The following is a 250497-nucleotide window of genomic DNA, read 5'->3' as shown; positions in this document are numbered from 1 at the left end:
CACTCCAGTACTCTTCCCTGGAAAATCCCATGGACGGAGGACCCTGGTGGGCTGCAGTCCATGGGTCGCTAAGAGTCGGACACGACTGAAGCGACTTAGCAGCAGCAGCAGCAGCATGCATTCAAAAATATGTGTCCCACAGAATAGTGCCTGCTTTTGAAACCACACTTCTATTTGCTTGTTCATATTCAGCTCCTCTTGATAACTCTAAGATCCCAGTCAGTCCATGCCCAGTGTTTCTCCTCCCTATGACAACCCTGTAATTAACCTTTCCCAGGCTTTGTTCCATTTATTTCTGACCACATCTCCAATTTACCAATTTCCTTTGATCCAGGTCAAAAATTTTTTAAAGCTACCTTTTATTACTTCCATACATTGTTTTAGAAATGTTATATTTGTGAGAGTGAGTAAACAGACTGCAAGCTCCATTATGAATCGTTAGTCTGTGAAGGCTGTAGAATAATTCTTCTGAATGCCAACTCTCATGACACAGACTTCTGGATGTAAGCCCTCTGGGCCTCCTTGGGGACCTTAGTCCATCAGCAGTGCCCTTTCTGTCTGCATCTTCAACCTTTCCCTCTCCATCAGTCATGAATATATTCAGGAATCTCTCCACTTAAATGAGGGGGAAAATAGTTCTTTCAAACTCCAGATCACCCCATCTACCCATTTCCTTCAAAACCAGGTTTTTGATTGATTGGTAGATTGGTAAGCAACTCGCTTGGCTGTATTCTCGCTGCCCATTCACTCACTGCTTATACTCCGGGAACCTACTTCTGCTTCTGCACCAACTAGATCCTGACACACCTCTCACTGAAGTCAGCAAGGATCTCCTGCTGCTAACTCCTCTCTGTCACACATCACAGCTGATTACTTCCTGTAAGACTTCTCTTTCCTTAATCTCGGTGACCTCACCACACGGCTCTTCTGGCCCCTGTTTTCCTTCTCTCCAGCCTGAAGCTCCTCAGGTTTTGTGTTTTTTCTTCTCTGTCTGCATTAGGGTTAGGGTTGGTTACTTAATCATCTGCTTCTAAAAATTTTGCTTCTGATCTCTGCAGCTTTATAAGGTCTTAATTCCCAAGGGAGGAAGGCTTCTACCAGGAGACACAGCATAGTTCTATTTGGGCTGAATGCAGAGGCTTCCAATTAGCTGTTTTGTGTTTTCTTAATTCTATCAGTTTGCCTGAGATTTTCCCACATTTGTTATTCGAAGTCTCATATCCCAGGAAACCCACCAGTTCCAGGAATTCTGGGACAGCTAAGTTCCAGCTTAGAGCCAACTAAGTTCCCTGAGACATGGAAATAATTCAACACATTTGCTGTAGCGTGGATCTTGTTTATGTCAGGCCCAACCCATCTCTACTCTCCCCACATATATCCTTGATGACACCCGGGCTTATTCTGTATCCCAGAGGGAACTGTCTGACAATGGCTTGCCCATTCATTCACTAGCTTCTCTTCACAAACATCCTGTTTACATGTCTTTGGGGACAGTGCTTTCTTGGCAAGTTGAAGGGAAAACTCTGACTGTCATGCTAATGTGTGCTCTTTACTCATATTGTCCCATATTTTCTAGGACATGAATGTGGTACTCTGATCTTTATCTTTTTTTGTGAATTCTCATTAATCTAATTTTTCCAGCAGTATGAAAAATTTATGTTAGATCTGCAAGGGATGATAGACATCATCTAATCCAATGCAAATATTTCATATTCATTTGCAATGCTCTGTTATTTAAGCCTTTTTACTTTTGTTTTAGTTTACGATATGTCATGTTCACCAAGCATTCATTTCCTTAACTGACCAAAAAGTATACTTACCCTTTTAATCCAGTAATTTATTTTTTGCTTGTATGATTGTGAGCTCTGACTTTTCTAGAAAAAGCTCAGTATTCTTTAGTATCTCATCAGAAGTCACTCTCAATGAGGGTTTGTTGGTGAGGTACTCTAATCTTCTAAGTATTGAACATCACTGTCATTTTCTATTGTGTCTGGGTAATGACATCAGTGATTGTTAAAAGATCTGTTCACAGATGGACTGAGCTTACAGCGCCAATCACAGAGTAGAACTCAAGATTAAGATTTATTTCATTTCAAGTCAGAAACAACTGAGATAAAACAATACCCACCCACAAAACCTCTATTGGTACTATCCTCAACCATATAATGGGGTAAATAGATTCCTAGTCTTGTGTTATGCTCTTATGAATCAGTTCTTCTGATTTTTCAAGGCCAATAATAAAGAAGAGCAGAATTTTCAAAAAACAATGAACTGTGAATTTAAATACTAATCAAGAAATATTCATCATGCTTAGAAATTCAGAGTCTACCTCCTATGAAATTACTAGGAGAGAAAGGAGATGTCTACTGTCAGCCAAAGGCCAATGAAAGAGATTTTTTGTTTACCACTTTTTTCCTTCTTTGACTTCAAATTTTATTTTTCCATAACTGTATTTTCTTCTACTGAGTGTATCAGGACTGTTATGAGAGATCTGAATTCCCATTGGTTCAGGAGATTGAAAAGAAACTAAATTACAGGAACATAAAGGTCAACAGTAACAAACTGCTTTCAGCTTCTAGCCTAGCAATAGAGGATATAATGTCAAGATTAGTGAACAGCTCAGATCCAAGCACAGATACTTCACTGAAAAGTTCAATGAATACTTTTGTCAAAAGTTATTTAGTATTGAGAAAAGGGAAATAGCATATCTCTGAAAAAGAAAAAAATGTTTTGATTGAAAGAAGTACAAATCAACAACTAAAGTATTACACAAAGCATCAGGTTTGAGTGATTCCTAAACTTCCTTCCAGTTTCTTTTCATAAAGTTTGTAGTCAATCTTGTCCCATCAGTTGTAGGAATCTATTGTTGATGGCAAACAATTTTCAAATGACTTCAGAGCAGAAAGTAAATCTAGGCTAGAACTACAAGATTCTTTAGCAAGAAGTCAGAGAGGTTTAAGGTGGAGCAGATTAGATCCTTAAATCTAAGGATTTTTAAGAGCCTACCTTGCAGATGTTCTCTGTTTAAACAGTGGGGCTTCTAAAAATCTAAAGCCATTGTCCTACCACAGCTTCACAGAGAGCCCAACGTAGATAATAGCTTATTTGAAAGAGATTTATGGGCCTGCCTTTTTTTTTCCCCTTGATATTTGTTTATTTATTCATTTGGGTGCACCCAGGTGCAGGCACATGGGATCTTTAGTTGCAGCATGTGGGATCTAGTTCCCCCACCAGGGTCCCAACCCAGGCCCCCTGCATTGGCAGCATGGAATCTTAGCTGCTGGACCACCAGGGAAGTCCCCTGACTTTTATATAATGAAATAGATTATAAATGGACACTTGGGAAGTCCACAGAGTTTTTAAAGTAATTCTATCAACATGATCTAAAAAAGAAAGAGACCTACAGTACCTGCCATGCCTTTACTAGCATTTCCCAAAGTGTAGTCCACATATTATGTATGATCCACATCAGACCACGTGTTCTGAATTTTGGGGGAGGATGGGTGGAGGGAGGTCTATTCAGGACTTAATATTTTCATAGGTAATACTTATGAATGTTAAAGTCTGCTCTAAGCCTACTTACTCATTCCTAATTATATTACTCCTATGGCACTACCTTCCAGTCTCTCATGTTGGAATACTACCACCTTCCATTCCTCACATATTATCTATAGTTGAAATTTTACACATTCTGGAAATTTTGCCATTTCAGCAATATGGATGGACTTGGAGGGCATCATGCTAAGTGAAATAAGTCAGACAGGAAAAGACACATACTGTATGATATCACTTATATCTGAAATCTAAAAAATATAACAAACTAGTGAATAAAGCAAAAAAGAATCAGACTCACAGATAGAACAAACTAGTTACCAGTGGGGAGAGGGGAGGAGAAAGAGACAGTATAGGGGAAGGAGGGAAAAAAAGGGTTATTACAAACTATAGAAATCACTTGTATGACGCTTTTGAAGCTTGTAAAGCACTGTAGAATTTAAAGAATCTTTCATTCAATAAAGAATATATTAAATAAACATTTTTATACATTTTTTTTCAGTAAATTAGTGGTGGATCAGTTGGTCAAGGAAAGTGTGATGCCTCCCTCATCATATACACACAAAAAAACTTTTATTTCAAACAGATTATACCCCTAAATATGAAAATTAAAATAATGTTTTTAAAAGAAAACATAGGATAATATCTTCATAATTTTGAGGTAGATATTTGTTACATATGAGAAAAAGTATAAATATAAAACAAAAGATTAAAAATTTCACTTCTTTAACATGAAGAACTTCTTTTCATCAAAAACATCATTAAGAGAGTGACATGCAAGGTAGAGCTGGGAGAAGATATAGCCAACAAAATACTTATTTCCAGATTATGTAAAGAGCTCCTACAACTCTAAAAGGAAAAGGCAGACATCTTATTTTTTTAACAGAAAAAATACCTGAATAGGCACTTTACAAATGAGGTTATCCAAATGACCAATAATCATATAGAAATATGTCCAATATAACTAATTATCAGAAAATTGAAAATTAAAGCTACATTGATTGGCAAATAAGAATTAAAGATGTTTGGTGTTATTAAGTCACTAAGGAATTGCAAACTTAAAACATAATTAGATCCCTCAACACACTTACTTGATAAAGATCCTAATGCTGGGAAAGACTGAAGACAAGAGGAAAAGGGAGCAGCAGAGGATGAGACGGTTAGATAGCGTCACCGCCTCAATGGTGAGTTTGGGCAAACTCTGGGAGATGGTGGAGGACAGAGGAGCCTGGCGTGCGACAGTTCATGGGGTCGCAAAGGGTCGGACATGATTTAGCAACTGAACAACAATAGCAACAGCACACCTAGCAAGATTGCACCAAGTGCTGACAAGGATGCTGAGCAACTGAAACTCTCTTACATTGCTGGTGAAAACGCAAAATGACACACTACTTTGGAGAAGAGTTTCTTATAAAATTAGATATTCACTTACTTTATGCATTAGTTTGCTGCTGCTGCTACTGCTAAGTCACTTCAGTCGTGTCCGACTCTTAGTGACCCCATGGACTGCAGCCTACCAGGCTCCTCTGTCCATAGAATTTTCCAGGCAAGAGTACTAAAGTGGGGTGCCATTGCCTTCTCCGTTAGTTTGCTAGGTTTTCCATAATAAAATATCACAGACTGATAGGCTTAAACAACAGACATTAATTTTCTCACAATCTGGAAGCTAGAAGTCCAAGATCAAAATGTCAGCAGGTTTGGTTTTCCTAAGGACTCTTTCCTCAGCTTGCAGATGGGCACCTTCTTACTATAATCTCACATGGTCTTTTCTCTGCACTTGGGCCCTGACCTCTTCTAAAAGGACGCCAGTCAACTGAATTTGGGCCCATTCTAATGACCCCATTTTAACTTAACTACATCCTCTTGGACTTTAATAATAAACATATTATCTGATTTTTAAAAATTAAAATGGAAAAGGAATAATAATTGCCACTACACTTCTGAAACGCCTAAAGACCAGCAATCCTAAATGTCGGCAAGGATGTGGAGCAACTGAGAGAGCCGCCTTCACTCGGTGGTGGGATTATCAGTCAGTTCAGTTCAGTCGCTCAGTCATGTCCGACTTTTTGCAACCCCATGGACTGCATGCAGCACGCCAGGCTTCCCTGTCCATCACAACTGCCAGAGCTGGACTTGGTAGGAGTATAAATTAGTACAAACACTGGGAAATTTATAGTACTTAAAACTAAATACGTTTATACTCTAAAACCAGAAATTCCACTCAAATAAATATATCCAACAGGAATGAGTGCCTATATACACCAAAAGACATGTACAAGAAGCTTCATGGGAAGAGCTAGAAGCAACTTCTATGTCCATCAACAGTAAAATGAACTAAAAAATAATGTGTCCCCTGGTGGTCTAGTGGTTAGGATTTGGTGCTTTCACTGCCATGGCCTGGGTTCAATTCCTAGTCAGAGAACTGAGATTCTGGAAGCCATGTGGGTCAAAATTTAAAAATTAAAGTAAAAAATAAACTTTTAAAATTACCAAAAATTAAACAAACCAATAAAATAATCTTCATTATGGTGTATCCACATAATGAAATACTATAAAGCAACAAAAAAACCAAACTACTGTTACGTGCAACCATGTAAATCAATCTCATAGACATGACATTGATTAAAAGAAGCTGGACACACTATACCATTCCATTTACATAAAGTTTAAGAACAGGTGAAACTAATTTATAGTGAGACTGATTAGAATAGTGATTATCTTGTGGAGTGGGGCAGTGATGACTAGAAGGGGACATCAAGAAACCTTCCAATAAGCTAAGAATATTCTGTATGTTTTTTCCCAGCTTTCTGAGGTAGAACATTCTGTCTTGATCCAAGTGATAGTTACACTGGTATAAACATATGTAAACTTTCATTGAGCTGTGTTGCTAGATTAGTGTTTTGCTGTACCTAAAGTACACTCCAATTTGGAAGAGAAATAAAAAATAAAAACCAAACAAAACTGTATCCGTATTTCTACGGGGGGAAGTACATGGGACTACAGATGATGAAACTGACCTCATGTTGATAATTGTTGAAGCTCAGAGATCCATATATTGAGGCTCATTTTATCGCTCCATTTTTTTTTTCCTCTGAAGAGAAAGCTTTTATCCATTACAGGCCCATTTCAAAGCCACTTATAGGAAGCCATAAGATTTTCTTTCTTCCTTCAAGCTTCTAAAGCATTTTGCTCAGTTCGTAGAAACTCTCATTACCAGCCTCCTCTTAACTTCTTCTCCAAACTCAGTGGCTCTCTCCATTCTCTCTGTACTATTCACTGTTTTGTAACACCTGTGCCTATAGGCTACACACTAGCACACCCAAGAACATCTATGCTGGTGAATGAGTATGCTTACCAAGGGTCAGTTATGTTCTCAAGTCAAATTTCTGTCACTGCATTTACATGATTTAATCAAATACTGAGTGCAAAAAGAACTGTTTATTAAAACTGTGTCTATTACTTTGGAAAAAGTTGGTAAAGACAAACAGAAATTTTAATGTCAAAGTAAGTGTGTGTGTGTGTAACTGTGAATTTTATTAAAAAACCACTAAATTGTACAGTTTATAGGGGTGATTTTATAGTGGGTGAATTATTTTAATAAAGCTGTTATAAAAAATTAGGAGTGCCTGAGATGAATACAAAGGATTACAAGGCCCTTGAAAAAAATCTAAAAGACCTTTGCAATTACATTACTAATATCTTTAATTTCTCATTTATCTTTTAAGAAAAAGGTATAAGGGAAATCACATGCAAGTCTTTTGAGTGTGATTTATGCAAGAAAAGCAATGTAGAACTTTAATCACTAAACTTATGCTCAAAGAAATGTTGACCCTACATCAAACTATTGGAGAATAAATGGTCATTGATACGGTTTGGGGCTAAAATAAAATGTTTAAAAATTAATGTATTTCTTGTTCCTTTCTTGTTGATTCCATGTGTGTTGTATATAATTAATATATATATTTTATTGTAATGTAATTCACAAACCATACAATTCATCCATTTGAAGCATTCAAGCCAATAATTTTAAGTATATTCAGTTATAAAACCATCACCACAGTCAATTTTAGAATATTTTTAATATCTCAAAAAGAAATCCTGTAGACATTAGTAATAAATCTCCATTTCCACCGAAGCCCTTTGGCTCTTGAAAACTGCTAACCTACTTTGTGTCTTCATTGATTTACCTAGTCTGTACATTTTATGTAAATAGAATCATACAAAATGTGAATTGTGACTGGCTTCTTTCACTCAGCGTAATTTTTCCAAGACTCATCCATGTTATACCATTATTAGTACTTCATCCCTTTTTTGACTGAATAATGTTCCATTTTGTGAATATATCATTTAATTTATTCATTTATCAACTGATGAACATTTGAATTGTTTCTGGCTAAATAACACTGCTATGAACATTTGTGTGCAAATTGTGTTTTCATTTCTCTTTTGTATATAGCTAGAAGCAGCATTGCTAGCTCTTACGGTAATTCTGTTTAATCTTTCGAGGAACTGTCAAAATGTTTTCTGCAAGAGCTGCACTAATTCCTACCAATTATAGATGAGGGTTCCAGTTTCTCCATATCCTCACCAACATTTAAAATCATATGTCTTTTTTTATTATAACTATCTTAGTGAATATGAAGTGGTATCTCATTGTATTTCTGATTTGCCTTTCCTGATAATTAATGATGTTGAGCATCTTTTCATGTACCTGTTGGCCATTTGTACATCTTCTTTGGAGAAATGTCTGTTTGAGTCCTTTGTGCATTTTTAATATGCATTGTTTGGGTTTTTTGCTATTGAGTTGTATGAATAGAAGAATTAATATTATTAAATTGTTTATACTACCCAAAGAAGTCTAGAGTCAATGCTGTCCTCATCAAAATCTCAATGGCGTTTTTTACAGAAATAGAAAAAAAATCTTAAAGTTCATATGGAACCACAAAGTCTCCAAATAGTCAAAGCAATCTTGGAAAAGAACAAAGATGAAAATATATTTTAAAACTACAGTAATTAGAAGTGTGGTACTGATATAAAGACAGATATGTAGACCAATGGAAGAGAATAGAAAGCCCAGAAAAAAATCCATGCACATATGTTGAATTGATCTTTGACAAGAGTACCAAGAAATATACAATGAGGGAAAGATACTCTTCAATAAATGGTGCTAGAAAAACAGGGTATCCATATGCAAAAAATGAAATTGGACCCTACTTTACAGCATACACCAAAAATCAGTTCCAAATGGATTAAAGACTTATATGGCATTTCCCTGGTAATCCAGTGGTTAAGAATCCGCCCACCAATGCAGGGGACATGGGTTTGATCCCTAGTCTGGGACAATTCCATAAGTTGGGGGCAGCTAAGACCACGTGCCACAACTATGGAAGCCCACATGCACTAAAGCCCATCCTCAGCAACAAGAGAGGCTACCACGATGAGAAGCCCACGCTGCAACTAGAGAGTAGCCCCCACTCACCCCAACTGGAGAAAGCCCATGCTCAGCAAAGAGCAGCACAGCCATAATTAAATAAGTATTTTTTTTTTTAAGTTACAGAACCATGAAGTCTTTCCCCCATGCAAATCATGCAAGTGCATCCAGAATAACACGGAGCCCACAGAGCATGGACCCAACAGTCCACTGACCGCTCAGGATCAGGTTTCTGCTGAGTCAAATCTCCTGGCACCCAGGTGCCCAGAGCTCTGACTTGGGTTGAATGTAAGTGCTATAAGCACAATAGGAAAGAAGAAAAATAACAGAGGGAGCCATTGACTTTGAGATGTGAAATAAAAAGGAACCAATAATACTCTGCCCTCATTCACAGACACCTCAGTGTGCTCCAAAACAACCATTCCAAATATTAAATAGGAATCTTTGTTTGGAGATTGGCTCTGATGTGCCCATTAAATCTCACTTTGAAGCCTTTTCTGCCTATTCCTCCCGCAGAAGTCTCATAATGCATGGCTCTGGGCCCACAGCTCTGTATCATGGTGCTTTATCACATTGAAGGATGATGCTGAACAACAACAATATTACCCAAGACTGTGAGTGTGGTTGGACAGATTAATGGAAGGTCTGTATTTGGGTCTGTGGCTGTGGTCGCTGCTTGCAGCTCTGCCTCTCAAGTTGCCCATTTCAATTCAAATTAAGCAGCGTTTCCGACTGTGTGTGCCAACATGCCATGCGTGCAGCTGCTGCCTTCCATCCGTCACAGCCCAACTTACCCCACTCAAGTTCCAGGTCAGCATTTTCCTGATTGCATTCCTTGTCCCCGTCATGCTTCAAGCTGCCCTACTTCCAGTCATTCATCACCCAGGAATTGTTGCTGTTAGCTGTCTTTCTCACATGACCAGTCCTGCAAAGTATACCAGACAGGAAGGCTAGAGGGCTGGCTGCAAGCCAGGATGTTGCCCAGGCTTCTTTAGAGATCTGAAATATCATAGATAAATGCCACTAGTGAAATCTGTGCTGAAGCTGAAAGCAATACACGAGGATATTGAGGGCCTAGCTCTTTCTCTACAAAGGGAGAAAGTGTCCTCAATTCCATGCTTGGGCTGCTGTATGGACTAGTGCTTAAATGCACAGGCTTTAGAGTCCAAATGCAGGGGTCTGCTACAAACTTGAGAGGTGACTTTAGCTCTGCTCAGTTACGTAACTCTTAGAGTCATTGCAAGAGCTGAATGAGTTAATTTATACAGAGCAATTAGAACAATGCCTGTCACATTAAGAATCCTGTAAGGGGCACATTAAGGGCTTCCCTGGTGGTGCAGAGGTTAAAGCATCTGCCTGCAATGTGGGAGACCTGGGTTTGATCCCTGGGTCGGGAAGATCTCCTGGAGAAGGAAATGGCAACCCACTCCAGTATTCTTGCCTGGAGAATCCCATGGACAGAGGAGCCTGGTAGGCTGCAGTCCATGGGGTCATGAAGAGTTGGGCACAACTGAGCGACTTCACTTTCACTTTTCACTTTCATGCATTGGAGAAGGAAATGGCAACCCACTCCAGTATTCTTGCCTGGAGAATCCCAGGGACAGGGGGAGTCTGGTGGGCTGCCGTCTATGGGGTCGCACAGAGTCGGACACGACTGAAGTGACTTAGCAGCAGCAGCAGCAGCAAGGATTTGCTATTGCTATTTTCCCACTCACTCGGCTTAGTATGCCTAGGTTGACCACTTGGGATTATTTATTTACTCCTCAGATCAATTTTAGTGAGTGTTTATGAGTGTCCAGGCCCTGTGCACAATGAAGCTCCTTTACAGTAAGCCTTGTCATGGTCTCTGGAAGCCCTTTTGCAATCGCAGATACGCTACTTACTATGGAGGCAATAAGACCTCAGAGAAGAAACCACTGACCAGAGACTGGCAGATCCCTAAGAGCCTTTCTTGATTTCCTTGCATATAGCACAGCCTGGGCTTCCCAGGTGGCCCCAGTGGTAAAGAACCAGCCTGCCAATGTAGGAGATGTAAGAGACGTGGGTTCAGTCCCTGGATTGGGAAGATCCCCTGGAGGAGGGCATGGCAACCCACTCTAGTTTCTTGCCTGGAGAATCCCATGGACAGAGGAACCTGGCAGGCTGCAGTCCATAGGGTTGCAAAGAGTCAGACACGACTCTTTGGATGAGCTCAGCACAGCCTACGAAGAACATAGGCAGAGGACATGGAAGGCGCAACATCGTCTTAAATAGATCCTCCTCCCCTTCCCCAAACCTCCCATTCACCCTGGAACTTTGACATATTCTCAGGTACGGGAAGAGGTTGGAAGGAGGACAGGAGTAGATGAAGGGGGGAAGCGTAGAGGAATCCTGCATACAGCCTAGATTATCTTTCCAGTCAGTGTGACAAGATGAAGGTTCTAAATAGAATTAACTTGATTTAGAGAAAATTAAGAGAGTAAAACATACAAAATTGCTGATATTTCACAGTTTTGACTTACAAAACATAAATTTCATATGGTTCATCCTATAAAAGTTACAGTATTTCTTGTGTCCCTTCAATTTGCAAACCTCATATCTGCCACACCTGTTTTAAATTGTTCGTTGTCTCAGCAAAGCTCAGGCAAAAGAAATCATCATCATGAGAACTGGGCCTCACATTGAAACATGAAGACAAATTTGGACTACCTGTGCTAGAAATTGAATACGGTCTCAAAAGCCTATTTAACAACAGAAACGTGGAAGACTTATTTATTCTACTCTATAAACCAACATCAACTAACTGGATTTTCTTTCTTTAGCTCCCTTTCTAATTGGATGGTAGTAAGATCATGGCATCTGGTCCCATCACTTCATGGGAAATAGAAAGGGAAACAGTGGAAACAGTGTCAGACTTTGTTTTGGGGGGGGCTCCAAAATCACTGCAGATGGTGACTGCAGGCATGAAATTAAAAGATGCTTACTCCTTGGAAGAAAAGTTATGACCAACCTAGATAGCATATTCAAAAGCAGAGACATTACTTTGCCAACAAAGGTCCATCTAATCAAGGCTATGGTTTTTCCAGTGGTCATGTATGGATGTGAGAGTTGGACTGTGAAGAAAGCTTAGCGCCAAAGAATTGATCCTTTTGAACTGTGGTGTTGGAGAAGACTCTTGAGAGTCCCTTGGACTGCAAGGAGATCCAACCAGTCCATTCTGAAAGAGATCGACCCTGGGATTTCTTTGGAAGGAATGATGCTAAAGCTCCAGTACTTTGGCCACCTCATGAGAAGAGTTGACTCATTGGAAAAGACTCTGATGCTGGGAGGGATTGGGGGCAGGAGGAGAAGGGGACAACCGAGGATGAGATGGCTGGATGGCATCACTGACTCGATGGACGTGAGTCTGAGTGAACTCCGGGAGTTGATGATGGACAGGGAAGCCCGGCGTGCTGCGATTTGTGGGGTCGCAAAGAGTCGGACACGACTGAGCGACTGAACTGAACTGAAGTGAACTATAGATAAATTCGGTGGGACTTGATATCTGTACATTATTGAGTCTTCCCAGTTATGAGCATAATATATCTTTACATTTAGTCAGTCCTTATGTCTTTCAATTAAGTATTATAATTATCTCCATAGAAGTTTTTCACATCTTTTGATAGATTTGTTCTGAGGTACTTTGTAGTTTTGTTGTTCATTTTTTGAAATTATATGTAATTTAATTAAATATTATATATTTATTTTTTAAATTTACTTATTTTTAATTAGAGGATAGTTGCTTTACAAAATTCTTTTGGTTTCAGCCATACTTCAACATGAATCAGCCATACGTATACATATGTCCCTTCCCTCTTGAAGCTCCCTCCCAATTACACATATTTAAAAGGGTGACTGTATATCACCAGTATTACAACCATTCCATCTAAAGTGAATACCAAGATATGTCCTACACATCTTAGAAACAGATACACCCAATGTCCTAGCAAATTCATCATCTAGAAATTTTTATGAAGAATATAATTAAATATACATAAAGATTTAAACACAAAGCTTGTATAACATTAGTGAGAGAACAACAACTAAGATGATTCAAGTGGGGTTAATTTCCAAATGCATGAATAGTTGCGGGAAAACCACAAGCGATGGGGTAGGTATCCAGGGCTTCCAGCAGCAGAGAGGTGTCAGCATTAGGCCCAGTAAAAAGGGACAAGGGAGGATGGTTAGGAGAAATGGAGAGAAAGGCTTGTGTAGGGTTGGCCACCTTGAGGATAGTGACTTCCAGTCAAGGAGAAAAGCCAGCTCTAGGAGACCTGACAAGGAAAGAGCCAGGATGAATACTCTGATTTCACTCTAGTCCTTCCCTCCAGTCTCCTGCTGGGGCTTCGTGTTGTCTGAACCTAACAGGAAGCCAGAGGGCAAAGGAATCAGTTAATGTACTTCCTAAAGAGAGTGGAGCTGAGAGGAGGGAAGAGGGTAGAAGGTAAATCTGGAGGAATAAATAAGAGATTTCCAGCATAAATATATTCGTTCCATCATTGTTTAAGACATAAGATTAGAAATAGTCTGAATGTCCCAAACTAGGGAAATTTTAACAATTTAAGGTGTACAAATATACCAATGAAGTACTTTGCAATCGTTACAAATATTGATGTCAAAAAGCTCACAAAGCTGTCTGTATAACATACCTTAGTAGTAGTGTCCAACTTTTTGCAACCCCACGGACTGTAGCCTGCCAGGCTCCTCTGTCCATGGGATTTCCCAGGCAAGAATACTACAGTGGGTTGCCATCTCCTTCTCCAGGGGATCTTCCTGACCCAGGGATTGAACCTGCATCTCCTGCATTGGCAGGCAGATTCTGTACTACTAAGCCACCAGGGAAGCCCCATGACATACTTAAGCTTTTGTTTCAAAAAAAAATATGGACATAATTTTTATATACAACACATACATACACACTCATGGAAAAAAAGGCTTAAAGAATATGCACCAAAATGTTAATGATGGCTAGGGAGAGTAGAGTTACAGATAATTTTATGTAGGTGGGCTTTATAAGCAAGAACAATTTAATATAAGAAAAATTATTAATTATAGCAGGGGATTGGAGCAACAAGAATTAAGCTAGTAAGAAACAAAGAGAATTCTAAAGAATATAAGAAGAGCAGAGATAAGGAGCAGCCACAACCCCAAAGTCTGAAACAGAAGACGCAAGGACCCTCCCCATTCCTCACCTCCACATTTGACCACAGGATGGCAGGGAAGTTACTGAGCTACTGTACTCTCAAAACTTACTCAAAATCTGCTCTGTAGGGTTCTGGGGAAACCAGAAGCACTCTGCTGCAAAGCCACTGGAGGGGTCAGGTGGGGCTGGTGGGGGGAACTTCTGGCCATATGAGTCTGCCAAGGCAGTATATTGTAACAAGGGAGGAAAACCCCTTTCTATCTACATGGAACCTCCAGCTCTCTGTACTGATAAAGTTTAACTCATGTGCCAGCTGGCAAAGAAAAAATGTGTCTCTCCATTTTTGCAGAACAGGTAATGAGGTATGAATTTGAAGCTGAAAGGCAATGCATTGATAACTGGCACTCACTCCAAAATCTACCACCTAAGGGTAGATCGTATGAACACACACAGATCTGTGTGTTTATAATCTGTTGTTTTCTTGTTGTAGATGCTGTGGGCATCTTTCTATGTCAATAAATAAAGATCTACATCAACATTTTTCATTGCTGAACAATGTATGTACACTTTGTTTTATATAATTTATTTCCCATTGGTAAACATTTGAATTGTATCCTACTTTTACTTTATGAAAAATATTGTGTACTTTTAAAAATACCTTTTAAAATAATTATTTTTTAAATATTTATTTTCTCGTAATAAATTACTAAAAGTTAAATTGTTAGATTAACAGTTCTGTGTTAAATTCATCTGTTGGATGCATTATTTGATTTAGTAAAAAGTGCATTTTTCATTTCATACATTTCTCAAGAATGCGTGAAAAAGATATAACTTAGACATCTGATCCAGAATCCGAGTTAAATAAGGTCAGATACCAATGTGGTTCCAGGAAGAGTTTCTCTGAGAGCGGTGTATCCTGGCCAAGAAAGAGAATTGTCAAAGATGGCACTTACTCTAGCTTTTTACTAAAATAGCATACAGTATTTTTTAATTAATAAACTTTATTTCTTAGAGCAATTTTATTTAGCTTCACAGCAAAACTGAACCAAAGCACAGAGAGTTCCCATGTACCCTCATCCCCACACATGTAACAACCTTCTCCACTGTCAACTATGCTTACCAGAGTGGGACATTTGTTAAAATCAGTGAATCTAAATGGACGTATCGTGTGTGCGTGCTAAGTCACTTGAGTCGTGTCCAACTCTTTGCAACCCTATGGACCATAGCCCACCAGGATCCTGTGTCCATGGGATTCTCCAGGCAAGAGTACTGGAGTGGGTCACCATGCCCTCCTCCAGGGGATCTTCCTGACTCAGGGACTGAACCCGCATCTCTTATGTCTCCTGCATTGGCAAGTGGGTTCTTTACCACTCCTGCTTCCTGGGAAGCCCCCAATGGATAAGTCATTATCACTCAAAGCTCACTCTTGGTGTTGTACACCTGTGAGTTTTGGCATAAGGTTTATTTTACTTGCTAGTATACATTTAAGTTTCCTCCTTGTCTTTGCATGGCTTGATAGCTCCTTTCTTTTTAATATTTCGTTGTCTGGTTGCACCAATTTATTTATCCATCTTTGTGCTTCCAAGTTTTGGCACTTACGAATAAAGTTGCTAAGAAACACCCATATGCAGGGTTTCTTTGTGGACATAAGTTTTTGATTAATTTGGGTAAATACCAAGGAGAGCAATTGTTGGATCGTATGCTAAGAGTGTATTTTGTTTTGTCAGAAACTACCAAGCTGTCTCCCAAAGTGCCTGAATCATTTTGCCATTCCACCAGCTATGAATTAAAGTTCTTGTTGCTCTACATTCTTACCAGCGTTTGGTGTTGTCAATGTTTTAGATTTGGGCCACTCTAACAAGGAGATTAGTCCTGGGATTTCTTTGGCAGGAATGATGCTAAAGCTGAAACTCCAGTACTTTGGCCACCTCATGTGAAGAGTTGACTCATTGGAAAAGACTCTGACGCTGGGAGGGATTAGGGGCAGGAGGAGAAGGGGATGACCGAGGATGAGATGGCTGGATGGCATCACGGACTCGATGGACGTGAGTCTGAGTGAACTCCGGGAGTTGGTGATGGACAGGGAAGCCTGGTGCTGTGATTTCTGGGGTCACAAAGAGTTGGACACAACTGAGTGACTGAACTGAACTGAACAAGTGTGTAATGGCATCTCATTGTTGTTTTAATTCTCAAATAATATTGAACTTCTTTTCATGTGCTAGTTACCATCTGTATATCTTCTTGGTAAAACATCTGCTAAAAGCTTTTGCCGATTTTTAAATCAGGTCTTTTGTTTTATTATTGTTGTTCTTATATATTTTGTATAATAGTCCTTCATAGATATATCTTTGGCTACTATTTCCTTCTTGTGTTGTTGGAAGAGGGTATTTGCTATGACCAGTGCATTTTCTTGGCAAAACTCTATTAGTCTTGGCCCTGCTTCATTCCACATTCCAAGGCCAAATTTGCCTGTTACTCCAGGTGTTTCTTGACTTCCTACTTTTGCATTCCAGTCCCCTATAATAAAAAGGATATCTTTTTTGAGTGTTAGTTCTAAAAGGTCTTCTGGTCTTCATAAAACTGTTCAAATTCAGCTTCTTCAGCATTACTGGTTGGGGCATAGACTTGGATAACTGTGATATTGAATGGTTTGCCTTGGAGATGAACAGAGATCATTCTGTCGTTTTGAGATTGCATCCAAGTACTGCATCGGACTCTTTTGTTGACCATGATGGCTACTCCATTTCTTCTAAGGGATTCCTGCTCGCAGTAGTAGATATAATGGTTATCTGAGTTAAATTCACCCATTCCAGTCCATTTTAGTTCGCTGATTCCTAGAATGTCGACGTTTACCCTTGCCATCTCTTGTTTGACCACTTCCAATTTGCCTTGATTCATGGACCTGACATTCCAGGTTCCTATGCAATATTGCTCTTTACAGCATCGGATCTTGCTTCTATCACCAGTCACATCCACAACTGGGTATTGTTTTTGCTTTGGCTCCATCCCTTCATTCTTTCTGGAGTTATTTCTCCACTGATCTCCAGTAGCATATTGGGCACCTAATGACCTGGGGAGTTCCTCTTTGGTATCCTATAATTTTGCCTTTTCATACTGTTCATGGGGTTCTCAAGGCAAGAATACTGAAGTGGCTTGCCATTCCTTCTCCAGTGGACCACGCTCTGTCAGACCTCTCCATAATGACCCGCCCGTCTTGGGTTGCCCCACAGGCATGGCTTGGTTTCATTGAGTTAGACAAGGCTATGGTCCTAGTGTGATTAGATTGACTAGTTTTCTGTGAGTATGGTTTCAGTGTGTCTGCCCTCTGATGCCCTCTTGCAACACCTACCATCTTACTTGGGTTTCTCTTACCTTGGGTGTGGGGTATCTCTTCACAGCTGCTCCAGCAAAGCACAGCCGCTGCTCCTTACCTTGGTCGAGGGGTATCTCCTTATCACCGCTGTTCCTGGCCTTCAACGTGGGATAGCTCCTCTAGGCCCTGCGCAGCCACCACTCCTCGGGAGGCTCCTCCCAGCTGCCGCCCCTGGCCTGGGGCTCGGGGTGGCTCCTCAGGGTCACCGCCATTGACCTCAGGTGTGAGGTGGCTTCTCCCAGGTGCCCCTGCCCTCGGACACGGGGTGTCTCCTCCTGGCCGCCCCTGCACTCAGACGCAGGATAGCTCCTCTTCCAACAACACAAGAGAAGACTCTACACATGGACATCACCAGATGGCCAACACCGAAATCAGATTGATTATATTCTATGCAGCCAAAGATGGAGAAGCTCTATACAGTCAACAAAAACAAAACCAGGAGCTGACTGTGGCTCAGATCATGAACTCCTTATTACCAAATTCAGACTGAAATTGAAGAAAGTGGAGAAAGCCACTAGACCATTCAGGTATGACCTAAATCAAATCCCTTATGATTATACAGTGGAAGTGAGAAATAGATTTAAGGGCCTAGATCTGATAGAGTGCCTGATGAACTATGGAATGAGGTTCGTGGCATTGTACAGGAGACAGGGATCAAGACCATCCCTATGGAAAAGAAATGCAAAAAAGCAAAATGGCTGTCTGGGGAGGCCTTACAAATAGCTGTGAAAAGAAGAGAGGCGAAAAGCAAAGGAGAAAAGGAAAGATATAAGCATCTGAATGCAGAGTTCCAAAGAATAGCAAGAAGAGATAAGAAAGCCTTCTTCAGCGATCAATGCAAAGAAATAGAGGAAAGCAACAGAATGGAAAAGACTAGAGATCTCTTCAAGAAAATTAGAGATACCAAGGGAACATTTCATGCAAAGATGGGCTCAATAAAGGACAGAAATGGTATGGACCTAACAGAAGCAGAAGGTATTAAGAAGAGGTGGCAAGAATACACAGAAGAACTGTACAAAAAAGATCTTCACAACCCAGATAATCATGATGATGTGATCACTAATCTAGAGCCAGATATCTTGGAATGTGAAGTCAAGTGGGCCTTAGAAAGCATCACTACGAACAAAGCTAGTGGAGGTGACGGAATTCCAGTTGAGCTGTTTCAAATCCTGAAAGATGATGCTGTGAAAGTGCTGCACTCAATATGCCAGCAAATTTGGAAAACTCAGCAGTGGCCAGAGGACTGGAAAAGGTCAGTTTTCATTCCAATCCCAAAGAAAGGCAATGCCAAAGAATGCTCAAACTACCGCACAATTGTACTCATCTCACATGCTAGTAAAGTAATGCTCAAAATTCTCCAAGCCAGGCTTCAACAATACATGAACCGTGAACTTCCAGATGTTCAAGCTGGTCTTAGAAAAGGCAGAGGAGCCAGAGATCAAATTGCCAACATCCGCTGGATCATGGAAAAAGCAAGAGAGTTCCAGAAAAATATCTATTTCTGCTTTATTGACTATGCCAAAGCCTTTGACTGTGTGGATCACAATAAACTGTGGAAAATTCTGAAAGAGATGGGCATACCAGACCACCTGACCTGCCTCTTGAGAAATCTGTATGCAGGCCAGGAAGCAACAGTTAGAACTGGACGTGGAACAACAGACTGGTTCCAAACAGGAAAAGGAGTATCCCAAGGCTGTATATTGTCACCCTGCTTATTTAACTTATATGCAGAGTACATCATGAGAAACGCTGGATTGGAAGAAACACAAGCTGGAATCAAGATTGCTGGGAGAAATATCAATAACCTCAGACATGCAGATGACACCATCCATATGGCAGAAAGTGAAGAGGAGCTAAAAAGCCTCTTGATGAAAGTGAAAGAGAAGAGTGAAAAAGTTGGCTTAAAGCTCAACATTCAGAAAATGAAGATCATGGCATCTGATCCCTTCACTTCATGGGAAATAGATGGGGAAACAGTGGAAACAGTGTCAGACTTTATTTTGGGGGGCTCCAAAATCACTGCAGATGGTGACTGCAGCCATGAAATTAAAAGACGCTTACTCCTTGGAAGAAAAGTTATGACCAACCTAGATAGTATACAAAAGCAGAGACATTACTTTGCCGACTAAGGTCCATCTAGTCAAGGCTATGGTTTTTCCTGTGGTCATGTATGGATGTGAGAGTTGGACTGTGAAGAAGGCTGAGCACCAAAGAATTGATGCTTTTGAACTCTGGTGTTGGAGAAGAGTCTTGAGAGTCCCTTGGACTGCAAGGAGATCCAACCAGTCCATTTTGAAGGAGATCAACCCTGGGATTTCTTTGGAAGGAATGATACTAAAGCTGAAACTCCAGTACTTTGGCCACCTCATGCGAAGAGTTGACTCATCGGAAAAGACCCTGATGCTGGGAGGGATTGGGGGCAGGAGGAGAAGGGGACGACTGAGGATGAGATGGCTGGATGGCATCACTGACTCGATGGATGTGAGTCTGAGTGAACTCCAGGAGATGGTGATAGACAAGGAGGCCTGGCGTGCTGCAATTCATGGGGTTGCAAAGAGTCAGACACGACTGAGCAACTGAGCTGAACTGAACTGAACTATTTCCTTCTAGTCTGTGGCTTTCTTCTTATTCTCTTGACTATGTCTTTCATGAAGCAAAAGTTTTTATTTTTAATGAAATTCAGCTTATGAGTTGTTTCTTTCATGGATTATCCTTTTGGTATTGTATCTAAAAAGTTATCATCACCCAGAATCACCTAGGTTTCCTCCTATGTTGTCTTCTAGGAATTTCAGAGTTTTGTGTTTCACATTTAGGTCTTGTCCATTTTTTGTTAATTTTTGTAAAGAGTGTAAGGTCTGTATCTACATGATGCTGCTGCTGATAATTTTTTGGATGCAGAACTCTAGTTGTTCCAGCACCATTTGTTGAAAAGACTTTGTCTTTGCTCTATTGTATTGTCTTTGCTCCTTTGCCTAAGAACAGTTTTGTTTTAGTCACGCTAGTGTACTTCTTGACTTTGTCCTGGTCCATTGACCTATTTGTCAATTTTTTTTCTTACCAACACACACTATCTTGATTAGCATAGCTTTATCATAAATCTTTGGAGAAGGAAATGGCAATCCACTCCAGTGTTCTTGCCTGGAGAATCCCAGGTACGGGGGAGCCTGGTGGGCTGCCGTCTATGGGGTCGCACAGAGTCGGACACGACTGAAGCCACTTAGCAGTAGCAGCAGTATCATAGATCTTGAATAGAATATTGTCAATCCTCCAACTTTGCTTTTCATTTGCAATATTATGTTGGCTACTTTGAGTCTTTTTCTTCTTCATATAAGTTGTAGAATCAGCTTGTCTATATCCACAAATAACTTGCTGGGATTTTGTTTGGAATTGCATTGAATCTATAGATTAAGTTGGGAAGAAATGACCTCTTGACGATATTGAGTCTTCCTATCCATGAATATAAAATATCTTCATTTATTTTGTTCTTCTTTGACATTATACACAGTTTAGCAATTTTCCTCATAAAGATCTTGCACATATTTTGCTATATTTACACCCAAGTACTTTATTTTGACAGGTGCTCAGGTAAATGATGCTGTGTTTTAACTTTTAATTATATTCACTACTCATATATAGGAAAGTGATTGATTTTATATATTAATCTTGGATCCTGCCTCTTTGCCATAATTGCTTATTAGATCTAGGATTTTTTTTTTTCTTGCTTAACTTTTCCAGCAGAATAAAATAGTGTTGTTTTACTCGTATTCTCCAGCGAAGCCACCTCCCAACATTATTAACTATTTCAGATCATCTGGATAACCCTACTCAATCTTCAAATCTCATTAAATACCTCCTCTTTATAGACTCCTTCTCTAGCCCCTAAATCAGTTTAAGAACCCCTTGCTTTATGTTCTTACAGATCCCTATTCTTATCATAATACTAATGCTTTCAGTTCAGTTCAGTCGCTCAGTCGTGTCCGACTCTTTGCAATCCCATGAATCGCAGCACGCCAGGCCTCCCTGTTCATCAGCATCTCCCGGAGTTCACTCAGACTCACATCCATCGAGTCGGTGATGCCATCCAGCCACCTCATCTGCTTTATTAATTAAAATTCTGTCTGCCTGACTACAACGTAAAGTTCATTGAGGTCAAGGACCTTGTCTGCCCTGTTCGACACTGATACATAGCATAGACTCTCAATGAAGGTTTGCTGAACAAATGAACAACCTCCATTCCAATCACCATTACAAACAACAAAAACAGTATCTGAATTATCCTGTATCTATCACTCAGAATCAAATCAGGAAACTGAAATCACTTGGAGTATTTGAAGCAGAAGGAATCTGCTACCGTGAATTGGTAACACAGGAGTTGGAAGTGGCTGAGAATACCAGGGAATGGGATGTAGACAAACAATGTCATCTGCCGTATCGCTAAACAAAGGATGTGGTTGCCCTCAAGCCATCAGCTACTGCAGCTACCCCCAACTCAGCACTCTGAGAAGGGATTCAGGATACTGACCCTCAGTCATTCAGGTGAATATCAAAGGAATGATTTCAATGATCCTAAACTCTTCCATGTTCCTACGCAAGTGTTAGCTACTCAGTCATGTCTGACTCTGCGACCCCACAGACTGCAGCCCACCAGACTCATCCATGGAATTCTCCAGGCAAGAATACTGGAGCAGGTTGCCATTCCCCTCTCCACCAGGCAAGCACCTATACAAAGAAAAGCTCTAAATTCATGAACTTGAGATTTCCAGTTTTCTTTAGTTAACAGTAATCTTTTGATGTCCCTGGTTTTGGGTTGTTGTTGCAAAACTCCTATATAAACTGGCTCCTTCCTTACCTCTTCATAGTAGTCCCTAAGAACTTTGTCAGCAGCCATCTTCCATGCTTAAGTCCTCAGCAAGCCCACTGAATAAAACATAACTCTCAACTTCTATGCTGTGCTTTTTTTTTTCAGTGACAGGAAAATATCTGAGATAATAGCAACAGCAGGAAGCCCTTAGACACTCAAGCTGGAGGAACAATAGGAAAAACTGATATTACAGAACCCAGGGGGCCCAGTTATGTGGGCCTCAAGTCCAAGTATGGTACAGCTCAGCTGCGTCCACTGTTTAGAGTCTCTTAAAGCCTAAATCAAGGGGTTGGCAGGAATACGTTTGTTTGTGGAGGCTCTGGAAATGAATTTGCTTCCACAGTCATTCAGTTTGTTGATAGAATTCAGCTCCATACAGGTGTAGAACCGAGGCTACTGTTTTCTCACTGAGTATCAAACAAGAGAGAGTCTCACCTTCTAGAGGCTCCCCACATTCCTTGTCTCATGGCTTTCTTCTTCCATCTTCAAAGCTCACAGTAGCAGATCAAGTCTTCCTCATGCTTCCGAACTCTCATGCCCTTTCTGATTCTTCTGTCCTCATCCCAGTCAGAGATATAATTCTGTTTTTAAGGGCTCATGTAATTAGAGTGAGTCCACTTTGATAATCCAGGATAATCTCCCTATCAGGTCCATAATCTTAATTATGTCTACAAAGCCCTTTTGCCATGTAACATTTGATGTTTTTTTAAAAATGGATTTCGTTCAACTCTAGTTGACTTACAGTGTTGTGTTCATTTCTTCTGTATAGCAAAATGATTCAGTCATACATATATGCACACTCTTTTTCACATTCTTTTCCATTATGGTTTATCTCAGGATATTGAATGTAGTTCCCTGGGCTATACAGTAGGATGTTGTTGTTTATCCATTCTGCATATAATAGTTTGCATCTGCGAATTCCAAACTCCCATTCTATCTCTCTCCCACTGCTCTTCCCTCTTAGCAACAACAGGCCTATTTTCTATGTCTGCGTAAAATTCAATACTTCTACATGTTCTGGGAATTAGGGCATGGGCATCTTTGGGGGCCATTATTCTGCCTCTCACTGGCTAAACTCAGCTAGAATATGATATAAGGGCCTAGGAAATAGGCCTACAGAGCAGAAAAATGAGGAATACATCTGAAAGCAAACAGGCTTAAGATCATCATGTTTTAAGAGAACACTTTTTCTTCTCAGACTAGGACTGACTTAACATAATTGGACAGTTATCTAATTGCTGTCAAAAATAATGAATTAGGCTCATTTACCATAAAAACAAAATAAAATCATCAGTAATAACATGCCCTGCAATGAGATTAATTCAAATATAAAGCAATTGTCAATTGATTTCCATTATCCTTCCAACCCTGTTTCTCAAATGCAGGCCAGTTAAAATTTCTATCTTCTGCAAAGAAACATGGAGATGAGGTCTAGGTTAGACAGTGAAACCAAAGACAATTACAGTCTTGAGAAGTACAGAGGTTGAAAGGAAGTTCCTGTGTGTATAGTGTGTTCCTGGTTCAATCTCCCATCAAGATAAGTGCCAACTAACCCAGAGGTTCCTGGAATCTTTGCTGCTATCCCAGAAGGCTCAGCCCATCACAGGACCCAGCATTGTCTCCAGGAATATCTGTGTTAATAAGCTGCCTCTAATTACCTCAGATATGCAGATGACACCACCCTTGTGGCAGAAAGTGAGGAAGAACTAAAGAATCTCTTGATGAAAGTGAAAGAGGAGAGTGAAAAAGTTGGCTTAAAGCTCAACATTCAGAAAACTAAAATCATGGCATCTGGTCCCATCACTTCACGGCAAATAGATGGGGAAACAGTGGAAACAGTGGCTGACTTTATTTTTCTGGGCTCCAAAATCACTGCAGATGGTGATTGCAGCCATGAAATTAAATGACGCTTACTCCTTGGAAAGAAAATTATGATCAACCTAGACAGCATATTAAAAAGCGGAGACATTACTTTGTCAACAAAGGTCCATCTAGTCAAGGCTATGGTTTTTCCAGTAGTCATATATTGATGTGAGAGTTGGACTGTAAAGAAAGCTGAGCGCTGAAGAATTGATGCTTTTGAACTGTGGTGTTGGAGAAGACGCTTGAGAGTCCCTTGGACTGCAAGGAGATCCAACCAGTCCATCCTAAAGGAGATCAGTCCTGAATGTTCATTGTAAGGACTGATGCTGAAGCTAAAACTGCAATACTTTGGCCACCTGATGCGAAGAGCTGACTCATTTGAAAAGACCCTGATGCTGGGAAAGATTGAGGGCAGGAGGAGAAGGGGACAACAGGATGAGATGGTTGGATGGCATCACCAACTCAACAGACATGGGTTTGGGTAAACTCCAGGAGTTGGTGATGGACAGGGAGGCCTGGCGTGCTGCGATTCATGGGGTCGCAAAGAGTCAGACTTGTTGAGCGACTGAACTGACTGACTGACTGAGTTGATATCAGACTTCAGCAGGGACCAGGATAGTCTGAGATTGCACAACCGTACTCCGAGAGCTTTCAGTTTCCTTGTTCTGTATTGCTTGCCCTGGATCATTTCATTAACCACATTGTAACAAGATTGTGCAACTATGTACAGCTCAAGATTTTGGACCCTGAAAGTCAGAGAAGGGATGTTTACAATGTTTTTAAAGTTAAATTAACACTTTGAGTAAACATTCTCCAACATTTTCTTGCTTCTTATTAACAACCCTGTATGGCAACAATATCTAAAAGGGAACTTCAGAGATGTCCAGGGTGGTCCAGTGGCTAAGACTCTCAGGTTCCAATGCAGGGGGTCCAGGTTTAATCTCTGGTCAGGGAACTAGATCCCACATACCACAGTTAAGAGTACTTTTATCCCAGCTAAAGATCCCACAGGCTACAACAAAGACTGAAGATCCTGAGTGCCTTGGTGAAGACCCAGTGCAGCCAAACAAATAAATAAATAAAACTTTAAAAATAAATAGGAGGGAATTTCAATTTCCCTTTGAAAGTTTAACACGTCAACATTTTTCCCGGCTACTAAAGGTTGATTTATTTTCTAAATTTAATTTCAAAATTTACACATGACAAAATTTATCTTCTTTGGTATACAGGTCTGTGAGTTTTGATGAATAAAGTATATAACCACTGTCACAATCAAGATTCAAAACAGTTTCATCATTCCAAAGAACTCCTTTTGTCTGCCCATTTGTAATCAACCTCTCATGACCCCTGGGAACCACAGATATGTTCTCTGTCTCTTTTAAAGAATGTCATGTAAATAGAATTGGATGGCATGTAGACTTTCGAGTTAGGTTTCTTTCACTAAGCATATGAGATTTTTCGAGATTTATCTATGTTATTACATATGTGCTTAGTCGTTCAGTTGTGTCCGATGCTTTGGGACCCCATGGACTGCGGTTCATTACTTTTTATCACTGAGTAGTACTCCATTGTATGGGGTATTAGTTTCCTACGGCTGCTATAACAAATTACTACAGACTTGGTGGCTTAAAGCAACACATATGTATTCTCTCACAGTTCTGGAGACCAGAAGTTGAAATCAGTATCACTGGGCCAAAACCAAGTGTTGGCGAGGCTTCTGGAGTCTTTAGCAGAGAACTCTTTCCTTGTCTTTTCCAGCAACGCTGGAAGTATTGCTGCCAGCAATATTTAACTTGTGGCCACACCACTCTGATCTCTGCCTTTGTGGTCACAGGTCCTCCTATCATGTTTTCCTGAAGTCAAATCGCCCTTTGCTTTCCTCTTATACAGACTTTTGTGAATCTCCCCGCTCAAGGTTCTTAATCACACCTGTAGTCCTTTTCTTCCACATAAGGCAACATTCACAGGTTTTAGGACATGAACATCTTCCAGGGTATCATTATTTGGCCTTCCACATATGGGTATGCTACAGATAATTTATCCATTCACCCACTGAAGGACAATTGGATCACTTCCAGTTTGGGGCAGTTATGAACAAAGCTGCTATAAATATGTGCATGAAGGTTTTTATGGGAATATAAGTCTTCTTTTTTTCTAACCCCTTAACTATCCCTTCTCCCACTCATCGCCCCCTAGTAACCAGAGGTTAAGGGAACATAAGTTTTCATTTCTCTTGGTTATGTAAAACGCCTAAGAGTGTGATTGCTAGGTCAAATAGTAATATTTGTTTATAAAGTTTCAAGAGAAACTGTCCAGCTGTTTCCAAAGTGGCTGTACCATTTTGCATTCCCACCAGCAATGTGTGTGTTCTAACTCCTCCATAGCCTTGCTACACTTGGTACTGTCAGTGTTTCTAATTTTAGCCATTCTAGTAGATGTACAGTAGTATTTCCTTGCAGTTTTAACTTGTCTTTCCCTATTGACAGCGATGCTGAGCATTTTTTAATGTGTTAACATTTTAATGTTACATCATTTCATGACCTCTCAGCTGGCTGCATTTTACTTAGCTCTTAAGTGTGCTTTAGTAATTATTTAGAGATAATTAACTACTTAATAGGCAAAAATCTTAGAAGTATTACCTTCTCATGAAATTAAAACTACTGACTAACTTTCAGTGTAGTGGAATTCTATCAAAATGACTCAACACAATATTCATGAAATATACCCAAGGTGTATGGCTAGTATAAGATTAGTTAGATTGGTAAAGAGTATGTCTCTAATAAACATGTCTTCTTTCTCACCTTTATGAACCAATTTGAATTAAGAATCTATATGAACTGTAATAATTCAATGAGTTTTCCTTTCAAAAATGTGGATGTAATGTGATACATCTACCTCAGGAAGTCCATATAATTAGATCTGCAGGGCATGCATGGACGTGAAGTCTAACAAATTTATTTGGTTACAAGAAAGTTTCTTAACCACGGAAATACTTCCTGTGAAACTGCCAGAAACTCCAAATATCACCAGGTTCTGCTGAGGCACCTGGATCGTAATAAGAGCCATTGAATACAAATCTATCTTCTTTCGAATGCCAAAACTCTCATAGACTAGTTCATGCATAAAATATGCTTTCAAGCTTCCAACAGCTTCAGGATAAATTCCCTGTGCCAAAGAAGTAAAAGAGATAAGGCAACTACTTCAGGAGGCTTGGAAGACAGGGGAAGTGAAGATCTTAGTACCAAGGATTCAAGTGTAGAATTTTATTCTTTCTTAAAAATCATTAGAATATTTTAGCTAGCAAAAACAGTAGCAGAACTGTATGCCAGTAACTTTCTCACATATATTAGTAAAATAATAGTTATAGTAACTATCTTTTATTGCATGTTTACAATATTATGCCAGATACTATTTTAAGTAAATAGTATTAATTAATTTAAGTAAATTAATGCATTCAGTCCTTACAAATACCCCAAGAGTAGGTACTACTTTTATTCCTATTTTAGGGCTAAGGAAACCAAGACATAAAGATATGAGCTCAAGGTCCCAGTGATGGAAAAGAAGTCAAATGGAGCTGGACAGACTCCACATCAGCTGACAGGGGCTGTCCACAAGCTGATACTGTGGCTGATGAGCAACTGATGTCCTGATGACCAGCTTGACCTGTAGAGATTTTTGAAATTATGATTCCCAGGCCCCAGCTCCAGGGTTGCAGTTGATCATTCTAGAATCTACATTGCTTTCTAGGTAACTCAGATGTTAAAGAATCTGCCTCCAATGCAGGAGACCTGGGTTCAATCCCTGGATTGGGAAGCTCCCCTGGAGAAGGGAATGGCAAGTCCCTCCAGTATTCTTGCCTGGAGAATCCCATAGACAGAGGAGCCTGGAAGGCTACAGTCCATGGGGTCACAAACAGTCAGACATGGCTGAGCAACTAACACAACACAGGTGTGTATATGTGCTCAATCATATCTGACTCTTTGAGACTGCATGGGCATAGCCCACCAAGCTTTTCTGTCCTTGCGATTTTCCAGGCAAAAATATTGGAGTGGATTGTCATTTCCTACTCCAGTGGATCTTCTCAACCCAGGGATTGAACCCAGGTCTTCCTGCGTCTCTTGCATTGGCAGGTAGATTCTTTACCACTGCACCACTGAGTCTGGCTCAGGTTCACAGGTGAGTCTTAGCCGTGACTGGTTTACCAACATCAGGTTGGTTTCCACTAGTGATTTAGAAATGCTTTTTTGCTGGTTCCAATGTGTCCTGTAGAGAGATCAGACTTTCCTAAGGATCCTTAGTAAGTTCCTCTTCATGGTGATGAGGGGTTAAGGCAACACATATTTCAGGTCTTCAACATGTAATTAGTCAGGTTACTACTTCTCAATGAGCAAAAGTCAAGATTCATATTTTTCTTACATACCATCCTTCTCACACCTGACCTCACCTTCCCTTAAAATTTTTTTAATCCTTATCCATATCATGCATTTATATTTATTCCTACAGTAAGACTTATTATTTACTCTATTTACTCTCACATTTTCCCCCAACTGCTGGTGATAACCGTATTTATCTTTCTACCCTAGACCTTGAACTCCTGGTCTGAATACCAAATGATGTGTCCAACACTTCTTCCTGGAAGATCCTCTGATTGAACATGCCTGAAAGCCATCTCCATGTACCACAATCCAACCATACCGGTTGTTTCTCATACTTTCCCTTTCTTGGTGTTTAGCCCCACCACCCATTCAATAGTACAACCTAGAGGCTGGAGGATATCTAGACTCTACTCTTCCCCCCACTTGCCATGAGTCCACAGCCACCTGCTTCCCATCTCCTGTGTCCTCTCCATTCCCCCTGCCACCACCGCGATCCACGTCCCCACCACCACTTGCCTGGACATTGCAGTGGTCTCCCAGCCCGCTATCACTGGGCTGTACTGCTGCTTGAGTGCTGTTTTCTCTTTCTTTACTTTCTTTTTGTTGGAGAAAGCAGACACTTTTGAATCCAAGCTAAACCTTTATTTTTTTGGCTGCACCATGTCTTAATCGCAGCATGTGGGATCTAGTTTCCTGACCAGGGATCGAATCCAGGTCTCCTGCACTGGAAGCATGAAGTCTTAACCATTGGACCACCAGGGAAGTCCTTAACATTTTTAATGTTACGTGTGAAATATACAGCTGATTATAGAGAATAATAAGGGTTTCCCTGGTGGCTCAGATGGTAAAGAACCTGCCTGCAATGCAGAAGACCTAGGTTTGATCCCTAGGTTGGGGAGATCCCCTGGAGAAGGGAATTGCTATCAACTCCAGTATTCTTGCCTGGAGAATTCCATGGACAGAGGAGCCTAACAGGCTATAGTCCATGGGGTTGCAAAGAGTCAGACACAACTGAGCGACTAACACTTTCATAGAGAATAATATAACAAACTGTGTTCTGACTACAAGTTTTATCAAAATCTTAACATTGTCATATCTGCCATTCTACTTAAAGAAATGAAGATACAGATATAGTTGTGAGTATAGATATTTAAGCCCACTTGACTAGCCTGTCCCCCACCACCAAGTGCCTCTTTCCCCAGCACATTCTCATGAAATTGCTATTATCAATTGCAGATATGTTTTATGCTTTCTCTAGATATTTAAGAATTGACTAACAATTTAAAGCATTGCTTTACTTAAATGATGCCTACTGTACATGCCATCTGCAACTTGCTTGCCTCACTCAATTTTATTTTTTCTTCCTGTTGACATTTATTGCCCTAATTCAGTCACATTAACTACCATATGGTATTTTGTCATGTGACTATACCATGATTTGTTTATTTATCCTCTGTCAAAGGCATTTTGGATTTTTCACAAATGCAAACAGTTCAGCGCTGCTCTATTTGAACAGATGTTTGAGAGTTTCTCTAAGCTGTATTCTCAGGAGTAGCATTACTTTGCTGGTCTCTTGAGCCAGGAAGACAAACCGTTTCCTGCCTCCCTTTCTCTACGTTGCTGATTTGGAATAATTTTTCCCAAATGTAAATCCAATCTTGTGACTCCCCTTCTTAAGAACCTTTGACAGAACAAACCCGTCATTTCTCAGAAGACTCAAGGCCCCTGTGCTCTGCCCTGTCTTCTTTGCCAGCCTTTCCCCTCACTTCCCGCACCAAATCGTGCCCATGCCCAGCTTTCTCAGAATTGCCCCCTGCTTCTCCACAGGCTGGGAACATCCTGTCTCCCACCCGTTTCTACATTCTCTTCTCTTTCCTGGACTACCCTTCCTCAATCCACTCCCTCCATCCTTCCTACTAGGAAACACCTAATTGTTTTTCAAGGGTCACCTACTAACTGAAACCTTTCCTCACCTGCCAGAGATCACCAGTTTGAATCCCACCCCTACTACTTACTAACATGGGCAAATCTTTAAACATCTCTGAGCTCAGGGACATTTTTTTGTTTGCTAACCAGATGAAAATAATAATAATGCCTGAAATATATGCCTATCAGGAGGGTTAAATTTGATTATTGATATTGATTATGGACCTGATATATTTCCTTAATATAGAGCATTTCATTCAATGCTTGACAATAAATACTATCCCTCATTCATTTATCTACCAAAGATTTTATTAACATTATTCTTGTGTGTGTTGCTGTTAGTTTCTTCTTTACATTTCTCCCTCCCTGTACTAACTGTATGGGACCATGTCTAATTCATCCTTTGTATGCCAGCACAGACTGGCATAGAAAAGGCACATAATAACTGTTAAGTGAATAAATGATTGATTCTTTGGGCTCTCAGACCTGCTAGTTATAAAAAAAAAAGATTTAATACTTTGGCATAGATGGGTTTCCCTGGTGGCTCAGAAAGTAAAGAATCTGCCTGCAATGCAAGAGACCCAGGTTCGAACCCTGGGTTGGCATGCTCCCCTGGAGAAGGGAATGGCTACCCACTCCACTATTCTTACCTGTAGAATTCCATGGACAGAGGAGCTTGACAGGCTACAGTCCATGGATTGCGGAGTCAGACATGATTGAGTGACTAACATGTTTAGATGGTATCTTATTTCCACAGGGAAAAAAAAAAAAAACAATCTTTGGTGACATTACTTTTGTTTCTCTTTACCATAAAATTTTCTTACAATAGCTTCCTGCCTCATTTCTTTAGGTTGGTAATGATGTGTGCAAGCCAAGCAGTAATGAGTACTGAAAGAATTTATTTTGCCACTTGGTCATTGCCCTGGGAAAGGGTTTGTTTAAAAAAAAAAAAAAAAGAACAAAAACACCCTGTTTCCATTGGTTTTGCCACTTCCTTATCATCTTACTGAGGCACAAGTTAGTACTGAGAAGTTCAATGAAAAGGCAGTGACAATTTCTGAAATCTGAAGATTAATAAATGTAAATTCACCAGTATAAAATGTAAATATAGCTGCTTCTGACCTGGAAGGGAGAGCAATTGGAAAGCAGGGGTGAGACTGCGTTCTTATAGCCTGTCTGTCTTCCTCAACACTTGGAAACCAGGGACCAACTCTCAGGACTGGGTCCTGCAGGGCTCCTCTGACATTCTGGGCTGCCAAGCAAACGGGCTTCTCTTTGCTTCTGCTCGGTTACACTGAGCTGGCCAGGCTGCTGTCTCCTGCAGTAGAGCAGCCTTCTCTGTGCCCCGCTGGGGGTGGTGGGGAAAGCCCAGAAACTCCTGCTCACTGCCTTCCTCAGGCTGGTTTCTCTTCTCCACATCCCCTAAACCCCCCTCCAGCAGCCATTCTGCCTCCAAGAGACAGTTGTCCTGAAGCAGATTGCCACCCTGACCTCTGAAATACAAATTTAATGACATCCTGTATTTTTTGCTGAATCTGAGGGAGAGTTCTTAATTCCAGGGATGGTAAATCCTACCTCAGCCCCAGACTGGTCCCAGTTCTAAATCAGTTGTGATCTTCTTACTCTCCTTGGTTAATGATTAGTCTGATGATGGTTTTTAATCCAGTTATGATTAATGAGATGAAGAGGAAATCTTACAGAGAAGAGGAGCCTTATAAGAAAACCCTATACTCTCCCCTCTTCTTTCTTTTCATTAGGATGCAAGCAAACATGAGAAGAACCAGCCAGTCCAGCAGTTTCCAAAGGGTGGCCTAAGGATCCCTGGGAGTCCCTCAGTCCTTTCAGGGCATTCTCAAGGTCACCATTTTCCTAACTATGTATCTATGTAAGAGCATACTTCAACCAAACGACCAAGGCCCAATAAATTGACCGCAGGCAGTATGAGAATCTACTTATTCTTTAAGTCAGACATTCAAAAGATTTCAAACAATCCCAATCTTCTCACCAATTTTTCTTCTTTTTGTTTGGAAAGTATTTTTCACAAAATGTTATTTTGTAATTGGCTTATTATTTTCAAATGAATTAACAATTTTTGAAAAGTATAAGTTCTCTAACACAATAAGGAAAGTGAAAGTGAAGTTGCTCAGTTGTGTCCGACTCCCCCATGGACTGTAGCCTACCAGGGACTTTCCAGGCAAGGGTACTGGAGTGGGTTGCCATTTCCTTCTCCAGAGGATCTTCCTGACCCAGGGATTGAATCTGGGTCTCCCACAGACTACTTTACCGTGTGAGCCACCAGGGAAGCTGTAACTAACACAGTAAACATCAATACGTATAAACCACTATGGCTGATTCTTATTGATGTATACCCACAAAATTCTGTAAAGCAATTATCCTTTAATTAAAAATTTTTAATATATCAATAGGCATAATCCACATGAACAAAAGCTCTTTGGGAGTCCGTAATAATTTTTAAGACTGTAAGACCCAAAGCCTGACATCCACTGACTCAGACAATGATCCTGACAACTTAATCTACTCAACCAACGCCAAGAGCCACAAGCCTCTGACTTTTTGTAATGAGAAAAATGAGCCCCTGTTTTTTGATTCCTCTGATAAGATTTTCTGTTACTGGCAGCTCATAACAATCTAAAGTGAGTTACGAGCTAACTCAGCAATGAGTAGTCATTGATGAGGCATTATTTCAAATTGGTCAATTGAAACGATAGCTTTAATCACTCGAGATTGCTGAGTAGTAATAAACTGAAGTAATAAAATGACAAAGTCATGTGAAATATGATTTACAGAAAGAACAGAACAAACAGAAATCTTTTCAAGACAAAAAAGGGTAACTGGAAAATTTGCCTCTTGACTTTCACTGGTAATCTCTCTAGCTCTGGAGAGGTACCTCCAAAATAAATATTCAGTACTTGTGTTAAATACATGATATTAAATACAAAATAATTAAGAACAAAACATGTATTCTATAGTCCCAACCTAAGGAGTTTACCTTGGAAACTTTCATGATCCTATTTAGAGTCTTTGATCTTGAAGCTTCTTATTTATAGATAATATCATTTTTTTTAAAAAGAATTGGAAAATTTTAATCGAGCCAAATTTGAGGATTACAATCCAAGAAAAGCATCTCAGTAATCTCTGAGAACTGTTCTGCTGGTTAGAAATCAAGGCACAGTTACAGAAGTTTTTTGAGACAGAGAGCTATACATCAAATGATGTATTTTTAAAAATTTTTATTGGAGTATAGTTGATTTATAATTTTGTGCTAATTTTAAGTGTACAACAAAGTGAATCTGTTATACATATACACATATCCTTTTTTTTTCAGATTCTTTTCCCATATATGTTATTACAGAATAATGAGTAGAGTTCCCTGTGCTCCACAGTAGGTCCTTATTAGTTATCTCTTTTATACATAGTAATGCATATATGTCCATTTCAATCTCCTAATTTATCCCTCCCCCTGGTAACCATAAGTTGGTTTTCCATATCTGTGACTCTATTTCTGTTTTGTAAATAAATTCATTTGTACCATTCTTTTAGGTTCCACAAATAAGCACTATCATACATTGTCTTTCTCTGTCTGACTTCACTCAGTATGACAGTCTCCAGGTTCATCCAAGTTGCTGCAAATGGCATCATTTCATTATTTTTTATGGCTGAGTAATATTCCATTGGGTATATGTATCATTAGCTTCTTTATCCATTCCTCTGTCAATGGACATTTAGGTTGCTTCCAGATTGTATCTTTGTGCTCTTTTTTTTTTTCCATTGCATTTTATTTTCTGGCTTCTTTATTTCTGATGCATCATAATTAGCTTACTCTTGTAAAATACCTGTGACTTCTTTTAAGCTCCTAATCTTTACACTTGCACCTTTGTTCACTGAGCATACATTCACACACAATTAGCAATGAAGCTCAAGTGTTACCGTAAACAGTTATATAAAACTTCTTAATCCTCTCATGTTTTTGTTTTATTTTTATACTTTTTAGGCTGTGCTGCAGGGCATGTGGGATTTTATTTCCCTAACAAGTGTTTGAACCCTCCCCCTTTGCATTAAAAGCGCAAAGTCTTAACCGCTGGGGGTCAGCAAGGAAGTGCCAATCCTCCCACATTTTAAGAACAAAGATATAGCTTCCTGTCACCTCAACAAGAGAAAAGGGAAAAAAGCAAAAAATTTTGGTGCACTTTCAGTTAGCAGTATTAAAGCATAGTGTTAGTCACTCAGTCACTTTGCGACGCCATGGACTGTAGCCTGCCAGGCTCCTCTGTCAATGGGATTCTCCAGGCAAGAATGCTGAAATGGGTTGCCATTTCCTTCTCCAGGGGATCTTCCCAACCCAGGGAACGAACCCAGGTCTCTTGTATTGCAAGCAAATTCTTTACCATTTGAGCCACCAGGCAAGTTCTATTAAATCTGAAATAAGATATAAATCCGGTCCTGATTTTCATGAAATTACCAATTAGGATATTTGGTCAGGGAGAAAGGATAAAAAGTAGTGTATTTGGAGCTGCTATGCTCTTAAAAATTGTGTAACAGTATGAAATTCTGCCTTAGGCCATTACATTGATGAGAGAACCCACTCTCAATGTATTTTTAAAACTCCACGTTTGTCGAGGAAAGAGCATACAACTACTGTCTTCAACGCCTGTAGATGCTTGCAGGTAAAATGTAGTGAATTTGGCATTAAATGAAAAGCTGTCAACTAGCTTTTTCTATTCAAAGAGCTTTCAAGGACTGGTTTAAAAAGATAAATCAACTGCTGTCTTTAGTTTTGCATTCTAAAATTATCTTCACAGACCACTCACACATCCTCCCATATACTAATAAGAAACCTTGGGGAAACCTGGTCTCTAAAAACTTCAATCTTTTTTTAAGTTGTAGTAAAATACACATAACATAAAACTTATCATCATAACCATTTTAAGTGGACAGTTTAGTAGTGTTAAGTATATTCATATTGCTGTGAAATCAATCTCCAGAACTTTTTCATTTTGCAAAACTGAAACTCCATACTCAACATTCAACAATAATTCCCCATTTTCCTCTTCCCCCAAGCTCCTGGAAACCACCATTCTGCTTTCTACAAATTTGACTACTCTGCTGCTACTGCTAAGTCGCTTCAGTCGTGTCCAACTCTGTGCGACCCCATAGACAGCAGCCCACCAGGCTCCACCGTCCCTAGGATTCTCCAGGCAAGAAACTGGAGTGGGTTGCCATTTCCTTCTCCAATGCATGAAAGTGAAAAGGGAAAGTGAAATCGCTCAGTCATGTCCGACTCTTGGTGACCCCATGGACTGCAGCCTACCAGGCTCCTCTGTCAATGGGATTTTCCAGGCAAGAGTACTGGAGTGGGGTGCCATTGCCTTCTCTGTTGACTACTCTAGATACTACATATATGTGTAATCATATATTATTTATTGTTTTGTGATTGGCTTATATCACTTAACATTACATCCTCAAGATTTACCCATTGTCCTGACCAGAGTGTGTCAGAATTTCCTTCCATTTTAAAAACTTCAATATTTTATTGCGTTATTGTGAAGACCTATTTTAGGCTGTTTTGATATAAATGAGAAGGAAGAGGGAAATGCACTCATTTGATAGGAAGAGAGTTTTTCTTAATTAACATTAACTATGTATATGTATACGGAGAAGGCAATGGCAACCCACTCCAGTACTCTTGCCTGGAAAATCCCATGGATGGAGGAGCCTGGAAGGCTGCAGTCCATGGGGTCGCTAAGAGTAGGACACAACTGAGTGACTTCACTTTCACTTTCATGCATTGGAGAAGGAAATGGCAAACCACTCCAGTGTTCCTGCCTGGAGAATCCCAGGGACGGGGGAGCCTGGTGGGCTGCCATCTATGGGGTCACATAGAGTCGGACACGACTGCAGCGACTTAGCAGCAGCATGTATATGTATACACATAGAGCAAGTGTGTATTAACATTATAATTGCCTCTACAGGTATGTCGTGAAGAAATACTCAGAGTTACCCTTTTACACTCCAAATAATACAAGAATTTACTTTTTGAGAAGAGAGAAACTTAAAATCTGAAATATCTCATCACAGACATGTCTCATCATCTCCCTAAGAGAGCTATATAGGGCTTACCGGGTGGCTCAGGCACAAAGAATCTGCTTGCAACACAGGAAACAGGTTCAGTCCCTAGTCTGGGAGAATGCCATGTGCCATGGAGCAGCTAGGCCCATACACCACAACCACTGAGCCTGTGCTCTAGAGCCCGGGAGCCACAACCATTGAAGCTGGCAGGCCTAGACTGGGCCAAGAGAAGCCAGCACAGTGGGAAGCTGCACACTGCAGTGAAGAGCAGCCCTGACTCACTGCAACCAGAGAAAAGCCGCACAGTAACGAAGACCCAGCACAGCCAAAAAGAAGTAAATAAATAATTTTGTTTTTAAGATAGCAACTTAGAGAGCACTTTCTCTGCCCATATGTGACCCAAAAAGAATGAAGGCTGTTCAGTAGCCCTGCTCTCCCCCGAACCTTTCTTTTCTATAAAATTTATATGGAAGAAAGTGGCCCCACGGTTTCAATAGAGCTATTAAGGGATATCTATATTTTCAGGATGATGCCAAAACTTATCAGTGGTCCATAATTTTGTGCACATTAGCCTATTAGGATGCTAAAGATATGAAAATGAAAATTTATTAGTTGCTCAGTTATGAACTGTTTGACTTCTGTGAAACTGCCAATATTTTATTGCTTTGGCCTACAGAAACAGCCCTTTTGCATCATTCAACCTAATGAAATCCTACCTATTTTTCATCTATCAGAAAATTAATGTAAATGCATTCTTCTTTTAATACAAAACATATAAATAAGTGGTTAAGAGCACAAGCACCAGATTAAAAAAGACTTTTAATTGAATCCTGGCTCTGCTTCTTTATAGATGGGTGGATTTTGGCATTTTCTTAAACTTTCCAGGTCTTCTCACCTGTAAAATGCAAGTAAGAATACCTCTCAGCGAGCTATTGTGAGGTGGAAATGAGATAAGATACATAAAGTGCTTAGTACAGTGTTGGGGACTTATTAAGTTCTCGATTAATTCTCAAGTTTATTATCACAAAAAATTGTAATTTTCACAGATGATCGCTTCTAGAAAGTAAAGAAAGTGAAAAGTGGAAGTTTAGTTGCTCAATTGTGTCCAACTCTGAGACACTACGGATTGTAGCTTGCCAGGTTTCTCTGTCCATGGGATTCTCCAGGCAAGGATACTGGAGTGGGTTGCCATGGCCTTCTCCAGGGGATATTCCTAACCCAGGGATTGAACCCAGGTCTTCTGCATTGCAGGCAGATTCTTTACCATCTGAGCCACCAGGGAAGCCTCTGTAAAGTATGATAATTGTAAATATGATGGTTAGATTCAATTCCACTACTCTTAATGGTGTATTTGTGCTCGGTCATGTCCAGCTCTTTGTAGCCCTATGGATTATAGCTCACCAGGTTCATCTGTCCATGGGATTTCCTAGGCAAGAATACTGGAGTGAGTAGCCATTCCCTTCTCCAGGGGATCTAACGACCCAGGGATTGAACCTGCGTCTTTGGCGTCTCCTGCAATGACAGGCGGATTCTTTATCACTGAGCCCTCAAATCATATCAAAGCACAGCAAAAGCCACAATCCTCATGGCTAGTCTCCCTGGCATAGCCCAGTGTCTACTGCTTTCCTTTCTGGACTGCACGTCCATCAGAGATGGGAGAGTGGAAATGGCCTGTCAGTGCTGATTTTGTGTACTTCTATGAGAGAATGCCGCAGAATGTGAGACTAAATGAGAGACTAAATGACTCTCGGTTGGCATTTTTGAGCTTTCTGCCTCTCTGGAAATCAGCTGGTTTCTGCTTGCTCCATTTACTGTACCAGCCTACACAAGATGAAATGCTCATGTCGTAATTTAAAAATTAAGAATATCCCAGAGGATCCCCATGCAGGGCACACATCAGTGTTTGCCCAACAATCTGTGAGTTCAATCGCAGGAACAGTTTAGAATAGCCTATTCCTCACGGCCCAAAGGCCTTGAGTCTTCTCAAAAATCAGAGCTTGTCAAATGGAATGAAAGAAGCAGGGAAGCAGCAGGGGATGGCATTCAGTTAGCTGTTCCATTTGTGTTATGGGGCAGGGCTACATCCTCTCCTTGAGCCTTTATGTGTTAACTTGGCACTCATACTAGCCTGTTATATGATTAGAGAGGCAGTGTGCCACAGCGAAGCAGGGGAGAGTTTCTTTGGGGGGCCCGGATTTGATTTGGCTCCATTCACCACATGCTAGGTCTGCAATGCTTCACACGTTATTTAACTTTTCAGTGTCTCTATTTCCTTACTGTAAATTGAAGATGATAATGGAAATTATGTCATTCATTACTGGCTGTCGGCAGGATTAAATGAATTCATAAAAAGCACTTAGAAAAGTGTCTGACAAACAGTAAACATATTATAAGGGTATACTACTATTGTTACCCAAAGGAGAAAAGGAAAGATACACCCATTTGAATGCAGAGTTTCAAAAAATAGCAAGGTGAGATAAGAAAGCCTTCCTCAGTGATCAGTGCAAAGAAATAGAAAAAAACAATAGAATGGGAGACTAGAGATCTCTTCAAGAAAATTCAAGGGAACATTTCATGCAAAGATGGGCACAATAAAAGACAAAAATGGTATGGATCTAACAGAAGCAGAAGATATTAAGAAGAGGGGGTAACAATACACAGAAGAACTATACAAAAAAGATCTTCATGACCCAGATAACCATGATGGTATGATCACTCACCTAGAGCCAGATATCCTGGTGTGTAAAGTCAAGTGGGCCTTAAGAAGCACCACTACGAACAAAGCTAGTAGAGATGATGGAACTCCAGTCGAGCTATTTGAAATTCTAAAAGATGATGCTGCAAAAGTGCTGCACTCAATATGTCAGCAAATTTGGAAAACTCAGCAGTGGTCGCAGGACTGGAAAAGGTCAATTTTTATTCCAATTCCAAAGAAAGACAATGTCAAAAAATGTTCAAACTAGTGTACAATTGCACGCATCTCACACGCTAGCAAAGTAATGCTCAAAATTCTCCAAGCCAGATTTCAACAGTACGTGAACCGTGAACTTCCAGATGTTCAAGCTGGATTTAGAAAGGCAGAGGAACCAGAGATCAAGTTGCCAACATCTGTTGGATCATCAAAAAAGCAAGAGAGTTCCAGAAAAACATCTACTTCTGCTTTATTGACTATGCCAAAGCCTTTGACTGTGTGGATCACAACAAACTATGGAAAATTCTTCAAGAGATGGGAATACCAGACCACCTGACCTGACTCCTGAGAAATCTGTATGCAGGTCAAGAAGCAACAGTTAGAACTGGACATGGAACAACAGACTGGTTCCAAATCAGGAAAGAAGTACGTCAAGGCTGTATATTGTCTCCCTGCTTATTTAACTTATATGCAGAGTACATCATGCAAAATGCCAGGCTGGATGGAATGCAAGCTGGAATCAAGATTGCTGGGAGAAATATCGATAACCTCAGATATGCAGATGACACCACCCTTATGGAAGATATTGAAGAGGAACTGAAGATGAAAGTGAAAGAGGAGAGTGAAAAAGTTGACTTAAAACTCAACATTCAGAAAACTAACATCATGGCATGCAGTCCCATCCCTTCATGGCAAATAGACCGGGAAATAATGGAAACAGTGACAGACTTTATTTTCTTGGGCTCCAAAATCACTGCAGATGGTGATTGCAGCCATGAAATTAAAAGATGCTTGCTATGACCAACCTAGACAGCATATTAACAAGCAGAGACATTACTTTGTCAACAGAAGTCTGCCTAGTCAAAGCTATGGTTTTTCCAGTGGTCATGTATGGATGTCAGAGTTGGACTATAAAGAAAGCTGAGCGCCGAAAAACTGATGCTTTTGAACTGTGGTGTTGGAGATGACTCTTGAAAGTCCCTTGGACTACAAGGAGATCCAACCAGTGCATACTAAAGGAAATCAGTCCTAAATGTTCATTGGAAAGACTGATGCTAAAGCTGAAACTCCAAAACTTTGGCCACGTGATTCAAAGAACTGACTCATTGAAAAAGACCCTGATGCTGGGAAAGATTGAAGGTGGAAGGAGAAGGGGACGACAGAGGTTGAGACTGTTAGATGACATCACTGAGTCGATGGACATGAGTTTGGGTAAATTCCAAGACTTGGTGATGGACAGGGATGCCTGGCGTGCTGCAGTCCATGGGGTCACAGAGAGTAGGATACGACTGAGGGACTGAACTGAACTGAACTGAACTACTGTTACTTCATTTTCATCACATTCTTAATGTGGAAATAGAGGCAGCTGTATGTAGTGTTGTTACTGACCTTTTCAAGTTGGTCCCCAACAAGAGTCCTCCTGTCAGGTGTTTCTTGAGCCAGTAGAGCAAGGTAGAGTTTGGTTTTGAAGCCCAAGAAGCTTTATTCTTTGATCAAAGAATGGAGAGGTGGGAGCTCCCACTCTAGAGCACACACTCTCCCCCAAAAGGTCATAGGTGAGACCGCTTTATATGGATCTGCTGGGGTGGGGCTGGGGATGGGGGTAGTTCTCACATGATCAGGCACAGCTGTGCTGCTCAGGCTTCAGATCACTGTGCCCAGCATCCAGTGTCTGCTCATGGCCTGCCACCACCATCTTGAATTGAGTGCTAGTCACAGCACTCAAAGGCTTCCCTGGTGGCTTAGACAGTAAAATATCTGCCTGCAATGTGAGAGACCCAGGTTTGATCCCTGGGTTGGGAAGATCCTCTAGAGAAGGAAATGGCAACCCACTCCAGTGCCCTTGCCTGGAAAATCCATGGTCAGAGGAGCCTGGTAGGCTATGGTCCATGGCGTCACAAAGAGTCGGACATGACTGAGCAGCTTCACTTTCACTTTCCCAGCACTCAAGCTTCTGGATTTCCCAGGTGGCTCAGTGGTAAAGAACCCACCTACCAATGCACAACCTCAAGTTTGATCCCTGGGTCAGGAAGGTCCCCTGGAGAAGGAAATGGCAACCCACTTCAGTATTCTTGCCTGGAAAATCCCATGGACAGAGGAGCCTGGAGAGCAGTACAGTCCGTGAGGTCACCAAGAGTCAGATACAACTTAGGGAGCTTTCCTGTACGAGGCCAGATGAGCGGCACAGCCATTTTTGCACCAGGGACTCTGGTCTGAAGGGCTGGGTACAAGGCCTCTGGGTGCGGTACCCCATGAATACCACACCCAGAGGATCAAGGAAAACTAGATGAAGCACAAAGGAAGAGATTAGACCTTATCACCTGTCACCTAAATCCCACCTTATTTTTCTTGGGGTTGTATTTTCCCTCGAGCGTATATTTCTCAGTGGGCTTTGCTAGTGACAAAGTGATTTAGGAGGGATTTTTGTGGTAAACTATCTGCATGCTCAGTCAAGTCCAACTCTTTGTTGGCCCCATGGACTGTAGCCCATCCCTCTGTCAATGAATGTTTGCTAACATTCTACCTTTCAGTTATTGCTAATGTTGATATGAACACTGGTGTCCAAATATCTGATAGAGTGCCTGCTTTCAATTTTGGAGGGTATATATCCAAAAGTGCAATTCCTGAATTAAATTCTGTGTTTAATTTTTTGAGCACCACCTGGCATACCACTTTCCACAGTGGATATACAATTTTACATTCCCTTTACCAGGACATATCGGTTTCAATTTCTCTACATCCATTCCATACTTATTTTCTTATTTTTAAAAACTTTTATAAAGCCATCTTAATGGGTGTGAAGTTGTATCTCATTGTAATTTTGATTTGCATTTCCCTAATGATTAGTGATGTTGATATCTTTTCGTGTGATTATGGCCATTCATATATCTTCTTTGGTGTAATGTAACTTTTTAGATATAGATTTCCTAATTATTAACCCGAAATAATAACAGTGATATAATCAATAATGATAATAACAACCCATCTATTAGTGTGTAATGAGTATCTTCTACTTCACCTAATACACAGTAGGCGCCACATGTGTATAGATAAACAGGAACCCTTGCAAAGTAATGTGTTTTATTTGTATACCCAGCCAGTTAGGATAACCTAGCTGAGGTGGCAATGCACAGGGAGTCTCCTGAGCAGAGGGAGTAGGATGGAGGATTTCCCAGAGACTGAAAGTTGTTCTCATCCTCCTGAGGCTCCTCCAGCTGCTGTAGCACCTGTAGAAGACTGTTAATGGCCAGCACTCAGGGGCATTTCCCGGCAGCTGTAACAAGTGTTTTGTAGAATTAGAGACACATACATTTTAAATAGAGCCATATAAACACATCTCTTGGATACTCTGTACTTTAAATCTATACTCTGAGCAATTTCAGATGGGAAACAAAGGATTCCTTGCAATGAAGGCTTCTGCTCTGACAGTATAAAGAAATGCGGTCATCGCTTGATACAAGATAGATCTAAAGACAAGTGTAAGCACCTCTGAAGATGACAAGTCTGGCATAGAACTGCCTGAAGGTCTCACCAATATCTGAAGAATGCAAGACCCCAGAGTCATTTAATCATAAATTTATTCATCAAATGTAAACCCCGTCGCTCAGTTGTGTCCAACTCTTTACCAGCCTGTGGACGGCAGCATGCCAGGCTTCCCTGCCCATCACCAACTCCCAGAGCTTGCTCAAACTCATGTCCATTGATTTATTGATGCCATCCAACCATCTCATCCTCTGTCGTCCTCTTCTTCTCCTGCCTTTTCTCTTTCCCAGCATCAGGCTCTTTTCCAGTGAGTCAGTTCTACCCATCAGGTGACCAAAGTATTGGAGTTTCAGCTTCAGCATCAGTTCTTCCAATGAATATTCAGGACTGATTTCCTATAGGACTGACTGATTTGATCTCTTTGCAGTCCAAGGGACTGTCAAGAGTCTTCTCCAACACCACAGTTTGAAAGCATCAAATTTTTGGCACTCAGCCTTCTTTATGGTCCAACTCTCACATCCATACATGACTACTGAAAAAACCATAGCTTTGACTAGACAGAACTTCGTCGGCAGAGTAGTGTCTCTGCTTTATAATACACTGTCTAGGGTTGTCAAAGTTTTTCTTCCAAGGAGCAAGCATCTTTTAATTTCATGGCTACAGTCACCATCTGCAGTGATTTTAGAGCCCAAGAAATAAAGTCGCTCACTGTTTCCATTGTTTCCTCATCTATTTGCCATGAGGTGATGAGACTGGATGCCATGATCTTTGTTTTCTGAATGTTGAGTTTTAGGCCATCTTTTTCACTCTCTTTCACCTTTATCAAGTGGCTCTTTAGTTCCTCTTTGCTTTCTGCCTTAAGGGCGGTGTCATCTGCATGTCTGAGGTTATCGATATTTCTCCCCTCAATCTTGATTCCAGCTTGTGCTTCTTTCAGCCCAGCATTTCACATGATGTACTCTGCATATAAGTTAAATAAATAAGGTGACAATATACAGCCTTGATGCACTCCTTTCCCAATTTTGAGCCAGTCTGTTTTTCCATGTTTGGTTCTAACTGTTGCTTCTTGACTTGCATACTAGTTTCTCAGGAGGCAGATAAAGTGGTCTAGTATTCCAATCTCTTTAAGAATTTTCTATAGTTAGTTGTGATCCAGACAGTCAAAGGCTTTCCTGTAGACAATGAAGCAGAAGTAGATGTTTTTCTGGAATTCTTTTGCTTTAGCTATGATCCAATGGATATTAGCAATTTGATCACTGGTTCCTCTGCCTTTTCTAAATCCAGCTTGAAGTTCTCGGTTCATGTACTTTTGAAGCCTAGCTTGGAGGATTTTGAACTTGACCTTGCTAGCATGTGAAATGAGTGCAATTGTGCAGTAGTTTGAACATTCTTTGGCATTCTCCTTCTTTGGTACTTTAATGAAAACTAACCTTTTCCAGTCCTGTGGCCACTGCTGAGTTTTCTAAATTTGTTGGCATATTGAGTGCAGCACTTTAACAACATCATCTTTTTAGGATTTGAAATAGCTCAGCTGGAATCCCGTCATCTCCACTACTGTGTGCCAAATGCTGTTTTAGGTTTAGAGATGAATATAGCATAACCTTAACACTTACATTCTAAGAGGCAGAAAATAAATGATCAAAAACAAAATGTTTGAGCTGGAGATAACTACTATGTAGAAAATTCAAAAATTAGTCAATTACATCTGTGAAAGTAAAGGTTAGTTGTTCAATCGTGTTCAACTCCAGCCTTAGAAGTATACTGAGAGTTGATCTAATCTGACCCTTTCATTTTACAGAAAGTAAAACTAAGGCAGAGGAATTGGTGTGAGTTACCAAAGGCAAAGAGCTGACTAGCAGATGCCCTGGTTTGGATGCCTTCTGACTCCACTAAAGTAAGTGAGCCTTAGTCACTCAGTTGTGTCCGACGTTTTGCAGTCCCATGAACTGTACCCCTCAGGCTCCTCTGTCCATGGAATTCTTCAGGTAAGAATACAGGAGTGAGTTGCCATTTCCTTCTTCAGGGGATCGAGCCTGGTCTTCCGCATTATAGGCAGATTCTTTACCGTCTGAGTCACCAATATAATTATTATAATTCTATACATAGTGTACAGTTGTATATAAGCTATGTGTGTACATAATTTACTCCATAATATGGATTCAATTATCTCAAGTAATCTTTCCCTTGTCTTTCAAACCCTAGGTAAAATATATCTCCAAGTATTATTAAAGAGAGTTATCTGAACCTGAAAGCACCATCCTGTGCCCAGAGTATGTGTGCCAAAAAAGCAGTCCTCTTAGAATGGAGCCCAGTGTGAAAAACAATCGAGTTGAAGATGCACTGTTAAGTGCAAAATGAACAGCTTGAAAACAGAAGAATCAAGATCATGAGACGACAAGCAACAAATATTTCTTTGAAAACATTTGGATGTATATTTGGATGAAAATATTGGCAAAACACTGTTAACTTAAAAAAAATTCACAATGTGAGAGTTGTGAATTAAGTTTTATTTGGGAGCAAAATGAGGACTATAGCCCAGGAGGCAGCATCTCAGATAGCTCTGAAAAACTGCTCCAAAGAGGTAGTAGGGGAAGGTCAGTATAAATGTGATTTCGGTAAGGGCCAATACATGCAATCAAGATCATATTTTTTGCAGATTTCTGTTAGTCACGAGGAACAGTTGTCATATGAAGGCTTTTGGTACTTTTCTGGATATGAGGAGATACAAGTATTGGGTTCATAAAATCGGCTCCTAAAAATATCAATCTGAAGACCTATGCTGCCAGTTTTTCCCAGAGCTCATTTCCCAGAATGCCTCATTTCTGCTGCCCACCCCGAACTCCTTTCAGGGGATGTTGAAAATCAGCAGCTGCAGCAACACATGACCTAATCCTTGTAGCGGTAGGTAGCAAGCAGCCATGGCAAGTGCCAGTTTGTAGTTGACAACACACATTTGACAAGAGACTATTAGCCAAAATATACAATGAGCTCTTAACATATAGGAAAGCTGAGAGCTTGATTAAACAATGGTCCAAAGACCTAAATAGACATGTTACCAAAAAAAGATATACACATGGCAAGCAACTATCTGAAAAAGTGCTCCACGTCATGTCATCAAAGAAATGCAGATTAAAACAACAAGATACCGCTACTGTGTAGGAGAAACTCAGTTCTTCTGTGCATCTCTTTCATCTTTCACTCCCATGCCACCACCACACTCACAACACTTCTATCAGCAGGCATGTGAGGGTTTCTCCCACCAAAAATCCCCTGCAACACCAGCTGAGCGTTAACAAGTTTACCGAATTCTGACACTACCTGGAGATAGCATCAGATCCCACAGGTTAAGGGCTTAGTCCTACAAGACTGTCACCACCTCAGATGCCAGTCACCAAGTCCAGGTTGTCACCTGTGCTTCTGACCAATTCTCTGTAAACGAAAGATTCCCACCAACCCCTCTTTGCAAGTGAGTACTTTGTTAAAGTGGCTTGCAGGATTTAGGAAAACAGTTTATTTACTATTTACCAGTTTATTACAAAAGGATATGATACGGAATATAGATGAATACCCATAAAGAAATCCAAAGGGAAAAAAATAAAATAAAATAAAGAAATCCAAAGGGCTAGGGATGTGGGAAGCAGTCATGTCACCTCTATGTTCTCCAGCTTGTAAACTCTCTGAATTCCATACCTTTGGGATTTTTACGGAGGCTTTATCATCTAGGCATGATTCATCATTAACTCCATTTCCAACCCTCTCCTCTCTCTTGAGAATGGGAGGTAGGACTAAAAATTTCAAGCTTCTAATCATGGCTTGGTGTTTCTGATGACCAGCCCCCATCCAGGAACCCCCAAAGTGTTACCTTGTTACAGCAAAATACACTGCTATCACCCAGGAAATTCCAGGGGATTTAGGAACTCTGTGTCAGGAACTAAAGTCAAAGACCAAATAGTAGAACAAATCCTAGGGCTTCTATTTCTTAAGAAATTGCAAAGGTTTTAGGAGCTCTGTGCCAGGACCTAGGGGCAGAGACCAATACGTATATTTGTTACTATCTCATAACACACCTAATCCAAAACACTGACAACACCAAACGCTGGCAAGGATGTAGAGCAACAGTAACTCTCATTCATTGCTAGTGGGAATTCAAAAATAGTACAGCCACTTTGAGAGACAGTTTGGCAGTTTCTAACAAAGCTAAACATACTATTATCACGCTGTTCGACAGTAGCATTCCTTGGTATTTACCCAAATGAATTGAAAGCTTATGTCTACACAAAACATGCACATGGAAGTTTACAGCAGCTTTACTCATAATTGCCAAAACTTGGGAGCAATCAAGATGGATGAATGAACCGGTACATACAGATAATGAAAAGGTCAATACAAAATGATCAGCCATGAAAAGACAACAAACACATATTACTGACTGAAAGAAACCAACCTAAGGCTACACACTGTATGACTCCAACAATATGGCATTCCGGGAGAGGCAAAACTATGGAGAATAAAAGATTCGTGGCTGCCAGAGTTTCAAGGGGAGGGAGGGAAGGAAAGGCAGAGCACAGAGAATTTTTAAGGAAGTGAAACCATTCTACTACAGTGGTAGATGCAGGTCATCATATATTTGTTAATGCCCCTAGAATGTACAACACCAAAACTGAACCCTAGCATAAACTGGGGGCTCTGCCTGCCAATGACGTGCCAGTGTAGAAACGCTGATTGCAACAAATGTACAACTCTCACATGGGATGATGATAGTGAGGAGGCTGCAGGTGTGTGGGGACAGGGAGTATATGGGAACTCTCTGTACTCTCCACTCAGTTCTGTTGTGAACCTAAAGTTTTTCTAAAAAATGAATTACTTCCCTGGCGGTCTAGTGGTTAAGACTCCAAGCTTCCAATGCAAAGAGTGCAGGTTCAATCCCTGGTTCGGGGCACTAAGGTCCCACACACCTCAAGGCCAAAAATAAAGCTTATTAACTAAATAACAACAAGAAGAAGACAGTATCTGAATTCCTGGCTAGCATAACTAGAATGCTATGTACACATATGATTTGATACACGGCCATGCCTAGGACCATAAAAAAGTCAAACCATGATTCTACTACATGGCATTGACATTATCTTTTAAAATATTTGAGATGAGATAATGTCATTTGGTTCTCTTTTTAACACTAGCACTGGTTTAGAGCTCTGTCTTCAGATTACAAGTTGAATTCAAATAATAGCTTTGAAATAGAAACATTGTCACTGTATAGACCTTTACTTTTTTAAACTCTAAATGTATATCATCTTTCCAAATTTTATTTTTCTCACTAAATTAATCTTCAGGAAACTATAAAATGTACTTTTCACCTTGGAGTCAGATTGCTCATTTGATGTCTTTAGCTATTTACTTGCTGTATGACCTTGGGCTCCACAAGAAACTCAGTTTCTAAAAGTTGCTAAAATTTCACTTATAATGCATGCACCTGGGGTTGGTGTAAGGCTTAAATGTGATAGTATATGTGAAAGTGATCTTTAAATTTTTAAGAAGTTAACAAATCTGAGTTATTTTTATATATAGAATACTTAAATATAAAATACTCCAGATGTAATCTTAAGATCACTATATAAAATCTCCCAGAATTTAAATGTTCTTGGAAGTTAACAATCATCTCATTAACTTTTATTTTCTTGTTACATAAAATCATGTTTAATATAGAATGCATGATCTAGCTTTGTTTTTGTTTTTAAAATTACTTAGAGAATTCCTTGGTGGACCAGTCTTTAGGACTCTACTTCCACTGCAGGGACCCTGGAGTTGATCTTTGATCAGGGAACTAAGATCCTCTAAGCCACATGGTGTAGTCACACACAAAAGATTAAATATGTGTGCGTGTGTGTGTGTATGAGTATATTGTATAAGGCATGCAGAAAAGTCTGCAAGTTACTCATTTTTAATACAGCCCTCAAGTTCTTTGATATTTCCTCCATTGAATGGCGGGGTATATGGCTCCTTCCTGTTGAATCTGGACAATCTTGTGGCTGTTTTGAACAAAAGAGCATAAAAGTGATACAGTGTGGATTCTGAAGTCAGTTCATAAAATGTCAGGGAGCTTCTGCCTGGTTCTGTTGGAATGACTACTCTCCTAAAGTTTCCTCTGGATATTCCTCTTAGAACCCAGCCACCATGCTGTGAAAAGTCCAGACCACACGGGGAGACCAAACCTAGATGCTCCAGACTCCAGCCAAGAATTGCAGCTGCGTTTGGCCTCTGTGTCATTCCAGGGTAACCAGCACACCTGTGAGTAGAGAAGCCACCAGATGACTCCAGTCACGGCTTGCGAGTCACCAGCGCTTCCCTTCCCAGGTGAGTCCCCAGTATCATAGTGCAGAGACAAGCCACTCCTCGGTGCCTGTCTGAATTCCTGACACTCGGTGTGCTTCATAGAATGTCTCAGGCTCCTAAGTTTAGGGCTGTGTGTTATGCAGCAATAGATAATAATACACAAAATAAATAACTAATAATAGATAACTAAATGCCAAAGTAGTATTACTGGGATTTAGAATATTTTTCTGATTTATAGTTCCAATTTCTCTGTAATGAGTATATATTACATACAAGCCAAACAATATTTTGCAAAGAACGATTACAAAAATGCTTAAGTCTAGTCTATAGTCATATCACCTTGAACATATCCAATCTTGTCTGATTTCAGAAGCTAAGCAGGGATCCGGCCTGGTGAGTACTTGGATGGGAAACAAAAATACTTAAGTCTGCTCTCTCCAAGATTGATTTCCTGCTCATCCAAGTTCTTTAAACAAGTTCAGAAACTCCAAAAGGAAACTCCAAAGAGAAACTGAAACTCCAAACTAAGAATGGAAAAGAGCTAAGGCCAATGTGTGGATTGCATAAATGATTGTGAAATTATTTCTCCCACATTACATTTATTTTCTTCTAAGAACCCAAATGATAAAATTTATTCCTTCACAAATTTTGAAAAATACCTGAGAGTTGTTGAGGTAAATGATTGCTGTGACCTATACAGCAAGAAGAAAGTTACAAAGGTACATTTCCCACAGTAAAGCCACCAACTAACTATGCAAACAAGATGGAACAAGCTTGAATTATGTGAGGAATGTGTTCAAGCTCACAAACTGACTTTAATTACTATCCAAATTTTCCAAAGCAGGAATTAGTGTATCAGTTTTAGAGTAAGAATTGGGTAGATTTTTTTTATACATATTTAAAAATAACTCAGATCTGTTAACTCCTTAACAATTTAAAGATCACTTTCACATATACCATCACATTTAAGCCTTACACCAACTCCAGGTACATGCATTAGAGACTCTTAGAAACTGAGTTTCTTGTGTGGCCCAAGGTCATACAGCAAGTAAACAACTGAAGACATCAAATGAGTAGTCTGACTCTTAAGGAGGAAAATGCTTCTCATCAGATTCTCACATAGGTGCATCCTTCTTTCCATAGCATCTCCAGATGTATGAATTCACCCAAGGTGGAAAGGGAACCTTTCCTGCTCTTCAGCTGCGAGGGCTGTAGTTAAAAACCCATGTATAGTATGCTGGGATTTGGCTGCAAGCAGGAGAAAGCTGCTCTGGCTAATTTAAGCAGGAAAGGAAATCTATTGAAAAGATACTGGGCATCTCATGGAATCTTTGGGAGGCTGTGTATACAGGTCTATACTCACATTGGTGTGGGATCCAAACTCGCTAGCGCTATCCCTGGGTGCAGCCACCGCAACTTCCCCTTCACCCCACCGATATTGGATGTCGGACACTGCGCACTGCCAGAGATACTGCATCTGCGTCTCCAAACAACTACCAGAGAACATTCTGCTGGGCTCCTTCCTCACACAGTTATTTTCATTTCAAGATCTAGGTCATGTGCCCTGATTGATCTGTGCTGTCTTAGCTGCAGAAAAGGCTCAGGAAGTACATTTTCGCTATTTTTCAGCTTGTAGAGTGGAAGCCTGACTCTGCCTTACAAAGCTACGGGGGTTTCCCTGTCACAGGTTTATATGATGGAAAGAATAGGTGGGCTCTGTCTGTGATAAGGACCCTCAATTCCCCTCAGGAGGAAATTGAAGTTGGTATGGATTTTGCACCTAAGTGAACTTGATCACCTTGTTTGTGCAATGCTGTCTACCAATAAATTAATGACTGTGTGATTTTTTTAACTGGACAAATAATAACATGCACTTTCTAACATCTATCATCTGTCAAGCATCATCAGGAGCAGGTTTACTCTGAAGTTAATGAAGGAAAGTCTTCTCTTACAAGGGACCTATCCAAGGTCATGCACTTAATTTTGTTTTTGTCATTTTGCATCCTTTTTCTTTAAAAAGGGACCTGCAATTTACATAACATTTAGGCCCCACAAAACCAGGATGCACCTCTGGGCACTTTACTAGATACTCAGCATGTGCTCCGTCGCAGCAGACTCTGCGACCCCATGCATGGTAGCCTGCAAAGTACCTCTGTCCATGGAATTCTCCAGGCAAGAAATACTGGAGTAGGTTGCCATTTCCTTCTCCAAGATACTTTGTATATATTAGCTCAAATTTTTACAGCTACATACAATGCATAAGATAGTTACTAAACGGTAAACATTGCCTATAAATCCTGCCAAACCCTGCTTCCTTCCCTTTTCCTTTCACAGTATTCCTAACTCCATCTCAGCATCTGCTCCCCAGAGAACCCAACTGTCAACAAATTAACCACTAACAGTTCATAATTCTGTGGGTCATTGATCTGGGCTGGGCTCAGCTGAGGTGGTCCGTCTCTGCTCCATGGTTTCTCATCATCAGGCTGGTTGGACTTGTTCACATGGACTTCTTCACTTTTTCACATGGCAGATAGAAAGAACTCCAAGAGAGAAGGCAGAACGCCCTAAAATCTAGACTCTGAACTGCCACAGCATTGTTTCTGCCATAATCTACTAGCAGAAATAAATCACAAGTCCAGGCCAGATTCAAGAGGAGAAACAAACTCTACCTTTTGATCAGAAGAGCCATAAAGTCACAATGCAAAGGGTTGGGTACAGGGCAGGGTGAAGAATTGGGGCCAATTTGCAAACTGCTACAGTAGGTGTGGTCAAGTGATTAAGTTGTTAACAACTGAATGATCAAATGTCAGCAGAAGTGAAATATGCATTTACGAGCCTGGATCTTCAGACACAGAGTGGTGCCTCCTTTACACCTTCTTCTCTGTTCCCTTCATGTGGAATCCATCCAATTTTATTATGCAAATGTTATCAATGAGGAGCTTTAGAAAGAACCTAGTTTCTTGAAGAACCAGGGAGCAGAGCTGCCCTACTGACCAGGAACATTTACACCCTAACTGTTACAAGAGAGAGAGAGAAAAAAAAAAAAAAAAACGGTTGTTTTTTTTTTAGACCACTCCATTTTGGGACTCTTTGTTATGGTAACTTATTATTACCCTAACAAATGCATATGAAAATTGATAGAGGAACTGGAAGCTGGGGGAAACTAAAACTGTTGAAAGAGGGGTTTTAAAACGTCTTCCTGGGAGTTGTGCAATGTAATCCCCCTTTTTTTTCCTTGAGCAACCTCATAGGTCTTCATCACTCTTCAACTTGGATTCTGCTTTATTTTTTCCCAGAAGTGTCAATATACTGAACTAGCTCTTGAGAAAGCATGGGGCAATCTACAAGGACTACTGGTATGTGGATTACAGTATCATTACCCCAGTTTTTAGATGGGGACACTGAAGTTAGGTAACAAATAACTGATGAAAACAGTATTCCAATCCTAATTTATCAGACCCCAACCCATTTCCCATCTAGGCAGTTATTAGGTTCATTTCCCCCTTGTGAATGTAGAAGAGGTTTTTTCCTCTGTGTTGTCATCTTTAGAGTGGGTAGGGAAACTTCCCATTCTACTCAATGACAGGTAGTAGTCCATCGGGATACATTGCAGAAATGCGGCCAGGACTCCAAGACTAACATTCTCTTTGGATTAAGAGAAGCAAGAGAGTTCACTCAAGTCATCTTGCCAAAATTACTCCTTAGATAAAATTATAACTCATTTGGAATCTTTATTAATTAATTTAGCGAGGGAACAGCTGGGTTGGTGCCATCTATGCAGAATGATAAAGGTGGTTCATGTTTCAGCCAGAAATCAGAAGAGAAATAGAAGTAGGTTTAAAATTGGCAAAATGCTGCAGCACTCTGTTATTTGCCAGAGGCTTTGTTTCCGGCCAGAACAGTAGTATATTTAACAATATTTGCATATTCCTTCAAGCAGTATGTGGTATGTATGTGTGCCTGTACACAAAGGAAAATACAGCATCTTATAACTGTACTATCAGGCCAAGATTTAGTACCTTGTAATTTTCTGCAACTAAGCAGGAGGGAGAAAATGTCTAATGCCTGGCATTAAATTTTGCTTTCCAGTTCCAAATAACCATTTTAAATCTCAGGGCTTAAACAGTAACAGATTCAAAAAGAATTTATATACATAATTAACTATATAACTGATTACACTTGCCTGAATATACACTTGATTAGTTTAGTGTTCCTTGTGTACATGTTTCCAAGTAATAGTATATTTGGTGAATTGAAACAGAAATAAATAATGATAAGAAATTTACTGACAGCCAAATTAAAATAAGATTTTGAAAACATCTTCATATAATTCAAAACTATAGTCATAAAGTAAGTGTTTTGTGTATATCATGCAAAACACGCCAAGTAATAACACTGTCAGAATTATTTCTCATATGCAAATACAGAAAGTTAGTGGCTTTTAACCAAAACTTGAAGCTGAAATAAAGCCTTGCACAATATCTAGTTTCAGCTTACCCTATTAAAGATGAAGCAACTAAAACCCAGAAAGGATTCTCAATGAGTTCACAATCACTATTTCATTATTATTAATAAAAATTTGTTATTATTTTATTATTATTATTATTATTATTATTATTATCCACTCCTCTCTCCTTCCTATCTTTAAATATTTTCTTTTATATATCTGTTAATTTACTTATTTATTTATTTGTCTTCCCTGGGTCTTAGTTATGGCACATGAGGTCTTCCAGCTGTGGCATGTGAAATCTTTAGTTGCAATGTGTGGGATCTAGATCCCTAACTAGGGATCAAACCAGGACCCTCTGCATTGGAAGTGTGGAATCTTAACCACTGGACTACTAGGGAAGTCTCTGAAGTATTTTCTTATCAACTGCCGAAATAAAAAAAAGGAGAAATGAGCTCTAGAGGCCAAACCAATCTCAGAACCATATATGAATTTCTCTTACCTATTAAAGAGTGTTTAATACATTATTTCCACACACAAGTGTTTATCTCTGGCACATAGTAGGTGCTCGGTATTACTTGAATGAATTAATTTTTCCAGGGTTAAAAAAAAGAAGCGGGGGAGGGCAAGAAGAATCAGATTTGCCCAGCATGTAGGTTCACTGTAGAAGTCTTTCATTCCACCTCACCTGATCTGCTCCCCTTATGCCTCAAGTCCCAGTCTGAATAACACTTCTCTAAGAAAGGAAAGCAGTTACAGCCCCCTCCCATCTCTAATCACAAAACTAGGGTAATTGCAGTTGTACTTATTCTGCACCACCTTGGTCAGAATTTCATCTTTAATTACGTATGTATATGTGTATCACGTGTCTCTTTCCCACTAAATCAAAAGTTTCTTGCCAGAGTTTTTGTTAGTTCACTACTGTCTCTCTGCTACCTCGCAGTAGCATTCATTGCCCTTTAGTCAATCCTAGAGGAAATCAACTCTGAGTATTTATTGGAAGGACTGATGCTGAAGCTGAAGCTCCAGTACCTTGGCCACCTGATGAAAAGAGCCGACACTTTGTAAAAGACCCTGATGCTGGGAAAGGTAGACAGCAGGAGGAGAAGAAGGTGACAGAAGATTTGATGGTTAGATAATATCACTGACTCAATGGACAAGAATTTGAGCAAACTCTGGGAGATAGTGAAGGACAGGAAAGCCTGGCGTGCTGCAGTCCACGGGGTTGCAAACAGTTGGACACAACTTAGCAATAAACAACAACAACAGCATTTCCCCCTAACAGGTACTTTCTAAACATGTGCTGACCTTGTGGATAAATAACTGAGTAAATGAACAAACAAGCCTGTGGCAAAATCACATTTGACTAGACAAACCTACAGAAGAATGTATAATTTGTCTTTCCTTGAACTGTTTAAAATGAGAGAAAAGAAAGTAAAAAACCAATCATAACAGACATTTGAAAATCAGAGTTCCAGATCAGAGGGAAATACAGACAAAATTGTATCAAGAAAATAAAGTGATTCTAAGGAAATATATTTAGGAAAAAATGGCTCTGCAGAATATTTGTAAATATACCCACATTTCCCATAGTAAACAGGAGCACTTTACCTTTGAAGCAAGCCCTGCAACGCTGGGGCAAGAGTAGCATCTGACATGTGAACATCGCTGAATGAATGAAAAGATAGTCTTACATGTGCTTTTCTTTACCCATTTGCATTGGCAACTGTTACGGAAAGATCCAGATGAGGGGCAAGGACAGTCTTACCACAATTTTTAAATCAGAGTCAAAAGCCTTACTGCAAACTGTTCTTGAAAAACCGCCAAAGCTACTTAATTGACTTATTGGACAACCAACAAAAATGAACTTGAGCTGATGGTTGTATCCATCGAAATAAGTGAGGCAAGAAATAAGAACCAGATTTTCAAAATGAAGTTAAAAGCTTCAAAAGCAGAAATGAGATCTAAACCAAAAATTAAAGGCTGTTACATTAAACACAGGAAAAAATACTTGGCTATACTTTCGTGAATTACAAAAATAAATAAAGGAAGTGGCATACAATGGTTTACATATACTGTTTAACACACATCTTACAACTAAAAAAATCAGGTTCCAGAGAGGAAACACATACCAAGTGAAGCTTTTATCATCAAAGCCCAAAGAAGGCTCATTATAATAATGTTTCTAGACACAAGGATCAAAGAAAGAATCCACAAAGAAGCAAGGTTTAGGGAACTCTTTATATCATCAACATGAATATATCAGCGGAAACATGCGAAAAAAAGGATGAACATGACAGTGATAACCCACTGAGGAATGTGACATAATGGAGAAAATTTGGCTGTCAATGCTCGAAGTATTTGTTATAGTGAAATTGAGAGAGAAAAGAAAGAAAAACAAAACATCTGATGGCCAGGCTAAACAAAGCAGAATGCAGATGCACATACGACTATGTTCTGGTTTGTATGCTACCTCTACGGCTTCTAGCTTAAATTGTCCAACACCTCTTGAATAAAGATCTTTCTACCGAGGCCAACCTCGCTGCATCGTCCAGAACTGTTCATCACATGATAGGCCAATAAATCGAGATGAGTTGTTGGGGCAAAGAATATAGCAACTTTATTTGGAAAGCCAGCAGACTGAGAAGATGATGGTCCTAAAGAACCATCTTTGCTGGGTTAGAATTCTAGCTTTTATACTAAAAAGGGAGAGAATGTGGTTGGTTGTTGCAAACTTCTTGGGGTCAGAATCCTTTGTTCTCTCTGCTGTCCACATAGGTCAGATCATGATATTCTTGTAAACCTCCAACAAGACAAATGTTATTCTCTGATCTGCAACTGAATGGAAAAGTGTTACATCTTTAAAGGTCAGAGCCTTGAGAATGGGAAGGTCAGAGCGTTGAGAATGGGCTATCCTGAATACTTCAAGCTATAGGCCTAGTCAAGGCTATGGTTTTTCCTGTGGTCATGTATGGATGTGAGAGTTGGACTGTGAAGAAGGCTGAGCGCCAAAGAATTGATGCCTTTGACCTGTGGTGTTGGAGAAGACTCTTGAGAGTCCCTTGGACTGCAAGGAGATCCAATCAGTCCATTCTGAAGGAGATCAACCCTGGGATTTCTTTGGAAGGCATGATGCTAAAGCTGAAGCTCCAGTACTTTGGCCACCTCATGAGAAAAGTTGATTCATTGGAAAAGACTCTGATGCTGGGAGGGATTGGGGGCAGGAGGAGAAGGGGACGACAGAGGGTGAGATGGCTGGGTGGCATCACGGACTCAATGGACGTGAGTCTGAGTGAACTCTGGGAGATGGTGATGGACAGGGAGGCCTGGCGTGCTGCAATTCATGGGGTCGCAAAGAGTCGGACACGACTGAGCAACTGAACTGAACTGAACTGATAGGCAACATTCTTAACTTGTAGCAAAAGCAATAGGATACAAAGGTTAAAGAAAAAGAAACAGATCAAAAATGGAGTGTGATTTGTTCTTCCCTACTACAATCGACTCAGTGACTTCACTTTCACTTTTCACTTTCATGCATTGGAGCAGGAAATGGCAACCCACTCCAGTGTTCTTGCCTGGAGAATTCCAGGGACAGGGGAGCCTGGTGGGCTGCCATCTATGGGGTCGCACAGAGTCGGATACGACTGAAATGACTTAGCAGCAGCAGCAGCACTACAATCTTGATTCAGAAACATCATATTTTCATAATAGTTGGGAGTTTATGAACATTCTTTCAAATGTTCTGCAAGCTATCAAGCATTTGCTGACACACTATAGATAGCCCAAAAGATAATCTTTTAAAAAGGTAATTTAACTTATCTTAAAATTTAAACTGAAAAGCCCCATTCATAACAGTTTGATTCAGAAAACAGAATGGCATCCAAAAGCAAACCAGTAGTTCCATTAGGAGAATTTGTTTGAGAATTTTAAGTGCTAAGACTAGAATAGTAGCTCTTTAGACCAGTGCTGCTCAGACTCCCTGGGATGAAGGACCAGGTTTTTCCCAATCTACCGCAGACCAATTTTTTTGGTTGTTTTGTTTTGTTTGGCCATGCTGTGAGCAGCTTGTAGGACCTCAGCTCCCCGGCCAAGGATTCAACCGAGGTCATAGCAGCAGAAGCACAGTAATCCTAACCAATAGGGCACCAGGGAATTTTCCTGGACCAATGCTTTTGTAAAACACAGTAAAAATGAATGACTGTATTAAGAAAATGAATTTTTTAAAAAAAAGACATACTAATCATGAGAGAAACATTAGACAAATCTTAATTAAGGGACATTCTACAATATAACTGACCATTACTCCTCAAAATTGTCAAGGCCATCAGAAAGAAGCCAAGAGGAGCCTGGGATATCATGACAACTAAAAGTAATGTAGTGTTCTGGGTAAGATTCTAGAATAGAAAAGGACACTAAGAAAAAACTAAGGAAATCTGAATAAAGTATAGACTTTAATAATAATAATAATGCCTCAATGTTGGTTCATTAATTATAACAAAAATTACTCTCAAATGTCTAAATGCTATAGAAGGTTTCTAAATTCCTACTCTTGGTTTCAGAACTTATCTCATACCAGGCTGATAATAAATAGTTCATGGACTGGCGCTAGCCCATGATCCACAATTTCCATAGCACTGGTCTAGGCCAGTGCTTCCCAAATACCATGGTGAAGTTTTCATTGGGTACACAGCCAATAAGAAAAAAAAGGATAATGAATTGAGTTTTCCATAAAGCTAATTTAATCTGATATAAAGGACCATCAATTTAATTTGATATAAAGGACCATTCTATATTCTGAGATTATCTCCTTTCTACATATTTAGGAGTATGGGTGTTTGTGTTTGTGTGTGTGTGTGTGTGAAACAATGGAGAGAGTAGATAGTAGCTGTCTTTGTTTGGATGCTTTTGCCTACAAGTTATTAAACAGTGGCTGAAACAATAAAGATACTTCTTTTTCATACAAGAATCCTGTACTTAAAGGAATTCCAAGGAACGTCAAGTGCTGTGATTCCAGCAAGATTTCTTTCATCCTTGCACTCTGCATCTGGTGCATGTTGGCTTGTCCCCTTAAGCTGGCTTTCTTCCTGGTCCCAAGATGGCTGCAGTAGTTCCGGTTGTCCCATAAAGACAGCAATGTCCAAAAAAGCAAGGCTGCCAGTGGTCATTTACTATGACACTAAGCAATCTTGAGCTTTAGGACCCTTCACTTTTACAGGCTTCTTCCAAGGTCCTGAAGAGGACACTGGCAATCATTCACCTGGTCATGTATTTTTGTAAATTGAAAAAGCAAGATAATTTTATACCTTTTTCCTTAAAAAGGGCCCCCAAACTGTATAATGTTCAAGCTCCATAACCTGGATCTTATCCTGAAGAGCACTTTTTCTTCGTGTATCTCTCTTTTTAAGAATAAGAAAAACTTTCCCCAGAACTCCTGCATTATATATCTCTCATTGACTAAAACTAAGCCAAGGCTCACTCCTAAACAAATCATTGGCAAAGGGATGGGACTGCATAATTGGCTTATCCTAATCAAGATTCACTCCTTGCCACAGAAGGAGTTCAATCCCCTGGCTACTACAGACATGAACAAAATTGGGATTCTGAAAACAAGGAAGAAGGGCATGAGATTTTAATATGCTACCAATGGTGTCTTTCTCAGAAAGGATTTTTCTCCCTTAATTGTATTTGCAAAACTAAAAGTTGGTGACCCCCTATTGGGTCCCCTGATTAAAAACAAAAACTTTACTGGATCATGAAATTTAAAAAGTTAGGAACTTGCAGGCAGATCAATGAAGAGAATGAACATAATTAATAACTTCTAATGACTTTGGTTTGACTCACTTAGACTGCGTAATTTATTGAACAGTGCTCTCTGGAGAAACCTGCAGGAGAGAAGGGTAATAAGATAGAACAGAAGTAAAAGCTAAGCAAAGCCATAGTTTCAGCTGGAGTCTAGTTTCACATTGATCCCATGGGGAGCTTTGGAATGTATCTTGCATCACAGAGTTACTGCCTCCTCAAAAAAACAAGGAGCTGTGTTCCACACATCTGTCAGTTACTGGCTGGCCGAGGGGAAGGGGCTAACAACCTCCCAACCAGCTCTTGATGAGCTGGTTCTCTCTGGGCTAGAACAATTCTCTGGGGAAAGGTGCAGCTATGAATGATTTGCCACCAACATGCACAGCAGCTGAGGGATGGATTGGACAGCCTAGTAAAGGGATTTGGGTGGAGTTCCATCAATGTTTAAAATATACCCTTCCATCAAGTAGTTTTCTGGATATATTTCAGAGGAAAAAGTGAAAGAACAGTTTTGTTCACATTAATACATAGTATACAAAATAGGCTGGACTCATGAGCTATAATCATAAAGCAACTGAATTTTGTCTTTCACTATCCCTTCAAATTTATTAGATGGAACTGGTTCATCCTTTACCTCTGAATGAACTCAAGCAGTCTCATGACTTTTCTGATCCCTTTTAGCACACAAAAATCCTTACCATGACTTGACGTAAGCAAACCAACTTTAGTTGAAGTAAATGAATGTCTAGGCTCCTATACCCACCTCTTATCCTGCTTGCTAACCACGGTTCCTGACCCCTTAGGCAGCGAGAGAATTGAGCAAAAGGAAGAGGTGAGGAAGGCAGGAAAAGGCTGACTTAAAATGGCCTTGAAGACTGTCCTGGCAAATGTTTAGAGCTTGGCTCTTTCCTTTTGTGGGTAACTGCCATGGTTGCTTCAGAAACATCCCAATCAGAAATCTTTTACTTATAGCTTCCTTGATCTAAGCAATCATATCTTAGATCTGTCTGGTCTGTGTGTCTTACTCCTTCTATGGCCCATAATAATTTCTTCAGAGTTTCTGTTAGGCCATCATCACCCTTCAGGAAACCCTATCAGACTGTATGTATGGGTAGGTATTCTCACCACTCTCTCTCTCAAATCTGGGTCTTAGGAAACATTTAGGAAGTCTTGGCCCCATTCAATTTTATTTGCCTGTCAGCAGCTAGCCAGCCCACTCACATCCTTTAAATTCCTGGAACCGAGCCTGTTTCACGAGGCTTGAGTGAGGAGCATCCACCCACCAGCTCTACTCTTTGATGGCAGTTGGGGAATCCATATCACAGCTCTCACCAATCCTTTCTCCCTCATCCCATCTATGCTCTTGGTGTGGCTGAAGGATTTAAGAGCCAATTAACACTGAGTGACTTTCACTCGCACTTAACTCTGTGCAGTTCAGTTCCGTTCAGTCGCACAGTTGTGCCTGGCTCTTTGTGACCCCATGGACTGCAGCACACCAGGTCTCCCTGTCCATAACCAACTCCCAGAGCTTGCTCAAATTCATGTTCTTCCAGTCGGTGATGCTATCATCCTCTGTCGTCCCCTTCTCCTCCTGCCTTCTATCTTTTCCAAGAAGTCAGTTCTTTGCATCAGGTGGCCAAACTATTGGAGCTTTAGCTTCAGCATCAGTCCTTCCATTGAATATTCAGAACTGATTTCCTTTAGAATTGACTGGTTTGATCTCTTTGCAGCCCAAGGGACTCTCAAGAGTCTTCTCTAACTCCACAGTTCAAAAGCATCAATTCTTCTGCACTCAGCTTTCTTTATGGTTCAACTCTCACATCCATACACGACTACTGGAAAAACCATAGCTTTCACAAATGGACCTTTGTCCACAAAATAATGTATCTGCTTTTTAATATGCTGTCTAAGTTGGTCATAGTTTTTCTTCCAAGGAGCAAGCGTCTTAATTTCATGGCTGCAGTCACCATCTTCAGTGATTTTGGAGCCCAGGAAAATAAAGTCTATCACTGTTTCCATTATTTCCTCATCTATTTGCCATGAAGTGATGGGACCAGATGCCATTTTTTGAATGTTGAGTTTTAAGCCAGCTTTTCTATCCTTTAAATTTAAATGAATCAAAATTGGGAGTTCCATGATGGGCCAGTGGTTAGGACTCCATGGTTTCACTGCAAAGGACGTGGGTTTGATCTCTGGTCAGAGAACTAATATCTCACAAACTAAGTGGCACAGTCAAAAAAGTAAAAACAAAGAAATAAATTAATCAACTTTATAAATTAATCAAAATTACAAAAAATTAAAAATTCAGTCATGGTACTTATAAGTCAAGGGCTCAATAGCCACATGTGGCTAGAGGCTACCACACAGGAAGCACGGATACAGAACATTTCCATCATTGTAGAAGGCTCTATTGATTCTTTGATTTTTGAACATCTACTTTAAAGTCTTTGCATGGTCTTCTGAACTTTTGGTATCTGAAACACCATACCTTAAAGCCTCAAGCAAAGCCTAATAAACTGTTCCACATACATTTAAAAATGTGAGATGCATTAATATAACTAAATAGGATTTTCCCATGAATCTCATCTCATCTATAGTAATCATTACATTCTTAAAGTTGTAAAAATCTTACAAGGACTACTTCAATCACTTCGCTTCAGCTTATATTCAATTAATATATCGTAATTTATCTCAGAGAACATATTTGAATATCATTTAATAAAGTTTATATTTGTTGAATTTTTACTTTTGAAATTACCCTTTGTTATATTTTATGTCCAATGCAGCAATAATTTAAACATGGGTCATTGAGGGAGTACCTTGGTGGCCTAGTGGCTAGGGCTCTGTGCTTTCACTGCCGCGGCCCTGGTTCAATCCCTGATCAGGGAACTAAGATCCTGCAAACCACTCAGTGCAGCCAAATAAATAAATAAAATAGTTCATCAAAGTATAAATATAGTAATGAAAATAATAATGTAAACACTATACTTGAGAACAACCACATAAAAAGTGACTAGAAATCTAGAACAAATATACAATGCATACTGATTTCCTATAAGTAACAAAAGATGAAAAATACAGACAAGAAATATGATTAATCTTTGAAGTTGAATGAAAGTCATTAATTAATTTATTCTCTAGTTCTCAGCAATGTTGTCTGCTTCAAAATGTTGCCAGATGGTAGCGTGAACTCTCTGTGTAATGTTCTAACAAAGCATCACGACCACTCAGATGAACCAATCATCTGTTCTGTTTCAAAACAAGCAGAAAATAAATAATATTCTTCAATATGAAAACAGTGAAATTTGCTGCTGGATCAAAACAATGTCTATCTGTCATTCTTATGAACCTTATTAAAAGTAATAATACTTTGCAAGTAAAGTGCATGTCATGGCATTGCTGAACAACAGTTGCAAAGCAAATGATAAGAATCATATTCAGAGAGAAGACAGAAATGGCTATTGGCAATCCCTTAATGAATGACTCTATTGTAGAAGCTAATGACAAAGGCACACACGGTAACAGAGTAGTTACTATCCTTTGTGCACACTAGTACCTCATGCGAGAAGGAAACTGCTGATGAGAATCAGGGCAGAAACCAGACCTTGGCATATCATGATATAACATGTGGGTGAGAAGCTCTAGATGAGTTTTTGTTCTCCTCATCCCTGAAGGGTTAGTCACTCAGTCGCGTTCAACCTCTATGCGACCCCATGAACTGTAGCCCGCTGGGCTCCTCTGTCCATGGAATTTTCCAGGTGAGAATACTAAAGTGGGTTGCCATTTCGAACTCCAGGGGATCTCCCTGACCCACGGATGGAACATGGGTCTTATGCTGGTGGAATTTTTTATTGCTACAAATCATAACAACTTAATGTACAGACTCAAACCTGTAATTTTCATATTCTTACCTTTTTTATATAACACCAAAAACATTTTATATTGGGGTACAGCCAATTAACAATGTTGTGGCAGTTTCAGGTGAACAGCAAAGGGACTCAGCCACACATGTGAATGTATCCATTCTCCCCCAAACCCCTCTTTCCTCCAAGCTGGCACATAAAATTGGACAGTTTCATGTGCTATACAATAGGACTTTGTTGGCTATCCACGTTAAATGTAGCAGTGTGTATGTGACCTTCCAAGATCTTGAAGATCATGATTTTCATTATTGAAATGAAACTTAATTTTCATTAATTTTTAATTAATAAATTAAATCAATTTATTTTTAATAAAATCAATAAATTGAATCATTTATTATATAACTAATATAATAAATCAAAATATTAAAATAAATAAGTTTTATTATAAAATCTAAAAATCAAATTATTTACTATATATTTAATATAAAATTTAAATTAATATATTTTATTACTACCCATTTATTATAATTAATAACATGCTAATTTTAAATTAATAAATAACATTTGAATGAAAAAAATTCCACCTTCCAGTATGGGTCACTGGGTTTGATCCCTAGGGGAGCTAAGATTGCACATGCCTTGGGGCAATTAAGCCTGCCTGCTTGCCACAAACAACTACAGTGAAGCCTGTGGGCCACAATGAAGGATCCTGCATGCTACAATGAAGATCCTGCGTGCCACAGCTAAGAGCTGACACAGCCGCATAAATATTTTTTAAAATAAAAAATAAACAATTGACAAAATAAAAAAGAACAGTAGGCAACCAATACCCTGTTGGTTCTGTTTCTGTGGAGAACCTTGATTAACACAAGCACCTTTCTGATTTCTGGGAAAGTAGACTGCCATGCCCAGTGTATAGTATTTGTCCAGGTCCAGAAGTGACCCAAGGTGTCAGAACACTCAGGTATAGGGTGGTTGGCCTGGATGCAGGATCACAGCAAGGGGAGTGACCCAGCCCTCCCAGTGAGAGGCTGGTCAGACCCAGGGAGCAGAGCCACGTGGGCCCCAGTGAAGCTGGGTGGCTTTGATTGTGGCCAGGATAGAATAAGTAGCTACAGGTTCAGGATGTGGAATCCAAAGAAATCTAAGGAGCATAAACTGTATCTGAAGTTGACCCAAAGTTGACTTCAAGCACCTATTATCTAGACTTTTAATGTTGAAGGTAAAACATCAGGATATCTTCAGAAAACTCCACTGTGTACAACTGACTCAATGACTAACACCTTCAATTTTCCCTAACTCCAGATGATTCTTCAGATACCTAGAAGATAAATCAATGATGTATTATTCAGCTTATTTTAAATCACATTCAAAAACTGCAACAGTACGGCCCCAGGGCAAGTCCCAAGAATGAATCAAGTTACCCATTATGACACTGCCTTGACAGAAATTGCATACAATCTTTAAAAATCTGAAATGATCATCATAAATTTTGAATATCGCTTTATACTAGTGAGCAATCTTTTAAAATAGACACTAAAATTTCAGTTCACAAGCATGCCAAACACTGATAAGGGGTCCAATGAGGCTGAATGTGAAAGTCACTCAGTTGGATGCAACTCTTTTCAACTACATGGATTGTAGCCCACCAGGCTCTTCTGTCCATGGAATTCTCCAAGCATGAATGCTGGAGCCATTCCCTCCTCCAGCAGACCTTCCCAACCCAGGATCAAATCCAGATCTCCCACCTTGCAGGCGAATTCCTTACCATCTAAGCCACCAAGAAAGCCCAATGAAGCTGTTCAGTTCAGTTCAGTTCAGTTCAGTCGCTCAGTCATGTCTGACTCAGTCATTGCGACCCCATGAATCGCAGCACGCCAGGCCTCCCTGTCCATCACCATCTCCCGGAATTCACTCAGACTCACGTCCATCGAGTCTGTGATGCCATCTAGCCATCTCATCCTCAGTCGTCCCCTTCTCCTCCTGCCCCCAATCCCTCCCAGCATCAGAGTCTTTTCCAATGAGTCAACTCTTCGAATGAGGTGGCCAAAGTACTGGAGCTTCAGCTTTAGCATCATTCCTTCCAAAGAAATCCCAGGGTTGATCTCCTTCAGAATGGACTGGTTGGATCTCCTTGCAGTCCAAGGGCCTCTCAAGAGTCTTCTCCAACACCACAGTTCAAAAGCATCAATTCTTTGGCGCTCAGCCTTCTTCACAGTCCAACTCTCACACCCATACATGACCACTGGAAAAACCATAGCCTTGACGAGACAGACCTTAGTCAGCAAAGTAATGTCTCTGCTTTTGAATATGCTATCTAGGTTGGTCATAACTTTTCTTCCAAGGAGTAAGCGTCTTTTAATTTCATGGCTGCAGTCACCATCTGCAGTGATTTTGAAGCCCCAAAAAATAAAGTCTGACACTGTTTCCACTGTTTCCCCATCTATTTCCCATGAAGTGATGGGACCAGATGCCATGATCTTCGTTTTCTGAATGTTGAGCTTTAAGCCAACTTTTTCACTCTCACAATCATCAAGAGGCTTTTGAGTTCCTCTTCACTTTCTGCCATAAGGGTGGTGTCATCTGCATATCTGAGGTTATTGATATTTCTCCTGGCAATCTTGATTCTAGCTTGTGTTTCTTCCAGTCCAGCATTTCTCATGATGTACTCTGCATAGAAGTTAAATAAGCAGAGTGACAATATGCAGCCTTGACGTACTCCTTTTCCTATTTGGAACCAGTCTGTTGTTCCACGTTCAGTTCTAACTGTTGCTTCCTGACCTGCATACAGATTCCTCAAGAGGCAGGTTAGGTGGTCTGGTATGCCCATCTCTTTCAGAATTTTCCACAGTTTACTGTGATCCACACAGTCAAAGGCTTTGGCATAGTCAATAAAGCAGAAGTAGATGTTTTTCTGGAACTCTCTTGCTTTTTCCATGATCCAGCGGATGTTGGCAATCTGATCTCTGGTTTCTCTGCCTTTTCTAAAACCAGCTTGAACATCAGGGAGTTCACAGTTCACGTATTGCTGAAGCCTGGCTTGGAGAATTTTGAGCATTACTTTATTAGCATGTGAGATGAGTGCAACTGTGCAGTAGTTTGAGCATTCTTTTGCATTGCCTTTCTTTGGAATTGGAATGAAAACTGACCTTTTCCAGTCCTCTGGCCACTGCTGAGTTTTCCAAATTTGCTGGCATATTGAGTGCAGCACTTTCACAGCATCATCTTTCAGGATTTGGAACAGTTCAACTGGAATTCCATCACCTCCACTAGCTTTGTTCGTAGTGATGCTTTCTAAGGCCCACTTGACTTCACTTTCCAAGATGTCTGGCTCTAGATTAGTGATCACATCATCATGATTATCTGGGGCGTGAAGATCTTTTTTGTACAGTTCTTCCGTGTATTCTTGCCACCTCTTCTTAATGTCTTCTGCTTCTGTTAGGTCCATATCATTTCTGTCCTTTATCGAGCCCATCTTTGCATGAAATGTTCCTTTGGTATCTCTAATTTTCTTGAAGAGATCTCTAGCCTTTCCCATTCTGTTGTTTTCCTCTATTTCTTTGCATTGATCGCTGAAGAAGGCTTTCTTATCTCTTCTTGCTATTCTTTGGAACTCTGCATTCAGATGCTTATATCTTTCCTTTTCTCCTTTGCTTTTCGCCTCTCTTCTTTTCACAGCTATTTGTAAGGCCTCCCCAGACAGCCATTTTGCTTTTTTGCATTTCTTTTCCATGGGGATGATCTTGATCCCTGTCTCCTATACAATGTCACGAACCTCATTCCATAGTTCATCAGGCACTCTATCTATCAGATCTAGGCCCTTAAATCTATTTCTCACTTCCACTGTATAATCATAAGGGATTTGATTTAGGTCATACCTGAATGGTCTAGCGGTTTTCCCTACTTTCTTTAGTTTGAGTCTGAATTTGGTAATAAGGAGTTCATGATCTGAGCCACAGTCAGCTCCTGATCTTGTTTTTGTTGACTGTATAGAGCTTCTCCATCTTTGGCTGCAATGAATATAATCAATCTGATTTTGGTGTTGACCATCTGGTGATGTCCATGTGTAGAGTCTTCTCTTGTGTTGTTGGAAGAGGGTGTTTGCTATGACCAGTGCATTTTCTTGGCAAAAAGTATGAGAAAAACTACTTTCTTTATATCTGTGAAAAAAATCACACAGAAACTTGTATCAACTGCCCTTCTGAGTTATAAGATTTAAATATTAACTCACTGTTGAGGGTCTTGAAAGCAAGAGACATTGCTATACCAATAGCTAAGATATTTCATAAGGCCTTGATAGTGGCTCCCAGGAAGGCTACGAGTACATTAAAGGCAATTAGAAATACAAGCTATCATCACCATTACGTTCCCAGTTGATGCTCCCAGAAATCAGATCTCACAGGGTATTTAAATATTAAAACCTAAAAACATGCTCTTGGGACTTCCCTGGCAGTCTAGTGGTTAAAAACTCATAATTCCATGACTTTTCTGGTGGTCCAGTGGTTAAGACTTCATCTTCCAAATGAAGGGAGTAAAGGGTCAATCCCTGGTTGGAGAGCTAAGATTCCACATGCTTTGTGGCCAAAATACCAAAGCATAAAACAGAGGCACTATTGTAACAAGTTCAATAAAGACTTTAAAAATGGTCCACATTAAAAAAATGAAAAGAAGAAGAATCACACTTCCACTGAAGAGGGCACAGGTTTGATCTGCATGGCAAAAAGCCTGTATGCCATATGATGTGGCCAAAAATAAAATAAAAATAAAAACTTGCCCTTCCCCCAAATGAATTACATCAATAGATAATCAATGGAGATTAGAAGAGACAGTTTGAAGATCTCTTTACCCCTATAACACACAGAAAACTGGCTTTGGGAATGGAGATGATGATGATAATGATAAGCAACAGGCAGTGAGTGTTTACTGAGTTCTAAGCTTTAGCTAAGCACTTACTTTCATTCTAACCTTATCATTACTATTTCAGACTCAGTCTGTTTAGAATGGGTAGCTTACAAACAATGAAAATTTAGTTCTCACAGTTCTGAAGGCTGGAAGTCTGGGATAAGGGGGCCAGTATGGCTGAGTTTTGGTGAGCGTCCTCGGTCTGCTGGTGGACCTCTAGTTACACCCCTAACTGCACAGAGAAGGTGCACCCTCTCTCATGACTCGAGGAAGCACACTAATCCTATTCATGGGGACTCCATCCTCACTACCTCATGTAATCCTGACTACCTCCCAATACCATCATGCTGGGGTGTAAGGGTAGGGGTAACGTTTCAACATATAACTATTAGAGGGACACAAACATTCAGTCCTGCAAGGTAGGAATCACTGTTCCTAGTTAACAGATGAGAAAACTGAGCAGCAGAAATGTTGAATAAATTACCCTTGGACTTGTTAGTTTTATAGGTCCAAATAGAGTGTGTCTTACTCCAAACCCATCAGTTCAGTTCAGTTCAGTTCAGTTGCTCAGTTGTGTCTGACTCTTTGCGACCCCGTGAATTGCAGCACGCCAGGCCTCCCTGTCCATCACCATCTCCCGGAATTCACTCAGACTCACGAACATTGAGTCTGTGATGCCATCCAGCCATTTCATCCTCAGTCGTCCCCTTCTCCTCCTGCTCCCAATCTCTCCCAGCATCAGAGTCTTTTCCAATGAGTCAACTCTTCGCATGAGGTGGCCAAAGTACTGGAGCTTCAGCTTTAGCATCATTCCTTCCAAAGAAATCCTAGGGTTGATCTCCTTCAGAATGGACTGGTTGGATCTCCTTGCAGTCCAAGGGACTCTTAAGAGTCTTCTCCAACACCACAGTTCAAAAGCATCAATTCTTTGGCGCTCAGCCTTCTTCACAGTCCAACTCTCACATCCATACATGACCACAGGAAAAACCATAGCCTTCACTAGATGGACCTTTGTTGACAAAGTAATGTCTCTGCTTTTGAATAACTATCTAGGTTGGTCATAACTTTTCTTCCAAGGAGTAAGTGTCTTTTAATTTCATGGCTGCAGTCATCATCTGCAGTGATTTTGGAGCCCCCAAAAATAAAGTCTAACACTGTTTCCACTGTTTCCCCATCTATTTCCCATGAAGTGATGGGACCAGATGCCATGATCTTCGTTTTCTGAATGTTGAGCTTTAAGCCAACTTTTTCACTCTCCTCTTTCACTTTCATCAAGAGGCTTTTTAGCTCCTCTTCACTTTCTGCCATAAGGGTGGTATCATCTGCATATCTGAGGTTATTGATATTTTACTTCTAGCTTAATGCTGAACAGGAAAGATTCTGTGGACTGCTGGAAATCAAGAGCCTCTAGACGAGGCTGGGAGTCATGCTTCCACTAGAAATAAAAAATAAGCCCAGGGAATGGAGAAAATAGACAAGCCAACAAGAATTCTGCAATTGTGACTGATAAACATGTAGGACAGAGATCATGTATTTGGTCATGAAAGAAAAAGATAGCCCTTGGGACCCCAACAAGAGCACAGCTAGGATTAATAAGAGGATTTTTCAGGTATCATAAATAGGCAGATTTTCATAACCTGTAAACTTCAGCAGCATGCAGTACAAGGAGAGAAAAAATGGCTCAATTATACTTTATGTCAATTAAATATATTCCTCTTAAATTCAGTGGTGAAGGTGGAGCTCCATATTTCAGATTTTTTGGAATTTGAGGAGAAAAGAGATTATACCAACTCAGGCATATTACATAAGCTGTTTTTTTCGTCCACCCACGTGGCTTGTAGGGATTTTAGTTTCCTGACCAGGAATCGAACCTGAGCCTCAGTAGTGAGGGCACAGAGTCTAACCACTAGACTGTCAGGGAATTCCCTATATAAGATTATTTGCGTGGAAAAAATGGGGCAAATTTGAACTGATATAAGTAACACAAGAAGTTCTCCCATTTGTGATTCCTTTGGAAGAGTTTGTGGACTTTGCAAACTCTCTGCCTATAGATATTGCAACATCATGCTCTCAGAGATTGCTGGCAAGTTCCCACCTCTCACAAAGGATGATCACTTCTATTAGTATGTTGTTTAGTCGCTCAGTCACGTCCAACTCTTTGCAACACCAGGCACTGTAGCCCGCCAGGCTCCTCTGTCCATGGGATTTCCCAGGTGAGAATACCGAAGTGGGTTGCCATTTCCTTCTCCAGGAGATCTTCCCAACCCAGGGACTGAACCTGTGTCTCCTGCATTGGCAGGTGGACTCTCTACCACTGAACCACATAGAAAGCCCCTGTATTAATATAGATGAATAGGAGGACTTAAAACAGGATTCTATTGGGCTCTAATTAACCGAGGTAAGTTCAATTATGTAAACTGGATCAGATAGAGCGTACAGTTAACCCAAGAGTTACTTTGAACTGCTGAAAAATTTAACAAGAGTTAACAAAATACTTTGCTGATTTTTCTAGTAGTTACTGCAACCTTCTGAAATTAACAATTTAATAAATCCTACAGGATGAATAAATGTTCTTGTTTATTCAATTCTCTAAAAGGTTTGCATCAACTGTTTATTAGAACTTGTCCTCAAAACGATCTGGAGCAGTTGTTTTCTTTAGGAGAATCTCCCTTGAAATTACCAATTCCGTGTGTTTAAAGGAGTACTCAGGGTTGGGTTTGAACTTTTTAAGTTAGTCTTGATTAATTACTTTTCTTAAAGGGTATTTGTTCACTTATATTTATTTAAAAATTAGTTTTTTTCCTAATTTCTTTCTAATCTCTGTTGTCCCTTGTGTTATGTCCCAGTTATTCCCAATATAGTGCTTTTGTGCCTTTCTCTTTTTTTAAACTAAGTCTCCAGAGATATATTAATTTTATTACTCATTTCAAAGAACCAATTTTTTGCTTGTTGATTCTTTTCTACCTTTTTTTCCATTTTATTAATTTCTACTGTATTAGTTCCATACTTCTACTACTCCTTGGGTTTATTCTGTTGTTACTTTAATAACGTTTAAATTAGCCACCTAGCTCATTAATTTTCAGCCTTTGGCTTTTCTAAATTATCCATTTAAGATTATGTTTCCCTATATGCATTGCTATAGCTAAATCTTCAAATTTTTTATTTGTTACATTTGTTTTTATTTTTCAGTTCTATGTATTTTGAATTTTCTGAGTTCCTTTTTTACCTGTGAATAATTTAGCAGTTTATTTTAAGATTTGTTGGCATATAAGATTTTCACGGTCATTTTTTACAAACTGATTTGAATTTTAACTGCACTGTAGTCAGAAATTGTGGTTCCAATTTTTCGAAATGTATTGACACAAACTCTGGACTATTAAGTACTCAATTTTCATAACATTCTGTACAGCATAAAAAATGTACATTCTCTAGTTGTTTTATGGGATTCTATATATGTCCATTAGATCAAGTTTGCTAATTGTATTATTCAAATTTTATTTATCTTTACTGATATTTTCTGTTCTGGAGGACAGCAGAACCATGTTTGGAGTGTTCTATAAGAAAGAGTGACCTAAAAATTTATATTAAAAAAAGAATTTATATTCACAAATTTGCTTTCATAAAATAAAGCAGAGGGCAAATATTCTCCAGCATGAAAGAGCTCAAATGAAATAACTATGAGTTCTTCTTGAAAAAGAAGACAATCCAAAATTCTCTGATAACAAAATGCAGCCATGCAAGAATGGGCAGAATCAAAACAGAAGATTTTAGAAAAGAAAGAACCCCGGTGAGTGTCGACTATGGTGACAGACCACCTGGGCTGGGATCAAATCTCTCTGTGACCTTGGACACGTCATTTAAGCTCTCTGTACCTAAGTCTCCTCACTATAAAATGTAGACAAGAGATGAACTGAAGTCTTAAGATTTTCTAAGACTTCATTTGGCTTATATACGAAATGACATTAGAATAGGGCCTGGTAAAGAAAATGCTGTTAGCTGTATATGTGAAGCTAGTATTTCATTTTAGAAAACAAGGCTAAACAGCTATGAGGGCTGTTACTACAAATTAGAATATGAGGAGCCTCACAGAATTGCCAAGAAGACTGCAGAGTAAACTTCATAGCTAAGAACTTCCAAAATAATGTTTTAAGACGGATCACTGGGAATTCCCAGTGGTTAGGACTCAGTGCTCTCACTGCCAAGGGCCTGCGTTCGATCCCTGGTCAGGGATATAAAGTCCTACAAGCCAAAGAATGTGGCCAAAAAAAAAAAAAAAAAAATGGGACTGGTCTAGTGAGGACAGGCCTATTGCCACTGCCAAGCTGCCAAGAACTGGAAGGGGCAGTTTCTGACCCCCCAACACCCCTGGCACCACTGGACACTGGAGCCTATCACTAGCAGCACTGACCCTGGAGCTCCTGAAATTTGATCCTGCTGCAGTGGCCCCCAGAGAGCACACAGGATGAGTGAGTCTTGATCACATGCCATATCCAAGGTGCAAGGGAAACTGGCACGTGAGTAGCGGCACTTTCAGCTTTGTAGGCCCAGGTGGGCTCTGTCTGCTACCCAGACTCATGTGAAAGAGAATTTCCCAAGCATAACACAGGACTCAGAAGCTGGGCAGCCTTAAAGAATGACCTATCTCCTCTGCAGCAAACTAAGTGAGTATAGGGCATGAGTTCTATACACAGAATGCCTAGGGGCAAACGCTCTGTAACTGTGGCCAAGTTAATTAAACTGCAGGAGGCTTCATTTCATCTGTAAATGGAGATAATAATAGTACCATTCTCGAAGTGCTGTCCTAAAGATTAAATGACTCAGCGACTGAACAGCAACATTAAATAAGTTAATTCAAGTGCTCAGCAAATGTTAGGTATATTAAAGCGATTCTTCTTCATCTTCTTCTCCTTCCTCTCTTCTTCCTCTGCTCCTTCCTCCTCTTCCTTTTCCTTCTTTCTCTCCACTCCTTCATGAGAGCTAAGTCAATTCAGTTGTGTCTGACTCTGTGTGACCCCATGGACTGTAGCGCACCAGGTTCCTCTGTCCATAGGATTCTCCAAGCAAGAATACTGGAGTAGGTTGCCATTTCTTTCTCTAGGTGATCTTCGTGACCCAGGGATGGAACCTGAGTCTCCTGCATTGCAGGCAGATTATTTACCATCTGAGCCACCAGGGAAGCCCATTGAAGGAAGAAAGGAGAGGGGAAATTAAAGTATATAAATACATACACAATAGCAGAGAAGAAAACATGAATTGCTGAGATTGTTCTTACTTCCACAATGTTGTATAAATACTACAGTTAATATTTATGGCTTGTTTTCCCACCATCTGTCCCACATTTCCTTGGTTCTCCATCAGCATCTCAGCTGGTTTGGATTTTTGCCTGAAGAAGTGAACCAAACCTTAATTCCTGTGGGAGCTGAGCCTCCTGGTCCAGCTGCTATCGAGTTACTGTAGTTTTCCACTTACTTCTACCACTGGCAGTGGCGGAGGCAGTCCAGTGGTTCCCTAGCGTCCCATCCATATTCCTTCTTGCCCTCCCTGTGTGCCATGTTGCCAGTTGGGTTCTCTGAAAGTAGATAATGAGATGGGAGTTTGGGGTGCAAGGTGCTTGTTAGGGATCAACACCAGTGATGTTAAGGAGGGGGAAGCAGAATTGAGCAGAGGAGCAAAACTGCAGTATAAACCTGGCAAAGCCTAAGCCAGCCTGGTGGGGAGGGAGCTCTGAAGCAAGTGTTGCCGGTCACTCAGTCACCAGCTATCCCAGGAAGGGTGTGGCATGTGCAAGGTGGCTCTTGGCAGCTAAAGGTCTGATATCTGGAAGCTGACTGCACACCATATTGCCTGTAGCTGGGCCAAAAGTCCTTCCTTCAAAGGGATCTGCTGGGCTTATCTCTTTTTCACAGCCAGCAACTTCATTTCTTCTTAGGAGCCAGGCACAATCACCCCATCAACATCATGAACCCCTCTTTTTATATCTATTCAGCCAACGGCATGTGGAAACCTTACTTCTGATCCACTAGAACATAATTGCATCTGCTTGTGAAAGCATTCCTCCCCCTGGGCATGACAAAGCACAGAACTTTGAAGATGGACAACGAAAATTTTGCAACTAGGTCACTGAGTGGAATGCTCAGAGGTGCCTCCTCCACCTCGTTTGTCATTTGCAGCATAGAACTGAAAATATTGTAGTTTTAGGAAAACAGATTGACCTGTTTATGATAGAAATGGGCTTCTAAAAAAAATCTAAATGTAAGTCAAATTGTGGCCAACTGAATTGAATTTAAATGCATTTGAGGAACTCACAGTGTAAAGGAAATAGTTCAGCAAAATTATTTTTATTAATCAAATAGTCACTCTTTCACCCCCTAACTCACTTTTCCCACTTGCTCTCCATCTCCATCAAATTGAAATATCTTATCAATTAACATGTTTGACATTGAGTTCCAATAGTAATAGGGCTTCCCTGGTGGCTCAGAGGTTAAAGCGTCTGCCTGGAATGCAGGAGACCCGGGTTCGATCCCTGGGTTGGGAAGATCCCCTGGAGAAGGAAATGGCAACCCACTCCAGTACTCTTGCCTGGAGAATCCCACGGAGGGAGGAGCCTGGTAAGCTACAGTCCATGGGGTCGCAAAGAGTCGGACATGACTGAGCACACACCTGTACTGTTAAGTACAATTTAATATCCCACAATGTTTCATGGCTATACTGGTTTCTCATTCCTGACAAGACACCTAGGGCTTATGAAATTACCCCAGCAGGAGGTAATGGAAAAATGAATATAAAACCTTTTTGTTAGTGAATGAGAAAGTTAAATAAATGCCCCTGTGAAAGGGTACTAAGCACTTAGTTTCATTAAGAAAACTGCTCAGTAGCCTAAAGAGTTAAGGGGAGATTTTGTGCATGACTACTGCTCATCACCATGCAAGGTAGAATGTTTCTAAGTTTTAGGAGTCAGATAAGTAAATATTTTTAAATCTTTATGATTTTAATTTCAGTATGTTGTGGTTCTTAATAGATGCTTTAAATTTCTCTTAATTTTGCCAAGACTTTATAGTTTTGCTTTTGTGGTGTTCTGTAGTATTGTTTATTAACTCACACTTTCTATCTGTCAGACCAAGAGGATATAAAATACTGTCCTTCCTCCCAAGGAGCTCACAATCTCATGGGTATGCAGAAAAGTAAATAAAAACTCTTGGTGGTGCCTTAATAAAGGTATGCACAAGACTGCCTGAAAGAGCCACCAAGGGCAGTCAGGAAAAGTGGAACCTGGACACGTCACTCAAGCCAAGATGTAAGGTGATGTAGGAAGGAGCTGAGACCGTGCTTCTTTTGCTCCTTCTTGATCTTGCAGCTGTAAGAAAGCTCCTTCAGTTTGCCCATGCGAAGATAAGGAGTCAGCCTTCCTTCACCCCTACTGCATGCACTCCCATTCTGCCACTCCCCTGCAAGACTCATATCAGAATTGTGGTTGAATTAACTTCAATATTTACATTAAAGTTACAATGCAAATGCCATCCATAGTTGAGCCATTTCGCATATCAGGATAACTTTTCCTTTTTTTTCCTTATCAATTATTTTTTTCACTTGCTTGGTTTTTCAGTCACAAAACATTCTATTTAGAGCTCTACATCTCTACTCCAAAAAAACTTGCATTGGTTTCACCTTCATCTATTCTAGAGTCCTAAGGCCTGCACCACATCCATAATGGTTGCCCTCCACGCTGGCGCCATCAGCCTGCATTGCAGCAACCCATAGACCTGGACTTCTTTACCCTCATGCTGAGAAAGGACGGCCCTTTCTCCCTCTCTTAATTTACTCCCTCATGTTGGAGGACACACTTCTTGACACCTTGAGAAAGAGTGTATGAGAAGTAAAATATTAGGAGATGGGACTGGGGAGGAAAAGATAGATTACCAAGGAACCTGAAGACACTTTGGGATGAGCTGGCTGTATCCATTATTTTGATTGTAGTATGATTCATAGCATCCATATTAGAAAACTCATCAAATTGTGTGTAGTATACTGTATGTCAATTATATTTCAAGTAAGCTACAAGAAAATAAGAAGAGGGAAAAAAGATACGCATATAAACTTCAAACATTTATTAACATATTACTAGCAAGTCTGTGGGGAAACAGAGTATTTTGGCATACCCTAACACACTGCAGTTGGGAATACAAATGGCACAACCTCTACACAGAAGACTTGACAATATCTAGGCAAATTACAAATGTACTTAACCTTTGGCCCAGTAAGTCATTTCTTAGAATCAAACAAACGTTGGCAGAAATACTGAAGGATGTCTGTATGTAACTCTTCGCTGAAGAGCTATTGGTAATAGCAAAAGATTGGAATCGATCTAAAGGTCCATCTGTAGAATACTGAGAAGCGTTGGCACAGGTGAGTACTGAAGCACTACTCAGTTGAGAGAAAAAATTAAGAAGTTCTCAGTACACTGCTATGGAGTAATCATTAGGATGTATTGTTAAGATACCAAGTTAGTAAACATTGAGGATATTGCTACTTTTTGTTCCTGGTAATGTTCTGAGTGGTAGCTACATGGGGTGTATAAAAATGTAAAACTTTACTGAGCTGTGCATTTAAGATTGGGGCGCATGACCATATGTATCCTAAAGCTCAATTTAAACCATTTAATGGTAGCAAACTGAGTAAAGAGTAGAGAAGAGGAAATGGAAAGAGACCTGGGGCCACAGAGAAGCACTAGCTAAAACAGATTGTACTGTCAAGGGAGAATTTTTCTCTCCCTCCTTCTCTCATTCCTTTCTTCTTCCCTTCCTTTGTGTGATGGAAAGACTCACTCATATGTAAAAGCTGATTGCTGGTGAGAAACACTAGTTAAAAATTGAAATTGACTCTGTATAAGAAAAAGAAAGTATAATCCGCAGTGTACGATCTGTGGAAAGTTGGGAGGGTATGCAAATCCAAGTACAAGTAGAGGGATTGTCCTTAGATAGAGGAGGAACATTTCTATCATTTCAATAGGGGAAAAGGAGGCTGGAATGGGGGCAGCCACAGGAATTTTGTAGGATGAGGGACACCAGGCACAACTGTGCTGTGTAAAGGAGCTAGGTGGGTAGGATATGCAGCTGGGGAGAAGAGAGAGGTAGTTGTAGAATCCACAAAGTAGAAAGGATTTGAAGAGTTTACAGGGAGTGGGAGAGTAGGATGTAAGCTGAACGGGAAGCCTAATAGGATTGTCAGATACTAAGGGCCTAATTGACACTAAATGATCATCTGGCTTTCTCCAGCAGGGCTCAATGGAAGCAGAAAGTTGGCTCCATCCACAGTGGGGTTTTGCCAGATTGGTTCAAACAAGAAATAAGGGGGCTTAGATAATTGGCCAAGCATGTTACTAAAATGATGAATCATTCAGTCTAAGATGGATAAACAGGGAAGCAAAGAAAGCAGAGGGCTGATTAATTAGAAACAAACAGAAGGCTTGAAGGACTGACTTTCCAGAGAGGTTGAAAAACGGTTGTAATGGACTGGCTGAAAGCTGTGCGTCAGCATTTTCTAAAGTGTGCTCTGAAGAATACTACCATGTAAGTGGCTCGTGCGCTAATAATGCATCATGAAGACTCTCAGACTTCTTGCATAATAGATTCACTGTGTTTAACCAAGCACTCCTGAACCCTCGAATTACTAAACCTCTTTGAATGTAACATCTACCAACACTTTCTAAACCAGTGTTCTTCCAAACGTGTTAGCAATTCTGCTTTGTATGTCACATGCTGAAACTTTTACATTAAATGGGATGAAGTGAACATTATCATAGCTATTTCAATATGAAAAGATTATTTTCCTAGTAAAATTATGTATAAGGGTACAGTATATTTTCAGAAAGTTGAGCAGGGTATGGTTCATGAGGTTAATACTGTTCAGTTTACCTTTATTCTGCTATGAAGGTGATTAAAAGACAGCACTACTGTGTCAGATAATTAGAGTCAAATTTAACCACTAAGATTATCTTAGTCTGCATTAATATTACACCTCATTTTGACCATTAAACAGACTTCTGTTAAAACTAATTATATCCCAGCTGAAGAAAAGACACTGAATAATAAAAGTCCTGAGGTTAATCACATCAAATGTGTATTTCTAGTCTTTAAACCTCAAAATAAGATTTCTACTATATACAGTAAGAAAAATAAGGAACAGCCATTGAAACCGATAAAGAGAAAAGTCTCCTTTCTTTCACTCCCTTTATTTAAGAACAATAAAATGTAAATATATGATGTAAGCTGAATTAATGTGTTTGCTGCCCAGCCCTAAGGGAGGGTACACTTGCCCACTTCACTGACATTAGGCTTGGCCAATGAAATGTGAACAGAAGTGACATGAGTAACTTATAAGCAGAAATTTTAAGAGTCAGTGTATGATTCACCATGGTCTGTTTTCTACTGCCACAAGACTAGCAATGTTCCAGATAGAGGCTGTTCTGTCAGCCTGACTTCCTAGATAAAGGTAACACAGAGCAGATCCTTAACTAATTCTGAAACAATGAGTCACGCGAGCAAGAAATACCAAGTTTGGGGGGGTTATTATCACAGTTTATACTGACTCTTACAGAAATCACATTCTCCACACTCTACTCATTTCCCCAAACCAGCAACTGTTAGTGAACAGAAATAGAAGTAATCACCAGAAAATACAACTCCCTTCATATTGCCTCCCAGTGGTGGCAAACTGGTTTCCTCACCCCCAGCTTCTCTAATGGACTTAATAATGGCAGCCTGAGTCAGCTTTGTAGAGGACTCCGAAGCCATGTCCTTGCTCAGCAGGAAAGAATGCCATGCTTATCAGTATGTGTTTCAGTAGAAGGGAAATGAGCTGCCCTCCCCGGCCTAAGATACACAACCTATTCTCCCTATCATTTCTGGGTTTGTTTGTTTGTTTGTTTCCTTCTCTTTTTGTGCAAGAGGCATCATTTTTTCAATGCACCCAGAAATAAAATAAATTTTAAAAGGCTAATCTGCTAAAATACTTAGAACAACAAATAATTTTATTTTATGTACTGACGGAAGGGGAAAAAAAGGTTTCTGTCAGAGTTGATTACAGAATTTCTCCTTCAGCAGAGAACTATCTTTGTTAAAAAAAATCTTAAAATGGATTTTTTGGTTATTAGGATGGCCCTCTTGATCACATCTATATGGTTTGTAGAGAGCGGAAAATAGTTTAACTGTTTTACATCAGAAACACACATTTTTGGAGTTGTTGAAGCAAAGAGAAGTCCAAGAAGAGGGTAAGATGGGGTCCAGCAACATGGCAGGAGGCCAAGGGAAAGAGAGGACCACAGGAATTTCCCCAAAGTACACAATGGCTTAGGGACTTTAAAAAACTAAGAAGGGTAAGTATTCATTTGCAAGTGTTTTGCCCTTATATTCTGTAAGGTAATACTCCTAACCCTAATATACATAATATGCACGTAGATACACACACACACTCCTCTCTGTTATGGGTTGAATTATATCCTCCCAAAATGTAAATGTTGGAGTCCTAACACCCCCACACCCTGTACCTCAGAATGTGACTTTGGAAACAGGACTTGCAGATGTAATTAAGATGAGGTCATACTGGAGAAGGGTGGGCCCCTGATCCAGTGGGACTAGTGTCTTTATAGAAAGAGAAAATCCAGATACAGCGAAAACACCACACTGCAACCTAAGGAAGCGTCGGAAACTGGGAGAGAGGCCCGCAGTTATCCTTCCCTAGTATCTTCTGAGCCGACATACAGTCCCACTGCCATCTGGATTTCAGAGTTTTAGCTTTTAGAACCGTGGGACAATAAATTCTTGTTGTTTTAAGCCACTCAGTTTATATTACTTTGTAACAACAGCCCTAGGAAACACACACACACACATACACAGGCATGCACTCCATTGCCCAAATCGTTGGTAAACTCTGCAGCACTCACAGCCAGGAACAAGGGCACTCTGGGCTCTGAGGGTTTGTAAGGAGTCCAGTAAGTAGGCAGTATATGCAAAAGGAACAGGGCATACAGGAGGCAGAAAGTAGAGTGGAGACCAAGAAAGCAGAGGAAACAGAGAGAAGGGGCAGAGGGAACACAGGCTTCTTCCGTTTGTGCTGCCAGAAAGAATTTTCAGAGCCACTGGGAAAGTATCTGAGCTACTTACTGCATACGGATGAAGATGTGAGACATTTTTTACTAAATCATAAAAGACCAAATGAGCTCAGTAAGCTGGGGAAGTTAGAAACAGCTAGTGGCCGACATCTGGCTCACCCAACTAATGATGTCAAGAGGAAATCTCTGGTTCACTGGCAGTGAGCAATTGAAGGAAACCGGCTCACCGCGCCAACCCTGAAAAAAAAGCAATCCTTGCAACAATCCAGGTTGCTCTGACCTTGGCCTAATGCTCCTGATTCCCTGTGCAGAGCTAATGAGTTTGCTGCTTTGTGGCTTTTAGAGGTAAGGGAAGAGATGAGCTTGGTCTAATGCCTGCTGACTCATAAGACACAGAGGCCCTGGCCTGCCTCTGATGCGACGTGTGTACCTGAATCCGCACTGATTTCTATTTCCTCTCCAGGAAACAGAGGTTGCTAAGGACAGCCAGTTATGCATCCAGAAACGAGACCCAAGAACCCTGTCTCTGCCACCAGGGAAGACAGTGGAAAGAAGGAAAGGTCAGGTACATTTCCTCCTAGCCCTCCCCTTTCAGCTCCTCTACAAGCAAGCCGTCAGAGCTACTGCTGTTTCCTACTAAGTAGGGGCTATGCCAACGAGAGGCAGGCTTAATGAAAGGCTGCTTATGCTACATGGGGCATTAACTGGGTGTAGAAGTGAATCCACACCCTTCTGCTCCTTAAGCAGTGTGCAATCCAGAGTCAGTGTAAACAATGAAATAGAGGACAGGGTCAAATGAAATACAGGCCAGGTGGAGCTAAAGTGATATGGTACAGATGCTCTGAAGAAAAACTGTCTTAGCTGTGTCCCGGGAGATCAAGAAGAGCTCCACACAGAAGGTGACAGCTGAAGACTAGGAAAAATTTCCAGGACACACAATCCAGAAATGGTATTCTTGGCTGAGAGAATCATAGGAGCGGTGATAATGCATTTTTACAGGCTAGAAGTATAGTGTTTTGTTTTTCCCTAAAACAAAAATTCCATGCTCAGGAATTTGCACTGTATTCTCTACATGGTGGAGAAAGCAATGCAGATTGTGCAAGGTAGTCTATGTTCTAGAAATGCAGGTGCAACTTATGGACTCAATCATATGAATGCCCTGGTTGTATGCCCCTCATTCTTCCAGGCACCATGGTGCCATAAGGAAGACTAACCACACTCACTCTCAGAGGCTACAATCCATTAAAGAGATAATGCACAGATCCAGAGTTAGAAAGAGAGCTGGGGAGGAGCACCATGGAAGCAAACTGGCCTCAGGAATCCAGAAAGGTAAAGCTGATCAGATAGTGCTTAATGGAGGGAGTGAGCTGGGACTGAGCCAAGAGCAAAGTGTAGGATTGGAATTGCAGAAAGAAGGGAGAAGCACTTTGTGGGATTGAGCAAGAGGAAGGTGGGACAAAACAGCTTATACAAAGGCTGTTAGTGTAGTGGACTTGAGGATATTTGCTAGGGTTTGGAAACCATGAACAGAGGCCCTAGCATCACAGGTTTTGTAAGCAGTACAGCTGTGACACTACCAAAACCATTCGTTTCCCCAAACCAATGCAGAGACACAGGCTACATAAAAGAACACTTTGTATTCACTCTTTCCAAGATATCAATACAACCAAACCTAGCAATGCGACCAGAAAACTGAAAACTGCAACCTGATGCTGAAACACTTTTGTTCTTTTGTGAAACAGCACAAATTCATCAGCCTAGAAAGTCCTCAAACCTTCTGGAAGCTGCTGTCCAGGAAATGCTAGGTCAGTGCCTAGGCTCTAGGAGGTACCATGGGAGAAATGATCTTACAAAATCATGGCACAAAATTTAAAAAACCAGGACATACCAGCCAAATCCTGCACATATGCCGAAAACTGAATTCTACCACTTTAGTAGCATTGACCACAAATGATCTCTTATGTAGGAGGCAGTGTGGTCTCTGGGCAAGTCCCAAAGTTGAATCCTGGCAGCACCACTCACCATATGACCTAAGCGCTTTGAGCTTCTATTTCCTCATCTGTAAAATGATAATAGCACCTGCCTCATACTTCTGACACAAAGATGAAATGAGATAACATACGCAAAGCACCTCACAAGATAACTGGCATTGAGTCAGCCCTGGGTAAATTCTGGTTCCCTTTCTTTTTCTCCCATTGGTCTCACACTATTTATAAAACCAGATCAAGAGGGTCAGCATGATTGGGGAAAACTAACCAAAGGAATATGATGTTAATAAGGCTTGAAGACTCAGACCACATTGAAGGTCTCCGAGGCATGGCCAGCGTCCAACCTCTGAAAAGGCTCTGGGATTTGCACCTATTCCAGACGTCAGGGCTTGATCCATGCCGTCTCTCCATCACACACTGCATCAAATGTTAAGACAGGATCTATTACAGAATGCTGGAATAAGGTCAGCATAGCAGGAATGAGGCCCTGCTCCCAGTTCAGGCAGGATGGGAGCCAGGACGAGGTGACCAAGGGTGCTGAAACAGCTTCCGAAGCTTCCAGAGGTCCAGCTCACGTAGGAAGAGCAGGGGGAGATCTTAGTCAAAGAAGCAGTCCCAAGATTCAGAAAAAGTCCCCAACCTAGAGTGCAGCTTGACTACCAGAAGACCAGAACAAGTTCATAATCTGACTTGACAGGCAGCCAAAAGACTTGAGGTAGCTCATTTAACATGTGAGTGTGATGCAGGTCAGAAGACAAAGGCGCATAAGCAAGAGCAGGTAAAATACGGATCAAGCTACTTAGCAAGCCAGGCTGAGATCTACCCATTGCCAAGTCTCTCGAATTCCCACAAGATACCTTCCTCTGTCCCTTTTCTTCCTTCCAATCCCTTTGCCTTGTTTCAGGCCCCTATTACCTCTTGTGCTTCCCTAGCGGTTCAGCAGTAAAGAACCTACCCGCCAATGCAGATATGTGGGTTCGATCCCTGGGTCTGGAAGATCCCTTGCAGGAGGCTATGGCAATTCACTCCAGTATTCTTACCTGGAAATTTCCATGGACAGAGGAGCCTGGAGGGCTACAGTTGCAAACAGCTGGACATGACTGAAGTAACTGTATACATACGTATTATCTCTTGCTTTTAGGTGGTAGTGATAAAGAAATCGCCTACCAATGAGAAGATGCAAAGAGATGTGGGTTCGATCCCTGAGTTGGGAAGATCCCCTGGAAAAGGAAATGGCAACCCACTCCAGGATTCTTGCCTGGAAAATTCCATGGACAGAGGAGCCTGGAGGGCTACCCTGCGTGGGTCGCAAAACACACTTACACATCACCTCTTGCCAGCTCAGGGATACCTTAATTTTCTAATTAATTTTCCTCATTGCTCAGCAAATAAAATCTAGATTTCTTAACCTGAAATTCACCAGCCTCCATCATATGATATGACCTCCATCTTCAACACCCTGTTCCCTTTCAGGATCTTTATGCTTCAACCAAACTGAAAGAGACACACACTCACATCTCTGTATTTTTCCACTTTAGTGTCTTAGCTTGAGCTGTTGTTTCCCAGCGATTCTCACATACCCTTTGTATTCATTTCCCAGGGCTGCCACAATAAATTATCACAAACTGGGTGGCTTTAAACAAGAGAAATTTATTCTCTCACAATCCTGGAAGCCATGAGTCCAAAATAAAGGTGCTGGCAGGACTGGTTCTCTCACGGACAATCTGTTTCATCCTCTCTCCTAGTGTTTGCCAGCACCCCTGAATTAGGGCTGCCAATCTCTGTCTTCATCGCCTCATGGCCTTCTCCCTGTGTGTCAGGGTCTCCAATCTCCCCCTGCCTTCCTCTTAAAAGGGCACTTGTCACAGGAATTAGGGCCCCCCCAAAATCCAGGATGATCTCATCTCAAGCTCCTTATCTGGATTACACCTACAGTAACTCTTTTTCCAAATAGTCACATTCCCAGTTTGGAAGAGGATGTGTCTTTTTGGGGGCCACAATGCAACCCTCTGTGGGCTAAGTCGCTTCAGTCGTGTCCGACTCCATGACCCTATGGACTGCAGCCCACCAAGGTCCTCTGTCCATGGGGATTTTCCAGGCAAAAGTAATAGAGTGGGTTGCCAACCCTCCTCCAGGGAAGCTTTCCGACTGAGGGGTTGAACCAGCAGTGGGTTCTTTACCACTAGCACCACCTGGGAAGCCCATTCAACCCCTCTATGTTCTTCAATACTTCGCTTTAACGCTGCTTCCTCTGTGAAGAATGCCCTGATGGCAATACACAGGAAGTAATCCTTCCCTGTTACAAACTATCAGGACACTTAACTAAATCCTCCTTGGTGTTATTGCATGCTTGTATGCAGGATTCATTTTTGTGTGAGTTATTTCACAAAAAGTAACTTCCAAGTAACTCACACTAAGATGAGTCCTGCATACACGCATGCAATAACACCAAGAAGGATTTAGTTAAGTTGCAGGCAGATTCTTTACGTCTGAACCACCGGGGAAGTCCAAGAATACTGTAGTAGGTTGCCATTCTCTTCTCCAGGGGATGTTCCCAACTCATGGATCGAATCCAGGTATCCTGCATTACAGGCAGATTCTTTATCATCTTAGACACTAAGAAAGCCCCTTACTTTCACAGACCTCAGTTTCCTCATCTTTGAAATTGAGATGATAATTACGTTTTCTTATAGCACTGTTTTGATTCAAAACAAAACAAAACTTTTTTTAGTCACATGGCATGCAGGATCTTAGTTCCCTACCAGGGATGGAACCCATGCCCCTTGCAGTGAAAGCATGGAGTCTTAAACACTGGACCACTAGGGAAGTCCAAATAAAAAGACACTGAAGGGGCCTTAAAGCAGAGCCTGGAAACAGTAAAATATCAGTAAGTGTTATTATTATTATTATCTTTATTGTGGTAGATTTTATCATTTTCCCTAATTTTGAAAGTTCCTTCTCTCTGTATCCTCCATGGCATCTAAGATGTGTCTTGCACAGAGTAAAGAATATTGGGGGAAAATGACAGATAAGTTGCCTTGAAATAAAAAAGTCATCACAGAGACATATTTGGAAATGTTATGAAGGGGTGAGTGCTCTATCCAGCCCCTCATCAGCAGTGAAGTGCTCAGTTCAGTTCAGTCACTCAGTCGTGTCCGACTCTTTGCGACCCCATGAATCGCAGCACGCCAGGCCTCCCTGTCCATCACCAACTCCCGGAGTTCACTCAGACTCACGTCCATCGAGTCAGTGATGCCATCCAGCCATCTCATCCTCTGTCATCCCCTTCTCCTCCTGCCCCCAATCCCTCCCAGCATCAGAGTCTTTTCCAGTGAGTCAACTCTTCGCATGAGGTGGCCAAAGTACTGGACTTTCAGCTTTAGCATCATTCCCTCCAAAGAAATCCCAGGGTTGATCTCCTTCAGAATGGACTGGTTGGATCTCCTTGCAGTCCAAGGGCCTCTCAAGAGTCTTCTCCAACACCACAGTTCAAAAGCATCAATTCTTCGGCACTCAGCCTTCTTCACAGTCCAACTCTCACAACTATACATGACTACTGGAAAAACCATAGCCTTGACTAGACGGACCTTAGTCGGCAAAGTAATGTCTCTGCTTTTGAATATGCTATATAGGTTGTTCATAGCTTTTCTTCCAAGGAGTAAACGCGCAAGTCTTCCCCAAAGGTGGGGAGTCTCTTCTTGGCTACTCCCAGGACCTTTCTGCCAGCAGCTACTCCCTTTGACTTACAAGAAGCACAACTGGGAGGTCTGTCACTCAGTGGCCCTTCTGAGTGAGCCAGCATGTCCAAGGAGAATCCATTTCATAAAGAACATCATCTGTGGATTTGTCATCATGGTAATTATATTTTATCATTCTCATTGTACCTCTTAGTATTGATGTGACTCTGAAATAGAAGGGAAGAAAGGGGGTGGGGAGAGGCTGGCTCCTGGTTTAAGGGAAAAGTGACTCAGTAGCCCTAAGCAGCCTCTTCAGAACTGGGTAGGTGTGCTGACTCACCTCCCAAAGGCTGCTCCCCTCAAGGGCCTCTCAGGGATGTGGAAACCTTCACTGCCCTGCTCGCTCTCTCTACACACTATACTCTCCCCCTTGTGATCCCACGGGCTATTTCTAAAAGGTCAAGGCTCTTAAGAAATGGTTCTTTCCTTTTGTTTTAGAATACTCTAAAGTTTTCTAAAAGATGTTCACCATTAGATGTGAGGGTTGGCAGTCACTGCCACTTGGCTGCAGATAATATTCCTGGTAACCCTACCATCACTGACTGGGCACTTAGTAAGCACCAGGACCTGTGTTCTACTGATTATTGCTTGTAATCCTCACCACAAATCTAAGAGAAACCTGTGATTAGCTCCATTTCACAGGGGAGAAACTTCAGGCTTATAGATAGTAAATAACACCTGCAACCACAATCCTTGCGCATGATGAAACTAAGATTCCAACTGGATCTAACTGCCAAGTTCAGACTCTGAACCACCGAACACTACCACCTCCTAATATGTATCCACATAGTCCTCTCCTCCAAGCAGAGAACAAAAGCAATCTTCTTGCATTGCCCAGGTTAGAAATACCGAGGCAGACCCTTCACAGATGGGTAAACAGCTGCAGTCTCAGAAGTTTACCTGATTTCACATAAGAAATATAAACACATTTTAAGTTTCCTAAGAATGAGTATCAGAATTAAAATTTTAAATGTTAATTCTGGAGGCAGGAAAGATAGTGTTGGAGAGTCATTCCCAACTTGCCTCTAATTATACAATATGCAAGCACAGGCATGTGCAAAGATTCATATTTTAGCAAGGTGTGTACAAAGCGTAGGTGAAAGAGAAGACAGGAGCGGAAACCCTTATACATATTTTGCCAAGCAGATGCCGGAAAACCTGATCTGCTGTGCCCGGTAGGGCAGGTAGAGCAGACTTCTGGGATGAGGTTTCCCTGGATGCATTCAGTTCGGGAAATGATAAAGCAACTCCATCCTGCCCAGAATCAGTGCTGATTGATGCAGTTCTGTTTCCATGTAACAACTGCCAAAACTATGCTCATACATAACACTTGCTATCTACAGGCTTAAAAGTAATGTATTCTTTGTCGTAGAAACTCTCTAATGGTACATATCAGTTCAGTTCAGTTCAGTCGCTCAGTCGTGTCCAACTCTGTGACCCCATGAATCGCAGCACGCCAGGCCTCCCTGTCCATCACCAGCTCCCGGAGTTCACTCAGACTCACGTCCATCGAGTCCGTGAGGCTATCCAACCATCTTATCCTCTGTCATCCCCTTCTCCTCCTGCCCCCAATCCCTCCCAGCATCAGAGGCTTTTCCAATGAGTCAACTCTTCGCATGAGGCGGCCAAAGTACTGGAGCTTCAGCTTTAGCATCATTCCTTCCAAAGAAATTCCAGTGTTGATCTCCTTCAGAATGGACTGGTTGGATCTCCTAATGAGGATGAATCAAAAAGAGAAGAGAACTTGTGAAATTTTAAATTTTTCATTTTACAAGAAATTGAGCCATTTTCTGCAAAAATTAAAACACACAAGTCTTCTTTTCATGCGGAGCACAGTGTGACCTGAGAAGGAAAGCACTGGCATTATCAGGGAAGCACTGTGGAGTGGTTACCATGCAAAATTTGCCATGGACTGAGAGCGGGGAGCCAAGGCTGTGGTTACTAAGAAGGTTATCTGTGACTTTGCTTCAGAGCCTCCTCGATTAAGTCCTAACCCAGGCTGTTTCCCAGATGCTGACTCTTATGCTCCAAATCCACTGAAAAGGGAAAGGATGAGTTATTGCAGGATATTTTTATTTCAAATAATCACTGAAAGGAAGGGAATTCATCAAATTTTGATCTACACAAGACCTTCAAGCAGTGCTCAAATCCACCTACCTATTCTTGTGTATAAAATCCCTGTCAGGAGAACTGATAGTTCAATGCGGAGATTCATCACAATGAATGTCCAGGGCTCCCGAAAGAAAGAGAAGGCTACACCTAGCAAAACTGGCACCAGATTAAAGAACGTTCTCTCCTAACATGGCCTCAAGAAACCTAATGACCTCGCAAACTCTCGTTTCTCAGCTTATTCCTAGGCAGCAAAATTGCCCCTCACTTATGCACCTATCAAGGTGGTAAGAACGTAGATTACTCTAAAGCACTTACAGTTGCTTTCACCACTAAAAAGATTGAATCCACTTGTATAATTATGTAAAAATACATTTGCACTGATTGGTACAGTGACAAATCCTAATTCTTCTTTTTTAGCCATACCCTGCAGTTTGCAGGATCTTAGTTCCCTGACCAGGGACTGAACCTGCACCCTTGCCGCTGGCAGTGAAAGCTTGAAGTCCTAACCACTGGATGGCCAGGGAATTCCCTAATTCTAGTTATCAGTATTTTTGGAAGTACCCTCTGGTCTTCTGAGCACAGAGTAACATTCACTTTTTATTTTAACATCTAGGGGTGCAAGGACTCCTTTGTATTGTCTCCAAAAGCTGTTTGCTCCCCAAACAAGGAGTTCCTTTCTGGAGAGGAAAGAGCACCCTCTAGGAAACACCTAGAAACGGTGTTTCCTAAAGTTTCATCAACAGCGAAATTCCATCTCCATTCTGCAGCAAGCAGTGTGATTGCCTTTTAGCAGCTAAGGCCCAGCACCTACGCCCTACAAGCTTTTCAAGGGCCAATAAAATTGTTTGAGAGCTGAGAAAAATCCATTGGCTCCAAAGTCTTTTAAATTCAAAATTGAAACATTGGATTAAATGTTTACAAAATGTGACATATCAACTAACCACAGCAACTCAGCTATTAAATAGTTTCATATAAATTACATTTAATGTGAGATGTGGGTTCTTTTTAATATTTTCTATGATGAGGAGCAACCTCTTAAAGAGTAAAAAGCCTATTTTTCAGAGTTGACCTCTCAAAGAGTCTTCATGATCATTGACATGGTCCATCTAAGTCTTGATGTTACTCTCCTTTTTTTTCCTTAATATATATATTTTATCGAAGTATAGTTGATTTACAATGTTTCAGGTTTGGCATTACTCTCTTAAAGACATTACAAACAATATTTCATGCAAAGTGCTTGGTAAAAGTTCACACATACTCCCATACAACTCATTTCATCTTTACAATAGTAAATTATGAAATAATGAATTAAAATGCTTGGATACAGTGGGGCTTTTGTACCCCCCATTTTTTGGTCAAAGTAAAAAATATTACAAATTCTGAACTATAAAACAGACAAAAAATCTTCAGAATCAAAACAGATTAACAAGCACAGTGCATATGAAAGCAAACTAATCTGAAATGTAGACTTTGATCTGTAGACTTTGTAGACTACATCTGTAGACTTTGATGGGGGAACAATACATAGCACGTGGCTTTGGAGTTAGAATTCTGAATAGAGCTGAGTGACCTGGGACAAGTTACTTAACCTCTCTGTGCCTCAGTGTCCTCAACTGTAAAATGATAAGAGTATTAGGTAAAGAATCATCTGCAATGCAGGAGACCTGGGTTCATTCCCTAGGTCAGGAAGATCCCCGGGAGAAGGGAATGGCTACCCACTCCAGCATTCTTCCCTGGAGAACTCCATGGACAGAAGGGCCTGTCGGGCTACAGTCCATGGAGTCACAGAGTCTGACACAACTGAGCGAACACGTTCACTTTACCTCACAGAGTTATTGTGATGTTTAAGTGAGTTCATAGATAGGAAATATTTAGAATATAGCTTGGCCCATCATAAGAGGTGAACAAATGCCAGCTATCAGTTATCATTTACCAAAACCATACCGATCTTTGATTCTCAGAAATAAAACAATTTAAGATTTTGAATAAATTAACTCTTACGAAAGCTGAAAACATCTACAAAACCAGTTATTCATCTTTTATTTTGAAACTCTTTATTTGCAAATAACTTCAAACTCAGAATTATTAACATTTTATTCATTCAACTTATCATTTGTCCAGCAGATCACTGCAAATCTGTGTCCCTACTTCTTATTCACAACTTATGATGTATGTGTTTTCTATTTCTGCATAACAAACCACAAGTTTGGTGGTTCAAAACCATACCTTTTTATAAGATCACAGTTGTACAGGTCAGAAGTCTGAGCACAGCATGACTGGACTCTCTGCTCAGAGCTTACGTGACTGAAATGAAGGTCATGGCTAGGCTGAGTTTCTTTCAGGGACTCCTTTCTGTGTTGCCAGCCAAATTTAGATCCTTACAGCTGTAGGACTGAGGTCTCCATTTCTTTGCTGGTGTCAAGTGTGGGCCACTCTCAGCTACTCTGAGTCACCCATCCTCTCTGCAACACGACCCCATTCATCTCCAAAGCAGCAATGGAGAATCTCCCTCATGGCAATTCTTTCTCAAGTTTTGAATCTTTCTCCCAAGAAAGGGCCTGGTTCCTTGTCAGGCCTCGCCTGATGAGTTGATTAGGTCAGGCTCACTCAGGATAATGTGTCTCTCTTTCTTAAAGTTAACTGGTTTGGGACCTTAATTAAACCTGCAAAATACCTTTACAGCAGCACCTAGATTATTGTTTGAATAACTGGGAGAAGGTGGAAATTTGGGGGACCATCTCAGGATTCCACATATGATGAGATACTTTATAAGCATATATTTTAGCCTGCTAGGGCTGTCACAGCAAACTATGACAGAAAGAATGGCTTAAAGAACAAAAATTTATTTTTTTTACAGTTCTGGAGGCTGAAAGTCCAAGATCAAGGAGTCAGAAGGTCTGGTTTCTCCTGAGGCCCTTCTCCTTGGCTTGAAGACGGCCACCTTCCTACTGTGTCCTCACAGTCTGATGTCTCTTTCTTCTTATAAGGACACAAGTTACCCAGATTAGGTTTCTAGCATATGAACTGGGGGGGAGGGGCGAGACACAATTTGGTCCTTATCTGTCTAATAGCAAAACTAAGAGCTAATATTTGAGTTACTAAACAGGTATTATGCTAAACATTTTTGATGAGTTATCTTATTAAATATAAATCATTAAATAATGCATCAGTATAACTATTATATAAAATCCCAGCTTTGTCAAAATATATCCTATATTTTCAATTAGAAATTGTATGTGATTTTTAGACCTGATTCTTAGAGTTTTCTGTCTCTACTATGCTCTATTCTGAGGACAGATTTTCATTCACTGATCAAATTTTACTGATTATCTATGAGCTTGCTTCAAAGGCACAAAGATGAATAATTAACAATCCTCCTCTCAGAGAGCATAGGCTAGAATGGGGACATGCATGTCTCCATTTTGAAATATCTCATATTAAGAGTATCAATTGTATTTATAGAACCATTCTGCACATGTAAGTTCTTATGAAAGCTGAGGCACCAAAAATTAAATTTCAAGAAAGAGGAAAATCTTCTGGTTATTTGGTTTTACATTACCTTCCTGAACTGCATCAACGCTAACTGTGGACTTCCCAGGTGGCACTAATGGTAAAGAACCAGCCTGCTAATGCAGGAGGTATAAGAGACATGAGTTCAATCCCTGGGTGGGGAAGATACCCTGGAGAAGGAAATGGCAACCCATGCCAGTATTCTTGCCTGGAGAATTCCATAGACAGAGGAGCCTCACGGGCTACAGTTCATGGCGTTGTAAAGAGTCAGACACGACTGCAGAGATTTAGCACAGCACAACCCTAAGTGCAGCAACACATTCTTTTATACGTGGCTTTAGACTGAATTCTCTGAGATTGGAAAAAAGCCAGCTGGGATTTGAAAGTGAGAAGTGATTATAACATAAAAGTCCAACACCTGACTGGGTAAAATGCCTAAAATTCCACTCACTTTACTCAAGAAAAAAAAATTCTATTAAAAAAATTTTTTTCTCACTGCCCAACGCATTTCATGATGCTAACAATGAACTCCAAAAATCACTGCAGATGGTGACTGCAGCCGTGAAATTAAAAGACTCTTGCTCCTTGGAAGAAAAGCTATGACAAACCTAGACAGTGTGTTAAAAAGCAGAGACATCACTTTGCTGACAAAGGTTCGTATAGTCAAAGCTATGGTTTTTCCAGTAGTCACGTACAGATGTGAGAGTTGGACCATAAAGAAGACTGAGTGCCAAAGAATTGATGCTTTCCAATTGTGGTGCTGGAGGAGATTTTTTGAGAGTCCCTTGGACTTCAAGAAGATCAAACCAGTTAATCCTAAAGGAAATCAACTCTGAATATTCCATGGAGAGACTGATGCTGAAGCTCCAATACTTTGGCCACCTGATACAAAGAATTGACTCATTGGAAAAGACCCTGATGCTGGAAAAGATTGAGGGTAGGAGAAAAAGTGGGGGAGACAGAGGATGAGATGGTTGGATGGCATCACCGACTCAATGGACATGCGTTTGAGTAAACTCTGGGAGATTGTGAAGGACAGAGAAGCCTGGCGTGCTGTAGTCCATGGGCTCCTAAAGAGTCGGACATGACTTAGTGACTGAACAACAGAGACCTTTTCTCCTGCAAAAGGTAAAGGCAGCATTTGCAGGTGGAAGGAACTCTCCAGATTGGCAGGCCGCGTTGCCTCTCAGCTGTGGGCCGAGTGCAGCGATTGCACTCAGGCGAAAACAGTCTTCCTGCCCCAGCCCTCCTTCCCCAGCAAGGTAAGGGACTCATGGGCCGGGTGCTGAGTTCTGCAACCGTTCCCTCCAGCCGTCTGCGGACCGGGGGGACCGGGCGAGGCCCCCTGCCCGGCCCTTGGTCCGTGGCTCCCAGCCCTGGCCCAGGCCCCGCCTCTCCACGAGCAGCAGCCAATAAATGGCTTCTGCGCCCCACACGCCTGGCCAGCTGAGCCGCAGCTCCATACGCGCTGGCTCTTCTCCCCATTCCCAACCTCTCAGCTCCCAGCAGTGAGCCCTCCACCCATGGAGGAGACGTACCTGGAGCTCTACTTGGACCAGTGCTCCGCCCAGGTGAGCCTGGAAGCCGCCGCCACTGTCCCAGAGTCAGGGCCCACGTCCAGTGCACCCCGGAGTCCGCCTTCATTTTATCTCTAGTAAAACTTCTAGCGACCGTATGAGCTGGGCTTCATTATCTCCATCTTTCAGTTGAAAAACTAGAAGGTTCGAGAGATGAATTAACTTACTAAAGGTTGCTGGTCCAGTGTGAATACAAATTAGAGACACCTGAGGCTTCTTTCGACTTGTTGATTCTCACATTTTGAGGTTTTGCTTTTTAATCTAAGAACTGTAGAAAACAGAGGAAAGAGTCCCCAAAAAGAAAAACAAGGGACTTCCCTTTTGGTCCAGTGGTTAAGACTCTGAGTTTCCATTTTAGGGGCCTGGATTTCCATCACTGCTAAGGAAATTAAGATCATACATGTGGTGGAGCCAAAAACAAGTGAAAAAGCAAGAGAGCAACTTACGGAGGGGGTGGTGGCGGTTGGGGGGGTGCTTAAATAGACCAGTGATTAGCAGTGAAGTAGAAACTGTGAAGTCCCACAGCATTTAACATTGCAAAGGAGAGCCCAAGCTGGGAAGATTCCGTGAAAGATGAGTTAATGGCTCTGTAAAGACAGTTTAACAAAAAGTTTCTTCAAGTATAAGGCTATACTCTGTACACTTAGGGAATACTCTGTAAGCTTGTTCTCTAAGGTGTGTTCCTATAAGTGAACTCAGACAGGAGGCTTTCAGGGTTCCACTGACATAAAACATCCCTCTTTAATATCTTGTTGCCATTGCCTCAAGTTCCTTGTTGAAGTTCAGTTCTTTGGGTGGGAGTTTTGCCTTCTGCTAAAATGCCTTAATGGGAAAAAGGAGGGGAGTCACCGATGTTGCAGACATTAGTGCTTTAGCGTAAATTGGCTGATGGAATCTTTCCTAGCTAGAACAGAAGAGGCCCCGGAAATAATGGAGGGGGATCTGGGCCGCTGTCCCCACCTCACTCTCCCTAGGGCCCACCTGTGGGGTGGGGGTGGAGGGAGATGGGGCTAATAACATAATTCAAAATGAAATAAGGTCAAATCTTATTTTAAGAGAATAACTGCATTCTTCCAAATGTTTTTGTCTAACATTTAGTCACCGCTGCCATCTGCTGGACTTGTGGTAACAGCACCATCAATTGGATCTGAAAGTGAAAGAGTAAAAGTGAAAGTCGCTCAGTCCTGCTGACTCTTTGCAGACTCTTTGCGACCCCATGGCCTATACAGTCCATGGAATCCTCTAGGCCAGGATACTGGAGTGGGTAGCCTTCCCCTTCTCCAGAGGATCTTCCCAGCCCAGGGATCGAACCCAGGTCTCCCACATTGCAGGCAGATTCTTTACCAGCTGAGCCACAAGGGAAGCCCAAGAATACTGGAGTGGGTAGCCTATCCCTTCTCCGGGGGATCTTCACCCAGGAATTGAATCAGGGTTTTCTGCTTTGCAGGAGGATTCTTTACAACTGAGCTATCAGAAAGTGAAAGTGAAGTCACTCAGTGGTGTCTGACTCTTTGCGACCCGTGGACTGTAGCCCACCAAGCTCCTCCGTCCATGGGATTCTCCAGGCAAGAATACTGGAGTGGGTTGCCACTTCCTTCTCCAGAGCTATCAGGGAAGCTCCATAAAATGCAAAGTGGGCCACAGAAGCCACAGGCCGACGAGGATGGGATTCGAACCCACGTGTGCAGAGCACAATGGATTAGCAGTCCATCGCCTTAACCACTCGGCCACCTCGTCCCAATAGGATCTAGCCAGACTTGTTATGGGCTTCCCTGGTGGCTCAGATGGTAAAGAATCTGACTGTAATGCAGGAGCCCCAGGTTCCATCACTGGATTGAGAAGATCCCCTGGAGGAGGGCATGTCAATCCACTCCAGTATCCTTGCCTGGAGAATCCCATGGACAGAGGAGTCTGGTGATTCTCACAGAGCGGGACACGACTAAAGTGACTTAGTACACAGCACACACAGATATATATGTATATACTTCCCATGTGGCACAGTGGTAAAGAATATGAGTTCCATCTCCGGGTCAGGAAGATCCTCTGGAGTAGGAAATGGCAACCCATTCCAGTACTCTTGCCTGGAAAACTCTATGGACAGAAGAGCCTGGCGGGCTACAGTCCATAGGGTTACAAAGAGTTGGACACGACTGAGCACACACTTTTAGCCAGACATATTAGCTGAGATAACTTTGTCATGGAGAAGACACAGCACAAGGCATTCGTGACTGTTCAATTATTGGAAGTAAGATCTACTGATGGGTGAGGTTATCCTGCCAGCTAGTGGTCAAAATATAGAATCCAGGCGTGCAACTTGAGTGACGTGGGTGGTAATATGTACCAACAATTTTTTTCCATAACAAAGGCCATGAGTTTTATATTAGCTGTTTCTCTCAGTTGCACACCTCATTCCCTCGGTTGATGATAATGGAAGTTGATTAGCTGTCCCTGGGCTGGAAATACAATACATTGATTTAAACTAGTCTTTCCATTTAAATTTCAATAACTTTCCCGCTATGCACATAAATGGAATGATTTCTTATCTCTCCTTTGACTAGAAGGAATAAAGATGAGTCCTTTGTGGAGGCTTGATTAGCACTCAAGGCTGTATCCTCAGCTTCCTTCACTTACTGCTCTTCTCTTTAAAATATGATTTTAAAACTCAAAAAAAAAAAACCTTCCAAGTCAACTAAAGTTTATAATCAACTTAGGGAGTACAGAAAAATCTGTACTTTTCAAAGTACAGATTTAGAGTTTGATTGTCAACTTACCTGAATTACAGAAGTGGATTTAGAGTAGCAACTTACTACAAATCTAACCAAAGAAAAATGTTTTTTGAAACCTGCTTTTTCTGTATTTTCCTGTTTTCATGAAGTGTGTTGTAACCCTAGAGTAGAACTTTAAGGAGACTTTGTGGAATGAGCAGGCTGTGAATATAAGCTATCTGAACGGCCTCCTCCTGATCACACTGCCTGCCAGCCAAGGTGGCATCCTTTGGGTGTGACATGATGTTCTGTGTGTTGTGTTTTATCTGTTTTGGGAACGGCCTAGGATGCCCCTACCCCACCCAGATCACCCCTGCTGAGCCCATCTGTGCCTTATGATGTGGACATGCTTACTTCATCAAATCCAGAGACTGCATTTAATCCCCAGCTTGAAGAAGTCACAGAAACATCTGGCAGTTTCTCAGCTGTGGATCTTAGCTTCTTACCAGATGAGCTCTCCCAAGAAAATAAAGACCAGACTGTCATTAGGAGCAAGCATGAAATTGAAGAAAACTGTAAAACGCAAAGTCAGCAAACTACGTTGCCCTTACCCAGCCAACTGGACACTGGCCTGGCCTTAAACAGCAGCAGTGGGTCAAGTTCCCATTCACATCTGCACCCTGCTGATGGTAACTCAGCCCAGCCCTCTCCTGAGAAACCACACTCCTTGCCTCTGGCGTCCATAACTCCTATGACACCAATGGCCCCTATTTCAGAATGTTCTGGAATTGTGCCTCAACTACAGTAAGTTGCTATTGTTTTAAATGAGTAATGCTTCAGAGTATAGATTTTGTATTCTTGACTGGGATCATAATAGTGTAGGGGAGAGAATTTCAGATCTCAGTATCCTTTGTTTTATCAGCTCTTAGTGGACTTGGTTTTAGACTATTTACCTGAAAAATGAAGCACCAACTCTTGATCTCCTAAGCAGGAGTTGAGGGTTAGTCTACATATTCCTGAAGGATTATATTGTTTACACCACTGCTGCTGCTAAGTCACTTCAGTTGTGTCCGACTCTGTGCAACCCCATAGATGGCAACCCACCAGGCTCCGCCATCCCTGGGATTCTCCAGGCAAGAACATTAGAGTGGGTTGCCATTTCCTTCTCCAATGCATGAAAGTGAAAGGTGAAAGTGAAGCCACTCAGTCGTGTCCAACTCCTTGCGACCCCATGGACTGCAGCCCACCAGTTTCCTCCATCCATGGGATTTTCCAGGCAAGAGTGCTGGAGTGGGGTGCCATTGCCTTCTATGATTGTTTACACTAAAGCACTTTAGTTGTTGTAAATTGTGGTTGGAGTTGGAATAACACAAAGGATAAAAAAAATGTAAAACTGAATTTGATTTGCAAGTTGATTTGATGTTGTGCTTTCTATTTTGAGGCATTTTGAAAAAGATCTAAAACTTAGTCACGAAATTTTAGAAAAAGCTATTTTAGTCCTTTAGGAGTTTTACAATATACTAAGAACTGTGTAACTATATATTTCACGTTTAGAATAATTCTCCCCCTAGGAAGTCACCTAAACCTATAAAATAAAGTAAATATTTTTAAATTATTTTTTACTTTTAAAATCTGGTATAACTTAGGTTGACTTATTTCTTTAGGAACATAGTTTCCACTGTAAACTTGGCCTGTAAATTGGATCTGAAGAAAATAGCTTTGCATGCAAAAAATGCAGAATATAACCCAAAGGTAAGATTTCTCAGTAATTTTTTCAATAATTAGGTTCTATTTAGATGTTCTTTCCTTCATAGGATTATGATATTGACTCATTCCTTTGTTAATATTTTTTAAAAAGAAAAAATGTTTGGTGGAAGACTTCTGGCAATTTGAAAGTTTAATTGCCTCATTCTCTGTTTTGAACTTTTAAAAATCTCATTTTCTGTGTTGAATACTTATTAAGCAGTTCTAAACATTAAGATCTTTTCCTTGTTATTCAGAAAAACCTTTCAGTGTGACTATTTTCAGCCTGACTATGCAAATGCTAACGTTCTTACAATGTCATCATATTCATGGAAATAATTTTTTCTAATTGTTTTCCCATTCAGCTGACACATGTATTTTTTCACTTATAGTTTCTCTTACCTGGGAAATCGCAATTGCATAAAGTGCAAATTTGAAGTGTATGATTCCAGCTTTAATAAAATCTATTTTATTAAATTCTATCTTATCTATTAAAATCAAAGTTTAATAAAATCTATTCTTTTTTGTGTCTTTCCAAGGCCAGGCATCCCATTTTCAGTGGTCTATTTACCTAGGATTTATTAATTCAATCAACATTAATGATTAGTTAAATTACTTAGTACAAAGATGAGTAAGACCTGGTGCCTACGGGGGAAAAGTTCACTGTCTTGGGTAGTGGAGGATTTAAGGAGTTAGATGAGAAAGGCCATATTAGTCAGAACCCAGAGGACCTTGCCAACATCAACTATTTATGGATAAAGTCTTTGTTTCCTATTGTGGTAGTGGTGCTATTGACATCTGAATTTTAATATTACCTGAATATTACCTAGTGAAACAAAGCTTTCCTATTTATCTTTTGTGTTGCTAGCTATGATGAGGACAGAAGCCCAGTGATGGCCTAGAATTTTTAAGGATGTAGCTATGATTGACTACACAATTGAGCAATCAACATCTTGAGCCTCAGCTGCCGTCCTCAGTTCTCCTCTCAATTTGATGCATAGGATTTGTCCATACTTAGACTTGACAGCCGGAGACGGCAATGGCACCCCACCCCAGGACTCTTGCCTGGGAAATCCCATGAACGGAGGAGCCTAGTAGGCTGCAGTCCATGGGGTCGCTAAGAGTCGGACATGACTGAGCAACTTCACTTTCACTTTTCCCTTTCATGCATTGGAGAAGGAAATGGCAACCCACTCCAGTGTTCTTGCCTGGAGAATCCCAGAGATGGGGGAGCCTGGTGGGCTGCTGTCTATGGGGTCGCACAGAGTCGGACACAACTGAAGCGGCTTAGCAGCAGCAGACTTGACAGCTGGAAAAATTCTGGTTTGGCATTTCAGATGTCTTAAGAATTTAACAAAATGAATATCAGGTGAGAGTGCCACCATTTTAGTAAACACCTGGAAAACATTAATAGGCCTTGATCAGTTGTGTGTAGTGCTGACTCAGGGTTCTTTCTACTGTCAGCACTTCAATGCAATAAGTCCTATAAAACTTTTAGCATAGGGTCTGAAACATAACAGATACTCAAATTTTAGCTTTACTATTATTATTCTTTTAGAATCGTGTACGTTTTAGAATCATGATCGTTTTGTTAACCTTAGGGTAGGAGAATAGACCCAGACATTTTTTAGTTTCCCACTAAATTTCAATTTATTCAACACTTTTCATGTCTAGCTCACCGTTGCAACTGGAATAATGCTAACCCTTCAGTTCAGTTCAGTTGCTCAATCATGTCCAACTCTTTGCAACCCCATGGACTGCAGCATGCCAGGCTTCCCTGTCCATCACCAACTCCCAGAGCTTATTCAAACTCATGTCCATCGAGTCGGTGATGCCTTCCAACCATCTCATCCTCTGTCACCCCTTCTCCTCTCTTCAATCTTTCCCAGCACCAGAGTTTTTTCCAGTGAGTCAGTTCTTCACATCAGGTGGCCAAAGTGTTGGAGTTTCAGCTTCAGCAGGTGTTAACCCCTCGTGGAGGTTAATTGTTCTTTTGGCTTCTGTCTTTAGAGGTTTGCAGCTGTCATAATGAGGATCCGAGAGCCCAGGACTACAGCCCTCATATTTAGCTCTGGGAAAATGGTCTGCACAGGAGCCAAAAGGTAAGAGGAGCCACCCTCCTCCAAAACCAGACAAACAATTCAGTACGTGAAACAAGGAAGGATGGTATTAATGTTCTAAAACACATAGTAGATGCAAAATACTTTGCTGAAGAGTTACATTCATGAAATGCGAAGTTAGGGGTTAAAAACATTCAGCCTCATAATACTGGCATATCCCACTTTACAGTCTCCCATAGTGAAGGGACAGAGAAGGCAGTGGCACCCCATTCCAGTACTCTTGCCTGGAAAATCCCATGGGCGGAGGAGCCTAGCAGGCTGCAGTCCATGGGATCGCTAAGAGTCGGACATGACTGAGCGACTTCACTTTCACTTTTCACTTTCATGCATTGGAGAAGGAAATGGCAACCCACTCCAGTGTTCTTGCCTGGAGAATCCCAAGGACCGGGGAACCTGGCAGGCTGCCGTCTCTGGGGTCACACAGAGTCAGACACGACTGAAGTGACTTAGTAGCATAGCGAAGGGCGCTTCACTAGGCTATTACAACTTGTTTCTAAGATATATTTAAAATGAGAAAAAGAAAAGCTATAGTAGTAGTAAAGCCTGTTATAAATCTGGGGAAGTAGTTCCTGTGTGTTTTCCTCATTGCAGGCAGATACATGGATAGGACTTTTCAAAGGAGGGCAATTAGACATTTCTTGACCACTAGCTTGAGCATTCACTCAGGAGGGATCTCTTAAAAGGCTTCTCTTTCCTGGCTCTCATGCCGAGGTAGCCTGTGCTGATGGAGATCTGTTCGCCATAAAGCTAGTAGGAGAGCCACTCTTCCCTCCAGGTGTTAGTAAATAAGGAGTAAATTGTCCTCCTGAAAGGGAACCAATTTTCTTCAATATACACTGAGTGTTAATATTCATCTTTATATTTGCCAAATTTATTGGCAAAAGTTACATTGTTTTAAATGTAATTTAAATTTTTATTTACTAGTGAGACTAACTTTTCATAAGGATATAAACTGTCTACTGTATCTTTTGCCCAATATTCTATGGATATATTTATCTTTTGGTATTTAAGTATTTTTGCCATTTTGGACTATAAGTATTTCTCCCATATTAATGTTAGTGATATTTTGGGGTTTTTTAAATATACAATTTTTGTGTGTATGGTTAGTCTATCCAATCTTTCTCTTTATGGCTTCAGTGTTTGGCTTCACGCTTAGGAAGGCATTCCCCAAGTGTAAGTATTGACCTCCATATGTTTTTCTTGTTTCTTTCAAGTCTTGCTTTGTATTGAAGAGAGGAAATTAATGTTTTGATTCACCTAGAGCCTTCTCTGGATGAAGGAAATGTTCTGTATCTGTGCTGTCCAGTGTGGTAGCCTCTTATCACATGTGGCTCATGAGAACTTGAAATATGGCTAATACCACAGAGAAATTGAAATTTTTATTTTGTTTTAAAATTAATACAAATTTAAATAGCCACATGTAACTGGTGGCCACCATTACCTGTGTCCAGGTAAGTTTCCGGACTTTCTCTTCTGTTGATCTGTGTATCCTCTCATCTAGAAATCTCCATTTTGAAGTCATTTTTGGACAACTCTGCAAAGATGTTCATTTCAGCATTGTTTAAAATGGGAGCAGAGGGAACAAATATCTAGGAAGATAGTTTTGATTCAATCAAAAATAAAATTATTTAGCCACATATAGTATTATTAATAGCCACATATTGAGGTTAAGTTTTGGATCGAGAGTTGTGAAAGTTTGGTTAGTATAAGGGATATCAGAATTATCTCCAAAAAAAGTATCCCAGTGTAGTTTCTTCAGTTGTAATAACCAGAGTTTGCTGAGTGAGGGATACCTGTGTTTGCACAGAAAAGTGAAGAGGGGCTAAACTTATCAGTGGTAATCACCACTGGTGTTGAAATTTCAAGGTTCTTAACCTAGTTTCAAGTGTTTGTACAAGAACATATATGTAAACTTTAACTGTTAGTTGTTTGAATGGGAATTTCTGTGTGATACAAGAAACTATAGGGCTATGAAAATTCTTGAAATTTGACTTTATAAAGGTTAGCACTGTAGGAAATGTAGTGGGTTAGTTAGGTGAAATATGTTTTTTAAGAATGGGAACCACTTATTTCACTTCTGCTATGGGGACATGGCCCTGCTAGGGACATTTCAGGAGTTGGAAATGGATGAAGAGAATCAGCATAGAGTGAGGTGATGTGAAAATTGGACTATGATGTGAGAGATCTAGAATAGAAAGAGACTCTACCAGTCTCTTTGGTCCAGGCAAGTAAATTCAATCTGGCTTTTCTTTAATGTGCTTTCTGATTTTCAACTTAAAGATAGGGATAAGCCATAACAGAGGGTAGAATTCGTAGGTTTTACTCACCAGGTGTTGTCCCTGTTTGGCAACCCCTGCTGCTCACTGTTTTCACTTTGGTAGTGACCATAGTGACCACTGACAAAGCCCCAAATCTCAGGATTTCACATTCTCTGCCATAGATTTAAGGACAGAGCTGGACGAATGGTTAGAAGAACATAGCCACAGAGTTGGGTGAATTTATGTCTTTCTCATTTTGAGCATGAGTTGAATGACAGTTGTATAAGAAAGCCTAAGCAAAACTGGACAGATTTTGAGGTATGACTCTTTTTATAAGTATATAAGTTGCCCCATAAAGATCCAAGTCCTGACATCCTACCTGTGCCACTCAGATGGCTCATATCTTACTTTTTCTCGTGTTGACTTTTTTTGTGTGCACATGTCCTTATTTTTGCTGCTGCTGTCCTCATCTAAATGGCACGTACTTTTAGACGACACGGATGGTTCTAAACCCTTAGCACCACACTGGCGGGCTTGTTACAACATAGATTGCTGGGCCCCACCCAGAGTGTCTGCACAGCTGAGGTGGGACCTAGGACTTGGCATTTCTAGCAAGTTCTCGGGTGATTCTACTGCTGCTGACCTGAAGACGCCTTTCGAGAACTGGTGTAAATTGTTAATTTTATCTAATAGCACTTAAAACAAGTAAAAGAAAAAAAAGACACAAATCTGTTTATGATTCAACAACTGTCCATTGTACCAAACCCTTTTCTAGGTGCTAGGGACAGTAGTAGGGGAGGTGGGTCCTTCTCTTCAAAGTCTGCAGCTTCCTTGTATACAGTGAATGGTAAACATGGTACAAATGCTAAAAATAAAATCAGAGAAGTGTCTGAATATAGCCCAACTTGCCAGCAGTCACAGTGATTAAGACATCTTTAATGTCTTGCCCCTCCCCAGCGAAGAACAGTCTCGACTTGCAGCGAGAAAATACGCTCGTGTGGTGCAGAAGCTGGGCTTTCCTGCCAGATTCCTCGATTTTACAATTCAAAACATGGTTGCAAGCTGTGATGTGAGATTTCCTATCAGTCTGGAAGGTTTGGTGCTAACCCATCAGCAGTTCAGTAGGTATGATTGTATAACTTCACTTTGAGTTTACCAAAATATTAAAATTCTATTTGGATTGCTTATATGTCTTTCAGAGAAAGTATACATTTTTTTTAAGCCACAATAAGTGAAAGGGTTAAGTGCTATCCCTAAGTCCTCATTGGTTACCATATGTGTCTAATCTTCTGAAACAGTGGTTCTCAAAACTAAATTGCATAGCAATCACCTGGACGGCTTATCAACACGCATTCCTGCCTGGGCTCTAGTCCCCAGAGATTCTGCTTGACTCTGCATTTCTAACAAGCTCACAGGTGATGCCATTGCAGCTGGCCAGAGTCCCACACATTGAGACTCACTAATGTATGTAGATTTCTAAAAAAAAAAAAGTCACATCTGGCTGGGGGCGGTGGCAGGAAGAGAAAAGGTATGATACGGACTAGGTAAGTAGGAAGGGCTGACAGCCAGTGAAGGGAGAAAGGGCTGGAGAGAAGATTTTAAAATAATATTATAATGATAAAGAATGGCCATAGCATACTTTATGAAGGCAATCCTATCTAGTTTTTGTCCTGCGGAGTTTGTTCGAGGGTTTTCTTTCCCTGTGTGTGGCTGTAGCCCCCACCACAGCTTCTTTCATGGATTCATATTTCTTGGGGAGTATCTCTAGCCTGCTTGGCCTCTTCAAACGAAACTTCCCCACTCAACAGCAAGTGCTCCTCCTCCAGCTGCTTCTGTGCTTCTCACAGCCTGCTCAGGCCCTCAGAGAGTGGTGATGGAGGGTGACTGACAAGCACTAAATCCCACCACCCCTTAGGCCAGGGCACTTGAACTGGCTTAGAATCACAGATGCTCTTAAATTCTTGTGATCTAACTTGAACTGAAGTCCTTTCACTCTACTTTTCCTTCCCTTTGCCTTTAAGCAATCATTCTGCTTAATAATAGAGAGGGATCATAGAGATGTGTGTTCTTTAATGTTTGTTAACTCTCCATTGAGATATGACCTAAACAGAAGTTAAAAACTGCCTTGTTTTCCCCTAACTTTCAAAAAAAATTTGTTCATTCTGAGATTTAGCTTTTATGATACTCTTTAAGCAATATCTGGAGAAGGCGATGGCACCCCACTCCAGTACTCTTGCCTGGAAAATCCCATGGACAGAGGAGCCTGGAAGGCTGCAGTGCATGGGGTCACTGAGGGTCGGGCACGACTGAGCAACTTCACTTTCACTTTTCACTTTCCTGCACTGGAGAAGGAAATGGCAACCCACTCCAGTGTTCTTGCCTGGAGAATCCCAGGGACAGGCGAGCCTGGTGGGCTGCCATCTATGGGGTCGCACAGAGTCAGACACGACTGAAAACACTTAGCAAGCAATATCTTGCTCTTGATTGTATTTTCATTTTTTCCTCTGCCTCAATTTTTTCAGCATATGTTTATTAAGTGCCTATGAGTACCCTTTGAGTTCACTGAGAAGCACCCCATGCAAGATGTATTGCTTCTTTATGTGTCCTTTTCTTCCTTCAATCTTGGAATGCCTCATAGATTCATAGTAAAACCTTCATTTTTAAGAGTCTCTGAACACATACTCTATTAATCTTCCAGATCCTCAACCTTGGACCTCCTGTCGATCTTTCTCTGAGCCAGTGTTTAATGAACATGTAAAAGATGTCTGCCCAGTTTTGAGGTACATGTCTGTATTAGTCTTGGCATTCCCCTTTCTGGCCCTTTAGGGCTCTGAAATGATGTGTGCAGTTCCCCCAAATTTCATTTCTGTTTCACCAAGATTGTCTTCTTTGTAGGTCAGATTTAAATCTGGGGTGGGAGTGCCCCCTTGTCAGTTCTCCCTCTGAAAAATGAAATTGCAGAAGGGCAAGATGAGAATTTATCTGATGCTGTGCTTTTCGTCACTTGGAGTGGGTCCATCACTGTTTTTCCCTCCTCATAAGCCAGTTTTATGATCTCATTCATCTTTTTTAAAAATTTGGCCAGATACTCTCACAGATACCTCTTTCTAGTCTCATTTTTGCCTCCCCCAACATGCCCTCCATCCTTATCTTATGGATTACAACTTCAGTGTGTATTTGTGACATTTTGGCATTAAAACCTCTTTCTCAGCAGCTTTCTCTCTTTAAAATGAAGACTTAATTTAATTGCCTGTAGCCCTGTGGGGGAACCATGGCAACATATCACTTATGATTGTCAAGTCAAGTTTGCTTTATGTTAAAACCTCATTGAATTCCCCTGATTCTACAAATATGTATATCAGCATCTGATAATATGTATCTCACTTGTTACTGGGCATCTTCTCCATCAGTCTTTCTATGCCATAATTGTTTTCCGTTTTCCCTGAGCAATTTTTTCCCCTTCCATTCAGTTTTTATTGGGTTGGCCCAAAAGTTTGTTCCATCTCATGGACAAATCCAAATGAAATTTTTAGCCAACCCAATAAATCAAAGTTATCTTAAATATTTCTTAAATGAGTAGAATCTAGGTGGCTGCTGTGTAGTAGATGCTATGGGGCCAGTGGCAATCAGTGCAGCCATGGGCCCTTGCCGTTATGGAACCACTATTTAAAAGGGAAAACAGAGAAACCAAAGACAATAATGAAATGTAACTATGAAGGTGTAACTGCGAAGGTGAACACCTCTTGGCGTGTTTTGGTAGCATCAATTAGGATACTTAATGTAACTGGGGAAGGGCTGAAGATATGGAAGACTTAAGGGAAATGACACTTAAACTGAGATTTGAATGAGCTGGTTTGGTCCAAGAGATCGGCAGCTGTTTGTTGTTTTCAATCTTCATGAAATGTTCTCCATCTCTAACCAAAACCTCTTTTCTTTCTGTCTCAGCCTTCTTTTGAAATGAAGTAGAGAGTAAATAAAATGAAGTAAATCTCTAGTTGGGAGTTCATCATGCTAGTACCTTAAAATCATGGTTCTGAAGCCAAAGACAGTTCACCATGATTTACATACTAAAGACTTTTTTTGTATATATATGTATGTATCTGGTTTTTATTGAGGTACAGTTGATTTACAATATTAGTTTCAGATGTACCACATAGTGATTCAAATTTTTATAGATTATACATTTAATATTATTATAAAAATACTGGCTATATTCCCTGTAGTGTGTAATATATCCATGTAGCTTATTTCTTTTTACATTATAGCAATTGACACCTCTCAATCCCTTCTTACTTCTTCTCCCTTCCCTCTCTCCCCACTGGTAACCAATAGTTCATACTCTGTATCTGTGATTCTGTTTTTTTTGTTACATTCACTAGTTTGATGTATTTTGTAGATTCCACATATAAATGACATCATACAGTATTTGTCTTTGACTTATTTCACTTAGCATAATACCCTCCAAGTCCATACACGTTGTTGCAAATGGCAAAATTTTATTCATTTTTGTGGCTGGGTAGTATTCCACTGTGTATATATATCACATCATCTTTATCCATCCATCCGTTGATGGACACTTAACATTGATACCATATCTTGCCTATTGTAAGTAATGCTGCTGTGAACTTTGGGGTGTGTGTATCTTTCTGAATGTTTTTTATTTTCTTTAGATATATACCCAGGAGTGGAACTGCTGAATCATATGGTAGTTTTATTTCTAATTTTTTAGAACGTATTTATTTATTTCACTGCATTGGGCACAAAAGGAAGAAAGGAACAGAAAAGCCCTACAAAAATTGTGGCATGCAGGCTCTTCTCTGCATCACTTGGGATCTCTCATGCAGCCCATGGACTCTCGAGTTGTACCATTTGGCCTCAGTAGTTGCTGCTCACTGGTTTAATTGCTCTGCACCATGTAGGACCTTAGTTCCCTGACTGGAGATCAAACCCTTTTCCCCTGCATTGCAAGACAGATATTTAACCACTGAACCACCAGTAAAGTCCCTAGTCAATTTATGATTTAAGGTAATTATTGATATGTATGTTCTTACTGGGGCTTCCCTGGTGGCTCAGATGGTAAAGAGTCTGCCTGCAATGCAGGAGTTCAATCCCTGGATTAGGGAAATCCCCTCGAGAAGGACATGGAAACCGACTCCAGTATTCTTGCCTGCAAAATCCCATGGTTGGAGGAGCCTGATACGTTACAGTCCATGGGCTTGCAAAGAGTTGGACACACCTGAGCAACTTCACTTTCACTTTCATGTTCTTACTGCCATTTTGTTAATTTATTGGGAGTTATTTTTGTAGGGCTTTTCTGTTCCTTTCTTCCTTTTGTTCTCTTCCCTTCTGATTCGATGACTATCCTTAATGTTATGTTTGGATTTCTTTCTCTCTTTTTTTTAAATTTTATTTTTAGCTGTGCTGGGTCTTCATTACTATGTGCAGGCTTTATGTAGTTGTGACAATCTAGAAGCTATTCTCTAGTTGCCGTGTGCATGCTTCTCATTGCCGTGGCTTCTGTTGTTGCAGAGCAGCGGTTCTAGGGCACGAGTTCAGTAGTCATGGTACACGGGCTTAGTTGCTCAAGGCCTGTGGGAACATCCCAGACCAGGGATCAAACCTGTGTTCCTTGCATTAGCAGGCAGATTCCCAGCCACTGGACCACCAGGAAAGTCCTTTCTCTTTGTGTGTATGTATTATTAGATTGTTGGTCTGTGGTTACCATAAATGAAGTTTTTATATAGCAATCTGTCTGTGTGTGTGTGTGTATACACATAATTAAGTGGTTGATCTCTTAAGTTCAAAGGCATTTTAAGAACCCTGAATATTTACTCCCCCCCATGATTACTGTTTTTGATGTCATTCTTTTTCTTTTTTGAATTCCCTAATTGCTGATTGTAGATATAGATGATTTCACTACTTTTGTCTTTTAACTTTCCTGCTAGCTTTGTTATTTACTACCTTTACTGTGCATTGTTGGCCTTTACCTGAGCTTTTTCCTTCTCTAATTTTCACGTTTCTAGTTGTGGCTTTTTCTTTTTCTCTTAGAGGGGTCCCTTTAACATTTTTTTTTTAACGTTGTTTTGGTGGTGCTGATTTCTCAGCTTTTGTTTGTCTGTACAATTTTTGCTCTGTCCATCAAATCTGAATGACAGCCTTGCTTGGTAGTGTATTCTTGGTTGTAGGTTTTTCCCTTTCATCATTTTGAATACATTGTGCAAATCCCTTCTGGCCTTCAGGGTTTCTGCTGAAAAGTCAGCTGTGATAGCCTTACCATAGTTCCCTTGTATGTAACTTGCTGGTTTTCCCTTGCTGCCTTTGATAGTCTGTCTTTATCTTTAATTTTTTCCATCTTAATTACAATGTGTCCTGGTGAAGTCCTCCTTGGGTGGATGCTGTTTGGAGCTCTCTGTGCCTCCTGGACCTGGATGTGTGCTTCCTTTCCCAGGTTAGGGACATTTCCAGGTATTTACATACCAAAGACTTTTATTTGCTCTTTTCCCTTTTAGTGTCTTCAGATTTGGTTGGAAAATCAAATGAAAACATTTCTTCTCTGCCCTTAGTCTTCACTCTCTTGGCTGGAACTTCATAGTTCCCATAGAAGTTTTTCAGGGCTCCAGCTAGTACCATTGTCTCCACAGTGTCCGGAAGTGGCTTGTGGGCAGAAGTCCTGACAGGCTTTCTGCAGGAAAATAGAGTGATGTCCCAGGAAGACATGTCTACACGTAACGACCTCCATATACTTCAGATGGGTACCCTCACCACCGTCATGCATCTTTCTGGTGCCAGTAAGAGGTCATAGCCACTGCAGAATGGAATGAAGTTTTTCTGTGTATCTGGATCCACTCTTTAAGAGCAAAAACTTTTTTTTTTCTGCTGCACCACTGCGCTGGATCATGGAAAAAGCAAGAGAGTTCCAGAAAAACATCTATTTCTGCTTTATTGACCATGCCAAAGCCTTTGACTGTGTGGATCACAATAAACTGGAAAATTCTGAAAGAGATGGGCATACCAGACCACCTGACCTGCCTCTTAAGAAATCTGTATGCAGGTCAGGAAGCAACAGTTAAACTGGACATGGAACAACAGACTGGTTCCAAATAGGAAAAGGAGTGCGTCAAGGCTATATATAGACACCCTGCTTATTTAACTTCTATGCAGAGTACATCATGAGAAACGCTGGACTGGAAGAAACACAAGCTGGAATCAAGATTGCCAAGAGAAATATCAATAACCTCAGATACGCAGATGACACCACCCTTATGGCAGAAAGTGAAGAGGAGCTAAAAAGCCTCTTGATGAAAGTGAAAGAGGAGAGCAAAAAAGTTGACATAAAGCTCAACATTCAGAAAACGAAGATCATGGCATCTGGTCCCATCATTTCATGGGAAATAGATGGGGAAACAGGAGAAACAGTGTCAGACTTAATTTTTTTGGGCTCCAAAATCACTGCAGATGGTGATTGCAGCCATGAAATTAAAAGACGCTTACTCCTTGGAAGAAAAGTTATGACCAATCTAGATAGCATATTCAAAAGCAGAGACATTACTTTGCCGACTAAGGTCCATCTAGTCAAGGCTATGGTTTCTCCAGTGGTCATGTATGGATGTGAGAGTTGGACTGTGAAGAAGGCTGAGTGCCAAAGAATTGCTGCCTTTGAACTGTGGTGTTGGAGAAGACTCTTGAAAGTCCCTTGGACTGCAAGGAGATCCAACCAGTCCATTCTGAAGGAGATCAGCCCTGGGATTTCTTTGGAAGGAATGGTGCTAAAACTGAAACTCCAGTACTGAACTGAACACAGCTTGAGGGATCTTATTTCCCCAACCAGGAATTGAACCTGTGCCCTCAGTAGTGAAAGTGCAGAGTCCTAACCACTGGACCACTAGGAAATTCCCCATGTATATTATAGTGTTCAATTTCCTAGATTTTTTCTTTCTTTTCTATCCCCATTAGCCATTGTTTTGAGAATAGTTTTATTTCATCAACATCCTCTTAACTACTGACATCTTTTTTGTAGGCTCCTCAAGCCTTTCTAGGAAGGAGTGAGATACTATTTATAGGAGCAAATTCTGAATTTGTAAAACTTGATATGATTTAGTATACAGTATCTGTCCAAAGTATTCTAGTAATGTTTTTAGGTTCTATCTGCTAAAAATGTTAACTTTCAGTTCAGTTCAGTTGCTCAGTCGTGTCTGACTCTTTGCGACCCCATGAATCCTAGCACGCCAGGCCTCCCTGTCCATCACCATCTCCCGGAATTCACTCAGGCTCATGTCCATCGAGTCCGTGATGCCATCCAGCCATCTCATCCTCAGTCATCCCCTTGTTTTCCTGCCCCTAATCCCTCCCAGCATCAGAGTTTTTTCCAATGAGTCAACTGTTCGCGTGAGGTGGCCAAAGTACTGGAGTTTCAGCTTTAGCATCATTCCTTCCAAAGAAATCCCAGGGCTGATCTCCTTCAGAATGGACTGGTTGGATCTCCTTGCAGTCCAAGGGACTCCTGAGAGTCTTCTCCAACACCACAGTTCAAAGGCAGCAATTCTTTGGCACTCAGCCTTCTTCACAGTCCAACTCTCACATCCATACATGACCACAGGAAAAACAATAGCCTTGACTAGATGGACCTTAGTCGGCAAAGTAATGTCTCTGCTTTTGAATATGCTATCTAGGTTGGTCATAATTTTTCTTCCAAGGAGTAAGCGTCTTTTAATTTCATGGCTGCAATCACCATCTGCAGTGATTTTGGAGCCCCAAAAAATTAAGTCTGACACTGTTTCTCCTGTTTCCCCATCTATTTCCCATGAAGTGATGGGACCAGATGCCATGATCTTCGTTTTCTGAACGTTGAGCTTTAAACCAACTTTTTCGCTCTCCTCTTTCACTTTCATCAAGAGGCTTTTTAGCTCCTCTTCACTTTCTGCCATAAGGATGGTGTCATCTGCATATCTGAGGTTATTGATATTTCTCCTGGCAATCTTGATTCCAGCTTGTGTTTCTTCCAGTCCAGCGTTTCTCATGATGTACTCTGCATATAAGTTAAATAAGCCGGGTGACAATATACAGCCTTGACATACTCCTTTTGCTATTTGGAACCAGTCTGTTGTTCCAAGTCCAGTTCTAACTGTTGCTTCCTGACCTGCATATAGGTTTCTCAAGAGGCAGGTCAGGTGGTCTGTATTCCCATCTCTTTCAGAATTTTCCACAGTTGATTGTGATCCACACAGTCAAAGGCTTTAGCAGTTTATAAATATATCCATAATGTGCTCATTGTGGAACTTGGAAATTTTTGAAAATGTGTTTATGTATTGCTATTGATAGACTTTTTTTGAAAGATAGAGAACATTTAACTAAGATGATCTTAATATATTAAATATGATGCTCTAAATTTCCTTAATTTCTAAAAGCTTAGGATATCTGGACTTGGAAAAATATTATGACTAAAAATGAATTCTGTCACTGACTGCCACAGAAATTACCTAGGACAACCAAGACTACTTTTGTCAAGATGGCCAAAAGGTTTTTGGTAAAATGGCTTTTGAAAACTGCTTTTGTGTGCTGGATCTCAAATATTATGAGAAAGTAGTTGAACAGTGCTATTTTTAAAATTCTTTCTTTTATATCTTAACAGTTATGAACCTGAACTGTTTCCTGGCCTTATTTATAGAATGGTGAAACCACGAATTGTGTTGCTTATCTTTGTATCTGGAAAAGTTGTGTTGACAGGTAAGTTCTAAGATTCTGACTTTCTTAAAATTCAACAGCTTTGTGTATGCTTTGCTTATGCTTTGTTTTATCTTTTAAATAACTTTATTCACTGTCATACAGCAATTCTTGGTATTATAGAATACCCAGAAAAAAAATGAAAAGCAAAATGAAAGATAACATCATACGTTGGTCCCTATAGTTAAACAACATAACTTTTTGCATGTTTTTATGTCATTTTGATATATATAAAATGAATATGTTATGTGTCTATGTGTCCGTTCAGTTGCTCAGTTGTGTCCAGCTCTCAGTCGTGACCCCATGAACTGTAGCCCACCAGGCTTCTCTGTCCATGGAATTTTCTAGGCAAGAATACTGAAGTTTATAGCTATTTCCTACTCCAGAGATACTCATCTTTACATCCTATCTTTTTAATAACTATTATAACATATGTAGCTTAAGTCACTGTTACAAATTCTTAATGAAGACTTTCAATGTCTGAACAATGTTCCTACAAAGGGGTCAACAAATCTTTTTCTGCAAAGAGCTAAATACTAAATGTTTTAGGTTTTGTGGGCAGTAGAGTCTCTGTCACAACTGAGCCTTGTTTTATTGTGAAAGTAGCTGTGAACACCACTTAAGAAAAAAGCTCTGAAGTGTGAATTTAATGTAATTCATTTAATTTACACATATCAACTAATTTTCTTCTTTTCTCCCCCCAAACATTTCAGTATAAAAATCATTCTCAGCTCACAGGCTATATAGAATCAGGTAGCAGACTAGGTTTGACCAGCACACCTAAGTTTCCCAACCTCTGTTCTAACATGTTACTGCATCAGACTGATTCTCCCATTGTCAGGTTATGCTTTTTCTTTGTTTGGTACTTATTAATGGGACAAAAGTTTGGCTATTTTTATGTGTAGAGAGTCATTTATTACTGTAAATGCTCAGAAGTGAAGTTGCTCAGTCATGTCTGACTCTTTGCAACCCCATGGACTGTAGCCTACCAGGCTCTGGGTCCATGGGATTTTCCAGGCAAGAGTACTGGAGTGGGCTGCCATTTCCTTCTCCAGGGGATCTTCCCAACTCAGGGATTAAACCCGAATCTCCTGCATTGCAGACAGACGCTTTACCGTCTGAGCCACTAGGGAAGACCTATGCTCAGAAGGGGAATATTTCTCTAAAGACAGACCATTTTAAAGCTTCCTAGTACAAATTATTTTATGAAATTGTTTTGAAAAGGGTTATACAATGCAGTTTTTCTATAGCATACGTTGCTGCCAGCAATGTATCTGAGTATCTTTTACAAACTGTCAGCAACATTCAAAACAATAATTTACAGAAGAAAACTCTAACTGTGCAAGTGAAAGGGATCCCACTGGTCATCAGAAATAGAAATTGATTGCTTTTCAGCATAGTAAATAGCATTTCATCTTTTTAAAATAGCGTGTATGTAACTTACTGCTTTTTGTCTACTTTTCCCCCTCTAAGGGTTTGTATGAGTTCACCATAGTATTGAAAATAATTACTCTCCGTTTTATTTGTGATTTTGTCCAGTTTGACTTATTTTTACATAAAGATTTTTTAAATTCTTGAGGTAAATGGTTGAGGCTCTTTGCCACACCACTCTACTGAAGTGTGCTGGTTTTGCCTTATTTTGTCTGACTTTATACACAATTTACTCTCTGGGACCAGTATGAATTCCCGGTTCATATGGCATGAGCCAAATTGACTATTCCCCACCCCCAAATAGCTGGCCAGCCAACCTAAAACTACATATCCTTCATTATTAATTTCTGATGACTTCTTTTTGGCCTTTATTTTAAAATGTGGGTCTGGTCTCCAGTTCCACCTTTGCTCCTGAATTATACTATGATAATCCTACTGTATTTTTACTATATTGTGGTTAATCCTGCTGCTGCTGCTAAGTCACTTCAGTTGTGTCCGACTCTGTGTGACCCCATAGGCAGCAGCCCACCAGGCTCCCCCATCCCTGGGATTCTCCAGGCAAGAACACTGGAGTGGGTTGCCATTTCCTTCTCCAATGCATGATAGTGAAAAGTGAAAGTGAAGTAGCTCAGTCGTGTCCGACTCTTTGCGACCCCATGGACCGCGGCCTACCAGACTCCTCTTTCCATGGGATTTTCCAGGCAAGAGTGCTGGAGTGGGGTGCTATCGCCTTCTCCGGTGTTAATCCTAGTGAGCTCTATATCTGATAGGCTAGTTTCCCGTTGTTGCTTCTCTTGTATTAGTTCCCCTCAAATATTTATTCTTCCAAATAAACTTTAAAATTTAGTAATATCTTGCCTCATCTAAAGCCAGTTGAGATTTCTGCATTAGCTGAATTAGTTTGAGAAACATCGATAAAGTTATTACTCAGCATCCAAAAACATGGAGTGTCTGTTATTAAATCTTTAGAACGCCCAGTAAGTGTTACAGTTTTTCTTTCAGAAATAATGTGTCTTCCAAATGGGGAAAGCTTGTTTAGAATTCAAGAACCTTTTGAATACAACAATGCAACAATTGCTCAGATGCAACCAGTTTAGTGTCTGGAATAATTAAGACATCCTAGTAATTGACAATGGCACCCCACTCCAGTACTCTTGCCTGGAAAATCCCATGGGCAGAGGAGCCTGGTAGGCTGCAGTCCATGGGGTCGCAAAGAGTCGGACACGACTGAGTGACTTCGTTTTCACTTTTCACTTTCATGCATTGGAGAAGGAAATGGCAACCCACTCCAGTGTTCTTGCCTGGAGAATCCCAGGGATGGGGGAGCCTGGTGGGCTGCTGTCTATGGGGTCACACAGAGTCGGACACAACTGACGCGACTTAGCAGCAGCAGTAATTGACAGTTTCCCTCTATATGTCCTGAAGAAAGGGGATAAAGCCTGCCAAGTACATTGAATAGTGTAGATACTGCAGGGAAATACATGCCCTCCTCCAGGGAAAAAAATATTTTAAGACCTTTGAATGGATGTTTTCATCTATGTGTTATGTATCGTTAGGAATCTATCTTCTTTACAAGTACAAATTGCTAAGTACAGGCTAAGTTCCTATTATAGGTATACAAGAACAAGTTTCTTTAAATATCCATAATTCAGACCAACTTTCTTAGTTATCCCAAATAAAAAGGAAAAAGATATACTTTCATGTGCACATTTGCTAGTGAAGTCGCTCAGTCGTGTCCGACTCTTTGCGACCCCGTGGACTGTAGCCTACCAGTCTCCTCCCTCCATGGGATTCCCCAGGCAAGAATACTGGAATGGGTTGCCATTTCCTTCTCCAGGGGATCTTCCCGACCCAGGGATTGAACCCAGGTCTCCTGCATCGCAGGCAGACACTTTAACCTCTGAGCCACCAGGGAAAAGTTTCAAATGACAAAAGTAAAGGAATGTCAACACAGGGTACTGAAGACTATACAATACGCTTCCCTGAAAATTTGTCAATGTGTTCAGCTCAAAGAACAGGCATAGCTAGTTGTAAAACTGTCTTACTCCCTTGAGGTGCCAAAGCTGCAATCAGCAGGTCCAAAGCTACAACTGAATGAATGAATAGTTAAATGAGCTGAGAACAAAGAGGACCTACTTTCCTATTTTGTCCTTCATCATGGTCCCAGAGAGCAAACAGCAAAGGGACCTTAACACAACTTTTTCAAGTCTGTGCTGCTTTTTTTTTCTATGGCTAATATGACATTTAGGACCCATGCTTTCTCTCAGACCATGGTAAAATGAATCGTCTAGCTAGGATCTGCTGGAACAATATACAGTGACGGCGTATATGTCAATTTTCACTTCCAAGATGAGACATAATAAAGCCATGTTAGGTACTCATATACCAGGCATTATGATAAGTAAGGGCTTTTATGTGGATTCTAGTTAACTCTGTGGGCTTCCCTGGAGGCTCAGTGGTAAAGAATTCGCCTGCAATGCAGGGGATGCAGGTTCAATCCCAGGGTTGGGAAGATACCCAGGAGAAGGAAATGGCAACCCACTCTAGTATTCTTGCTTGGGAAATCCCATGAACAGAGGTGCCTGGCGGGTGAACAGTCCATGCGGCTGCAAAAGAGTCAGACATGATTTAGTGACCAGACAACAACAGTTAATTCTGTGAGGTTGTGCTTAATATCTCAGTCTCCTCACCTGTAAAATGAGGACAACGGAGAGCTTAAGTAACATTAACAATGTCAAACAGCTGTTCATGCTGCACATACCTGGCTTCAGAACCCACCATCTTCATGTACGTACACTATCCCCCAGCTCTTTAGATGTCTATGAATACACCTGTGTGGTCTTTTGGACACTTTCCTCCTAATACTCCTTGTCACCTAAGGAATGGCAAATACTCTTAGTGGTGAGAGGCAGCAGGTGTGGTGGCTAAGAGGCTAAGCTCTGGAAGCCAGTCATCTAGTTTTAATCCAAGCTTTAGCATCTATTGGCTACATTGACCTTGGGTGAGTTTGCACTCCACCTTGATTTCTACATATGTAAAAGGCAGGTGCCCATAGAAACTACCTGCTAAGTGTTATGAGGCTTAAAAACAAGACCTGACATATGGTAAACACAGTATAGTGTTAGTTGTTATTACCTCTGTGAAAGCCCACTCTTCTTGTGTTTTCCCCAGCACTGAAAAAGATGAGCTGTTGCTCTCATGTCTTGCCCAGATGATAGGAATATGAAGTTTAAAGACGCTTTAGTAAAATGCTTTTTATACTTATTTCCTTCTGGCATAAGGGATGCAGAATCTGGGTCTTTGTTACGGAGGGTCACTCTCAATCAGCTGGTTGTCAGTGGTTCTTGGAAATGAGTTGGTCAGAGGACACCATAAAAATGGCAAGACTTAATAGTGAGTGAGCCAGACAGAGAACAGGATGTCCCTGTTGACCATTTCTGGTAATTTACCACTAAGAGTGACTCAGTATATACTGCAAAATGTATACCTTGAGAGGTTAAAGACTGTTTATTTTTCCCCCAATTTATAACACTTTCATTTATGTGTATACACATATGGTATCCCTTGGAAAAATAAGATGTATACTTGTGACTTGGTGTAAGAATAGAGTTAGAAAATCCAGGTAGTCCTGGGAAGAGATATTGGGGCTGGCTAAAGGAGATCAGTCCTGGGTATTCTTTGGAAGGAATGATGCTAAAGCTGAAACTCCAGTACTTTGGTCACCTCATGCGAAGAGTTGACATTGGAAAAGACTCTGATGCTGGGAGGGATTGGGGGCAGGAGGAGAAGGGGACGGCAGAGGATGAGATGGCTGGATGGCATCACGGACTCGATGGACATGAGTTTGGGTGAACTCCAGGAGTTGGTGATGGAGAGGGAGGCCTGGCGTGCTGCGATTCATGGGGTCGCAAAGAGTTGGACACGACTGAGCGACTGAACTGAAGAGGTAGGGAGGGCTCCCCAGGTGGTGCTAGTGGTAAGAACCCACCTGCCAATGCAGGAAACATAAGAGACGTGGGTTCCATCCCTGGGTGGGGAAGATTCCTCTGGTGGAGGACATGACAACCCACCCCAGTGTTCTGGCTTGGAAATTTCTTGGACAGAGGAGCCTGGTGGGCTACAATTCATAGGGTCAAAGAGTTGGACATGACTGAAGCGAATTAGCACGCATGCATGCATGCAAGGGGTATGGATGAGCTTGCAAACTCTGTTGTTAGATGATAGATATTTAATAAACTTCAGATGCCTACAAGGTACATATACTGTTTAAGGTGCTCAGGATGCGAAAGCAAATACAACGCACTCCTTATCCAGCAGAAATCCAGCCCTGGTGAAGGACACAGACAAATTACATGATACTGATTCTCACAGAACCAAATGATAAGCCATGAGTGCGTGAACCAGCCATCCCAGCATCCCTAATCCTGAAGTACATTCTTTTAGGACAGGAAAAATGGCTGAACTCTTGTTAAATGTTACCATTTGAAAAGGACTTTTTGCAAAAACTTGTTCACACAATCCTTATAGTCACCCTATGAGAAGACTGTTGTCCTTGTTTATAGGTGAGGAAATAGAAGCTCAGAAGTTAAACAATCTGCCTGTAGTTTCAAACTTAGTGGGAGTGCTTGCGTTTGAGCCCATGCGGTTTGATCTCAAGCCAGTAGCCACTGCTTTCTTCAGTGCACTAGCCACAGAATTTCTATCTCATTTACCACAGTTAGCAAAGGTGTTTATCCCCCAAATTGGTGTCATCATAACTTGAAGGAATGATCTGGCGAAAGTGAAAGTTGCTCAGTCATGTCTGACTCTTTCCAACCCCATGGACTGTAGCCTGCCAGGCTCCTCTGTCCATAGAATTCTCTAGGCAAGAATACTGGAGTAGGTAGCTATTCCCTTCTCTAGGGGATCTTCCCAATCCATGGATCAAACCCAGGTATCCCACATTGCAGGTGAATTCTTTACTGTCTGAGCCACCAGGGAAGTCCAAAAATACTGGAGTGGATAGCTGTTCCTTCTCCAGGGGATCTTCCCAACCCAGGAATAAAAGCAGGGTCTCCTTCATTGCTGGAGATGGAAGTAAAGTCTGATGCTATAAAAAACAATATTGCATAGGAACCTGGAATGTTAGGTCCATGAATCAAGGTAAATTGGAAGTGGTCAAACAGAAGATGGCAAGAGTGAACATCGACATTTTAGGAATCAGTGAACTAAAATAGACTGGCATGGCCAAATTTAACTTAGATGACCATTATATCTACTACTGTGGGTAAGAATCCCTTAGAAAGAATGAAGTAGCCCTCATAGTCAACGAAAGAGTCCAAAATGCAGTTCTTGGGCGTAAGCTCAAAAACAACAAAATGATCTATGTTCATTTCCAAGGCAAACCATTCAATATCATGGTAATCCAAGTCTATGCCCTGACCTATAATGCTGAAGAAGCTGAAGTTGAATGGTTCTATGAAGACCTACAAGACCTTCTAGAACTAACACCCAAAAGAGATGTCCTTTTCATCATAGGGGACTGGAATGCAAAAGTAGGAAGTCAAGAGATACCTGCAGTAACAGGCAAGTTTGGCCTTGGGTTACAAAAAGAAGCAGGGCAAAGGCTAACAGTTTTGCCAAGAGAATCCACTGGTCATAGCAAACACTCTCTTCCAACAACACAAGAGAAGATTCTACACATGGACATCACCAGATGGCCAACACTGAAATCAGATTGATTATATTCTTTGCAGCCAAAGATGGAGAAGCTCTACACAGTTGGCAAAAACAAGAGGAGGAGCTGACTGTGGCTCAGATCATGAACTCCTTATTGCCAAATTCAGACTTAAATTGAAGAAAGTAAGGAAAACCACTAGACCATTCAGGTATGACCTAAATGAAATCCCTTACAATTATACAATGGAAGTGACAAATAGATTCAAGGGATTCAATCTGATAGAGTGCCTAAAGAACTACAGATGGAGGTTCATGACACTGTACAGGAGGCAGGGATCAAGACCATCCCCAAGAAAAAGAAATGCAAAAAGGCAAAATTGTTGTCTGACAAGGCCTTAGAAATAGCTGAAAAAAAAAGAGAAGAGAAAGACAAGGAGAAAAGGAAAGATATACCCATTTGAATCCAGCATTCCAAAGAATAGCAAGGAGAGATAAGAAAGCCTTCCTCAGTGATCAGTGTAAAGAAATAGAGGAAAACAATAGAATGGGAGTGACTAGAGATCTCTTCAAGAAAATTAGAGATACCAAGGGAACATTTCATGCAAAGATGAGCACAATAAAGGACAGAAATGGTAGAGACCTAACAGAAGCAGAAGATATTAAGAAGAGGTGGCAAGAATACACAGAAGAACTGTACAAAAAGATCTTCATGACCCAGATAACCACAATGGTGGGATCACCCACCTAGAGCCAGACATCCTGGAATGTGAAGTCCAGTGGGCCTTAGGAAGCGTCACTATAAACAAAGCTAGTGGAGGTGATGGAATTCCAGTTGAGCTATCTCAAACCCTAAAAGATGCTGTGAAAGTGCTGCAGTGAATATGTCAGCAAATTTGGAAAATGCAGCAGTGGCCATGGGACTGGAAAAGGTCAGTTTTCATTCCAATCCCAAAGAAAGGCAATGCCAAAAATGTTCAAACTACCGCACAATTGCACTCATCTCACACACTAGCAAAGTAATGTTGAAAATTCTTCAAGCCAGGCTTCAACAGTATGTGAACCATGAACTTCCAGATGTTCAAGCTGGATTTAGAAAAGGCAGAGGAACGAGAGATCAAATTGCCAACATCTGTTGGATCATTAAGAAAGCAAGAGAGTTTCAGAAAAACATCTACCTCTGCTTTTTGACTACACCAAAGCCTTTGACTGTGTGGATCACAACAAACTGTGGAAAATTCTTCAAGAGATGGGAATACCAGACAACCTTGCCTGCCTCCTGAGAAATCTGTATTCGGTCAAGAAGAAACAGAACTGGATATGGAACAACAGACTGGTTCCAAATTGGGAAAGGAGCACATCAAGTTTGTATCTTGTCACCCTGCTTATTTAACTTATATACCAAGTACACCATGCGAAATGTCAGGCTGGATGAAGCACAAGCTGGAATCAAGACTTCCAGGAGAAATATCAATAACCTCAGATACTCAGGTGACACAACCCTTATGACAGAAAACGAAGAAGAATTGAAGATGAAAGTAAAAGAGGAGCCTGAAAAAGCTGGGTTAAAACTCAACATTCAGAAAACTAAAACCATGGCATCTGGTCCCATCATTTCACGGCAAACAGATGGGGAAACAATGGAAACAGTGAAGACTATTTTGGGGGGGCTCCAAAATCACTGCAGATGGAGACTGCAGTCATGAAATTAAATGACACTTGCTCCTTTGAAGAAAAGTTATGACCAACCTAGACAGCATATTAAAAAGCAGAGACATTACTTTGCCGACCAAGGTCTGTCTGGTCAAAGCTATGGTTTTTCCAGTGGTCATGTATGGATGTGAGAGTTGGACTATAAAGAAAGCTGAACACTGAAGAATTGATGCTTTTGAACTGTGGTGTTAGAGAAGACTCTTGAGAGTCCCTTGGACTGCAAGGAGATCAAACTAGTCCATTCTAAAGGATATCAGTCCTGAATATTCATTGGAAGGACTGATGCTGAAGCTGAATCTCCAATACTTTGGCCACCTGATGCGAAAAACTGACTCATTGGAAAAGACCCTGATGCTGAGAAAGATTGAAGGCAGGAGAAGGGGATGACAGAGGATGAGATGGTTGGAAGGCATCACTGACTCAGTGAACATGAGTTTGAGCAAGCTTCAGGAGTCGGTGATGGACAGGGAAGCCTGGCATGCTGCAGTCAGAAAGAGTCAGACACGAGTGAACTGAACTGAACTGAACTGAACTCCTGCATTGCAGGCAGATTATTTACTAGTTGAGCTACCAGGGAAATTGGTGGTCATCATAAACTTGAAGGAAAGATCTGATAGATTTCGCTTAAAAGAGAAGGGTCATATAACCAGAGTCTGGTGCTCTAAATTGAGATGTTTGATTATAGACTGATTATTAATAGGACTGTGGGGCCAATTTGCTGCTGCTGCTGCTAAGTCGCTTCAGTCATGTCCGACTCTGTGCAACCCCATAGACGGCAGCCCACCAGGCTCCGCCATCCCTGGGATTCTCCAGGCAAGAACACTGAAGTGGGTTGCCATTTCCTTCTCCAATGCATGAAAGTGAAAAGTGAAAGTGAAATTGCTCAGTTGTGTCCGACTCTTTGCGACCCCATGGGCTGCAGCCTACCAGGCTCCTCCATCCATGGGATTTTCCAGGCAAGAGTACTGGAGTGGGGTGCCATTGCCTTCTCCGGTGGGGCCAATTTAGGTTTCCTCAAAATTTTTATGCCAATATTTCAATGAGAAAGTATTTCACTAAATTGACCGGGTTCCCTCATTGGGATTTACAATTCCTTGTGATGTTTGTTTGTTCCACCTTCTGTGTACAGGAAGGAACACAGATACGTGAAGTCTTCTCTCAAAGTTGATACTCATGATTCGGGGGATCTTCAACTTCTTGGGCCTTGCTTTCCCACACAGTAAATTTTTAAAAATTGCACTAGACAATTTTCTTAAAGCCTTTCTGTGTCTAAAGTTGTTTTTCTAGGATATAAAAAAAATGATCACTCTCAATGTCTATTCCCTCTTGGGCAATGGGTGTTTTCTACTCTCTAGGGGACACCAGAACCCTATACTATTTTGGGCTTGAATGTAAAGCTCTTGGTATTTCTAAAAATTTTGGGCTGCCCCATGAAGCATGTGGGATCCTAGTTCCCTCACCAGGGATTGAACCTGTGCCCCCTGCATTGGGAGCTTGGAGTCTGAACCACTGGGCCAGGAGGGAAGTCCCTAGGTATTAAAATTTTAAGTGTTATGAAAAAACTGAAGTACATGGTTACCCAAAATGCTGGACCTGGATATCTGTTAACTCAGATATAAAAAGAAACTTAGTCACAAAAAAAGAAGAACTTTAGTTTTTTGCCAGGGGCAGGGTTGGGGGCGGGGGGGGGAATGAGGTGAATGTGTATCCCTGCTTGCTGTGCCTACTGTGCTGCTGTGCTGTGCTTAGTCACTCAGTCACGTCCCACTTTTTGTGACCCCATGGACCTGCCAGGCTCTTCCATCCATGGGGATTCTCCAGGCAAGAATACTGGAGTGGGTTGCCATGCCCTCCTCCAGGGGATCTTCCTACTTTGCTGTCTCCCAGTTAAGGCTGTTCTATTCAAATGTATCCAGCACCTGAAAAAGTCCATCAAAGGAGAGGCAAAGTGTCTTTTTATAGTGATGTCTTACTTTTTCCCAAACTAACAGTTTGGCTTCTACAAAACCAGTCTCTTTAGAAACTAAAATTTTTAGTACTATAATTAAAATTTGCTGAGACTTAAGGGACTTTTCCAACCTCAAACGTACCGAGTTTCTATTAACCATTCAATGATTCACCCTCCCACCTCTCTACCAGACATCTTTGAAGGTAGAGGCTCAGAAAGTAAACTCTTTGGGAGTGAATGAGTAACTTTTGCCCTTGCATACCACCACCACCCCCCCGCCATTTTAAGCTAATAAGTACTTCATTTTTGATTCTTAACTTTTAATTTATTGAGATGAAATGCAAATAGCGCAAATATAACCATTTAAATGAAAAATTGAGGGACAATTAGTTCATTCAAAATGTTGTGCAACCACCAACTCTAGTGCCAAAAGATTTCCACTATTCCAAAATAAAGTCCTATGTCATGGGCAGTTTTCCCCCCTTTCCTCCCTACCCTAACCCCTGGCAACCACTAGTCTCCAGTCTCTGAATTTACTTATTCTGGAGATAGCATATAAATGGAATCATATAACATGTGACCTTTCATGTCTGACTTCTTTTAACGTAATGTTTATGAGGTTCATCCTCATTGTACTTGTATCAGCGCTTTATTCCTTTTTGTGGTGGGATAATACTCCATTGTCAGCAATGAATATGCAGCTACATGCATATTATTTGTCTGAGTACTTATTTTCAATTTGGGGAGTATATTCCCAGGTACCCAGGAGTGAAATTGCTGTGTCATGTGGTAATTCTTCTTTAGCAGCTTTGAGGAACTGCTAAACTATTTTTTCCATAGTAGCTGAACCATTTTATGTTTCTACCAGCAACGTATGAGGGTTCCAATTTCTCAGTCTCTTTGCCAACACTTGCCATTTTCCACTTTTTAAATTATTCTAGCTCATCCTAGATTCTGAATTCTGATTTCTACCTACTTCTCAAATCTCTTGATTCTCCTTTTGGGAATTCCCTCTCGTTAGTCCCATCCTTAAACCAGATAACTACATCCCACAAGTTATTTCTGCTGTCTTACTTAGCCTTTCTCCTAGCTAAGTTTATAGCTCCCAAGAACAAGTCTTTATCAACTTAAAAAAACTATTTTCCATTTTTCTTAACAGTTTTTAACATGCTTTTCATTAATCTCCTTGCCTCCTGCCCAGCATCAGATAATAGTTCCCTGATGGACTGACAGTTCCACATAAGTACTACATGTCCTTAACCCTTAACATAACATGCCTGCATAGCTTTGAAAGTGGAAGGTAGTTAGTAGGGCTGACTGATAATCTCGCTGAAGGGTGGGCGGTATGTCTAATTCATATTTTTATCCTTTTTAACCCCTAGAGCAGTTGTAATTAAAGACCTCGTGAAACTTAACTCTAAGGGTAACAGTGGTAGAGTCTTTCCCTCTAGTAATCCCTTCCCAAATTGAAATTTGAAACTTTAGAACAGTTCCAGTTTGTCTCACTCTGTTAGTTAATATTAGGGAATAAGGATGTTAACTAAAGCTGAGTAGATCAAAGGAAGTCCCTTTTTCTGGTAGCTATTCTGAAGGAGATCAGCCCTGGAATTTCTTTGGAAGAAATGATGCTAAAGCTGAAACTCCAGTACTTTGGCCACCTCATGCGAAGAGTTGACTCATTGGAAAAGCCTCTGATGCTGGGAGGGATTGGGGGCAGGAGGAGAAGGGGACGACAGAGGATGAGATGGCTGGATGGCATCACTGACTCGATGGATGTGAGTCTGAGTGAACTCCAGGAGTTGATGATGGACAGGGAGGCCTGGTGTGCTGCGATTCATGGGGTCCCAAAGAGTCGGACACAACTGAGCAACTGAACTGAAGTGCCCACAGCTGCTGACGAAGGTCATGTTCTGTGGTCATGTCCATGCCACACCAAGAGATAACATTCCATATTTCATACTGTGCCCTAGGAGGCTAAAGATATACTGATGTGCCCACATTACAGAAATACTAGAAAACTCTGCTCTAGGGTATGTTTTTGTGGGGGTATGACTGCGGTCACCAAATTCTTTTGTCTTTACCAGGAATAAAGTACTTTTCAGGTACACCTAAAGTATTGAAGGTAATTGAAAGTGACAATGAAATGTTAGTCTTAAGAAAATTTTAGCATTGCTTTTATATTAAAGATTATGTAAACTTGGATTTCTTTATAGGTGCCAAAAAACGTTCTGACATCTATGAAGCATTTGAAAACATCTATCCTATTCTAAAGGGTTTTAAAAAAGCCTGAACGTATCATTCAACATCTCACAGTGTATTGTTTTGAATATACGCATAAGCCCAGCAACAGAAACAGCTAGACTGTAGATGTCCCATGCACATTTTGACTTTAATTATTAAAGTGTGATTCTGTATGAGTAACCATGCCTAAGAAATTATGCTTTTTTTGAAATGACTATTGTATGTTATTTTTAAAATGGAAAAAGTAACCTGATTTCAGAATTTGAAGAGTTAAGGCCTTGCTAGAATGATATTCTAACATCATTAAAATTTAATGCTTTGTTCTTGTTAAAGACGTAGTACATGAACATGTGTTCTCTAAAAATGCATAACAATATATAGAAATTTAAAATATCTGTATAAAACAGGATAGAAACTGTATATTGTCTTTTTTTTTTTTTGCCTTTTAAAATATTGAGTAGATGATCCTGGCCAGTAGGTACAGGCCTGTGACGGATCCTGTCAGAATACAAATGAAACATTAAAGTCTGAAAACTTTAAGAAAAATAATTACATATCGTTTTGTTTGAAATGATCAGAGAAAAGTATTTCTCTCCCTAAAAATAAATCTTAAACTTTCAGAAACTATTCAGGTTTGGTATAAAGTCTATTTTGAAAACAGTTTAGGGATTTTGTGCTTTTTTTTGTACCTTCATAACCCTGTGTAATTGTATTAAAATAGATCAAATAAGACTTAAGAGGCTGGAGCAAAGAGCTCAGCTTCAAAACCCAATTAGCGTGTGGGAATCATGCGCATTTGATGAAGTGGAGATTAACAGGGAGGGGGATGGGCTAATAAGAGTCTTGGACCTTGTTCCCCTGTGGGCGGGGATTGTCTTTCACTGAAATGAGGACAGGGAGGCCTGGCCTGCAGTCCATGGGGTCTCAAAGAGTCGGACACGACTGGTCGAGTGAACAACAACAAAATGAGGAAACGTTTGTGGGGAGGGAGAGTTCAGTTTTGTTTTTGAATTGCTTCAGACCAATTCTATACAGTGAATTGGTCACCGTAGATTACTTTAAGCCTAGCGTAGGCAGTTATGAATTTGGGGGTATGGAGGGAATGATGCTGAAGCTGAAACTCCAGTACTTTGGCCACCTCATGGAAAGAGTTGACTCATTGGAAAAGACTCTGATGCTGGGAGGGATTGGGGGCAGGAGGAGAAGGGGATGACAGAGGATGAGATGGCTGGATGGCATCACTGACTCGATGGACGTGAGTCTGAGTGAACTCCAGGAGATGGTAATGGACAGGGAGGCCTGGTGTGCTGCGATACATGGGGTCACAGAGTCGGACACGACTGAGCAACTGAACTGAACTTGGGAGAGAAGCCCTAGTTGAAGGGAGAAATTAAGGCAGTCATTAATTTATAGCCTGCCAAAATAATCCTGTTGAGTCACTGGTTTGGATCATTTGACCTATGAGCCCAATTTTTTTCTTATGTAGTTTACAGGCATATTCAAACACCAATTACTCTGATATAATCCTCTGGCCCACCTTATTTATCCTCACAGAAAAGAAATTTGGAGTACTCAAGCCATGTTAAAAGACTACCTAGTTGAAATTCTTGGAATATGGCCGAGAATAGAAGCAGAATGCTGGACATTAAAATTTATTTTTCATAAAGATCCAACTGTGATTTACACGTTCAGTACAGTTGTTTCCACTGGTTAGTTATTATTGGCAAAGTACTATCAGATTACTATTAAACGGATTGACTTGTTAATCCTCACGACGTTGGGTGGGCACTGAAATTTTCTCCACGTGAACACAGGAGAGGTGAGGAATTTGCCCCGAAATCACATGAGCCATAATTCCCCCTCGCTCCAAGACCCACTTCCCTCATCCAACTCTGCGGTGGTTTTAGTCAAATTTAGTAAGTATCCACAGCTAATGACAGAAATTCCCTTATGCGTTCGCAATCTGTCTTCCCCAAATCCTGGGGGCACTATATTACTATCTCTTGCACGTTTGTGGCGTTAATTTGTAGCCTGGACGTGAAGGAGCCGCTGACGACACTCTGTTGCGCCGCCTCGCCCCTCCCCTAACCTAATTCGTACCCAGCGGCAGCTGACGGGTAGGCGAGGTCAGGCTAGGTGTTCGCGGGATTCCCGCCGAGCTCCTGGAGCCTCCCGAGGCCCCTCCCAGGCCCCTCCTCCTCACCCAAGATGCACCTGGTTGAAAACAAAATCCCACGTGACTGCCTCTGCTCTCATGCTATCATGGCGTCTCCCAGTGGGAAGGGAGCCCAGGCGCAGGAGGCTCCTGGCTGCGGGCCCCAGCCGCTCGCCCGGGACCTGGTAGACTCTGTGGACGACGCGGAGGGGCTGTACGTGGCGGTCGAGCGCTGCCCGCTCTGCAACACCACCCGCCGGCGGCTGACCTGCGCCAAGTGCGTCCAGAGCGGCGATTTCGTCTACTTCGACGGCCGCGACCGCGAAAGGTACGGCAGCCGCCCCTGCGCTATTGTCTTCTCTGGGTGTCTCCACTGGCTCGGAGGCTGGAGCCTGGAGCCGAGTCTGGGCCTCGGAGCCGAGACGGGCCTCGGAGCCCAGCGAAAAGAGGAGGAGGTAGCGAAGGTAGCTCCTTTGCGCCGGTGCTTTGCTCCCAGGGGATGGGGATGGGGATGGAGGCCCGAAGAGGAGAGGTCGCAGTTTCCTCCTAACCCACTCGAGTGGAGTCTGACCTCACGGTGCTTCTGGTACTAGGTGGTGCCTGTGGAGAGGTCTTCTATTATTGCCATAGAGTTGGATTCTCGGTACTTTGTTACTCGCTCAAGCAAAAGCTTGGTTTAATCTTTATTTTCAAAAGAACATTCATTTTCTAGAGAAGAGGCCAGAAGAGAATCAAATAACTGGTTAAGAGGGATTCGGGCCCTGGTAGTTTGTGTCACAGATTGATCTTGTTATCAGACATACTTACTGTAATGTATAAACTAGTCTAGCTAGTTTCTCCTCTTTACAAAGATTGTTTTGAATGTTAAGGCGTTTGAGGATGTTTCCTCTGTTTTACAAATGCAGAGTGGGAGATGCAAGCCCTCAGAGAATTGAATTTAAGAACACGTTTTGGCCTCGTTTTGAAATTTAAACAGAGGCCTACAAGTCCTGGGCTTTCCAGGTGGCTCAGTGGTAAAGGTAAAGAGTACAACTAACAATCCAGGAGCCCCGGGTTCTGTCCCTGGGTGGGGAAGATGCCCTGGAGAAGGAAATGGCAACTCACTCCAGTATTCTTGCCTGGGAAATCCATGGACAGAGGAGCCTGGCGGGGTACAGTCCATGGGGTCACAAAAGAGTCGGACAGACTTAGTCACCAAAACAAGTCCTTGGTTAAATGATTGTAAAATTAGTGTGGTTAGCTGCAAGTTTTCTCAGTCCCAACTTTTGTTTCGATAACTTAGTGACAGTAAGCCAGCTAATTTTTTTTAGTGCAAAAGTTCAGATAATAACACCTTAACAACAATCCAATAAGTTATTATCCCTAATTTACTGCTAAGGAAGCTGCACAGTTTCTTGCCCTGGGTCACACAAATAATAAGGGTAGGGACCAGAATTAAATTCCAGGCAGCCTGATCCCATATGCCATGCACTTAACCACTGGATTATATAACATCTGTATTTGAAAGTGCTTTTGAGTTTCTGATAGTCTTCTGATCCTGAATGGAGTTCATTACTTTTTATTTTGAGAAGATTTGTATGATATAATCTTTTAATTCATCATTGTTTTCTCATTGATGTAGTTGATGAATTTAGAAACTGCTGATATAATAAGTAATAGCTTTAAGAATTAAAACAGTTTTATTATAAAAATACTAGGTATGAGATGGAAATGTCTTTCAAGGGTCAGTTCTAGATCCTCTTCTCTATATACTTTTTCCTAGATCCATTCCTATAATTTAAATATCATCTATAGGTTGAAGACTGCCAGACTTGTTTCTCCAACCTAGGCCTTTGTTAAATTGAGAAAACAGCTGCCTGCTCTATTTGTATTTAAATTTGTAGTGAGAATCTCCATCTTCATATGGCAAACTGAATTCATGATTATCCATAATAAATCTATTTTTCTCATGCTCATCCCAACCCAGTAAATGATGACCTAATTCTTTGAAACAGGCAAAAAAAGTCTTGCAGTCTTCCTTGACTCCTCTCTTAATGCTACCATATCTTATCCCATCAACAAATCCCATCTGCCATTCAAAACCTATCCTAATCCCAGCCCTTTCACTACCTCCCCGTCTGGTCCACCGGAGGATTATTGCCTGTTGAGTCTCTGCTTCTGCCTCTTCTCCTTCATAGTGTAATTTCTCATATTGCAGACAGATTAATTCTATCCTTCCATTCCTCTGTTCACATCTTCCAGGGGTGTGCTGTTTTACCCAAAGTTTGGAAGAAAAAAAAAAAGCCAAAGTGTTTATCTGAAGTTCTATATTGTTTGTTCTCCAATTCTATTGTTTTTCTCTTAGTAAAGTAAAGTAGCTCAGTTGTGTCTGACTTTTTGCAACGCTGTGGACTGTAGCCTACCAGGCTCCTGCCTCAATGGGATTCTCCGGGCAAGAATACTGGAGTGGGTTGCCATTTCCTTCTCTTACCTACTCTCAAAACATCATGGCCTCCTTGCCAGTACTCAGGCATACTGAGAACACTCCTGCCTCAGTCTTATTTAGACTGCCAGGAACTCCTTTCTTCTAGGCTTCTAGGCTACTTTCTTTGAATCCGTAGGCCTCTGTTCCTTACAGAGAAACTCTGACCATTCATTCAATTAAAATAGTAACTTTCTTCCCCACACAACGTGATATCTTGTTTTCCATAGTACCTATCACCATCTTATGGTTTACGTATTAATTTGTAACTGCCTCTCACTCCAGTAATGTTAGCTCTGTGAAAACTTTAAGACAGTTTTGTACTCTGCTATATCCTCATAGTAGAAGCTTAATAAAGATTCGTTGAATGACTGGATCAGTCTACCCTTCCTTCCCAAACTTAATCTGATCCTGCACCACTTCATTATTATACATCATGACCCGTTTGTTACTTAAACCAGAAACCTGGATGTTGTCCTAGCTTTTTCCTTTTTTTCTTATTCCACGTATCCAAATCATTGACAGGTATAGTTTGATCTGCTTCAGAGTAGATCTTGAACCTGTCAACTTCTAGTCCAGACCGCTATCGTTTCTTTCCTGGCCACTACTTTTGTTTTCTTTCTTTTACAGGTACAGCTCCCTCGCCACCCTCTGGCCTTCACACAGCAGCCACAGTAGAGATGTAAATCAGATAACTCATTGTTTTGCTTAAACCCTTCAGTGTTTTTTCACTTTATAGAAAATAAAATTCAAACTTTTTACTGTGCTTATTAAGCCTTATCTGGCTACTGCCTACCTTGTAATTTTGGCTGTAAGGTTGAGTTTAAAATGTGATCTTTGGATTCAAGCTGTATTGAATTGAATCCAAGCTCCACCAGTTGTTATGTGATTTTGAAGTTTCATAGGTTTCTGGTAGTAATTACATAAGAGCATGAACTGAATTACTTAACACGATGTCTAGCATGTATTAAGCACTCAAAAAGTAAACTCTCACCACATTCCCTCATGTTCACATCCTCAAACACATGGAACTCTTCTACCCATGGGCCTTTTTCCTTACTATTCCCTCTACCTGGAACACTGTTCCTCCTAATGAGCATTTTGCCTTTCATGTCTCAACTTAAATGTCACTTCCTCAGCGAGACTTTGCCTGACCTTCACTCAGGTAGTCCCCACTTCATCTCTCCCCCCATTTCTGTTACAGTACTCAATTCTTTCATGGTATTGAGCATGATAAGTGGTATCACTTATCTGTGGAAGGTAACTGCATCCAGAATGTATCAGTAGTTCCACACAGGAGTGAATTCTGCTTTTGTTTAGTCCCATCCTGATGGTTAGTGCAGCGCTGGGGAGGAACGTAATAAGCAGATTCTTGAAGGGAATGTTAAAGGCAAGACCATTTTAGAAACTGAAATACAGATTATTTTCAGGAGAGGGATGTGTTACAGTGGATTTCTTTTTATGACGAAGCAGAAAAGTGAAAAATAAATACCAGGATCATTCAGAATTTAGAAATGAAAAAGTTAAGGTTTAGGCATAACAGACAGCTTCACTTCTCTTTCAATCATCCCCTTTTCTGAAGTGTGTATTTCTAAAGAGGAGTTTGCTTGTTTTCCTTCATTCCCTAACCAGTGTCCAGCATGTAGTAGGATACAAGAATCTCTTGAGACCCAGGACCCTGTCCTGATGGCCAGATCAGTTTGACTGAGCTCATTGGGTACAGTTATTGGTGTGAAATATTCCAGTAGATAAGAGAAAGGCAGGTTTCTGCTCTCGAGGATTTGCACTGACTACTAATAAGCCTTAAATATCTTGGGCCAAAGGTTGATTGTGAGATATTCTCTGGTCTTCAGTACTTATGAAAAATTTTGTATTCTGTGCTTTGCTTCACACCCTTTTTCCCCTCTTACTTTATGAGAAAACTCACTGACTGGGAAATCACTTGGAAATAAAATATGGAAGCTTCAGCATGATTTAAATACCTTTGTTTAACCCCTGGTTCTTTTCAGTAAGCCAACCAAAATAGCTGTGCCTGCAAGGATCTTGAATGTGATGTACATATCAAAGTTCCTATAAATGTAGGTTTTTTTCAGGTTTCGTTAATAGACTAGCTGAATATATAGGTTCTAATGGTTTAGCAGTTCAAGGAAAATTCAGTATTAAAGAATAAATGTGTCTCCTCATAATTCTTTTGACTTCTAAGAAGGGAACATGCATCTTTATGTAGTTTTGTGGACAGTATGAGTTTGGCAGTTAGATTGAAAAATACTTGAACTTGCCACTTTTGGTTTTTATTTTTGGTTATTATTCAGTGGGACAGTTCCTTATAGCCTTGGTACCCTCATCAGCACTATCCTTTCCTCATCTCCCACCTCAGCCCAGTCCTGAGACAGTACCCACATCTCTGCTTTTGTGTCTGTCTTTTCACTTGTTTGCTTCCTTAAGAGATGAAGAGGAATGATTTTAAGCAGTACTCTCAACACCATCTCCTTTGAATCTTGTACCGGAGAACATTTTAAAATTGCAGGTCCTTTAACAGGAATGTAGTTTTCTGGATTAAACATTTATCTGATACTAGAAATAACAGTTACCCAATAAATAACTGACAAGTTGAAATAATCTTTCCACTCAAAACTGGAAAAAATTGCTTACCAGTTTATGATAGGGTGTAAGAATGAGACAGGGGGGATAATCTGAGGATACCCAGGAACATCTACATGCTGGTGTGGATCAAAAAGAAAGGCATTTTATGAGCAGATGGATATTGCTTTCATATGTACACAGCATCAGGAATGATACAGCGCTCCTTTCACTGATGAGTTTTAGGCATTGAGGACTACATTTTTACCACAAAACAAATATGGGCACTGGACAAATTGAGAAGTGGGATAGAGAACAGCAAGAAATTTTAGACATTAGTGAAGATTTTGAGAGGAAGATGCATCCTAAAAGCTACTCTCGAGACATTTCTGTTCCCCTCCAGTATCTTTTTGGTTGTCAGTCCTTAGCTTATATAAAAGTTTGTTTTCATGAGGATTCGGTTCTGGACCCACATCTGTGTACCCCACTCAGCAGAAAAAAAGCTCCATAGGTACCTGGACTCCCCATCTTGAGACAGGAGTTTAATCAACCTGCTGCTCTTTGGTTATCTCTTTCAGAAAGGGTCACAGCTCCCAACCCTTGTAGCTTATTAATTGTATTTCCAACAATACATGCGGATCTCCTAAGAAAGTATAATTCTTGTTTCAATCAGTATCACTGGCTACTCTTAACCATTATGTGTACCCTTCAGAATTTGTAAAAGGATTTCACAAGTATTATCTCGTTTGTTCCCTGCTAACAAAACCATGAGTTATTAACCTGTTTTTAAGATGAGGACGCTCAGAGTAGTTGTGCCTTACTTATTGCTGGGCTATGCTCATTCTTACATTGACCTCCAGATCTGAAATACATACATATATACATACATATGTATATACTCTATTTAATACATTAGTAGGATTAAGTGCAAAATCACTGATTGCAATGAAGAAAAGGGAAACTAGCCTGTATTGCCTGTTAAATGCCTGTACCTGATGCTTTCACATTTATCTTATTTAATCCCTATAATCAAGTAGGATAATCATTATTTTCATTTTACAAGTGAGGAAACTAAACAGTGCTCTGTTTGTCCTTTCTACTAATGACTTAACCTTCATTCCTGCCAGTGGAGTAGGTTTTTACTGCAGTTAAGCCTTGAACAACAGGGGTTAATTCGCCTATAATTTATAGTCAGCCCTCTTTTTACCTGCGGTTGCTCTGCATCCACAGATTGAATCCACTTCAGACCGTGTGGTACTGTAGTATTTACAATTGATGAGACCCGCATTGTTGAAGTTGTGTGTTTTCTCATACTTTAAATACTCTAACATAAGGTAGAAGAACTATTCTGATAAGGACTATGTCTTTTCATATTGCATTTGTCCATAAACGTCATACCCTTGAATGCCTAAAAGAACTTGAGGGAGAAAAATGTGAATGCTAGTAATTTTTGCTGTGTTATTGATAGTATCCTAGTTCAAGAAATACTCAATTCTTTAACCATTTCTGCTTGTATAATAGAGATTGCTGTGCTCTTCTCCAAGAAAATTTGTGCTCTTTCTTGCCCAATAAGTCTTGGTGCCTTATTTCTAGAGCCAGAATCATCAACTCTTCACCAAACCTGTGTCCAAATCAGAGCTGGGGGAAATTCCCCCCTACTAATTTGAAAGCTGTCAGTGCTTATTTTCTCCTTTCAAATTTAAGAAACCCAAGGAATATAAGGGTTGACTAATTCTGAAGGCCCTCAATTGCATATTTGAAAGTTTTGTGGCATTGTTCTGTTTACCTTTCTTAAAATACAGGAAGAGTGTTTCTTGGACTTTTCTGTTGCCATAACCCTAGGCACAAAGTGAATGTAAAGCACTAGAATGAGGGAAAGGACTGGGCAGGCAGATGGAAGGTGTGAATTCTTTTATGAAAGGCACCAAGTCAGTGCTCAGCAAGGTGTAGTCGGTGGTCTGACGGTGTTATTGATCATCTCGCACAGAATTAATAGGATTCCTGATAGGGCGCATGCCTGGGTGCTGCTTTTCTGGTCTCATGGGACAGACTTAGGTGACCAGTCCTGCTTGTGGCCGGATCCACTCAGTTACCCAGGACGATCTGTGGCCATGGCGCAGCGTGGCGCGATGGCGGGTCACACTTGTAACTAATCCTCGTCACCCTGCTGTCCCCTGGGTGTGGTGAAGTTCTCTGGGGCAGGACAGATTAACTTCCTAGCTTGTGAAACAGCAGAATCTCCTCTGCCTGTAATGCCTTCCTTCCCTTAGCAGGGCCACCTCTAACCCGTCCTCAAGTGGCAGCTCAGGCAGACGTGACTCCAGAACCTGAGTTGGGTTGTGTGCCGTCTCTTGGATTGATAGCCCCAGACTGTGTGTGACCGCCTGCTCCTGGCTGTCACCAGTCTCTGTCACAGGGGCACCGTTTAAAGTCAACTTAAGGGAATCCTTTTTTAGGGGGGAGAAAAGCAAGTACAAGTCTGGAGGAATTTGGTAAATAACACAAAAGACATTTTTAAATTGGGAAAAAAAATATTTAAAAAGTGTTTAAAAGCCCTTATGCATGGTACAGGTTCACTGGCAGATCTCTTTCAGAAAACAGTGCAAAACTATAGAGCCATTCAGTGACAAGAAAATGAATAAATGTATCTGCACAAAATTTTGGAATTTTTGTAGAGCAGAACCATAAGTAGTCACTAAGAAAGTTGAGAAAGAACTTTAAGATGTATGAAAGGAAAATAGCTAATTTTCCTAATAACCCTTAAAAAAAAAAAACTATAGAAAAGTGAATAAAGGACATAGAATAACAAATGAAAAGTAGCCAATAAGAAATAATGAAGAAAGGCAAGTAAATGAATTGTAAACTGTCTTTGAAGGAAGGGAGTGGGAAGCCAGTCAGGTTAGTAAAGAATAAAATCGCAGAGCTGAGAGAATGAGAACAGGCTGGTAGGGTTGGAAATATCATATGAAATGATTTCAGAAGAAATTTAGAGATAACTGCCAGAGGTTGGCATGAAAATATTTGACCTAGCAGTTTATTTATAAGAATTTCTTGTAGAGAAACCTAAAAGCTTAAAAGCTTAAAAGATTTGTGCACCAGGATATTCATTTCTAACATTATTGATAGTGGTAAAAAGTTAGAAGCAATGGCAGTGTTCCTCAGTAGGAGTTTCTGTAAACAAGTTACATGATGTCCATTCAGTGAAATTCTATAATTAGATGTGGAAAAAGATACAGAACATTTTATGTAATAAACCCAGCTTGAAAGACAGTGTATAAAATAAAATATGCCTTTCCCCCTTTTCCTTTTTTCTTTTTTTTTCCTTCCCTAATCTATCTCCATGAGTCCAGAACTGGAAAATGCAGAGAATGGATGAGGTGCTGGGAAGCAGTTGGCTTGCTGACCGGGCACACTCCTTGATGCCATCTGCTCTTTTGCTCTGTTCACACTGCCTATTTTCTCATCTCCTTCGTGAAGAATGACATTGCTCATGAAGCGTTCGGTACAGGAGGAATTGCCATCTCCTGCTTGTGTTTTAAGTTTGTGTTTGTTTATTTTTGTGTTTTGTTTGGGTTTGTTTCTAACAACCCAGGAGAACTAACCCGCCTGATGTAAAGCTGGACAGTGTCATCATCCCAATTTGTGTTAGTGCAAAGTGGAGTCTTAACAACAGATCTGAAAGGAGCACTTTTATAGCCTTTGAAAGCAGGATTTTCAGCCCTTTGTTTACACAGGTTGATGAATCTTGTGAGTTTGTCATCTCCTTTCAGGTTATCAAGAGCATGAATCACGTGTTACCTCAGTAAGGGAGCTGTAAATACCACATTTGTTTCTCATTTTCAATATAAGGAAATGGAAGCATATAACAAGTACCATGTCTAGCACACAGCCAGTTGCAGAAAATGAATGATTAGATTTCTTAACATTCTGTAAAATGCTCTGTAGTAAGTTGCAGGCACATAGTAAAAGCCTAATAGATTATTTGGTGAACCTATGAATTTGTCCACATTCTACATTGGTTTCTGAGTGTAGTTACCACCTCACTGGCCTTTGCAGTACTACCCAGTAGAACTCTGTGCAATGATGCTCCATATCTGTGCATCCAGTAAAGTGGCCGCCAGCCATATGTAGCTGTTGAAATGTGAGAGTGTCACTGAGAAAGTGAATTTTTAATTTAATTTAGCCGCTTAAGTATATAATTCTGTCACATATAATATTGTCTGATTTGCTTTCTTGTTTAATATATGTGATACATTTTCAGTGACTATGAAATGGCAGAGTCATAGTTAGGGCATTTTATCCCTTCCATTTAGAAGTAGATATCCGGGGATATTTCAGATGTGGGATTATAAAAATAGTGTGTTAGACTTCTGTGTCTGGATTATTTTAAGGAAGAGATTTTTAGGGCGTTATGGTTCTGGTTTTATGTTACGATTCTGTTGAATTGTTTTAATTTAGACTGGAAAATCAGGAGATAGCCACAAGCCTAATTCTGGACTCCATACCATGTTAAACCATGGCGGGTAACATTGCCTTTATTTCTTTGAAAGTAGTTAATAAGCCACTGTTAGCTCAATTCAGAATCATTGCATGAGATTCAGTTAAGTTCAGTTGCTCAGTCGTGTCCGACTCTTTGCGACCCCATGGACTGCAGCACACCAGGCTTCCCTGTCCATCACCAGCTCCTGGAGATTGCTCAAACTGATGTCCATCAAGTCAGTAATGCCATCCAGCCATCTTATCCTCTGTTGTCCCCTTTTCCTCCTGGCTTCAGTCTTTACCAGGATCAGGGTTTTTTCTAATGAGTCAGTTTTTTGTATCCCGTGGTCAAAGTATTAGAGCTTCAGCTTCAGAATCAGTTCTTCCAATAAATATTCAGGACTGATTTCCTTTAGAACTGGTTTGATTTCCTTGCAGTCCAAGGGACTCTCAAGAGTCTTCCCCAACACCACAGGTCAAAAACATCAATTCTTTGGCACTCAGCTTTCTTTATGATCCAACTCTCACATCCATACATGACCACTGGAGAAACCATAGCTTTGACTAGATGGACCTTTGTCGGCATAGTAATGTCTCTGCTTTTTAATATGCCGTCCAGGTTGATAATAGCTTTCCTTTCAAGGAACAAGCGTCTTTTAATTTCATGACTGCAGCCACCATCTGCAGTGATTTTGGAGCCCCCCCCAAAAATAGTCTGTCACTATTTCCATTATTTCCCCATCTATTTGCCATGAAGTGATGGGACTGGATGCCATGATCTTAGTTTTTTGAATGTTGAGTTTTAAGCCAACTTTTTCACTCTCCTCTTTCACTTTCATCTTTAATTCTTCTTCACTTTCTGCCATAAGGGTGGCGTCATCTGCATATCTGAGGTTATTGGTATTTCTCCCAGCAATCTTGATTCCAGCTTGTGCTTCATCCAGTCTGGCATTTCGCATGATGTACTCTGCACATGAGTTAAATAAGCAGGGTGACAATATAGAGCTGTGATGTACTCCTTTCCCAGTTTGAACCAGTCTGTTGCGTGATATTACTCATACATTTTTAAATTTTTTTCCTATTTCAAGGAAGAGATTATTTTACTATTATTTTAAGGAAGAGATTTTTAGAGCCATTACAGTCACATTTTAGGTACTCGGTAGCCACATATGCTTGATGGCTGCTGTGTTGAACAGCACAGATCTAGAAGATTTGAATATCACTGCTTGCCACCTTCAGCTGGTTGATGCTTATAGAACTCTGTACCCAGGAACTATAAAATATGCATTCTTTCAAGTTCACATGGAACTTTCACCAAGGTGAAGTTCATCATGTACAAGGCCATCAGACAATCTCAAATTGAAAGATTGAAATCTCATGTATTCTGGGACCACATCAGAGTTAAAGTAGAAAAATAACAATACGTTACCTAAAAAGCTGGTATATCTGGAAATTGAGTGATACACTTATAAATAAATTCTTGATCAGAGGGAATTTTATGGAAAATTAGAAATTTCAAACTAAAGAATAAAATACAGCATTTCAAAAATGTTTAGTGTTTAGCTTAAGCAATACTTTGGTGGAAATTTGTAAGTTAATGAGAGGCTTAAATTTGATGATTGAAGTTTCTACCTTACACTCCAAAAAAAAAAAAAAAAGGCAAACTAAATCCCTAATAAGGTAGCAGGAAGAAAATAAGGGTAGAATACTGACAGATATAAAAAATGATCTGTGATGTGATATTCTTTCCTTTTAACTTTATTAATAATAGTGACTTACTAGCAGTAAATTTAGTGAGAAAAAATAGGACATTACTTTGCCAACAAAGGTCCGTCTAATCAAAGCTATGGTTTTTCCAGTAGTCATGTATAAATGTGAGAGTTGGACTATAAAGAAAGCTGAGCACTGAAGAATTGATGCTTTTGAACTGTGGTATTGGAGAAGACTCTTGAGAGTCCCTTGGACATCAAGGAGATCCAACCAGTCAACCCTTAAGGAAATCAGTCCTGAATATCCATTGGAAGGACTGATGCTAAAGCTGAAACTCCCAATAGTCTGGCCACCTGATGCGAAGAACTGACTCTTGTGAAAAGACCCTGATGCTGGGAAAGATTGAAGGTGGGAGGAGAAGGGGATGACAGAGGATAAGATGGTTGGGTGGCATCACGGATTCAGTGAACATGAATTTGAGTAAACTCCGGGAGTTAGTGATGGACAGGGAGGCCTGGCATGCTGCAGTCCATGGGGTCGCAGAGTTGGACATGACTGAGTGACTGAACTGAGCTGAGGCACCAATTTATAGATGAGAGCAGGGTTCAGTTAAGTTTAATAATTATAGTTATTTATAATGGAAGCCTCAGTTTCCTTGGATTCAAACTCACTTTAGTGCTCTGATTTGCCTGTTTTGGAAGATAATTTAACCTAGGCATGAAGAAACCTATAGACATATTTTATAAATCCATGAAAGAGTTTTAAAGCTGAGACTATGAACCTAGTTTTAAGTAAAATGATAGGCAGCTGCATGCATCCCATCGAGAAGATATGTTTGGACAGTGACATTTCTGGATGAGTCTGCAGAAATGATTGGCTCTCAGGAATTTGCAGAATCTCATTTGACTGAAAAAAAAAGAACATTTAAATAAAATGCTGCATTTTTTTCTTACAGGTTTATAGACAAGAAGGAAAGGTTAAGCCAGCTTAAGAGCAAGCAAGAAGAATTTCAAAAAGAGTGAGTTTTCATTTTGCTTTCTAATTTGTGGGGGTTATCTGGTCACCAACTGGTTTATTTCAATGCTGTGGTACGCAGATGTGTAGGTTGCTGATTTATTGAATTTAGGATACAGATCTCAACATGTGAAGAGCACTGTATCTGGGAGAAACCAAAATAAGAGATTGTCGGGTTTCTGGAAAACAGTGGGATCAAACATGGTGCCTGGTTAACAGCAGGCACAGTGACTGACTGGGTCCAGTACAGAAAGCATGTTATACTAGTGGTGGTGGCTCATGTAGGACATTATTGCTTCTCTTTGTCTTCATTCTTCCACATGAAGGTTTTGCAAAGTGTGATCTCTGGATCATCCACATAAGATTAAATTAACTTGGTGTTCTGGTTGAAAATGTAGATTCTTTCTTGGAGTCTGTCCTCAGATATTCTGATTCAGTAGATCTGAGGGGAGGCCCAGAAATCAGGTATTAACAAGCACCCCTGACAAATCTCTCATCCTCTGGATTTGGAAATTATCCTGTAGAACCTTTTGTCCCAAATTGGTCCAGTCACTGCTCTCCATCCAGACCCCAGACATGATTAACACATTTATGAGCAGATTAACTCTTCAGAGATGCCCTGAATTAGAGAAACCTGCTTGGATTTATTTTACTCAGTCACTTCTCTGACTTACTGTAACATAGAAACTTAACTTCTTTCCTGTAGAACACTTCATTCTATAGAACAAATTTTAGCCTACTAGTGCCATTTTAAAGTAGGGGAACTGATGATAGCATTTTGAATCATGAATTATCTTATGTTGTTGTTGGATTGCTAAGTTGTGTTCAACTGTTTGTGACCACATAGACTACAGCTCACCAGCCTTCTCTGCCCTAATTATCTCCCAGAGTTTGCTCAAACTCATGTCCGGTGAGTCGGTGTTGCCATCCGACCATTTCATCCTGTGTCACCCCCTTCTCCTCTTGCCTTCAATCTTTTCCAATATCAGGGTCTCGTTATTATTACTTACAAGTGATGGAAATTATTGATTATGATGGAGAGCAAAGGCAATGGCTGTTATGGAAGTTTATTGTATTTACAGAAAGGCTCTGAGCCATACTAAAAGCACAGTAGGAAGCAGGTGAGGAAAAGCATGGCAGAAAGTAGGGAATTTGGAAAACATTTTTAAATACTTATACCCCACTTTGGTAAATCCAGAGTTTTCTAAGACCTTATTTTAAAAAGTTGTTGATTTTGCATTTTTGAGCTTTACCAGTTTTATTATTTTAAGAGCTTATTTCCTTTATCTCTTCTCCATACAGAGTATTAAAAGCTATGGAAGGAAAATGGATGACAGATCAATTGGTAAGAACAACAAGTATTTAAATAATATTCTTTACACTTGAGGTTAGATGTTTTTAAATTGGCAGAACTTAAAAAATGATTTTGAACTTAAATTTATTTGTGATCATTTTTTAGTAGTTCTCTGTGAGTATATTTCTAGTGCAGGCTTCTCACATATTTCATTTAGATATCAAAAACAGGGTATCGGCAGTTAATTATGGAACCACCATAATGAATAATTATGAGGTCTGATGCTGACAGAAATATACAAGAACAGTTAGATGCTCTTTTTTAAAAAAAATTACTCATCATGAACACACATTTTCCAGATGGGTTAATTGAAAAATAAGCTAAAATATTAAAAGAAAATATGGGAGAGTGTTTATATAATCTGAAGGTGAGCAGACCTTTATAAGCCATAAAGTAAAACATTTGATACACTACATAAAACGTTTAAAAATTATGTCTGTTGAAGACCCTGGCAAAATGAATATAAACTGGGACAAAATGATTACAACATATGAAAATAAGGGGTTTGATTGACTACACGTGTATTCACTGTTGGGGGAAGGGCATGTTGGCATATTTGTTTGAGGGACAGCTTGGTGGTGGTTTGTTGCTTTTATAATGCATATGTGGTATAAATACATCCAGCAGTTTTCCTCCTGAGAAAGTGCATGTGACTGTAGAGATTTACAGGTAAAGATTCTGATTGTCTGCATTGTTCTTAGTAAAATTAATATATAATTAAATATTCATCAAATAGAATCAGCTGATTATGATACTGCGTAGCTGTTAAAAAGTATGTGGTCAGTCTATATGCACTAGTACGGAATGATACCCAAGGTATATTTTTTAAATGAAAAAAATTTCGAATAGTAGGCTCGGGTAAAGTAGGATTCCATTTGTGTATGTGTTTTAAATATATATGCTCTTGAAAGCTGAAAAGATACACAGTTACCCCTGAATAGTGGGAAGGAGTCAGGCTAACAATCTCGTTCTTCTCTTTTGTGATGCCTGCTTTTTTATCATAAGCATCATTCATAATTTTTAAATACTTAGAGATGTGATATAAGTGGATTCTGCTTATATTCTGAATGTTCTATACACAAATTATGTTGTATGGAAAAAAGTTATAAAAGACTATTTGTAAAGAATCTCATCCCAGTTTTTCTAAGTTCCTTTCTAAGTTTTCTAGTTTTTCTATCTATCAAAAACTTAAAATATTGGTTCTTAAAGACTAATATCTTTTAAAAGTGAAAACATTCCTAAATTGATCACGGTTCCTGTGAGTCTATTCTCAGATGTCTCTCACAGTGCTTTGGAAAGGGGAGCATTTTCCCCACTGAACAGTCCTGTAATGTATTCTGTATCTTGTACCATCACACTACTTAGACAAGTGTTAAACATTATAAGCATTTGAATGTTGTTGTAAGCTTTCGGATGTCCCCATTTATGGAGACATCATGGAATAGATAAATCATACTTTCTAAAAACCAGCTAGTATGTCAGATTTTTACTTATCCTTCATTCTCTTTGGGGAAGCCGTACCTAAATCTTGGTAATGGAAAAAGGCAGTTTCATGTTTGACAAAATTTTTTCAGGGCTTTTCCAGAAATCTTACATGAGTTATACATTAAAAAAAAAAAAAAGGAATTCTGCTCTGTTGCAGTTTTTTATTACTCTGTAAGTAATATTTGCTTATTATATCAGTGAGATAGTACAGCTGATAGTCTCCTCAGTAACCAGCACTGGGAATTTAGAGCAGTGCATCCATAGAACTCTCTGATGATACAGATGTTCTGTCTACACTGCCGATGTGGTAGGCATTAGCCATAGGTGGTGTCGACACGGACCACCTGACATGTGGGTAGTGGGAGTAAAAACCAGATTTTCTTTTTAAATTTTATATAATCTCATTGACTTTCAGATAGCCACATAGGACCCACATACAGTAGCTCTGTTTTGGATAGGACAGGTTAAGATAATATGCATCAGCTTTTTTCTGTGTACTTACTAACACAGAAAAGAACTATTTCTTATTCTCTCTTACTTGCCTAGCAGCTTCTGTCCTGAATCTCTAGTTACAAAAGCTGTAATAAATATAATTATACTGGACATTTCTTCATTTCATTTTCTAAGATACACCTCAGGATAAGTAGTGTCCCTAGTAGATAATCATATTAATTGTAAGAGACCAATATTTGTGATATTTGTTTCATACCTTTTTTAAGAGATGGAAAATAATGTCCTGCAAGATGAGGATTGAACAGCTGAAACAAACTATATGTAAAGGAAATGAAGAGATGAAGAAAAGTAAGTAACTTTCCCACCTCTCTCCAGCCCTGATAAAGAACTCATGTGTAATTTCATGGGATTGATCAACTAGGGAAAGAAAAGGGGAGGGGTAGTAGAGGCAATAGCAACCTGGAAAAGTTAACTGGTTGCCTTTTACTGTTTGTAAAACATTTGTATAAGGATATATATATATATTTCAAATATATATATAAAACATGTATCTGTGTTATGTATATTTACAAATGTGTGCATATATACATAAACACATGTGCAAATGTAATAACCTTTATAAACTACTTAGCTTAAAAAGTTGAGTACTGTATGTGTCCCATTTCCCTTAGCTTATAGGAAGCTCAGAGTCAGTCTTGGTATAATCACGTATAATTATTAGTTCAAACCAGAAGCAAATACTGGCTTTTTCTCCATCAGTGAGTCTTATACATATTTTACTTTGTATGAATTTTGTATTACGTTTGTATACTTCATATTTTATCACAGGTAGTTGCCAGATTTTAAGAGAATCCTCTTAGAAATCCATGTCTTTAGACATAGTGCTTGCTGGGACGTCCCTGGTGGTCTGGTGGTTTAGACACTGAGCTTCCAGTGTAGGGGGTGGGGGTTCAGTCCCTGGTCAGGGAACCGAGATCCCACATGTCATGTGGCAAGGCCAAAGATAAATTTTAGAAAAAAGAAAAATAAGTATTTCTGAAGACAGTTGTTTAAAGTTTAAAATGGATTGCTGTCATGCCTTGTAAGTCCCGTTCTTGTCTACTCATTGCTTCTAGAAGCAAGTATTTTATAGTGGTGGGTAATGGTATAAAAGCTGCCTTTGAAAAACTTGTCCTAATAAAGTGCTCGCGTGGAGTTTCACAGATTAATAAGCTACAGAAACAGGGCAGCCTGGTGAAGAGGTCTCAGAACTACAGCCCACCTCTCCTGTGCCGAGTTTGGCTTGCACCCTCCAAAGGCTCTGGGTCAGCAGCAGCGTAGGGACTCATTACTTACCATGGGTTCACCCACTTTCCCCTCCCTGGATGTTCACAGTAGGAGTTTGCCACCAGGTATCTGTGAACCTCCTGAAATTGCTGAATTGACTGAGTTTGTGCTTTTCTCTGATAAATAAGCTTAAAACTTTGATCAGCTCCTTTTAATAGGCTCCTATCCCAATTATCCTTTTAGTTTAGTCACTAAGTTGTCTCTTTGTAACCCCGTGGACTGTAGCCCACCAGGCTCCTCTATGGAAAAACATCTACTTCTCCTTCATTGACTATGCTAAAGCCTTTGACTGTGTGGATCACAACAAACTGTGGAAAATTCTTAAAGAGAAGAGAATACCAGACCACCTTGTCTGTCTCCTGAGAAACTTGAATGTGGGACAAGAAGCAACAGTTAGAACTGGACATGGAACAAATGGCTGATTCAAAATTGTGGAAGGAATATGACAAAGCTGTATACTGTCACTCTGCTTATTTAACTTCTATGCAGAGTATATCATGCGAAATGCCAGGCTGGATGAATCACAAGCTGGAATCAAGATTGCCAGGAAGAATACCAACAATCTCAGATATGCAGGTGATACCACCCTTATGGCAGAAAGTGAAGAGAAACTAAAGAGCCTCTTGATGAGGATGAAAGAGGAAAGTGAAAAAGCTGGCTCAAGACTCAGCATTCAGAAAACTAACATCATGGCATCTGGTCCCATCACTTCAAGCCAAATAGGGAAAAAGTAGAACAGTGTCAGACTTAATTTTTTTCGGCTCCAAAATCACTGCAGATGGTGTCTGCAGCCATGAAATTAAAAGATGCTAGTTTCTTGGAAGAAAGGCTGGGACAAACCTAGACAGCATATTAAAAAGCAGAGACATCACTTTGTTGCTTAAGGTCCATCTAGCCAAAGCTATAGGTTTCCCAGTAGTAATATACAGATATGAGAGTTGGGTCGTAAAGAAAGCTGAGCACCAAAGAACTGATGCTTTCAAATTGTGGTGCCAAAGAAGACTCTTGAGAATCGACTGCAAGGAGATCAAACCAGTTAATCCTAAAGGAAATCAACCCTGAATATTCATTAGAAGGACTGATGCTGAAGCTGAAATTCCAATACTTTGACCACTCAATGCAAAGAGCTAGCTCATTGGAAAAGACCCTAATGCTGGGAAAGATTGAAGGAAAAAGGAGAAGAGGGTGGCAGAGGATGAGATGGTTAGGTAGCATCACTGATTTGATGGACATGAATTTAAACAAACTCCGGGAGATAGTGGAGGACTGAGGAGCCTTGGCCGGTCATAGGGTGGAAAAGAATTGGACGCAACTTAGTGACTAAACCACAACCAAGCCCCCCAATACTGAAAGCAACAACCATGGGAAATATTAACAAGAGCGATGGTTCTCCACTGCTGCTGCTAAGTCGCTTCAGTCATGTCCCACTCTGTGTAACCCCATAGATAGCAGTCCACCAGGCTTCGCTGTCCCTGGGATTCTCCAGGCAAGAACACTGGAGTGGGTTGCCATTTCCTTCTCCAATGCATGAAAGTGAAAAGTGAAAGTGAAGTCGCTCAGTAAATGTCTGACTCTTCGTGACCCCATGGAATACAGCCTGCCAGGCTCCTCCGTCCATGGGATTTTCCAGGCAAGACTACTGGAGTGGATTGCCATTGCCTTCTCCAATGGTTCTCCACTAGTGGACTCTATAGCTGTGATTTCCATTCCTAGCAGATGATTGGTGTCACCTGATAACCATTTTTAAAATCTAGAGAGAATCTGGGCCCTGCCTTGAACTTAGAAAATGAAAATCTCATTCATGGCGACTGGGGTCAATGGTTCATTAGCTGTCTGTAGTAGAAGACCATTTTTTTCTAATGTGTCATAAACCAACATCAATACTTCTATAAACTATAATAAAATTAGTTACTAGAAAAGTGATTGCATACTTGGATGCCAGGGTAATATCACATAGCCATGTCAAAATATGTTTGTTTGTTTTTTCCTAAGTTTGCTCTCTACTTCTGTACTTGTTTTGTGTGGTAAAGGTTTGGGCCAGATCCATGGTTCACACTTTAAGTAGTAGCTCTACTCTGATGACCTGCCAGGTTCATAAGCTGTTTGCCACCATCTACACTAGACTCAGAAAATTTTGCGAACAATTTCAAGGCAGTTAATGGATTCCAGAAGCTCAAGTTTATAGATTAAGAGTTTACTGCTCAAGAAATAGCCTGTTGTGTGTTTTTTTTTTTAAAAAAAAACAGAATCTTATTGTTAAAATACCAATTATAAACTGTAGCTCCTGATGAATATTTCTCCAGAATCTTTTGATTTAACATGTTGAATCATGTTACTTATGATTCAATGTACTTACTAATGTTGATTACCAGTGGAGACTCAGAATCATTTTAGTGGTGGTCCCCTTTGCTCTGTGTGTAATACCTTCTTGAACTAAACTCTTGGTCTCCATACTTGGTGAACATCATCTCATTAATGTTATTGAAGTTTTGCTTTCAATTTAGACATAATTCAGGAAGACACTTAATGCTTCGGAGCTGTGGTGGGGGAGTGGTAGTATACAGTACCCAGGAACTGTTTCCAGAGCTTATTGTTGGGTGTGACTTGTTTATTTTAGATGCCGAAGGCCTCCTCAAAACCAAGGAAAAGAATCAGAAACTTTATACTCGAGCACAACGGCACCAGGAGAAGAAGGAGAAGATCCAGAGGCATAATCGCAGACTTGGTGACCTGGTAGAGAAAAAAAACACGGACTTAAGAAGTCATTATGAGCGTCTGGCAGATCTTCGGCGGTCTCACATATTAGAGCTCACGTCTGTCATTTTTCCCATCGAGGAAGTAAAGACTGGTGCGAGGTACAGTAAGCGAGTATTTCAGCTCTAGGGAAACCCAATTTCCAAAGATCAAGTGTCTTTCAAGCATGTCAGCACATTTATTGGGCCTTATTCTGGGTTTTCCTGGTGATGAAACTTAAGTCTTCTTATCTGCTTCAGCAAACAGTAAACACCGCACAAAGTTGGGGAGGCAGCCAAGGGGAAGGGTGGTGGCCCTGGGAGAGGTGAAGCCCAGGCTTGTGGACTCTTGGAGCTTCCAGAAGAGGGCCAGGCTCACACGCTTCATCCGGAGCCATCTGCTGTGGCTGCAGGGCCAGTCCGGCTGCTCATTAGTCACACGCTGTTAGGCAGGTTCTTGCGCCTTCAAGTCTTATTTCCTTGTCTGTGAGATGGGGATAATAAACGCCTACTTCACAGAGAAATCATGAGCGAAGATGGAAGAAGAAGCCCCTGGGTCTCTTACTTGGTGGGCGAGACATGCTGACTCTACCTTTTCCTGGTAACCCTCCCGTCTAGCTCAGGATCAGCTAGGTCGAGTCTCAGGCCATAGTACTCAGACACCCTCAGGAGCCCATGGGACGAACTGGATGGGGATTCCCAGCGGCTGGCCATCAGAGTCACTCAGGAACTTCAGGAGAAAACAGGTCCCAGAGGACTGAGCTCCAGCCTCCCTGTCCATCTTGGAATGCTTTGTTTCTTAAACTTCCCTAGATGATGCTGGTGATCACACAGATTTGGAAACTTCCACTGAGGAGTTTCATTTGTTTTCTTTTTTTTTTTTTTCTTTTCTTAAATATTCTTTATTTTTTAAATTATGAAAGTATGATAACACATTTTAATTTTTAGAGCTAGATATTGAAAAACTCTAAATTTTTCATCTTGACTTTTATAAAGAAATTTTTATGACATTTAATAATCTGATTGAAAGTTGATTCCTCTTTTAGTTTCTTTTCTTTTCTTTTTTATTTTTACTTTATTTTACTTTTACAATACTGTATTGGTTTTGCCATACATTGACATGAATCTGCCATGGGTGTACATGAGTTCCCAATCCTGAACCCCCCCTCCCACCTCCCTGTTTGTTTTCTGGTTAACCATCAGGCTCTTGCCCTTGAGGCTTTTCCTTCTCTTGCAGTTGTCTTCACTTTCTGGCTCCTTTTCCTGGTGCTGGACAGTCTGGACTCTTGCTCCTTAGGACTTAAAATTCACTGCCTCCACTTCAGTCTATCCTTTCACCTGTTGCCAGAGTGAGCTTCCTCAAAGCCTGAAGGTCTGATTGTGCTTCTGATTTGACAGCCTACTCTCTGACACTTAACAAGTCATTTGTCACTAGTGATGGTTAGCAAATACAGAGATAAAAAGGCAGATTCAAAATAGAGAAGAATGCAGGGCTCAGAAATAGACCCTGAGGTGGTATTTGGAATCAGTGGGGGAAAGTTGGATTTTTCAAAAAATTGGTGTAAAGACAGCTGGCCAGGCCTTTGAGGGGGAAAAAGCTGACAAACAGAAGCATTATGCCAAATTACATTCTAGATTTTTTTAATTACGTATGAGCCAAAATACCTGTGTTAGAACGCATAGTCAATAAGACTAGGCTACTGTTCCAGATTTTAGGATACTAAGACCACTCATAGAGAAAAACTTTCTCTTCCATACTTGTGCTGTTTAAATCTTTTATGTTAGTGTAAATTGCTGTATATCATTCTTTTTTTTTTTAAGCTAGTAGTGTTGAAGTTATCCCCATGGTAAGATACCTTATTCCTTCACATTTCTTCTCAAGCTGCCTTGAGTGGAGGAAGGAGGAAGTAAAGGTCAGCTTAGAACTGGCCATGATGTCTTGTGCTGTCCTGTCCTGCACAGGGCCGCCAGGAGGAGTGAGTTTACGTGCACCTGGTGCAGAGGAAGAGGAATTGAGAGCCGGCAGCCCCGGGGATGCATTCTAAACCCAGAGCAGCACGGCAGGCCCTGCCTTGTCTGAGCGTCTCCCACCTCTTCTTTCAACACCATTTTCTGGCACTTTGCTCGTGCCTCCTACACGCACCTACACTGACCTTCTGCTCCCCAGACACCCTGTGTCCTCTCGCCACCTGCATGGTACCCTCCAGGCCTTCTCATTCCATTTCCACACTTTAGGCCAGCAGCGCTGCAAGAGTAGTCTGAACTTCTCTGGGTCACTGAGGCCTTTTCAGGGCATCTGTGCAGTTGAAACTGTTTCCATAATAATACTAACACTTTATTTTCCCTTTGTACTCTGTTGACATTTGTACTGGTGGCTGAAACGCCATGGTAGGAAAACCTCTGTCGCCTTGACAGGTTTCAAGGCAGTGACACCAAACTGTGGTAATAGTCATTGGATTGCTTTGCAGTGCAAAAAACCAGCCAGGTACACATCAAGAACACTGTTGATGAAGCAGTAGAAATTATTCATTTTATTTAAATTAAGTCTTAACCTCTGCATTGCCCATCCTTAGACTGCTGTGCAGTGTGGTGGGAAGTCTGTAGAAAGCATGTTTGCTGCATACTGAAAGCTACCGGGGGCTGAAGGAAAGGCCCTTGAGTGAGTTGCTGGTAAAACTAGTTTGTTTGGTTTTTTCCATGGGACACTTTCTCCCCTTGAAAGAACACCAGAAAGACTTGGGTTTTAAAGAGATTTTCAAAAGTCATGATCAGTGCTGTGCTGTGCTTTGCAGCCCAGGTAGTCAGCAAATAATGTCACTCTTCATGAATTTTCCTGTTTTGAAAAATACAGTTTTTCATTCATAAAAACATGCCGCTGCTACTGCTAAGTCACTTCAGTTGTGTCCGACTCTGTGCGACCCCAGAGACGGCAACCCTTCAGGCTTCCCCGTCCCTGGGATTCTCCAGGCAAGAACACTGGAGTGGGTTGCCATTTCCTTCTCCAGTGCATGAAAGTGAAAAGTGAAAGTGAAGTCGCTCAGTCGTGTCCGACTCTAGTGACCCCATGGACTGCAGCCTCCCAGGCTCCTCCATCCATGGGATTTTTCAGGCAGAAGTACTGGAGTGGGGTGCCATTGCCTTCTCCGACAAGCTACTTATGTGTAAAGGGGTTTATTATTTTTGAGTGAGTTAATAATTTAAAAATTTCTCAGATTTTTAATACAGTAAATATTAATAGATCTAACACACATACACAAAAGCTCTTTGGAGCCCTCAGAATTTTTAAGTACATGAGGGGGTCTTGAGATCACATAGTTTGAGAACCTAACACTTGATGCCCTTGTTTATGGTGCCATCGTGCCCACATGCTGTGAGCTCTGCCACGGCTGCTTTGTCCTTCACCTCTGGAAGGACTTGCTTATCTCTGTATTTTCCAATTAAATTCCTGTCTTTTCATGCATCATCCCAGTGTTCCATGTACCTTCCAAGTAACTGAACACCTGTTTAAAACCCAGTGCCTTTACATCCGTATGATCTTCGGTTTGTAGAGATCCTGCAGACGTGTCTTCAGAGAGTGACAGCGCCATGACCTCCAGCACCGTGAGCAAACTCGCTGAAGCACGGAGGACGACTTACCTCTCGGGGCGATGGGTCTGTGATGATCACAACGGGGATACCAGCATTAGCATCACAGGGCCTTGGATTAGCCTTCCCAACAACGGGGACTACTCGGCCTACTACAACTGGGTGGAAGAGAAGAAGACCACGCAGGGGCCTGGTGAGAAGCAACATAGTGTTCGAAAACTTCTATAAAAATTTTTTTAATTGAGGTGAACTTGATGTAACAAAATGAACAGTTATAGGGTCAGCGAGCGGGACTCAGTACATTCGCAGTGTTGTGCGGCCGTCACCTTTGTCAAGATCAAAAGCGTGTTTTTCATCCCAGACGAAAACTGTGGGGCTCGAATCAAGTCACTCCTGCTTTCTGTCTCTGTGGATGCTTTCTCTCTGTTTTACAGAAATGGGATTATACAACATGCGGCCTTTTGTGTCAGGCTTTTTTCACGTAGTGTGTGGTTTTCAAAGCTCATCTACGTTGTGGCATATACATTTTATTCCTTTTATGACTGAATAATACTCCTTTGTGTGGCTATGTCGCATTTTGCTAATCAATGAATGGACTGAAAACATGCGTCATATTTCACCTTTTGGGGTCAAATGTTACTTATATAAAAAGATCTCACTATTTAAAGAAGTGTATTTAGCCTGTTGGGTCCCATTTTTATAGCTTCTAACTTTGTAAATAACTTTTTTTTTTTTTACCAGTCCTAAGTGGAGGTTGAAATACCCCAGTAGAAAAACCCTTTAAAATGCCAGTAGCTTTGCTTTGGTGGAGAAAGATGATGCATTTAGTTATCCAGCAAGTATTTAATGAATGCTTTCTGTTATGCACGCTGCTGGTGATACAAGGCGATGTCACCAACGCAGGTATAGCCCTTTGCCTCTCTGTGGAGAGGAAAGGAAGCAACTAATGGTCAAAGGCATCACAACTGAGTGTGGGCTGTGGGCAGAGCCAGCACCTTCATGGGGTGGGGCTACAGAGGCAGGGACTATTTCTCTGTAGGGTAGTCAGGAGAGGCCTCTCTGAGGAGGTGACTTTTAAGTTGGTCATTAATTGCATAAATAATGTGTTATCCAAGCAGTTCAGATTTCAATTTCATTTATGCTGGGTCTGGTTAGGCCCATTTGCTTAGGTTATATTCCACTCATCAAGAATTATAAATAATGAAATATTAATATCTGGCCACGGACCCTTTATTAATAAAAGTAAAGCTTAGCCGTCAGTAATGTATTGATAAAACCACACATCCCAGAAATCTAGGTTCATTAATGTTCTTGTTGAAATTGAAGTTTTTTGTGTATGGCTGTTGTTTATCTACTTTATAGACATGGAGCATAATAACCCTGCTTACACGATCAGCGCTGCACTGTGCTACGCGACTCAGCTGGTCAACATTTTGTCTCATATACTCGACATAAATCTTCCCAAAAAGCTGTGCAACAGGCAAGTAATTGAAAGCAGTGATGTCATCTTTATCATGGCTCTCTCGTGCTCCTATTGTGTTCTTTATTCTAATTAAATAATGGGAGGGGAGTTGGGGAAGGCCAAGAATCTAAGTATTATTGGGACTTTCCAGGCGGTCCAGTGGTTAAGACTCTGCACTCCCACTGCAGGAGGCATGGGTTGGATCCCTGGTCAGATCCCACGTGCCTCATGTATGGCCAGGAAAGAAAAGGAATCGAAGGAAGTTCTACAGAGAAGAGATCTGACCATGAAATACTTGATAAGCCCAATGTGCAAAAATTGCACGTGACATGTTTGAAAAGACCACAGAATTCTCTCATACGAAAAGATAAGGGAAAACCAGGATATGCAGAGGGCATGCTTATGTGTAAGAACTGAGTAAATTGTGACACTTATTTAATTGTAAAGGTTTATAGTCCACCCAGTTCCTACTAAGACCTTCCTACCTCCCATCAGTTATCCTTGCATTTCAAGTAAATGTTCATGTATGTTATTACCACCATCACCACCTCCCTTTAAACACAAAAGGTATTGTGCTAAACTAAGGTGTTATGCCTTGCTTTTTAAATTTGTTTTTATTTGTGAAGATTTTTTGAGCACCTGCTGTGTGCTCGGCACTGTTCTAGGCACTGGTGATGAGAAAATAATCTCTGCCCATTTGGTACTTAGTTTGAACAGAGAGACACATAGTAAATGAATGTTGTGTCAGTTCATGATGAGGGTTGGGGAGAACATTAGAGCAGGTGAAAGAGCGGGAATGTGGGGCAAGGAAGGGTTTATTTACCACATCCAAGAGGGTGGGTATGGATCCTGTGGGAACCTGGAGGAGGCTGGGAGCAGGCCACGGGAATCCCTGGGCAAGAAGAGCAGGTGTAGAGCCTGGGGAGAGTGAGAGAATGAGGCAGTGGGGGCCCAAGTCTGCGGATCCCGTGGGGACCTTATAGAGCCACTGTTGGCTTTAGCAGTCACTCCACCTAATGTGGATAGTTGCAAAGTTTTCTTTGTACAAATGTGCCAGAATCTTTACCAGTCCGCTGTGTCCCCTGCTCATACCTCAGAGAATAATCCTGTCCATTCGTTGTTTCATTAGTGTGTGGATACTTGTGCAGAGTAAGTTTTCAGAAGCAGGGCTGCTTGGTCACAGGGTACATGCATGTGTAATTTCTGGATGCAGTGAAGTTGCTCTCCAGGAGAGCAGCAGCTCATTCCTAGAAAGTTTCTGATTAAGTGCAGTTTATTATGAGGCCAAGGACTTGGGGTGTGTCTTGTGCTAACTGTAGTATAAAGCATACTCTTTAAAATGAACATTTTAACAGAATTTCTTTAGGAATCACGACTTTACAGATTGTCCATTTGTTTTGCAGTGAATTTTGTGGAGAAAACCTCAGCAGACAGAAATTTACTCGAGCAGTGAAGAAACTGAATGCAAATATTCTTTACCTGTGCTTTTCCCAGGTATGGAAAATATGCTGTGAGCTCAATTTTAATTTGTTACATGGTTGAAAATATTAATCTTTTTTTTTCCCCCCACTTTTTCTAGCATGTAAATTTAGATCAATTACAGCCACTGCATACACTCAGGAATCTAATGTACCTGGTCAGTCCGAACTCTGAACACTTAGGCAGGTAAGAAGGATGTTTGTTGCTTTTCTCTAAGTGGTGTTATTGCGATGGCTTCTAAGTAGAGTTTCTAAGCCCGTGAGCAGGGTGCTGAGACAAAGCTAACACAGTTCTGTGCAGAAGGAAATAAGGGTTAGCTATGTTTGATCCCCTGTGGTCCTTACATAATCTTTCCTAAGAGGAAATAAATGGCAACCATTTTTAACACCTACAGCAGAATAGAAGCCATATGTTCCTGGAGTGGGGACTTCTTGTTCTGTCTCTGAAGACCAGAGGCTGTTTCTTTGAATCCACATCTGTTTCTTCCTTAGCTCGGCCTAGCGTCTCCCCCAGTTCTTACGCATTTTCTTTTGTGCCTTTTCATTCTTTCCCATCATAATGATCCTTCCCTGTTTTCTTTTTGTTGCTGAGTCCATCTGGCCACCATTTGTTGGAGATAAAGGGTATTGGAAAGTTTATGAGATGAACTAGTTTGAAACCCCATTATCCTGAAAAGAGGAGTAAGTTCACCAAAATGACCAATCAGGTCTGGTCTGTGTGATCTTTGTAGTCTCTAAGCCCACAGAAGCACAACATAAATGAGACTTACCTTTGGGACCATCCATGCACCCATTCTCTGGGTGCTTATCTTTTTCCCTTGCTCTGAGAAGTTGGTCTGTACATTTCTTCAGATATGACTTGGTTAATGTATTTGAACTTTTGAAAGAGAACAAAGGAAAATAAAAGGTGGGAAAGTTCTTTGGGACTCCCTCCCCCATCATTCATTTTCTTCGATACTGAAACCACAGCTCTAGGGGAGACCCCTCCACTGACCAGGGTGCCTGGCTCCCTCCAAACTGCAGTGAGCCTAATCTTGGTCATCTGCTCTTAACCTTGTCTTGTGTGTCTTCTCAACTCTCCCCCCACCTAAAACAGTGCTTAACTTTTCTGGGACATAGACCCTTCTGGAGAATGCTGTGAAATCTCTCCAGGGCACTGCACCTATACCTAGAATTCTACATCATTTTATATGGAGGTTGTTTGCTTCACCCTAAATCACATGCATTAGTTCACAGGCCACAGGAACCTGTTAAGGTGGCCATCCCATTTTTAGTGGTTGATGCCTATTTTTGTGAGTTTGCTGCTGTCTTCTCTATACATTATTTGTAAAGGATTCCACATGAGGAAATTTATCTTTGATGATAACAGCTAATATTTTTTGAGCCAGTATATATGGACAGTGGGCCAACTGCTTGACCTGTGTAAGATTGACATGATAGATGAGAAAAAGGCAATGAATAAAATTCAGTTCTCATTAATAATTAAAGGAAAACTATTAAAATTTTTAAAATAGGTTATTAATAAAGGATATTTACTACAAACCTACATCAAAAACTAGTATACTTACTGACATGTTACTTAGGTAAATATTTAATAGAGTCTCCCCCTTATAGTCAGAAAAGGCCAAGAATGCCTACTATCACTGCTGTGTTACTGCTTTGGAGGCCTGACCAAGGCAAAACATTTTTACAAAGAAGGTGTGTTTATATTGGGAAAAAGGTGACAATGTAGATGATATGATTATCAAACTGGTTATCCAGGAGAACTGAGAAACTGTTGGCATTGATTGTTCAGTGGTGGCTAGATACAAGTTCACCATACAAAGAGCAGTTGCTTTCTTATATGCCAACAGCAACTAGTTAGAAAATGTAATGGATAAAAGGTCCTTTCTATTGTGGCAACAAAAAATATAAATTATCTAAGAGTAATCCTTACCAAATACTTGCAAACCTATATAAAGAAAATAAGGAACTTAAAAAATGATTCAACATATATTTCCAGAATGTCTGCCAGGCACTGTATGAGGTATTGAACTGAATGAAAGTAAGCCTTAGGCTGTGAAGGCCCTTAGCATTTTCTAGGATGGGAAGGCTCCGTATGGTAAGAATGCCATTTCTGCCCAAAAGGAAACCTGATCGGAAATTTCAACAGATATTTCATGGAACTTGAGTTGATTTCCAAAGTTCAGCTAGAAGCGCAGTCTGAAAGGAAATTTTGAAGAAAGAACAAGGGATGGGCTTGGCTCCTTTAAAACGTAGTATGAAGGTAATTAAAACCTTTATTCCCTGCTCACAGCATGCAGATAGGTGGAGCACTTAGAGGAAGAGAACAAAGTCCAGAAACAGGCGTGTGTGTGTGTGTGTGTGTGTGTGTGTGTGTGTGTGTGTGTGTGTGTGTGTGTGTAGGAACATCATAGATGATGATGGGGTGGCATGTTGAGTCGGATAACAGTAGCAGCTCAATGGTGGTAGGCCAGGTGGGTATTTCTGTGGGAGAAAAGTTGGAATCATACTGCATTCCGTATGTAAAAATAAATTCCAGATGATATAAAAGACCTTATTACTTTATTTTAAAAAAAAAAAAAAAATCTCTAAAGGAACTAGGAGGAAAGGCAGTGTGGGGAGGGAGTTCCCAAGCAACCCACAAGACCCAAAAACCATGAAGGGAAGGAGTTACACATTTTACTGTGTCAAAACTAAATGTCTCGGGTAAAAGACACCATGAACAAAGTTAAAAGACAAGCAGCAGGTGTGTTTTGTAACCTTTATAATAGGCAGCAGCTTAAAATCTAGACTAAAGAAATCTTTCAAATCAGTAAAAGACAAACCTAATGGAAAAATAGACAAAGGATTTAGGCGGGAATTTCACACAGACGTGCAAGAGGTATTCAAATGAAAAAATCCTCAGCCTCAATCAAGAATAAAGAATTACTGTTCTAAACAGCTTTCTGTCAGTAGTTTTCAGTCATAAGTGTGGCAAAAGTAGAAAGGCTTGATGATACCCAGTGTTGCTGGAACACAAATGCCGTTCTCGTAGGGCAGATCTCCTTGGTGGGTGTGACGCTTTCTTTGGGCTGCCCTCCACTTTGAGGGCTCGGCCTGCCGGGAGTACACATGCACCGCCTGGGTGCTGAATCCGCGTCTGTGGGCCAGAAGGGCGGGAAGTAAGCTTCACCCTTCATACCTGCCTCAGTCAGAATTAAGACTTTAGAGAGATTGTTGCAAGAACCTGGGTTCTGCCTGCTTCCATGAAGACTAGCTGAACTGAGGATCCATCCTGAGCCCAAAATAAACAACTTCTTTGAAATAAATTTACAGAAAAATAGCAATAAAATAAAAATAGGACAAAAATACCTAGGCCCTTTACCCACATCCACCTTTGTTTGTGTTGCATCGTGTTCGCTTTGTCATCTGTGCGGTTTCTCTGTGTCTCTTATCTTCAAATTCATACAAACAAACACACACAAAACCTTTTTTCCCTTAACTCTATGAGGATAAGTTACATGGATCATGGCTGTTACCCCTTAGCAGGCCTTCAGTATGTATTTCTCAAAAATAGGGCCATTTTCCTGCTTTTAACCACAGTGCAGTTACCAACATCAACAAATCTAATTGATACAGTACTCTAGTGCCCAGATGCACATTTTGTCTGGACCAGATAATGTCCTTGATAGCACTGCCCCTGAGTGCAGGATCCAGTCTTGAGTTGGATGTTCTGTTCAGTTGCTGTTATCTCTTTACCCTTTAAATCTGGAACAGTTACCACAGTCTATTTCGCTTTTCATGACATTACCATTTGTTTGTTTGTTTTTAAATAGAGCTTTTCTTCTGAGTTTGCTGTTCCCTTGAAACGTGGATCAGGTGTACACTGCAGGCTGGAATGCCTCCTAGGTGAACATCTGCTGGTTGTCACATCCCAAGGCCCACTGTGGCCGTCTGTCCCTCACTGGTGATGTTAATTTCATCACCTAGTCGAGATGCTCTCCAGCTTCTCCTCTGTACACTTCCTGTATTTTTCCTTCCTTACAACTAGTAAGCAGACATTTAGGAGACATTTTGAGACCATGCAGTTATCCTCATCAGAATTTCCCCCTGGATTTTGTTATCTGTTGTTGTTTTTTTTTTTTCCTATCTGATCCAGCCTTTACCATATTTAACACATCATTTTTATCCAAAGTTTATAGCTTACTTTAGGGTTCACTCTTGAGGTTGTGTATTCTATCAGATAATAATTTTGAAATATTTTGCAAAAGAAACTTCCTAAAAGCCAAAAATGATGGCTTCCTAAAAGCCAAAAGATTGTTCCCTTAGTCAATAAGAGTTAACTTCCTATAGGATCGTGAAAAATGAGTACTCTTTAACTTCAGAGTCTTGAATAAAAGGATGTCAGTTATTCAGCTAAACTGAAAATTAAAGGAATGATTTTATAATCTTTATTCCCAAAGATATTAAGTGAAAAGACTTAATTCTGCTAGTTAGTTCTGTGTTGATGTGTGTGTGGCTTGGGGTGTACTGGGCAGATCGTCTCTGAGCTGGAAGTGATGGGAGAGCAGTTGAGTGGAGAAATGTCTTCTGCTCTTGCAGGTTCTCAGAGATGTAGGTTACTCGTCAGAACTAAAATTGTTCTGACTTGTCACTTTGGGGATCATCTTACTGGCTTATTTTTCATTAGAAGTACTTAATTTGGCACCTTCTTCAGGCCAGCTGGACTCTGCTTTGTGGAATTCTGAGCAGAAAACTGGAGTCCAGGTGGCTTCCAGCAGGGAGCTCTGCCTGGAGGAAGTGTCATTTTCCCCACCTTGCATCGCTCCTGCCTGTTTCCTTGGGAAAACCCTTAAAGAGAAGGTCCGTGGATGATGGCAGTCTCATGCCGAGAAGGACCCCAAGAGTAGATCTGGCAGCATCAGAAAGGAATAGAAAACAGATTGTGCCTCTTGGGCTGGCTCGGAGGAAGCGACTGCTGTGGAGAGCTGGCCAGGGTCTGTGAGGGGTCCTGGGGGCGCTGGGATATGGAACCTGGCAGTAGATGCTGAGGGCCCTGGACAGAACAGAATACAAGACTTTAGTGTTCAGGAAAATGGGGACAAAGGCTAAGTCCCTCTTGGTGGCAGAGGCACTTAAATTGTGTTCTTGGTGGGCAGCTGCCATGAGAAGAGGAGCGGGGCTAGCAGCTCTCAGTAAGCGAGGTGGGTGAAGGGAGGTTGAGTGGAGATGGGACCCTGACCAGGAAGTGGGGTGGGGTGTAGAGAAGACCAGAGCTGGAGGGGGGCAGTGAGGGTGGAAAGGGGGCTTATTTGGTTATAGCAGGCAGGAGCATGAGGGAGGATGGGGAGAGTCCCTGCTGGCTTGTGTTTTGAGACTGGTGGGCTCAGACATCAGAGAAGATGAGTGTGAGAGTTTAGCAGCCCTCAGTCGGAGAGCTCTGGCAGGCTGGAGGGTATTTGTGAGTGGAGCTGGGAGGAGAAGAATCTGAAAAAACATCTTTGGGGTAGACCTGTCCAAGAAAAGAAAAAGAGAAGGGGGACAAGACTGAACTGTAAGGAGAACCTTTTCAGGAACCAGAAAAGAGATACTGAGAGTTAAGAGGCTGGTGCAGTGATTAGGAGGTTGAAAGACTGCTGGGGAGAGACATCTCTCCGTTCTTCCTCCCCTTGCCTCTTGTACAGTGAGGGCTGCTGGGCAGGATGGAAGCCTGGTCAACTTGGGAGCCCCTGGTCTGAGTGGCTCTTCAAAAAGTAAATTGCTCACTGCAGACCAAGGGGGAGCCCTGCAGTGCTTCTTCCAATTTAATTAATACTTGTAAAGCCCCTAGACTGAACAGAAATGTTAGCTATTACTGTTGCTGTGTTCTAGCTAGGAACCATGGTTGTCTTGAAAGAATGAAGGTTGCCTGACCCTGAAAAAAGTGAGTCAGAAGGTACAGGTCTGATGAGGTGCACTGAGGCTAGTGCTAGGGTTTTAGCATTCAAAAGGGTGCAAAGAATTTTGGACCATAAAGTAAAATGACGGGCTCTACGATTCTTTTTTTCTCATGTCTCCATTACTTTTGCTAATGTCTGTCATTTTCCCCTAAATTGCTATCAGTGAAATTCCTCAGTGAACAAGGCCTTGGTCCTTATCTTGGGGACCACAGGGGATAGAAAAGGGCTGCTGGCGTGACTGGTCCCATCCTGTGAGTGGTCCCATCCCAGAAGGGCAGTGGGCAGGGTGACTGCCTAGCTGAAGGCTCCCCCGAGGCAGGAGCTGGGAAGAGGCCAAGGAGAAGGGGCAGGGGCTGGGTGGAGTCTGTTGACACGGGTTCCACAGTGGCGCTGAGGATCCGTCAGCCAATGCGGCCTGGTTTGGAGGTGATGATGTCATTGGGGACCTTTGGGAAATAAAAAGAGCTTTCTCTTGAAATATACTACAGAAATACACACTATTCCAGATGACTATATTTTGAAGAGTTGTAGCTTGTTCAATACTATAAATATGTCCCTTGAAAATTATGTAATGATATCTTAAAATGTGTGCAAGAGCTTGCTATTGACATAAATCCAAGGAAGTGTTGTTAACATGCATACAGCTCTATCATTTAGCCCCTGTGAGTGTTAGGAGTTTAGTAACTGGGGGCTTACATAAGGCAGAGAACACCTGTACAGTTCCGTTGTTCCACTAATCTACCAGCGTATACCTCAGCTGACTGTTAGAATTCTCTCGTTGGAATGCGTAGACACAGCAGTTGTTTGAAACAGGAACTCACACATTGGACAAGCACGCCTTGTCTCAGTGGATGGGCTTTTTCCATTCAGGGTCTGCACAAGTAGGTCAAGTTGAGGAAGGTGTCGTGTGGTGGTTCTATTCACTACTTGGATGGCCATCGTTATTTAGGTAACTGGATGCGCACTCAGTCATGTCCAACTCTTTGCGACTGCCCTGGACTGTAGCCTGCCAGACTTCTCTGTCCATGGAATTTTCCAAGCAAGAACACTGGAGTGGGTTGCCATTTCCTTCTCCAGGGGATCTTCCTTACCCAGGGATTGAACCCAAGTCTGCAGGCACAGTCCTTACCGCTGAACCACCTGGGAAGCCCCTTACTTAGGTAAAGAAGCACTCAATTCTAGGCCAGCAGAGGGTGCAGGGATGGCTCTGGTCCCCCGCGTCCCATCTCTTCTGTCATGAGAGTGGTGCTTGTCTCATTGTCTGCCCGCAGATCAGGACCCTTTGAAGTGCGAGCAGACCTGGAGGAGTCCATGGAATTTGTGGATCCCGGAGTTGCTGGAGAATCAGATGAGAGTGGAGATGAGCACGTAAGTGACGAGGAAACTGACCTGGGCACGGACTGGGAGAACCTGCCAAGCCCCCGGTTCTGTGACATCCCTTCCCAGCCGGTGGAAGTCTCCCAAAGCCAGAGCAGCCAGGCGTCCCCGCCCATCGCGAGCAGCAGTGCAGGTGGGATGATCTCATCGGCCGCAGCCTCAGTCACCTCCTGGTTTAAAGCTTACACTGGACACCGTTGACGGGCAGTGACCAAGAGGCGCCACTACCGCCTGGAGAAAGCGCCTCTTCCACTCTCTAGCAAACATTACGTGTTTAGCTCGGATAGTGCCTGGAACAAAATGAGGTTAAGCTGTTGGGGTGGTTTTTTTTTTTAGACAGGGAGTCTAGCATTTCTCTTGGTCAACTGGGCAGTGGTGGTGACCGACATGCTTATGATAATTAACAGAACAGAGGGGTCACAGGTCCTTCTCCCAGACCAGTGCTGGTGGAGGAAGGCCCTGTTTGGTCAGTTCTGTTGAGGCAGAAATGCAGGGAGCTCCCTCTGAGGACAGGCATGGACCCCATAGACATGGCTGACATGTTGGTCCCTTGTGATGCTAAGACTTGCTAAACACTTCGTTTCAGAGATTGAATCACAAGGAAGTGATTCTTCATGATTAGGACTTGAAAGATGAAAACTGTTTAATATGAGTTCGTTTTTATGCCATTAATTTTTTGTACAGAGAATAGGCAATTTGAAACACGTGGTTTCTTTATAATTTGGTCATGTTTGGTTTTTAGGTCAAGGATTTTTGTTTCGTTTTAAAAGGGTGGGTTTTTCAGTCTTATTCTGGTTTTGGAGGGGGAGGTAGTTTAAAGGCGATTTCACTCACACTGCTCCGTTGTAGCCTGTCGGACATTCCCGTTTTCTTTCTCCCCACACACCAAAGAAACTGAGGTCTTTTTTCCTTTAGGACCCATATCCATGAAGAGAAGAGATGCTGGCTGCAATACTGTCCTAGAGATTTAAGAACTGTTTTCTTGTGTTTTGAGGGAAATTAAGTTCCTTCTTACCTAGACTGAACTCCTACCACCCACTCCATGTGCATTTTGAAATTGAACTATTTTCTGTGGGTAAAAAGTAAGTCATTAAGGTCGTTCAGTTATGGAAGCCAAATGCCTGCCTGGGCACAGGTTAAAAGCCACTGAAGTGGCCTCTGGTCATTCTGCTGCTGTCTAGTTTCTTTCTAAGGGCTTTAGTAAGTAGCAGGTTTCTCCAGGGAAAACCACCCTGCTTGTTTGTTTCCTAGGTCTTTGTTGCTCTAAGGACACTACCTTTGCTCTGAAATGCAGAGCACATCATTATAGCTAATACTGTTCTTCTCTATCCTGGGAAAGCTCTGATGGAAAGAATTTTCTCTCACCAAGAGATCATTTTCAGCTAATGTGTCTTGTCCTTTTCTTGGTGACAATCTCATAACAAAACCGTGGAGAGGCATTATGTACAAATATATATGTAAGTAGTTTTTTATTTTTAATAACTAAAAAAAAAAATCCTATGTAACAACTACAAGTGAAATCCTATGAAAAATTCCTAGCAGGCGTTATCACCATGTCTTGTTAGTGTGACTGGCATGATAGTACCTCATAAATCACTCGGAGGTTTGTCCCACCCTAGCTTCTTTTCTCGTTGTAATTATTATAGTTGATACTTTGCCTCCGAATCTGAGGTGCTATATATAGCTCTTGCTGTTTGGTATACTTAGTGTTTGGTAGAGTTTGGGGTAGAATTGCAGAGAAGAATGTTTATTCCTACCCAGGAATCCTGAGTTCCCTGACTTTATGAATTTTCCACTGAGGGAGGAAACAAGCTTTTCCCCTTGTGGGTTCTTATTACAGCCAGTACGGGTTTTAAGTGCTGGCTTTCGTGATTGCTGGGTTGAATCGCCCCATCCATCCATGTCTGTAGAGTAGTTCATAGAGGGTGGCTGCGGTAGACTTGAACAAATACCAAATGAACTTAAAACCCCACGAGATGAGAGTTGTCTAGGCATTCAGACCCTCAAAGAGCTTAGTCTTGGAACACTGGGATTTGGGGCTTGGGGGTAGAAAACAACTTTAGCTGAAAAAATGCACAGCAGTCACAGTTCTTCTCAAGTAATCTTACAAAGAAGATATCACAAACTAGAGTAATTCAATGAAACTTCCATGGATATGGGAAATGTAGGGATTGATAGGGTATGTTTTGTTGTTGTTAATATCAAATAGAGGCACTTTACTTAGGGTTAATGATCAAACCTTTAATGGTTTTGAACACCAACATACTGGCTTAACACTGCTGAGATATTTTGGTTTTCATTATTTTGCACTGGATCCACCCTGTAAATATTCTTAAATATACATTTCAACCACTGTTTGTTTTTTCTACTCTCTTTGCTGCTCATTAAAATCTCTCATGGAGGTGCCAGAACCATATGTAAACAGCTTTTTAAAGAATTGAAGCTGGTATTTTGGTTTTGTTTTTTTCTAAACAAAAAAAGCCATAGAACTTGGTCATGTATTCCATAGTAAAATGGTTTGTTGAAACAAGGTAATACTAGAAAAACTCACAGGCACCATATAGGCTGCTTTAAATGGTCTGTTAAAGACTGTTTTTGTAATGGGGTGTAACGAAGAAAAGCTTTGCACATCTGTAAGTTCAGGGGGAGAACCATGTCAACGTGGGGAAGTGGACAGAATTCATGTAAGGAGTCGTGCATTGATAATATGGGGAGGAACGTCTGGTGGCATGCTGTTAAAAGAATCTCCTCGAGGCGTCACATTGCAGGGATTCCCCACTGCTCTGCGACTTCCAAACCAGTCTGAGTCATACAAATAAATGTTTTCTAAACTTTTGTTGTATTATTGCAATAAATCTTTTAACAGTACTTTGCAAATATGTACGTCTTCTTCAAGCTCTGATTACTCATTTCTACTGATAATAAATTGAGGGTAGCAAAAATGAGATCTAACTCTGGAGTATTTTATACAAACTATAGGATTTTTTTTTTTTAAGAATTTTTTGCCACGTGGTGAAAAATGCCTGTTAATACTTTTTGAAAAAGTATTAGTGGTATTACAGTAATGGCCCATCTTGAAAATTGTTTGCATACTTGCTCTGAAGATGGGTTTTTGTCTGGTAGCTATCATCTGATGCGGATCACCAGCAGTGACTTTTGGTGTCTTGCAACAGCCCTTAAAGGAGGGAGGGAGGGAGGGAAGGATGGGGCCTCTGGGTTGCCCATATGGAATCTGCCTAAGATTTCTTCAGAAAAAGAGAAAGGGAAATGTTAGAGGCGATCTGTCAAGCAGTGAGAACAGAATCCTTCCCCTCTGTGTTTTGTTCTGTTTTAGGAACTATGTAGTCTCTCCCACCCTCTATGTGGGTGATCTGTGCCTTTCAGGTTAGATTACCGTGGAGAGGGCCCCTGTGCAAGGTGGATGGGGATATCGAGAGTGATGACTGAAACAGCAAGAGCAGCTCAGACAAATGCTGAGGCACTGTTGCCGTGGGCATCCTTCTCTTTTTCACCTGCAGGAAGAGGCCAGCCAGCAGCAGCAGACAGGCAGGGAAATGGAAGCGTGTGCTTCCATGTCAGTCCTTGCACCTCCCCAGATAACAGTTAAAAATATGCTCCCATCTAATGGATACACACAGATTCCCAGTCCTCAGAGTTAGATCATGATTGATGCAGGAATTGGGTAGAAGCAGATGGAAAGAACTAAGGATAAATTTGTCCTTAATGGTTGGGAGGTCATTTGAAAATTGCTTCAACAGCATGCACTAGGAAATTTGAAACCAACTTTAGGCCAAGTTATCTGAACCCCAGCTATGAAATACTCAAAGCCACCAGTTGCACCCCGTTCCAAGGATCTGGTGAGAAAGTATCGCCAGAAAAAGCGTTCACCGTCTGCTTAGAGTTCCGAAGATGAAGTGTTTTTGTTTTTTTAACCAAAAAGGACCAGTGGGACCATCTTTTTAGAAGAAAGGGGTTGGAAAAACAGCAAAAGCTGCATCAGTGACTTTTTTATTGTGTTTTTGTAGGAAGGAATGAGGTAATAGTCTGGTGGGGAGAAAACCTGATGGAGAATTCAAATGGTCCCTTTAGAAAGTGAGAAATAGGCAGGAGGTATCTGACAGCACTGCTGCTGCTAAGTCGCTTCAGTCGTGTCTGACTCTGTGCTACCACGAAGACGGCAGCCCACCAGGCTCCCCCGTCCCTGGGATTCTCCAGGCAAGAACACTGGAGTGGGTTGCCATTTCCTTCTCCAATGCATGAAAGTGAAAAGTGAAAGTGAAGTTGCTCAGTCGTGTCCAACTCTTGGGGACCCCATGGACTGCAGCCCACTAGGCTCCTCCGCCCATGGGATTCTCCAGGCAAGAGCACTGGAGTGGGTGCTATCGCCCTCTCCTGTCTGACAGCACTAGGTAAGCTGCAGAGGGGTGGGCGTCAGTAGAGTGGAAGCAGCTCGGTCGTGAAGGCGCATCAATACCTCCAGGTCCATATCAGCTTGTTCACCATCTCCCCCTGGGGCATGGCTTTTTAGCATTTCCTGTATGACTTCTGGAGACACCTGGATTTTGAGGAAGGGGCTCTCCTGCCCTTCCCAGCAGCTTATTTCCCTAAATTTGAAACATTATCAGGAAGACATTTGTAGAGCATAAGCAAGTAGATGGCTCTCGATTTTAATAACAGAGGGGCAAGTGGTTTGAAAGGTAGTAGATGGGAGAGAAACATCTCCCAACCAAAGGGTGATTAATAATGATAGAAACGGCATATCTTCTACATCAGTAATGTATTCAGCAATAGTTGCTGTCAGAGTAGGAAGGACCGTGTCTAGCACCCTGGACTTGCACCCTAATGGTACACCTATTATCTGGCTTAGGGGTACTGGTACTGGCTTACATTGGAAGTTCTGCTGCACTGATGGCCTTGGAGAAAAAGTCTGCTGAGGTCTGGAAAGCTCTTGACCAAGACCTTTAATGCCCAAAACATAACGTGCACTAATGTTTTAGAAACACTCACCTATAGCAGTGCCATCCAGTGTAATATTTATTGTAGCCCACATATGTGATTCTAAACTTTCTGGTAGTCTCATTAAAAAGGTAAGAAGAAATAGGTAAAATGTATAATATAGTTTAATTCAGGATACCCCCAAATACTATTTCATCTGATTAGCATGAAAAATATTAAACAGCGGTGGGTGGGAGGCTGTAGGAGGGTTCATTTATATTCTTGCCCTGGGCCACAAAAACTGGGGAGGGCTTACCCCTTTGCTTACACTTAAACCCTCCTTTAATTCACTCTTCTGGGGTGTGTCCACAGCCCTGTTGAGAAGGTATGCAGTAAAGAGCCTCCGCAGAGCACACATCGGAAGCCTGAAGGGAGACTACTGACCTGGGGAAAGATGGTGTGAGAGGTCCCAGCCTGGATGCCAGGGCAGCCAGAGCAGTCTCTGCTTAGGAGAGCAATCAGCCCAGGCTGGGGTGGAAGGAGAATTGTTCGTGGCAGGCCACACACCCTGCAGCAGAAGCGTGCCTGGCTACCCATACAGGAGGCTTGGTGAGGAAGAGCCGAGGTCATCAATGGCTCTGTCCCAGAAGAGTCCTGTCCGTCCCTGCCTGCCCACGGGGCTGCAAACATGGTTACACACAGACGGGCCGTTTCCCCTCCAAATGGATAGGGCACTAACGGATACAATTTTGCTCTGCATTTTACTGATTGGCAAATAATCGATTTTGAATCTGGTTTTGAATCTTCTATCAACCTCTTCATACTACTTAATAGACGTCTAAAAATACCAGTTAGTAAAGCAGTTTTATTCTCTGATGGGGGTGGTAGGGAAGGTGGCTGTAAAGGAGGGAAATAATTAAAATAGCACAAGTGATTCTGCCTGAGTTAATTAGGAGACGTGATCTGCTCATCACTCAGCAAGCACCAGTCCTCTTACAGGACTTGCACATTTCCCACCACTGTGCCTGGCATGTATCCTTCTCTACTGGTGGGAGATGGACGTGCAGGACTTCATTTCAGCTGTATGCCATTTTCTCCGTAAATGCTGACTTCTGAACCTAATCCCTGCTGGGTTTTGTCATTCCAAAGAGAAAAGCAAAACACTTAAGTAGAGGTTTCTAATTTTAAACTTTTATAGCCTCCAAAGAATCTTAATCCAAAAAGAATTTGAGACAACGGGTCCCAAAACTAGTTTGTTCTGAGGTCTGTTCTCTACTAAGTGAAGAGGAGATGAGGGGGCCTTTGAGAGTGGAAGGTTTCACTTTGCACTCAGTCAGAGGAGCACCATGTCTCACCAGGGTGGTTGTAGCAGAGGAGATGGCATCTCTCTGCTCCCACTCCCTTCCCAACTGCCAATTTCAGTGGCTCTGCTCCTTTAAAATTATGTATGTATGTGTCACTCAGTTGTGTGCGACTTTTTGTGACCCCAGGGACTATAGACTGCCAGGCTCTTCTGTCCATGGAATTCTCCAGGCAAGACGAGTGGGTTGCCATTCCCTTCTCTAGGGGATCTTCCCACCCCAGGGATCAAACCCAGGCCTCCTACATTGCAGGCAGATTCTTTACCGTCTGAGATACTGAATAATACCAGGTCAAGCAAACCACCTAGAATAGGTGTTACTGCCTAACTGGGTTTTGCCTAAATGAGTTAGATGTACATACACCGGAAGTCCCCCAAGGGTTCATAACCACAGTGATGTTTGCTCTTCCCATGAGGTTATGCAGACAACAACTATGGCCACACACTTAGGTGCATGTCAGAAGGGACTGCACATTTCCCGTGAAGGTCCTTTTGCCAGTCACGGAGACTGCAGAACTAGTTTGTCTGAACCCAAAGCAACATCTGGGATAGAAACTGTCAGATTCCCTGAGTGCCAGTTGCTGTGCATGGCAGAGAACGCCTTTATGTAAACACAACATGGTACCTGACAGTAAGGGCTAGGTAATACCAGCTCTGGTTACTGGTGCAGTCTATGGTACAGCAGGGTTTTGGCACAGATGGGCTTTAGTCTTTTTGAGATAGGCTGTGGGAGGTAGGAGAGGAAGAATAGCCAGTCTGCTGAGTAAAGAAGGAACAGAGGCTAGTAAAGCAGTGGGGGGTGAGGGCGGGGGAATGTCCAGGAAGACCCACATAATAAAAAATCAGGCCAGTTCATAAAGGTTGGCAGGGAGGCCCTGACAAGTCCAAGTTAGAAGGGTGGTTGGACAGAATCCAGGAAGGGAACTCCAAGATCAAGCTTACCTAGCAACTCAGCCTTCTGCAGTCGGGAAGGTGAGGAACCTGCTGCCGGGGAAAACATGACAAAGCCCAGATCATGCCAAACACAGCTGACAGTCACCCAGCAAGACTGCCAGCGCGGCTACGGAAGCAACCCTCACCAAGAAAGTTCCCCGGGACTAGCCGTGGCCAGAGGCAAAGGTCCTCCCAGGTCCCTTCATCCCTCTTCATGTTTCTCCTACTAGGAGTTACAGTGGAGCAGTCAGAGCTGGCCAGCACCCCTCACATCCACATGACGACTCAAGAGGTGTAAAAGTTTTTATGGCACGTGCGCGCACTGGGTGTGAGGTGCTGAGCGAGGGCACGGCCAAGCTGCCCTCCACAAGCCCTGAGTGGAGTCCAGACACACGAGAGGCAGTAGAGGCACTACCAGGCAAACCAGCTGGGCAGGACAGGGTGGGGGCTGCCGAGGAGATGCCTCCTGTGCAGAGTTGTCAGTGTGCTAGGGCAGGGAACGTGCTCGATTGTGAATGAGCCTTCTACATGGCCATATTAATGTGAGTCATTTTGACAAGGCCTGAAAAAAATGTTTAACCTTGGCCCTTTTGCCCTTTCCTTTCTGGATTTTCTTTCAAACGGTGAAGTGAGGGGTGGGAGAGAGCTGATAGGCCAAGTATTTCAGACCCTCTGAGCAAAAGCTGAAGGGGTAAGTTTTCTTCCTTTGGGTCCCCACAGGGGCGGAGTTGGGGTGAGCCTAGGGTCCTCATGGCCACAGTATTTCCTTTCTTATGAGTCTAGGATTCTACAGTCAGGCAGGGAGCACTGCGGTGCTGCAGAAGCGAGAAGTGAACTGGTTTCCCCAGCCTGGCACTAGGGGGCTCAAGCACAGCATCTTTCTCCTAAGGGGAAAAGCTACACTCATCTCGTCCAGAAACGAAGACCAGGGAGGAGGCGCCCTCTGACACCACCTCCCGAAGTTCTCTTACCATTCACACAGACACCCCTGGGAACTGGGTCTTGCATCGGGTTCAAAAGGGGTCATCAGTGATTTCTGAGGACCCGAAGAATTGCATGCCAAGATGGGGTTGGGCCTTCTCGTCTCCTGCTCTTTGTCAGTCCAGGCCCTCACTTGCAGCTTTGTGTCCCACATGAAAACCAGATCCAGGATGGCTGACCTGGGAGAAGCACCGTGGCCTCATGCAGAACCACGCGCCAGTAACAGTGAAAGCTGACAGACACTAGGCGCTTTCCGCACACCAAGCTGTGTGAAGTCCTGTGAGTGCACCCTTTACTCCTGAATCGAGTAAAACAAACCTCACATCAGGGAGGCCCACTGAGACGGCCGCTTTAGAGCACACCACAGGGGAGGGCAAGTGCTGGAACTTCAGCCTTGGGGATGGGAAGCACTCGCCCTTACGTCGGCAAGGGTGAGTCACGAGAAGGACACCAACAGCCTGAGGGGGAAGTCCGCCTCCACGGCCTTGTCGGTCCTGTCACAGAAGGGCTCCAGCCAAGCGTGTCGGCGGTATCACGATGTGCCTGCTTGCTCAGCGTCCAGAGACACTTCCTAGTTTTAGTTTCCCCTTTTCAGGGAGGAGCAGCTACTGCCCAAGGGTAAGGGCAGAAAGCAGCCGCTCTGTGGCCACACCACCTCCACCACAGGTGAACCTGGCTCCCTCGACTCCAGCCTTGCCCCACTCTGCTTGGCAGTCCTGGCCAAAGCTTTCCTCCACCTTCACATCCTTCTGTGGGACCAGCGCAGTCTTCATCATTGCCATCAGCCCCGCCCCTGGAACACTCACCAGTGCTTCCTGACAGCCAGGAACTGATGCAGCTGCAAGGCTTTGTTGGTGATTAGCAGAGACATTACTTTGCCAACCAAGGTCCGTCTAGTCAAGGCTGGGGTCTTTCCAGTGGTCATGTATGGATGTGAGAGTTGGACTGTGAAGAAAGCTGATGCCGAAGAATTGATGCTTTTGAACTGTGGTGTTGGAGAAAACTCCTGAGAGTCCCTTGGACTGCAAGGAGATCCAACCAGTCCATTCTAAAGGAGATCAGCCCTGGGTGTTCTTTGGAAGGAATGATGCTAAAGCTGAAACTCAAGTACTTTGGCCACCTCATGCAAAGAGTTGACTCATCGGAAAAGACCCTGATGTTGGGAGGGATTGGGGGCAGGAGGAGAAGGGGACGACAGAGGATGAGATGGCTGGATGGCATCACAGACTCGATGGACGTGAGTCTGAGTGAACTCCGGGAGATGGTGATGGACAGGGAGGCCTGGCGTGCTGCAGTTCATGGGGTCACAAAGGGTCAGACACGACCGAGCGACTGAACTGAACTCAACTCAACTCAACTCAATTCAAGCCAACCTAGCTTGCAGGTCCTCCACAGCAGCTTTCTGGGGCCAGATACTTTTCAGCCCCACCAAGCATTACATGAACACAGGTCTGAATAAATCCTCACTGACTTCTAAATAATTAACTCATCATGCATAGATAATAATACCTCATCCAATAGGAAATAAAGACAGTCCTGGGCAGACGAATGCAAAGTAAGTGTTAAAGGTTTGTAAAAATGTCAGCTCATACTGTTAAGTGAAGATGGCCTCTTTCCAGTGGTATTCTCTCTCCCCCTCCCAACAACTCAATTTTTTAGACTCTTGGGACTCAGTTTACAATATCTCTAATATTACCTCAAAAAAGGAAACAAATCTGCAAAACTCAGGTTCCACTTAAGATGCATGTTTTTATTGAAAAAAAAATTTGTAACCAGACAGAATAGACAAAAATGTTATAATCTGACTATATAATATTCTCTCATTCTTGATGAATCACTAAAATATAACAAAAGATTGCTCTCTATGCTAATTTTTAAGGTTGTCCAGTTAAACCATTATTTGGTATCCTTTCAACAGGTTAACCTCTTAACTATTTAGAGTTTCTTCTCAGAAACATTCATATATTATACAGAAAACATTCATAGTTTATTTGGGAAACATTCATATTTTATACAGGATGTACAAATTTGAGATGAGACCCCCCCCCCCAACCTCCCAAAAAACAAAGCAACCCACACGATTGTAGCTGCAACACTAGCCTAGCTGCATTGTGGTGATTACGTTCAGTCTGCATCCACTATTTACAACTGGATTTTAATGGTATTTACAGAGGGGCCAAAAGCACTCGTCTAAAGTAAAGGCGCTCGGGTTTAATGTGCACTTTCACAGCCCTAGGAAAACACAACCATTATATACACTGTAAACACCACAGGGCATGAAATCCATCTCCAATCACAAACATCAACCTCACAGATCAAGCATACAAGGTCTAAGTAAGGTGCCTGACTTTTCCTTTGTAAGCATACTTTTCATCCAAGAGTACTGCTATTCTTTTCACAGGACACTATTCACTTATTTCAAATACAGGGCCAGTGCTCTAAACATTCCCGGAACCCTTTTTTGGGGATTGCCTACACAGTCTGTGATGAACTCTGCTGAACATTCTTGATGGTGGCAAGTCTTCGTCCTCAAGGATTTGATTTGGGAAAACAGGCATAGTTATTCACAGCCAGGTGAATCAAACCATGGGATACAACCCTGAATCAAACGTGAGGCACCACTATAAAATGATGAGACCAATTTTCTTACAGATCATAAATTCAGAGATTTAAGATGCCTGAGCAATGGCGGTCCTGATGGAGTAGCAGAGATTCTCCTGGAGTGATAACTCAGAGGCAACACTCATTGAAATGGTGTATCTAGGTGGTGGTTTGCAGGTTTTGAAATCGGTCTGTTGCCTCGCATACATTTCAATACTCCTCTTCAGTGTCAGTCCCTTTTGCTTTCTTATGGATTGCCCGATTAAAGCTGTGGCAAGCAGGGACCCAGCGATTGTCATGGAGCCCCAGCTTACAGCCAGGGAAGCCCTTCTGAGACCGGTGGCAACACATCCAGTACCCCGGCCCGTAGGGCAGGGCCTGGCAGTAGGGCTTGGGGTGCCACCGGCACAGGGACACATCCCCTTTCACATATTTTTTCTTGCACTGCTTGCACGGATCCTCTCTGTAGCGTGGATCCCGAACCCAGCGAGAATCTGCTGGCCTGATATTGTAATATTCAATGATAAACTTGAAATAGCAGCAGGTACATTTAAGAGCCACTAAACTCTTAGTAGGAAGTAACCTGAAGATTTTCACCATGATGTGGTGAGGCAGAAAAGCCATATACTGCTGAGGCTCTAAAAGCTGTTGGATTTTAAACCTAGTCTCCAGAAAGTCATGTGACACCTGCTTCTTCCAGCTGGACGCCTCAAGCATTGGTAATGTACTTTCCACAGGAGAGGCCAGTGGGACAAATAAATCAACCGAGATACTTTTTTCCTCAGATGCACCATCACCTTCAGCAGCCTCTTCAAGCTGACTGGCCTCGGAAGACTCTTCTGTTGTGCTTTCATCTGACTGCGAATGGCCTGCCTGGTGCTGACCAGATGGCAAAAAAAACAGCATCCCTGGAAGTGGGTCTTCACAGGACTCCGAACTGGAAGGCTGGTCTTTCTCTACCTTGGACACAGTGATACTGATGCACAAAGATTCTTTTTTGCGCTGATCAGAATTTTGGTTAGCAAGTGGCACAAGCTCTTCACTAATGCCATCAACAGCATCTGTGGGCAATTCAATGGCTTGGGGACAGGTGAGAGGAGGAAAAGGTGGCCCAACAAGTTCCTCTGTCATTTCCACATCGTGCCTGTTGCTGCTTTTCATGGCAGTCTGCTGATCTGGCTGGAACTCTGCACTGTCTGTGTGAAAACTCACGCCTGCCGGCACCGAGGGGCAGCCCCGAGGCGCGCCATCCCAGGCCTGGGCCCCCTGAGGAGAACAAAGGTCAGCTCTTAAGGGGCTGCAGCCCACAGATACAGACCCCACAGTTTTCACCTGAGTGTCAGGAACCTCCAAGGCGCCTTTGTCTGCTTTGCCTTCCTCAGCCTGGGTGCCATTCACAAGTAGCACGCGGCCCACGTTGCGGCGAAAGCTGTTATTCCTCGAGAGGCTCCCGGGCTCCCGCTGACTCTGCCGCTTCAGGCACTCGGACTCCAGCCTGGCTACCATGTCGAGGACACGGACGGGCTCGCTCTGTGGTTCACCAACCTCAGGATTTCTCCTTTCTGCAGGTTCTTCACATGCTCCTGGGGCGGACAAAGGCTCGGGACTTGGGGGTGCACCTCTGGATTGCCCGGAAAACCGCACCACAGCAGGTGAGTTAGTGCAATTCTTTGCACAACTGGCTAGCAGAGTGCTGGCTCTTTGCTCAAGGAAGGCAACCATCTGTATGACTGACAGAGGCCTCCCGGCATAGACGCCGTCCCCGCCGTCACTCACGTAATGCACAGAACAATGCTCGATGCCACATGCGAAAGGCTCAGGCTGGTAGCATCTACTGTTGACCTCCTTCATCCTTTCTAACTGTATCTTGGCTTTTTTAAGATCCCCTGATTTTTTCCTTCTTTTAGTAGCTCTCCCATCAATATCCCAGGAGCTTTTTATTTTCATAGATCCTATTCTATTACTGCACTGGTGGGCTGCAAAGAATGCTATCTTTTCCTTAGTATTTCCCGGTTTCACAACAGCCCAGATATCAAGCGGCCCTTCCCCTTCTTCACCCTGGTGGATTGTTGCAGATGGTGCATTCTTCTTGGTTTTAACATTCAAGCTGCTCTCTTCAGGACTCTTCCCACTCATACTGCACAGAACATTTGGAGAAAGGATTCCAAAAGGCTTTCGAGATGATGCTTTACCAAGAGAGGCTGAAGGAAAGACACTTGATTTCATACGCCTAGCTTTGCATTCTTTATCGCTGATAGCCCGTTGGTGGCTCATAGGAATTCTCAGAGTTCCTGTGCCGATTTCCAGAGGTTGCCCTTTCTTCTGGAGTTTCCAGTATGGCTTAAGGTGCATAACAGAGGTTCTACAAGAAGGAAATACACATTTGATTAAGAGTCTGATTTTATTTTTAGACAAGCTTTTTTAAAAAAAACTTATATTCACATGGTTCTAGCAAGTAAAAGAAATATTATCTTTCAGTTCACTAAATCTCTACCAACTCTCATTTCCACTAGTTTTTCATATACAAATCAAGAATAACAAAAGCAAAAACAACTACTTTCCATGGTTTACATGCTGGAAAATAAATTTCAGACTGAGTGACTAAAGGAATTTCAGACCGGCATTAATTCACATTCTATACATAAAATTAGTACTTTAAATGTAAAGAAATTTGAACTTACTAAGACACTTAAGTATCAGTATAAGACACAGTATAGAAGAAACAATAGGATAAAAGAAATCCATCCAAAATCCCTGGTATATTAATGCTTTTCTAAGTCACCATAACTAGCATTTTATTGATTGCAAAACAGTCTATCAGAATTGTTATATTGCTTTCTAAGCTATTCTTACTGTTGAATATTTTAGACATCTATAACTAACTATCTGTACAAGCTCTTAACTGTCAAATTTTCTGCAGATAAAATACAAAGTCCACAATCTTCATTAATTGACTGGTTCAGGAAAAAAGTTCCTGTTTTGTTCCCTGGGCAGGGGTGGAGATGGGAACCATTTTATAAATTACAAAGATAATTACATTCAGAGATATATGTTCTAGTCCTTTTCATATCACTAATTAGCGAGACAGGGTAATTTTACCTTGGGTAAGTCACTTCCTCTCCGGGTCTGAGTTGAAATGGTAACTGAGGGGTTGTGATACTAGTCTAGTCAAAGCTATGGTTTTTCCAGTAGTCATGTATCGATGTGAAAAGTGGACTCTAAAGAAAGCTAAGCACCAAAGAACTGATGCTTTTGAACTGTGGTGTTGGAGAAGACTCTTGAGAGTCCCTTGGACTGCAAGGAGATCCAACCACTCCATCCCCAAGGAAATCAGTCCTGAATATTCATTGGAAGGACTGATGCTGAAGCTGAAACTCCAATACTTTGGCCACCTGATGTGAAGGACTGACTCATTTGAAAAGACCCTGATGCTGGGAAAGATTGAAGGCAGGAAGAGAAGGAGACGACAGAGGATGAGATGGTTCGATGGCATCACTGACTCAATGGACATGAGTTTGTGTAAGCTCCGGGAGTTGGTGATGGACAGGGAAGCCTGGCGTGCTGCAGTCCATGGGGTCGCAGAGTTGGACACGACTGAGCTAAACTGAGATACTAGATTATTTAATGATTTTGTTAGTTTGTATGCCAAGATATCCCACTGCTATACAGAACACCTTGGATTGAGAAAAACAAGTCTTGTCGGGATGCCTGGTCTCCCATAAAATAAAACTACAGCCCAAAATGAACACCTGCAGTCACAGATTGGAGGGAGTGAGGCAAGGGCTTTCACAGGTCTAAGCATGTGGGCTCTCAACCCACTCTTGTTCCTAGGGATACAGTCCAAGACATACACATGGGGCAGTCGGTCACATCCCTTTCTCATTCACTCCGTAACAGTTACCAGGCCTGCACTGTGGCAGCCTTCATAGTGACTGCTTTCAGATAGCAGTTTTATCCATCAAGAATGAAAGTGATTATCCAGAACAGATTTAACTTTCATTTCAAATTTAATTCTTAGAGTCCAGTGTCAGCTAAAAGAAGAAATATGGATATGAATATCTTCCAGCTAGGTAAAGAGAAACCTTACTTTTAAGGCACACAAAGTACAGACACCCCTGAAATAGATGAGACTGATTTGTTTCTGATCTTTGGCAATTACAGCCTACATCTGTTGAGATTACCTCCTTGTGTGCACTGAAGCATTTTTAGCAGCTTTATATTTTATAGAATACAGAATCATTATATTCTATAGGTCAGTTTTACAAGGAGTTACCCAGAATTCCTCAAGAAGATTATATATATATATATATATATATATATATATGAGTAAAATAAATGAATATGAGGCCTCTCTTACATTCCTAGTGCCCTCTGTGTCAACAATTTTCTGGTTTTTCATCTCTCTTCAATACCTCCCATGTAAAATGTAAGAAACTGAGGTGCTGAAAAGCCCAATCAATTCGCACATGATGGTCTCACTGCAGAACGCCTGTGAATACATTTCATCTCCAGCAACGTGTGCGCCATTCTGCACTGCACGCTATGTTCTCTTCGCCTTCCTCCCCCACACAGTATTTTAGGTGCTATTATTGACAGACAGCAACATTTGGAAGAAACTAATGTGATTACAGAAGGCTTTTGTGTATGTGAACCTGCAAAGTCAGCTCAGCTAACGCATTACTAATAGACAAGGTTTTAGTAGGCTTAAAGTAGATGATCCCACCGAACAGGAGTGAGGACAGGTCCAACAGGGAAGGAAAAAAGCCAGTAAGGTCATTTGATGCAACCAGGGTGACTGCTAGAGAGTAAATGGTGCTTCTGTGGGACCCCCGAAGGAAGTAGAACCTTTAGGCACAGGCTGGAGTCCTGTGCCTGGTTGAAGGCACTGGTTGAAGGACGGCTGAGGTATTAACCACTTGCCCTTCCTTTGCTGGGTTTGAAGGCCCTGAGACAGTAAAATGCTGGCAAGACTCAGAGAAACATGCAAAAATTAAGAGGTTGGGTTGAAATCAGTTTTGAAGCACGAGGATGATAGAGGGCATCTACTGCAAAAATCCGTAAAATAAAAATTTTACATCTCTGAGAGATTACATCAGACTGGCACTTTGCCCACCCGCCACCCCATCTCACTCTCTTAAGTACAGACAGGCACTGCAGAAAGCTCCAGTCAGATTTCCATGGTTGCCAATCTCTTCACACAACTGTATTTGAAAAGTTCGCCACAATAAACTCCTGATTCCTTGCAATTAAATAAAATGTGGGTTATAGCACCTACCCACACATGAGTGTTTGTTAGATGCTCAGAAATGTCCTTGAAAAAAATTAAGATCCCTGTGCTCGTTGAATTCAGAATTTCTGGGACTGGGCCAAGAATCTGTTTTTAACCTTAGATTTAATTTGAAAGAGAATTTAAAGGTCAGTCATGTGTTAGATCTAAGAGTGTCAGTGGGGTTCTGGTTTGGGCTGGGGGGCTGGGCTACTGACAGGCATGAGGTGGAACTGACCAACACCATTCAGTCCACACTGAAGCATCTACTCTTCAGGACAGACCCATCTTCTTACTTTTTATTCTCTTTAAAACCCACACACAAAAGTCAATGGCCATTTTATTGCCAAATTTCTGTCCAACTCCAACTCCTCAGTTTCTTTGCACTGCTTTTCCAGCTCTCTTTTCTTCTCCAGTCTTTAAACACTGATGTATTCCTCAGAGTTCTTTCTCTAGACCATTATTACTCTTAAGCTATATATCTAAGTGACCTCACAGTTTTAATGACCACAGACTCATGACGCTCCAGTGGTATGCTCTCCCAAGCTTTATATGCTATGACACGCCTAACAGACATACTCACCTGGATGTCAGAAAGAATCTCAAAACTCAAAATGACTACTTAATGACAGCACCAAGTACCTAGAAAAGTTGAAATCACTTCGATTCCTCCTCCCATCCAATCACCAAGTCACTAAAAATGGCTTCCTCTTCTTGTTCATCCCTTACCCAATTGCCCTAGTTTCAGCTGCCATATTTTCTCTCTACAAAGCCTAACCCCTTGCATCAATGAGATGCAAGGTCATGGAGCCCACTCCTGCCTTGCCCTTTCATAATTCAAACTTTGGAAGCTTGTTCACAGGCCATTAACACAGGACCACGTAGATTAAAGCCAAAATTATCACCTAAGATACAAATTTTAAGGTAGGCAGAGCCATAAAACTAACGAAACAGCTTCAAACTTTTTTCATACTAACTGCCACCCATTTATTTCTATCCATTTATTCTCAAAAATTTATTAATAAACACTCAGGGCTGGACTTCAGTGGTGCAATTATGAGTAAGACACAGTTACTGCCCTTGGTTGGTTTAGTCACTAAGTCATGTCCAACTCTTGCAACCCCATGGACTGGCGCCTGCCGGGCTCCTCTGCCCATGGGATTCTCCAGGCAAGAATACCAGAGTGGGTTGCCATTTCCTTCTCCAGGGGATCTTCCTGACCCAGGGATCGAACCCGGGTTTAAGGAGACAGTAAAATCAAATAGGCAATTACAATATAGAGTGTGCTATGTGTTCATAAGGGACAGTACAGGTGCTGTGACAGTCCATGAGGGAAGAAGGTGGAGGGAGAGGACAGAGAAGGAAGGAGTGTGTGAAAGGAGAAGAGGGACCATCAGCACCAAGTTTAGTCTCGAGGGCACAGAAACAGGCGAGAAAAGCCGAGAAGGAAGATAAAGTCCTACGAGTTCAAAAGTTAGACAGTGTTTTTGGGGAAACTGAGGCAGGTGAGAAATAATCAGCATCCCAGAGAAGGTGGAGAGACAGAAGTAAATGGATTAGAAACGAAAAATAGGCACGATTTTATTTAGCGCTTGATTATAAATGGAGGCTGAGGGAGGGAGTCAAGGATGGCTCCTCATGGCTACAGCAACCTGGTAAAGAGTGGCACCTTCTAGTGAGACAGCGACAAAAGCAGGTGAGTTGTTAGTATGGAGCAGGGGAAAAGGTAAGTTCAGTTTTAAGAAATGCTGCATCCAGGTCTGGCCAAGAGAAACAAGAGGAAAGGAACAAGACAGTTGCGACAGAAATTCAACGAGGATAAAGTTTTCTGGACAGAGATTATGATGTCTTTTTCCAGAATTTTCACAAGTATATACTGCATATCTTACGATTATAATCAGAAAAAATGCACATAAAAGTAAAGAGCAATCACACACCCTACCCAAGGCCATATAAAGAATTCTTTCCAGGGGACTTCCCTGGCTGTCCAGTGGCTAGGACTCTGGGTTCTCACTTATGGGGGCTGGGGTTCAATCCCTGGTCAGGGGACTAAGATCCAACAAGCCAAGCTGTGCAGCAGGAAAAAAAAAAAAGAGTCCAGTTAGTGCTGGAGATCCCCGGGTGCTCTGCTGCAAGGAACTGCAGCAGATGAACAGAGGAGAGTCAGAAGTTCACGGAGTGAATGGCAGGTGAAAAGTGAATGTCTGCAACTCTCTCATCAAGTCTGGCTATAAATGATCTTTGTACACAACTGTTACCTTAAGTCCTTTCCAGGAATAAAGTGAGATATAACAATGAATCAATTAAAACTTGAACAACCTTCCTCCTCCAGTAAAGGTCAAAATCTTATGTTCAAGTAATTCCAGTATTCTTTATCAATTCAATTTCTGATTTCAGCTCAAAAGAGCTGGAAAAAACTCCAACCCAAACATACTGTACAATCTGAAAATGAAGCCATGGAAGAGAATTTAACTTTGCTTGGCGGGGAGCAGGGGGAGGAATGCCTAGACAAATGTTAACGAGTCTAAAGAATCACACTAACTCTAGTCTACAGAGAAGCGAACTTGATCAATGAGGAAATCAAGTGGCAATATGGGAATAGAGTGAGGAAAAGAATGAGATTTCTCAGTGCTAGCAGGCTTAGTGCTAAAAGGAACCTGACATCAAAGGCCTGTTTTCTAACTTGTCGCTATTAGTCTGTGGCCTTGCCTACCTAAACAGGTTGGAAGATAACTCGTTTCCTGTTTCTTTCTACTTTATTAAAGTTTCAGGAATGCTCATTCCAAAGAGGAGTCATTTATCAGTATAACAGGAGCTACTCTTTATTTACAAAAGACTAGAGGAATAAAAAAGTATGTTTTCCTTTAGAGGATGAAAGAAAGTAGACAGTAAATAAATCACTGTTCTTTAAAAATGTAAATGCTTCCAGAGAACATCTTATTACGATGGCCTTCTTCACTGGACCATTACAGAAAAGATTAGCAGCTTCAGCAAAGTACTAAAATGACTTCTGAAGCCCTACAGGTAGATAGTAATAGAATTAAGATCAGAATTAGGTAAGTCTCTTGGATCTCTATATATTTTTTTGCTACAAAAATACAAAATTAAAATCCTAGGATCAATTATGACACAAAATTAAATAATCTGACAGCATCTATTCAAAGGGCTTCTACCTTTCAAATTGGGATCAGTTTTTCTTAAGTGCCACATAAAACTTCTACTCAGAACTGTGATGATTTAAGCAGATGTGTCATAAGAAGCCACACTAACCTACAAGTATGTACAACTGCTTCTATGGCTATTAAAGTGGACAAAAATGCCAAGATCAGGAGTGTGTGAACACAGGCAGAGACATAAAAAAAGTCTCCCACTAACCTCTAAGCATTGACAGAATGCATCCAACTCTCAGTGTATCTTAACAACAAAACAGAACAAACTCTAAGCCAGAAAAGACCGTATTTCTCAAACTGAGCTCCAAAATATTTGGGACTGGCTTTTTTTCAGGAGGGTGTTCACTCCTTTTTTAAAAGTAATACTGTCTAGAGTCATTTCAAGGGAACTTTGAACTTGTTTTGGAAGGACTGGATGGTTACTAGTGTATAATTTAATGGAAAAATCTTTTATTGTCTTTTAATATTATACTTATTTTTCCTATTTCCAATGTTTCTTACAGAAAACGAAGACTTCTATTTTTTTTACATAGAAAATTGTTACTTCTTTGAATGTGCTGGTGCTTTTTTAAAACTTTGACACCAATCATTCTTCCATACATATTTTATGTGAATTTATAGCCATAGCAATTTTTTACATCATTGCATATGCAGTATATTCAGAGCTTTAACATGTGTCCTATTCGATTAAAATGTAACTTGGACATAAGGATGTCATCTTCTTTAGGGAATAAATGTTAGAGAGTCTAAGGCCAGTCATGAACACAGTTTAAAAACCCATTAGTTGCCAAACAACATTTCACAGGAAAATAAATCAGAACAGCAACCACTTCTCAAGTGTAGATGCAGCACCCACATTGCGCGTGTCTGCCAGGGTACTCATACCACTCCACCTTGAGCCTCAATCTTGAGCCAAGCAACCTAACAGCCCACTGGGCACAAGCTGGCCCACTGACACTGTTACAAACAACTAAATTTTGTTTTTAATTTTTACTGAAGCACAGCTGATCTACAGTGTTGCTTTAGCTCTACTGCGCAGCAGAGTACACCAGTCATACACGTACATGCATCTGCTCTTTTTTGGGTTCTTTTCCCACACTGGTCATCGCAGAGCACTAAGAAGAGGTTCCTGCGTTATACAGTAGGCCCTTATCAGCTGTCTATTTCTATATACTGAACCACTAAATTTAAAAACGGTTTATCCCTCGGGAAGGAGGGAAAAGGCAAAGATTCAGGATAACAAACACTAAAGCATCAAGCAAAATAGTTTGCTTCCATTATCAATGAAGACAAATGTAAGATTCTTGTCAGCAATCCTGGGTGGAGGGGAAAGCAGGGAGGGGATTACTTGACCTACAGTGTTTATCAAAGAAAGAAGCCTAAATCTCAGTCCTGCCCAGCTCTTTAGTAATTCTACCACATCCCTGTATAATTTGTTGAATCAAGACTGCAGTAGCAGTCTTCACTGGGTGGTCAAGGTTTAAGAATTAACACTTGTAAAGAAATGAAGTTTATGATCAACAGAAAACAGAGAAAGTTGCTCTGGGGCTGTTACTGGAGCTTATCACAGCCAGTTTAAATACTGAAGTGAAAAATGAGTATTTTTCCAAGGGGAAATGTGAGAAATCTACACTACAGAAAGCCAATCGTTAGGCACTGAGGAGACCAAATTGTTATGTTACAGCAAAAATCACATACTGGGTTTTATGTAGTTGTATAACACATCTCATATAAAACTTCTTTGAGTACACAAAGTAATCATGTTTACATTTAGCTACCTTCCAAAGGCCTGGAAGTAGCTAATGATCAACCAAACAGGATCAGAATAACTTTTAATCCTACTAGCCAACACTGAAGGTGGGCAGAGGGGAGAAGAGAAAAAAAATATATTATTATAGAAAATCTATACTAAGAAACTCCAGTACTCTTGCCTGGAAAATCCCATGGACAGAAGAGCCTGGTAGGCTGCAGTCCATGGGGTCGCAAAGAGTCAGACACGACTGAGCGACTTCACTTACACTTTTCACTTTCATGCACTGGAGAAGGAAATGGCAACCCACTCCAGTGTTCTTCCCTGGAGAATCCCAGGGACGGGGGAGCCTGGTGGGCTTCCGTCTATGGGGTCGCACAGAGTCGGACATGACTGAAGCGACTTAGCAGCAGCAGCAACAAACTAAGAAAACACTTAGGCAATTCAGCACAACACCTTACCCCAGTGGCTCAACAGTAAAGAACCCAGCTGCAATGCAGGAGCCACTGTTTTGATACCTGGGTTGAGGAGAACTCCCGGAGGAGGGCATGGGAGCCCACCCCATTATTCTTGCCTGGAGAACCCCATGGACAGAGAAGCCTGATGGACTACAGTCCACAGTGTCACAAAGAGTTGGATATGACTGAAGCGACTAAGCACACACAAACCAAGAAAACCTACTGCAATTCAGCAGAAAACCTTAAAAAGAGAAAACAGCGATAGGCAGAAATCACTAGCTGGTCTTGTTTAGTGAAAGAAGCTCCTTTATTTTCTATATACCAAAGTCAGCCAGCAAAAATAACATTGAGCTGTGAAATTTTTAAACCTGGCTACTCTCTATGCAAAGGTACTTTCTTTGACCTTCCTCAAGAAGCAGCTTTGGACCTGTTCACACAACTGGGCAAAGGATAAGTTTATATAGAATTTGACCTAGGGAACTCTGTGGATACAATTTCACTAAGATGTAAGCCCCCAAGGACAGAGACCCTTGTCTACCTGGTATACCACTATTGCCCTAGAATTTTACTGAAAAACTGTTGACTGGATTTGAATGAATGATGTATTCTACATTATACAGCCTGAATCTGGAAACCAGAGACAGAATGCAACATCCGTCCCTACTGCACAAGCGCCTCAACTGGATGGCTACAGCCTGTTGGATTCAACAAGGTATCAGTGGCAAGAAGAATGTGTGGCAAGTGTCTCAGAAAGCAAAACTGCTGTTTGTTAAAATGATTTATTATACTATTATTTTCCAAAGAGTCACCTAAAAATTACCTTACTAAAGATCCATCTGGAATACTACTGAAAAAAATCAGGGTTTTTTTTTTTCCACTGCAGATATATATGAAGAATAAGTTCAATCATACTTATCAGCTATGATTAGAAAGGGTATTCAAATTCAGCTTACCTGAGGAGCACTGAGCTTGACAAGATGTGAAGAGAGTTCAGAAGAAAGTCAGTAAGAATATATTAGAGGAAATGTATTAGTTATTCTATGTATTAGTTATCTGGTCACTTTCAGACTCACTGAAGAAAATCTCTCCTATTAACTCCACCACAGGTACTTTCATGAGCTTCTGTGTGAGCTGCTCAGACCACTAGGCCTTAGATCAATCACTCTCCAGTTCGCCAGTTTCAGCTTCTTGCTTTAAATGAAATACGAAAGACGTGACCGGGTTTTTCTACACAAATTAATTCTTTCCATAAAAAAACAAAAATACTCATATAATACATATTAATAGGAATATCTGGAAGGTCATCAAAGATACCAAGTGGGCCCCACAACCCAGTGAATAATACTCAAATGTAAAAATGCAGGTCAAGAAATAGGACTTACTGTAAACTACAAAAGTCAACAAAATCAGATCACCTTCCAAGCCTCCCTTCTACAATCTTACCCAAAAAAAATGCACAATTTTGAAACCAAGGTCTTCAGTAAGTAATCCTATCGTTAACTACACTAAGCAGACATATTTTTGACCCAGAAATGATTTTTAATCAATTATACTTTTTGCCTAGAAATCATTTTTTTAATTAATTGTATAAGCTCATTAAAAGAAATGACTTACATAAGCAAATAAGACTTTAAAACAGCAATTAATAATATACAAGTAGGTGAGTACACTGTATAGAGCTTCTCCATCTTGATTATATTCTTTGCAGCCAAAGATGGAGAAGCTCTATACAGTAAACAAAAACAAGACTGGGAGCTGACTGTGGCTCAGGTCAAGAACTCCTTATTGCCAAATTCAGACTTAAATTGAAGAAGTAGGAAAAACCGCTAGACCATTCAGGTATGACCTAAATCAAATCCCTTATGATTATACAGTGGAAGTGAGAAATAGATTTAAGGGTCTAGATCTGATAGATAGAGTGCCTGATGAACTATGGAATGAGGTTTGTGACATTCTACAGGAGACAGGGATCAAGACCATCCCCATGGAAAAGAAATGCAAAAACAGCAAAATGGCTGTCTGGGGAGGCCTTACAAATAGCTGTGAAAATGAGAGAGGCAAAAAGCAAAGGAGAAAAGGAAAGATATAAGCATCTGAATGCAGAGTTCCAAAGAATAGCAAGAAGAGATAAGAAAGCCTTCTTCAGCGATTAATGCAAATAAATAGAGGAAAAGAACAGAATGGGAAAGACGAGAGATCTCTTCAAGAAAATCAGAGATACCAAGGGAACATTTCATGCAAAGATGGGCTCGATAAAGGACAGAAATGGTATGGACCTAACAGAAGCAGAAGATATTAAGAAGAGGTGGCAAGAATACACAGAAGAACTGTACAAAAAAGATCTCCACGACCCAGATAATCATGATGATGTGATCACTAATCTAGAGCCAGATATCTTGGAATGTAAAGTCAAGTGGGCCTTAGAAAGCATTACTACGAACAAAGCTAGTGGAGGTGATGGAATTCCAGTTGAGCTGTTTCAAATCCTGAAAGATGATGCTGTGAAAGTGCTGCACTCAATATGCCAGCAGGTTTGGAAAACTCAGCAGTGGCCACAGGACTTGAAAAGGTCAGTTTTCATTCCAATTCCAAAGAAAGGGAATGCAAAAGAACGCTCAAACTACCGCACAATTGCACTCATCTCACATGCTAGTAAAGTAATGCTCACAATTCTCCAAGCCAGACTTCAGCAATACGTGAACCGTGAACTCCCTGATGTTCAAGCTGGTTTTAGAAAAGGCAGAGGAACCAGAGATGATTGCCAACATCCGCTGGATCATCGAAAAAGCAGGAGAGTTCCAGAAAAACATCTATTTCTGCTTTATTGACTATGCCAAAGCCTTTGACTGTGTGGATCACAATAAACTGGAAAATTCTGAAAGAGATGGGAATACAGACCACCTGACCTGCCTCTTGAGAAATTTGTATGCAGGTCAGGAAACAACAGTTAGAACTGGACATGGAACAACAGACTGGTTCCAAATAGGAAAAGGAGTAAGTCAAGGCTGTATATCGTCACCCTGCTTATTTAACTTATATGCAGAGTACATCATGAGAAACGCTGGACTGGAAGAAACACAAGCTGGAATCAAGATTGCCAGGAGAAATATCAATAACCTCAGATATGCAGATGACACCACCCTTATGGCAGAAAGTGAAGAGGAGCTAAAAGCCTCTTGATGAAAGTGAAAGAGGAGAGCGAAAAAGTTGGCTTAAAGCTCAACATTCAGAAGACAAAAATCATGGCATCTGGTCCCATCACTTCATGCGAAATAGATGGGGAAACAGCAGAAACAGTGTCAGACTTTATTTTGGGGGGCTCCAAAATCACTGCAGATAGTGACTGCAGCCATGAAATTAAAAGACGCTTACTCCTTGAAAGAAAAGTTATGACCAACCTAGACAGCATATTGAAAAACAGAGACATTACTTTGCCGACTAAGGTCCGTCTAGTCAAGGCTATGGTTTTTCCTGTGGTCATGTCTGGATGTGAGAGTTGGACTGTGAAGAAGGCTGAGCGCCAAAGAATTGATGCCTTTGAACTGTGGTGTTGGAGAAGACTCTTGAGGGTCCCTTGGACTGCAAGGAGATCCAACCAGTCCATTCTGAAGGAAATCAACCCTGGGATTTCTGTGGAAGGAATGATGCTAAAGCTGAAGCTCCAGTACTTTGGCCACCTCATGCAAAGAGTTGACTCATTGGAAAAGACTCTGATGCTGGGAGAGATTGAGGGCAGGAGGAGAAAGGGACAACCGAGATGAGATGGCTAGATGGCATCACGGACTCGATGGACGTGAGTCTGAGTGAACTCCGGGAGATGGTGATGGACAGGGAGGCCTGGCATGCTGCGATTCATGGGGTCGCAGAGTTGGACACGACTGAGCAACTGAACTGAGGCAAGTACACACTAATTACAAGGCATGCTGCTGCTGCTGCTAAGTCGCTTCAGTTGTGTCCGACTCTGTGCGACCCCATAGATGGCAGCCCGCCAGGCTCCCCCGTCCCTGGGATTCTCCAGGCAAGAACACTGGAGTGGGTTGCCATTTCCTTCTCCAATGCATGAAAGTGAAAAGTGAAAGTGAAGTTGCTCAGTCGTGTCTGACTCTTTGCGACCCCATGGACTGCAGCCTCCCAGGCTCCTCCGTCCATGGGATTTTCCAGGCAAGAGTACTGGAGTGGGGTGCCATCTCCTTTCTGATTACAAGGCATATATATCCCTAATAATTATTTCTTGCTAGGAAATAACCACCACTAAGCAATCTAAGACAATTTCATAAGTGGATGAACTAGGTGGCTCTGAAGTCATCCTGAAGTAATCAGCTACCCTACACAGCATATAGAACATCTCAACACCAAATCATGTACTATATTTTAATCACTGCTACAAAGTCAGAGAAAGAGAATATTAATTCAAAATAAAATACTTACTTCATTAAATGCATTAAGTAAAATTTTATTTCCTGACAGGTTTTGATTCAAAATAAACAGAAGGAATGACAGATATCACCGTTTTCCAAATTTCACTGAATTAATGGATCTAGGCAACGATTATCAGTAGCTGCTAACATCACGAAACTGAAACACAACCAGACATTACATACTCCTGACGGGGGAAAGGAGATACTTAAAAAAATAAATTCAGTTCTATTCTGGCCAATTCTTTAGTGCTAGTCTCAGAGGAAATACAGAAGACAAAAAGATTAATATATATGTGTGCATGTATGTTTGTAGTTTTAAGTCCTCATCCCTTAGATATCTTGAAATCTTTTAAGCTTAAATGATACGTTTTCAAAACAACATGAGAGAAGGAATTCCCTGGTGGTCTGGTTAAGACTCTGACTTCCAATGCAGAGGGTGCGGAGCCAAAAAAAAACACAAACACAGAAGCAATATTATAACAAATTTAATAAAGACTTTAAAAAAAGCCCACAAAAATAATATTATAACAAATTCAATGAAGACTTTTTAAATGGTCCACATCAAAAAAAAAGGTGGAGAAGTGGTTCAGAGTATACAGATCAAGCAAGATTGGCAACTAGATGACAAATTATTGAAGCTGAGCAATAGCAAAGTGGGGTTTATTGTTCTATTATTTCTGCATTTGTTCAGTTCAGCCACTCAGTCATATCTGACTCTTTGCAACCCCGTGGACTGCAGCACGCCAGGCTTCCCTGTCCATCACTAACTCCCAGAGCTTACTCAAACTCATGTCCATTGAGTCGGTGATGCCATCCAACCATCTCTGTTAACCTAACTAAATTTTCTCAGAATTACTGGTTTTTTAAAAGGAGAAATAAATAAATGTAAGCATCTGAAAACGATGGATGGATGAGTCCAGAAATGTTCATTATGCACACACAGTTGGAACTGCACACCCTCTGATTTAGAGGGAGAAAACTGGAATTCACAGGTTCCCTGGGTAGGGAGCTCTGCAGGGATTACTGTTAAATCTGTCACAGATAAGCCCCAGGCTGTCTGATGCAGTTCTCCTTCCTGGTTCAGACCCAGGGCACCAACCAACAGAAGTTCTTCACGCCCTTTACTGAAAACTGAACAGGAAATAAACCAGAAGGCACAAAAAAGATAAGAAAAGGGAGACAAACACACAGGCAGTCAAAAAAGAACTTAAAGACAACAGTGGTCAAGACCAAGCAACTCATTTCTCAAACGAATATGGCTTTCAGTCCCTCATTCTGTAACCTAAATGTGCAGCTTAATACCTGAATCTGCCTTGCAAAAACTGCTCTTTCACAACTTTAAAGAAAAATATAAACATTTAAATAAATACATATGAAGTTTTGCTATTTAAAGATATCTTATTGCAAATTCTTTTCTAACAACAGTCACCCCCCCCCACATTCACTCATGGGGAAGGGGAAAATTATATTATTAATATTAAAATATTAATATTATTAATAATGTAACCATTGATATTTACTGAGTACTTAAGCTGTACACTATGGAGTTTGATTATGTATGTATATGTATTAATTTCATCTTCAGGACAATTTTATGAGATACAAAAAATTACTATTATTAATTATTCCCATTTCACAAATATAGAAGCTAACCATGTGGAAGCTGACCAACTAAGTATAACAAATACTAAGTGCTAGGTCATTTTTTGGGGGGAGTGCTTTGCCACCTGGCATGTGAGGATCTTAGTTCTCTGACCAGGGATCAAACCTGTGCCCTCTGCAGTGGAAGCACCAAGCCCTAACCACTGGACTGCCAGGGAATTCCTGCTGGGTCATTTAAAAAATGTGCTTCATAATATTTTAAATGAGGCCATGTATGTGTATATACACATATATTTATATAACAATTAGTAAAACAATCAAATGATTTATCTATAAGTCACTAAATGGTCTGTACAGAGGTTCCTAATTACAAGTACAGTATATTTACAACTGTTACAGACCACAGTCACTTTAAGTTCATTTTAACAGAAATGTTTCTCTTGCCCAGGAAATAATCAAAGACCCAACGATAACTGAACATACAGGTCCAAGCTGAACAAGAAGCCAAAGAAAAAGCATTACATGCCATCAACTCCTTAAGTGTATGCCTGTCTGAAATTTTATAAATCCCTCATTGGGTCAAGTACAGATCACTTTACACAAAGGAATTCCAAGAAAAATGCCAGAATTATTCTACAATAGCATCCTCGTCTCCCACATCTTCATCAATCTGGACTCCAAATACAGGGGGAAATAATGTTAAGGAACTCCTTTGAATGAAAACACCTGCCCTTCGGGGTTGTACCAGATCACTAATGGACCCATCTAACTTGCTCGGTGGGACACCCAGTTTGACAGGGCAACCTCCCCACTCAGGAGACTATTTCATAACCTCAGAAATAAACCCCAAATTCCACCTTACCTCCCACAAGAGAAGTTGTGCCACATGATCTCCCTGCTTCTCTACAAAGCCTCGACATCTTCTCAGTCATCTAGGGCTGAAAACTCAGCACAGGGGTTCTCAAATTTCTAGGAACCTGGATCCTTTTCAGAATCTGAGAAAAGGTCTGAGTTCTCTGCCCCAGAAAAATGCCAGAATATCCACAGAAACAATTTTGGACTGAATTTTGGGGAAATCTCAGGGCTTATGATTAAATAGAGGCTGCTTTGGTTCCTCCTCCTCCTTTTACCTTCACCTTCACAGTAGCCATCTGACCTTTCTACCCCACTTGTCAATATCTTTATCACTCTTTATCCATAGGAACTACTGAAACAGAACTGGGTCCCTCCCTGCCTAGGTCTCATCCACAGCGCCAGCCCTACCCATCAACGGTGACTATAAGCCTTGTCTGAATTCTCAGAATATTCTCCTGGGTCACTTACCATGCCTACCTTGTCTTCATCTCCCCTATTACACTGTAAGCTCCTGAAAGGTAAGAATAATCTTACTCCTTTCTGTATCTCTTAGAGAGCATGCAGCAAAGTGCCCTGCACATGGCAAGCGTTTTCACAAGCATGAATGTCAAGCCTGAGTACTTAAAAGAAGCCAGCCGATCAGCATAACCTCTTAACTGGAACATTAGGAGTGTCTGACTCATCAATGCTTGGGCAGCCCAGGAAGTTGATGCAACTAAGCAGCTCCACCCATCATTTCCTGATCTAGCACCCTGCTCTCTCAGAGATGGGAGGCGTGTGAGGTGGAGACTCAGAGGCTCTCCAGCTCATGGTCAGTTTTCTACATTAACAAAAAGTACTTGGGCTTGAGCAGCAGCATTTTTCCAGCACTCTAGTTACCTAAAACACTCCTATGCAGTATCAGCTTTTAAAGAAAATCCTGCTCACCAGCCATGCACACACATTTCCACATACTGTCACTTTAGCTACAATAAAAACTTTCATGTAACTAAGAACCTCCAGAACAGAACAATCTAGATATGCAGGCATTCAGCTATGAGTTAGGCAACCTCCTTCTCATTTTCAAAGCCCCAACCACATCCTTTAAATACTACAATATATAGATCCTAAGTTTCAGTAAGAAACACTGTGAAGTCTCCACATGATTCTTTAGGATATTAAACACAGCTGTCTAAGGACATGTTTACTTATAGATTAAAAAAAAAAAATCAGTGTTAACAAAACTGATGATAAACAGGCTCCTGCACATTCAAACTAGAAAGAGGACACAAAGAAATTTTTAAAACTTCCATCTTTAAGGTATATAAAAGCATAAACTATGTCCTAGTATAATGTTTTGGTTATTTCTGTGTAAGTTACGTATATATATTATATACGTAACTTACATAGAAATATATATAACTTACACTAAAAAAACACCTAATGCTTTAATTACTTCAAAAGAAAGCCCTAACTTTCCTGGTTCTAAATTATATAAAGTATGCAGAGTTCACACCCAGAACCATGAGGTACTTCAATTATTAACAAAGCAAACCACAAAGGAAAACCTGATCAGATTTCAGTCCTGGGTTAAATAGATGCAAAACTACAGATACCAAACAGCAAAGCCAAACAAAACTCTCTCCCCTAAATTTTTATTAACAAGCTTATTCCTCTGTCCTATTACTAGTACAATAACATAACAGTAACCTTAATTCACAAACTGCTAGAATTTGTGACTCATGGGTATAATTCTTGCTTTCCATCCTCAAAGCAGGATCCTACTCGCTAGGCAAGATGGTCCTGTAGCTAACAAACTAGTCCATTGGAAAAAGAAAACAAACATCTTTCCTAAACGTAACAGCACCTGAGCTTCAAGGAATGTTTTGTATCTACAAAGCACTTTCATAAAGATCTCACTTAGCCCTCTTTCTGTTCCTCAGCTTATTTGCATGTTGGGGCCTTTACGCCAGCTGCTCCTTCTTTCTCCCCAATCTCTGTATGCCTACCTATCCCCTTGAGGTCCTCATGTCACCACAAACTTCATGTTCCTCCGTGTTTTTGTAGTTCACAGCCTGCAACCATTGTGCCGAAAAGGAGATAAAAGCCCAGAAATTGAAACCTGCTCAAGATCACAGTAGTGATGTAGTCATTACTTCAGAGGTCAACATCTTCTGATACGCTAAAAATTTAAAACACTGTATTTTAAGTTATAAAAGATTTAAATAAATAAAGAGGCTCACCAAGTTCTCTTTATGAAAACAGTCTTCAATATGTTTTATTTCAGGAACTGACACTCAGTCCCATCTTGTATTAAACATCTTATATTAAACTTCCCTCCCAGTTTTAAGACAATCTTAAAAAGCTCTGTATCCAAAACATCTTCTGCAGTAATTAGCAAAGAACTGAAAATTTCCCAGGAGCAAACCAAAAGCTAACATGCACCACCTGGGAGAGGTGATAGTGCTAAGCCCAGGATCAAATGTAAGTAGACACTTTGGTGGTGGTGGTTTAGTCGCTAAGTTGTGTGCAACTCTTGCAACCCCATGGACTGTAGCCTGGGGTTAGATTCTAGCCTAGATTCTCCAGGCAAGAATACTAGAGTGGGTGGCCATTTCCTTCTCCAGGGGGATCTTCTCGACCCAGGGATCAAACCCAGGTCTCCTGCATTGCAGGCAAACTCTTTACCGACTGAGCTAGAAGGGAAGAGAGTAGACACTTTAAAATCAGCCTATTCAGGACTTCCCTGGTGGTCCAGCGCTTAGTAATCGGCCTGCCAATGCAGGGGACACAGGTTTGATTCCTGGTGTGGGAAGATTTCATGTGCCGAGAGGCAACTAAGCCCACACACCTAGAGCCCATGCTCTGCAGCCAGAGAAGCCACCGCAATGAGAAGACCTCACACCACAACAAAGAGTAGCCGCTAGAGAAAGCCTGCGTGCAGGAACAGACACCCAGCACAGCCGCAAATAAATAAGAAGTCAACACTTCTTTTTCTTTAAAAAAAAAAAAAAAAAAAACCCTATTCAGTGTTGCACTGAATGTCCTCATGGAGAGTAATATTCACTCTAACTTTTACTTATACTGAGCGGAATGTTTATGTGAGAAAAATATTAAAACACTAGTGCATGATTAAATAGAATATTCTTCAGTTCCTGAATTTGCTTGGAAAATAATTATTTAATACCTACAGATATGCTCCAATATGTTTGAAACTCTAATTCAAATTGAAAGCCAAATAATGTTAACAAAGGTTTCAGCCGCAGTTCAAATGGAGAAAAAGTAGTGAGTAACCACAGTATCTTTCAGTTCAGTTCAGTCGCTCAGTCGACAAACATAAAAGCATCTGCAGACTGAATGTCAGCATTTGTATTGCATGTGTCAATTTAGTTTCCAAACTTCAAAGTAACATCAAAACAATACTCAAGTATTGTATACATCATGCACCTATTTTCTCTTGATAGTTGTGTAAATCGAGACGCATACAAAGTTTACTAGTTTTGTTCATACAGATTTAATTATAATGTAAAAAAAATTTCAATTCTACTCATACTGAAGGGCCTCAATAAATTTCTTCCTCAGATGGTATTCATACGTTCTTCAAATTTACAAGATACTGCTCCTAAGACCAGAAGTTATACAGTGAAAAAGAGGATGACAGCAGCATAGGAAAAACTATTAATACATTTGTAAGTATATCCCACAGTGATTTGATTAAAACTACAAAAAAGGCTGGCCCATCCTCATCCAGATGGGCAACACTGGTGATGCACTCAAACTGCTACTTTCTAGAGGGGCGTAAAGAGAGAGGGCCCCTTAACTTTGAGGATTTTCACCAATCCTAAACCTAAAAAATTTACCTTTGGTGAATTTTCTTCCATTTCACAAGTATAGAACCATTTCTAGTCTCTAATTTGAATGTTCAAGTAATTATTTCTGGGCTTCCCTGGTAGCCCAGTGGATAAGAATCCACCCACCAATGCAGGGGACACAGGTTTGATCCCTGATCCAGAAAGATCCCCATGCCAAGGAGCAACTAGGCCCATGTGCCACAACTACAAAGCCTCGCTCTAGAGCCCGGGAGCTGAAACTACTGAAGCTGGAGCACCCTACAGCCTGTGCTCCGCACCAAAAGAAGCCACCACCATAAGCAGCCCGTGCACCTCAAGGAAGAGAAGCCCCCACTTGCCGCAATTAGAGAAAGCCCATGCAAAGCACCAAAGACCCAGCACGGCCAAAAAGAAATACAATTATTCTTTAAAGGGTAATTATTTCTCCTATTCAAATCTTACAGTTTGAAAGCTAAGTTATAGAACAGATCTTTCAATAATTCACTCAGTATTATTGAGCATATATTGAGCATGTACCAGGAAATCTTTCAGAAGTTGCAGGTATAACACTGGGCAAGTACAAAAATCCTCATTCTCATCAAACCTGTGTTCTAGGTGGGAGACATGAATAAAACACATATGATACACAAAGGTAAATATGGAGGGAAATGGAAGCGAGAGGTATATGCATCATGCACTAATGATATATTCAGACATAAAAAAAAATGAAGTCACTCTGTTGTGTCTGACTCTGCAACCCCGTGGACTGTAGCCTACCAGGCTCCTCCCTCCATGGGATTCTCCCTCCATGTGATTCTCCAGGCAAGAATACTGGAGTGGGTTGCCATTTCCTTCTCCAGGGGATCTTTCTGACCCAGGGATCGAACCCGGGTCCCCCGCATTTCAGGCAGATACTTTAACCTCTGAGCCATCAGGGAAGCCCTATTCAGGAATAAGATTTCAGAAACTGGAATGCCTGAGTCCTCCATTTATACTGTCCCCCTTCTAGTATTAAACCAGGAGGTTTGAGTTATGTATGAAAAAGTGAAGAAAGAAGAAGAATCTAAGGAAGAGTTCAGTTTAAGCTGATTAAGCAGTAATCAGTATTTCTCCCCTCCCAAGAACTCATTCAATATAGGAAAATTCAGCCTCATCCCCCTTTCTCTCTCCTAAAGGCAGAACAAACATGGCTTAAAATTTTCTAAGCTCCTCAAGGCCTAATCAACTTCCACTTATTACATACTTTCTTCACCCGATTACCTACATGGATTTTAATTTACTACGTGTTCCTACTCTTCTGCTGCTGCTGCTAAGTCATGTCAGTCGTGTCCGACTCTGTGTGACCCCATAGACGGCAGCCCACCAGGCTCCCCCATCCCTGGGATTCTCCAGGCAAGAACACTGGAGTGGGTTGCCATTTCCTTCCTTCTCCAGTGCAGGAAAGTGAAGTTGCTCAGTCGTGTCCGACTCTTCGCAACCCCATGGACTGTATAGCCTACCAGGCTCCTCCATCCATGGGATTTCCCAGGCAAGAGTACTTCAACTAATTCCATTGACGGTTCTAAATCTAACTGCTTATTTGCTAGATTATGGTTCTTCTAAAGATGTCTGATGGCATCCAAGAGTTCTCAACTCTCCCTAATTTTCTGAATCATCATACCTCAAAGTTGAAGAATATACTCACATGAAAGAGAAGAGTGTACTTAACCATTCATTCTTGCCACAAATGTTATTATTGCATGGAATTAATCTGAATAACTTTTACGGTTTAAGAATGGGATAACATAATTGGAGAAAGAATGCAAAATATGCAAGAATTTTAGAAATAAATTGCTTTTAAAAGACATTTTGTGCAATTCTTCACCAGTCCTTTCCTGGTCTTCCAGGCAGTGGTTCTCTGTCTTTCAGGGTAGAGGCTCTACCCCATTCTCCAGGAACTTCTAAATACAATCAGTTCTGCTGTATGGTATACTGATACACTGGGGAACGATTCGAGTAAGATGTAAATTTCATGTTTGCTTATGTAGGATTTCTTCTGTAAGAAAACAATAGCTGCTGCTGCTGCTGCTAAGTCGCTTTAGTCATGTCCGACTCTGTGCAACCCCACAGATGGCAGCCCTAAAGGCTCCTCCGTCCCTGGGATTCTCCAGGCAAGAATACTGGAGTAGGTTGCCATTTCCTTCTCCAATGCATGCATGCATGATAAGTCGCTTCAGTTGTCTGACTCTGGGCGACCCCATAGACGGCAGCCCACCAGGCTCCTCTATCCACAGGATTCTATAAGCAAGCATACTGGAACGGGTTGCCATTTCCTTCTCCAAGAAACAATAGGTGCACATATAAAAGCTGCTCTCGGTTGATGCCAGCAGCATAGGGCGCGTGCGCACACACACACACACACACAGGCACAGAACTCAAACATCTTTTTAAAACTTTTAAAAAACACATGAACCATCTGTACTGTTTTCCTGGAAATTTGAAATATTCTGCCCAAGTAAGCTATGATGCCTCAGGGCTCCCCAAACAGTCTGGGAGCTAACAGTCTAGGCTCCCCACACCCCCAGGGGTAACGGTTAATAAATTAACCAACACACTTCGCAAAGTGGCTAGCCCCCAACCTTTCTGCAGGACTCCAAATTTGTAAACTGACTATTTGAAATCTCTACTTGGATATCTAATAAGCATCTCAAACTTTCCTTTTTTCCTGATATAACAATTAAACTTATGCTTTTCAGGGGTCATCATTATCCATACAGAAAATTATTTGGCTAGTCTAAAATGAATTATACTTTGATTTTCCTAAGCTCTTTAATTCTACTCATAAGCTAAAAGATTTGATAAAATCAGGGTAGATGTTTCAGGTAACAAATCTCAAATCTCGATCAATCTTTTTTTCTTCCCACCAACCTTCTTCTCAGATCTTACCTTTAAACCAACTGTTAAGGAAAATCTCTAAAGACATAGGCCCAAACAACATTGTCCCATAGAAAGATCTAAGACAAGGCACTTCAAAATCTAACCACAACATGTTTATACCAAAGATTACCTGTGGGCCTCCCACCTACACAATTTGGCCCAAATCTAAAACTCACTTTTTGTGATTAACCCTGGTGGCCAAGTGGTTAAGACTCAGCTCCCACTAAAGGGTTAACAAATTTGATCCCTAGTCAAGGAACTAAGATCCTCCCTGCTATGTGGTGCATCAAGTAAATAAGTAAATATCACTTCTAACCTTCACCTCCTTTGATTCTCCAGTCCCCTAGACCTTCTCTACCAGTCATCTTCAATGTGGACTAGAGGGTGGAGTGTGGTAACCATATTAATGAGCCAAGGAAGCTACTTAATCATCCTCAGGCAGCAAGTAGAGCCCACCAGGATTTGTTTGGAAGTCTTCGTAATGTGATGGACCCTCTCAACTCCAGATTTTAGATTTTACTTCTCCTTTGCAAACAACCTCAGTTGTATTTTGTGCATGCTGAGAATGTTTAGACACACCTTGAGCAGGCCTGCAGTCTCACCTATGAAAAGGTATTTGGATTGTTTTTAGGTCCTTTTGAAAGGTAATGGAGTTGGCTCCTTGTCACAAGGGTGATGAGAGACCTAGAAACAGATAATTTCCAAGTGAAAATTCAAAGCATTCTGTAGCTTTGTTTTTTTAATCAGGAATGAGGTAGGAGGAGCAGCAGAAGCAATTATGGAGTGTATTTATAAACATGTAAAGGAGTATGCTTCTTAACTCTGAATAACAAGATTTAAATTGCTTAATTTACAGGAAAAAATGAAGGGAATAAGAGGACTGAAGAAAATAAACATCTGTTGTTGTTATCGCTAAGTTGTGTCCAACTCTTTGCGACTCCACAGATTGCAGCATGACAGGCTTCCCTGTCCTTCACTATCTCCTGGAGTTTGCTCAAACTCATGTCTGTTGAGTTGACGATGCCATCCAACCATCTTTTCCTCTGTTGCCCTCTGCGCCTCCGGCCTTCAATCCTTCCCAGCATGCTAGAGTGTATGTTAACTTGTACAGCTCTACACCATCACTGAACTTGGCACTACAGAAATTCAACCAAAGCACCAGTATTACAGTACCAAGCCCAATCTTCCAAAACACTAACGTTTTAAAGGAGAGATGCCACATCTTAATAAATTCTTAAACGAAAATAATATTCCAGCACCTAGTCCTGATTCTAAAAAGTTCTTAGCAAACTAGGGATAGAGTAAAAGTTTATCTTAATAAAAGAAATCTACCAGGAAATTACAGAAAATAGCATACACACTAGCAAAACATTAAAAATATTCCCTCTCAGAATCAAGAATAAAGATGCCAGCCATCATATTACCAAAAAAATAAAAAGACTGAAACATTGAAGGAAAAGACAAAGATCTGTCATTATTTGCATACTACATGTTACAGGGCTTTCAAATTAAACAATCAAATTAAAAACTATTTGGTTTAATAGTACAAAAACATTATATAAAAGATCAAAATGAAAAACAAACAACATTTTAAAAAGAATTACCACATGACCCAGCAATTCAACTCCTAAGTATGTACCCAAAAGAGGTACTTAAAAAAATACTGTGCACAAGTTTATAGCAGCACTACACTTGAATAGCCAAAGGGGAGAACAACCCAGATTTCCACCAGTGGATGAATCAATAACTCACAATATAAAGAAATAATGGATTATTATTTAATAACTGACACAGGTCCAACCCCTGATCTGGGAAGATCCCACAAGCCGCAGAGCCTGTGTGTGCGGGAGTGCCAAACCGCTTCACCCATGCATGTCTTGACTCTCTGCGACCCTATGAACTTGTAGCCCACCAGGTTCTTCTGTCCATGGGATTCTCCAGGCAAGAACATTAGAGTGGGCTGCCATGCCCTCCTCCAGGGGATATTCCTGATTCAGGGGTCAAACCCAGGTCTCGGCATTGCAGGCAGATTCTCTACCATCTGAGCCACCAGGGTAGCCCCAACTAAGCCTGTGCACCACAACTGTGGAGCCTGTGCCCCAGAGCCTGGCTGCAAAAATGGAGCCCACAGGCAGCAACTGCAGAGCCTGTGTGCCGCAACTACCGAAACCCACACACCCTAGAGCCTGTGCTCCGTAACACGAGAAGCCACTGCGATGAGAAGCCAGTGCACCGCAACGAGAGAGTAGTCCCCACTCACCGCAACTAAAGAAAAGCCTGGGACTTCCTTGTGGTCCAGTGGTTAAGAATCTCTGCCTCCACTCAAGGGAATGCAGGTTCCATTCCTCGTTGGAGAACTAAGATCCTGCATGCCACGTGGTAAGGCCAATTTAAAAATTATTTTTTTTAAAAGGTGAATCTTATGGTATGTGATTCTTATCTACATTTTAAAAGTAGATGGAAAAGAACAATCAGTAAGATCTGAGGTGGGAAAAACATAAAACTCTTAAAAAAATTATGCTAAGACTATAATAACCAAAACAGTATGGAAGCAGAGCAGAAACACGTAAGGAGTTCAAGAACACAGCAATCTAAATGATCAGATGCACAGTGAGTGGAAAAGCAGAATGTCTGAATAAACAGAGAAAACCAAATATCTGAGTAAAAAGGCAGATGCCTACTACACCATAAAAACACAAAAGTGCCAGACTGAGTAAACTGCAAAACTCAATACTGTCAGTTATGAAAAATGATTTTAAAGTCTTAGTGGGAAATAACTCCTTACCTAAGAAAAAGACACAAAACACTGCAATATCTGACTAAATACAAATTTTAAGTATCTACTTGGGGCAAAGACACCATAAAGTTAAAGACAAGCAAAAGACTGGGAGAATATACACACAAAAGGTTAATTTTCTGCAATATACATAAAAGGTTAATTTCCATGACATTAAATAGTTCACCTGGGCCAACAGGGGAGGGATGAAGTGTCACTATTTTAGCATAATGGTGTAAAACGAAAATGAAAAGACTATAGTCTGCAAAACAGAAAGGTATATAATGCCCAGCAAACTGGATGTTTTGGAAGGTGAGTTAGGGACATGTATTTTTTCACATCTATTTTCAATGTTGTTTGAATTTCTGACCACAGAATGCTAATTTTATAATGTCAAAATAATTTTATAAGGAAAGTCTGAAAGGCAAAACTTTCAGTAGATGAGGGCCACTGAAGATTTTTTTAACTACCGCACAACTGCACTCATCTCACATGCTAGTAAAATAACACTCAAAACTCTCCAAGGCAGACTTCAGCAATACGTGAACCGTGAACTCCCTGATGTTCAAGCTGGTTTTAGAAAAGGCAGAGGAACCAGAGATCAGATTGCCAACATCCGCTGGATCATGGAAAAGTAAGAGAGTTCCAGAAAAACATCTATTTCTGCTTTATTGACTATGCCAAAGCCTTTGACTGTGTGGATCACAATAAACTGTGGAAAATTCTGAAAGAGATGGGAATACAGACCACCTGACCTGCCTCTTGAGAAATCTGTATGCAGGTCAGGAAGCAACAGTTAGAACTGGACATGGAACAACAGACTGGTTCCAAATAGGAAAAGGAGTATGTCAAGGCTGCATATTGTCACCCTGCTTATTTAACTTCTATGCAGAGTACATCATGAGAAATGCTGGGCTGGAAGAAACACAAGCTGGAATCAAGATTGCCGGGAGAAATATCAATAACCTCAGACATGCAGATGACACCACCCTTATGGCAGAAAGTGAAGAGGAGCTAAAAAGCCTCTTGATGAAAGTGAAAGAGGAGAGTGAAAAGGTTGGCTTAAAGCTCAACATTCAGAAAACGAGAATCATGGCATCTGGTCCCATCACTTCATGGGAAATAGATGGGGAAACAGTGGAAACAGTGTCAGACTTTACTTTTTTGGGCTCCAAAATCACTGCAGATGGTGACTGCAGCCATGAAATTAAAAGACACTTACTCCTTGAAAGAAAAATTATGACCAACCTAGATAGTATATTCAAAAGCAGAGACATTACTTTGCCAACTAAGGTGCGCCTAGTCAAGGCTATGGTTTTTCCTGTGGTCATGTATGGATGTGAGAGTTGGACTGTGAAGAAGGCTGAGAGCCAAAGAATCGATGCGTTTGAACTGTGGTGTTGGAGAAGACTCTCAGGAGTCCCTTGGACTGCAAGGAGATCCAACCAGTACATTCTGAAGGAGATCAACCCTGGGATTTCTTTGGAAGGAATGATGCTAAAGCTGAAACTCCAGTACTTTGGCCATCTCATGCGAAGAGTTGACTCATTGGAAAAGACTCTGATGCTGGGAGAGACTGGGGGCAGGAGGAGAAAGGGACGACCGCGGATGAGACGGCTGGATGGCATCACGGACTCGATGGACGTGAGTCTGAGTGAACTCCGGGAGTTGGTGATGGACAGGGAGGCCTGGCGTGCTGCGATTCATGAGGTTAGAAAGAGTCGGACACGACTGAGCGACTGAACTGAACTGAACTGACAGCATGGTTGGATTAGTTTTTCTGACAAACCCCTGGAGCAGCTTTACAAAGAATGTCTATGAAAAGCACCAGTTTGGAAATATGACACGTAGTGATTCATTTCTCTATTCAACAAATGCTGAACACCTACTGGGGCTTGGCACTGAGCTAAGCATTGGGACCAGTTAGAAATGTTGCAAGTTGTCTCAGCAAAAGATCAAGTATGCTAGGTATATTATTCTTTGGGCACTGGTATAACGGATGTAAGGTACCATTTGAAAGGCATCTGTGGATAATATTCTTCTGATACTCCTTATATTATAAGAGGATCAGATATTCCTGATAATATAATCCATTTTTGACAACTCGAAAAACCAAAAAGCCCATATCAGCCTCTTCTTACAAGTAATTGTCTTGTTTTCAAGATTCTCTGACTTGATCAAGTCCATGTCCTAAAAATCTTTGAATAAAGAAATTTCAAAGCCACTCTGGTCATTTTCTCTGTATCTTTTTTTTTTTTCAGACCTTGGTTTTGTCAAAAGATGACTAAAAAAGGAGGACACAATATTAAGAGTTAACCCAAAGGAAAAACATTTTAGTGACTCATATTAGAGATATTTTTAATTGTGATTTAATCTGCACTGGTTTCTTTTTACAGTTGACATATTCCCATTTTATCACACCCATCTGCTATTGCAACAGCAAGCCAGTTTTAACAAAAGACCATGACTATACATAAAAAATGTTTTAAACTTTCTCATCTTAAAATACATTTTTAAAAAGTGTCCACCAAATGAAGGGAAGCACGAACAAAAACAAAAAACCCTGCTGATAACTGACAAACAATTAATCCTACCATTTATCTTGCATGCTCAGTCGCTCTGTGACACTTTGCACTGTAGCCCGCCAGGCTCCTCTGTCCATGGGATTTTTCACATGAGAATATTGGAGTGGATAGCCATTTCCTCCTCCAGGGGATCTTCCCAACTCAGGGATGGAACCAGCACCTCCTGCACTGGCAGCTTCTTTATCGCTGAGCCATTGGAAAAATCTCACCATTTAGCTTGCTGCTGCTGCTGCTAAGTCGCTTCAGTCGTGTCCAACTCTGTGTGACCCCATAGACGGGGGCCCACTGTCTCTGGGATTCTCCAGGCAAGAACACTGGAGTGGTTTGCCATTTCCTTCTCCCAACACATAAAAGTGAAAAGTGAAAGTGAAGTCGCTCAGTCGTGCCCAACTCTTAGTGACCCCATGGACTGCAGCCTACCAGGCTCCTCCATCCATGGGATTTTCCAGGCAAGAGTACTGGAGTGCGGTGCCACTGCCTTCTCCCCATTTAGCTTAGGGTATGTCAAACACATGAGAGGTGTGGCAGCAGGTCCAAGTTATGCCACTACCTGAGAGCTAACTGCTTAACCATCTGGGGCTGAGGAAACAAACTTCTCCAAGGCTGCTGGTTAAACAGGCAATCACCATCACCTTGACAAAGGAAACTGCCTGAATGAGCTTTTCTTGAAGGTACCATAATGTTACCACAATTCTCCACAAACCATGCCAACAAGGTCCCCCATTTTCATAATTCCTATCTCAAATGCATGCTGTGGGCAATGCCAAGCAAAATGCACGTCAGTTTCTGAGGAAGTGATTATGGCAAGCATGACAGTTAAGACCTAGATACCCCAAGGCAGTTCCACTTTCACAGTATTTTGTTTTCACATAAGATGCCTGTTTAAATATGTTAGTCAAGATGGTTTTTACCCTAGCTTTATTTTTATTTATGGGTTTATTCTGGCCACGCTGGGTCTTCACTGCATTGCTCGGGCTTTTCTAACTGCATCACGTGATCTTAGTTGCTCCGCTACATGTGGGATCTTAGTTTCCCAACCAGGAAGTGAACCTGCATCCCCTGTATTAGAAGGTGGATTCTTAACCACTGGACAAGGGAAGTCCCTCAAGATGATTTAAGTTATACTTGTGAAAGACTTTGTAATAAGAATAAAGTTCAAACCCCAGAAAAAAAATATTTTCAGACTCTTGGTGGTGCATACTCAGTTGTGTCCAACTCTTTGCAACCCTTTGGACTGTAGCCTACCAGGCTCCTCTCTCCATGGGATTTTTCAGGCAAGAATTCTGGAGCGGGTTGCCATTTCCTTCTCCCAAGGATCTTTCCAATCCAGGGATCGAACCCGAGTGTCCTGCATGGGCACAGTCTTTAACGCTGAGCCATCAGAGAAGCCCCAAGACTCTCTATAAAGAACATATCAGTTCAGTTCAGTTGCTCAGTCGTGTTCGACTCTTTGCAACCCCATGAATTGCAGCACTTCAGGCCTCCCTGTCCATCACCAACTCCCAGAGTTCACTCAAACTCACATCCATCGAGTCAGTGATGCCATCCAGCCATCTCATCCTCTGTCATCCCCTTCTCCTCCTGCCCCCAATCCCTCCCAGCATATAATCATATGGAAAAAACCTGGCCTAATCCCCAAGTCATCCTGAGAAAGAGCATCATTTCTTCCCAGAGAGATCACCAGAAATTACAACAGATTTTAAAAAACAAAAACTCTTTTCCCAAGAGGAGAAGGGGGCAACAGAGGATGAGATGTTTGGATGGCATCACTGACTCGATGGACATGAGTCTGAACAAATTTATGGAGACAGTGAAGAACAGAGAAGCCTGGTGTGCTGCAGCTCATGGGGTCTCAGAGTCAGACCTGGTGGGTGACTGAACAACAACAAATAATACTGACTGGCCTCTATCTCATAAACAGCGCGGGGAAATCGTCTAATTAAAAACACAAAAGACAATGAGGGAAGGAGAAAAACTGAAGACTGAAAAAGGGGGCAATAAGCAGCACTTACCAGAGCCCTTTTAGTAGAAATATTTAACAACTGGATATTGCTATAACCATCTTCACAGCTTTGAAAAAGAAGGTTCGCCTAGACATCTAATTTCACATGCAGAGCGTCAAATATTTATTCCTCTTACATCCCGTCAAATATCTGTTCCTTTTAGCCACAACTGTCACTGCCCTGAGCCACACAAAAAATTTTAATATATGTAAATAGCTGCATTCCTTGAATCCAAGAGGAAGTGTCTGAGAGGCCCACGACTCCCTTCTGAGAGATTACAAACAATTTCTTTCACTTTAGTTGCTACACTGCTGTCCGAACACCTTTCAACTCTTGCCTTACCCAAAAGGTAATCATAATAAACAGACAAAGGATAACTTAGTGGACCATGAGGTAGCCTGGTGTAAAATTAATAGTAATGAGAGTCTAACCAACCCAAACACATCAAATCTAATGGGGAGAGGAGGGCACTGAATTTGAGCAGAAGTTAGGAGCAGAGACAAAGTCATAAAACTGGAAGGCTCGCTGCATGAGGGAGAACAGATGCTTGCCACAGAGCAGATGAGCCAGCCACTCGATAGGCAACTGGAATGGCTACAGAATCCAGGACAGTTAGGTACTGTGGTTCCAATTCTCTGTAATACCAAACTATATGACCTAAAACTGCCCTGTATTTCTGTATGTCCCCACACACCCATATGAAAAGCTAACAACATCTACTTACAGATGGTTATTTCTTTTTGGAAATGAAAAATATTCTAGAATCAGTAGAATCTTTTCCTCACTGCATTTATGCATGACCTGCAAATCAGGAGGCTGACTAAGCCTACTGAGAACTCCCTTAAATTGTTGAGTCTACTTACCTAATCTTTTTTTTTTTTCACCAAGAATTAGATGCCAGACTTCTGGGTAAGGATGATGGACTAAACACATAGCTATTCACTGATCCTTCCCAGAACACCAAGGGATTCCTTTTCTTTCAATATAAAAACCCACAGAGATGAAGAGAACTGAAGATTATAGCCACAAACTTTTGAAAGCTGGAAAACAAATGGTTAAGAGGTAAAGGACCCAAAGACCCAAGAAAACTGAATCCTAAGGTAAGCATCAAGGAACAGGCCTCCAAAAGGCTCAGTGGGGATAAATGGGAAGAATTAACAGAAAACCTTTCTGAAATGCAATTCTCAGGTACCCTTCCACTCTCTCAGGTAGGCAGATAAATGCCTTTCCTTCACCCATGCAACACTGAAGGTAATCTAAGAAGGTTTATAAATAAACAGAGCTTTACATGGACTGGAGATCATTAGGTAAGGTGAAGACAGTTTAAGCTAACGTATGTACTAGATTCCAGTCCCCAGTGTGTTGATAAACAAATGTCTAACAACTGGCTGGGGTCTGGCAAGCAGAGGAAGGAGGGGAACAAGGGTAGTTATTTGTAATATTTGCTGCTTACCATAGCTGCTTCAAGCAACCAATGTCACTGAATGCAGAATTCAGAAGAGATGCCTGTGACAACATGGTATTCCCACTCTACAGATAGATGTACATACTCTTAAGAGCATCCACAATTAAAAATGTAATACAATAAACAGAGAGTGGTGAGCTTTTAGTATTTATTAATTTTAATAGAACATTTAATAAGTCTGTATAATCTTTAATAATTGTTGTATGTAGCAACTCACTCACAAAGTTCCTGAAAACAACCGTCTCTGACGTGCTAGTACTGCCCACTAACCCCAGACCCTTTGTCAATACCTTTCTCAAAAGACTGACAGCCAGGCCGTCACCTCCAGGCAGTGATTAGAAGAGACGTCTCTGGGGAATTTGTCCAGCGATTAATCTACAAGGAAAAATATAAAAATATTGACAAGTTCTCAAACTATATTTGACCAGCCAGATCATCCTACTTCAAAGCTCACAATTGATAAATCCTACTTGCACGTTCAGAGCTTCTAGTCAGCTTCTTAGGATCCGACTTAAATATCAGGAAACAGCAAAGAGTCATTAGACATTCTAGTATAAAAAATAGAAATGGAAATAGAAAAAGCAAGCTGAGAGACCTGGGCAGTCATACAGCACTCTGCAGAGCTCCACGTTAGCTCCACGCTGATGCTCTGCTGTTGCTGGCTTAGAATTCTTTAATAATGTTAAACAAGGGGCCCCACATTTTCACTCTGTACTCAGCCCTGCAAATTATGTAGCTAGTCCTGACAGACTATACAGGCAGAAGAAAATTCTGGAGAGAAAGACACCACTAATATTTTCAGAAATATAGCACAAAATAACATAAACATGAAGTAAGAACAGTATGTTAAAAAAAGGACAAAAAGGAGAGAATCAGAAAGTGATCACAAGCATACTTTCTTGCTAATTTAAACTGTAAGAGCTGAAATGAAAAACTCAATAGAACAGCATAAGAATTCTGGAAGATGAGTCCAGGAGGTCCAATGTCTGAATAATAAGAGTTCAAAAAGAGATACAAAGGAAAAAGGGGGAAGTCATCAAGAATGTGCCTGATGCAGGACACCTGGGTTCAATCCCTGGGTCAGGAAGATCTCCTGGAGAAGGGAATAGCAACCCACTCCAGTATTCTTGCCTGGAGAATTTCATGGACAGAGGCACCTGGCAGGCTTCAGTCCATGGGAGTCACAAAGAGTCAGACACAACTGAGCAACTAACACATATCAACAAAACAGTGTCATGATTGAAAGGATTCATCAAATGCTCAGCACAATGGATGGAACCAAACTCACACTAAGGTATATTATTGTGCAATTTTAAACACTGAGAAACAAAAGAACTGATCACATAAATAATCAGGAACTTAATGACTTTGGCTTTAAGAACAATGCAGTAAACTTGGAGGAAACTATAAAACAAGTCATGCCTTGAAAATTTGCAAGCCAGAATTCTATACTCAGCCAAACAATCAATTAAAAGTAAGGACAGAGTAAGATGGGTTCAGTCATTCAAAGTCTCCAAGCTGATTAAAAATCAAACCCTCCCTTTCTTAGGCAGCTATTGGAGAATACGTTCTGACAAAGTAAGACACAAGAAGATATGAGATCTAAAGAACTAGAACTCAACACAAAGAGGAAAAGAGTAAGCCTAAGATGCTGGTGACGGAGAAGGCGATGGCACCCCACTCCAGTACTCTTGCCTGGAAAATCCCATGGACGGAGGAGCCTGGGAGGCTGCAGTCCATGGGATGGCGAAGAGTCAGACACGACTGAGCAACTTCAGTTTCACTGTTCACTTCCATGCATTGAAGAAGGAAATGGCAACCCACTCCAGTGTTCTTGCCTGGAGAATCCCAAGGATGGGGGAGCCTGGTGGGCTGCCATCTATGGGGTCCCACAGAGTTGGACACGACTGAAGCGACTTAGAGGCAGCAGCAGCAAGATGCTGGTGAAGGGAAGACCCAGGATAAAAGGTACACATAAAAACAATGGGAAACCAGTCAATATGGGACCATATCTTCAGGAATATGAGAAGCTAATAGAACACCTTAAGTGTTGGGATTTCCTGAAAGGAAATTTGGGCAAGTTGCAATCCGAACTATACAAGGCATTAATATAAAAGTAAGCAACAACAAAGAAAAACAGAAATTTCACAGAAAACCAAAATGGTATAGAAAAGTAAAAGTGTTCAAAGCTTGTTAAATGGCTTAACTGTGAATAGCACATTCACTCTTAACTGTGTAAACACTGAACACTGATCTAAGCAGTTATGAACACCTATGCCAAGATGGGAAAAGAAAAAAGGTACCTGGAGATGTGGAAAAAGAACTAAATCTTCATCTGCCAGATGGGAAATAAAGATAATACCTGAAGCTGAGAAATCAAGAAATCAGAATACTAGAATGCTATTAAGAATGACAAGGTTCAGAACTTGCTACCCCAAAATACAGCGCCTTGGCATAGTGACTATTTTAAGCTGAAGAAATCTTAGAAATGACAGGTGCAGGAAGGACTATCTGAACTCTGAAGCAGGTCCTAAGACCCTCATGTGAGAACAGCCTTCCCTATACCTGGAGGAAGGGAGGATCCTTATTTCTGAAGATGAATAGACAAAGAGAAATTCAAAGTAACTGGCCTTGTTAAGCTTCCCGTTTATTAACCTTAGCTCATATTATTTTGTCCTATCACATTCTTCCATGACTTTCTACTCTTTCAAACTCAGTATCAAAATGCTCAGGCCTGATTTCCCTGGCAGTCCAGTGGTTAAGAACACACCTGCCAATGTGGGGGACAAGGGTTGATCCCTGTTCTGGGAAGATCCCACATGCCAAGGGGCAACAAGGCTCCTGTGCCACAAGTCCTGAGCCTGCGCTCTAGCACTCGCATGACTTCACGAGAGAAGCCACTGCAATGAGAAGACGACGCACCACAACTAGAGAGAAGCCCCACTCACTGCACCAAGAGAGAGTCCATGCATAGCAACGGAGACCCGGGGCAGCCATAACTAAATACATACGTACATGTGTGTGTTCGCCGCTCAGTCCTATTCTTTGCAACCCCACAGACTGTAGCCCGCCAGGCTCCTATATCCAAGGAATTCTCCAGACAAGAATACTGAAGTGAGTTATCATTTCCTTCTCCAGGGAATCTGCCTGACCTAGGGCTCAAACCTGGGTCTCCCGCATTGCAGACAGGTTCTTTATTATCTGAACTACCAGGGAAGTCCACAAATAACTACATATACACATTTTGAAAAAAAATGCTCAGGCCTAACCACTTCTTCAAGTTTTCATTTCCTTATGAAGACTCGTCACACAAAATCTATATTATCAATAAATAAATTTGTATGCTTTTCCTTTGTTTGTTATGTCTCTTGTCAGTCCATTTACAGGATCCTAGCTACAGAACCTAGGAGGATAGTAGGAAAAAGAATTTTTACTCCCCTCCAAGAACACAGAGGTAAGAATCAGCTATAAGAAATTAAAGCGTTTGCCTCTAGGGAAGGAGAAGTAGGGGACCAAGTGGGAGAACTGCTGCTTTTCAAAACAAGTCTTACAGAGCTATTGAATCATTAAACTATGCATTTAACACACTGATAGAAAAAATACAAAACAAAAACATGAGAAAAACTAGCACCAAGTTTAGCTTGATTTAGTTCATGATTCTTTTTTTTTTCAGATTACAAGTTTTCCCAATAAGAAACTGTTCTCCTTTCACTTGCTGTATTTCCCATTTTTCTACAATTGATTACTCAGATAATAAAAAGTTAACAATCATTTTACTACTGTCTGATATTCTAAGTCATCTGCAACTCCAATTATTATTTAGGGATATTCCTGTATCATATGATACTCAACCTGGCCCAACTCAGGAAAAGGTGGCCGTTGTCCTTCACGGAGTTACCACAGCAATTTATACCAAATGACTCCCTATCTCACAAAGGGTTTCCTTCTGCAAGCCTAAAATTCTGTCAAAACACTACAAAAAGACTTTCCACTTAACCCTGTAAGAAATTCAAATAAAAAACACAATGTGCCTTTAAGGGGCAACAAATTCAATTTTTTCATATCTTTATTACCCTAGACACTAAAAGATTTCAGTACATATAAATTACAATATACAACATATTATTTAAATACAACTGATAGCATTTAGTCTTTATTTTTAATCTTTCTTTATATAGCTGTCAGGTTGACCTTAACTAGCTGATAAAGTTATTATACAGTCAGTTTACAAAACACAGTTCAGGTAAGTGAATGCGGTCACATCCTCCTGTGCACCTCCAGATGGGGGCAGTCATGGTCAGCACAGGGTATTTAAGGAGGAATCTGCTTACCACAGAGAACTGAGCGAGTCTGTAGACAGATGTAGTCCAGTCAAAGCAGCTACACGTTTTCACGTATTCCTTTAAGAGTGATTTGACTTGTTTGGATTTGGTATAGTATCACTTCTGGATTTAAGGAAAACGAAACAAGGTTTTACAGTTTGTTATGTTTTGTTAGCAGGAGAAGGGAACGACAGAGGACGAGATGGTTGGCTGGCATCACTGACTCAATGCACATGAATTTGAGCAAGCTCCAGGAGGTGGTGAAGGACAGGGAAGCCTGGTGTTCTGTAGTTCATGGGGTCGCAGAGAGTCGGACACAACTGAGTGAACGAACAACAACAAAATATTGGTAGGCAGGCGGCTGTGAAGAAATCCTAATCTAAAAAGACTCCTTTTGCACTTAAATTGAGGTGGACAGACATACCTGAAGTCACAGTTAATTTACATTTCTCATCTCTGTTTTGCCTAATCATGGCAAAGACTATTTTGTCCTCACTATTAATTAGTAAACCCTAGCATTTCATGCACTGGAGAAGGAAATGGCAACCCACTCCAGTGTTCTTGCCTGGAGAATCCCAGGGACGGGGGAGCCTGGTGGGCTGCCGTCTATGGGGTCACAGAGTCGGACACGACTGAAGGGGCTTAGCAGCAGCATGATAATGCAGCCTGGAGGATTATGAACACTCCTCACACACATACCTCTAAAGCCAGGAAAATATGTCTTTGACATTAAAAAACAAAAACAAAATTTTCTCAAACTGTCAACAAAAACAAGCTGCTGCCAGAAGAATCTCTTTGTCAAAGTCAAATTAAACTTTGCCAGTACACACAAAGAACATACTTTCAGATGAGTGGCTGTTAACCAACTTAATCTTAGAACACTCAAAACTTCAGGTTCACACTAGAGTACTTTAGGTAAATACTACTAATCTCTTCCAGCTTCTAGGAAGCTTACAGCCTTAGTAAAGTTCATTTGGTTTCTTACCACCTTCATCCATCCCCATCTAACCTTCCTCTCCAAAGCAGCTTTTTCTGTCATGTTTTGTTTTTGAAACAGCTTGCTTTATCCACCCTAGGTTTTCCCAAAATATTTCAGGGTTCTGACAATTCCGCCAGTGACTAAATCTTCTCCTGGGAATAGCTGCCTCATTATCACTATTAAAAACAGTCACTCCTAATACTGACTGATAAGAATATCAAAACCAATCTAAAGATAAATGTATTACAAATGGAATAACAGACTCACCACAGGACAGAACTCAAGCAGTCTTTGTGTTCCTTTTAAGCTATTGAGTTTTGTGTAATCCTAATTCTGACTAATATGAAGGATTTACCATTACCTTCCTCATAACCAATTAATATGTAAATTACCGAGAGTCAAGCAAGCACAAAAGAAAAAAGGGAAAAAAAAATCACAACCCACACTCAACACAAAAACTCAGCAGCAAATGCCCTTATGTTTTTAAGGTAATACTGCCTTCCAACTGATCTCCTGTTTCAGAAATATTTTGTGCAGTACATGTGTTGTGTGGGTAACTTCTGTTCTTGGCAAGCCAGTGCTCCTGGCTTGGAAAACCAACAGCAGATAACCTAAAGTAAGAGGTCTTTTCCTATATCCTTCAAATGGAACAACTACTTAGAAACCTAGTTCTTGCAAAAAAGATATACAAACTAGAGATGATCATGAATTTACTTCCGTCATCATTATTTTGCTTCTATCTAGCTTACTTAGTATTTGTGGAAAGTTACATAAGCATAGTTCATCATTCTGGAAACATGAAAGAGCAATGCAGAGATCATTCCCCCATCCATACACAACCCCCTAAAAAAGCAATGTCCAAAAGCTCTTTCACATCAACCAAAATCAACATGGGCCATTTTGCAGTGAAGGCAGAGAACATGTAACTCAGGGGTATGAAAGTTTTTGCGCTATAAACTCCTTCGGCAGTATGCAAAGACTATAAACTGGAATTTTTTTTAAAGCAAAAATACATATACTGAGAAACCTATTATATGGTTATCAAAATACTTAAAATTCATATAATATTCAATACATTTCTCTTTTAATATATAAAAAGCGCTAAAAAGTCTATTAACTACCATAATTTCCAAATTATGACCAACATAAATGATATTTTCAAGGTATCTATAACAACTACAATGTGATATAAAAATATGATGTCAATTGATGACAGTCACAGGGATTGCTAACTTGCTGTGGTTTGTAGGTACATTTCAGTCAGAGATTAGTGAAAACAAGTAACTAACATTTTTCTCATTCAAGCTCACGGATCCTTGAGGCTTATGAAGTATACTCATCTGGAGCATTTAAAGAGGTATTTAGAGATCACTTGGTCCAACCACTTCATTTTAAAGGTAAGGGAATTAAGGAGGAACTGATGACACTGATTGCCTGAAGTACATTTATTCCAAACCACTCAGTTCTATTTAAAAGTAAACCACTGTTTTCTTCTGAAAACCTGAATCTCACATCTAGGCCTACTTAGAACTTGCTTCAAACTTGCACCTCAGTTACATCATCTGTAAAACTAAAATAATAATCCAACTTCGGAGGAACTTAAATGTGAAACCAAATTTAATAATCCATGTTAAAATACTACAGCAGTTACCTTTAAAGGTAAGGCTAACTATCAATTAATTCCACGAGAAATCAAAGGCAAATTATTCTTATTCCTTCAGTTCAGTCACTCAGTCGTGTCCGACTCTTTGCGACCCCATGAATCACAGCACGCCAGGCCTCCCTGTCCATCACCAACTCCTGGAGTTCACTCAGACTCACTTCCATCGAGTTGGTGATGCCATCCAGCCATCTCATTCTCTGTCGCTCCCTTCTCTTCCTGCCCCCAATCCCTCCCAGCATCAGAGTCTTTTCCAATGAGTCAACTCTTCACATGAGGTGGCCAAAGTATTGGAGTTTCAGCTTTAGCATCATTCCTTCCAAAGAAATCCCAGGGCTGATCTCCTTCAGAATGGACTGGCTGGATCTCCTTGCAGTCCAAGGGACTCCCGAGAGTCTTCTCCAACACCACAGTTCAAAACCATCAATTCTTCACCGCTCAGCTTTCTTCACAGTCCAACTCTCACATCCATACATGACCACAGGAAAAACTATAGCCTTGACCAGATGGACCTTTGTTGGCAAAGTAATGTCTCTGCTTTTCAATATGCTATCTAGGTTGGTCATAATTTTTCTTCCAAGGAGTAAGCATCTTTTAATTTCATGGCTGCAGTCACCATCTGCAGTGATTTTGGAGCCCAAAAAAGTAAAGTCTGACACTGTTTCCACTGTTTCCCCATCTATTTCCCATGAAGTGATGGGACCAGATGCCATGATCTTCGTTTTCTGAATGTTGAGCTTTAAGCCAACTTTTTCACTCTCCTCTTTCACTTTCATCAAAAGGCTTTTTAGTTCCTCTTCACTTTCTGCCATAAGGGTGGTGTCATCTGCATAACTGAGGTTATTGATATTTCTCCCGGCAATCTTGATTCCAGCTTGTGATTCTTGCAGCCCAGTGTTTCTCATGATGTACTCTGCATAGAAGTTAAATAAGCAGGGTACAATATACAGCCTTGATGTACTCCTTTTCCTATTTGGAACCAGTCTGTTGTTCCATATCCAGTTCTCACTGTTGCTTCCTGACCTGCATACAAATTTCTCAAGAGGCAGGTCAGGTGGTCTGGTATTCCCATCTCTTTCAGAATTTTCCACAGTTTATTGTGATCCACACAGTCAAAGGCTTTGGCATAGTCAATAAAGCAGAAATAGATGTTTTTCTGGAACTCTCTTACTTTTTCCATGATCCAGCAGATGTTGGCAATTTGATCTCTGGTTCCTCTGCCTTTTCTAAAACCAGCTTGAACATCTGAAAGTTCATGGGTCCATGTACTGCTGAAGCCTGGCTTGGAGAATTTTGAGCATTCCTTTACTAGCGTGTGAGATGAGTGCAATTGTGTGGTAGTTTGAGCATTCGTTGGCATTGCCTTTCTTTGTGATTGGAATGAAAACTGACCTTTTCCAGTCCTCTGGTCACTGCTGAGTTTTCCAAATTTGCTGGCATATTGAGTGCAGCACTTTCACAGCATCATCTTTTAGGATTTGAAACAGCTCAACTGGAATTCCATCACCTCCACTAGCTTTGTTCATAGTGATGCTTTCTAAGGCCCACTTGACTTCACATTCCAGGATGTCTGGCTCTAGGTTAGTGATCACACCATCGTGACTATCTGGGTCGTGAAGATCTTTTTTGTACAGTTCTGCGTATTCTTGCCACCTCTTCTTAATATCTTCTGCTTCTGTTAGGTCCAGACCATTTCTGTCCTTTATCGAGCCCATCTTTGCATGAAATGTTTCCTTGGTATCTCTAATTTTCTTGAAGAGATCTCTAGTCTTTCCCATTCTGTGACACTGTACAGGAGACCGGGATCAAGACCATCCCCATGGAAAAGAAATGCAAAAAAGCAAAATGGCTGTCTGGGGAGACCTTACAAATAGCTGTGAAAAGAAGAGAAGCAAAAAGCAAAGGAGAAAAGGAAAGATATAAGCATCTGAATGCAGAGTTCCAAAGAATAGTAAGAAGAGATAAGAAAGCCTTCCTCAGTGATCAATGCAAAGAAATAGAGGAAAACAACAGAATGGGAAAGACTAGAGATCTCTTATTCCTTAGTATACCTTAAATATCCTCAAATTCTAATTTATTTACTACATTAAATATGCTATCAAATGGATCTCCCGAAGGACAAACTGAACCTAAAACTTAAGACACTTCAAGCATAAAATATGTTTAGAACCAAAAGTACTGGCTTTGGAGTAAGACTATTACAAGCTATGTGCCTGTAATTCTATGTGAAATGCTTATCTGATCCTCCAATTCTCAATCAGTAGTAAGAATAAATGCTAACAACCACACATATAAGACTACCATAATTAAATGTCAGTCCATGAAGCATATAAGATTCAAAGATAACCTCATAACACAGTAAGGAAACTTTTCTGGTTTCTGCATTATGGATATTCACTTTCTCTTCCATATTACTTGATAAGATTACTTAAAATAGGATAAAGTATAGTACAAATAATATCCTTACTTCAGTGCAGCATCTCAATAATCTAAAACAAAGCCGATCAAATAGCCAGCAATTTTTTTCCCATGGAAACTCCTTGCCAAAATAATTAATTACATATTAAAGACAGTATGACTATGCATTGAAAAAGGAAGGGAATTAAAACTAAAGGCCATCCCCAAACTTCTAAACCAGACAAAAGCAAACAAACATTTGGAAGACAATGGTAACACAAAATAATTTAAGCACATATTTAAGTATGCAAGTGGGGGTAAAAATGCCAATAAAGGCAAGGCTACTCAAGTGCTCCCCACATATTCTGTCTTGCCTGCCTCCACAAAAAGAATTCAGCGGCCGACTGTAAACACGTCAAAGTTACATGCAGACATTTTAGTTGACTAGGAACAATATACAGAAAATACAGCAGGTAGCCCTGGGAACACAAAAGGATCATAGTCTAAAGCAGATTTGTTAAACTAAGGGCGGAAAAAAGAATCATTATCTGTCATGCCCTCCTGTCACACCCTCTTATTTGTACTCATAACTGCAAGCTGTTTTAAAGACAATGGCAATGCTATTAAGGGTACCTTCATGCTGTGCCAAAGCACATATACAGAGCAATTCAGAACAATCAGTCTTACTTTCATAAAAGCAAAGGTTGCAGCCAAATGAAATGGGTGGATACCACATTAAACAATCTTGGAATTAGCTTAATAGGATATGGGAAAAAATGATCCTAATGCCGATGCTAAATTCCCTTCTTTCTTTACACACACAACAATTTTTACTATTTGAAAAGCACTTGTCAAGAAAGATTTCATTTACTAAGACCTAAACACAGCCTGTTTTTAAGCACAAAGATGCTTATTATTTCCTTGTATAATATATAAACTTAAAAACTTCATAAACATATATATATGTGGAAACCTTTAAATATAGACACTAATAACTCAAAATCACTGCAAATGGTGACTGCAGCCATGAAATTAAAAGACACTTACTCCTTGGAAGGAAAGTTACGACCAACCTAGATAGCATATTCAAAAGCAGAGACATGACTTTACCAACAAAGGTCCGTCTAGTCAAGGCTATGGTGTTTCCAGTGGTCATGTATGGATGCAAGAGTTGGACTGTGAAGAAAGCTGAGTGCCAAAGAATTGATGCTTTTGGACTGTGATGTTGAAGAAGACTTTCTTGAGAGTCCCTGGACCACAAGGAGATCCAACCAGTGCATCGTAAAGGAGATCAGCCCTGGGATTTCTTTTGGAAGGAATGATGCTAAAGCTTAAACTCCAATACTTTGGCCACCTCATGTGAAGAGATGACTCACTGGAAAAGACTCTGATGCTGGGAGGGACTGGGGGCAGGAGGAGAAGGGGACGACAGAGGATGAGATGGCTGGATGGCATCACCGACTCGATGGACGTGAGTCTGAGTGAACTCCAGGAGTTGGTGATGGACAGGGAGGCCTGGCATGCTCTGATTCATGGGGTTGCAAAGAGTTGGACACGACTGAGCGACTGAACTGAATAACTCTAAAGAAAATCAGGTGTTATATAAACATTTAATGAAAGTGAAGAGAAGGCAATGGCACCCCATTCCAGTACTCTTGTCTAGAAAATCCCATGGATGGAGGAGCCTGGTGGGCTGCAGTCCTTGGGGTCGCACAGAGTCAGACACAACTGAAGTGACTTAGCAGCAACGAAAGTGAAAACTGAACGAAGACAACAAGTAACAGTAAAACCTAACGCTTTGCTTGTTGCAGTTATTCTACTGCTCTATTCCTCAGGAAACAAATTATTCTCCCACTGGGTTTCCTGGCTCTGTTTTCCTAATTCTAATGAAGTTTAAAACATTAAGCAATTGTGGCACACAGGCTCAGCAGTTTCTGCACATGGACTTAGTTATCCCATGGCATGTGGGAACTTAGTTCCCTGACCAGGGATCGAACCCTAGTCCCGTACATTGGTAGCCAGGTTCTTAACCACTGGACCACCAGGGAAATCCCTAATCAATTGTTTCTGGAAGTTTGGTAGTCACATAATTGTACAGCTTACTTTCTGAGAATAAACAAACTGCTTTTTAAACAAGTAGGAAGAGGAGGACTATGCATTATATACATGAACACATATTTAAGTAAGCATTTCAGCAAGAATGTCAAGTTTATTTGATAAAACAACTAGTTATTCTTTACTAGACTACATAGGTTTAAAATGCACTTTATTCATCACTGTGGCATGTCAATACTTTAATCAATTGTATTCAGGCTAAATTAATTACGTTAGTGCTCTGTTAACTGCCTTTAAGGCAAAAATCAGAAAAGTGACAAAGAAAGAGCTTAAACAATGACAGGACTATAATTACATGAACATAACCTTATACACAGACATAGTACTATTAGTAGTAAAACAAAAATGAGGGACAAAACTCAAGTCTTAGGAGAAATTTCACTACCAAATTGACTCAGTGAAAACAACAATTTTAATAGCTTGCATTTAAGACTCGTATTTATGAAAGATGTTTTTGGATATAATTTTAATGCATTAATTAGAACTTATATGTTAGGTCAACAGCTAGTACAAGAGAAATCTATTGCTCAAACCAAACTGAAAGAGGAGTGTCTTCTCAGATACACTGTTTTAAAAAGAACCCCACAAGAGTTTAAACTCTTCCTGGGCAGCTTCTCAGAAGGTATAGTATCTACTGCCCTATTTTGCTCTAAGAAAAGGAACCATTTATGAAAATTTCTGCCAAAAATTACAAGGTAGATAAAATTTAAAATTTTAATAAATCTTTTTAAAATATCCATTTTGAAAACCAGGTTTACAGAGAGCTCCAAACCTAGACAAATGATTAAAATAAAAATAGGCTGGAGGGGCTTCCCTGGTGGCTCAGTGGTGGGGAGTCCATCTGTCAATTCTGGAGACACAAATTCAACCTCTGATAGGGGAGGATCCCACATGCTGCAAAGCAACTGAGCCCATGCACCGCCAACTATTGAGCCTGCCAGAGGCCAGGAACCTCAACCACTGAAGCCCTGTGCCCTAGAGCCTGTGCTCCACAGCAAGAGAAGTCGCCCCAATGACTGCACACCGCAACTAGCCAGCAGCCCCTGCATGCTGCAACCAGAGGAAATTTCATGCAGGAAAGAAGATCCAGCACAGCCAAAAATAAATAAATTAAAAATATGTTGGAGACTTCCAGTGGTTCAGGTCAGGAAACTAAGATTCCACATGCCATACTGCATGGTCAAAAAAGAAAATGAATAAAAATTAAAATAAAAAATAGGTTGACCACATAAATTATAGGCTATTTACAGTGACTTTGGGCAAAACCATTAAGGCTGCTGTTGCTGAGTTGCTAAGTCATGTCCAATTCTTTGAAACCCAGTGGACTGCAGCACGCCAGCCTTCCCTGTCCTTCACTACCTCCCAGACTTTGCTCAAACTGATGTGCATTGAATTGGTGATGAAATCCAACCATCTCATCCTCTGTCGCCCCCTTCTCTTCCTGCCCTCGATCTTTCCCAGGATCAGGGATTCTTCCATTGAGTTAGCTCTTTGCATCAGGTGCCGAAAGTACTGGAGCTTCAGCTTCAGCATCAGTCCTTCTAATGAATATTCAGGCCTGATTTCCTTTAGGATGGACTGGATGGATCTCCCTACAGTCCAAGGGACTCTCAAGAGTTTTCTCCAACACCACAGTTCAAAAGCATCAATTCTTCGGTGCTCAGCCTTCTTTCTGGTCCAACTCTCACATCCACACATGACTACTGCAAAAACCATAGCTTGGACTAGACAGACATTTGTTGGTAAAGTTATATCTCTGCTTTTTAATATGTTGTCTAGGTTGGTCATAACTTTTTCCCAGGGAGCAAATGTCTTAATTTCATGGCTGCAGTCACCATCTGCAGTGATTTTGGAGCCCCCCAAAATAAAATCCGTCACTGTTTCCACTGTTTCCCCATATATTTGCCATGAAGTGATGGGACCAGATGCCACAATCTTAGTTTTCTGAATGTTGAGCTTTAAGCCAACTTTTTCACTCTCCTCTTTCACCCTCATCAAGAGGCTCTTTAGTTTCTCTTCACTTTCTGCCATTCAGTTCAGTTCAGTTCAGTTCAGTCACTCAGTCGCGTATGACTCTTTGTGACCCCACAGACTGCAGCACACCAGGCTTCCCTGTCCATCACCAACTCCTGGAGTTTGCTCAAACTCATGTTCATCTAGTTGGTGATGCCATCCAACCATCTCATCCTCTGTCATCCCCTTCTCCTCCTGTCTTTAATCTTTCCCACCATCAGAGTCTTTTCCAAAGAGTCAGTTCTTCCCATCAGGTGGCCAAAGTATTGGAGTTTCAGTTTCAGCATAAGTCTTTCCAATGAATATTCAGAACTGATGTCCTTTAGGATGGACTGGTTGGATCTCCTTGCAGTCCAAGGGACTCTCAAGAGTCTTCTCCAACACCACAGTTCAAAAGCATCATTCTTTGGCGCTCAGCTTTCTTTATAGTCCAACTCTCAACATCCATGCATGACTGCTGGAAAAACCATAGCTTTGACTAAACGGACCTTTGTCGGCAAAGTAATGTCTCTGCTTTTCAATATGCTGTTTAGGTTTTCTTCCAAGGAGCAAGCATCTTTTAATTTCATAGTTGCAGTCACCATCTGCAGTGATTTTGGAACCCAAGAAAATAAAGTTTCTAACTCTTTCCACTGTTTCCCCATCTATTTGCCATGAAGTGATGGGACTGGTTGCCATGATCTTAGTTTTTTGAATGTTGAGTTTTAAGTCAACTTTTTCACTCTCCTCTTTCCCTTTCATCAACAGGCTCTTTAGTGCTTCACTTTCTGCCATAAGGGTGATGTCATCTGCATATCTGAGGCTGTTGATATTTCTCCCTGCAATCTTGATTCCAGCTTGTGAGACATCCAGCCTGGCATTTCACATGATGCACTCTGCATATAAGTTAAAAAAGGAGGGTGATAATATACAGCCTTGACGTACTCCTTTTCTAGTCCTGGACTGGTCCAGTTGTTCCATGTCTGGTTCTAACTGTTGCTTCTTGTCCTACATACAGGTTTCTCAGAAGACAGGTAAGGTGGTCTGGTATTCCCATCTCTAAGAATTTTCCACAGTTCGTTGTGATCCACACAAAGGCTTCAGCATAGTCAATGAAGCACAAGTAGATGTTTTTCTGGAATCTCCTTGCCTTTTCTATGAGTCAACAAGGATTGGCAATTTGATCTCTGGTTCCTCTGCCTTTCCTAAATCCAGCTGGTATATCTGGAATTTCTCAGTTCACATACTATTAAGCTTAGCTTGAAGGATTTTGAGCATTACTTTGCTTGCGTGTGAAATGACCACAACTGTTCAGTAGTTTGAACATTCTTTGGCATTACCTTTCTTTGGGATTGGAATAAAAACTGACCTTTTTCAGTCCTGTGGCCACTGTTGAGTTTTCCAAATATTCTGGTATATTAAGACTGAGGCCATACTTTTAAATTTATCTGGTAAACTTGATGAGAATGATGCAAAAGTTTAGCACTTACCCAAAGTACTGCAAAAGGCAAAACAAAGATACATTTCACATCTGTGGGCATACCCAAAAACTGCCTAAAGCAAGTATAATGCTGCAAATCTTTTCTAAATAACTTATTATAAATAAATTATTTTTAAAGCAAAATAAGGAAATAAAAATTTCAATCCGTTTTGTGTACTGGGTTAGCCAATAAGTTCATTTGGGTTCTTCTGTAACATCTTATAGAAAAAGCCAAATGAACGTTTTGGCTGACCCAGTATTTGAAACCTATTAAAGGTCAAAAGAAAAAACAGCCTAATTGAACAGAACATAGAAAACTAATAAATATTTCATTTCAATCAAACCCCCATCTCATCCTTACTACTTTGAAGTACAGGAACTCTGCTAATCCCTTAACATCTGTGGAAGCTTCAGTTTGGGGTATTTTGTTCTGTACTTTTGTTCTGCAATTAAATGACTGCTTTGGATCAAAGAAAGATGATATGAAAACATAGAATTATTCAAGTTTACAATAAAATAAAGTGGTGGGAGAGGAAAAGGAGACTGATATATAGAAATCTTTGAAAGATTCCACTCTGCTCAAAAATGACTTAAAATTATATCTAATTAGTATCCAAACTTAAATATTCTAGATTTTTTTCATGAATGAGAATGACAGTGATGGTATTAAGGAAATTCAGGGTTGGTGTTCCAAGAATTTGAGATGATCTGTGGAAAAGGCAATGGCACCCCACTCCAACACTCTTGCCTGGAAAATCCCATGGACGGAGGAGCCTGGTAAGCTGTAGTCCATGGGGTCACTAAGAGTAAGACATGACTGAGTGACTTCACTTTCACTTTTCACTTTCATGCACTGGAGAAGGAAATGGCAACCCATTCCAGTGTTCTTGCCTGGAGAATCCCAAGGATGGGGGAGCCTGGTGGGCTGCCGTCTATGGGGTCGCACAGAGTTGGACACGACTGAAGCGACTTAGCAGCAGCAGCAAAGCCAACCTCATTAGAATTGAGACATATACTAACTCATATTAAACAATTTCATCCTTTTATCAGCAGACATATCATTGTAACTAAGCAATAAATTCAAATACTATTCTTTCCCTTCCCTAGAAGGTAACATATTGATTTTTGATATAAGATCCTAAATTTGTTTAATGCATGCAAACATATACACACTGTTTACAAACACACCTATAACTGAGGGCTTCTTAAACCCATCAAAAAAGAAAAGATTAGATGAGATGGTATTTCCCTCCATGATTTAGCTTAATCCTAAGAATATTCCTCCAGGATTCTGTCCAAAGTATAGCAATATATCTACATTTCATGATACTTTTCATATTAAAATTTTATAATATCAATCCACTAAAAATAAAAAACCCTAAAAACAGATTTTATAGTCTAAGATGTAAAAGCACTCATTATCAAAGTTTCAATTCACCCTTCTCAAAAGATTAACTAAGTACACAGTTTTATAATGACAAAGCACACAACGCGCCTTGACAGGAAGTCATAGCAGTTGAATTTAATATATGCCAAAGCCCTCATTTCAGATGCTACCTTAACTCCACATCTAGTATTACAGAGTGAATAACAAATTATGGTAGGAAAGCCCCACAAAATCCTCTTTACTGGTAGAAATAATCAGTAAAGAGATCTGTCTTTCACTATCTACTAGTGGTGGTGTCAGACCTCTGGAAAGCGGCATGAAATTTTTTGTTTACCACAGTCAGTTCAGTTCAGTTGCTCAGTCGTGTCCGACTCTTTGCGACCCCATGAATCGCAGCACGCCAGGCCTCCCTGTCCATCACCAACTCCCGGAGTTCACTCAGACTCCACGTCCATCGAGTCCGTGATGCCATCCAGCCATCTCATCCTCGGTCGTCCCCTTCTCCTCTGCCCCCAATCCCTCCCAGCATCAGAGTTTTTTCCAATGAGTCAACTCTTCTCATGAGGTGGCCAAAGTACTGGAGCTTCAGCTTTAGCATCATTCCTTCCAAAGAAATCCCAGGGCTGATCTCCTTCAGAATGGACTGGTTGGATCTCCTTGCAGCCCAAGGGACTCTCAAGAGTCTTCTCCAACACCATAGTTCAAAAGCATCAATTCTTTGGCACTCAGCCTTCTTCACAGTCCAACTCTCACATCCATACATGACCACAGGAAAAACCATAGCCTTGACTAGACGGACCTTAGTCAGCAAAGTCATGTCTCTGCTTTTGAATATGCTATCTATGTTGGTCATAACTTTTCTTCCAAGGAGTAAGCGTCTTTTAATTTCATGGCTGCAATCACCATCTGCAGTGATTTTGGAGCCCAAAAAAATAAAGTCTGACACTGTTTCCACTGTTTCCCCATCTATTTCCCATGAAGTGAAAGGAAGGAAACCCAGAAGTTTAGCAACATGGGACTTGCTCATTGGTTAATTCTAGAATCACTGATGGAGACCAGAGTAATAAAACTCTCCAAGTCCAAAATTAAATGTAACTGCCCAATTTTGTAAGCTAAAGAGCGACAAGTTCTGAGAACTAAGGAAGGGAATCATTTAAGGTCTTCTAAACCTCTGAAATATAAACACAACTCCTGGCTCACCAACAAAAAATATAATGTTTCAGTTCCTAATTTTTTTAAGTGTTTCAAGTTAGGTGTTTTAATACATTTTGATAACAGCTCCTTAGTCTTTCCAAAATAACTAACAACCATTATTGAACACTTAGTATTTTCCAAGACTTAAATGAAGCCCAAACAACAAATAAATTGGATAAGTATCATCTAAGCCCTCCGATGGTGCTGACATTCTAACAGGGAAGGCAGAAAAACAGTTACAAAACAAACATACAAGAGCTAAAACTATAAAACTCTTAAATCTTCATGACCTGGGATTAAGCAATAGTTTTTTACATATGACACCAAAGGTACAAACAACAAACAACAGAAGAAAAGATAGACTCCAGCAAAATTTTAAACTTTTTTTTAACTACCAAGAAAGTGAAAAACACAGCCTCCCAGAATGGGTAAAATATGTGCCATTAATATTTGTGGTAAAGGGTTTGTACATAGAATATAATGAACTCTTGTAACTCAATAATAATACAAAGTAATACAAACAATACACAGAGATAGCTCAATTAAAAATAAGGAAGGGAGACTTGCCTGGCCCTCCTGTGGCTAAGATTACACTCCCAACACAGGGGGCCCAGGTTTGATCCCTGGTCAGAGAAATAGATCCCACCTACCGCCTCCAAGGATTCTGCATGCCACAATTAAGACCCAGCACAGCCAAATAAAGAAAGAATTATTTTTTCTAAAAAAAGGAAAGGATATTAATAGAAAAGTTCCCCAAAGAAGATATACTAAAGGCAATAAAGCCATGAAAAGATGCTTAACACCATTAGCTACCAGAAAAACTCAAATCAAACCCACAATGAGATCAACTTCACACACACTCAGGATGGTTAAAATCAAAAAGAGGAAATTCTTGTTGGAAACAATATGGCTAAGCTGGAACTGTCATACACTGGTGTTGGAAATGTAAAATATGTGGCAGCTCTGGAGAACAGTTTGGCAATTCTTCAAAAGACTAAACATAGAGTTGCCATATGATTCAGCAATTCCACTCCTACTTATGGTCTCTAGAGAAATGAAAACATACTCTACACAAAACTTGTACATGGATGTTTGTAACAGCATTATCCATAATAGCCAAAAAATAAAAAAAACCTAAATGTCCATCGATTGATGAACAGTGTATATCCATATGCTGAAATACTATTCAGCCATAAAGAGGAATGAAGTGCTGATATGCGTTACATGGATAAACCTTGAAAATATTATGCTAAATGAAAGAAGTCAGACATAAAAGATCACATAAAGTATGATTCCATTTATATGAAATATCCAGAATAAGCAAATCTAGGGAGACAGAAGGTAGATTTCGTGGTTGTTTTTAATAGTCACTGGAGGGATGGGGGAAATTTGTGTGACTGTTAATGAGTATAGGGACTCTTTTTGGTATCTTTATGACAGCAGGTAGTATTCTCATGACTTGAATCGAGTGTTCTGTAACTGACTTTGGTTGTGATCACACAACTCTGTGAATAGCACTGAACTGTACACTTCATACAGGGTAATTGCATAGTATGTGAATTATGTTTCAATAAAGCTTTTACTTTAAAAAAAAAAAAGGGTATTAAGAAACATATAAAAGGAACCTTCATCTAATCTGGAGAATCAGGAGAGTTTAGTGAAGACCTGGATGCTGCGTTTTAGTTGCAGCACGTGGGATCCAGTTCCCTGACCAAGGATCAAACCTGGGGCCCCTGCTTTGGGAGTGTGGAGTCTTACCACTGGATCATCAGGGAAGTCCCCAAACTCTTAATTATTATATTTAATCCTAATAACCCTTTGAGGTATGGGCAGTTATTATCATCATTTTACAGATAAGGAAACTGAAACATGGTGAAGGAAAGTAATCTGCCCAAGGTCAAAGCAAGTGGTGCTATTATGACTTGAACAAAAGCATTCTGGCCCCAAAGTCCCCCATACTCTACCCAGCCTTTTCCTGGAAACTGCCTATCAGTTCATTACAACATAGTTTTGTATATTCAATCCTGTACAGTAAGCAGATACATTATACATTTATACACAAGTTTCTTTGGTTGAGCACTAGGTGAAGTACTTAACTTGGGTTTAGAGACCATGTTTTGTTACACTTTTAACCTTTAAACTCTGGAATCATACTCAGCAAGACAGGTTTATTGATTATTAGTGGCTCTGAAAATTAAGACTTCCTGAAAGACATCTGTTTCACACAACTGAGGAGGTATTTACTCATTATATTATTATCACCATATCATTTATGTGTATAAACCAGTAAGCAGAATGTAGTTAGAACTTGTGGTAAAGAAATGTTTTAGTATTTGTGTAAGAAAGTAGATCAGGCTTGAGTTTCTAGCATGAGTATCTACATGGATGATAGTCCCTGTCTATGAGACATCAAAGCCAAAATAAATAATAGCCAGATATGTGGACGTGGCCTCAGAAGAACTGGACCAAGGAGATAAACTTGGAAGTTTAGGCATACAGCATGGTAGCTCAAAGCCATGATATTAGGTTGATGCAAAAGTAATAGCAGTTTCAGATCCTGAATTTTAATTCATTATAACTAGGCTCAAACACATCCTTATTAGTCAAAATAGGAACCATTACAACCAACACATTTTTCCCAATGAGAAATGTTTGTTTATTCCCATAGCAAAAAAAAAAAAAAAAATCCATGCTTCGAAATTCAATGAACTCTTGAAAAGCATTTTCTGCATCCAGCTGGTTGTGGAAGCATTTTCCTTGCAAAAAGTTGTCAAGATGCTTAAAGAAATGGTAGTCAGTTACTGGGAGGTTCAGCGAATATGGCAGATGAAGCAAAACTTCGTAAACCAATCCATTCAACTTTTGAAGCATTGGTTGTGTGACATACAGTCAGACATTGTCACAGAGAAGAATTGGGCCCTTTCTGTTGACCAATGCCAGCTGCAGGCATTGCAGTCTTCAGTGCATCTCACTGATTTGCTGAGCATACTTCTCAGATGTAATGGTTTCGCTGGGATTCAGAAAGTTGTAGTGGATCAGACCGACAGCAGACCAACAGCAGACCACCAGACAGTGACCATGACCTTTTTTTTGGTGCAAGACCACTTAGCTGATCGTTGCTGGTTGTACGTAAAATCCACTTTTTGTTGCAGATCACAATCCGGTCAAGAAATGGTTCACTGCTGTTGTGCAGATTAAGAGAAGACAACACTCCAAAATGAAGATTTTTTTTTTTATCTGCAGTCAGCTCAGGAGGCACCCACTTTTCGAACTCTCACCTTTCCAATTTGCTTCAAATGCCAAATGACCACAGAATGATCAACACTGAATTCTTGGGCAACTTCTTATGTAGTTATAAGTGGATCAGCTTCCAGGATGCTCTCAGTTGGTCACTGTCAACTTCCAATGGCTGGCCACTGCTTTCCTCATCTTTAAGGCTCTTGTCTCCTTTGCAAAACTTCTTGAATGACCACTGCACTGTACATTCATCAGCAGTTCCTGGGCCAAATGTGTTGTTAATGTTCCAAACTGTCTCCACAGCTTTATGACCCATTTTGAATTCAAATAAGAAACCACTCAAATTTGCTTTTTGCCTAACATCATTTCCAAAGTACAAAATACATGTAAAATAAACAGCAAGTAATAATTCATTAGCAAAAATCATAAAGCAAGAAATGTACATTAAAAGATGTATAGCATAACCACACTTATTTAAAATGTATTCCAATATCAAATGGCAAAGTTCAACAAGGGAAAACTGAAATTACTTTTGCACCAACCTAATAACAGATTATAAATGCCTAAGGAGAAAGCACAGATAGAGAAAAGGTCTTAAAACATTGGTTTTCCAATTTCATAAGCATCACAATCACCTGGAGGGCTTGTTAACCAGACCCAGATGGCTGGGTCCCATCTCCAGTTTTTGACTCAGTAGGTCTGGGTAGGACCTGAGAATTTTCATTTCTAACAAGTTTGCAAGTGATGTTGCAAGTCTGGGGAACCACACTTTGAGAACCAATAGCCCACTCTGATAATTCTTGGATAAGGAACCTAAAAGGAGACCAAAAGGAGCCCAGAACAAGATAGGAGATATACTACTCCAATGAAATTATTTTTTGCCAAGGTCACCAGCAACATAACTAATAATCCAGTGGAAACATATGACTCTTTAAAACTTCAAACTAAATTCTACTTGAAACAAAATGTATGGAGCACCTACCATATGCTAGGCAAATCTGTTGCCTGTAACTTGACCCTATCTTCTCCCTTGGGTTCTGAAATATCACTCACTCCCTTGCTGTTACTTCTTTTGAACACGTGTTATCTTGTTTCTCTTTCCACCCACTCAAAATATTTCAAGATTTTCCCAGAATTCTGAGTCTTCTCTTCTTCATGCAAGCTCTCCCAGGGCAATTTCACCTAATCCTCTGCTGCTGCTGCTAAGTCGCTTCGGTCGTGTCTGACTCTGTGTGACCCCACAGACAGCAGCCCACTAGGCTCCTCTGTCCTTGGGATTCTCCAGGCAAGAACACTGGAGTGGGTTGCCATTTCCTTCTCCAATGCATGAAAGTGAAAAGTGAAAGTGAAGTCTCACCTAATCCTCTGAGTACCATCTAACTGCCAATAATTCTCCCACACCTCACCTTTAGAACTGACTTTGCCTCTGGGCTTCAGATCCTATTTCCCACTGCCAACCAACCATATATTTATTAATACAAACTACACCTCTTTCTTTCTATATTCTCACCTCAAAAAGCACAACTATCCACCAAGAGGACCAAGCCAGAAATCTGTGACTCTTCCTAGAGCAACTGTTCTCAAACTTATCTGCGTATTAGAACTCCCAGGAGCTTAAAAAAAATAAACTCACTCATAAGTCTAGTAATAATATGGTAACAATAATCCTGTTAATTATCCTGTTCTATGCCTTACACGCATGCTCATAAAGTACTTAGCAAAAATGCTTGCGAACACCCAGGAAAATGGAGCTATCTTCATAAACACTTTAAATTCAGCTCTTCTGAAGTCTCAAATTTCTGATTAGAATCAACATTTGTTTAAACTATTTCACTAACAAAAAGACAAACAGCTGAAAAATTTGTTTATAAGACCCTCTAAGGTAAACTTTAAAAACGTTCAAATTCACTGATGACCCATAAACCAGGGTGGAAGGAGGGGGAGGGGCGGCACCAATATATTCAAACAAGCTAATAGGAGAAGCCCATTATATACAATACTTAAAAGAGTTTGCAAATAAGACGTTCAATTCCTCTTTGGTGTTACTTTGTATTTTGAGTATTTTCAAAAAAGAATAATGAAGATTTAACACAGCCACTCTCTTTCAAGGTATAATGCTTTGTTTGTATCCCTTGCCCAATGATGTTAGTTTAGCAAATCTACCTTTTCTTGAAAAGATGTGCAGGAATGGGCAAATGGTTAAGTCAGTAAGTTCATTTAAGGCTGCAAAAGTCTGCTTTCACCTAAGATGGCCAGTTTCTTATAACTTTAGAATTAACAGGATAGTTCACAAATAACCTGGAATGTGACAGGAAACCAAAGAATAAAAGTTACCAAAAAATTTGACTGGAATAAAGAGTACAGGTTATTTTTAATTGTTGTTTGCTTTAGCTGAACAAATGCGTCGTACATTTGTGTTACAAATGGATCAGAATAAAGCTAGATATTTAAAAAATAAAATGTGCATGCAAATACCACCAGAGTATATAAAGACAATAAAAAAAAAAAAGCCTTAAAAAAAACTTACAAGCTTTTGCACATCAAAGAAAACCATAAACAAAACAAAAAGGCAACTTAAAGATTTGGAAAAAATATCTGAAAATGATGTGACCAAAAAGAGCTTAATTTCCAAAATATATAAACAGCTCATACAACTCAGTTAAAAAAAAAAAAAGAAAATATGGGCAGAGGACTTCCTGTGGTCCAGTGGTTAATAATCCGCCTGCCGATGCAGGGGACACAGGTCCCATCCGTGGTCCAGGAGGATCCCACATGCCACGGAGCAAACAGGCCCATGCGCCACAACTCCCGAGCCTCTGCGCATCAGAGCCCAAGCTCCACAGCAAAAGCAGCCACCAGAATGAGAAGCCCAGACGCTGCAACAAGAGAGCAGCCTGTTTGCCGCAACTAGAGAAAGACTTCGCACAGTAACAAAGACCCAGTGCAGCCAGAAATGAGCACATTTAAAAAAAAACAAACAAACAGAAAAGGTAGCTTTAAAAAAAAGGGGGGCAGAAGACCCAAAGAGACATTTCTCCAAAGAAGATTTACAGATGGCCAACAAGCACATGAAAAGATGTTCAACATCACTAATTACTAGAGAAATGCAAATCAAAACTACAATGAAGTATCACCTCCCACCAATCTGAATAGCCAACAGTAAAAAGTCCACAAACAATAAATGTTGGTGAGGGTGTGGAGAAAAGGGAACCCTCCGACACTGTTAGTGGGAATGTAAATTGGTATAGCCAATATGGAGAACAATATGGAGGTTCCTTAAAAAAAGTTACCAATCCTACCACTTGACATGTTTCTGGAGAAAATTTTAATTCAGAAGGATAAATACACCCCAGTGTTCAAAGCAGAACATATACAACAGCCAAGACACGGAAGCGACCTAAATGTCCATCAACAGGTGGATAAAGACGTGGTACCCAGACAATCACAAATGGAATACTACTCAGCCGTCAAAAATGAAATAATGCCACTTGTAGCAGCATCAATAGACCCAAGATTACCATACTAAATGAAGTAAGTCAGACAGAGAAAGACAAATATCATATGCTAACACTTCAATGTGAACTTTAAAATATGATACAAATAAACTGTTTACAAAACAGAAACAGATTCAGACATAGAAAACAAACGTATGGTTACCAAAGAGAAAAAGGAGGCGAGAAGGATAAATTAGGAGTCAGGAATTAGCAGATACAAACCACTATATATAAAACAGAGAAACAATGAGGTACTACTGTGTAACACAATGAACTATATTCAATACCTTGTAATGACCTATTATGGAAAGAATATGAAAAAGAAATGCAAATATATAACTGAATCACTTTGCTGTATACAAGAAATACAACATTGTAAATCAACCACAAGAAAAAATTTTTAATTTTAATAAAATTCTAAAATGTACAAATTAGTAATCTTTGTATCTTCAGAATTAATAGGATATTTAGAATGTTTATTGGTGATATACAAGAGCTTAATAAAAAATTTCATTCTAGACACAGTAACTGCTTCTGGGGAAGACACTGAAAGGTACAGTGTGAAAAAATGACTGACTTTCCAATATACACCCTTTGTATCATTTAAAACGTTTACTATGTGCATGTATTGTATATCGTATAAGTATGCCTCCAGATTCAACCGCCAATTTACAGGAGATACAGAGGACACAAGAACATGTTAATTAAGCTAAGCCACAGGGACACAGTCATTAAAACCCAGACTGAGAAACCCCAAAAGCCATAAAATAAAATCTGATTTCTTTAATAAACAGATTCACAAGGGAGAGAGAAAATGGGAGCAGTAGATTAAAAGGGCCTTAAAGGTCATTACCAACCAAATGCAAATTAGGAACTTGACATGGATAACGATTCAAACTATGACATCTGAGATAGGTGAACCTTTGAACATGGACATTTGATGATATTAAGGCATTTAAGGGGGTGATATATATATATATAGGTTTTTTGAGTCCTTATCTCTTAAAGATACCCTGGACTCCAATAAATACTTGGGATTTGCTTAAAAATAATCCAGGAGGATGAAGCAAGAGGGTAATAAATGAAACAAAACTGGGAATGATTTGACACAGTAGTAAAGAATCGACCTGCCAGTCCAGGACACACAGGAGTCTCAAATTCCATCTCTGGGTCAAGAAGATCCCCAAGTAGAAAACGGCAACCCACTCCAGTATGCCTGCCTGAGAAATGCCATGGACAGAGAGGAGCCTGGTGGGCTATACAGTCCATGGGATCACAAAGAGTCAGTCACACCTTAGTGACCGAGCATGAATACAAAGCTGTGACGGGTACATGGGAGTTTACTAATGCACTGCATCTACTTTTACGTGATTTAAAATCTTCCATTGGAGAAGGAAATGGCAACCCACTCCAGTATTCTCGCCTGGAGAATCCCATGGATGGAGGAGCCTGGAAGGCTACAGTCCACAGGGTCGCAAAGAGTTGGAAATCTTCCATTACAAGTTAGAAAGTCAAATATTTGCAAGATATAAGTATTTTTATATAAATGAAGAAAACCAAATCATTTAAAAATACCACATACAACTTAAATATATGTGGGTTTTAGATGAAATAAAGGAATTTAATGATACTAAGATGGCGATTAAAACTCAGAAGCTAGGGGTCAGATCAATCTATTAATTTTGTTAGATTACATAATGGTATTGTGGTTATGGGGAAATTGCCTTTTTAAAAGACAAAATATTGATGTATTTACAGCTAAAAAAATGGTATGTCTAGAATTTGCTTTAAATTTTTTTTTAATTGGGACAAGGACAAGAATAAACAAGCATGGCAAAATGTTAAAACTAACTGGTACGTATATAGGGGCTCATGGACTACATGGTAGTGTGTATTTCCATCTTAAGATGTAAATAACATTATAATAATATCAACAGTAAAAATATTAGATTCTAAGAACTTCCTCCACAATGTGAGAGAAGGGGAAAAAACAAGATAAATAATCCAAACTGAAACCCTAAGTCAGATAAGGGTCAAGATTTGGGGGGAGGGAGCAAGAACCACTACACAAGGGTTTTACTCACTCAACTCACCTGAATGTTACACACAGCAGAGTATGGTAAAGAAAGCCCCAGTGTTCCACCACATTGGAGGCAACAGCCAAAGCAAAAAAAAAAAAAAATTATTTTCAAGAATTATTTCCTCCTGCCAGTTTTTGCCCTAGAAATCCATTTATAAAGAACTTTCAAAAATTTCTCAAGTTCAAGAGTTAGGATTGTCAGTGAGTGTTTTGTATAGAAACAAAGCTTCCCTAATACCCTGAGCACATACAGTTCTGACAGGACATAAGAGTTTCTGGGCGTGAAAATGGTATTCTTTCATTTCTAGTTCTCTGGCTCTGCTCCAAGACTACTTTTATCAAGTCATCTTGAGTGAGATCCTTTTTTAGGGGAAACAGGAGGAACTTTGAAAGACTTTCATGGAAACATTTGCACATACACATTCCAGTCCTTGAAGTAATGACACCAAGTGTTCTTCAAGGTTCTAAAGAGAAAATTCTAAAATTACCTAATTCCACCCAAATTTCTGCTGCAGCCAATCACCACCATATTTAAACCACATAATTGTTACTCTGGGTAGGGAGAAAAGGAAAATGAATACTTTGATATTTTACTAAATGCCACTATTTAATATGCATTTTTAACTAAATCCTCTAAGTACAACCTTATTAGGTAGTTGGTTGATAGCACTATCAATGTCCAAAAATTACAGATGGGAAAAGTGGGGCACTGAGAGGCTAAGTAACGTGTTAAGTAAATGGTAGAACGAGACTTGAATCCAGTCTGGCTCCAGTACCTGGGCTACTCTCTCTACAGAATTCATACCCTAGAACTTCTCACTCGGAAACACAAGAAAGATGACTACATGAACATTTCCAGACGCTAGCTCATTGACCCTCTTCACAATTCCAGTTACCTTTGAGATTTTACATTTTAAAAAACAAGATAAACAAAGGAAAATAACAAAACTAAAACATCCGGGCAGATCCTTCTTTAAATAGTGTGGAAAGAATTAACAGCAGCTATTATAGGCACTGGAGAAGGAAATGGCAACCCACTCCAGTGTTCTTGCCTGGAGAATCCCAGGGACAGAGGAGCCTGGTGGGCTGCCGTCTATGGGGTCGCACAGAGTCGGACACGACTGAGGCGACTTAGCAGTGGCAGCATTATAGGCACTAGCACCACTGACCAAAGCTAATAAGGCCCCTTATCTGCCCACTCTACTGCAAAGCTCACTACTCAACAGAGCCTGTCTAGGTAAAGAGATGCCAATCAGTTTTATATCGCTTCATTCTTTCATTTGATTGGTTAAATCAGAATCAAACATCTGTAACATGAAAGAGACTAGGAAACAAAAAGTTGAAGAAATGTGACAAAGGAATAAACAATTCATAAAACAGAACTTGTTAAAAGCTCTTTGAGATCCTCAGAAAGATGGTGCATTCATAAATCAAGAAAGGAAGCTGTGAAAAGGCAAAAAAGTACAAGAAAAGACTCTTGATAACAAATTTTTAAAAAGGTAGTACAAGGTTTTATACTGTGGAGGTAAAACCTAGAAAGTAGACAGAAACAGGAAACAGACAAGAAAGAACCAAAGGATACCCAGCATCAGTCCAGGAGGTCAGCATTTAAGTAACAGAAATTACAGAAAGAAAATAGGGAAAAAAAATTGAAGAGAGGACATTTTCAGAGAAATATAAATGTTCTACAACTAAAAGATTTAATTAACTAAAAGATTTATAAAGTCTTCCAATTAATAACCCCACTCAGTGCTCAAATGAATAAAGACCCATGCCATCAAAATCTTTGGGAAATTTCAGGCAACAAAGACAAAAAAAGGCAATAAACGCTTTCAGAGAAAAGGTAGCTCATATGCAAAAGAACAAGAATCAAACTGGCCTCCCACAGCAATATAAATAAAACCAAAAATAAACAAATGGGGCCTAGTGAAACTTACAAGCTTTTGTACAGCAAAGGAAACCATAAATAAAACAGACAAGCTACCATATTTGCAGAGAAAATATCCGCAAATGATGCAACTGACAAAGACTTAACTTCCAAAATATACAAACAATTCAATAACAAAAAAACAAACAAACCAATCAAAAAAATGGACAAAAGACCTAAACAGACATTTCTCCAGAGAAAACTTACAGATGGCCAACAAGCACATGAAAAGACGCTCATCATAACTAATTATTAGAGAAATGCAAATCAAAACTACAATGAGGCACCACCTCACATGGGTTAGAATGGCCATCATTAAAAAGTCTACGAGTAACATGCTGGAGAAGGTGTGGAGAAAAGGAAACCCCTTACACTGTTGGTGATAATGGAAACTGGTCCAGCCACTATGAAAAACAGTATGGAGGTTCCTCAGAAAGACTAAAAATAGAAGTGCCATATCATCCAGCAATTCCCCTCCTGGGCATACCTAGACAAAACTATAATTCAAAATTGCATTCAAAGATGCATGTACCCCAATGTTAGCAGCACTAATAGCCAAGACATTGAAACAACCTAAACGTCCATTGACAGAGGAATGGATAAAGAAGATGCCGTACATACAATGAAATACTACTCAGCCACTAAAAAGAATGAAATAATGTCATTTACAGCAACATGGATGGACCTGAGATTATCACAGTAAGTGAAGTCAGAAACAGAAAGATAAATACCATCTAATATCACTGATATATGGAACCTAAAAAAATAATACAAATGAACTTACTTACACAATAGGAACAGACTCACAGACATTAAAACAAAAAAAACTTACGGTTACCAAAGAGAAAAGGCTAGGAGAGAGATAAATTAGGAGTTTGGGATTAACATATACACACTACTATATATAAGACAGATAATCAACAAGGACTTCCTCTATATGACAGGGAACTTTACTAAATATTCTGTAATAACCTATATAGGAAAAGAATCTGAAAAAGGATGCATATATGTATATGTGTAAATAATCACTTTGCTGTACACCTGAACTAATACAACTCTGTAAATCTACTATATTCCAATAAAAAAATAAAATTAAATTTAAAAAAGAGAAAGACAAATGCCATATGATATCATTATATATGGAATCTAAACTATGAAACAAATGAACTTATCTATGAAACAAACAGCAACTCACAGAGAACACACTTGTGGCTGCCAAGGGCAGGGGCAGGGGACAGGCTGGGAGTCTGGGATTGGCAGGTGCAAACTATTCTTTATAGAATGGACAAACAATAAGGCCCGACTGCATAGCACTGGGAACTCTCCTCAATATTCTGTGACAAACCACAGTGGAAACAAACATGAAGAAGAATGTACATCCAGGATAAGTGAGTCACTTTTCTGTACAGCAGAAATTAACCCAACACTGTAAATCAACTATACTTCAATTAAAAAATAATAATAATAAAACTGGCCTAAGACTTCTTTTCAATAATAAAGAATACTAGCAAAGAATGAATCAATGCCTTTGAAGCACTGACAGAAAATTATGTTCAACCTACAATTCTACTCTCAGCCACACTAACATTCCATTTTTAAGAATAAAATAAAAACATTTTTAGACAAGGAAGTACTCAAAATTTACCTCCCACACATCTTACCTTCGTATGCATCACAGCAAAACAAGGCAATACAGCAAGAAAGAGGACTATATAAAACTGGAGCAGAAGGATACAGGACATCAAGAGATGGATAACTATGAAAACGGGAGACACCAGAAATTCATTCTATCTTTAAGAAAATGAAAAATATTGAGGTCAGTTATAAAAACTAACAAAACCCTCATCAAAAAAAAAAAAAGTACAACTGAGAACTCTGATATGGAGAGGTTATGGCATCCGTTTTATCTCTGCAGAACTACCTTCTCCCCACCCCCAACACACATCTCCATCTGGGCATGGGACCAGACTCAAGCTACTCTAATCTAGTCTCTCCACCTTGCCATAGCAACTTGTTCAGAAATAAACACAGAGCCAAGAATCAGTACTGGTGAGAGAGAGAGGTGAAGGAGGGTACCAAAAATAAAGCCAAAGGGGAAAGCAAAGGGATATAGGGAGACACTAATTCTTCTAAGTAACATTCAAGCACCTGGACCCAATCCTATACTACCCCCCTGAATTCTCTATTTCCTTTCTTACTTAGGTTCTAACTGAACTAGTTTTCTAACACTAATAAGGATCTCTAACTAAAATACTCCTCTTTCAAAGCAGGAAGTCAAAAGACACCACCTACTGTTAGTAAAATAAAAACATACAGTATTTACTAAGGTGAGCAGAAAGCTAAAAATAATGATATATAATTATATCAGAAAGAAGGTGGGGAACAGGGTAGTGGTGTGGAAAATAATTCTTCATGGTTTTCTATGTCTTGCAAGCAAGGCACTGTCTGCTCTTTGTTCTGGACTATATTCTCAAGGACGTTCATACCGTGAGCAACCTTGGAAGACAGAAGCTGTCTTCAGTATACTACTGTCTCCCTTTGAAGCAAAGAGCAAGCACGCTCTTTGAAATATCTGAAATCCTTAAAAGCAGAGTTTTCTCCAGTAACAAAATCCATTATGTGAACAGTGTTGGCCCTCTCTGCAGTGTCCTGTGCGAAGTGTAGCTCGGGATACAGGCACAAATGAATGTTGATACCCTAGCTACTGCTAAGGCTATAAGTAATAAACTGTACTTCATCTCTGACTCTGCCTCCAACCATAACAGTCTATATTTCCACCAGCATCCATGAAACTGTGACAGGCTAATTTGTTAGCTTCAAGTAGAGCAAACCCTCAGATCCTTTGTAATTCTGGACAGGTCGTAAATGAGAGCTAAATCCTGACTATCACTATAGACAATGCTTAAAATTGACAAATCTAGAAATGGAAGCATAAGCACATTAATATGGGGATTATCACTAGAAGAATCAAATAAAGAAGGAACTGAAGTGGTTCCCTGGGGGGTGGGAGGGGACTGGGAAGGCAGAGGACTAGGGGATTTTACTTTCATCATAAACTCTTTGAACTATCACTTTTTCCATCCACCATAAACATGCATTCAAAAAAGAAGCCTTTCTGGGCTCCTTTAAAGGGGGAAAAAAAGAAGTGTACAAGAAAAAACTCTTTTCAAGAGGATGGGATGAACGGGGAGACTGGGGATGTGTATACGTACACAAGTATGCATAAAATAGATGACTAGTAAGAACCTACTGCACAGCACAGGGAACTCTACTCAGCGATCCGTGGGCACCTAAATGGGAAGGAAATCTACGAGAGGACGCATGGATATGTACAACCGACTCACTTCGCTGCACAGCAGAAACTAACACAACACTGTAAAGCAACTATATGTCGGTGAAAATTAATGAAAAGAAAACCCTCTTTTTAGTATTCATTCCACTAAAATTGGATAAGAGCATCAAGAAAACTACTCATTAAGCATGATATTCTTCTCACAGTTCCAGAAATCTAAAAGGGAAAGTCTCTCACCAATGATCATCTCAAGCCAGAAAACAGTCTCAATGTATCTCCAAAAATAAGTATGTCATGTCTTGCTTTGGAGATTTTTTTTTTTAATGAGTCTACTAGCGATGTACACAATAGTATCCTACAACTTCTATGGAAAGCATATTACCGGCTTCAGCATATAAATGCATCCTTAAACATGATTTGCTGCAATAAGATTCTGCTGCTGCTGCTGCGTTGCTTCAGTCGTGTCTGACTCTGTGCGACCCCACAGATGGCAGCCCACCAGGCTCCCCCGTCCCTGGGATTCTCCGCAAGAACACTGGAGTGGGTTGCCATTTCCTTCTCCAAAGCATGAAAGTGAAAAGTGAAAGTGAAGTCACTCAGTCATATCTGACTCTTCGCGACCCCATGGACTGCAGCCTACCAGGCTCCTCCATCCATGGGATTTTCCAGGCAAGAGTACTGGAGTGGGGTGCCATCGCCATCTCCGAATAAGATTCTAAGTTACCCCTTAAATCACCAGTGTTTTAAAAGTGAAATTAAAATTACGAGAAGAAATACTTCTATGGTGAAGGGAATAAAATATGTCATCTTACAAGGAAAAAAATAGACAAACAGCTAATTAATGGTCAAAAAGTAATTCACATTAAAGAATCAGAATTTTCTAACCAAAATTTGAAATTAAAACAATTAAAAATAATTTGGAATTATATTGTATAGTTGGTAGGGGATGACTAGTTCCATTTAGTATCACTTTTTTCTTAAAAATCCAGAATAGCAAAACCTACGCACTGTCTTCTACTCTACTTCTCCACCAAATTATACTTCTTATACAGCTCCAACTGAACCTAATTTTTAGGGATGATGAAGAAAGGGCATATACAAATTCTGCTCCCAAGATAAGCTAAATTGTTCTTGGGCTAAACTATAAGTCTAAGTAATAGAGGATCTGATTAGGAGCCAGCTCTGGTTCCATTTAAAACGCACTTTAAATTGTTGTTTAGTTGCTATGTCGAGTCTGACTCTGCAACAAAAACATACAAGTGCTTCAATCACACTAGTTTCATTCAAACTACTTAACTTTTGAGAAGCTGGGGCAAATAAAAGAGCTCTGTGAAGTTAGTTTCACTACAGCGTTGCTAATTTCTTTTTCATATCTAGCTGCTCTTCACTAAGAAGGCTTACTGTGCAGTGACGTTCCTCTACAGTCAGACTGCATGGGTTTGAAATCCAGCTCCGACACTCTACTGAGACAAGTTGCTAAACCTCTAAGACTCAGTTTTCTGCAAGAAAAAAGGGACAGGAATACTTTCTTCATAGAATTGTTACAAAGTTTTTTTTTAATACACATAAAAGCTTTAGCATAAGACCAAGTCAAAAGAAAAAAGAAGGAAGAAAGAAGACAGTTACTAATATTGTCATGCCTTATTTCATGGAAAGCCACATCCTATAGGAAAGAGATGCTCCATCTGCACACAGTGGAACACACTCTGAGATTCTTTCTTATTAATTAAACCACCAGTGAAGGTTATGAAAAGCAACTTCATCAAAAAGATGCTACTGGCATGAAGCAGACAACACATTTCAGCAAGCCAAACTCAGTCCCTTTTCCACCAAGAGAGAAAGAGTCCTTAAATTTTGCACGTTTGTTTGCCTTGGGCTTCCCAGGTGGTGCTAGTCTAAAGCATCTGCCTGCCAACACAGGAGACACAGGTTCAATCCCTGGGTCGGGAAGACCCCTTGGAAATGGAAATGGCTGCCCACTCCAGTATTCTTGCCTGGAACATTTCATAAACACAGGAACCTGGCGGGCTACAGTCCACGGGGTTGTAAAGAGGCAGATATGACTGAGCACACACACACACATCATTACAGAACACAAAGGTCAACAAAAGCAAAAACAATGGAGGTACTTTTAAATATAAATCTTAATGTAAATTATTTTATAGCTAACTTTATCATGTTACCTTCTTTCCGACCTTCATTCATTCAACAAGCATTTGTTAAATAAGCATCTATGAAGCTCTCGGAATAAAGTGAACAAATTATGAAACCCCTCAAGGAATTTACATTTTGGTGGTAAGAAAAATAATAATCACAGTAAGTAGTGCTCACAGTATATGTTTCAAGGAGGTAACGATTATGGGAGAAAATTGACTAGTGTAAGGGAACTTGGAAGTGCAGGAAGAAAGTGGCAATTGCCATTTTAGACAGTGATCAGAGTAGGCTTCCTTGAGAAGGTGCTGTTTGAAAGAGGTGAGGGAATAAGAAATGAACATTTATCTAGGCACATGGGACAGGCTAAGCCAAGCACTTGCCTGTACCACCATTACCTAACAAATAAACAAAAATGTTGTATCTTATCACCTTCTCCAAAAAAAGACATCTGTGCTAACAAAATATATATATGACTCAGTGGTAAAGAATCCGCCTGCAATGCAGGCAACTCAAGAGATGTGGGTTCAATCCCTGGGTCAGGAAGGCCCCCTGGAGGTGCAAAAGGCAACCTATTCCAGTATTCTTGCCAGGAAAACCCCCTGAACAGACAAGTCTGGCAGGCTATAGTTCAAAAGGTCACAAAGAGTCAGACACGATTGAGCGACTAAGCATATATAAATTCATTCAACAAATGTTTAGCTAAGGACACAGGAAAGAACATGATATGCACCACTTTCTATCCTAAACTATGAAGATCTCAGCAAGGGGCCTAAGGTTGACTACAAAGATCTTTTAAGTGTTAAGATATACTTTTTTCCTCTGTTATTTAGCTCATTGGGTCTTCACTGCTTTCAGAAAGGAAAGAAGGATGGGGAAGAAAGAAAGAAAGCAGAGATCTATAGAAATTTGTCCTCCAGATAAAGTGTGATGATACTACCTACAATGAAAAGTACCTCAGTCTCTATTCTTTAAAGCACAAATACTCTTCACCCGAAGAGTGAAAAATTTCAAAAGTAAGAACAATGATATTATAATCTCTCCCTGACTGCAGCAGGCCAAAATATTGCTACTGGGGGGGGTCTAATAATTTTTCTAACACTTTCTCAAAATCCACTTCCATTACAGAAAAACCGTGATCTACCAAGTACAAGGTACTATATGCCATGCTCTAGCTAAGTAAGAGGGCTCTGACCTCCAAGACCTCATCAAGTGGTATGGGAAAACATGCATTAGGTATCTTTTATGCTATCGGATTTACTACTTCAAAAGTAAGTACAGCACATAATACCATTTGGTTGAAAAGAAAAATACTATGAATTTTATTTCCCTCAAGTCACAACCAAAAGCTTGTATTTATAAGAGTTGAAAACACATTTTACAAACACTCTACAAAAAATTACTTTAGCAGAATTTTTTTTTCAGAACATACTTTATATAACTCATCTAAGTCCACTTAACAACTGGAGAGTAAAAGGTTAGAAAGTTAAGAGACCCACAAGAAATATATAAAAGGAACCAAAAGAAATGTATTTATTGATCATTTTCCCCAATTACGTTAAAGGCATTTTAAGATTAGCTGAAATACGCTTCTACATATTAAGGACTGTACGCAAGGAAAAACAGAAGAGCGAGACAATAAAAAGGCAGCACACTGTAACCTTATGCCCTACTCTTTTTTAATTAAGAGTGCAAATCCTGGGCTTTCCTGGTGGTGCAGTGGATTCGAATCTGCTTGCCAACGCGGGAAACAAGAGTTTGATCCCTGGTGCTGGTTCAGCAAGATCTCCCATGAAACAGAGGAACCAAGCCGGTGCGCCACCACTACTGAGCCCAAGTGCTGTAACTACTGAAGCCCAAGAGCCTAGAGCCTGTGCTTTGCAACAAGAGAAGCTACCATAACGAGAAGCCTGCGCAACACATGGAAGAGTAGCTCCCACTCAACACAGTTAGAAAAGGCCAGAACATAGCAGTGAAGACCCAGCGCAGCCAAAAACAAAAAAATAAATGGGATTCCCTGGTGGCTCAGGGGTAAAGAATCTGCCTGCCAATGCAAGAGATGTGGGTTCAATCCCTGGGTCAGGAAGATTCCCTGGAGTAAGAAATAGCAATCTACTACAGTATTCTTGCCTGGAAAATTCCACAGACAAAGGAGCCTGGTGGGCTACAGTCCATGGGGTCGCAAAAAAGTCGGACATGACTGAGCACACATGCACACACAACCTCCTACTTATACAACAAAAATGTGAATTTCCCAGAAAAATTAGTATTTACTTAGACTTTTAATAATCAATTTTATTAATGATATTTGCTATAAAGGGGAAAATCCACAAGATGTTAAGATAAACAATAAAAAGGCATAAGGATTGGGACTTCCCTGGTGGTCCAGTGGTTAAGACTCCATGCTCCCAATGCAGGGGATCCCAGTTCGATCCCTGGTCAGAGAACTAGATCCTACATGCCCCACCTAAGAGTTCACACGCTGCAACTAAAAGATCCCACATTCTGCAATGAAGATCAAAGATCCCGCAGGCTGCAACTAAGACCTGGTATGGCCAAATAAATAAATAAAAAGAGATATTAAAAAAAGAAGACAGAAGGATAAATTCTTAAATTTAAGACTGGTACTTGCCAAAGAATATATAGGTCTGCAAATTGTGCTGAGAGAAAAAGTGACAGAAGGTAACTAATGCACTGTACATAATGCCTGGCATATAAAACATGCTCCCTTTTTTAAAGTAAATGAATAAATACATAGGACTTGAAATTCCACAAGTTAAAAATGGTGGTATTTAACTATGTTATCAAGATAACCATGGAACGTTTCATAAAACATGGGCAAAGAAAATGTCAAATGAAAGATATGATTCCTAAAGTATAAATCTATAGACTTTCTATGCATGTATTTTCAGGATCCATTTTCAGTTTTCATAGCATCCCAAATAAGCTAGACTACTGTGATGATAGTATAGATCTTCACTAGAAGACAGCCTGAACCACAGAAACTTATCCCCAAGGGCTGAAGTGGTACATAGAAAGTACCAAGAATCTCCAGAGAATAATTCTGATAACTGAACTTGAAATAAAATCTCTTGCCCTACTTAGGAAACAAGTTTGTCTCTCCTGGTTCCTGGACAATAGAGCAATATGTCCACTGAGACTTCCTTACCAAACTCAAAATCATCTTCAGAAACTCCAGCTAATCAATTTCCTTTGGTAGTTCCAAGAGTGATTTCAGAGCTTCAGATAGGCAATTTTTATGTTATTAATTATTTAATATACATTTTTTTTTTGATGATCCAGTGGATGTTGGCAATTTGATCTCTGGTTTCTCTGCCTTTTCTAAAACCAGCTTGAACATCTGGAAGTTCACAGTTCACGTACTGCTGAAGCCTGCCTTGGAGAATTTTGAGCATTACTTTACTAGTGTGTGAGATGAGTGCAATTGTGTGGTAGTTTGAATATTCTTTGGCATTGCCTTTCTTTGGGATTGGAATGAAAACTGCCTTTTCCAGTCCTGTGGCCACTGCTGAGTTTTCCAAATTTGCTGGCATGTTGAGTGCAGCCCTTTCACAGCATCATCTTTTAGGATTTGAAACAGCTCAACTGGAATTCCATCACCTCCACTAGCTGTGTTCACAGTGATACTTCCTAAGGCCCACTTGACTTCACATTCCAGGATGTCTGGCTCTAGGTGAGGGATCACACCATCGCGACTATCTGGGTCGTGAAGATCTTTTTGTACAGTTCTTCAGTGTATTCTTGCCACCTCTTCTTAATATCTTCTGCTTCTGTTAGGTCCATACCATTTCTGTCCTTTATTGAGCCCATCTTTGCATGAAATGTTCCCTTGGTATCTCTGATTTTCTTGAAGAGATCTCTAGTCTTTCCCCATTCTGTTGTTTTCCTCTATTTCTTTGATCACTGAAGAAGGCTATTCTTTGGAACTCTGCATTCAAATGGGTATATCTTTCCTTTTCTCCTTTGCTTTTAGCTTCTCTTCTTTTCACAGCTATTTGTAAGGCCTCCTCAGACAGCTATTTTGCTTTTTTGCATTTCCTTTTCCATGGGGATGGTCTTGATCCCTGTCTCCTGTACAATGTCACAAACCTCCGACCATAGTTCATCAGGCATTCTGTCTAGTCCCTTAAATCTATTTCTCACTTCCACTGTATAATCATAAGGGATTTGATTTAGGTCATACCTGAATGGTCTAGTGGTTCTCCCTACTTTCTTCAATTTAAGTCTGAATTTGGCATTAAGGAGTTCATGATCTGAGCCACAGTCAGCTCCCAGTCTTATTTTTGCTGACTGTATAGAGCTTCTCCATCTTTGGCTGCAATGAATATAATCTGATTTTGGTGTTGGCCATCTGGTAATGTCCATGTGTGGAGTCTTCTCTTGTGTTGTTGGAAGAGGGTGTTTGCTATGACCAGTGTGTTCTCTTGGCAAAACTCTATTAGCCTTTTGCCCTGCTTTACTGTATACTTCAAGGCCAAATTTTCCTAGGTTACTCCAGGTATCTCTTGACTTCCTACTTTTACATTTCAGCCCCCTATGATGAAAAGGACATCTTTTTTTGGTGTTAGTTCTAGTCATCACAGACCATTCAACTTCAGCTTCTTCAGTATTAATGGTTGGGGCACAGACTTGGATTACTGTGATATTGAATCGTTTGCCTTGGAAACAGATCATTCTGTTGTTTTTTTGAGCTTGTACCCAAGTACTGCATTTTGGACACTGTTGACTATGAGGGCTACTTCATTTCTTCTAAGGGATTCTTGCCCGCAGTAGTAGATATAATGGTCATCTGAATTAAATTCACCCATTCTGGTCCATTTTAGTTCACTGATTCCTAAAATGTCGATGTTCACTCTTGTCATCTGTTTGACCACTTCCAATTTACCTTGATTCATGGACCTAACATTCGAGGTTGCTATGCAATATTGTTCTTTACAGCATTGGACTTTACTTCCATCACCAGTCACATCCACAACTGGGCACTGTTTTCGCTTTAGCTCCATCTCTTCATTCTTTCTGGAGTTATTTCTCCACTGGAGTTCATCTTTCAGTGTCATACCATTTTGCCTTTTCATACTGTTCATGGGGTTCTCAAGGAAAGAATACTGAAGTAGTTTGCCACTCCCTTCTCCAGTGGACCACGTTTTGTCAGAACTCTCCACCATGACCTGTCTGTCTTGGGTGGCCCTACATGGCATGGGTCGTAATTTCATTGAGCTAGACAAGGCTGTGATTCATGTAATCAGTTTGGTTAGTTTTCTGTGATTGTGGTTTTCATTCCGTCTGCCCTCTGATGGATACGGATAAGAGGCTTGTGGAAGCTTCCTGATGTAGACTCACTCAATATTCACTTTGATCTATTCTCACATGGACGTCCTGTTTTACAAGAGGCTGGACAGCTAAAACTACATTTTTCAGATGCCCTTGAAGCAAAGGTTTCACATAAGAGCAAAGTGTGGCCAAGCAGATCACTTAAGATGTAGAGAGTGAAAAGTAACATGTAATGATATTCTTGCCCAAAGAAGTTAAAACTTCTGCCATGTATGAATCAGCTTTCTGATTCAACAACACAGCCCATAATGGCAGTAGCCCCTTCTCAGGCAAGTTCTATAATGTCCTTGTGGGGTTTGTTCCAAGAAACTCAGTCTAATCTGTTCACTCACCCTACTCAAAGTTTACCTCTTTCTTAATAAATCCCATTTGCTACAACTACTTACAGCAGATGCTCTTGCTACAGATTCTTATAAAATAAGTACAAAGTAAATAGGGATGTTAAAAAAAAAAAAAAAAAGCACCATCCTGGGACTTTCCCAGTGGCCCAGTGGTTAAGAACCCAGCTTGCAATGCAAGGGATATGGGTTTGAGTGCTGGTCAGGGAACTAAGATCCTGCATGCCATGAAACAACGAAGCCCATGTGCCACAACAAAGATCCTGCATGTACAAGGAAGATCCAACACAGACAAATAAATTAAAAAAAAAAAAAAGGCACCATCCTATTAGCAGTTAGAAACCTATCAAGAATTAACAGCTTATAGATAAAGACATAGGCTTGACCTGCAAAGCATTATAATTGAAAAGCCTAAAAGGCTACTGGCCACATTACAAGGAGCACAATATAGAGTTAACAACAGAGCTTTAGACAGACTCATAGACCTAGAGAACAAACTAGTGGTCCGCAGTTGTGGAGGGTGAGGAGGATACACAGGGGTAGAGACGTGTGAGGTACAAACTATTAGGTAGAAAACAAGCTACAAGAATATATTATATAACACTGAGAGTATAGCCAATATTTTATAATAATTCTAAGTGGTGTATAACCTTTAAAAATTGTAGGACTTCTCTGGCGGTCCAGTGGTTAAGCCACCACACTCCCAATGCAAGAAAAGCGAGTTCACTCCCTGGCCAGGGAACTAAGACATGTCATGCAGCATGGCCCCCACCCAAAAAAACTGTGATTCAATCGTTATATGCTACACTATTGCATACCAATGTACACATTATAACTTACATGATATTGTACAGCAACTATACTTCAATTTAAAAAAAAAGAGGTTTAGATAGTTTGGATCTGGAAGAGAAAGAATTGCCAGCAAAGCTGATAAATCAGGAGAAATAAGAGACAAGAACCAAAAGAGGAGAGAATTCAAAAAATGTGAAGATGTCTTCTGTTCAACTAAATACCAAAGATGACAAACTGGGTTAAGATCCATTCCTATTACTTCCTTTCTCAAAGATTATCCTGTATAAAAAAATAATGCTCAAACTCTCTCCAAAATTGGGCCCCTTGTGTGCTACAGTTCCTCTATACCATTTATTTTTCTTTCTTTATTGATGGCTGTCCTGGGTCTTCGCTGCTGCATGTGGCCTTTCTCTAGTTGTGGTGAGCAGGCTTCTCACTGCAGTGGCTGCTCTTGCTACAGAGCACAGGTTCTAGGTGCACAGGCTTCAGTAGTTGGGGCTTAGTTGCCGGGCATGTGCAATCTTCTTGGACCAGCGACTGAACCCATGCATTAGTAGGCAGATTCTTAACCACCGGACCACCAATGAAGTCTTTCTTTCTGTTTTGTTAACATCACAACTTTTATTCAGTCTTCTTTAAAAAAAAAAAAATCTCTTTTTTAGGTCCTAAAATAAAAGTCCAATCCAAGACCCACACCTAAAAAGCTTTCACAGCAGTCGAAGATGCCTCCTCTGAATTCATGGAACATTTATTTATCAGACACCAAACTAAAATCCAAACTAAATTATAAGCTTAAATAGAGCAGGGGCTGTGGTCTTCATTTCTTTATATTCTGAACCCTCAGCATAATGCTACATTCACTGCTAACAAATAGGCCCTTTCAACAGGTAGTTTCAGTAGGGTGGAGTTAAGATTGCAGGATTTAAAATTTCAACTAAATTGACTTGGAAGATGCACAAAGAAACTTTCTGTAGGGATGGTGATGTTCTATATATTGACAGGGTTATGGGTTAAAGAGATGTATGAACTTGTTCAAACTAAGGGACAAGTTAAACTATTTGTTTATTTACAAAATTAATAGTTCATGATAGGAATGCTCAAGTAAAGGGTAAAATATACTTACTCTGAAATACAACCAAAAATAAGATGGGCTGATAAAATACATTGACAGAGAAGTCAGAATGTATGGACAGATAAAGTAAATATAGCAAAATAAGAATTACAAAATCTAGGTTGTGGATATTTAGGTATTCAATGTATAAACAATTCTTGCAACTTTTCTGTGACTGAAATTTTCATGATAAAATGATAGAGGGAAAAAAGCAGACTGGAAATGAGGCTGTGAGAGGCTCACATTATTTCAGAAGTTAGTCAATTAAAGGACTGATCTTAAGAAGAAAAAAGGTATATACATTCTTCTAGAGGGATGTCTGGATTATTCTTCTTCTCTCTAGCTCTATCTCTAGTCTTAGACAGACTACACAGGCTAGTTCTGGTCTTGAGTACTTGTTGCCTGAAAAAAAATGCATACTCACTAAGCTCCTTTCATTCTAGAACAATCCAAATTTGTGGAGCCTAACCCCTTTGTCTGTCTTGGGATAAAATAATCTGTTTCTCATTCTAAACCTGTGACCAATCTGTGTTAACATAAATGTTCACCCTCTTGGTCCAATTTTTGCACTTCAGACTCAAGGCCCTCCACCCCAACAGAATGTTAGAACAAAGGTCACACAGTCCCTGGCTGAGGACCTGGCAGAGAGTACCCAAAATGCTTGCTGTATGAGTAAAACCCATGCTTGATAATAACATGGTACATAAACAGAGCTTAGTTTCACATTTAAATCTACATTGTGTTGAGGTTGAAAAATGTTTGTGCTAAGTTTCCAGAGCTGAACATTTAAAAAGGGAAGATCTGGAGCCTCTTCTGTGGAAAGCAAACTAGAAGATGGACCTAGAAACAAAAGGCTGACAAACTCTTTCAACCGACTTTAAGAAACACCTATATTTAAATCATTAATGCTTTCCCCAGATAATACAGTATGTTCATCAGCGTCAAAGTACCATAAACATGAACTAAAAGGGGGGAAGATAAATTATGCATGGGTAAGAATCGACAGGAATTCAATTTCCAATGACCTAAATGCATTTGGAGTTCATTTGCTCTTTTTTGTTATTGTTGCTTCCAAAGGACCGCAGATTATGCACTTGCTGAATTTTGCCTTTGTCACACATGACCTAACAAGGAAGGCATTCATTCTACCATAGTAGCTTCTCTCAAGTGTCTGGTTCTAAACAGCTGCAAATTTTGGAAGATAACACTGAATGATGTCTCTAACCATTAGTATGTTCTCTCCCCAACAAATATGAAAATAAGATTAAGGGTTACTAGAGTATCAAAACTGCACAAATTAAACTGGCTGAGCATAAATTTATTAGAAAATGAAGTAAAAAATATGTATAAGAATTTTAATTCTATGTGTTAATAATTGATCCAATAAACATATCCTAAAGAATTTCTAGTACTTTTATTGTTTATATTTGCTTTTATCTGTCAGAAAGATGCTGTATCACTTAGTCCCCTAAATACAGCAACTGGATAAAATAACAAAATAATACTGATCTCAAATAAATTTTCATTTATAAGAAGTAAAAACTGCTTCCTACTCCCAATACTGCAAGGCCTGGGTGAAAAATAACCTGCCCAAAGTAGAAACAAACTGTAAAAATGTTTATGTGTTACGGCTGGTTTAGTTATACAACTATTCATAGCTGTTTTTTTTATAGTTTTCATTGTCTCTCAGTCATATCAGAATACATGAAGACCTTTATTCAGAATAAAAAACTCATTTTCCATTAAAAAAATTAATAAACTGCTAAACACAATGGGGTGGGGGAGATGCACTGCCAAGGGGAAGCTATTTTATTATCATTTATGTGTCTTTCAACTTACACAGTTTGACTTTCACCCCTTCCCATGAGCACTAGTACATTTAATTTATACACATCCATGTGGCCTTCCCCAGAAAGGCTCATTGGAAAAGATATTAAAGTGTTCTTTTTGTACCTCCTTCAACTCCATTACATAATATCTTGTCATGATCATTTAATTTTAAAGAGTAGCTTGGTTAACACCCTCGAAATCAGCAATTTCATTGTTAATTTGATACTTATCAGTCTTGAGGATCCAAAAAACCAAATTATGTCTTCAGAGCCTTAACACTGTCACCACACAATTCCTAATGTTTTAAAATATGTATATTGTAATTTTCAAATAGTACACACAATGCTGTAGAATGTCCAAAGTGTGGTGAGTATTAAAATGAGATTTACAAGAACATCCTGTTTTGTGAACTTCCAGTCAAATCTAATAGTAATTAACAAGGGTAAATTTCTGTTTTCATTTTCTGTGTAAACAAAGACACACAGCACAACTTCCACCAGCATGTTGACGCAAAATCTAGAAATGCAATACCTTTTCAATCACCTTTAAAGAGCAAATAAGAGAAGAAGTATTAACAACAGAAAACCCCTAATAAGTCAAGGTCAATGGGGAGGGACTGAGGACTCCCATCCTAGCTTCCAGCTGAAGACACTAAATTGCAATTATGCTTCAATTTCAGCCATCTACCTCTCAAACTAGATTCTATTTAAATGGTTTTATAGAGAGGAAGAAATGATGAGCAAAAGTACTGATATGCTGCAATACTTGAAGCTAGTAACAGCAGGTCTAGCCTGATCTCTTTGGAAAGCTTCGGAAGAAAAGAGGTGTTTACAGACAAGGCATTTTTAAAAATTCCGTAGTTTCATATTTGCAAGCACTACAGACAAAATTTTAGTTACTTGTCCAGGCAAGCAGTTCCTGGTATATGTTATTTTACTGTTACACCCAGTCTTAGTAGGAAAACAAGAAAAAGCCTTTTTGGTGAGCTATAACCGCAGGAAACCCTCAATTATCCATGGGTAGGGACAACCCGGATAAATTAAATCCCCAGGTAATTATTATTTAACAATAATATTGCATTAATTCAGGCCTCCTCCTTTCCTTTTTACAAAAGAAAAAGTTGACTTAAAAGCCGCTCTCTTCCAAGTCACTCTCTTAACAACAAAAAAGCAAATGGGCAGATAAATTATTTCAAAACTGTATAGCAAGAAACAGTAAGGAAATCATCAGCGCTCAAATTGGTTCTTTTTCAGCAATTCCAATCACAAGCCATCAAACTACAGTTAAGCTCTCTGAAAAGCATTTAGATCAAACAGCCACCATCCACCCCCACCAAAAAAAAAAAATCCTCCTGATTGAGATTTTCCTAAATCAAATGGGTCTTATATTGAACTGTGTAACAATGCTTGTTCGAAATGAAGTTAAAGAACTTGACAACTACTACATTAAAATTGTAAAATGCTGATATCGAACAACTTTCGATGCAAATTCTCTGGGACCCCAGGCGCTGACAGAAGCTTGAACTTCCTTTCTTTCCCCTCCCGGTCCTCCCGGCACTTCTGCGCGCCTGGGTTCCGAACCCCCAGGGCCTGCAGTGACATCACAGCTCATCTCCTCGTAACCCCTGACGTCACAGACACGCGGACCCACAACACTGTGACTTCATCGCGGACTGGGGCGGAACCGCAGTCGACCTGCACCAGCCCAGAAGCCAGAGAAGCCTCCGAGCCTCCGTCCTGCCCGGTCCCCAAAGAAGGTTAAGGACAGGCGCCAGCTCACCTGCGCTGGGACAGGGAAGGACGGAGCGGCCGAACCCTGGCGGGAGCCACCGGGCAAAACAACCCCCACCCAGGGCCCGACTTCCTCACCGGCCGCCAGTACCGGGGGTGGGAGAGACGATCCTGAAACTCCTCAGGGCCTATCCCGGATCTCTTCGGCTTCAACCCAGACCCGCGACCCCGTTCCCGCCCGCCGGCCCGCCTGACCCTCCGAGCCCCGCGGGGGCGCTCAGCGCCCGGCCCGCGTGCAGGCGGAGGCCGTCCCAGGACAAGGTGCAGGCCACCGAGTCCCTGCCCCAGACCGAGCCTCGGACCGGCGGGCGGCACCCCCGCCCCCACCCGCCCGGCGCCCCAAGAGCGCAGGCGGGCGGCGGGAGGGGGCGGGGAGCGGCCACCGTGGCCGCCGCCGGACCCCGACCGCGCTGCTCTCGCGCCACGCCCCACCCCAGCCCGGACCCACCTGCGCTCCTGCCCCGGCCGGGGCCTGGCCAGGGGCTGCACACCCCTATACAGCGGCGGCGGCTGGAGGCCTGGCTCGCTCCCCACCGCTGAGACAGACCGAGCGCCCAGCGCGGCGCGGCGGAGCCCAACGCTCGCCCCGAAACCCATTTGTTTGGCTAAAACGGCGTGACGTCACGCGCCGGCCCAATCGACGGTTGGCCAGGGGAGGGGCCGCGGAGTCAGGGTCACAACGCCCCCTGCCGGGGTTCTGCGGCACTTCGGGCGCTGGGGATTCAGAGGGGGAGTACTTAAACAGGGAGAAAACCTCGTGAGGCTTCTTCAGGCCCCCAAGCGGTGAAGAGTGAAAGCTCAAGCACTACCTGTAGAGAAAGGACTCAACCCCTCAAGCCAGCCAGAATGGTAGTAAGCCAGGATTCAACAGTCAGTAGCAATGGCAAGTCTATTAATACTCGTGGGTGGATGTGGGTGGAACTATATGCTGCTGCTGCTTCTGCTGCTAAGTCGCTCCAGTCGTGTCCAACACGGTGCGACCCCATAGACGGCAGCCCACCAGGCTCCCGCGTCCCTGGGATTCTCCAGGCAAGAACACTGGAGTGGGTTGCCATTTCCTTCTCCAATGCATGAAAGTGAAAGGTGAAAGTGAAGTCGCTCAGTCGTGTCCGACTCTTTGCGACCCCATGGACTGCAGCCCACCAGGCTCCTCCATCCATGGATTTTCCAGGCAAGAGTACTGGAGTGGG

The 250497-nt window shown here is 40.8% G+C and overlaps 3 protein-coding genes, 1 long non-coding RNA gene and 2 other non-coding genes across 12 annotated transcripts; 4 read left to right on the top strand and 2 right to left on the bottom strand.

Annotated features, from left to right (window-relative positions):
* The first annotated feature begins 74831 nt into the window (after window positions 1-74831).
* On the top strand, window positions 74832-74903 carry TRNAS-GGA (transfer RNA serine (anticodon GGA)). The gene has a single exon. It is a non-coding gene; the product is annotated as a tRNA-Ser (tRNA).
* Window positions 74904-95053: 20150 nt separating this feature from the next.
* TRNAS-GCU (transfer RNA serine (anticodon GCU)) lies at window positions 95054-95135 on the bottom strand. The gene has a single exon. It is a non-coding gene; the product is annotated as a tRNA-Ser (tRNA).
* A 1312-nt stretch (window positions 95136-96447) lies between these two features.
* On the top strand, window positions 96448-125252 carry TBPL2 (TATA-box binding protein like 2). The gene is made up of 6 exons (XM_042252557.2): window positions 96448-96907; window positions 97768-97855; window positions 99857-99948; window positions 103182-103349; window positions 111853-111947; window positions 124905-125252. The coding sequence occupies exons 1-6, from the start codon at window positions 96510-96512 to the stop codon at window positions 124979-124981; spliced, it is 918 nt and encodes a 305-aa protein (XP_042108491.1). The 5' UTR covers window positions 96448-96509; the 3' UTR covers window positions 124982-125252.
* Window positions 125253-127186: 1934 nt separating this feature from the next.
* On the top strand, window positions 127187-163372 carry ATG14 (autophagy related 14). The gene is made up of 10 exons (XM_015097083.3): window positions 127187-127415; window positions 139273-139335; window positions 140634-140676; window positions 142890-142971; window positions 146567-146804; window positions 150230-150459; window positions 151629-151746; window positions 153132-153222; window positions 153308-153393; window positions 160399-163372. The coding sequence occupies exons 1-10, from the start codon at window positions 127195-127197 to the stop codon at window positions 160703-160705; spliced, it is 1479 nt and encodes a 492-aa protein (XP_014952569.2). The 5' UTR covers window positions 127187-127194; the 3' UTR covers window positions 160706-163372.
* A 7070-nt stretch (window positions 163373-170442) lies between these two features.
* On the bottom strand, window positions 170443-249906 carry FBXO34 (F-box protein 34). Of its 6 annotated transcripts, XM_042252553.1 has the most exons (4): window positions 249756-249906; window positions 208719-208832; window positions 204678-204762; window positions 170443-173676 (listed from the first exon to the last, which is right to left on the bottom strand). In XM_042252553.1, exon 4 carries the CDS (start codon window positions 173664-173666, stop codon window positions 171525-171527), a length of 2142 nt encoding a protein of 713 aa, XP_042108487.1. In that variant the 5' UTR covers window positions 173667-173676; window positions 204678-204762; window positions 208719-208832; window positions 249756-249906; the 3' UTR covers window positions 170443-171524. The 6 variants fall into 6 exon arrangements, with proteins under 6 accessions (XP_042108487.1, XP_027827682.2, XP_042108489.1 ...); XM_027971881.2 differs by lacking the exon at window positions 208719-208832; XM_042252555.2 differs by lacking the exons at window positions 208719-208832; window positions 249756-249906 and adding an exon at window positions 249386-249626.
* LOC132660056 (uncharacterized) lies at window positions 173672-200558 on the top strand. 2 transcript variants are annotated; one of them, XR_009601242.1, is made up of 3 exons: window positions 173672-182670; window positions 189180-189250; window positions 189387-200558. It is a non-coding gene; the product is annotated as an uncharacterized LOC132660056 (long non-coding RNA). The 2 variants fall into 2 exon arrangements; XR_009601241.1 differs by having other exon boundaries at window positions 189180-191296; window positions 192395-200558.
* Window positions 249907-250497: the final 591 nt, after the last annotated feature.

Source organism: Ovis aries, chromosome 7 (genome assembly GCF_016772045.2).
Source record: "Ovis aries strain OAR_USU_Benz2616 breed Rambouillet chromosome 7, ARS-UI_Ramb_v3.0, whole genome shotgun sequence".
Taxonomy (NCBI): Eukaryota; Metazoa; Chordata; class Mammalia; order Artiodactyla; family Bovidae; genus Ovis; species Ovis aries.
The sequence above is the reverse complement of the archived record's forward strand: the minus strand, read 5'-3'. Positions and strand labels throughout refer to the sequence as shown.

Bases quoted from the DNA above. Each gene is read 5' to 3' on its own strand.
- TBPL2 (XM_042252557.2), top strand. From the start codon at position 96,510: ATGCTTACTTCATCAAATCCAGAGACTGCATTTAATCCCCAGCTTGAA. The intron at 96,908-97,767 runs GTAAGTTGCTAT...TTATTTCTTTAG, and splicing joins GGAATTGTGCCTCAACTACA to GAACATAGTTTCCACTGTAA. The intron at 103,350-111,852 runs GTATGATTGTAT...ATATCTTAACAG, and splicing joins ACCCATCAGCAGTTCAGTAG to TTATGAACCTGAACTGTTTC.
- ATG14 (XM_015097083.3), top strand. From the start codon at position 127,195: ATGGCGTCTCCCAGTGGGAAGGGAGCCCAGGCGCAGGAGGCTCCTGGC. The intron at 142,972-146,566 runs GTAAGTAACTTT...TGTTTATTTTAG, and splicing joins AAATGAAGAGATGAAGAAAA to ATGCCGAAGGCCTCCTCAAA. The intron at 153,394-160,398 runs GTAAGAAGGATG...GTCTGCCCGCAG, and splicing joins AACTCTGAACACTTAGGCAG to ATCAGGACCCTTTGAAGTGC.
- FBXO34 (XM_027971882.2), bottom strand. From the start codon at position 249,904: ATGGGTTTCGGGGCGAGCGTTGGGCTCCGCCGCGCCGCGCTGGGCGCT. The intron at 173,677-249,755 runs GTGGGTCCGGGC...TCCTTCTTGTAG, and splicing joins CGGCCGGGGCAGGAGCGCAG to AACCTCTGTTATGCACCTTA.